Raw genomic sequence first — 256,745 nt, 5'->3', positions numbered from 1 at the left:
CCCATCACCTGGGAAAAAACCGAGAGTAGTAATTCACATGTGTCGTGTTGTGTTACCACTAGAAGCTCTGTCATAAATTAACATTTTTGTCTAGTTTTTAGCCACAGTTTTACACTACACTTTTAGATCCTGGTTGTTTTATCTATACCTTTTAACAAGGTAAAAAAATGTCATCGGACGTTTGGATCTTAAGTTATAGTAGTTGTAAGTTGGCTATCGGCATGACATAGCTTACTAGACCTGCTGCCAGCTTAACAGGACTTATTTTTCAACCCGGTATCACGCCAAAGCGTGTAATACACCCGCTGGTCCAGCGTGTCAGGTGTCACGGTTTGCCTCGCTCAGGTGTGAAAAGTACACGCGTGTGTGAAGGGTGTAGTGCCAGCAGGGGGGCGATGATTAAGAGGTGAAGCAGGTTAGGGTTAGGGTTAGGGTTAGGGTTAGAGGGGGGGGGGGGTTAAGGTTAGGGTAGGGATGGGTTAGGGTTAGGGTTCTTGTTAGGGTTGGGTTAGGGTTAGGGTTCTTGTTAGGGTGGGTTATGGTTACGGTTAGGTTTAGGGTTGGGTTAGGATTAGGTTAGGGTTAGGTTTAGGGTTGGGTTAGGGTTATGGTTACGGTTAGGTTTAGGGTTGGGTTAAGGTTATGGTTGGGTTAGGGTTAGGGTTAGGTGAGGGATTTTGAAAATGCTGTATGCTTCTTTTCCTCCGTGGGGAGTTGCTGGCATTGATTTAAATCATCGCCCCCTGCTGGCACTGCACCTTCATACGCGCATGTACTTTTCACGTCTGAGCGAGGCAAACCGTGACACTGACACGCCGGACCAGCGTGTATATTACACGCTTTGGCGTGATACCGGGCTGTATTTTAGCCTCGTGGTTAGGCTAGCCGGTTGCTTTTACTTTGGATTTTAAGTTTTTAGCACATTTCGGACTTCTATGCCAATTTCCTTGCTCATTGCCTGACAACAAACATGGCTATGTGTGTGGATTTGCCGTCCTACCTTCGCACAATTGAAGACTGATGTTACCCGACGCAGGCCTCATGTATCAAGCGTTACTATGAGCAAATTTGTGCATACACACTCATGGAATTTTTTAGCCCCCAAAATTGTCTGACAGCAGCAGCAAAGCATGATGGTTATTTTTAATTCCCCTTGCAACGAGCAATCACCCAGGCCTGCAATGACATCAGTGTTAGCCAATCGGTGTCTAAATTCAGGGTTACCCAGGTTCTACACTGGTCTCTGAGACAAACTTCAGGGCTAAAAACCCCATGGGTGTGTACGCACAAATTTGCCCATACTAATGATTGATACATGAGGTGGGTGACAAGTTAATCCTGGACCTATCATCCGTGGCCACAGCACAGTCAAAACACCTCTCCTTCCTGGGCAATCAGAGGGGTGCCAGCCTGTCGTGCCCCCCAGACCATACAGCATCGTTGGCCCAGGACAATGATACCGTTATTCTGTGGTCTGGGGGTGAAGCAATCCACTCTACAAGCCTTTCTACCATGGGGAAGGACGTGTGGCTCAGCCAGGTTAAGACCAGTAAACCCTGCCGGGGTAAACGCCGCCTCCAGCCGCTCTCACACGAGGCTTTCCAGCTTGGAAATAAATTTCAAGTTCTGGAAAATCTGACCTCCCAAACTCCCCTGATACAGCTGATCCAGCTAGCTGTCCTCCTCCTATTGGCTGTTCCTCCCGACCTGTCAGCAAATGGATTTGACATTCTGGACAACAAAGACTTCCCTCCGCTGACTAGTCCGTCGCATCCAGGAGCGGAGGGCTCATCATCGGCTACTGTTCACCACCCCGGATCCCGAAAGGAAACCTCATCCGTTCGACGTAGGTTGTTGAAGGAGGAAGTGTCCAGACACTCTGCCAGCTCTGAACTGGCTGCCGGTGGTATCCCCCCTGGTGCTGTGTTCTCTGCACTGGCTGGGAGCCCTATCCACCGGTGTATGGTGGTCGGGTGCGCTCTTCTACTGCACCCGTTCCACAACCACTTCTGTTCTGATTGTGGGTGTTCCTATCATCAGGGATGTCAAGTCCAACAGAGCTGCAACACACTGCTTTCCAGGTGCAAAGGTAAGTGGCATTCTGGTAGAACTTCCTAGTTTGCTATCTCCATATACCTCCATTAAGAAAGTTGTCATTCACGTGGCACTAATGACATTCCACAGCAGCAGTCGGAGCGTTTAAACTTTCCAACTCTCGCCTCCACACTCACACCCCTTCCCTCTTCTCCTGCTGCCTCTGAGCATGCCGCCCCCTCTCCTCCTTCGCCTAACAGTAGCATAGTTTCCACTGGCAACGTGCTGGCCAACAGCTGGAGGTCGTTGGTAACCCGGGCCTCGACCGATCCGGTATGGGAAATCTGATTGATGATCCACATATTTGATTTGGCAAAGATTTTACGCCGGATGCCCTTCCTGACGCAACCCTCCCCATTTATCCGGGTTTGGGACCGACACTAAGAATGCACTGGCTTGTGCATCCTCAGTGGCTGGGTTATGTATTCTTAATGTAGATTTAGATCTATAGTAAGAAGCGAAATAAATCGATAAGAAGAACATAGATTTGGATCTTTACTCTTTTTAGGGACCAGTGAAATGGAGGCTTGGGTAAGTGTTGGCGGTAGGGTACCTTGTTGGGGAGAATCCTCAACATTTCTAAGATCAAATGTGCTAACGGATTGGAAAACTTTTTATAAAATTCCACAGGGTAGCCGCCCGGTCCCGGGGACTTCCCACTCTGCATTAATTTGATCGCATCAGTCCATTTCGCGAAGATTTAGCGGTGGCTCCAAGGTTTTTTGTGGTGTTCCTGAGTTAACTTTCCACAATAGCCTATGGCTAAGTTCTTGGTGTGTGAGCGTGTGTGTGTGTTTTGTATATTTTGATATTTGTATATTCTGCTCCGATTCCTTTATAACTGCATTCATCATCATCATTGGCGGTCACTTGGGGTCGAGTATGACCGTCCTCCCTCTGGATCCCTCTGGGTCCTCTGGTGGGCATAGAGGCCTATCCTGGAGCTGCACAATGGGAGGACGCCTGCGTGTGACAGCTTTTTACGTGGAGCGGCTGTTGCGCCTGCAGCCACCACCCGGTCCTTGGCAGGGGGTGGCCAGAGTCCAATGGCATGGAGAACCAAGACGAATGGGGACCACCTTCATCTGCCTTCACTGCCGTTGTGACCTGGAGACATCTTCCGTAGTTCCGCCGTTGAGGTCTTTGTGGGATCGCGCTTCGTCTGGAACCCCCCCCTTGACCTGTCTGCCTTGGGTGACCCTACCAGAAGCCAAGTTCTGGATGGCAAGCTCTTAGGATCATTGGTACTTGCAAGCTTGTCCACTAAAACAAGGTGGCGATCTAAGAGACGACTATAACTGCACTAACACCTGTTGATATGCATATTTATTTTCTACAATTGCACTTTTATGATTTTGTTTCAACTGTATTGTCACTTTATACAAAGCACATTGTGTTGCCTGTGTATGAAAGTTTGATTGACTTGACTAGATTTTATGCATGCTCAATAATCCAGGTAAGGAAATCACAGAAAGTTGAATCAGTTCATCTGGACGTGTTTATTGGGAGACGCGTTTCATCTCTCATCTAAGTGGCCTCTTCAGTCTCAGCTGACTGCAGGTATCCCCCCCCCCCTTATAAACAATACAGTGGCATAACGACCAACAACAACAATCGGTTTCATATGCAAAATATCGTGACCATTAACTAGAGTTACAATGGCCATGCGTACTATTCACAGAGGATGGGGGAATAGTTGCAATCACAGCATTGTAAGATGGCGACAGATGTACTCTTAGCCCCCCCCCCCCCGTTCAGGGAAGGTCTTTCCCTCTTCACATACATGGCCTCTTTGACTCCCCGTTCAAACCAGTGTTCCTCCCTATCAAGGATGTGCACATCCTCATCCTTGAAAGGGTGGCCACAGACCTGTAGATGGGTGTAGACTGCGGAGTCCTGGCCTGACGTGTTAGCTCTCCTGTGTTGTGCCAGCGTCTGTTTGCTTTCCACACTATATTGCTTTGTTTGTGCTGGGGGGCCCGATCCTTGAGGTGGACCAACTTCTGGGGTTTGAAAGCATTTGAGACACGGTGTTTGGAAAATACGCATCTCAACTGTTCCGACACTCCCCCAACATATGGAATCACCACTGCTTTCCGCTTAGGCAGTTGTTGGTCCTTCGATCTTCGATCAGCCGGTGCACTGTTGGGGTGTCGTCCTGGCTTTGACAAACGCCCAGTTAGGATAACCGCACTTAACCACACTCAGAGCCCTAGAAAGAGCGAGTTGCGTCATTGAGGGGTCAGAACGCGAGACGGTCGCGTGGTTCATGTAGCCCCCGAATAGTTCCAATCGAAGCTTGGCGGGTCATTTAAATGAACTGCTTAGCCGCGATTTCTGGTGATTACTAACCAATATTTTCAGATTTTTACATTTATAGATAGATATAGATATATTCCAACGTGACACATATTCTATGCGCGCTGTTTGGAACTATCCGGGGCTCCCACGATCCGCCATTGCTGTTGGCCCATTGGCGTCTACGGAGTTGACGTAACTCTCTCTTTCTAGGGCTCTGGCCACACTTATATATGAAACTGATCGTTGGTTTCGGTCGTTATATCATTGTGTTGTTTATAAGGGCGGGAGTACCTGCGGTCAGTTGAAACTGAAGAAGTGAGTGACAGTGTTGCAGTACTCGAGTCCAGGACTCGGACTCAAGTCTGACTCGAGTCCTGATTTTCAGGACTTGTTAACCGATAAAGGCTGTTTTTTGTTTGTGTTAGTTTTTTTTGGTAATAGGCCCTAATAATTTGGCATAAGACATCGATAGCTGTATCAATACCGTAACGTTATTCAATTACGTGCAAGGGCAGGCAGGTGTGTTCCACCTACACGCGGACTCACGTGCACGCCCTCGTGCAAATCCTGCTGGAACTCGACTGAGACTCAACCTTGATGACTCGGACTCAGGTAATGGGGACTTGACTCGGACTCGACTCGGCCTTGGATTCTGACTCGAACAGTGGGGACTCGAGACTCGACTCGGACTGGAGGTTTAGTGACTCGACTACAACACTGGTGAGTGATGGAACGGTTCCCTCTCAGTAAACACAGAGTCCAGGTGAACGGACTCTCTGCGAGCTCGAGAGTAGGCTTCGTAATTAGGTCAACTACATACTGACTGCACTGACGGAAAGTCCCGTCATGCATTTGGGAAATCTAAATGAAACAGTCGTGTTTGACCCCCCCCCCACCACACACACACACACACACACACATCACCGACGACATAAAATTTTATGTGGGCATTCTCAGCACAAATACACGTTAACAATCCAAATGACACCGCCCCACGTGCACCCAATCACTGATAACGTGTGTGAGAATCCGCATGGCGCGAGCTAGTTTACGGGCAGTCTAAATGCGCATCCCTGCATATGAATATGCATGGGAACGCCCCGAGTTGGCTTGCACACGTCCAGCGCTGATCTCTGGCACAACGAGTTACCCAAACGAGGCCGACAAAGCAGCCCAGATGGTGCAGCGAGAGCGCGGCGGTAGGTGTAAACCCTAAAACACACGTCTGTCACGTCAGAACGATCACTCGCGTCTGACAGCTGGGGAGGTGACGGAGAAGCGTCTTTCCACATCACCAGTGTGAATGCGGGCCAGTCACACTGTCGCTTTGCAGTTCTTTCTTTATTTTTCTTCCGCCCATTTTGTGACACTTTGTAGCCCCCTTCACACTTTTAGCCACTGAAACCATTCAGGTGTCAAAATGTTCATCTCTTTAAGCCCATTGAGGCTCACGTCAGGGCGGCACTTGGCCTGTTAGAATGGTCAGTCCTATTGTGACGTCACATATCAATTTGAAACTCAACTGCCAGCCTAATTACTGTCAACTCTCGACACCTGGTAGATTTGATCAGCTTCTGCCACTTCTTAACTGCTCTTCCTCCCTCTTCAACCTTCCTACCTTCCTTCCTACAACCTTCCTTCCTTCCTTGCTTCCTACCGTCTTTCCTACCTCCCTACAACCTTACTACCTTCCTTCCTACAACCTTCTTAGCTTCCTTCCTTCCTACCTTCCTTCCTACAACCTTCTTAGCTTCCTTCCTTCCTACCTTCCTTCCCACAACCTTCCTGCCCTCCTACCTTCCTACAATCTTCCTACCTTCCTTCCTCCCTACCTACCTTCTTTCCTTCCTACCTTGCTTCCTACAACCTTCTTACCTTCCTACTTTGGTCCCTACCTTCCTTCCTACCTTCCTTCCTACAACCTTACCTTCCTTCCTATCTTCCTTCCTACAACCTTCCTTCCTTGCTTCCTACCGTCTTTCCTACCTTCCTACAACCTTACTACCTTCCTTCCTACAACCTTCCTACCTTCCTTCCTACCTACCTTCTTTCCTTCCTACCTTGCTTCCTACAACCTTCCTTCCTTCCTGCCCTCCTACCTTCCTACAATCTTCCTACCTTCCTTCCTTCCTACCTACCTTCTTTCCTTCCTACCTTGCTTCCTACAACCTTCTTACCGTCCTACCTTGGTCCTTACCTTCCTTCCTACCTTCCTTCCTACAACCTTACCTTCCTTCCTATCTTCCTTCCTACAACCTTACTACCTTCCTTCCTACAACCTCCCTGCTATCCTACCTTCCTACAACCTTCTTACCCTCCTTCCTATCCGTCATCTTCGTCACTACTCTTCCTCTTCATCACTACCCTTCCTCTTCGTCACTGCTCTTCGTCTTCATCACTACCCTTCCTCTTCATCACTTTTCATCTTCATCACTACCCCTCCTCTCATTCTACCCCTCCTCCTCTCATTCTACCCCTCCTTTAATTCTACCCCTCCTCTCATTCTACCCCTCCTCCTCTCATTCTATCTCTCCTCTCATTCTACCTCTCCTCTCATAACAAATAAAGACCATTTCTTCTGATGTACTGTAGCTCTTTCTTCTTTTAGAAGAACAATGTTCAGGTCAGGTTTTGCAGTTCAATGACCTATAGGCCTACTTGGGGGGGGGGGCTCTTTTACCAGCAGGGGGGGTCACATATTTCAGACTATTCAAACCTTTTCCATACATAAACCATCGCTGCAAATGCTTGCAAGTTGTGTTACAGCCTTGTTGCGTGTGTTTGTAACGGGACTGGGAGCACCTTGAAATCTTTGCACCACTTCCACTTTTTCATACTTTAAACTACAGAAACCATTCAACAATCAAAACTATTTATGTATTTAGCACATTATGGCAAATTTTTCGGTTTTTTATACCTTTAAAACTTGTAAAATATTCAGTCATTTCACATTTCAGTTTCCAGGTATTCCAGGTAGGCTAGTGACTTTCTGACTTTTCCTTATTTATCCATTTTCAGCGATGCTCTCGCGGTTTCTTTCAGCAGCTCAGACCTCGCACGCTTTTTCTGCGGAAAAGCACTTTTCTAGTTAGTGGTTAAAGTTGCTTTGCCGGATGAAGCAAGTCACATGCTGGAAAGCTACGTCAGGACGGGGTGGGCAAAGAGAGGCAGCAGCTAGACTGCGCTGTTTAAACAATACATCAGTGGTGTTAACACGATGCAGCTCATAAAGTGTAGCACCATTCAGTACAAAGATGATTAATTTCTGTTCCTATAGCCACCCCCCCCCCCGGCAGTGGCAGGGATGTTGTATTGAACGCTATCAAGCGAATAAAATGTTGCACAGTATGTTACATAGGAAGAGTGGTAACTGAGTTTAGCTGTCCTCGGATCAGTGTCTGGGGAGACAAAGAGGGAGAGAGGAATCAAAGGCATGAGTCAGCATCTGAATGGAAGCCAAGCATCACACGTGGGACTGTATAGCTCCCTGTGACCGGGAGGAGAGAAACCGCCTCGCATCCAACCAGGAGGTCCAGACTTGGTCTTACACGTGACTGGTTGAAGAGGAGATGAACAACGATATAGACGGATGTGTGGAAATGAGGAGGGTCCGTGTTACCTCCGGCTTGGTCGGGCGTCTCTACAGACACAATTGGCCGTGTCTGCAGGCGCACTAGCGCCTCCTCTGGTTGGTCGAGGCCCCTGTTCGGGGGGGAGGGGGAACTGGGGGGAATAGCGTGATCCTCCCACGCGCTACGTCGGCTGGCGACTCCACATGCATCGGAGGAGGCATGTGGTAGTCTGCAGCCCCCCCCCCCCCGGATCGGCAGAGGGGGCGGAGCAGCGACCGGGACGACCCGGAAGAGTGGGGTAATTGGCCGGATACATCCATCCATCCATCCATCCATCCATTATCCAAGCCGCGTATCCCAGTTGGGGTCACGGGATGCTGGAGCCTATCCCAGCAGTCACTGGGCGGCAGGCGGGGAGACACCCTGGACAGGCCGCCAGTCCATCACAGGGTTGGCCGGATACAATTGGGGAGAAAAAGGGAAGAAAAAAAAAAGCCAAAAGGAAAAAAAAACTGGGACGAGATGAAGAAAAATAAAACGAATTAACGAAAGAATGAAGATGTATGGCGAGAGAATCGTCGATGATTTATGGACCTTGTTATTTTCTCTTCGGATGTTGTCGCCTTAACCATCATATACTTCACCCAGCGAAACTTAGTTTACCAACTATTCTGTGTTTGGAATAAGCTCACCTTTTGGGCCGACATAAATATGTATGGAATAAAACGTTATTACATTTGCATCAAGTAGAATAGCTGTTTTGAGAGGAAATGCCTGCCTCCATGCTTCCCCAACATTCACATGACATTTTAGCTTAGCTGGCATCACGTTGACTGGAAGTGTTGGGGGGTACCTACCTTTTTATGAAGTGTAACATCAATGAAGCGTTACATCAATCAATTACAATGTATCAATGAAGCGTTACATCAATCAGTTACAATGTTTCAATGAAGTTTTACATCAATCAGTTACAAGGTATCAATGAAGCGTTACATCAATCAGTTACAATGTTTCAATGAAGTGTTACATCAATCAATTACAATGTATCAATGAAGCGTTACATCAATCAGTTACAATGTTTCAATGAAGTTTTACATCAATCAGTTACAATGTATCAATGAATCGTTACATCAATCGGTTACAATGTTTCAATGAAGCGTTACATCAATCGGTTACAATGTTTCAATGAAGCGTTACATCAATCAGTTACAATGTTTCAATGAAGTGTTACATCAATCAGTTACAATGTTTCAATGAAGTGTTACATCAATCAGTTACAATGTATCAATGAAGTGTTACATCAATCAGGTACAATGTTTCAATGAAGTGTTACATCAATCAGTTACAATGTATCAATGAAGCGTTACATCAATCAGTTACAATGAAGTATTACATCAGTCAGTTACAATGTTTCAATGAAGTGTTACATCAATCAGTTACAATGTATCAATGAAGCGTTACATCAATCAGTTACAATGAAGTGTTACATCAATCAGTTACAATGTTTCAATGAAGTGTTACATCAATCAGTTACAATGTATCAATGAAGCGTTACATCAATCAGTTACAATGAAGTATTACATCAGTCAGTTACAATGTATCAATGAAGTGTTACATCAATCAGGTACAATGTTTCAATGAAGTGTTACATCAATCAGTTACAATGTATCAATGAAGTGTTACATCAATCAGTTACAATGTATCAATGAAGCGTTACATCAATCAGTTACAATGAAGCGTTAAATCAATCAGTTACAATGAAGTGTTACATCAATCAGTTACAATGTATCAATGACGTGTTACATCAATCAGTTACAATGTATCAATGAAGTGTTACATCAATCAGTTACAATGTTTCAATGAAGTGTTACATCAATCAGTTACAATGTTTCAATGAAGTGTTACATCAATCAGTTACAATGTTCCACAATGAGTTTGTTAACTGAGGCACAGAGAGATGCTGCACGGGGCCATGAGAGGACAGTCTTTGATCTCGCTAACGAGCTGGAGGAGGTGTGTGTGTGTGTGTGTGTGTGTGGGGGGGGGGTTGAACTCGTGTTGAAGCTCTGCTGCGGTAGCATATGACCTCAAGGCTAGGAGACAACTCAGCATTGGGTGAAGGCCAACCGACCCCCCCCCCCCCACCGCCAGCGTCTCCCCAAGCCCCTCACCAATTACTCCACCGGGGCCCTCACCAAAGACAATTTAAGCCCCCTGCTCACCCACAATTCCCTCGCTTTCCTCTCCCCCAGCACAGGTAGTGTGCAGACAGATTCATTAAAAAAAAAAAACCCTGTCTGGTTTTCTCTCACACGACTGTGTGCGCTTGTGTGTCATTTTGTGTATTGCATGTACTTGCCGTCCCTGCGCTTATGTCTCACCACTCTGCTCTCCTGAGCTTCCTCCCCCATCCAGTCCACTACAGCCTGCACACACACACCCACACTGTCGCCAAAGTTATTTCTGGTCCAGACGCCTCGCTGAGACCTTTCTGAGGACTTCCTCTGTTGTTGTAGTCCACAGTGATTCATTTCAATGATCCTTCACCATGTACTATGTAACCAAAGGATTTACTGCCAAGGATTTCTCAGGGGGGTCATTTTTAATTTATAGAGATCTCAGGCATCCAGGTAGCGTGGGGGTCGCGTGGCGGTCGCGTGGCGGTCTATTCCGTTGCCTATACCAACACGGGGATCGATTGTACGCTTTGCAGCCGATTTTCCTTTGTACTCAGCATCCGGGGCCTCTCGTGTCAGTACCCAACAATAGTCGGCCAGCGTCGATGGATCCCAGTTGCTCCGATACCTCTTTTCCGTGGTCGCAGTGTCCTGGTGAAACCTTTCACCATGCTCGTCACCGACTGCACCAAGCTCGGCAGGGCAGAAGAAGTCCAAGCGTGACGCAGGAAACGAAAGCAGTTTGTTGCTCTGTCGTTGCCAAGAAAACTCTCAACACTATCCTCAAATGCCTTCCGTGCTGTTTTCTCTGGGCCCCACGAGCACATCTTCCAACTTCCTGTCATTGATTTGTGGACCAACAAAAAATGCCTTCTTTAATCTTGGCATCAGCTATTCCCAGAAACATTTGTCTCAAACAGTGAAATCCATCACCTTCTTTGTTCATTGCTTTCACAGAGTTTTTCATCAATCCCAGTTTTATATGAAGAGGAGGCAGAAATATCTTTGTTGGGTCGACAAGTGGTTTATGCGCCACACTTTTCTGCCCTGTAAAGAAATGCTTATGGAGCGGCCAGTTCTTTTTAACGTCATCAGCTGTGCTCCATAACCTATGGAGCACAGCTGATGCCTCAACAAGTCTCTTCCACCGTCCCCTATCCATTGCAGCTCTCTTTGCGACTCTTTAGCACGGCTATCCCATTCACAAAGGAAACAACAGTACTTTGTATATCCGAGCTGCATTCCTATTAGCAGTACCAATACTTCTACATCACCACACATGTTCCAGTGGTAATTGTTGTACTGTATGTGTTTCAGCAACACTTCCATGTTATCGTAGGTTTCTTTCATCTGTACTGCATAGCCAGTGGGTACTGAAGGGTGGACATTGCCAGTGTGTAGCAGGACAGCTTTCAGGCCTAACTTTGACGAATCTATCAAAAGACGTCATTGTTGTGGGTCATGCACACAACCCAAAGCCATGAACAATCCGTCAATGTCAGCGCAGAAACAGAGGTTGTCAACCTGCGTAAAGAAGTTTGTCCAATGTTCTCGATGGTTCCAAAAGGTAAAACATTTTGTACCTGGTGACAGCAAACCCCATCCTTGTGATCTTGAACCAAGTAGTTCTGCTTTGGCTTTTGACAAATCTAAGTCCCTGACCAGGTCATTCAATTCTGGTTATGTTATCAGATGAGGATATCCAGGCATAAAGGGTTCAACATCTGGATCAGTGTCGTTTTCCACATCTGGTTCATGAGTTGTGGCATCTCCATCTGCCTCATCTAGGCTCCATGTCTCTGGTGGTTTCGGTACTGGCAAACTGTCATCATGTGGCACTGGTCTCATGGCTGAAGGCGGATTGGGGTATTCAGTGGATTTCTTATTTTTAGTAGGGAAGCCAGATACATTGGTCAGACAGGAGTAACAGCCCGCCATGTGATCCTTCTGTTCTCGCCATATCATCGGGCCTGCAAATGGCATTGACTTCCGAGTACCTCTGAGCCAAGCTCTAAGAAGCATCTAACCAAGCATCTAACCTGATTAAGCATGCCCAGGCATGCCTCAGACAACATCTGCACCTACACTGTGTGCATGCCCAGGCATGCCTCAGACAACATCTGCATAGCACCTACACTGTGTGCATGCCCAGGCATGCCTCAGACATCTGCATAGCACCTACACTGTGTGCATGCCCAGGCATGCCTCAGACAACATCTGTATAGCACCTACACTGTGTGCATGCCCAGGCATGCCTCAGACAACATCTGCATAGCACCTACACTGTGTACATGCCCAGGCATGCCTCAGACAACATCTGCATAGCACCTACACTGTGTGCATGCCCAGGCATGACTCAGACAACATCTGCATAGCATCTACACTGTGTGCATGCCCAGGCATGACTCAGACAACATCTGCATAGCATCTACACTGTGTACATGCCCAGGCATGCCTCAGACAACATCTGCATAGCACCTACACTGGGTGCATGCCCAGGCATGCTTGGACTGACCAAAACACCTTGCTTTGTGGGCAACATACTGGTAGACTTAAAATATGATGGGAGACAACAAACATAGGTTATATCTACAAAACAGTAAGTGATAGGAAAATGTTAAGGTGATTTCCATGATCAGCAGCCCAACATCCATAAAATACACCCAAAAGTGTTCAGGAAGCAATATCTTCGTTGTCCAGTGTTATCAGGAGCTATATCGGGATGACGAAGATAACTCTACGTTTTACTTATCTCTAAATATTTCTTAATTCTTTTTTCATTCTGTGACAGAGTGGATATTTGGGTTGTATGTAGCATTGAGATCAGTTTATTCTTGGTTTCATGACATTAGGATGGGTTTTTCTTTTTTCTCAAATTGTTCACGGTAGTTGAGTTTGTATTGTGCATCTTGCATTGAATGTGAACTGTACAGTACAGTGGGAACTGAGTGTGAAATGTATAGTAGCTGAATTAACTTAAGAGTAGGTGAGAAGGAGTAGGGCAATCAATAAGTGTATACTTCCTCCTACTCCTTTTCCAACATGTAACAAATAATCTGATGCATACGGAGATCTGTTTGCTGGGTTTGATCTGTGGATCTGTTGATCACTTCAGATTATTGGCAATTGTTTATCTGTATGTTATATCCTGCTTATTGACTTGTTCGAAACAAATCATCATTCATTTAAGTTTGAAGTGAAGGAAGCTAGAAGCAGGGCACCGTAGTACTAGCTATACAATAGGAAATCAATACTTATGGTCTCTAAGAAAGACAGGGCCCAATAGTACTAGCTGATGCAAATAGCACTATAAGGGGATTCATAGTGGTTATGAGAAGCCACTAGGGGTAGGCCTGAAAGAGGAAAGGTTTCTGGCCTTTCTTGAAGGAAGTGAGTCAGTAGCTCTGATGGAGACCGTTCATTCCACCATTTTGAGGTTTCTCTCTCTCTGAGAGAAAAGTCTGGACCCACAGCTTGTCACTACGACAGAGGGGGCAGACAGTAACCTATCAGAGGTAGGATTGTACACGTTCACATGGTCTTAACAAATGGTTTCAGTTTCACTGTGAAACATAACTGTCTGTAGACCAGTAACTTCATTTCACTTCGATGCATTACGTGATCCTGGGAGATGTGGACATAATCCAATAAACCAGCTCGAGACTTTTCCTCTTTATTTTGCTTGACAGAACTCTAAAATCTTAAAACGACTCGTCTCTTTAAACCACACAGTACCCCGTTGAAACGTAGGCGGCGGTTAGTGTGAATACTCCATTGGATTGACTGGCACAAGAGTCAGGCAGGAAGATGGTGGCTCCAGTCGAATCGCAGGCCAATCAATAAAAAATAAAATTGGGATAGCTGCTGTGACAAGTCAACCCATAGGCTTTCTTGGGGATTCTTGAACCCAACCTGCTCATTCATAAGAAAAAAACCCCCCAAAAAACCAAGCAATTGCATACAACGCTACACGATGGCACGCCCTCTCCAGTTCACATTAAACAGTATTAACTTCAGTCAAGCACGAGGATCTCCCTTTCTCCCCCTTCTTCTACGGCAAAGTGGTTCTGCTGCTCTACACATCAGAGCCAACAGCATCGCTGGTTTTCCGCCATCTAATCATTTGTTCTTTCAATAAAGGCACATAAACATAAACAGCAGGTGAATGAAACTGACTTTGTGACAAAATTGAAAAACAGCAGTACCCGGGACCTTGAGGGCTGGAGTTAAGAATCACTGTAGCGTAGCGGTCTGTTCCGTTGCCTACCCACACGGGGATCTCGGAATCCAATCCTCGTGTTACATCCGGCTTGGTCGGGCGTCCATACACACACAACTGGACGTGGGGGGGGGGGGTGAGAAGCCGGATGTGGGTATGTGTCCTGCAGTAGCTCCTACTCTGGTCGGTCGGTCGGTTGGTTGGTTGGTTGGGGGGGGGGACTGGGGGGAATAGCGTGATCCTCCCACGCGCTACGTTCCCCTGGCGAATCTCCTCACTGTCAGGTGAAAAGAAGTGGCTGGCGACTCCACATGAATCGGAGGAGACATGTGGTAGCCTGCAGCCCTGCACAGAGAGGGTGGAGCAGCGACCGCGACGGCTCGTAAGAGTGGGTAATTGGCCAAGTACAACTGGGAAGAAAAATGGGGGGGGGGGGAATCACTGTTGGACAGGATTCTGTACATTACCAAAGTATCTGGGTTTGTCGGTCAGACTGGCTCTGTTTGATTCCCATTCGGTTGCAAACCATAACGAGGCCCAGGTAAGGCATCACCAGGAAGGCGTCATCAACAGAGACCTAACATTTCACGACCTCGGCAGAGCAAAGATCCCGTAGAGCCAGGGACCACGTGAAACACAGTTTGAAGGTTAACCCACGTTGTGGCGTCTCAAATGAACCGGCAAAAACTGGCAGCATCCAAGGGAATTGAAGAAACCTTCTGTCCTTCCTCTTGGAAGTCATTCGTCTGAAAGAATTAAGAGCCATCTTTTTCCGATGGCAGCTGAAGGAACATGGAAGGCTGCACTCTGTATAGATGTGGCCAGGTGTAGCGATTGTGACGGTGTGTCTGCTGCATTGCCAAGTGTTACGGCTCCATGTCTCCCCTGTGCTGTTTGCCCCTTGTCCTCCCCTGTCCTCTCTGGCTCTGCTCAGGTGTGCCACCTCTGATTGCTCCATGAGTTGCAACTGGTCCTCTGCCAGCCTCACTCAGCAGAGAGGTTTTTGGTGTTGGGACCGAGGCTCCAGCATCCCCTCCACCCCGAGAGCAGGAGAAGCGGTTTGGATAATGGACGGACTGCTGGTCTTGCTGCTGCCTCTCAGCCTGGAACTTTGTGTTGCCGTTATGTTTTGACTTTGTGTCCTTTTGTAGTCTTGATTTACTGTCTTGGTTGTTCGTCTGTCTTTGTGTTAATAGATCCAATGGATTTTGTTGTTTTAAAGGTGGTTTTTTTGCCAGTGGTTGATTTGGATCAGTAGTGGAGTGTTGTTTGCCCCATAGGGCCTCCTAAGGGTGGGGCATGACGCCAAGCAGGTTATAAAACCCAACTCTCATTAAAGCTGGGGTAGGTACTTCTTTTATGGCGTCGTTGGGCAAAGGAATCCACAGTAACGTTTCAGCATACTTGTAATTCAAGTGGTCTGACAAAAAAGAAAGACATTTCTGCGCCTCCTCTTGGCTCTGTATTCAGGCTTTAGAAAATCCGAGAGGGTCCTCGCCGTGGAACGCGAAATTCGGCGGGGTCGGGTTACAGGCGGGGTCGGAGCCTTGACTGGAAGTCGAGGTTCATTGAAGTAATGAAGTCTGCATTCACTTAAATGCAGACTTCATTGCCAGCATTGACGGAATACCCCCATGGAGGCCTGGGTCAACGTCTGGCTAAATTGAGCTTGACAGTTGTCCTGCAACGAAGAAGGCTAGTTCAGCGATATAAGGTACCTTGGTTACTGAGCAGGGAATCCCATAAGCCACAGTAACGGAAGGGAACTCTCACTTACATTAGCAAGACTTATCAAAATAGGCCTGGATTTTTCCTTTATCTGCTTTGATGGGATACCCGTACGCTTTGTGTTATGCGGGGCGGCAGGGTGGCCCAGTGCTTAGCACTGCTGCCTTGCAGCAACAAGGTCCTGGGTTCGAACCCCAGGCCTTCTCAGGTCCTTTCTGTGTGGAGTTTGCATGTTCTCCCCGCGTCTGTATGGGTTTTCTCCGGGTGCTCCGGTCCCCCCCCCCCCCACCATAAAAGACATGCATGTTAGGGTTAATACTCCTGCCTGTGCCCCTGAGCAAGGCAACGGAAAGAAGAACTGGAGTTGGTCCCCGGGTACTGCAGCTGCCCACTGCTCCTATACAAAAGGATGGGATAATGCAGAAAACGTTTTATTGTAAGAACCCGGTGTCTAATAAAGTGGCGTTTATGCGGAGCACATATTTTTGTCGCCAAATTGGTGTTGGAGCTGTGTGAGCAGAGAGCACAGCTTATTGGTTAATGAACAAATGAACTAAACATTTTCTTCCTGCCTATCTGTTTGACAGTTTGATAGATCCCTGAGATAGAATTAACGTGGAGTTGAACGGAGTTGGTTTAATGTAAAAGCAAAAGGCCTTGGTGTAGTACACTACTTCTGCCATGTTGCTGTAGTGAAGCTTCATTTAACGTGTAGTAACCGGGAGCATGGCTCGCTTCACTTTCCAAGTAGCTGGCCCAGCACCATCAATATGTATCACAAAGCTGTCCATTTTCACCCCTTGTCTTTTCTGGACTCGAGAAAAACATCTACGAAAGAAACGGTCCATAAAACCAGTCTTAAAGATGTACATTTGTGAGACAGGGGAGGACAGGAGTATTTAAAGTTTCTGATTTGGTGGTGTTTCAGATCTCCACGGTTCTCCCCGGTTAAGGTTTTTAAACCTTTAACACCTCTAACTCAGTTTGTCTGCTGACCCTGCTCTGCTTTGGAAGACTGCCTCAGCAGACCTCGGTGCTTCCTCCTGCCTATTTATTTGCCCCTCAGTCATTTGATATATAAAATATTTAGTGAATAAAAAGCTTGAAGGAACCTTATTTGCACCCAGGCTGCGGGGCTACGTGAAGTTTGTCCTCTGTCTCGTCTTTAACAAGTAGCTTCGATCCCAAATATTACCCTTTTCTTTCAAGAAAAGGGAAAGAAATTTCCATACCCTTGAGACTCTGTGTCATATACCCCCACCCTCTTCACCGCGGTCAAGATTATACTCAACAACATCCTCTGCCTGAGACACTTAATTTCAATTCTGGGCCTGTATCATGCAATATTAATGGTATTATGAAAGGGAGGACTTTTCGTGACAGAGAAGGTATCCTCTTTGAATTGGCCTCTGTGTGCGTGTTTGTGTGAGGATCTTTTTGGTGTTTTTGTTGAGGGGTTGGTATTTTAGGAGGAACCTGGCCTAGCTAATACACAGTACCAGACACCATTTTGCAAAAGCTGCAGCATTCTCTGCTGCGACATGATTTTATGGGGGAATTTAACCTAAAATCGACGTTAACAAGCGTCCACAAGAGTTCACATCGGTTTATATTGTATATAAATAGCTGCTGTTAATGTATGATGCCTTGTTTCACTAAAACAGAAAACAGATGATAGCCTTTATAGACTTGAAAACATTTCAAATCTCACCCTAAAACACAGGGTTGACGTCATGTCATACCGCAATAGTTCCTACAGAAATGGGACTATTGTAACGTGTCCAGTAGTCCCACACTGGACAGGTGATGGTTCAGAGGAGGAAGCATGCGAATACACAAAAATGTACGGTCTCCATACATTTTTTGTGTATTAGCACAAAAATGTGTGTCCACACTTTGGACACACATTTTTGTGGGTCCAGACTCTGTCCTCTCTGACCGTACACACAGCGAGGTGTACAGAAGTGACACGTCTTGAACCCTCAAACACTTCATTGTACTTGATAATACATAATCATTTAGGTACAAATATTATCTGACATTGCATTTTATATCTTGGTCAGTCTTTAATAGTGATTATATCATCATCATCATCATCATCATCATCATCATCTCCCTTTTTTGATTTTGATTAATCCTGCAAGTACTAGTTGTAGCTGGCAGGAGCAATAATAACAATATTGGTAATTTAATTTGTTGTATTTCAAGTAGTATTGATAGACTTAATTAATTCTACTGCAGTCATGAACATGTCATCCCAACCACTGAGGATGCACCAGCCAGTGTATTCTTAGTGCCGATCCCAAGCCCGCATAAATGGGGAGGGTTGTGTCAGGAAGGGCATCTGGCGTAAAACTTTTTCCAAATCAAACATGTGGATCATAAATCAGATTTCCATACCGGATCAGTCGGGGCCCGGGTTACCAACAATCGCAACCGGTACTGTTGGCCAGCAGGGTGCCGGTGGAAACTATGCTACTGTTGGATGAAGGAGAAGGAGAGGGGGAAGGCATGTCCAGAGGCAGCGGGAGAAGAGGAAGGGTAGGAATGTGGAGGTGAGAGTCGGAAATTTGAATGTTGGCACTATGACTGGTAAAGGGAGAGAGCTGGCTGATATGATGGAGAGAGGGAAGGTAGATATACTGTGTGTACAGGAGACCAGGTGGAAGGGGAGTAAGGCCAGGAGTATCGGAGGTGGGTTCAAACTCTTCTACCATGGTGTGAATGGGAGGAGTAATGGGGTAGGGGTAATTCTGAAGGAAGAGCAGGTCAAGAGTGTGCTTGGGGTGAAGAGAGTGTTGGACAGAGTGATGAGTATGAAGCTGGAAATCGAAGGTGTATTGCTGAATGTTATCAGCACATATGCCCCCTCCCCCCAAGTTGGGTGTGAGATGGAAGAGAAAGAAGAGTTCTGGAGCGAGTTGGATGACGTGGTGGAGAGGGTACCCAAGGAGGAGAGAGTGGTGGTTGGAGCAGACCTCAATCGGTATGTTGGTGACAGGAACAGAGGTGATGAGGAGGTGATGGGCAGGTATGGTGTCAAGGAGAGGAATGTGGAAGGACAGATGGTGGTGGATTTTGTGAAAGGGATGGAAATGGCTGTGGTGAATACATATTTCAAGGAGAGGGAGAAACACAGGGTGATGTATAAGAGTGGAGGAAAGTGCACACAGGTGGACTATATCTTAGGCAGGAGGCGCAATCTGAAAGGGATTGGAGACTGCAAGGTGGTGACGGGAGAACATAGCTAGGCAGCATTTTGGAGACCAAGAAGAGGAAGAGAGTGAAGGGAGAGCCAAGGATCAAATGGTGGAAGCTGAAGAAGGAAGACTGCTGTGGGGAGGTCAGGCAGGAGTTAAGACAGGCACTGAGTGGTAGTGAAAAATTGCCGGATGGCTGGGCAACCACTGCAGAAATAGTGAGGGAGACAGCTAGGAAGGTACTTGGTGTGTCCTCTGGACAGAGTAATGAAGACAAGGAGACTTGATGGTGGAATAAGGAAGTGCAGCAAAGTATAAAGAGAAAGAGGTTGGCAAAGAAGAAGTGGGCTAGTCAGAGCGATGAAGAAAGTAGACAGGAGTACGAGGAGATGTGGCGTAAAGCGAAGAGAGAGGTGGTGAAGGCATAGGTTGATTTGTATGGGAGGTTAGACGCAAAGGAAGGAGAATAGTACTTGTATCAATTGGCTAAACAGAGGGACTGAGCTGGGAAGGATGTGCAGCAGGTTAGGGTGATCAAGGATAGAGATGGAAATGTGTTGTCAAGCGAGGAGAGTGTGTTGAGAAGGTGGATGGAGTATGTTGAGGGGCTGATGAATGAAGAAAATGAGAGAGAGAGAGAAAGAGAGAAGGTTGGATGATGTGGGGATAGTGAATCAGGAAGTTCAGTGGATTAGCAAGGAGGAAGTGAGGGCAGCTTTGAAGAGGATGAAGAATGGAAAGGCAGTTGGTCCGGATGACATACCTGTGGAGGCATGGAGGTGTTTAGGTGAGATGGCAGTGGAGTTTTTAACTAGACTGTTTAACACAATCTTGGAAAGTGAGAGGATGCCTGAGGAGTGGAGAAGCATCATACTGGTACCGATTTTCAAGAACAAGGGCGATGTGCAGAACTGTAGCAGCTACAGAGGTATAAAGTTGATCAGCCACAGCATGAAGATTTGGGAAAGAGTAATAGAAGCTAGGTTAAGAGGAGAGGTGACGATTAGCGAGCAGCAGTATGGTTTCATGCCACGAAAGAGCACCACAGATGGGATGTTTGCTTTGAGAATGTTGACTGAGAAGTATAGAGAAGGCCAGGAATTATACGGTGTGTCTGTGGATTTAGAGAAGTATATGGGGAGGAGGTGTGGTCTTGTATGAGGAAGTCGGGAATTGCAGAGAAGAAAAGGAGTGGTGCAGGATATGTATGAGGGCGGTGTGACAGTGGTGAGGTGTGCAGTTGTAATGACAGATGGGTTCAAGGTGGAGGTGGGATTACATCAGGGATCGGCTCTGAGCCCTTTCTTGTTTGCAATGGTGATGGACAGGTTGACGAACGATATCAGGCAGGATGTAGATATACCATGGACTACGATGTTTGTGGATGACATTGTGAGCTGTAGTGAGAGTAGGCTGCAGGTGGAGGAGAGCCTGGAGAGGTGGAGGTATGCACTGGAGAGAAGAGGAATGAAAGCCAGTAGGAGCAAGATGGAATACCTATGCATGAATGAGAGGGAGGACAGTGGAATGGTGAGGATGCCAGGAGTGGAGGTGATGGAAGGCGTATGAGTTTAAATACTTGGGGTCGACTGTCCAAAGTAACGGGGAGTGCAGTAGAGAGGTGAAGAAGAGAGTGCAGGCAGGGTGGAGTGGGTGGAGAAGAGTGTCAGGAGTGATTTACGACAGAAGGGTACCAGCAAGAGTTAAAGGGAAGGTTTACAAGATGGTTGTGACACCAGCTATGTTGTATGGTTTGGACACAGTGGCACTGATGAAAAGACAGGAGGTGGAGGTGGAGGTGGCAGAGTTGAAGATGCTAAGATTTACATTGGGAGTGATGAAGAAGGACAGGATTAGGAACGAGTATACTAGAGGGACCGCTCAGGTTGGACGGTTTGGAGACCAAGCAAGAGAGGCAAGATTGAGATGGCTTGGACATGTGTGGAGGAGGGATGCTGGGTATACTGGGAGAAGGATGCTGAATATGGAGCTGCCAGGGAAGAGGAGAAGAGGAAGGCCAAAGAGGAGGTTTATGGATATGGTGAGGGAGGACATGCAGGATGGCTGGTGTGACAGAGGAAGATGCAGAGGACAGGAAGAGATGGAAACGGATGATCCGCTGTGGCGACCCCTCACGGGAGCAGCCGAAAGTAGTATAGCAGTAGTCATGAACACGTCACTCTTGATAAGTGTCAGTATGATGCCCTAAAATTTAGTAGTCTATCGCGCTGTGTTGTAAATAAAGTGACTCATTGTGCATCATGACTTATGTTAATGCAACCTTTTATGAATTCTTCTTCAAAAACCAATGGCTAGCAAATTAAGGGTGATCTATTGGTCAATTATCTAATCTAATTAAATTTAGTACTTTAATTAGCTGTGATTTTATGAGGTATAAAGTGTACAAATTAAATTGACAAGCAATTGCAAAATTAGGCCACAAAAGCACCTTCCGCCAAACCAAAAAACGCAGCCTGCCAGCAGACGGAAAAACAGGACAACCACCAAGCGGAGAAAAACAATCCGAAACGTGGCAAGGAGGAGAGGGGGGGGGCATCGGAGATCTGGGGGGAGTAACAAAGGGTCAGTTCTCTGCAAAAAGCCATGGAGAGACAACACAGTGCCAACAAGAGACGGGAGGAGCGACAGAGGAGAAAGCGGAGATAGATGACCAAGATGGAGTGCAAGTTGAGGAACACCTCTGAGAGAACATTGGCACAGCTGTCAGAGGGAGAGAGAGAGAGAGAGAGGGGGGGGGGGGAGGAGGCTCGTGAGAGGAGGATCGTCGCCGTCTGTCAGGCGCTCCAGACTCTGAAGAGGGCCAAAGCCAAGGCGTCTGCCAAAACTGCCAGACTCCAGGCTCGCTCCAACTCCCAGTTTCTCCGCGCGCTGGAGAGAGAGAAGGGAGACAGAGGAGGAGAGAGGAGGGACGACAAATGGAGGACAAGCAGAGCAGATGGAGAAGAATGGCTCATGAAGAGGCTGTCAGCCGCTTTAAAACTTTCTGCGTCCGTCTGGAAATCACTCCCTGTATTCCTTTGTTGCAGCATCGCGGTTAGCTAAAATGCTAGTCATGTCACATTAATGGCCAACTGAAAACTGACATACTGGACTGGACCGCATGCGGCTTTAAATGACGTTAACATACCAAGTTGTTAACAGCATGAGTTTTTACACTGCAATTTTCTAATGCATCTGAATTGTACCTTTTCAATAACATTGAACCTTCCGTTGTACACTGTTGTATTAGCATAAACACACACATTGTTGTGCTTCTATCTTTGTGAGGACCCCTCATTGACTCCATTCATTCCCTAGCCCTTAACCCTTACCCTTACCTTAAAGGGACAGTTCACCACTAAATCAGAAAGACACGTGTTTCCTCTTCCCTGCAGTACTGGGTCGTTTTGGGGCGAGCTGCTGAGTTTTGGAGCTGTTGGCCCCCGAGTTGTCGGTCTTCTCTCCAGTACAACGGAACCGGATGGCACTCGGCTTGTGTTGCTCAAAGTACCAAAACAAACATTTTTTTTGTTGAAAAACTCAAAGACAGCGTCTCTTTCTGGAAACCACGACGCGTTTTCGGTGGGTGTCGGCCTCCGCCAAGGTTGTCCCTTGTCTCCCACTCCGTTTGTGATATTCACGGACAGGATCTCGAGGCGCAGCCGAAGGGAGGAGTGTGTCCGTTTTGGGAACCTCAGAAGTGCATCTCTGCTCTTCGCAGACGAAGTGGTTTTGTTGGCTTCACCAGAGCGCGGCCTCCAGCGCGCACTGGGGTGACGTTAATGTGTCACGGCGTCGTGTCGGGCGTGTGGGTGTGTAATAATAATAACAATAATAATAATAATAAAGTAAACTTATATAGCGCTTTTCTAACACTCAGTCGCTTTACCATAAACGGGGTGAAACAAGACCACAGATAAACACAACACAAACATCCAGGGGTGGATGAGCGGACGGGGAGGGCACGAGAAGGCCATGGAGAAAAGGTGTGTCTTGAGACGGGACTGGAAGAGCGGGAGGGATTCGGAGTCTCTAATGATTTGGGGAGTGAGATCCAGAGCCCGGGAGCTGCCCTGGGGAAGGCTCGGTCACTAGAGCCGCGGAGGTTGGACCAGCGGGGTGGAGAGAAGGGAGGCTGAGGCGGATATGAGGGACCGAGAGGGTTGGTAGGGGGAAGAGGAGGTCGGTGAGGTGTGGGGGAGCCAGCTTGTGAAGGGCTTTATAAGTAAGAACCAGTGTGTGTGTGTGTGTGTGGGGGGGGGGGGGGTCGGTGGTGGGATACAAAGTAGCAACAACAGAGAGAATAACGTGATATCAATATTTCATCGTTTTCAATACCGTGGTTACCATCATCACCGGTCTATCGCAGGTGAGAAGAAAAATATGTATTGTTTTGATTTTGGGGGTGAACCGTCCCTTTCACCGAATCATACTTCGAACTCTAACCCCCAAACCCAAGTCTGAACCCCTAAAATAAACCCTTAAAGAAGCGAGGAACCGGCCGAAATGTGCCCGCTTTGCAACAACGTCCTGACTCGGACGGTCACCGGCCCTGACAAAGGCTGACGCACAAGAACGCACAAACGTGGACAGCGTGCCGAACCCGTTTCTATCTAGTCGGTCTCTCACGCCGTCCGCAACCACCTGACGCGAGTCCCCTTATCTGGCCGATCTGTGGCCTCCACGGGCCGATCTGCTGACCCCTCCCGCTGATCGATACTGCCCCGCACGACCGCGTCTATTCCTGGACGCCGCCCCCCTGCGGAGTCAGCCGCCTTCCTTTCCGCTCGGCTCCCGGGGACCAGCCTGGCACAGCGGTGCCCACTGCCAAATCCGACTCATTCAAAGAGACGCACACACGCACGCACACACACGCATAGGCCGCGCAACACACAGTGCGCACCGTGCTCGCGCCCGAGCGTCTCGTTTTGGGGGCATGGGTGGATGCCTGCTGCACCGCCCTCTGCACGGTATATATAGAGCACGAAATAATGACAATCCGCAGCAGTTTAGGAACATTTCATGATTTATTTAAAGCCCTCCGATGTTAAAAAAAAAGCCGAGTGACCCAAAAATATCACAAGAGCGGTTTACATAAAAAGAGCCAGCCTGACCCACATCCGGCAAGATACGCAGCTGGGATCTAAAAACGAGTTGATCTCAAAGCGTCGCTGTAACCCGGCCCTAAAAACCAATTAGTGCACACGCGCAAGTCGCGGCGCCTCCGTCCAGACGGTTTCTCCCGGATACGGGTCCCCCTCCGGCGCTTGTGTACGCTTGCGTCTGAGTGCGATAGAAAAAGAGAAGTTAGACGGCGTGGAAGTGAGGAGAGACACGGTCCGGGGTTTTAGAGGCTTTTAAGTGGCTCCTGAACAGAGCCCCGCCCCCCCCCCATCTTCATCGCTCCTGCGGCGGCGGCTCCGCTCGAGTGATCCGGCTGAAATACAAGAACAGGGGGAGGGAGGGATAGAAGGAAACACGTTTGAAATAATCTCTCAAAGAAATAGCAGGGGGGGGGGGTGCCTAACAGCCCACTCGGGGGTAGAAAACCCGGTGCAGAGTCACATGTGGTGGAAAGAGTTGCTCCAACTTAAACAAGTCTTTACACGCTTCATTAAGTTTGATATGCTGCTGATAGGCCCACCGCATTCAGCCGTAGCCTGCAGGCCAGCTCACTGTCCTCACCTGGCCTGGACAACTACACACTGTCCTCACCTGACCTGGACAACTACACACTGTCCTCACCTGACCTGGACAACTACACACTGTCCTCACCTGACCTGGACAACTACACACTGTCCTCACCTGACCTGGACAACTACACACTGTCCTCACCTGACCTGGACAACTACACACTGTCCTCACCTGACCTGGACAACTACACACGGTCCTCACCTGGCCGGGACACCTACACACTGTCCTCACCTGACCAGGACACCTACACACTGTCCTCACCTGACCTGGACAACTACACACTGTCCTCACCTGGCCGGGACACCTACACACTGTCCTCACCTGACCGGGACACCTACACACTGTCATCACCTGGCCGGGACAACTACACACTGTCCTCACCTGACCTGGACAACTACACACGGTCCTCACCTGGCCGGGACACCTACACACTGTCCTCACCTGACCAGGACACCTACACACTGTCCTCACCTGACCTGGACAACTACACACTGTCCTCACCTGACCAGGGAACCTACACACTGTCCTCACCTGACCTGGACACCTACACACTGTCCTCACCTGACCTGGACACCTACACACTGTCCTCACCTGACCAGGGAACCTACACACTGTCCTCACCTGGCCGGGACACCTACACACTGTCCTCACCTGACCAGGACACCTACACACTGTCCTCACCTGACCTGGACAACTACACACTGTCCTCACCTGACCAGGACAACTACACACTGTCCTCACCTGACCAGGACAACTACACACTGTCCTCACCTGGCCGGGACACCTACACACTGTCCTCACCTGACCTGGACAACTACACGCTGTCCTCACCTGGCCGGGACACCTACACGCTGTCCTCACCTGGCCAGGGACACCTACACACTGTCCTCACCTGACCGGGACAACTACACGCTGTCCTCACCTGGCCGGGACACCTACACACTGTCCTCACCTGACCAGGGAACCTACACACTGTCCTCACCTGACCGGGACAACTACACACTGTCCTCACCTGACCGGGACAACTACACACTGTCCTCACCTGACCTGGACAACTACACACTGTCCTCACCTGGCCAGGAAACCTACACACTGTCCTCACCTGGCCGGGACACCTACACACTGTCCTCACCTGACCGGGACAACTACACACTGTCCTCACCTGACCGGGACAACTACACACTGTCCTCACCTGACCTGGACAACTACACACTGTCCTCACCTGACCGGGACACCTACACACTGTCCTCACCTGACCGGGACAACTACACACTGTCCTCACCTGACCTGGACAACTACACACTGTCCTCACCTGACCAGGACAACTACACACTGTCCTCACCTGACCAGGACAACTACACACTGTCCTCACCTGACCTGGACAACTACACACTGTCCTCACCTGGCCGGGACACCTACACACTGTCCTGACCTGACCTGGACAACTACACACTGTCCTCACCTGGCCGGGACACCTACACACTGTCCTCACCTGACCGGGACACCTACACACTGTCCTCACCTGACCAGGACACCTACACACTGTCCTCACCTGACCAGGACACCTACACACTGTCCTCACCTGACCGGGACACCTACACACTGTCCTCACCTGACCAGGAAACCTACACACTGTCCTCACCTGACCAGGAAACCTACACACTGTCCTCACCTGACCAGGAAACCTACACACTGTCCTCACCTGGCCAGGGAACCTACACACTGTCCTCACCTGACCAGGGAACCTACACACTGTCCTCACCTGACCAGGAAACCTACACACTGTCCTCACCTGACCAGGGAACCTACACACTGTCCTCACCTGACCAGAAAACCTACACACTGTCCTCACCTGACCAGGAACCTACACACTGTCCTCACCTGACCAGGAAACCTACACACTGTCCTCACCTGACCAGGAAAACTACACACACTGTCTCTTCTGATCTGCCACCTGGACATAATCCAGCTGGTGTGTGTGTGTGAGAGAGAGAGAGAGAGAGAGAGAGTTGCTTATTATAATGATTGTTGTGTTGTTGTTTTACATGCTTTGGCAATATGTACACAAACGTATGTCATGCCAATAAAGCACATATTGAATTGAATTGAGAGAGAGAGAGAGAAAGAGACAGAGAGATAGATAGAGAGAAAGATAGATATAGATAGAGAGCGAGAGATGGTTTTTGCTTAAACACTGTAAAATAAGGACAGCAGAAGACTAGTAGCTGAAGGAAAGGTTAAATTCAGGGGTTTTCTTCGTCCCCCCCTGGACAGCCCCCGGTTTACCCTCTGGATTTCTACTGGGAGTAGTGGACTAAGTGGGACCTTCCATTGACAGGGTTTAGCTGTTTGCTAAGGCTGGCCTGGAAGAGGGGAGTCACAGTAAAGTGGCGGAGGGCCAGTCTGGGGAGGGAAACACTGCTACCCATCACACCCACAACCGCTTGATCCTTCTCATCCATTCCCCTTTCTTTCTCTTTCAGATTACTTTTCCTGTCGCTTGGCAAAAACCTGAACACATGCAACTCTTGAATATAAAGTCTTGATTTTTCTTTTTAACCCTTGTTCTCCCCCAATTCTATCCGGCCAATTACCCCGCTCTTCCTGAGCCGTCCCGGTCGCTGCTCCACCCCCTCTGCTGATCCGGGGAGGGCTGCAGACTACCACATGCCTCCTCCCATACATGTGGAGTCGCCAGCCGCTTCGTTTCACCTGACAGTGAGGGGTTTCACCAGGGGGGGACGTAGCGCGTGGGAGGATCACACTGTCCCCCCTAGTTCCCCCTCCCCGACCGACCAGAGGAGGCGCCACATGCGGCTTCCCATCCGCAGAGACGGCCAATTGTGTCTGTAGGGATGCCCGGTCAAGCCGGAGGTAACACGGGGACTCGAACTGGCGGTCCCCGTGTTGGTAGGCAACGGGATAGACCGCCACGCCACCTGGATGCCCCTAAAGTCTCGATGCTTTTTCTGTCGCTTGAGTGAGTTAGCCACTTAGTGGGGTCCAGCCACCTCTTGATTAGATTAAATGGTGATTTTCGATGCTGCCAAACCAGGTTTGTAGATGAAGGTAAAATTCTGTGGCTTTGGACCAATAAACAGACAGTAAACAGGCAGTAAACAGGCAGTTCGTAGTGGTGAAAGTATACAGGCAGCTTAAAGCAAATATCCAGCAACGGCAATAAGAAAGAAAGCCACCTTGTCAGTGTACAGGTTACCACAAAACGTGCTCTCTGGATTTAACCCATCCCACTGTAGAGGAGCAGTGGGCAGCTGCAGCGCCCGGGGACCAACTCCAGTTATTTGTCCCACTGCCTTGCTCAGGGGCACAGGCAGGCGTATTAACCCGAACATGCATGTCTTTCTGACGGTGGGAGGAAACCGGAGCACCCGGAGGAAACCCACGCAGGCACCGGGAGAACTTGCAAACTCCACACGGAAAGGACCTGGGACGGCCTGGGGTTCAAACCCAGGACCTTCTTGCTGTAAGGCAACAGCGCTAACCGCTGGGCCACCATGCCGCCCCACAAAGGGTGTTGCACTTGGGGAGTAGATGTTATCTGAAGTGGTCTGGCACTGTGTCTTTAAAGGAACCAGTTTAGATGACACTTTGTTAGACGTTGGGGGGGCTTCAGGAAGGGAGCTAGGCACTTAGACGAGTGATCCCCGCTATCGGCCGCACTGGTTGGAAACTTGCATTTTTTAAATTGTAGGCAAGCAGGAATCCCCCTTAAGGTGAGAATACCCTGCCACTGGCTGAACGACGCTACTGTTTATGTCAGTATAAACCCTCCACACAGGCACCACAGCACCGATCCCTGGATGCAGACTGCTCTGATCTACTGCAGGGCAGCACGACTCAGGAGGTAAAGCGGGTCATCTAATAGTTGGAAGGTCACTGGTTTGAGCCCAGGCTCCTCTAGAGAGCATGTTGAAGTGTCCTCCAACAAGACACTGAACCCCCTAACTGCTCCTGGTGAGCAGGTTGGCACCTTGCATGGCAGTCTCCACCGTCAGCGTATGAGTGAATGGGTGAATGTGAGGCATCCACTGTAAGGCGCTAGAAAAGTGTCATATAAATGCAGTCCATTTAGCATCTATCCGCCCTCTTTCCTTCTTTGGGGAAAATGGTCAGAGCAGTGCTAAAACCAGCACTGTGCATATTTAATGTGGGCTGGCCGGCCTTTCCTGTTCCTGCCATGGTGAAGCAGGTGATGCAAGTCAGTTGACTCGGTGCTTTGCTTCTGCACCGCTGTGTGTTGAGCTTTAGGCGAGGGCTGGTCAGAGGTACGGTGCCTCCTGTAACACTGTGTGTGAGAGACTAAACTGAATGCCAAGGGGTAATATCATGCAGCACCAAAGACACTGACAGCCATCATACTGCTGCAGCTACCTCTGTTCTGTGCTGTGAAAGCAAAAATTGCGTTAGCCTCTCACATCATGATTATTTTTCTCTCCCAGACTGCAGAGTCCTCAGTTTGACTCCCTAGTTTAATTTGCTTTGGGGCCTTCAGCAATACAACACAAAGCTATTTGCTCTGAATAGCCATGCCGGACATTGTATGGGCTTTTGGGTAGTAATCGGCATGGACAAGAAAACTGGTGGAGACTGACTGACTGGCAGAGGAGAGAGAGACAGAGAGAGAGAGAGAGAGAGAGAGAGCGTGAGAGCAAGACAGAGTGAGAGAGAGAGAGCAAGAAAGAGAACGAGAGAGAGAGAGGGAGAGAGAGAGAGCAAGAGAGAGAACGAGAGAGAGAGCAAGTGAGAGTGAAAGAGCAAGCAAGAGAGCGAGAGAGAAAGAGAGCAAGAAAGAACGAGAGAGAGAGAGAGAGAGAGAGAGAGAGAGCAAGAGAGAGAACGAGAGAGAGAGCAAGTGAGAGCAAGATAGAGTGAGAGAGAGAGAGCGAGCAAGAGAGAATGAGATAGCAAGAGAGAGTGAGAGAGAGAGAGCAAGGCAGAGAATGAGAGAGAGCGAGAGAGTGAGAGCAAGATAGAGTGAGAGACAGCAAGAGAGAGAGCGAGAACAAGATAGAGAGACAACGAGAGAGCGAGTGAGACAGCAAGATCGAGTGAGACAGAGCAAGAGAGAATGAGAGAGAGCGATCGAGAGCAAGATAGAGTGAGAGAGAGAACGAGAGAGAGAGCAAGTGAGAGAGAGAGCGAGCAAGAGAGAACGAGATAGCGAGAGTGAGAGAGAGCAAGGCAGAGAATGAGAGAGAGCAAGATAGAGTGAGAGAGACAGCAAGAGAGAGAGAGAACAAGAGCAAGAGAGAGAGCGAGAACAAGATAGAGAGAACAAGAGAGAGCGAGAGAGAGAGTGAGACAGCAAGATCGAGTGAGACAGAGCAAGAGAGAGAGAAAGAGAGAGAGTGAGAGAGCAAGAGAGAGAGAGATAGCGAGAGAGAGGAAAGAGAGGGAGACGGGGTGATGAAAATTAGCACCGAGGCAAAATCTATCACATCTACATTATTGTCCCTATTGAAAAAGTAAATAATCCCCACACTCATAACGAGGACCATAATAGGCTGAGAGCTGGATGGGGGGTGATGCAGAGATCGGTTGTTCCACGAAGAGGTGGCCGTAGTGGCCGTCAAGGTGCTGGGCAGGCAATAAAAAGACAACATCATAACGCCGTAATGGCAGGAGCGCCGGCCATCACAGCGGCCGACACGGGGTCAGCACTAGAGGAAGGAGGTGGAGGCCCCCGCCCGGTCCAGAGGCAGCTCTCGGATCAGCAGATGTGTTATTAAGATACTGCAGGACAGATTAGCCATTAGAGCTGGGCACATTACATCGCAGCCGGTGATTGGGGAAAGGTATTATTAGTACTGCCGGTGGGAATTATCGATCTGTTGGTGCGTATGTGAGTGTGCGCCTCACGGGTCATTGATTTTACCCACTGACGATGAGTCAGACGGCTATATTTTCTATCGCAGAACCATCGCACATCCTCTCTGCTCTGTCGGTGCATATCTGTAACACACTCTGCATTACATCTGGGTTTTCCTGCACAACACCACAACGCCAGGTTACCGTCTGCAGAATTCTACATAGTCGGTTTGTCAATGCATTTCTGGAATCAGAAACATACATTTGTTATTTCATTTCATGCACTTGTGTACTTGAAATGGAATGGAATATCGTTTCCCCCAGCCCACAGCAGTGCAACACAAAGACAAAACACACATATCCAAAAACTACAAGAACACATATAGCCAAACTACAACAAAACTACAAGGAATACAAAACTACAACAACACATATATCCAACATATATAAAAAAATGCATGGTCCAAGAGAGCGAACGCCAGCCAGGATGACTGTCGGAACTGCCGGTCTGCATGGGCTAGCAGTTAGCTTAGCCTGCCCCACTTCCGCGTCCTGTCAGACCACCCTCGGTGATTCCTCTTTGGGTGCAGCTCCGGACAGGGCCGTGGTCCCTGGGCCCACCAGACGCAGCGGACAAGGCTCCCTCAGCTGATCCAACGCCAGGTCTCCCAGCCAGACACCTTCGACACACCTCCCCACACTCCACACTAAAAACTCAGTCCATGCCAGGCGAGGCCTCCGCCAGACCACCCTCGGTGTTATTGGAAATGTTGGTCTGCATGGGCTAGCAGTTAGCTTAGCCCGCCCCCCTTCCGCCTCCTGTCAGATCACCCTGTGTTTCCTCTTTGGGTGCAGCTCCGGACAGAGCCGTGGGCCCTGGGCCCACCGAACACACCAGACCAGGCTCCCCCAGCTGATCCAATGCCAGTTCTCCCAGTCAGACACCTTCGACACGCCTCCCCGCACTCCACACGATGACACCAAAAACACAGTCAATGCTAGGCGAGGCCACCACCAGACCGCCCTCGGTGTTATTGGAACTGCCAATCTGCATGGGCTAGCAGTTAGCTTAGCCTGTCCCGCTTCCGCATCCTGTCAGACCGCCCTCGGTGTTATTGGAACTGCAGGTCTGCATGGGCTAGCAGTTAGCTTAGCCTGCCCCGCTTCCGCATCCTGTCAGACCGCTCTCGGTGTTATTGGAACTGCCGGTCTGCATGGGCTAGCAGTTAGCTTAGCCTGTCCCGCTTCCGCATCCTGTCAGACCGCCCTCGGTGTTACCTCTTCCGATCAGGCTCTGGTCAGAGCTGTAGTCCCTGGGTCCACAGCACACAGCAGACCAGGCTCCCCCAGCCATCAAACAAAGACAAACTTAGACACAGATGTGGACAAAGACACTGCATGGACGGTAGTGGGTGAGGCCGCCACAAACGTAATTTCACGCTGCGATCATCCCAAACCAGTACTGGGTGAGGTGGCTGCAAACCTGAGTTTGCGCCGCCCTCTTCCTACACCAGAAGCGGGAATTTATAACATTTAATATAACATTTATAATGTTTCTCTAATCAAACCGTGTTGTCAAGCCCAGAATATAATAGAATAGAGAAATTGGGCAGTAAAACTGACTTTAACAAATGTATCACTGAAGTTAGAAAACAGCATGTTAAGGTGTGTGTGTGTGTATCAAAGACAAGAGTCAAACTGTTGTCTGTCCTGCTTCAGCAGCTACATGACCAGACAGCTTCACCTTGTCAAGATTTCCTCTGTGCAAGAAGACTGCTGTGTTTCTGTTGCCGGCGAAATTAGTTTGCTGGAGCTTAGCTGGAGGCAAAGGAAAAATTCAGGTATTTTTTTTTTACAACCCGAGTCTTATTTTTGTAGCTTTTTCCCATCATGCATATGTGACCAGCGCTGGAGCCTGGACACAGAATCATAATGGCGTCTTACAGGACAACAGAATATAATCCTTAAATCTGTCCTTTCAACAGCTAATAACCCCAGCGTCTCAGTCAGACGGTATACACGATTTGTCATTATCCATGGCTTGTCAGTTGTGCTGGCACTAAAAGGGGGGGGGACTATGCAAAGGAGACCCATGTTGTAAAAAAATACAGAATTACCCTTTAATATACTTGTGTTGCTGTGTAGCGTCATGGGTTGATTGCAGTACCATCACTGCAAGAATATACGCTTCAGATAAAAACAAGACGAGACAAAATAGAAAATTAGAAGTTGCCTCTCATGAAGAAGCAGTTTGGTAAAACGTTGACACCGACATCATCATTCGATGACTTCCTCAACACCTCCTTTCACTGTCGGTTGTCACAGTGATATGAGGAAGTCCACCTGCCCTCACCTCACAATGTGAGGACAGAACACAAAGGGATGGACCAAGAAAACAGGGATAGCCAGGTTCATCATCTTCAGCTCAGTATCTCTCTGACTGAAATCCACTGTTATCATCATCCGTGGTCACTCAGGATCGAGGTTGACCGTCCTCCCTCTGGGCTCCTCTGGGTCTAGAGGCCGATCCTGGAGCCGCATAATGGGAGGATGCCTGTCATGACAGCTTTTTATGTGGAGAGGCTGATGCACCTGCAGCCACCACAAGGTCCTTGACCGGGGGGTGGCCAGAGTCCAATGGCATGGAGAACCAAGACGATTGGGGACCGCCCTCTGTTGCAGCCTTCATCCACCTTTACTGCCGTTGTGACATCTTCCACCAGTTCTGCCGTTGAGGTCTTTGTTGGATCGCGCTTCATCTGGAACCTCCCCCCTCGACCTATCCGCCTTGGGTGACCCTACCAGGAGCCAAGCTCCAGACGCAATAGCTCTTGGGATCATTGGTACTCACAAGCTTCCCCACAACGGCAAGGTGGCGATCCAGGAGCAGGGGCTGTTATGGAGTTACCCCCAAACGTACAGCTGGGTGTTGGGTATCAGAAGGAGTATCTCATCTTGTTTTTGCTTGCAGGCATCACAGCATGTGCTGAAGATGCATCAGCTGTCGGCTAAATACCTGCTGCTCCCAAGATCTTAATGTTGGAAAAGAAATATACAAGCTGTGTTGTTTCCATATAAGAAGTACACATATAGATGAGCGCGACACAATTCAATGTATAACATGAAATGTTGAAGCTTTGATGCTATTTAACTTGATAACTGGAATCTGTACAACTGAATTCTAAAAGGATATGTTGATATTTTGAGTAACTGGGCGTGACGTAGAATGATGCTACTACAGTAGGATTACATGGCAGTACAGTACCAGTACTGATGGGGGCTGATTCATACACTCACTGGCCACTTTATTAGGTACACCTTGCTAGTACCGGGTTGGACCCCCTTTTGCCTTCAGAACTGCCTTAATCCTTCGTGGCATAGATTCAACAAGGTACTGGAAACATTCCTCAGAGAGTTTGGTCTATATTGACATGATAGCATCACGCAGTTGCTGCAGATTTGTCGGCTGCACATCCATGATGCGAATCTCCCGGTCCACCACATCCCAAAGGTGCTCTATTGGATTGAGATCTGGTGACTATGGAGGCCATTTGAGTACAGTGAACTCATTGTCATGTTCAAGAAACCAGTCTGAGATGATTCGAGCTTTATGACATGGCGCGTTATCCTGCTGGAAGTAGCCATCAGAAGATGGGACCACTGTGGTCATAAAGGGATGGACATGGTCAGCGACAATACTCAGGTAGGCTGTGGCGTTGACACGATGCTAAATTGGTACTAAGGGGCCCAAAGTGTGCCAAGAAAATACCCCCCACACCATTACACCACCACCACCAGCCTGAACCGTTGATACAAGGCAGGATGGATCCATGCTTTCATGTTGTTGACGCCAAATTCTGACCCTACCATCCGAATGTCGCAGCAGAAATCGAGACTCATTAGACCAGGCAACGTTTTTCCAATCTTCTATTGTCCAATTTTGGTGAGCCTGTGCGAATTGTAGCCTCCGTTTCCTGTTCTTAGCTGACAGGAGTGGCACCCGGTGTGGTCTTCTGCTGCTGTAGCCCATCTGCCTCAAGGTTCGACGTGTTGTGCGTTCAGAGATGCTCTTCTGCATACCTCGGTTGTAATGAGTGGTTATTTGAGTTACTGTTGCCTTTCTGTCAGCTCGAACCAGTCTGGCCATTCTCCTCTGACCTCTGGCATCAACAAGGCATTTTCGCCCACAGAACTGCCGCTCACTGGATATTTTCTCTTTTTCGGACCATTCTCTGTAAACCCTAGAGATGGTTGTGTGTGAAAATCCCAGTAGATCAGCAGTTTCTGAAATACTCAGACCAGCCCGTCTGACACCAACAACCATGCCACGTTCAAAGTCACTTAAATCACCTTTCTTCCCCATTCTGATGCTCGGTTTGAACTGCAGCAGATCGTCTTGACCATGTCTACATGCCTAAATGCATTGAGTTGCTGCCATGTGATTGGCTGATCAGAAATTTGCGTTAACGAGCAGTTGGACAGGTGTGCCTAATAAAGTGGCCGGTGAGTGTATATACACATGTTTTATTCAAGCTCTACTGTAATCCCTCTCTCTCTCTCTCTCTCTCTCTCTCTCACACACACACACACACCATGATAAGTAGAGTTACTACTTGGAGGCATTTATGTAAGTTTAATGAGCCTTAATGAGGGATTTAAGATGAAAGAATTCTGGGCTTAACAGCGGCTGGTAGGTCACATTCAGATGCAAAGTCAATACGAGTACATAGTCCTGCAGTGTTACCATTCATATATGTACAAGGCTAGAATGTACTGGATTACTTCTGCCCTTACGTCATACCCGCTAGAAGAAACGAAGACTTCCCTCTTCAAGCACCTACTGGACGTTAGAAAAATCAAATAAAACTGCATTTATTTATTCATAAAGCACAATTAAAAACATCCCTCGCTGACCAAAGTGGTGAATCAGAAAGTGTATAAGAGTAAAACATAGGAAGAAGAAAGAAAGAAAGCCACTTCATTTTGTCATTGCACAGATGATGATGAATGTGTCCTCCGCATCTAACCCATCCTATTGTACCCGAGCAGTGGGCGGCTGCAGCGCCCGGGGACCAAGTCCAGGAGTATTAACCCTAACATGCATGTCCTTTGGATGGTGGGAGGAAACCCACGCAGACGTGGGGAGAACATGCAAACTCCACACAGAAAGGACCTGGGGTTCGAACCCAGGACCTTCTTGCTGTGAGGCAACGGTGCTAACCACTGGGCCACCATGCCAACCATGAAGTAAAAAGAATATGTAAGGCGTCCGGGTGGCGTGGCGGTGGCGGCCTACCAACATGGGGATCGGCGGTTTGAATCCCCGTGTTACTTGCGGCTTGGTCAGGAGTCCCCTACAGACAATTGGCTGTGTCTGCAGGTGGGAAGCTGGATGTGGGTGTGTGTCCTGGTCACCGCACTAGCGCCTCCTCTGGTCGGTGGGGGCGCCTGTTCAGGGGGAGGGGGAATAGCGTGATTCTCCCACCCGATACGTCCCCCTGGTGAAACTCCTCACTGTTAGGTGAAAAGAAGCGGCTGGCGACCCCACATGTATCGGAGGAGGCATGTGGTAGTCTGCAGCCCTCCCCGGATCAGCAGAGGTGGTGGAGCAGGGACCAGGAGGAAGGTTATAAGGGACCAGGAGGAAGGTTATAAGGGACCAGGAGCTAAGGAAAAGAAAAGGGCTTGGCCACGTAATCTAAACATGCCGATGCTCAGGGCAGAGCTGATGTGAAGGTCTGGCTGTAGCGGTAAAGCACAGTCAGCCATTAGCTTAAACCCAGACCAAGGACCTGACAGAGGTCTTTGGTCCGGCGACCTAAGAACCCCAGAGGGCGGATGAGGGATTAGGAGGCCTGTAATGTATACAAGGACCACTTGATTTAAATCCTTCAAACACAAACAAGCACAGCCTTACAATGAAGCTAGTGTGGCGATGTCGTTCAGAGATGTGATCGCCACCTGGTGGTCAGAAGCCTTACAGCAGCATATAACTGTTGTGACTTCGTTGGACTGGATTTATTTGGAAGTTAAAATAAGAGTCCAAAGTGATAGCTTAAAATTGTTCACTTTGTCTGACCGACAGCTAAAATAAAAAAATCCTCAGGTATTAATTTCATAACGATATGAATCAGAGGAAGGTAAGTAAATCTTAGCATTTATGCAACTGCAGCCAGAAAACGTTTGGTGTATTTTACTTGATGAATGACTCAAACCATTAATCGACTGCCAAAATTGTAATCAATTACTTTTCTGTTGATCGACTATTTGTTCAATGTTGTTTCTGCAGTAGACGCAAAGCAAGGAGCCAATGCACAGAACAGAACACCAACTAGTGGACAACTGTGGAACGACACTCGCCATTAAAATAAACCAAATACAGCCCTGATTAAGAGAAAGAGGTCAGTGTGCAGGTTAGTGAGAGGCTCCGTTTGTGAAGGCGGTGGTCATGTTGCGTGTCATACCGGCAGTTGTGTGGTGGCAAAGAAATAAAAGCCTGACCTCTCCTGTTCCCTGCAGACATGGAATAACAAGACCAGAGCGAAGCTCGCCAGGACCGAGGCGAGTCTGGCTGTTCAAGGCCACAGTTCCGAGCTGCTTTGTTTCTTTCTTTCTATCTGTCTGTCTGTCTGTCCGTTCGTCCGTCTGTCTGTCTGTCTGTCTGTCTGTCTGTCTATCTGTGTGTGTGTGTCCGTCCATTTGTTCGTCTGTGTGTCTATCTGTCTGTCCGTCCATCCCGTCTGTCTATCTGTCCATCTGTCCGCCTGTCTGTCTGTCCATCTGTCCGTCTGTGTGTCTATATGTCTGTCCGTCCGTCCATCTGTGTCTATCTTTCTGTCGGTCCATCTGTCTGTCTGTCCATTCGTCCATCCGTCCGTCTGTCTGTCTGTCCTTCTGTCTGTCTGTGTGTCTATCTGTCCATCCATCTGTCCGTCTGTCCATCCAGCCCTATGTGTCTGTCCACCTGTCCATCTGTCTGTCTTTGTGTCTATATGTCTGTCCGTCCATCCATCTGTGTCAATCTTTCTGTCGGTCCATCTGTCTGTCCATTCGTCCATCCGTCTGTCTGTCTGTCTGTCTTTCTGTGTGTGCATCTGTCTGTGCATCCATCTGTCCGCCTGTCTATCCACCTGTCTGTGCGTCCGTCCATCTGCCTGTCCACCTGTCTGTCCAGCCGTCTGTCTGCCTGTCCGCCCATCCATCCGTCCGTCTGCCTTTCTGTCTGTCTGCCTGTCATTACACAGAAGCAGTCTTTGCTCATGTTAAGCAGCAAAGTGTTAGCTAATTCTCAGTCAGCCAAAGTCTTTGATTAATAAAAGGCAACTAGTACAACAGATACAAGACACTACATGTCTGCAAGCCCCTGGGCTGAAGTGTTCAGACTATAACACACACACACACACACACACACACACACACACACACACACACACACACTATGAATATGAAATACTACAGTTAATTCTGTGTAAACCATCTCATCTGACAGGTGAGACCATTAGCTGGGACAGTCGGGGGGGGGGGGTTATGGTGACGGATGGAGGGTGTAAGGGTAGAGGGGGCTTCCATTGTGTCCCCTGCATCTGCCCGTTTTTTTTATCGTATGAACAAAAAGCCCCCCGAGACTGTAAAGATGATACAATAAACTTAACTAGGTCAGATCACAGTGGATTATTATCTGCCCCCTCTCCCCCCCACCCCCCCCCCCGTCATGACTGTGGCACACGATCAATCTCAGGATGCTGCCGACATCCACAGCGGCAAGATGGCTCAAGTGGTGAGAGCTGTATCGATTCAGCCCGTCCTTTACGGACTAGAAAATTCAGAGTCTATATCTCCTGAGCTACAATAACAGGGCTGGTTTATAAAGTACATCAAGGCTGGCTGTTGAATACAGATCTTATGGGTCCAGACGGGTCTGTTTCTGCATGTAAGACCCAGGGGTTTTTTTAAATACCGAGGAGTATTTAAGTATTTAGGAGTATTTACCTGCCACCAGTTCGCGTGTTATTGATCACCGTCAGGTTAGACCACGCAAGCCGTCTGATTCGGCCTAATGTGCCAGCTGAGCCGCCCGCCAACGCCTGAGAGTCATCCGCTCACCGTGCAACAACAGTACACGGGCCTCGAAATATCCATGACAAGAGTTAATCTGAGAGAAGTTTGACCTAGAAACAATAACTGGAAAGGGTACCTGCACACTTAAAACATACGTCGCTCAGCATCATAAAAAACAGGGATACTTTGGTGTATACATGTATATATATATATATGGAAGGGTTTCTAGATATCCAGCAGCATTGAATGGATGGGTGGGTACAGCAGTTTAGACCAAAATAAGTCTTTCCAGGGCTCCAAAATGAAAATGGCTTGCTCAGTAGCTAATGGCAAAAAGGAAGCACACTGCCGTGTAAAAACAAAAAAGAAAAGAAAGAAATGTCAGACCACTTACATCCTTCACCTGCTCTAAAAGCGTTGGTTTACTGGCTGATGCGTTTCAGCAACGGCCCTCATCCCAACATACAGCGGTGTAATGTACACGACAAGGTCCTACGTATTGCCACAGCTCTTATAGATGGAGGGACTGGTACTTGGTTAATTAATCAGGTAACATTTGCTTGTCAATCATTTGTACATATATATACCTCTTCATTAATAAATAAATAAATAAATAAATAAATTACTGCTTCCAGTGTGGGAAGATGGCGGCGCGAACTTATGCTTGCGGCGGCCTCACCCAGTACCGTCCATGCAGTGTCTTTGTCCACGTCCCACTTTGTTTTGTCTCCGTTTGATGGCTGGGAGAGCTGGCGCTGGATCAGCTGGGAGAGCTTGGTCTACTGCATCCTGTGGGCCCAGGGACCACGGCCCTGACCGGAAGAGGTAACACCAAGGGCGGTCTGACAGGACGTGGAAGTGGGGCAGGCTAAGCTAACTGCTAGCCCATGCAGACTGGCGGTTCCGATAACGCCGAGGGCGGTCTGGCGGCGGCCTCGCCTAGCCTTGACCGTGTTTTAGCGCCGTTGTGTGGGGTGGGGGGAGTTTCGTCGAAGGTGTCTGGCTGGGAGAGCTGGCGCTGGATCAGCTGGGGGAGCCTGGTCTGCTGCATCCATAGCAGATCTGAAATCACGTGATCCGTACTGCGTTTCATAGCACAACTTTCACATAGTTAACTAACTTTGAACCAGCCCAAATACCCGAAACTCTGAATGTCCAAGTCAGTCAGTGAAGGAACGGATGAATCAATACAGTTCTCAGCAGCTGCAGCATCTTCCTGCTCCGGACGTTGGCAGCACCCTGAGATTGATTGTGTGCCGCAGTCATGAAGGCAGGAAGGGAAGATCATAATCCAGGGTGATCTGACCTCAGCCTGACTGTCCTGACTAATGGTGCAATTATCCAGATGTGCCTGATGAGGTGTTTCTGAACTTGGTCATTATACAGCAGCAATTGAAGTATTTCAGTACCACTCGGTTATCGGCAGGTTAGGGTTACAGTCTGAAAACGTATGACGATGTTTTTTTCATCTGTTGCAGTAGTTACCTTTTAATTAACCCTTTCATTGACGCCTTGGCTTATTAAATATTAGCTAACAGTGGCTGACTAAACATCAGAAGGCGTAGTTTCTTGTTTTTGGTGGTGGTGGACCCCCCCCCCTTTTCTCCCCAATTGTACTTGGCCAAATGCCCGATTTTCCGTCTCTGCCGATCCGGGGAGGGCTGCAGACTACCACATGCCTCCTCCGATACATGTGGCGTCGCCAGCCGCTTCTTTTCACCTGACAGTGAGGAGTTTCGCCAGGGGGATGTAGCACATGGGAGAATCATGCTATTCCCCCCAGTTCCTTCCCCCCCCCCCCCCCCCCCCCCGACTGACCAGAGGAGGCGCTAGTGTAGCGACCAGGACACATGCCCACATCCGGCTTCCGACCCGCAGACACGGCCAATTGTGTCTGTAGGGACGCCCGACTAACCTGGAGGTAAGACGGGGATTTGAACCAGCGACCCCTGTGTTGGTAGGCAACGGAATAGACCGTCACACCACCCGGACGCCCAGAAGGCACAGTTTCTGACGCTCTAAACCAGGAATACATTTTCAGTATGTGGCAGCACGTGTCATGAATCCACAAGCGCTATATAAAGTAGTATAGAAATGAGCCTCCTGGCACATCTTAAAATATTGTGACGCTCCACACTTCTCTCTGGGGGGGAAAGATGGAGTGTATGTGTGTGCATGTGCGCAAGACAGACAAGACAGACAGACAGGAGAGACAGACAAACTCGCTTTGAACTGTAGCCTTAGACAGCCACGCTTGCCTTCGTCTCGGCCAGCCTCGCTCTGGCCTTGCTGACCTCTGTGTCTGCAGGGAACAGACAAGGTCAGCTCAGCTTTTATTCCCTTTTCACAGCCCGAGCGTCTGCATCGCATGAACATGAAGGAGAAGGACAGCGCGAGGGTGGGGTTTGAAAGGGAGGTTGTGTTTGAGGGAGGGAGAGAGAGAGAAGGTCCTCAGCTGAATATTTTCATGCCGGCTGGCACCAATCTATAACCACACCGCTCTGCCTTGAGGCCAAAACAAATGTGACGACTGAGTTTCCATTAAGGCGAGGCTGAGACTTTGATTGCCAGAATGCCAAGAACTAAGAAGAGTCTGGCCCTAAGTCACTAGCCAGACTCTTCTCTTCTGTAGTTCCCTGGTGGTGGAACGAGTTACCAAACTCCATTCGATCAGCTGAATCCCTCTACATCTTTAAGAAGACCCAGCTCTTTCTCAAACACCTCCACACCTGATGGCATTTAAAAAAAATCACTTCTATGCACCCCATGCATCGCCTGTTGACACCTATGTCCTATCGGACTTAAACCTATTTTTTGACCCCCCGCCAATTGTAGCCATGCCGGTCACTGCTGCTCCACTCCCTCTGCTGATCCGGGAAGGGCTGCATGACTACCACATGCCTCCTCCGATACATGTGAAGTCACCAGCCGCTTCTTTTCACCTGACAGTGAGGAGTTTCGCCAGAGAGGATCACGCTATTCCACCCAGTTCCCCCTCCCCCACTCCTGAACAGGTGCCCCGACCGGCCAGAGGGGGCACTAGTGCAGCGACCAGGACACATACCCACATCCGGCTTCCCACCCGCAGCCAATTGTGTCTGTAGGGATGCTCGACTAAGCCGGAGGTAACATGGGGATTCGAACCAGCGATCCCCGTGTTGGTAGGCAATTTAATAGACTGCTATGCGACCCGGATGCCCCTTGCACTTGTTTTTTTGGCACTTACTTGCATTGTCGTCTCCTGACTAGATGCTTGCTCGTGTTGTATTAACTCAGATGTACGTCGCTTTGGATAAAAGCGTCTGCTGAGTGAAACTGTAAAATTGTAACTTGTGAGCTAAGAGTTCGTTTTTCTGTCTGGTTACTTTGTTTGCAAGCTAGCATCACCGTAGCTAACTGTCTAACATATAGTAAGTAGCCTTCTGGTGAATTAGCGAACACTGAATTCTGAGACGACAGTTTTTCGATGAAGCACGCCTAAATTCAGGAGCCCAGCAAAACATCTAGAGGATGATTTGTAAAAAAAAAATGAAATAAAAAAATGCTCTATCCTCCTATCCAATTACATCACACTTACAGCACTGACAGGTGAAGCGAATATCATTGATTATCTCACTACAATGGCACCTGTCTCTGGGTGGGATATATTAGGCAGCAAGTGAACCGTCAACTCTTGAAGTTGATGTGTTGGAAGGCGGAAGAATGAGCAAGCATAAGGATCTGAACGACTTTGACAAGGGCCAAATTGTGATGGCTAGACAACTGGGTCAGAGCATCTCCAAAATGGCAGGTCTTGTGGAGTGTTCCCCAGTATGCAGTGGTCAGTACCTACCAAAAGTGGTCCAAGGAAGGCCAACCAGTGAACCAGTGACAGGGTCATGGTGGCCCCAAGGCTTGTTGATGCATAGGGGGAGCGAAGGCTAGCCCATCGTTTCTGATCTCACAGAAGAGCTACTGTAGCTCAAATTGCTGAAAAAGTTAACGCTGGCCATGATAGACAGGTGTCAGAACACAGTGCATCGCAGCTTGCTGTGTATGAGGCTGCATAGCCACAATCGGTCGGAGAGCACATGATCATCCCTGTCCGCCACTGAAAGCACCTACAATGGACATGTGAGCGTCAGAACTGGACCACGGAGCAATGGAAGAAGGTGGCCTGGTCTGATGAATCGCGTTTTCTTTTACATCATGTGGACGGCTGGGTGTATGTGCACCATTTACCTGGGGAAGAGATGCCACCAGGATGCACTATGGGAAGAAGGCAAGCCGATGGAGGCAGTGTGACGCTCTGGGCAATGTTCTGCTGGGAAACCTTGAGTCCTGGCATTCACGTGGACGTCAATTTGACACGTACCACCTACCTAAACATCATTACAGACCAAGTACACCCCTTCATGGCAACGGTATTCCCTGATGGCGGTGGCCTTTCAGCAGGATAACACGCCCTGCCACACTGGAGAAATTGTTCAGGAATGGCTTGGCCTCCAAGGTTCCCCAGATCTCAATCCCATTGAGCATCTGTGGGATATGCTGGAAAAACAACTCTGACCCATGGAGGCCCCAACTCGCAACGTACAGGACATAAAAGTATTGGTGCCAGATAACCGAGAAGGCAGCAAGTACGAATTAGACGGTGGCCTTTAATCACAGGAAGATGGAGTTAAAAAAACGGCTGACGTAATGGCTTTAAAGCTTACTCGTTGTGACGTCAGAGCATTTCCACAAGCAATCCAGAGGATTTTACTGAGCGGTTAAAACGTCCGAATGGCGGCTTTCATGAAACCGTCAACGATGACAGAATTCTGCCGACTTCCAGGAACAGATGTTTTAGTTGGACGAGCTCTTTGTTTTCAACCGTTCACACGGATCATGTGTTTATATCATAATCCATCTTCCCAACTCTTGGTTTACCATGCGTTTTCTTTTCTTTTTAATCCACAGGACCGCCTGAATGTCTTTTGGTTGTCACACCATTCTCGGTAAACCCTAGACAGTGTCGTGAGTCTGTGCCCAGAAGCACAGCCATTTCTAAAGCACTCGAACCTGCCAATCCTGGCACCGGGAAAAAAAGGTCAATGTGCCTTAGATCCCTCCTTTTTGCCCATTCTGATGTTCTATCAAAACGTATGTAAATCCCTTGATGCCGGTGCCAAGCCATGGCCCTGTGACTCGGTGCCTTTGGGAACAAGCCGTTGGCCGATACTGGGGAAAGAGAGCGGCCCATACCTAGACATCGCCGAGTTTCTATGTGCACCAGTGGAAACCCTTCAGGCAGGTCTTCACATGCCAGGGAAGAGGAGAGTAGCTCATATTGATCGCTGCTGAGATGTCAGAAACGTCACAAGACTCCCACACTCGGCACACAAGTACAGTGCCGATCAATTAACCACATAAGAGTAACGTCCGCACAAAGGCACATGATCTGATAATGCCACATCTAATCACACCTAGCTGACTCTCTAGCATGATGAATGATAACAATCAAGTTGTGCAACCTGAAAATGTATTTCAAGTCTAATTTCCATACCTCGTCCTCAAAAACATGGTGACAGCCTTGTTCTGCTATCCTGTTTATAACTAGGCAACTCTTTCTCTCTCTTGGCAGAAACTAAATCAAAAATACATGGAGGAGAAATGATGTGCGCTAAACAAACAAAGTGATGACACTGCTCAGACCCAACAAACATGGTGTTCCTGAATAAGCTTCCCAAAGGAGGGGGGGGGGGAGAGTGTAACGATCACAGATGTGTAGACTCGCTAGCCCTTGGCTAACGGGTCGGACCCTTTCGTTGACTGGTTAGCACAGTCGCCTTTGGTGTGGGCGACCTGGGTTCGCGTCCCAGCTGCGGCGATTCCAGGCTGCCCCCTGAATTCGCTACGGTGGCGTCAGAAGTGGGATGGGGAGACCGCCAGGCCATCGGAAGCGCATGTGCCCAGAGGCGTGAGGGAGCTGATCTGCTGAAGCATGGGGTTGCCCTTCCAGAAGGAGGGGGATAGTGTAATGATCACGAATGACTAGACTCACTAGCCCGTTGGCTAATGGGTCGGACCCTTTAGTTGACTGGTTAGCACAGTCGCCTGTGATGCGGGCAATCTGGGGTCGCTTCCTGACTGCGGTGGTGGTTCCTGGTTGCCCCCTGAATTCAGTGAGGGAGTGAGCGTGAGGGAGTCGATATGCAGATTGCAGAGTTGCATGGAGACATCAGCACGGATATTATGTTGATATGGGCTAAAAATGTGCATATGATCATGATGATGATGCATCGCCTGCCAAACACCCACACCAGAGATACACATAACAGTAAGAACAAACAGGAAAAACATGCATAGGTACTGGCACACTTGTAAAAACATGTGCACCCAAAATACCCAGATAACAGCACATTTTGGGATGATAAAAAAGGCATGTGAGCCTCTTAGCACTGGTGGTAAGACTGGGCATGTCAATTGTGCATTATGTCACCACACACACACGCATACATACTGAGGTGTAAACATATGCAATATTTCCCTATTTTTCCAGTGGGGCAGGTTGGAGAGGAGTATATCTTCAGAGACCTGGTCTTTCATGGGTAATAATCTCCTATGCACTTCACTGCCAGGGAGATGAATCATGGTGGATAGGGTCATGGTGCATGGTGTGTGATGAAGAGGGCCCCTGATACAGCACAGGAAGGCTGGCCTTTATGGTTTGTGTGTGCGTGTGTGTGTGTGTGTGTGTGTGTGTGTGTGTGTGTGTAACCCTGGATGTGAGGGTTTTCAGAGGCATCAGCAGAGGCTCTCAAGGTTCATGTTCAGGTATTTTGGGAGGCCCTCGGGCCAAGTGCCGTTTTCATGGCTGCTGGTAGAGGGTCAGGCACAGTGCCACGATGGAGAACAAACCCACCTGAACAAAGTTTGCTGATTTGCCAGTTTGTAATATGCAAATAAGAGTATATCCAAATTTTCAAGATGATGCAGCCACTTATTATCCAGATAGTGTTCATCGTCCATCATAAAAAAAAAAAAATTATTGCCAGTCAAAATAAAATGCCCCCATTAAGAAAATAATAAATCACAAATAATGGATGGATGGATGGACTATGAAAATCAAAACCTTTGGGTGTTTAGCTTGAGGTTAGATCTAAACCTCCTGTTCAAAATGGCACAGATTAACAGGTTGTATTATTGGGGGAAAAAAAAAATCAGCATTATTCACAGTATGAAGCGTTAGGAAGATGCAAGCAATAAAGGGGAATTCCGCCTTTTTACAACTGTGGTCCTATTTTGTAGTTTTTGCTATTGTGCATATGGGTTATGATATATTTTACTCACCGGCTTCATTGTGGAGAGACAGCCGGACTCAGCCTTACATCTTATGGGGCAACCAACCTGCCCTTTCTATTTTCACTATTGTTGAAGTGTCTTTATGCATGCTCAGTAATCCAGGTAAGAAAGTCCAAGTTGAATCAGTTCATTTGGACACTAAGTTTAGTGGGAGAAACGCTTCATCACTCATCTAAGTGACCTCTTCAGTCTCAAGTGACTGCAGGTATCCCCGCCACTAACACGTCAGGCCAGGCCTCCACAGTCTACACCCATCTACAGGTCAGTGGCCACTCCTTCCAAGATGAGGATGTGCACATCCTTAATAGGGAGGAATGCTGGTTTGAACAGGGAGTCAAAGAGGCCCATCCTAGGAGCAGTGGGCAGCTGCCATGCAGCACCCGGGGACCAACTCCACTTCTTCTTTCCATTGCCTCGGTCAGGGGCACAGACAAGAGTATTAACCCCAACATCCATGTCTTTTTGGTGGCGGGGGAAACCGGAGCACCCGGAGAGAGCCCACCGCAGACACGGGGAGAACATGCAAACTCCACACAGAGGACGACCTGGGATGACCCCGGGGTTCAAACCCAGGACCTTCTTGCTGTGAGGCGACTGTGCTAGCCACCGTGCACGATGAATGATGAAACGTTTCTCTCAGTAAGCGTCATGTCCAGATGAACTGATTCACCTTTCTGTGATATTGTTTAAGTGGTTACTCACATGTGCTTGCATGCGGTTATCGACAGTTTGCACTCGCCTCTTCTCAGATCTAGACACCACACGAGGAGGATCCGAGACAAACCTGAACCAATCAACTGTCGGGTTTAATGAGGGGCGACGAACCAGAAAGCGTAGGCTCACTGGAAATGTTCGTAGACACGTTCCATAAGCCACGTGTTCTGGTGTGAAGGCTGGATGTTCAAGGTTCTACTTAGGGGCAGCGTGCTTATGGATGAATGATAACACAGAATATTTCGCTTTACAGTACGATAGCGGTTATCAATTCTGATTATCAGTGCCGGTGATTCATGGGAATATATTTTGTTATTATTTTATATATTTTGTATCAACATTTTGGAGCCAGTGCAGACATCCGCAATGTTTTGATATTGCCCATATAGCAATATATGAGCATTAACAACAAGAACTTAGTTTTGTATAGCACCTTTCAAGGAACCCAAGGACGCTTTACACGAGACAAGGGGAAAAACCAGATTAAAACAGCGATCAAAAGGCTACAGACCACAGGCCTTAGTAAAAAGGTAGGTTTTTTTAAAATTGTCCAAAGAAGCAGAGTTGTGGATCTCTGCTGGAATAGAGCTCCAAAGGGTGAGGGCTGCCACACTAAGGCTCTATCCCCAAAACCTGCAGGCTGGTGTGGGGGATGGAAAGCAGGCCCGTGTCTGCGGACCGCATATTCTGGGACGGAATATAGGAGGAGAGGAGGTCTGATGGGTACTGGGGGGTATGCGCATGGAGGGATTTATAGGTGAGGAGGAGGATTTTATAAGAAATGCGGGATTCGACCGGGAGCCAGTGAAGGTGGACAAGGGTGGGAGTGATGTGTTGCCAGGGCTTGGTGCGGGTGAGGACCCTGGCAGCTGAATTCTGCACATAGCAAAGCCCTAGACGGGCTTCAGTAGGTACCCCAGACAATAATCCAGACGGGAGGTGATGAAAGCATGGACGAGGGTCTCTGCCACGGAGTCTTGAGAGTAATGGCCGGCGTCCGGGGATGTTTTTCAGGTGAAAGAAAGCAGATTTGGTGACAGATTTGAGGGCAGAGTCCAGAATGACATCAAGGTTGCCGACTTCTGGGGATGGGCAGATGGAGCAGCCATCCACGCCGAGGAGAAGGTCTCCAACCTTCCGGAGCAGCGCCTTGGAAGCCACAACCATGAGCCCAGTCTTACTGCTACCTCGGCTTACGTAGATTTGATGATGTAAAGCTCTTTTTCAATTCGTACAATGGATTACATCAATTATGTCGATACTTGTCGTGTGCCGATAGTAGACCGAGGTCACAACTCCTTCGGAACCCAATTTCTGTCTGGGTTGGTCCCATAGCCTTTACCCCCCCCCCCCCCAGGGCGTCTCCAAGGCAGTAGTTGGACATGTCCTGGTAATTGAGTCAAGGTTACCCATAACTGGGGTAACCTTGACTCAATTACCAGGACATGTCCACGTTCAAGTGGGCAGTAGTAATTGGTCTACAGCGGGGGGGGGGGGTTACTCCTCCGCAGGTTAGCCTTCGGGTAGATAGCCTATCCCACGAGGCAGCAGGGGGCCGGTTACTTTCTAGGGCGCTGGCGACTTGCCCACAGCCAGAGCCCCATTAGCGATGACAGTCTGAAGCACGAGAAGGTGGGGTTGACTTGCCTGGGAGAAGCTTTGTGTTGCACTAGACGTGTGTTTTTGACACACGCCACCAGACCAGCGCATCCTCCGACCACGGTCATAGGATGATCAATTACAAATTATACATGATAGCAATTTGAGCCCCACTGGTCATTAAAATGAAGGCAGACATCTTCTCAGATCTAAACATGTGAGCTTTAAATAAGCCGCAGAAGTACAAATACTTGTGTATGTGTGTGGCTACGTTTACCGTTTGATTATGCCTGCTGTCTTACGTGCACTATTCTTACCTTTGTGCTCATGCAGCCGCGTGCGTGCCGGCGTGTCTACGCATCCGGGGCCTCGAATGAACCTTTAAAATGTGGGCGCGTTGGCATTCAGCCCCTTTCATTTCGAAACCTCAGCCACGTCTCCAGAGTTCACCGCCTCTCTTTATCCGAGCTTTTACTGAACCAATCTCACTTTGAAGGAAGAAAAAAACATTTTTCTTTCACAGGCATATCTAAAAAGTGAAGGAAAGAGATGGAAATTAATCTCCTGCATATGATGAGGGGAGGGCTTCATGTTTCTGTCCTTTTCATCATCTGCTCAGACAGAACAGATGGGTAGGCGCTGAATAAAACAGTCATGACAAGAGCTGCAGACATGGTGCACACCAGTATAGCACAGACACATGCATTGAGCCAGGGGATGGTATTTGTCTAAGTGGATGCAAGACTAAGTGGGTTACATCGGAAGGAAATGAGCTCCCAAATATTAGTACTGCAGGGTCTTTGGATATGTATCTGGATATGTATACATGTGATGTGTGTGCGTTTGTATACACGTCTAGTGCCTGTGCGAAGCGACTTGGGGCTATTTTTGGCATTTTGTGATGTTAGCGGTGCCCCGACATATGAGAGATGAGAGAGATACTTTATTAGTCCCCGTGGGGAGATTCTTTCTCTGCTTTTAACTCGCCCTAGCTGTGTAGCTAGGAGCAGTGGGCAGCCGCCGTGCAGCACCCGGGGACCAGCTCCAGGTCGTCTTGCCAGGGCACAGACAGGAGTATTAACCCTGACATGCATGTTGTTTTGATGGCGGGGGAAGCACCTGGAGAAAACCCAAATGCAGAGCCGGGGAGAACATGCAAAATCCACACAGAGGATGATCTGGGATGACCCCCAAAGTTGGACAACCCCGGGGTTCAAACCCAGGACATTCTTGCTGTGAGGCAACAGCGCTGACCACTGCACCACCACCATATGAGGGCATGGCTGTCTGACACAGGCGACTCGGCTGTATGTCACCGCTATGTCAGTAGCTGCTATTCAGGATGATCCCAGAAGCAGCAAAACTACTAACTAACCTCTGGAGAAAGAGATTGGCATCATAGTACGCCATCCTGCTCTTGCACATCTGTGCATGTTTATGTATGGCCCAGTGGTTAGCACTGTCGTCTCACAGCGAGAAGGTCGTCGGTTTGAACCCCGGGGTTGTCAAACCTTGGGGGTCATCCCAGGTCGTCCTTTGTGTGGAGTTTGCATGTTCTCCTCGTGTCTGTGGTGGGTTTTCCCTGGGTGCTCCAGTTTCCCCCACCATCAAAAAGACTTGTATGTTAGGGTTAGTACTCCTGTCTGTGCCCCTGAGCAAGGCATGGCAAGACGAACTGGAGTTGGTCCCCGGGTGCTGCACGGCGGCTGCCCACTACTCCTAGCTACACAGCTAGGATGGGTTAAATGCAGAGAACAATTTCTCACAGGGATTAATAAAGTTTATATATATAATTTTTTTTTTTTTAAATCCACGAGTTGGCAGACACAAACTCAGACAGGACCTTTCCCAAAATGCTCCCTACCCACCACAATTTCCCCTGAGAGTGTCACTCCAAATCAACTCACACTCTCAGCTGTGGAGGGCACTTCCAGTTCAGGGTAAGCGCATAGACTAGTTACTATGTGATTCCCTCACCACTACGTCCACCGGAAGCAGGAAGTAAACGTTACCATGGCTCTGGGTGAACGCCTCGCTCTGCTGCATTAGTGCTCTTCTTCTGTTCGAGTGTCTATGAAAGGCAGCACTTCAATTCAACTTTATTCAATACACATAGCCAGAGCATATGTGTAATGAAACGAGGCTTGGACCTCACCAGAAAAAAAAGGAGGGGGGGGGCCATTGGAACATAGCAATGTAAAGAAGATGGCATAAAATAAGAATAAGGTACTAAATAAGAATAAGGCATAACACGAGGACTGAACATGATTGTATAAATTATGATGAAATGGGGTTGTATATATATTTAAGGTGGAGGAATGTGCAATGACCTGCTCAGAGAAGCAATGCAAACAACAATCTCTGAGGTAGAAAACGGCAGTAGTGCAAAAGAGTCAAAAAGTGCGATGAGCCTGTGGCTCGGTTCAGCAGCCTGGGGGAAGAAACTGTTTTTGAGCCTTGTGGTTCGATCTCAGAGGCTCCTGTAGCGCCTCCCCGAGGGTACAGGAAAGAACAGTCTGTGGTTGGGGTGGATAGGGTCTCTGCCGATGCACAGACAGTTTTTGTTGTAGATGTCCTGTATGGCCGGGAACTGGGTGCTGGTGATGTGCTGGGCAGTTTTGACCACCCGCTGCAGGGCTTTCCGGCCAGCTATTGTACAGTTGCCATAGCACACTGAGATGCAGTTTGTGAGGATATTCTCAGTATTGCTGTGGTAAACGTTCATGAGGATCTTGGGTGACAGGTGGGCCCTCCTCAGCCTCCTAAAGAAGTAGAGGTGTCGTTGAGCCTTTCTGACCAGGGAGCAATTGTCCAGGTGAGATCCCCAGAGGTGTGGACTCCCAGGAATTTGAAACTGGAGACATGCTGCACCTTGGCCTCATTGATGTAGACAGAGGAGAGTCTGCAGCTTTTGGTCTTCTTGAAGTCCATGATCAGCAATATGCAGTGAAAGAAAACACCTGCATACATATAAATTCACCCCCTTCAGTGATGAGCACTGAAGGGGTTGAATTGCCAGATGGCAGAATAACACACATACAGGTCAGTTACAAGTACCTGGATATTCCAAAGGCAAATGGAAACCATGAGAAGGCAGCGAGGAGGCCAGCTACAGCTAAATACCTCGAGAGAGTGAGACTGGTCCCGAGGAGCCAGCTCAATGAGAAGAATGCGATCTAAGCCATCAACACATATGCCCTACCAGTCATCAGATACCCAGCTGGAATAATAAGCTGGCCAAAGGAGGAGATAAAGACGACAGATATCAGGATACGGAAACTCTTCACTAACTGACTGACTGCATGATAAACGAAAGGTTGGGGGCTGAGGGTTAGTGCGTGTCAGGGCCACTATCCAGTATGAAACAAGGAACATCCATGAGTACATCAGAACGAGGGCCCCCCCAGGACGAATGAGTGAGTACCTCAGGCAGCAGAAGACAGAGGAGGAAGAAGAAGAGGAGGTATCATGGAAGCTCAAGCCCCTCCATGGCATGTACCATAGACAGATAGAAGATGTTGCTGATAGAGAAATCCTACCAGTGGCTAGAAAAGCCTGGACTGAAGGACAGCACAGAGGCTCTGATCATAGCAGCACAAGAACAGGCACTTAAGGATCAGATTGACTGAGGCAGGGGTCTACCACACCAGACAATACTCAAAGATGCAGGCTGTGCAAAGATGCCCCTGAGACAGTCCAGCACCTAGTAGCAGAGTGTAAAATGCTAGCTGGGAAAGCGTACACTGAAAGGCATAACCAAGTAGCTGGGATAGTGTACAGGAATATTTGTACTGAATACAGACTGGAAATCCCCAAGTCCAAACGGGAGACACCGCCAAAGACCAAGTTCCAGACTGACAAGCAGGTGCTGGCTAACCAACCAGACATTGCGGTGGCCGACAAGGAACAGAAGACAGCAGTAGTGATCGTTGTAGCAATCCCGAGTGACAGCAACATCAGGAAGAAAGAGCACGAGAAGCTAGAGAAATACCAAGGGCTGAGGGAAGAACTAGATGGGATGTGGAAGGTGAAATCCACAGTAGTCCCACTGGTAATAGATGGGATGTGAAGACGGTGGCTGTGAAAAAAACCCGACTCTATCCCAACTCAGAGCTGCCAGACCAGTCTATGTGGGGGATGTGTTTGATGACCAAGACAACAGGAAAGGATGAGGCGTTGAGGACACGCAGGTAGATTGTCGACATGATTACTGGACACTCCAAGGTATAACAGTGGCAAGTAGGCAGCCGTCTAGAGTGCTGGCCAAGGGAACCATGGGAATTCCCAGTTGGTGCAAACACTCCTATGTGCCATAATAAAACTCTGGACCTCTGTTATGGCTCCATAAATAGAGCATATAAATCCGAGGCGGGACCTGTCCTTGGATCCTCCAATCACAATTCTGTGCATCTTATACCCATTTACAAGACTGTGTTGAGGAGGGAGAATGTGTACAAGACAGGTGAAGGTCTGGAATGATGACCCCTCTCTTGCCCTGCAGGGGTGCTTCGACTGCACGAATTGGTTGGTGTTTACAGAATCCTTGGACAATATAGACGAGTTAATGGACGTTGTGTGTAGCTACATCTCTTTCTGTAGAGACAATGCGATCCCACTAAAGCTGTCAAGATTTTCCCTAATGATAAACCATGGGCCTCATCAGCCCTAAGGGTCTGACTCCTACAAGGAAAAATGCCTTTTTATTTAGATTATTATTTTAGGCATTTCTGCTTTATTTGACATCAACAGTAGAGAGAGACAGGAAAGGTAGTGGAAAATGAGGGGATGTCATGTAGCAAAGGACCCGGGCTGGATTTGAACCCAGACAGCTACAGTAAGGACTCAGCCTTGATAGGTGGTACACATTCTACCAGGTGAGCTGCTGAGGTGCCCCAGGAATAATACTTTTAATGAGGGTATTGTTACCAAAGTCAAGGAAACAAAGATCAGGTCAGAAATCAAAAAGGCAATACTCAGGTCCAGAGATAAAACTGAAGCTGAGCTGGGCAGTAACAATTTAAGGGTAGCCTGGAACGGTATGAAATCCATGACCGGGTCTAATGGCAAAGGCAATAGGAACATTGCCCTGGCTGGTTTTAATCCAGATAAACAGTCGGCTGATTAGTGAAACACATGTTATTACTCAAGATTTGATAATGACTTCACTGGTACACTTGATTGCATTAAAGGACAACACTAGAGTTCTTCCAGCTTTGGCTGTTGACATCAGAAATGTGGAAAAAAAACTTTCGACTTACCAAGTCTAGTAAGAGTCCTGGGCCTCATGATATCTGTGGCCAGGTTCTTAAAACCTGTGCTGAACAGTTGTGCAGCAACTTTCGTTTTATTTTTGCACTCTCTTCAGCAACAGAGGGTCCCTAAGTTGTGGAAACATTCCAAAATTGTACCAGTTTCTAAGACTAAAACCCCTGCGATGTTAAATGTCTTCAGGCCAGTAGCGTTGACATCTTTAATAATGAAGACAATAGAGAAGCTAATTAAAAACAAGGTTTTATCACAGGTGGAGAAATCCCCTGTTCCCCTGCAATTTGCATACTGGACTGGTAAGAGGTGTGGAGGATGCTACCATCACACTATTACATTTTCTGTATCGCCACCTTGAGGATAAAAAAAAGTTCATGCCAGACTGTTTAAAGATTTCTCCTCGGCTTTTAATACTATCCAGCCACATCTGTGAGCAGGAAAGCTAATTAATATTTTTAACCTGGATTTTAATTTAGTTGGCTGGATACTGGACTTCTTGACTGATAGGCCCCAGTGTGTGAGGGTAAATGGTTCTTTCCAATCAGCTGCACTCTTCCACTGGTTCTCCTCAAGGCTGCTGTCTCTCCCCACTACTCTACATCCCGTACACCAATGACTGATAATGTGTCTGTTAGCATGGTTGTTGCAACAAATTTGCGGATGATTCTAGGATTTTGAGTCTTCTTGAAGGGGAGGAGCATCATCATAGGCCTGTGGTCGATGATTTTGTATCTTGGTCAGCTTTAGAAAAAAATCTTCCTAGTCGTGTACTAACCAGCATCAAAGGTGACATTGAGCTAGTGGACAGCTACATATAAATATCTAATACCTGATAAGCAAAAAAAAAAAAATCCCAATGTCCCAATGCAGTGACATTGTGCTGTAGGAGATGCCATCCTTCGCATGAGACATTAAACAGCGGTCCTGACTCACTGTGGTCATTAAAGATCCCATGGCACTTATCACAAAGAGTAGGGGGGGGGGGGTCTCCCGGTGTCCTGGCAAAATTCCCAACCCAGCTCTCGGCTCTCACCATCAGGCCACCTAATCATCCCAAGCTAGCAAGACCCTCCTGAGGGCACAGAGTCAGCTGTTGAACCAACAGCTGAGACAAACCATTGTCGCCATCGATGCTTTGAAAGCCAAACAGCAGCAGATCCAACAGAGGCTCAGGTTGCATCTAGATGAGACAACTTTCTAACATGGGATTGAGTTCACGGAGAAAGCCCATCTAGCGCAACATGGAAAGTTGAAAACCAGGCAACAAAAGAAGTTCGGCCTACTTGCTGCACGCCAGAGCCACCGGCAGACAGAGATGGACGCCAGACACACGCCAATGATGTGGACAAGTGGGTCAAGAATCTGTCCGACAGACAACTCACCCAGGCAGAGAAAGATATGCTTGCTAAGGGGCTGAATTTTGCTGTCACGCCAAAGCAAATCCCGCCAATGGAACCGATCATAGCCACAGAATCGGCTTTAACAACAACATCATGGACCCGGAAGTGGAGCAAACTGTGGACAAAAGTTTCAGCCTGCTTTAGCTCCACCGTTCAACATCAACAGAGATGAGAGGAATGCACTCTTGACTCTCAGTAAGGCCATAACATCCTCATCCTCCCAGTGGACAAAGGCAGATGCACGGTTTTATCAAACCAGACAGACTCTCATGAGAAAGTTATGATGTTGCTTAGCAACATAAATACTAACGAGCCCCTGAAATGAGATCTGGGCAGTGGTTACAAGAAAAAGAGGATAGATTGTCTGAAGCTGGTCGAACAGGACAATGCTAGTGACAGAATTTTGTACCATGGCTTATACTCAGAGGGAGCTATACCTAGTCTAGTGTAGATGGCTCAGGGGGTAGAGCGGGTTGTCTAGTAATCGGAAGGTCACTGGTTCGATCCCCGGCTCCTGCAAAGAGCGTGTCGAAGTGTCCTTGAGCAAGACACTGCTCCCGATGAGCAGGTTGGCAACTTGCATGGCAGCCTCCACCATCCGTGTGTGAATATGTATGGGTGAATGTGAGGCATACACTGTAAAATACTTTGAGTGGTCAGTAAACTACAAAAGTGCGATATAAATGCAGTCCATTTACCATTTTACCTAAGATACATAAACAGGATGTGCCATTATGGCCTATTGTTTGTATGATGAACTCAGTGACATATAACATCTCTACGTTTCTGATGTCTATTCATAACCTGTTGGTAGGTAGTAATGAAGATCACATTCAGAAGACTATGGATTTTGTGGATAAGGTGAGGGACATCATTATGGAGGGGGATGAAACAACGATCTCTTATGATGTTACGTCTCCACATGCATTCCTGTTGATGAAGCAGAGGATGTAGTCCGTATGAAATTACGAGACGATCCCACCCTTAGCAATAGGACCACCCTTAACACTGACCATGTGTGTCTGCTGCTGAAGCTGTGTCTTCAGTCCACATACTTCACATACAGGGGTGATTCTGTATGTGGCGGAACAGTTGAGATGTCCATCCATCAATTATCCAAACCACTTATCCTGCTTTCAGGGTCGCGGGGATGCTGGAGCCGATCCCGGATGTGTTTTTTTCCAATCACCGCGTCTCAGTTGCTTTCAAACCTCAAAACACGCTGTGCCAGAAATTGGTCCACCCAAAGGATTGGGTCCCCCGGCACAAACAGAGCAATAAAGTGTACGCTGTTAAGTGCCGGGAGGACTGCTACGACTTGTACATCGGGGAAAGCAGAGAGACATGAAGAGGATGGCACAACACAGAGGAGCTAACGTGTCAGGCCAGGACTCCGCAGTCTACACCCATCTACAGGCCAGTGGCCACGCCTTCAAGGATGAGGATGTGTATATCCTCGATAGGGAGGAACGCTGGTTTGAACGGGGAGTCAAAGAGGCCATCTTTGTTAAGAGGGAACGACCGTCCCTGAACCGGGAAGGCTAAAGGTACATCTGTCGCCATCTTACAATGCTGTGATTGCAACTATTCAGTTCCATATGCATATGAAAGTGACTGCCGTAATTACACATTGGGATGTGATCCCAGAATTTTTTGCCCCCAATTGTATTTGGCCAATTACCCCACTCTCCCGAGGCATCCCAGTCGCTGCTCCACCCCCTCTGCCGATCCGGGGAGAGCTGCAGACTACCACATGCCTCCTCCAATACATGTGGAGTCGCCAGCCGCTTCTTTTCACCTGACAGTGAGGAGTTTCACCAGGGGGACGTAGCGGGTGGGAGGATCACGCTATTCCCCCCAGTTCCCCCTCCCCATGAACAGGCACCCCGACTGCCCAGAGGAGGCGCTAGTGCAGCAACCAGGACACCTACCCACCCACATCTGGCTTCCCACCCACAGACATGGCCAATTGTGTCTGTAGGGACACCTGACCAAGCTGGAGGTAAAACGGGGATTTGAACCAGCGATTCCTGTGTTGCTAGGCAACGGAATAGACCACCACGCTACCCGGACGCCCATAATCCCAGAAAGTTTTATTAGTTCATCTGGACACAAAGTTTAGTGGGAGGAACATTTCATCACTCGTCTAGGGGACATTGTCAGCGCAGGCTATCCCCAACTTTTTAAACGGCACAGTTGCATAATATCCACCAAGTCACGTAGGTGAGTGATGAAACATTCCTCCCACTAAATTTTGTGTCCAGATGGAGTGATTCAACTTTCTGAGATCACATCCTGATGTATAATGACAGGGATCGGTTTGCGAAACTGGCAATCAGCATATGAATGCATGCATATGCATATGAGACTGGTGATCGCATATGAAACCGGTGACCTTGACCTATCGCCCATTTCGGCTGATGACTACTACCTGATAAAGAAGCTGATTCACCCTCCTCTGCCTGTTCCCTCTTTCTCTCTCTCCCCTCACCCACTCTTCAATTTCTAGGAGCTCTTTTAGGACTGCAAAATGGTCAGAATGTGATAGCTTGATTGTTGGTTCCTTGAATCACTGCTGAATTGATTTGTAACGTTTGGTCTCTGCAGGACGAGGTACAGCTATACGAGAGAGGTCTTCTCCTGCATCACCACCTTGCCATGGCGGAGAAGCTTGCGTGTACCAATGATCCCAAGAGCATCGCCATCCGGAGCTTGGCTCCTGGTAGGGTCACCCATGGTGGATAGGTAAGGAGGAGGCCCCAGACGAAGCGCAATCCAACAAAGACCTCAGCGGCGGAGCTGGCAGAAGATGTCTCCAGGTCACAATGGCAGTGAAGGCGTATGGAGGCTGCAACAGAGGGTGGTCCCCAATCATCTTGGTTCTCCACGCCATTGGACTCTGGTCACCCTCTGCCAAGGACCGTGTGGAGGCTGCAAGCGCATCAGCCATTCCCACGTAAAAAACTGTCACTCCCAAGCGTCCTCCCATTATGTGGCTCCAGGATCGGCCTCTACGCCCACCTGAGGACCCAGAAGGAGGACGGTCATGTTGTATGTGGGGCCATGTTGTATGCGGGGCCTATGTTGTATGTGGGGCCACGTTGTATGCAGGGCCACGTTGTATGCGGGGCCATGTTGTATGTGGGGCCATGTTGTATTTCGGTTGCCTTTCCCCGTTGTACATCTGGTGTTGTGTCGCGAGTCAGTGGGCAGGACTGCTTTACTGTTGGCTTTCCGTGATTTAGACAGAACTGCTTTGTGTGGTTTCCACATGAGAACGACAACATCGAGGAGAGCGAAGCTGTAACTGCAAGAGCAGGACGCCTCCCGAACGGTACAAGAGGACGGAGACGACCTCGTTATTACACTGCGGACAGGCTTCCGGTTGAGAAAATCCAGCAATGAAAAGATAAATATACTCCGCAAACTGTGTTGCAAGGTTGCTGCCGTGGGTGGAAATGCGAGCAACCTCTTTTACCAGCTTAAGATGGAGGCAGTAAACCATTTCCTGATTGAATTTCTCGAAAAGAAAAAAAAAATCCCTGTATTGTGATGGGCAATTGTGGTAACAGATTTGGGCAATATCGCCCAGTGCCACTATGCTTGCCGTTCTCTTGAGCGTACTTAGTGTGCTTGAGAGTGAAAGAATGATTTTCCCCTCCCCTTTTCTCCCAATTTGTAACCGGCCAATTACCCCACTCTTCCGAGGTCGCTGCTCCACCCCCTCTGCCGATCCGGGGGGAGGGCTGCAGACTACCACATGCCTCCTCCGATACATGTGGAGTCGCCAGCCGCTTCTTTTCACCTGACAGTGAGGAGTTTCGCCAGGGGGACGTAGCGCGCGGGAGGATCACGCTATCCCCCCTCCAGCCCGAACAGGCGCCCCGACCGACCAGAGGGGGCGCTAGTGCAGCCACCAGGACACCCCCCCCCCCACATCCGGCTTCCCACCCGCAGACACGGCCAATCGTGTCTGTAGGGACGCCCAACCAAGCCGGCGGTAGCACGGGGATTCGAACCGGCGATCCTCGTGTTGCTAGGCAACGGAATAGACCGCCGTGCTACCCTGTGAGAATCCGAGCCCCGTTGCGTCACCTCTGAAGCCTCTTCCCCAAATCAGCAGCTTACCGCGTGCCAGTAACGCGGCACGACGACTGCCTCGGCGAGCCACCAGCTGATACCGCCTCTCTCGCCGCGTAGGCCGCTTCGCCGCCCGGCCTGGCGGACGGTGAAGACAGAGGTCAGAGGGAAATCCTGCGCAAACTAAAAGGAGACAGAGGAGCGAGAGAAGAACATCTTGCGCAGGGGAGGAGCTGTGTGTGGGTGTGTGAAGGGAGAGGGGACAGGAGAAAGCAGGGAGGATGAGAGAGGCATGCCGGTGGAAGATGGCGGGCGGGGGGGGGTGAAGAGAGGGGGACGCAAAACCCGGGAGAAAGAGACGGAGAGGGTAAGAGAGAGAGAACGATCGAGTCAGAGGAGGACTTTTGCAGTAGTCGGACATCAAATCAGTGGGGTTTTATGAAGCAACACGACCTTTGACACCGGGGGCGTGAGGGGGGGGGGAGGGTCTCAGAGATGCTGTTCCACCATTGCGGGGGAAATAGATGAAACGGCAGAGGGTGGCTTCGCTGTGCATGTGGCAAATAACTAAAGAGACTTTTCTACTGAAGAGATTTACAGCAACAGTCGCAGCAGCTTGAGGACAGCAGCTTGTCTGTGTGCAACTGTACCCATCGCTCTTCTTCTGAAAACCTGGCGTCCCCTCAGGCTGCCGTCGTCATATGGTAACCTGACAGTGAGGAGTTTCGCCAGTGGGGACGTAGCGCGTGGGAGGATCCCGCTATTCCCCCCGGTTCCCCCTCCCCCCAGGACAGGCGCCCCGACCGACCAGAGGAGGCGCTAGTGCAGTGACGTCACTGCACTAGCAGTCCGGCTTCCCGCCCGCAGACACGGCCAATTGTGTCTGTAGGGACGCCCGACCAAGCCGGAGGTAACACGGGGATTCGAACCAGCGATCCCCGTGCTGGTAGGCACCGGAATAGACCGCCACGCCACCCGGAAGCGACGCCACCGAATAGCGCTGTTGGCTACTAGGGTAAGGGAGGCCAAACAATTCCCAAAAGCCTGGCCAAGATAGACACCCCCCCCCCCGTCCAGTTGCCCTGCGCTCTCCACTCAGATGGGTGGTGTCTTGTCTGGCTTCTGAACTGTTGGGCCTCCCGTACCAGGGAACACCAGCAGCTCCGTTCGGAGCAGAGGGATCGGAACAAGGCGGATATCAGAGAGCGGGATGGCGTCAGTGTGCCGTAGGAGGGCTGCGAGTAGCTTACGCCGAGTGAGATCGGAGACCTCATCAGGCCTGCGACGGACGGGGGGGGGGGGGTCTTCTCTTTTGTTACGCCGGTGTTTACAGGATTTGCTCTTGCGGGCGTATCGGTAAGGGGCATCCTCCGTGCGAACGGCCTAATGCCGATTTCTTACCCTGAAGAAATGTGCACCTTCCTAAACTGTTAGGGTCTCCGCTCACTACAAGCAACCAGAGTGAATTCACTGGATCCAGTTCAGGGGGCAGAGGACTGTACAGCTCAGGTGGAGCATGCAGTGACACAGAGAGCTTTACAAGAGCTACCTACCTATCTATCTATCTAGATAGCCTTGTGACCATGTCTTATCTGCACCTCTGCACAGACAAATCTCATTAGCGCAGCATTCCAGTTTCAACTCAATCATCATCATAGATTCACTACCATCGCTCCGGCTGCGACTGCCCGACAAATCACAGTTTTACATCGCCCACCGTACATAAATAAATAAATAAATAAATAACCACATTACAGCAGTGTAAATGAGCTGTAGAGGGGCCGGTGCGTGGAAGCAGATTTAGTATCTTGGAGAGCTCATAGGCTATACAACCCACCACCACTCACTTTGATATACCACCGGACACGCTTCACAGCTTATGGCTGGGGCTTCAGAGAGACTGCCTTACGGTGGGGCTACAGCGGAGCAGCCCTGGGGCTGGAGTTTAGTTATGGTGAGCAATAGTGTGTGTGTGTGTGTGTGTGTGTGTGTGAAGGGTGGGTGTATTTCCAAAGTCACGAGTAAACACGGTGACACAGCACACATGCTCATGTGTTGATGCAAACACGAAGTTGTGCAGAAGGAAGAGATGTGCCTACACGCCTCTTTCCACACAAACGCGCACATCCTCCCTCACACAACTTCTTACACGCCGACTCACACACAGACGCACACAGGCGCGTGTGCGCAGGCTGTAGGAGTGTGGGGATCGGTGCAGCGTGACTGAGCACTGGAGAGAAAAGTGAGTGAACAAAGCAGAGTCACGTGACCGCGAGGCAGAGGTGTAGCAACACTGGAGCTGCTGACGGAGTGTCAAGGCTCGGATGAGAGGCTGGCACGTTAAGACTCAGCCTGCGCAGCGAGCTGTTGGTTTCTCAGAGGTGATGATGAGCGTTCACCAGCATACATACACACACACATGCATACACACATGCATACATTACATACACTCACAGGCCACTTTATTAGGCACACCTGTCCAACTGCTCGTTAACGCAAATTTCTAATCAGCCAATCACATGGCAGCAACTCAATGCATTTAGGCATGTAGACATGGTCAAGACGATCTGCTGCAGTTCAAACCGAGCATCAGAATGGGGAAGAAAGGTAATTTAAGTGACTTTGAACGTGGCATGGTTGTTGGTGCCAGACGGGCTGGTCTGAGTATTTCAGAAACTGCTGATCTACAGGGATTTTCACGCACAACCATCTCTAGGGTTTACAGAGAATGGTCCGAAAAAGAGAAAATATCCAGTGAGCGGCAGTTCTGTGGGCGAAAATGCCTTGTTGATGCCAGAGGTCAGAGGAGAATGGCCAGACTGGTTCGAGCTGACAGAAAGGCAACAGTAACTCAAATAACCACTCATTACAACCGAGGTATGCAGAAGAGCATCTCTTAATGCACAACACATCGAACCTTGAGGCAGATGGGCTACAGCAGCAGAAGACCACACCGGGTGCCACTCCTGTCAGCTAAGAACAGGAAACTGAGGCTACAATTCGCACAGGCTCACCAAAATTGGACAGTAGAAGATTGGAAAAACGTTGCCTGGTCTGATGAGTCTCGATTTCTGCTGCGACATTCGGGTGGTAGGGTCAGAATTTGGCGTCAACAACATGAAAGCATGGATCCATCCTGCCTTGTATCAACGGTTCAGGCTGGTGGTGGTGGTGTAATGGTGTGGGGGATATTTTCTTGGCACACTTTGGGCCCCTTAGTACCAATTGAGCATCTTGTCAACGCCACAGCCTACCTGAGTATTGTTGCTGACCATGTCCATCCCTTTATGACCACAGTGTTCCCATCTTCTGATGGCTACTTCCAGCAGGATAACGCGCCATGTCATAAAGCTCAAATCATCTCAGACTGGTTTCTTGAACATGACAATGAGTTCACTGTACTCAAATGGCCTCCACAGTCACCAGATCTCAATCCAATAGAGCACCTTTGGGATGTGGTGGACCGGGAGATTCGCATCATGGATGTGCAGCCGACAAATCTGCAGCAACTGCGTGATGCTATCATGTCAATATGGACCAAACTCTCTGAGGAATGTTTCCAGTACCTTGTTGAATCTATGCCACGAAGCATTAAGGCAGTTCTGAAGGCAAAAGGGGGTCCAACCTGGTACTAGCAAGGTGTACCTAATAAAGTGGGCAGTGAGTGTACATACATACACGCACACACACGCATAGGTGTGTGAGAGGGAGAGAGGAAAAGTGACGGAGGGAGCAAAAGACGGCAGGTGATGGGACAGACAGGCCTACACAGACAATGAAAGAAGGATGTTAATGGAATGGAGGAGGGTATGTCAAAGAGAAAGAGTGATATTGAGTGAGAGAGAGAGAGAGTGTGTGTGTGAGAGAGATTATATTATACTGCACCTGTATAAGTTCTGATTCCCTGTATCTGTCTATGGAGAGGTACATGTTCGGTATATTATGTTCTGACTTTTCTGTTGTGTTTGTAAGGACTGCTCTGGTACTACCAGTGCCTATTTGTCATGCCAATAAAGTACTTTTGAATTTGAATTTTGAGAGCGAGAGAAAGCAAGAGTGAGAGTGAGCGAGCGAGAGAGTGAGCGTGACAGAGTGAGTGAGTGAGAGAGCAAGCATGAGAGAGAGTGAGACAGAGTGAGAGAGAGTGGGAGAGAAGGTAAGAGTGAGAGAGAGCGAGGGATAGAGTAAGCATGAGGGAGAGAGAGAGAGGGAGAGAGAGAGAGAGAGAGAGCATAAAGTGCCCCGGGCAGCTGTCTGTAACGCCGTCTCAAACATCATAGATATTCATCAGTGTCATACAACTCTCATAAACTACTCATGCACGCAAACACACACTTACATACTGAGAGAGAGAGAGAGAGAGAGAGCGAGCAAGAGAGAGAGAGCGCGCAAGAGAGAGAGAGAGAGCGAGCGAGCAAGAGAGAGAGAGAGAGCGAACGAGCAAGAGAGAGAGAGAGCAAGAGAGAGAGAGGCGCAAGAGAGAGCGCGCAAGAGAGAGCGAGCGAGAGAGCAAGAGAGAGGGAGAGCGAGCGAGAGAGCAAGAGAGCGCGAGACAGAGAGAGAGAGAGAGCGAGAGAGAGAGAGCGAGAGAGAGAGAGCGAGAGCGATCAACAGACACACAGAAGAGCCCAAACAAAAATATCATTTCTATTTTCCTGTTCTTCCCCTACACCTCGAGAGGGCTCCGAGACTTAACTTTGTTTACAGGTTTACAAGCTAAACCAAATATTTATATAAAATATAAAAGTTTTGCAAATGCCCGGCCGAACGTGGGACACATTCCGTGCGGCTATTTCAAGACGTGCATGTAAGGGAATAGCAAAACGCTACTGCGCATCAAACACCACACCGCCGCTCTGCAGCAAGCCGCAGTGTGAGCGTGTGTGTGCGCGCGCGCGCGCGCGTGTGCTGCTCGCGCTGGAAACGCGTGCATAAAAAAAAGCTTCCGTTTTACCGTACCACATTACCGCAGTGCACATTTGCCAACTCTTGTGGTTGGGAAAAGCAAAGCTCTGCAGCCTCATGTTCACTAAGTGAGATAAAACATCTTTTGGCACCGAGGGCAGGCTAAGCTAACTGCTAGCCCGCGCAGACCGGCGGTTCTGACAGCCATCCCGACTGGCCTTCGTCGTCCTGGACGGTGATTTCTTGCAGTTTGTGGATGGGTTTTTGTCTTTGTGTTGCACTGCTGGGGGGACACGAGGTTTCATTTCATTTTATGTGCACAAGTGCATGAATTGAAATGACAAATAAAGCGTTTCTGATTCTGATATGCCATTTATCCGAGAGCCTTCGAGTCGGTGGGAAAGGCCAGTAAGGCTGCTGCATCCAGCTCCTGCTGCTCCTTGCCATCAGTGCTGACTGAAGCTCCCTGCACATCAGCACGCTGGCAGCGGCGATGGGGTAAAGCAAGCAGCGGTGGACTTGACCACTAGAGAGCCGCTCGGTGAAAACAAAAGCGCTGGCTGTGCACACTGAGCCCCTCGTCCCCCGGCAGGGAAATCTAATAACTGATCCTCATCGCCTCTCCTCTGCCTCGGCCAAGGCTGACACGTCCTTATTACAATGGATCGGCCTTCATTGATTTGTCTTTAGTAGCTAGAGAGGGGAAAAGGGAGTCCCTGTTGATTATTCTAGTGTACAGCGGGGATACGTCGGGAGTTTGAGCTCTCCCCACATGGGGGGCATGGCAAAATGCCTGGAGAGAGAGACACAGAGAGAGAGAGAGAGAGAGAGAGAGGGCATTGCAGCAAGATTTATATTTCCTGCTACAACCTGAGAGACAGTGGGTGACGGCACCTGTTGCTATTTGATATCATAATCATTGCTGTGTTGTTGTTTTACATACTTTGGCAATATGTACACAAACGTATGTCATGCCAATAAAGCACATATTGAATTGAACTGAATTGAGAGAGAGGGAAGTGAGAGAGAGAGGGAAGTGAGGGATGGAGAGAGAGGGATGAAGAGAGAAGTGAGGAATGGAGAGAGAGATGGAAGAAGAGAGGAAAGTGAGGGATGGAGAGAGAGTGCGAGAGAGAGGGAAGAAGAGAGGAAAGTGAGGGATGGAGAGGTGAGGAATGGAGAGACAGAGGGAAGAAGAGAGGAAAGTTAGGGATGGAGAGAGGTGAGGGATGGAGAGAGCGAGAGAGGGGGAGGAGATAAAGGGATGGAGAGAGAGGTGAGGGATGGAGAGGGGAGAGGAGAGAAAGGGATGGAGAGAGCGAGAGAGAGGGAAGAAGAGAGGAAAGTGAGGGATGGAGAGAGCGAGAGAGAGAGGGATGAGAGGGGGAGGAGATAAAGGGATGGAGAGAGAGAGGGATGGAGAGAGCGAGAGAGAGAGGGATGAGAGGGGGAGGAGATAAAGGGATGGAGAGAGAGAGAGAGGGATGGAGAGAGCGAGAGAGAGAGGGAAGTGAGGGATAGAGAGAGAGTAAAGAAAGACGTGAGTGAGGGAATATGTATGTTAGAGTGCATGTTGTGTGTGTCCGTTTCCAGCAGACCGTGTGCCAGTGTGGTTCTGCTGGTAACACACAACGCCGTTTGCTCAGCATTGTGTTGGTTCAGCTGTCTCAGCTGAACTAAGTGTCAGGTGACGTCAGCCTGTCACGGATCAATCACATACATCCCAGTGCCACAACGGAACAAGAGGCCGCTGCTGTTGGTGGACACGGGGAAACAGCCGAGGGTGGATTTTCTGGAGAACAGCAATCTGATGTGGAGACCAGCACTGACAGGCTACGTCAAAACCAGGAGCCCAGGAGAGAGCTGAGAGTTGTTGTCGTTTTCCTGATAAAGTGCAAGACTGAGTTGAGGCAGAAAATGCAGCAGCCTTCACCTTTCAATGGAGAATTTACTCTCTGCACATCACCTCCACCCCACCAAGCCAGGGTGCACACTTCTATGACATCACACATACAAGTGGTGTTTTCACAGCCCCCCCCCCCTCCCAGGGCTCACCCTCTTCGTCCCAGTCTCCCTAATTGGCTCTTATTTTGGCCACGCCCCCTGCCCTAGTTTCTCTCTCGCGTATGTGCGCTGCAGGATTGGAGGCAGGTGTGCGGCAGCCAGAGCAGAGGTCCACCACCTGCATACTGCAATCAGCCCTGCTCCTCACATACCCAGCCTTGCCAAGAAGGAACAGCAGAGCATGTTGTGAGATATCGTCAGAAATATGAGGCAGGAAGAGGGCGTCCGACTCCAAATCTCAGGAAAATAAAAATACGATTTGATTTAGTCGATATTCAGCTGAGTGGTATGGGATATTCAGTTTCTTAGAGTAACTCATCTAATTAAGAAGATTGACGTGTAACCCGCTTGCTAACTGTCAGTCGCTTGTGTGGTATGTGACGCAATAGACCCTTTTAGAGCCTACGCAATGATGACGTCAGGGCGCCAGCTGGAGGCAAAACAAAGCCAGGAGCGGTAACGTGAAGTGAATCGCGTACACCATCTAGCTCAGTGGTTCTCCATCTTTTTGGGGTCCTGGACCCCCTGCGTATTTTTGATCTACCCTGAGGACCCCTCCACCTGGTCTTGGGGGAGGGGGGGTTGCAATTTGATAGAAACTGCTTTTTAAATTGCATTATAGCATTTATTCACTCTTTGGGACAAAAATAAGAGCTTTCAGTTGTAACTTAGATATAGTTAACAAAACAGAATTCTTATGCAGTAACTTTCAGATATATAACAGAATTTTTATGCAGTAACTTTTAACAATGTCTGTCTCCATGGAGTCCCGCTCGTCTTCCCGGTTTGGTCGAGGTCCCCCTCCCTTGTGGGCTCTTGCCCTGGACCCAGTGTTCCCTGTCTGCTCCTTGTCTTGTCTGGCATTAAAAGACTTGTTCTACTGAAACCCTGCCTTGAGTCTGTATGTGCCATTATATTGGGTTCAGCCTTGCAGCCCCGGCTAACAGCGAGGGGGTAACAATGAAAATAGGGGGAAGAGGAGCGTCACATTTTCTTAAACCTGAAATCACAACTCAGCCCATTAGGGTGTTACAATATCATGTTCTCCACCAGATGGAATTAGAATCATTACCAATGTACAACGCCCCCAATCAGTAGACCCTCAATTCAGATATGGAAAAACAAAAAGGTAGAGATTCCTCTCCCAGGACATGTAGGCCGAGTACAGAGCGACGGAGAGAAAAGGTCAAAGGATGAGTGGGGCGGCGAGGAAGAGGCGAGTACACTTTTATCGATTAACTGATCAATGTGGGTTTCTTAACTCTTGAGACCACTTCAGAAATTTCCTCCGCTATCATCTCCTGAACACAACAGACGCCACATCCTCCAACCCACAACCACCCTCAGATGACCTCCTGCAAATGACGACCTCTTTCTTTCACAACACATTTGTGGGAAGGAAGCGACTGGATTTCTTTTTGTTGTTGTTGTTGACCTCAAACCAGCACGTCTTTGCCTAATTGGATTTGGAAGCATTTTGTTGATGCATATGACTAAATCTATAAATAAGGTTGAAATGATCATCTGTAATGATCTGGTAAGCAGTCCAGGGTATTATAATGCCTCCAAGAATAGTTGGTTCCAGCAACCCCCCCCCCCAACACTGAGATTTAAGCAGCTATAGAGAATGAATGAGTGAATTAATATTAATGGTCAGGGTAGAAAACTGCCAGAAAATTTGAAGAATAAATCAGGTTTCAGCACCCGCTTGGTCATTGATGGAGAGGGATAATTTTCTAATCAGGGATCAGGAACAATTTATTGTAATTTCTTTCATGTACTTGTGTACACAAAAGAAACGAAATTCTATTTTCCCCAGCCCACAGCAGTGGACTGGGGGAAAAGACAAAAACACATCCCAAATTTCCCAAAAATGACACCACCAAAACATACAAAAACGGAACAAAAAAAAAACCACAAAAGGTTCACAACACAGTCCAATCAGTGCAACACAGCCTAAAAATTCCACTGTCCAGAGAACGAACGCCAGCCAGGATGACTGTCGGAACTTCTGGTCTGCATGGGCTAGCAGTTAGCTTAGCTTGTCCCGCTTCCGCGTCCTGTCAGACCGCCCTCGGTGTTTCCTCCTCGGGCGCAGCTCCGGCAGGGTCGTGGTCCCTGGGCCCACAGGACGCAGCAGACCAAGCTCCCCCAGCCGATCCAGTGCCAGCTCTCCTGGCCCGACACCCCCCCCCCCCGCACTCCACACGATGACACTAAAACAGTCAACGCTAGGCGAGGCCGCCGCCAGACCGCCCTCGGTGTTATCGGAACTTCCGGTCTGCATGGGCTAGCAGTTAGCTTAGCCTGCCCCGCTTCTGCATCCTGTCAGACCGCCTTTGGTGTTACCTCTTCGGGCACAGCTCCAGTCAGGGCTGTGGCCCCAGGGCCCACAGGACGCAGCAGACCAAGCTCTCCCAGCTTGGTCCAGGTGTGGACAAAGACACTGCTTGGACGGTACTGGGCTGAGGCCGCTGCAAACGTGAATTCGCGCCGCCATCTTCCCACACCGGAAGCGGAATGCTTCGGGCCCTTCTCTCTCTGAAGACTTTGATTCGCCGATTCATCTTTTTAAACCGCTTCTACCATTTAAGGGCATTGATAAATACATGCAAATATTTTCTTGCACGATTAGAATAAACCTGACCACACTTAACCTCTCCCGTGCGTCCTCAGGGATGCTTTCTGCTGATGCCCACCACATCCAGCAGGGTTATTTTTAACCATACTACACCACCCGTCTGCCAAACAAAGTTTCTTCAACTTCTACAGCCATCCCCAAACACACGCCCCCAACCTCTGCTAGCCACTTCCCCTTTTCCCCCCCTTCTATCTTTCCATCCACAGAGGCTTGGCGATTGTTCTCATCATCACTGAGGAGCATGCAGAAGTGTGTGTGTGTGCGCGTGTGTGTTTGACGATGAGGAGGCCGGGTATTGAAAAATGAGGCAGGTGGTGGCACTTTATCAACACTTGAGCGACGCTCGGCGGCGTCATGGCAGAGGCGGCCGATGCAAAGCGCACGGAGGGTTTTTCTGCGCGAGGCCTGGTGGACGTGATGAAGAGGCTGCGGTTCTCCTCCGCTGCACCCGACGGGCGACAGATTGATGAAGAGCGAGAGAGAGAGATGGGAAGGTCAGGTGATGAAGATGGGTGGATGAAGAATTTCTCTCTACAGCAACACCATATTGTTGTTTAACTGTTAGTTGAGTGTTACCGCATCAGGAACTTGTTGAAAAATAGAGAGATGCGCGCGCTTCATCTATCCAATCACTAGACGTGCTAATCACTAGGCTCAAATCTGTGTTTACAAGGTCTCGGTATCATCATGGATTTCACAGGCTACTGACTCAGATTTGATCTTTAAAGGGTAAATCACAATTCATCTTTAAATATGTGCGTCGTTTACGCTGGCGTGTGCGTCATTGTTTGTCAGCATGCTATGACGTCATCTTCACGTCTGCCATAGAAGGCTGTGATGCATTTATCAAATCTAAATATTCTAACCCCCGTATTACCTCCGGCTTGGCCGGGCGTCCCTAATTGGCCGTGTCTGGGATGGGAAGCTGGATGTGGGTGTGTGTCCTGGTCACTGCGCTAGCGCCTCCTCTGGTCAGTCGGGGCGCCTGCTTGTGGGGCGGGGGGAAATGGCGTGATCCTCCCACGCGCTACATCCCTCTGGTGAAACTCCTCACCGTCAGGTGAAAAGCAGCAGCTGGCGACTCCACATGTATCGGAGGAGGCATGTGGCAGTCTGCAGCCCTCCACGGATCGGCAGAGGGGGTGGAGCAGGGGCCGGGATGGCTCGGAAGAGTGGGGTGATTGGCCGGATACAGTTGGGGGGGAGGGGAAGAATGTGAAAATGCTGGGTGTTGTTGTAATGCAGGGGTCCCCAATAGGCGGCTCGCGGGCCACGTCCGGCCCGTGACGGGTTGATTTATGGTCGGCGAGAATTTTTGGAGAAATGCCAGAAGAATTTTTTTTTTTATTTCCCTATCCAAAAAAAAAGAATAATAATAATTTCTTAGTAAAAGTAAGACTAGTAATTTATCGAAAAATAGATGAAAAATCTCTGTTTAAATTATAATACCTGCAACGTATCGACACCAAAACAAACTAACGAACAACATGCTGCTGGAGGTTGAGTGGCCCGTGGTTTTAAAAGTGGCCCGATATGAAAAGTAATTGGGGACCCCCGTTGTAATGGCTCCGTTGTCCTTACTAAGGTTGTTTTCATGCTACCAGATATCCTTCAGTGCTCGACTTATTGGCGTTGGTATGATGCATGGGCACCATGACTCGCAATGAAGACATGTTTGATGCCAACAGAAGCATGAGTGTATGGTACATTTTTATAACGGACCATATATCATTGCATTATGACACTATCAAGTGTCTTAATGAACCAATGCCCCGCCTCCATAACATGACTGAAGGATCTGTAGACCATTTCAAGTTGGCTTAACGAGGTTAGTCCGAAATTGTGCTTTCATTTGAATCAAGTCAGTGGAGGTTTGTGGGAGTAGGCATGAAAATGCAACCGCAAGGAATGCCGGCGTTTTACTCTTGCCACATTTAATTAGTATTTGACTTTTCTCAACCACTGAGCATGGGTGATCAAGAAGTTCAAATGTAATAGTTGTACTGAATTTACATCTTGTTAATGGCTTTAATGTTACAGTTAAACGAGAAAATAGTTTACTTCATTGCATATTTAAAAAGATCTTAACACTGTCAACCTGAATGCAGGACATTCATTAATTAGTAAATGTTTATGACAAACATAAAAATTCAAAAGCGTTTGGGATTATTGCAACTGAATAAGCTTTTCACAAGTTTGAGTTTAAAGCTAGGGTGCATACTGTAGCGAATTCGGGGGACGACGCAACCATAGGAACTGCCGCGGCCGGGAAGCGAACCCGCATCGCCCGCACCGCAGGAGACATCGCTAACCGCTCGACTAAAGGGTCAGACCCGCGAGCCAGCGTGTCTTCTTATCCACGCACGTTACAATACTTTTACATGTAAATAAACGTCCGGTACATTCGAGCTCTGCCAGACGGCATCAAAAAATGCTGATTGAGCCTATCACCGCCAGGTAAATCTTTCCGTATTTCGCAGAGTTTTGGATCGGTAGAGGCTAGTTCCCATCGATGCAGAGAACGGAAATGGAGTAGAGAACGGTCAACTGAGCATGCGCGAAATGCCTCTACCATGCCTCCACACGCCCCGCGTAGCATCCAGGCGCTAGGATTCTAGGAAGACCCGCCCCTACTCTGCGTCTGATTAGCTAACTTTAACCCTAACCCCGCCCTAACCTACCCAAACAGAGGCAACGAGTACTTGTGCATGCTCAGTTGACCGTTCTCTGCATCGATGGGAACTAGCCTCTACCGTTTTGGATCTGGTGTCTGGGGCGACTTTCCTGCGCTGGAGCACCGACAGTGATGCGTTTTATGTCGACCAGCAAACTCTGTCTGATTGGTTTGGACAGAAAATCCGCACTGCAGGTTTAAATAATGTGGAAAATGAAAAGAGCAATATTAAGATTGCATTTTCCTTTGAATATAGCAAGTTATAAACCTCCGCATGCTTTGGCCGTTGCTTGACAAATTGTAGACAAGGCCTCCGGCCACCTGTCATCTCGCTGCCCCCCCCCCCACACACAGTTATGTTTTGCAATACTAAAAAATTATGAGGAATGGTGAATTAAAATGACACCGACAGTTTCAAGAGAGTACAGCAAGCACATGTTATATCGTTAACAACCGATGTGCTGCCCATAAAATCAGAAGAATCTCTGTATACCCGGTTATTAGAGAAATTGCATTATTTCAACCAGGGAACCACGTCATAACATTGCCTTAGAGAAGTGAAGAAGGTAAGGGGAGCGATGGTGAGCCTCTGATCTTGTGATTCTCTTCTAAGACAGCAGCTGGCACTGCCCAACTCAACCCTACCGTCCTTACTGGTCATCAATGTTGGAGACTTGTAAGCACCATCTCCCCTGCAACTCTCTCTCTCCCTCTCACACACAAAAGTACTGTTGCTACACAGTCCCAGTGTGCGTGCAGTGAGAAGACAGGTGCTGGGTACCATGCCAGCCCCCATTCTCAGAGTGGGAACAGATGCTTGCCTCTGCCCCAGGCATCCTATGTTAGTCTCTCCCTACCGGCAGGAAAGATGGGAGCACACCAGTGAATGAGAGAGAGAGAGAACGAAAGAGAGTGAGAGAGGGGGGGGCAGGTTTTGGAGATGGGTGGATGAAGTATTTCTTTCTAGAACACCACCATATTGTTGGAAGCTACTAGATTAGGAACTTGTTGAAAAATAGACAGATGCTAGTACTGTAGCTGTTAAATCACAAGACATGCAAATCACTAGACCCGGTCTCAAATCTGCGTTTTCAAGGTGTCGGTATCATTTTGGATTTCACAGGCTACCGACTCAGACATGACTTGGTCTCTGACACTTTGGACTCGTGATAGTTTTTCAAGAGCTGTTGAAATAAGACTTTACTTTTTTTTCTATATATATTTTTGAAATAAACAGACTTCCTCTGACGAAATCAATCAAGTGCAAACTAATCTAATTTGTTGCTTTTTTCCATTAGTCTTGATTCGAGTCATAGATAAATTGGAAGACTGGAATCTGAAACATTCCTTCCTTGGCAGAGAGCTAAAAGCTGAAATGAGTACAGCGTAGTAAAATGTTGCCTTACACTACACTGGTAGACTACTAAAGTTACAGTCACGGTGTTTAATAGGAACTTGTACTGTTCTGGTGTCAGTCTTTATTTTTGATCCCACTGGTCTTGAGTTAGAAAGCATTAGAATTGAGTTAGAGTCCATTGGGTCAGTGGTTGTGTCAGAGAGGGTATCCGATGTAAAATTTTGCCAAATCAGTATGCGGATTGACCAGACCACACCGGATCGGTCAAGGCCCGGGTTAACAACCGCCATTGGTGCTGTGCCGTCACGTGGTACCGATGGAAAATATCAAATCCACTGCGGTGACCCCTGAGAAACAGGGAAGAAGGACACCACCATAAAGACTTGGTCTCATGTTGGGTGGTTTTGACTAGAAGGTCACTCCCAACTCTCTAGACTATCTAAGGATCAGCAGACCAGAGGCAGAGAATGGGTGCATGCAGAGAGAGGAGGAAGGTCGAAGGCTAGGGAACCAAATAAGAGGAACTAGTCCTAAATTCCACATGATTAAAAAAAAAAAAAAACAACACCACACACACACACACACACACTGCATGATAGATGCAAGTAAGGACTTGGTGAATTTGCGTTCAGTAGACTTTGGCTAATGTCAGAGTCTAGATGTCCCTGATCAAATGAGAGGGACGGTTGTAAAACAAAGGAAACAAATCAGAGATTCAAGAGTAATCAAAACCTACCAGAGAGGTTCAAGGGACATTATATTGTAGCGAATTCGGGGGACAAGGCAACCACAGGAACTGCCACGGCCGGGACGCGAACCCGCATCGCCCGCACCGCTCGACTAAAGGGTCGAACCCGCGAGCCAGCGGCCAGCGTGTCTTCTTATCCATGCACGTTCCACTATCCCCCTCCTTCGGGAAGCGCGTCCCCGCGCTTAAGCACATCAGCTCCTTCAAGCCTCAGGGCGCCTACGCTTCCGATGGCCTTACGGTCGCTCCATCCCACTTCTGACACCAACGTAGCGAATTCGGGGGACAACGCAACCACAGGAACTGCCGCGGCCGGGAAGCGAACCCGTATCGCCCGCACCGCAGGAGACATCGCTAACCGCTCGACTAAAGGGTCTTCTTATGCATGCACGTTACAGTATGTATGCGCGAATCTTTTCTGTCCCAAAAACGTAACTTGAAGTCATATGAAACCACCACTTGTTGGTAGCAGTAAATATGTCAACCTTACAAATGTTATGTTTACTCTGGGCACTTGCTTATATCCATTTTATCAGCCACAATTCTAAAACCGCTCATGCGTTACTGCCGTTTGTTGGTGTGAATTGGGTTGGTTGTCAGCAGCAGCTTTCTTAGGAGTCGAGTGTCCCTTTATCCCGGAGGTGGCAATCTCAGCGTGGCGCTCAACCGCTATTATATTAGGAAACCTTCAGAGATAAGATAGAGGAGAGGAAATATAAGACGCTGAGAAGACAGAGACTACAAATAAGGGTTGTTATTTGGGTTGCTCTGTGCTAAATCCAATGTGGTGGGGAGTGAAATCAGTGGGTGAGCCGGTGATTTTATCTCATCTTCAATAAAGGCAGAGAGGGGGATATGTGTGTGTGTGTGTGGGGGGGGGGGGGGCTACCACATGGACTAAACAAGGTAAGTCAGTGCATAGAACTGGAAAGAATGAGGGGAAACAAGTATGAGCCTGAGAAAGAGGAACAAATGAGGGTAAAAAGGAGGAGTGTGAGTGGAGATGATGAAACAAAAACAGTGAAAGGAAAGCAGGTGCGAGGAGACCGGGAGAACGAGAGAGGGAAGGGTTGAAAGACGTTGGGAGAAAGGCCTGGGATGGATTTTTTTTGTGTGCGTGTGCGCAAGAGATCAATCGTCTCATCATGTCCGCGGCTTCAAATTCAACATCAAAGGGCAGGTGTTCATTTTTTAACCTTAACACGTATCTAGCCAACAGCATGTATGCACACACACACACACGCGCTCACACTTACTGTTATATGAGCGCATGCATTGATGCACACATGCCAGAGAGGGCAAAAAGTGGGACGGAAACCGAAAGAAAGAGGGAGGGAAGGACTGGCCATTAAGTATGGCTATGAACAAAAATAACAACACCAAAATGTGCACTTCAAATAAATGTTAAAGAATAATAGGCAAGAGATGTAATTCAGTTTTCTTCTTCCGGGCTGCACAGAGATAATCTCTCTGCACAGAGACAACCTCTTCTGTACAACTATGACAATCGCATCACAAAAACGAAATTCAAGACAATCTCTTCTGCACAGAGATGATCTCTATAGTCCTCCAGTTTGTTTGTGATCTGTTCCGTTGTTCTACTGAAGCCAGCCATCTCGAGCTCTGCTCTTATTTCCTCATATACCTTGTTCTTCCTCACAGTTTCTCTTGCACTTATGTGGATACCCAGAGTGCCAACAAAGCGTCGGTCTCAGACCGCTGGCTCGATTTTTCAGTTGCCTTCACTCACGTCTTCTCAAAAAGGCGACGAATTTCTTATTTTTTCTGCAAAACTAAACATCAATAGACATGCGCCAAGGATTAAGGGGTGGCGAATTTCTTGCAGTAGCCCCTCCCATAGCTACTGACATCACGTTCAAACTTCTGGTCCAGTAATTTTGTGGAGCTGTGCCGGTGCCAGTTTTTTGGCACCAGCACCAGTCTTTTTTCGATGGAAATGCGTGGAACCAGTTCTAGATTAGGCACCAGCACGGTGGAAAAGGGCTGTAACTGATGGTTAGCATGATTGTCTCAGAGCAAGAGTGTCCTAGGTTGAATCCCAGCCCTTCTGTGTGGAAGGCGATTAGATGCAAGATCAGGAGTGAGGTCACCATGCATCGGAGGGTGTACTCCAATTATCGGGGCATCACATTGCTCAGCCTCCCCGGGAAAGTCTACTCTAAGGTGCTGGAAAGGAGGCTCCAATCAATTGTTGAACCTTGGATCCGGGAGGAACAATGCGGATTCCATCCTGTCTGTGGAACAACAGACCAACTCTTTACCCTTGTGGAAGTGGTAAGGGAAGCACGGGAGTTTGACCAGCCAGTCTACGCGTGTTTTGTGGACTTCGAGAAGGCTTATGGGTACCAGGGCAGTTGCTACAAGCCATCCGGTCCTTGTATAACCAAAGTGAGAGCTGTATCCACATTCTCGGCACAAAGTCAAACACATTTTTAGGGGGTGTCAGACTCCACCAAGGTTGTCCCTCGTCTCTGATGTTCACGAACAGGATCTCAAGGCGCAGCCAAGGTGAGGAGTGTGTCCGTTTTGGAAACCTCAGAATTGCATCTCTGCTCTTTGCAGATGATATGGATTTGTTGCCTTCACCAGAACACGACCTCCAGTATGCACTGGAGCGGTTTGTAGCCGAGTGTGAAATGGCAGGGACGAGAGTCAGCACCTCCTAGTCTGAGGCCATGGTTCTCTATCGGAAAATGGTGGATTGCTCCCTCCAGGCTGGGATGAGTTATTGCCTCAAGTGAAGGAGTTCAAGTATCTCGGGGTCTTGTTCACAAGTAAGGGTAGGAGGGAGCGGGAGACTGACAGGTGGATTGGTGCAGCATCAGCAGTAATGCAGACATTGTACCAGACTGTTGTGAAGAGGGAGCTGAGCCGGAAGGCAAAGCTCTCAATTTACCAATCAATCTTCGTTCCAACCCTGCCCTATGGTCATGAGCTTTGGGTAGTGACCGAAAGGGTGAGATCGTAGATACAAGTGGCTGAAATGAGTTTCCTCCATAGGGTGTGTGGGCTCAGCCTTAGAAATAGGGCGAGGAGCTCGGACATCCGGAGGGAGCTCAGAGTAGAGCCACTGCTCCTTCAGGTTGAAAGGAGCCAGTTGAGATAGTTTGGGCACCTTCCTTTGGAGATTTTCCAGACACGTCCAATTGGGAAGAGACCCTGGGGTAGACCCACAACTTGCCGGAGGGGCTACATGTCCAATCTGGCCTGGGAACATCTTGGCATCCCCCAGGAGGAGCTGAAGGGTGTTGCTGGGGAGAGGGATATCTGGAGTGCCCTACTTAGCTTGCTGCCGCCGCGACCCGACCCCGGAGAAGCAGCCGATGAAATGAGATCAGGAGTGAGAACAGTTTTACTGAGGAAACGGTGGTTTAAAAGTTAGGGAGCAAAGTAAATGACTGAATGATGCTTTACCTCCCTCACCGTTGAAATGCTCAACAAGGCACTTAACCCCCCAATGGCTCCAGAGGAGCTAGTCAGTGGCCAACAGCAGGAGACTGGCTTTACTGGGTGCGATTGTGTGTAAATGTGAAGCAGGGTGCTGCTAAAAAAAAAAAAAAAAAAAGGCATGTAAAGATTTAGTATAGCACCTTTCACAGAGCAAGGTCACAAAATTCTTCACAAGAGAATTGCTAAAAATAAGACTATAAAACAGTAGCAAGAAAAGAAAGAAAGAGCATCCATGCTTAACAAAGAATAAACACATTATTGAAAACTCTGGCCCCGTTTACACCTGGCATTAACATGTGTCTTTGGTGATCAGTACAGGTACACATGCAGGTGTGAATGCACCCAAGTTCCTCTAGGGTGTAACTGGCCTATTGTTGCATTCCTTTCGGTATTATTGCAACAACATCGACGAGTCTCACTTAAATAAATGTTCATTATGTTACTATCTTTTGCCAAACAAGATGACACAATGAGAATTTAGCCTATCGGCCACTGATGAAACCCTTTTCAGTTGCTGTAATACAGAGAAATACAAATGTGTTTGTGGCAACATTTCACCCAAAAATCCCAAGTGTCACACAGGAAGTGATGTGTTTATGTCATCCAGCACCCACCCGTCTGAAAGAACTGCTGTCCATGCTCAACCAAAACATCAAAGAGGCGAGAGTTCCCTACTTTGCAGGCCTAATTAGGGACAATAAACACAATCCATGGTTCCTGTTTAAAGCCATTGACTGGCTTCTAAACCTTGTCCATCCTGCTGTATCTGCCCCCTCCCCAAAATGTTTTTTGTCTCGCTTTTTTTCCCCCCAAAATCAGGTTTATTTTCAAAACAAACCCACAACTACAATCCCAACCCCCACCCACCCTCCCTCTCCACAGACCCATACAACATCCCCCACCACACTCCCACCCGGTATGCCACCCAAAATAACATGAATTAAATTAAGCCATAACAAAAACTTAAAAATAAAAAGTAAACAAGTAACAAGCATAAATTAAATGAACAAAAGGGAAAATTAACTTTAAATTAAAAAAAAAACAAGCAAAAGGGACGAGGAGAATAAAAGGGTTGAGGAATAGATTGCAAGCCCATCAACCACAGCCACAAACCAAGCATTTAACTCCTCCACAAAGTCTAAAAAGGGCTTCCATGTTGAGTGGAATTTGAATATAGATCCTCTCATGGCACATCTAATCTTTTCTAATTTCAGTGACTGCATAACCTCTGCAATCCAACATGCGGAAGTAGGAGGGGAAGCCTCCTTCCATTTGAACAGTATCAATTTCCTAACTAAGAGTGGTATAGGCCACTACACCACTCTGGTGCACATTCAAATGTGCACCAGCTAGAACAACCGCAAAGATGGCTCTCAGAGGAGAAGGTTCAAGTGGGAAACATAAAACAGTGGCCAAGGCCTCAAAGATGGAACGCCAGAACTGAGTTAGTTTCAGGCAGAACCAGAACATATGTAAGAGATTGGCAGTGGTTTGTTTGCACCTGTCGGGTCTAAATCTGGGTTAATTTTAACCAATTTCTCTTTGCACCAGTGAAGGTGGTGCACTACTTTGAACTGGATTACGCCATGTCTTGTGCATATAGAGGAGTGTATCCTCTTAATTACTAGATCCCAAGTTTCCTCTGGAATGGACATTTCCGTATCACCCTCATCGATTTTTTTTTAGGGGTTCAAGTGGTATTTGGCCAAAAGTATAATAAAATTTACTGATATACCCTTTTTCAGTACGATGAATTTCAAGAAAGTGGCCAAAATGGGTCTTTGGGGGCAGAACTGGGGAAAGGATTAAATTTAGCTTGAGTAAAATCACGAATCTGCAAATATTTGAAAAAGTGACTTGGAGGTAAATTAAACTTCTCACACAGCTGATCAAAAGACGTGAACGCGTCATCAATAAATAATGAACGTTCCATTGACTCTCCAAAGAACAAAGGCTCCATCAGGAATAGAAGGGGCAAAATAATGATTTTTTTTTTTAAATAGGGGTACCAATAGGGAGATGTTTAAATTTGAAAGCCTGTCTAGATCGTTTCCAAATCTTAATAGACTCACATATGAATGGGTTATCAGTAAATATGGATATAGGGTGAGCCCAGGGAAGTGCTGAGCAAAGATTACACGAGAGACAGATGACATCTCAAAGGCTAAGCAACAGGGAATTTCAGTGCCTGTGAACTTAGACTGCAAGATGAACAGTGTCCTTACATTACAGGACCAGTAAGTGTTGAAAAATTGGTAAGGCCATTCCACCAGCTTCACGGGGTTTCTGAAGGGCCACTTTGTGCATCTGTAGCATTTTTCCATTCCAAATACATTGTGAAATAACTATCTAGTGAAGACAAGAATGTCTCTTTAATATAAACTGGTATAGATTGAAGTGCAACAGTTTGAGTAAGACATTAATACGACCTGCAAGAGATAGAGACCAGACAGCATTCCAGATCGTTTAGTACGACCTAGCAGAGTTAGAAAATTACATTTAAAAAGATTATATCTCCGTGTTACTATGTCAGGTGAAATCTTGAATGGAAGAGAGTTCATTGGGATTAGTTCACCCCCCCCTTTTTTTTTTCTCCACAATTGTATCCAGCCAATTACCCCACTCTTCCAAGCCGTCCCCTCTGCTGAGATCTGGAAAGGGCTGCAAACTACCACATGCCTCCTCCAATACATGTGGAGTCACCAGCCGCTTCTTTTCACCCGACAGTGAGGAGTTTCACCAGGAGGACGTAACTCATGGGAGGATCACGCTATTCCCCCAGTTCCCCCTCCCCCCTGAACAAGCCTGACCGATCAGAGGAGGCGCTAGTGCAGTGACCAGGACACATGCCCACACCCGGCTTCCCACCCAAAGACATAGCAAATTGTGTCTGTAGGGACGCCCGACTAAGACAGAGGTAACACGAGGAGTCGAACTGCCGATCCCCGTGTTGGTAGGCAACAGAATAAACCGTCACACCACCTGGACGCCCACATTAGTTCACTTTTATGCAAAGTTCGTTTATTATCTGGAAGCAATTCCAAAATCCTTCAATAATGTCAAGATCTTAGGGATGCAGACTAAAGGGTCAGACACAAAAACCAACAGGTCATTAGCAAAAAGTGATAATTATGTTCCTGGTCTCTACTACAGAGAGGGGGGCCAACATCTGGCTGGGTGGTGTTCAGATAATAACCTGGTCCTGAACACCAGTAAAACAAAAGGAGATCACTGTGGACTTTAGGAGATCCAGGAACAACCCCCCCCCCACATAAACGACAAAGAGGTGTATATTATGGATAATATCAAATGCCTGGGAATCCACATGGTCACGCAACACCCCCACCTGGTGACGAAAGCACAAGAGAGGTGCTAGGGTTTGTGGAAGACCCCAAGCGCACGACACCAGGCAGATATATAGTGCGGTATGCTATGTCAAAAAAAAAACAGCTCCCATAGGAAATTTGGAGGAGATGCAGTTGAGAAGTTGTAGAACAGATCCAAATATCTGTGGCCTGCTGGTAAATGGTATTACTGATGTTATTCACACTCAAATTGTAAGTTTTGTTTAGGCAAACCTAAAAAAAAAAAAAAATTGAATTTCTGCTGTAGTTTATCTGCAGTCCTTCTGTGCGGGTGGATGGTACAACTAAACTTCCACTTGAAGTACATTTTTCCAGGTGTTACCTATACATAGACACCAGAATTGAGCATCTGGGCCCTGTACTTGCGGAGCCATTACTGAATTATTTTGGGCATGTAATTTCGGGCGAAAATTTAAAAAAAAAATTGCCTGGGGCTGAATTGGTTTTTAATGTCCAATTTTTATAATATTATAGTTTGTAGGTTTTAAGATATTCTGAGTTGATTTATAACACTATTAAAACAGCTAGAAGAGTATTTGTCTGACTTTTGGTTCCTCACCTGGGACACCCCGGACTGATCCTCGTGCCTATCCCATTCATCATTACTCTCCTCTCCTGCTCTTTTCTTGGCCAATATAACTTTTACAATTATTTTTCATGGGCATCCAGTGACAATACTTTACTGAAGGTGTTGACCATTCTGAAAGACTTTCCTGTTCTGACTCTGAAAAAATAAAGGGTTGAAATGTGGCCATTGTAGCATAAGCCTTGTTAATTTGGTTCATTTCAAACAGGTGAGATCATAATTAAAGCACAGCTGTGTTTGTAGCTGACTGAAAACAAAAAAGAATACTCAAGATAAAATAAAAATAGGCCAATACAAAAAACAACAACAAAACAAACACCACAATAGATTTGAAGAGTCAACATTTTGAGAATCACATTAATGGAATTACTGAAAGCAACTACCTGGTAAGTGATACTTTTTTTTAATCATTCAGGTGAAATTTAAAACAAGCCTGAAAGATTTATAAGCCAATGTCTACACATATTTACATTGTCTTCCCATTATTAGGTCTAATCTTTCAGTCTGACATGCCCTGATCCAACAATTTTGGACTACTAACAGTAAGCTAAGGTGGGCTAAATTTAAACCATGCCCGCTAGATTTAAAAGCCAACATTTGCACACATTTATATTTACATTGTTTTCCCATCATTAGGTTTCATCTGTCTGGCATGCACAGATCCGACAACAACAAACTAGAAAGCTAAGCTAAACAGTAAGCTAAGGTGGGCTGAGAATGATCTGGTAAAGGGGTCATTTTTCTGATGAAATTTAAACCAAGCCTTCTAATTCAAATATATATTTACATTGTTTTCCCATCATTAGGTTTCATCTGTCTGGCATCCAACAAACTGGACAACTTGTGAGCTAAGGTGGGATGAGATCTGGTCAATATGGCAGAGGAATACAATATTTGCGTGATCTGCAAAGAAGGTGCCACCCCTGGCAAGCGACTAATTAAAAATCCAGCCATGATTGATGACCTACTGCAGGGACAGAGTTTCTTTAGGTCAAAGTGATTTTGAGGAACTTTCTGACTACTTATCTGGCCTAAATGAAGGAACTGAAATTGGTTCATTATCATAGCGAGTGTCGAAAATCTGTTATAAACAAGAATAAAATTGACCGTCTCAGGGCTAACCAATCCCGACCTCAGTCACCTGTCTGTTCTAGAAGAGGACCTGGGCGCCCTTCAATTACTACAGGATCTGTTAGACCTAAACGGTCGAAATCTGTCCCAAAAGAGCAAGTGTGTTTATTCTCACCTTGTGACTTTTGTTCCAAGGGTGATTCAGAGCCACTGCACCGTGTTCTTTCTGATGCAATGGGTTAAACGCTTCTTGAAATAAAGCAGCAGACCAAAGATGACTAAGTAAGAATCTGTAGCAGACCTAGTGGATGCTGGCGACGCTTCAGCTCTTGAAAAGTACTATCACAGGGATTGCTTGCGGAATGCAAAACGTACCACAACAATAAAGAAATATGACAATGAATCACTCATTCGCTCTTTATGTGACGAACAGTTAATTCTCGCCATTCAAAATACCGTCACAGATTATGTTACTCTTGACATGGCTCAGGTCAATGATGCTTACTTGTTGATCCTGAAAAGATATCACATGGATGTCGTTGAGACTACAAACTATCGCAAGCATCTGAAAAAGATCATTGGTGAGCGACTTCCAGATGTCCAGTTTGTAAGCTCACTGCAACGAAATGAGCCAGACAAGCTTGTTAAATCAACTGTAGTTAGAAAAGCTATTGATTGCAGTATTTCCACTATGAATGATGGTCAGGTTATTGGCAACCTGAAGAAAGTTGCTAACCTACTGCGGGCAGAGATCATGCAAAAGCGCAGCTGGTCATTTGATAACTAAGAATTCCTCTTTACTCCAATTCTTCCTAAGTCACCTCCTCTTTGGCAGTCATGTTGTCAAAGTGTTTGGAATGTGGGATGAAGAAGTAGACAAAACTGTTGCATGCCAGTTTTTAGTCCAGAACATTCGCACTGATCGTCAGGTGAAAAATCAGCCAAAGAAAGACGATGCCTTTCGGCAAAGTGTCCAAACACCCATCTCAATCGGACTGCCCCTTGCTATCCACTCTAGAGTGCGTGACAAAATCCTTGTCCAGAACCTCTCAGATGTCTACATTGGAAGTGACTACTTGAAGATCCTGGACTTAGAAAAAAATGTGGAGCAGTCTGTTCTCCAACGAATGAAGGATACCGGCGGATTTTGTCTCCCTGAATTTGTGAAGAAGGGTGTGAACATCTGGTTTGCTATTGATCTTTTGGAAGACACAGCCACTGGGCAAGAAACCTTCCATGGCATAGTGGTTGTAATCAACCAGCAGAATGAAGATGGAGACCTGATGAACCAACCACTTGTTATAAACAGAAAAACCTCTCACGGCATCACCTCTGGCATTTGATATAAACTTGCTGCAGGAGTCAATGATCAAAACCACTCCACTGAGATAGGAAACCGAAACAATCTCATTTCCCAAGACTTCACTCACACCTGGGCATTCACAAACTACCTTGCAACTGATAACAGGGGGGCAACCTCAACTGAACCGCAGCCGGCAAGCAAACAGACCCAGAACAGTGACGCCATGCTGAATCTAATAACGACAGAAATCAAGATGACTTGTGTCGATAAAAGGCGTAAAATCAGTGAAATTGAAGGAAGACGTGATGCCAGCTTGGGCTGCAACTAAATCTCTGTTATCTCAGTCCTCTAACAGTTGCACCTCAACAAACACAGGGGTGATTGCTCCACTGTTTAAGACCTCGCCAACAGATTATGCTACCCTCTATACCGCTTTGAAGTTAACCCAGGGTATCTCTGCCACTGTCATTGGCCCTCACAGAAAAACACTGATAACCCTAGATCTTGACCTTTACTTCCGTGCATTGAAGATTCAGCAGTCAGTTGGAAACACCAACTGGATCCTAAGAGCTGGAACTGTTCACATTGCATTTGCTGTGTTGCATGGTCTAGGTAAGACAGTTGATGGAAGTGGCCTTGACATACACTACCGTTCAAAAGTTTGGGATCACCCAAACAATTTTGTGTTTTCCATGAAAAGTCACACTTATTCACCACCATATGTTGTGAAATGAATAGAAAATAGAGTCAAGACATTGACAAGGTTAGAAATAATGATTTGTATTTGAAATACGATTTTTTTTACATCAAACTTTGCTTTCGTCAAAGAATCCTCCATTTGCAGCAATTACAGCATTGCAGACCTTTGGCATTCTAGCTGTTAATTTGTTGAGGTAATCTGGAGAAATTGCACCCCACGCTTCCAGAAGCAGCTCCCACAAGTTGGATTGGTTGGATGGGCACTTCTTTGAGCAGATTGAGTTTCTGGAGCATCACATTTGTGGGGTCAATTAAACGCTCAAAATGGCCAGAAAAAGAGAACTTTCATCTGAAACTCGACAGTCTATTCTTGTTCTTAGAAATGAAGGCTATTCCATGCGAGAAATTGCTAAGAAATTGAAGATTTCCTACACCGGTGTGTACTACTCCCTTCAGAGGACAGCACAAACAGGCTCTAACCAGAGTAGAAAAAGAAGTGGGAGGCCGCGTTGCACAACTGAGCAAGAAGATAAGTACATTAGTCTCTAGTTTGAGAAACAGACGCCTCACAGGTCCCCAACTGGCATCTTCATTAAATAGTACCTGTTAGAGCCTGTTTGTGCTGTCCTCTGAAGGGAGTAGTACACACCGGTGTAGGAAATCTTCAATTTCTTAGCAATTTCTCGCATGGAATAGCCTTCATTTCTAAGAACAAGAATAGACTGTCGAGTTTCAGATGAAAGTTCTCTTTTTCTGGCCATTTTGAGCGTTTAATTGACCCCACAAATGTGATGCTCCAGAAACTCAATCTGCTCAAAGAAGTGCCCATCCAACCAATCCAACTTGTGGGAGCTGCTTCTGGAAGCGTGGGGTGCAATTTCTCCAGATTACCTCAACAAATTAACAGCTAGAATGCCAAAGGTCTGCAATGCTGTAATTGCTGCAAATGGAGGATTCTTTGACGAAAGCAAAGTTTGATGTAAAAAAAAATCTTATTTCAAATAAAAATCATTATTTCTAACCTTGTCAATGTCTTGACTATTTTCTATTCATTTCACAACATATGGTGGTGAATAAGTGTGACTTTTCATGGAAAACACGAAATTGTTTGGGTGATCCCAAACTTTTGAACGGTAGTGTATGTGCTATTGAAAGTGGTGCATACACATCAGCAGCTCTTTGTGGCATCTTTGGTGGCAAAGCTTACAAACGAGGCCTTGAGTACCACATCACTACGAGCCTTGCAATTTTGTTGTTGCGATTTGATGCCATCTTGTCAAAACTTCCAAATTGTCCAATTCAGATGCAATGCATTGCTCTCAAGGACAAACTCCATGAACGTAACCCACTGATGGTAGAGATCTTTGAAGAAATCCAATCCTGATACACAGAAAATGTCAAGCCACTCGAAGATGAAAGACACATTGGTGAGTTCACTCAATTCTTAAACCAGTATCTTCACCAGGTAGAGTCTTCTTAAATCTCAGCTCAGGTGACTGGGAGGGATACTTGTCTTCATTAGAGAATCTCAGCAAGTATTTCTTTGCTCATGATCTCAACTATGCCCGCTTGATGCCAGTCAATCTTGCTCAAATGAATGCTCTTGAAAAAGATGACCCAGAAACATGGGATGCACTGAAGTCTGGTGCATTTGTGGTGGCAAAGTCAGACACCCTTCACTCATCTCTTCACTGATCAAGCCCTCGAGCAGGAAATCAAGAAGCTAAAAAGGGACATGGTGGGATGGTAGGACTCAGTAGAGATGAAGCAGCTCTGGACCGGCTGATCATTGCCACACCTCATCTTGCCGATGAATCAGTACCTCAAGAGCTTCCAGATCTACTTCAAGGACAAAGCATTATCATCTCTCAGGAGAGATTGCCTTGAGGTCAAGAACAAATGCACTGAAGCTACGCGACTTGATTGAGTTGCACTGTGGAGGCATTCCATTCAAAGAAAAAAAACACCATTAAAGAGTCTTGTTTCATCAGCGCTTGACAGATGCGGCAAAGCAGGATATTCTCCAGTTTGCGGAAAAGGGTCAGAAGTGCTTTGAGGAGTTTGTTTCTGAACGTTTGAAGAAACTCAAGTTGAAGACCTTTTCAAACTGGACGGAGAAAACAAAAAGGTACGTGTTGGAGACAAGGTCCTCAAGTTGCGTGAGGAACGTGAACTGCTTGGAAGATTTCTCATCATCCAAGGCAGTCGACCAAGTCTAGTTCCCGAACTTGAGACAGTGAAATGTCAATGGTTCCCCGCTCCTGTGTGCTGTGGATGGAACCTTGTACATCCCTAGTCTCATGCATGCAATTGAAGATGCCAAGGCAGAGCTCCTTGAAGCTGTCCCAAAGCAAGAAGATCCTCCAGGTGTCCCTAACAAAGTTCTAATAGTTGAGCTTCAGAGCATGAAAAAGACACCAACCATGCGGAAGCTGTCAAACCTTCAGGACGCATTTAACAAACGCATCAAAACAATGATGGCTGGCTATCATGAGGGTCGAGTTGTCTTTGATCGATATATGGATGAGTCATTAAAGAAGATAACTCGACAGAAGAGAGCAACTACTTCTGTAGAATACGAAATCCATCCAGAGATGAAGCTCACTATGTCGATCAAGGATCTCCTCTCTGCATCGTCGGCCAAGAAGAAGCTGACACGTGAGTTGGGCCAGGGACTGCTAGAGTATTTCTCAAAGGACAGTTCTTTCCTACTGGTTGTCATCTATGACACCTTCAAGGGACGTGATTTTGTGGAGGCACACACGAAGAGGCTGCTACCCTAATACCTCATGAAGTCCTTGTCTCTGCTGCCTCACGAGACATACGTGTTTGGTCACCCGACACTGATGTCCTCTTACTGCTACTTGATTTAGGATCATGTGAATGCATTGCAACTCCAACTTCTGACATTTTCAACAGGCAAAGGTGCAAAGAAACGGGAAATAAATGTTACAAGCGTGTTCAAGTTATTGGATGTCAGAGATTACTTGGCCTGCACAATTTTTCTGGTGCTGACTGGGGAGGAAAATTTGTTGGAATCTCCAAAAAGAAGTGGATCAACGCATACCTGAAGCTTGATGATCCTGCCATTGACTGCTTCAAGGACCTTGGCAAGGGTTCCATTCCCCCTGAGCTTATCAATGGTGAGCTCCCATCACTGGTGAAGGCATTAGAGAATTTTGTGTGCTGCGTTTACAGCTCAAAAGGTCCAACAACCCTGCCATCACTCAGATGGGAACTATTCTGATCAAAGAACCTGGAGGGTGAGATGCTACCTCCAACTCGTGCTGCACTGCTACCCCATATCCTACGTTCCAATTATGTCACAATGCGAGATAAGTCATACAAGACGAATTGCCCTGAGCTTCCACCAATCGAACAGAATGGATGGAGTTCAGAGAGTGGCGGATATGTTCCAGTCAGGGGTCTTGCCCTCCCTGCACCACTTGAGCTAATCAAATGTGGCTGCAAAGTAGGTTGCAAGGGACTGTGCAGCTGCTCAAAGAATCACCTGCCTTGCACTCCTCTCTGCAAATGTTATGGTGGAGACTGTGCAAACACAACGAGTACATTCCAGAAGATGACAATGCTGATGAATAGATCATCAAGTATTTATATTCCTTTATCATCACCTTTATTTGTTTTGTTGTAGATGTTTTTGGGGAATTTAGCAGCTTTTTCTTACTCTCCATTTACCTACTGGCGCAACATAGTATCCAATTGGGAAAAAAAGTTACTCTAAGTGCAACTTCTTACTGCCGCTTGTCATGTATATGCTGCTATAAACAACATACAGTATGCTTAACTGAAAGATAAACCTGTCTTACTGGATTACTCGACTACTGTGTGGTTATTTATAGAAACGTGTTTAATAAATGTCTTCCATTTTTGCACATTAAATATGACAGTTATGTTCCCTTTCACACAAAAAGAGGCAAATTTGTTGTTTTTACCTTAATTTAGTACAATGGGACATCGCCGTAGGATGGACACCATCTTGGATTGACAATAAATAAGTAAATGATGGAAATTTCACTGATTCAGTTGAATTCCTTGAGCCCAAAAACTTAAGATTAGACACCAAAATCAGCTTTCTAGCTTGAATAGAAACTGAGATATAGCCATTTTAAGCTCCTGGCAGCCCTATTGGATGCCATCTTGAAAATGATGCATTTCCAGGAGGTAGAGTTTTAGTATGTTCTTAAGCATCCCTAGAGGTAACAGAATAAACTATGCTATTTTCTTGGGATTAAGTTTTTTTTTCTTCACATATTGAACCATCTATTTTGGATAGGGGGCGCGGGTCTGAAAATTTGGCACCCATCATTTTCTGACAGTTTGGTCCCTATAGAAGCCAAAACAGCAAAAAAAAAAAAAAAAAAAAAAAGTCAATTTTGGCACAAAAATCCTACGGGAGTACATACTATACTGCACTAATAGAGTTAGCCGAAACTGGCGTAATTTATTAATAGCTCATACAAAAGGTCAACACAGGAGGACAAGGAGCAATTTAGGAAACAGGAAGTCCAAAATGAACCGAAATGTCCCTTTAAGGTCCAACGGGAAAACATGCACGGCAACGAAAAGAGTCCAGTAATCCACTTTGCAGGTAATCCACAACAAACAGAGAAAGTACAAGAAAACTCACTGGTAATCCAAATTGGGAAGGCGGCAGGATGATTTCACATGGAAAAACTCCACAGAGAAAATAGTAAATCCAAGGGCTGCGATAAACTCGGATAATGCACAGGGAGGGAAGAGTAACCACTTCAACGAGGAGGTTACGGCACGAACTTGCAATGAGCTCTGGGAGACCAGCAAACTTAAGCCCAGCTCTGACGAGCTGATTGGCTGCAGGTGCGGGATGAGCCGACAAGCTTCAGGTGTGAGCGGGAGCGCGCCTGGCTCGTTCCCGTTGACAAGCGCTCTCAGAGGTCCCGGGCGTACCAGCGAGATCACGTTGGGAAGGGAGCACGGCTGGGCGAGCCGTAACAAGAGGCTTTTCTTCCTCAGGGAACTTAAACACGCCGGTCTCCCCTCTCAGCTGCTGGTCAACTTTTTACAGAAGTACAATCAAAAGCATCCTCTGTCAATGTGTCACAGTGTGGTATGCAAGCTGCATAGCAGAGAATAGGAAGGCCTTGGCCCGGGTGGTAAAGACAGCACAGAGGATTATGGGAGCTGTGCTCCCAGACCTGGATGCTCTGTATGCTGGCCACCTGCAGAGGAAAGCCAGCAACATCAGCAAAGACACAACACACCCAGGTCACTGTCTGTTTGTTCCCTTACCATCGGGGAAAAGATGGCACATTATTAAAACCCGGACTAACAGGCTGAGGAACAGCTTCTTCCCCAGAGCTGTAGCCTCCATTGCCCCCCCACACACACACACCTGCCTATAGCTGCTGAGAACCAACTGGTACTAAAGCCGCTGCAATATGGACACCTATGTGCAATAACCCCATGCACTATTTTGAACTTTAAAAGCCACTGCTATCTTTTATTATCTCATCATCATTTGTGCTACCTCACTTATTTTCCTACCTCACTTATTCATACTAAATGTTGTTTGTCCTTGTTTTTAATCTTCTTTTTTTAATCATTTACCTTGTCTAGTGCTGCTGGTCTGAAAGTCACCAAATGGAATTTCGCTGTATGCACACAATGACAGTAAAGTATCTTATCTTATCTTATGAATATCACGGATGTTGTGGTCACTACGCAAGGCTATGGCCAGAAGTTCTATTGCTATCGCAAAGAGCAGGGGCCTTAAAGGGCACCCCTGTCTAGTTCCTCTGCATAACTGGAAAGACGAAGAGATCTATATCATTTGTACATATTGAGGCCTTCGGGGACGAGTACAATTATTTGACCCAGGATATAAAATTATCACTGAAATCAAATATTGGCAAAGTTAAAAAAAAGAAAAAAGTTGTCCCTCTCCACCCGGTCGAAAGCCCGATACGCCTGCTCACATATCAAGATCGGGACAAAATCTTACGTATTGCCACATGGCGGTCCAGAGAGAATAAGGGTCACATCATGTGCAACAATAAGCCTGAGTTGTTTTTTTTCCCCAACCTGAGTGCCAGCTTAATGAAACTTAGGAAGGAGTATGACCAAGTTAAGAGGGACCTTTGATCTAAGGATAGTCTCTTTTACCTGACTCCATCTCGCAACACTGTGGCTCATGCTCCCCAATGGGAAGAGAAGATTATTCAGAACACTAAAGAAAGTGGCGGCATTCCTGCGTGACTCTCCAGGAAAAAACATAACGGACGAAACCAGGCGGATGAAACCGGGCAGGCAATTGTTGTTTTTACGAGCTGCCATGTCTTTATGCTTAAAACTGTCATCACGCTTGTTATATTAAAGAAGTTCTAGATAATGTAAGTGATGACAGCACTCTTAATTTACATTTGATAGATTGGTTTCAGCTAAAGCCGACTAATTTGCGTAGTAACAATGTTTGAAATGGGTGTTTTCAGTATTTATAATAATTGTCTGTTTCACTTAAAATTGGATAATATTATACCAATCACTGGCAACAAAAACTTTAAATACAATACATTACATACTTATAGAATTGAAAAACTAACTTTAGAACTAAAAAGAGATAATGAATTAGGAGAGAAGGCACACAAAATCTTGTCTTCTTTCCACTAGCTGTTGCCCACCTGAACCTGACTACCCACTGAATGTCTGTAGATATTTTTAAATATTTTGTACTATTGCTCTTATCTTATACTGTGTTTGCTGTGTTTGTCTGTGTCTGTCTTGCACTGTTTGGTGAAGCCACAGCCCTCATTTCATTTTTAACATGTGCCTGCACATTGTTTTTAATGACAATACATTGAATAGAATTGAATTGTCCTGGCAACTGAAAACAGAGGAAAGCTCAAGGACAATTAATGCAATTCAAACTGAAACGGGTTCAGTCTCATATAATCCAATAGAAATTAATGACACATTTAAACATTTTTATACAATTTTATATACATCAGAATCTCACGAAGATCTGACTAAAATTCATGAATTTCTGTCCACCATTGAATTTCCCAAACTTGACCAAGAAGACAAAACGAATCATGATCTTTCCTTCATACAGAAAGGAATTGAAAAGGCCCTGGGCTCATTAAAATCTAATAAATCCCCAGAGGAAGATGGTTTCCCCCCTGAATTTTACAGAGAATTTAAGGATCTACTCATCCCCCTCATCACAGATGTAATTTACTTAGCATCTAAAACTCAAACTCTCCCCAAATCATTCTCTACTGCCATAATCACCACGATTCACAAAGAAGAAAAAAAAAGAGACCCATTAAAGTGCTCTTCATTTCGGCCTATTTCATTAATAAATTCAGATTATAAATTGATCTCTAAGGCCCTAGCTAAAAGGCTTGGCCCATATTTGCCACAATTAATAAATCCAGACCAGAGGGGCTTTATTTTGAAATGCTCACCAGCTAACAATTTATACAGGCCCTTTAATATTATCCACCTAACAAAATCTAAAACTGAACCTAGTATAGCTATAGCTCTAGATGCTGTAAAGGCCTTCAATAGGCTGGAGTGGTTATATTTATTTAAAGTCTTGGCCAAGTTTAGGTTTTTCCAGTTGTCTATTCGGTAAAAAGCCTTTATCATGAACCCTGGTCCAAAATTACCACTAACAGACAGATCTCGACAGTGTTTCACTTGAGTAGATCGAGTCAACAGGGTTGCCCTTTGTCTCCAGGACTCTTTGTCTTGGCTACTGAGCCCCTAGCCGAAGCAATTAGACAGGATCCTGATATAAAGGGTTTCAAAGTAGAGCAACAAATTATAAAATAAAATTTCTGTCAGATGACATAATTTTGTACATAACAGACCCTGGTAACTCCCTCACCAGTAGCCTGTTGCAGGACATGACACACCACCTCCATCTCTAAGAAGTTGATGGGGCAACGCTCTCCATCTACCCATCTGACTCCCACCAACATCATCAGTCAAGTCCTGCTCCAACCTGTCAGGGATGCATCTGTGAACACTTATGTGTAACACCATGTCTTAACTGGACACAAGTATCCAACTATCGTGTCACATTAGACGCTCTCTATGCACACTGAAACCGTTGTGTAAACAAACCACTTACCTATCAGCTGTGTGCTCAAGATCAGAATAGAGAACTTCCTGTCCATGACAGCACCTTTCACCGTGAGCGACAGAAAGTAAATAGGAACAGGGCGTCAAACAAAAATTAGGCTTGAAACGGCGTGCTGCATTGCACTACACAGTGCTACGTCACTCGTGTTCAGTTAGGACATTCCAATAGAAAATAAAGCAATCAAACTGATTTTGTCACTGATGCTTGCTCATGTCACATTCAGGTAGGACACAGTGTAAGAGAGCATCCTTCCCAGCGGTACTCCCCGGCACAGCGTCTGAGAGTCAGACCAATGATCCAGCCCCCTGCAAGAGGCAGGGTGATTTGGTGGTGCTTGTGTTTCTTAAATTCCAAGCCCAGCCAAAACCACCTCTGCAAGTATCTCATGTGCAGCAATCCTAGAGAGACCACTGAGTGAGCTGCGGCCATCAGCCCTAAGAGACACATTACAGTCAGCACTGTGACTGAGACCATTGCACCATCAAAATCACGTCCAGCACAGCTGCTCTTCTGGGTTTGGAGATCCGACCTCTCAGTGTGGCAGAGATCAGCTCCAGCCCCGGATACACCACCCGCTGGCTTGGGCGGGGGAAGTTTTTCTACAATTTGACTTGTGAACCCCAATTTAGTTAGGCGCAGTGGTAACTGGATAGTGTGGAGCCTGTCCCGTTCTGGGGAGCAGGCTATGACAATGAGGTCAGCAAGTAAAAGGAGACACTCATGCCCTGGTGCCACAAATGTTTGAGTGCCACATCCACACATTTGGAGAAATGTGCGAGGGGCCAGGGAGTAGCTGAACAGGAGCCTGGTGTATTCCTGGTGTAAATGGAGGAATTTTCTGCATCTGGGAGCAATTTTGACATGAAAGTAAGCATCCTTCAAGGTCAGTGGTCGCGAACCAAATCGCCAGGCTGAACCAGTTCCAGTAGCCACTTCAGAGTAAGCAAGCATAACTGCATGTGAACAATACACTCATTCACAGGACGGAGATCCAAAATGGGCCCAATTCATTTTGGTGCCAGAAAATAGCCAGAATAGAGCCCTCTCTCCCCGTCCTCCAGTAAGACAATAGTGATAGCTTGCTTCACCATTAAGCTCTGATTTTGCTGACCAGTGTCTTTCTCCTCCTGAGAAAAAAAGATTATCTCCTTGATATCAGCGAACGGGGGTGGAGAGTGACAGAATTGAAGTGCATAACCACGGCGCAGCACGCGGTCTAGTCACTCCATTAGCATGCAAGAATGCCGCCACTCTCCATGTGATAAACCTTGCTCTATCTTATTACTCCTGTGGGTTTTTTTTTAATTTTCTGTTACTTCCATCACCCATACTAGAACAGGTTGAGTCAAGAAGTGTTTTATCAATAAGAAAGCTAATACTAGGGGCACTGGAATGGGGGAGGGGGGGCAGGGGGTTATTGGCCCCCCCCCGCTTTTACCCTCTTTCCACATTTTTTTAACGTCAGGAATCCCTGTATCCCCGCTAATGCCCCTATATTGCAACACTTCCAGTAAAAAGGCGTTTCAGTCATTCCCGTCCACTCTAAGAAATTAGGTCACATAACGCATGCAGACATAAATCAGGAAGACTATTCACATTTTAATCCAATCAAAGGGTACATTGCAACACAAATCAAATGCAATGTAGCCTACATAGCAACCAATAAAATGTGTGTTTGCGTTGTTTGTCTGTTTGAGCCGTTAACTTAGCTAACGTCAGCTCTGCTAGCTAACAATATTGCAAACACATGCTTCTGCAAAAATGTCAAAAAAACCAGTGAATAAGAAAGTAAAATACAGCCAAACAAAACTAAACTTTAACAGTAATGTCACACCCCCGCCGTCCACAACTTGCGGACAGTGTTACAGTCTTGTAAACTCGTAGTTTAGGCTAATTGAACAAGAAATGTTTGTATCTAATCCCACATGTGCTAGCTGATTTGTGTTTGAGTTATACTGCTACCCCGTGGGCAGGCAGCAAAAAGAGCGGTATTTCAAAACTGAATGCAATGTACCAGTTAAGCGCTCAAGCTCAACACAGAACGCTACACTGAGATTGCCTAACTGCAACAAAGTAAAAAGATGGGGCGGACGCGTGTCTTCAATAACGTGCTTTATTGTATTAAAACCACAAATACAGGCATACGGAGCTGCGCTCCGGTGCGCTCTTATAGCACTGTAGAGTACACCCCTGCACACGCATATATATCGTTGTTGCCCCCCCCCCACTTCTGAAATGATTCCAGCGCGCCTGACTAATACCATCTTCATCCAGGCCATTTCTACATTACCAGCCCTCACTTCAGCTTCTGTTAATGAGCTCTAAGATCATTTTAATTGAAAAATTGAAAGCACCACTGATGCCATTGCACCAGTCAAAGTTAAAAATGTATCTGGTAAGCAAAAAACCCCTTGGAGAAATGCTCCCTCTATAAACAATTAAAAAAGGTAGTGCAGAAAAGTGGAACGTAGATGGTGGAAGAAAAAAAAATTCAGATGCACCTTGACATTTATAAGGAAAGAATTTATAAATACATAAAACCTAGAATTGAGAAAGGCAAGACAATACTTTCGTCGCTAATGTCAGTAAAACAAAAATATTAACAATGCACACATTTTGTTTTCAACTGTTGATAAGCTGACAAATCCCCGACAACAATACCACCTGAATTTCTTTCTACTGATAGATGTAATGAATTTGCCACCTTTTACAGAGATAAAATTGAGAACATTAGACAGGTGATCAGCACTGCTATGGCAGGCAACATGGGGCCTCCTATACGTTTGTATAACAACACCTTGGGATCCATGTCATAATTTGATGCCATTAGCTTCAGATCGCTTGAGGAAACTGCTTTCTCTCAACCCTCCACCTGCTGTCTTGATCCTATTCCACCAAGTATTCTTAACAATGTTTTTAGCTGCCTGGCAACAGACTGGAAATAGTTAATCCTCTCCTCTCCGGCAATTTTCCAAAGGCCTTAAGAACTGCTGTCATTAAGCCTCTTTTAATAGAGTGTAACGTGGATGCATCTGTAATTAGCAACTACAGACCAACTTCAAATTTGTCTTTATTAAAAGGTTGTTCTTCAACAAGTCAGCAGCTTTCTACCATCGAATGGGTCACTGGACAATTTCCAATTGGGATTTTGGACACACCACAGCACTGAAATTGCACTTATCAAGGTTTTAAAGAGGTAGTAACCAATTAAATGTGTTTTTTGAACTGTTCACTGAATGATATGACTGTAAGGTGATGAAACACATCAATGCTGTTGTTAATATTGACATTTCTTATCAAATTTGTAAATAAAATTTGGCATTTCATGGGTTGAAAATGGCCAAACACGCCATCTTGCAAAGCCAACGCTGAAGCACAGTCGACCGGTTGAGACTTATCTAAGTAATGAAAGCAGCAACAGTTGCGTATATGGGGAACTGGTTGTGTGAAATAACTTTATCACCAGATGTAAGGATTCTACATGAGTCTTGAGCAACATGCAAAAGACATGTCTGGCTGATCTACTATGTAGCCTAGGCTTGGCTCCGAACCTCACAAGGTCAATTTTTTTTGTTGTCATAATATTATGTGTCATTATTCACTTGTGTTAAATAATGACAGAAGCAAAAGAGGAACTACTTTCCAGCTATGTTTCATCGGTTTGACGGTTCTTTTCTGTGAGATGAAGGAAAAAAGACCGTCGCTACATCAGGAATCAGGAACACTCTGTCGTTTCATTTCATGTATGGAAGTACATATACAAATATCGTTTCCTCCAGCCCACAGTAGTGCAACAGAAAGACAAAAACATGTCCAAAAACTACAAGAACTTCAAGAAAACACATACTAACTAACAAATATATCTATACTAACACATATATCCAAACTAAACCAAACACATATATCCAAACTAAACCAAACACATATATCCAAACTAAACCAATTAAAACAAAAAAAATCACTGTCCAAGAGAGTTAATGCCGGGATGACTGTCGGAACTTCCGGTCTGCATTGGCTAGCAGTTAGCCTAGCCTGCCCCGCTTCCACGTCCCTTCAGACCGCCCTCGGTGCTTCCTCCTCAGGCGTAGCTCCAGGGGCCGTGGTCCTTGGGCCCACTGGATGCAGCAGACCAAGCTCCGCCAGCCAATCCAGCGCCAGCTCTTCCAGCCAGACACCTTCGACACACTTCCCCGTACTCCACACAATGACACCAAAAACACCACATTCAACACCAGGCGAGGCCGCCGCCAGACCACCCTCGGTGTTATCGGAACTGCCGGTCTGCATGCGCTAGCAGTTAACTTAGTCTGCCCCACTTCCGCGTCCTGTCAGACCGCCCTAGGTGTTAGCTCCTCGGTTGCAGCTCCAGGCAGGGCTGTGGTTCCTGGGCCCACAAGACACAGCAGACCAGGCTCTCCCAGCTGATCCAGCGCCAGCTCTCCCAGCCATCAAACGAAGACAACACTTAAAGAGATACCTGCATCAAAATCCGACATTTCCTGTTGTTAATCGATGTAAGGAGTGTGGATGTGATCGATGAGACAAACGGTAGCCCTAAAAATCACATTTACGGCCAGACGAGAGATATCGGCGGCCGAGTAACTGATTTCCGTTTGGCAAAAATGTGGTAACTTGCCACGTCGTGAATTACCATTAGCATAGAGGGCGTGGCCGTAGCGGGACGCTATAAAAGCGGAGGCACACCCTTTTCTCCCCCCCCCCCACTTCCTTGCTAGTTCAAGTTGGAGTTGGTTTTGCTGGGACTTTATCAATCTTGCTAGTCGTATTGCTATCCATCTATCTATCTATCTATCTATCTATCTATCTATCTATCTATCTATCTATCTATCTATCTATCTATCTATCTATCTGTCTGTCACCAGTGAATTTCTCGTTATTCTACGGCAAGCGGTTTAGTCCCAGTGTTTAGCCCACCCAGCCACATCCACACGACCACCCTGAATTTCAGTAGCCAATAGCTATGAAATCATAAGACCACACCTACCTTTTGGTAGTAATTCAAACCACCCGTGCTAAAAATGTGCTCAGAAACAGCATGAAAGAATCTCTTTAAATGCAGATGTGGACAAAGACACTGCATGGACGGTACTGGGTGAGGCCGCCACAAACGTGGATTCGTACCACCATCTTCCCACATCGGACGATGAAATGTAATAATACATTTACATTTATTAACACATATAATACATATCTATTAACTTACGTACAAGGGAAATCAAGTGGCAAGATAGACATAACCATGGTCAATACAGTAGGGGGTGTATAGAAACTATTGGTATAGTGGCTCCTCACTTAAACTGCTTGAAGCTATCTACCCTTTTTTCTTCGAGAGTTCTTTATCTGTCTCTCCCTCTGTCTTACTCACTCATGGATTTTTTCCAAATTCTACCACTCTCCTCTGCGCCCCCACTTTGCACTCCCTTCCCCCTCCTCCCTGCTCTCCTTCAAACTCTTCATCTTTTCTATCTCTATCTTCGTCTAATCCTATCTCTGCCCCTCCATACAGGGGCCAAGACCACAGCCAGCTGTTAACTTGTTCAATCTCCATGTGGTTCAGTAGGCAGACAGCAGAATATGGAAAATAAGTGCTCCTGAATCTAGCTGGATAGGCGAACCTCTACACCTTCCACTTGACTCCTGACAACAATAAGCATTCCCATTCTCATTCTATCAAGTGACCTGTGTTCAAATGCACAACATTTGGAGGAGGCTTTTATGGTCCAACTCAAATTTTGTTAAAAAGTGATGACATAGTTGAAGAAAAGAAGAAGAAAGTCTGCAACCATGAGCAAGGCCCAGCTGGGCCCCAACACACTGGTGTATTTTTACTTAATTTTACTATGAATTAGCCAAGAACAAAAAAGGCTTTTCAATAATCGATGGTGGAGAGTGCCTTAGACGTTTTTCTTCAATATAGGGGCAGCCTACAGCTTGAAGGAGCACCTCCATGGAATATGTTGGAAGCCTATGCAGCTTTTCTCCCTAGATCTACATTTCATGTCAAAGCTGGCTGGCCGCTTTTATAGGGTAATGGTAGCAAAAATGGCTTCATACTTAGCCACACAAAAATGTAACTTAATAATTCATTTCCAAGGAATTTCTAAGCTAATTCATGAAACATAATGCCAGGAAGCATTATGTTCCAGTGTAAGATGTTATTATGTTTTGTAAGAAAAAACGTTTGCATGAAAACACTTTGCTGTTGCGACGCAGGCTAATTTCATTAAGAAGAAGAAAGAAAACCACTTTATTTTGTCATTGTGTTGTTACAGCGAATTTTATTCTTACAACGAATGTGTTCTCTGTATTTAACCCATCCTATTGTACAGGAACATTCGGCAGCTGCAGCACCCAGGGACCAACTCCAGTTCTTCTTTCCACTGCCTGGCTCAGGGGCACAGACAGGAGTATTAACCCTCACATGCATGTCTTTTTGATGGTGGGAGGAAATCCACGCAGACACGGGGAGAACATGCAAATTCTACACAGAAACGACCTGGGACGGTTCGGGGTTCGAACCCAGAACCTTCTTGCGGTGAGGCAACAGTGCTAACCACTGGGCCACCGTGCCGCCCCAAGCATATAAACTCATTAAGCAAGACCCCAACAGTGCCTAATGCATTTTACATGGCATTACATCTCACTTTACATAGCAGCTCACCCAAAAACTACTGCTTTCACTAAACTCCAGAGCTGCTTTTTTCCACAAGTGGCTAGAGCCCAGAATATGAAGCTCCTTTGAAATCTGAATCATTTAATCAACAAGTACAATATAATGAACAGGAATCTGTCTTAGAGCAATACTGGCCCTGAGGCGGAAGCTACAGTCTGCACAGCGGTAACAAAATACGTAGTCCCCCTGTTGAGTAACACTGGGGGTAAAGTTGGGTTAGGGCCTTGGAGTGACCTGCCATAACCTTGCCTACTCTGCACAAAGCCTCGCTCGCTGTCTCGGTCTCTTTGTAGAGAGGCTGATCAAAGAAGGGAGCGAGCACAGAGGATTCCACACGTCAAACACGTTCTGGAGGGGATGCATATGTGCGCTTTGTAACGTTTCTCAGCGGGGTTTGTGTACGGGGGGAGGAGAAAATCTCTCTGTGAGAGCACAGGAGTCTCTGGTGGTTCGTGCAGGGTGTTTCCCTGTAGATCAGCGCCTGAAACTTCTCTGCATTGCTGTGAGCGTGACAATGCGTTATGTCTGTGTGTGTGTTGCGGGGGAGAGGGGGAGATGACGCTTACAAGTTTACAACATTGATGACCAGTAAGGACGGTAGGGTCGAGTTGGGCAGTGCCAGCTGCTGTCTTAGAAGAGGATCACAAGATTAGAGGCTCACCATCTCTCCCCTTACCTTCTTCACTTCTCTAAGGCAACGTTATGATGTGGTCCCCTGGCTGAAATAATGCAATTTCTCTAATAACAGAGATTCTTCTGATTGATGGACAGTACATTGGTTATTAACAATATTTTGCAGAAGAGTGGTGAAGAAGAGAGTGCAGGCAGGGTGGAGTGGGTGGAGAAGAGTGTCAGGAGTGATTTGTGACAGAAGGGTACCAGCAAGAGTTAAAGGGAAGGTTTACAAGATGGTTGTGAGACCAGCTATGTTATATGGTTTGGAGACAGTGACACTGATGAAAAGACAGGAGGTGGAGGTGGCAGAGATGAAGATGCTGAGATTTTCATTGGGAGTGATGAAGAAGGACAGGATTAGGAATGAGTATATTAGAGGGACAGCTCAGGATGGACAGTTTGGAGACAAAGCAAGAGAGGCAAGATTGAGATGGCCTGGACATGTGTGGAGGAGAGATGCTGGGTATATTGGGAGAAGGATGCTGAATATGGAGCTGCCATGGATGAGGAAAAGAGGAAGGCCAAAGAGGAGGTTTATGGATGTGGTGAGGGAGGACATGCAGGTGGCTGGTGTGACAGAGGAAGATGCAGACAACAGGAAGAGATGGAAATAGATGATCCGCTGTGGCGACCCCTAACGGGAGCAACCAAAAGTAGTAGTAGTAGTAGTAGACATTGGTTATTAACGATATAACATGTTCTTCCAGTGCTTGCTGTACTCTCTTCAAACTGTCAATCACCTGTTGTTCTGGTAAGAGGAGGACAGCTAGTCCACTCACCTGTTGTTCTGGTTGTAAAAACTCCCTGAATGGAGGCTGGAATAACCGGGACAACGGGTGAATGTAATCAACTACCTGGTAGAACAGAAAACGAGCAGTAGTGGTGGTTCCTGAGGACCTGATTGAGAACCACTATGGCTTATCCCTCTTTTCATTCACTCTGGCTCGCTCGACCAACACTTCTCTCTGTTGCTGCCAGATCGGACTCAGATTGGGCAGCAACATGGTCAAACGTTATCAAAAGCGTTTTGAATGTGGCGGTTATAAAGGAACAACTTCATCAAGGTTGCGGTCAAAGCACACATGGGAGAAGTCTGCCTTCAGGGCTTTGCTTCAGAAAGCTTCAATCCATCAGCAGCGTTCGGTTATGGTTAGGATAATGTTAAGGCTAGGTTGAGGGTCAGCTATTGGCTAAGTTAAGGTTTACGTATGCGTTGGGTTAAGGTTGGGGTTATGTTGAAGATGAGGCTAGGTTAAGATTATGTAAGGTTAGCTTAAGTTGAGGCAAGTTCAATTCGTTTGGCATAAAGCCCTGAAAGCCCTGTGGGCAAACTTCTCCCGCGTGCAGTCAAAACAGGAAGTGTTGCATATTCTTGTCGCTGCCCGATCTGAGTCGTGCATGCATGCGTGAGCATAAATGGCGTTCCCAGCTTTATTATTATCATGAAAATACCTTCTCTTTTTGGAATGTGCAAGTTTTTTTGGGGGGGGGTGGATTTCCCCCCTTTTTCTCCCCAATTGCATCCGGCCAATTACCCCACTCTTCTAAGCCATCCTGGTCACTGCTCCACCCCCTCTGCCGATCCGGGGAGGGCTGCAGACTACCACATGCCTCCTCTGATACATGTGGAGTCGCCAGCCGCTTCTTTTCACCTGACAGTGAGGAGTTTCTCCAGGGGGACATAGCGCATTGGAGGATCACGCTATTCCCCCAGTCCCCCCCCCCAAACAGGCGCCCTTGACCGACCAGAGTAGGCGCTAGTGCAGCGACCAGGACACATACCCACATCCGGCTTCCCACCCGCAGACACAGCCAATTGTGTCTATAGGGACGTCCGACCAAGCCGGAGGTAACACGGGGATTCGAACCGGCGATCCCAGTGCTGGTATGCAACAGAAAGCCACGCTACCCGGACACCCCTGAAACGTGCAAGTTCATATTAGACTTGGCCGCATTCATGCGAGGGTCCGCCTAGGAGGCTGCACATCCACAGACTGAGAAAATGTTTATTATGCAGATTTGTTAGCTTGAACACAGCATATTAAAACAGTTTGTTTTCTATATTTCCCAGTCAATTGACTTGGATGCTGTGCAAAAGTCTTATAATGGTGGGAAAAATACTGTTTGGGTTTTTTTTTTTGTCCATGTGTGAGTGTGTTTCTTTCCACTACTAATCTCACACATACTACGGGACCTGTCAGCCTAATAATGTTTGTGCACAGTTATGATTGTATGATCAAGGACCTCTCGTGGTTGCAGGTATTCAGAACCTTTGAAAAACCTGTTTCATAGTGCAGTTGAGTGCTGGTTTGTCGCCAAGTCTGAGCACCGGCGAAGAGGAGCTACACCTGGCAGGGATCTGCTCTCTACTGAGTACACTCGTCTAGTTTATTATGATCTCGATGCTTCATCCTTGTGGCTTAGAAGGCTAGTGCCTGGGTTCCACTCCAAGCCATTACCTCTAACCTCACCCAGGCCTTTCTCCATCCCCTCTCTGTCTCTCCTGACAGTATATTAAGCAGAAATAGCTGAGAAAAACAATCTTTTTTCCAAAGATGAAGTCAAAACTACTCTTTCTAATAGATTTCTATAGAGATGGGGTGGTGGACCAGCACAGTGTAGATGAAATCAATCACGCCTCTCTCCAAAGGCAAGACAACTATGGCGATTCCCAAGGATTTGAGAGGAACCCTCTTAATGAACAAATGGACTTACATTTGAACCTACTTTAAACCCTTTAAACCGCTCCTCTCTTACTGTCGGCTGAGGTAAGAGACACACAGGGTCATGTGTTTGTGTCGTTTGTTTTCATATTTGGGTCAAAAAGTGAAAGACAGCCACACAATCAAGTCCTGGTCTAATAAATGGACTCCCGACATCTTGGCTGTCAAGCCTTCATCACGCTGTTTGTGTTTAAATGTGTGTAAAGTGTGTCAGAGTGCAACTAACAATTTTCCTTCATTATCCATCCATCCATTATCCAAACCACTTATCCTGCTCCCAGGGTCGCGGGGATGCTGGAGCCCATCCCAGCAGTCATTGGGCAGCAGGCGGGGAGACACCCTGGACAAGCCGCCAGGCCATCACAGGGCTGAATAAATATAACTAATAATTAATGAAGTATATCAAAATCAAAAAATGGGTTTTTCATCCTCTTGTATTTGGTAGAGCATAATGATATTTTTCAATTTTAATTCTAATTGTTTGATCCCTTGGTCATACAATGTCAAAAATAATAGATAAATTCCTATCAAAAGTTCCCAAAGCCAAGACCTTAAAGCTTGTCTGAAAGCTGTTTATTTAGTCTGACCAGGAACCAAAAACAACCCTAAAATATCCAGCTTATAATGATATGAAGCAGAAAAGGCAAAAAAAAAAAAGAAAATCTTAAGGGGTGTCTGGGTAGCGTGGCGGTCTATTCAGTTGCCTACCAACACAGGGACCAGCGGTTCGAATCCCCGTGCTACCTCCGGCTTGGTCGGGCATCTCTACAGACACAATCGGCCGTGTCTGTTGATGAGAAGCCGGCTGTGGGTATGTGTCCTGGTCGCTGTACTAGCGCCTCCTCTCGTCGTTCGGGGTGCCTGTTTGGGGGGGAGGGTGAACTGGAGGGAATATTGTGCTCCTCCCACACGTTACGTCCCCCTGGCGAAACTCCTCACTGTCAGGTGAAAACAAGCGGTTGGTGACTCCACATATTGGAGGAGGCATGTGGCAGTCTGCAGCCCTCCCTGGATCAGCAGAGGGGCTGGAGCAGAGATTGGGATGGCTCGAAAGAGTGGGATAGTAGATAAAGGGGGAACCCCCCCCCCAAAAAAATCTTCATATTGCAAAAGCAATATGTAGCAGGCAAATGTTTGGTATTTTAATTTTATAAATGACTAAAACAATTAATTGACTACTAAATATATCTACTATTTCTACTACTACTACTACTTTCAGCTGCCACTGTAAGGGGTCGCCACAGCGGATCATCAGTTTCCATTTCTTCTGCATCTTCCTCTGTCACACCAACCACCTGCATGTCCTCCCTCACGACATCCATAAACCTCCTCTTTGGCCTTCCTCTTTTCCGCTTCCCTGGCAGCTCCATATTCAGCATCCTTCTCCCAATATACTCAGCATCTCTCCTCCACACAGGTCTAAACCATCTCAACTTGCCTGTCTTGCTTTGTCTCCAAACCGTCCAACCTGAGCAGTCACTCTAATATATGTACTTGTTCCTAATCCTGTCCTTCTTCATCACGCCCAATGAAAATATTAGCATCTTCAACTCTGCCATCTCCACCTCCAGCTCCACCTCCTGCCTTTACATTAGTGCCACTGTCTCCAAACCATACAACATAGCTGGTCTCACAACCATCTTGTAAACCTTCCCTTTAGCTCTTGCTGGTACCCTTCTGTCGCAAATCACTCCTGACACTCTTCTCCACCCACTCCACCCTGCCTGCACTCTCTTCTTCACCTCTCTTCTGCACTCCTTGTTACTTTGGACAGTTGATCCCAAGTATTTAAACTCATACGCCTTCCATCACCTCTACTCCTTGCATCCTCGCCATTCCACTGTCCCTCCTCTATATTCACGCATAGGTACTTCGTCTTGCTCCTACTGACTTTCATTCCTCTTCTCTCCAGTGCATACCTCCACCTCTCCAGGCTCTCCTCAACCTGCACCCTACTCTCGCTACAGATCACAATGTTATCCACAAACATCATCACCCACGGAGACTCCTGTCTGATCTTGTCCGTCAACCTGTCCATCACCATTGCAAACAAGAGAGGCTACCAAATTTATCATCAGTGAAATTTCTGTCAAGCGATTAATCAATTGTTTTTTTCAGCATTAAAAATGTGTATTCACCCACACATGAGAAAGAAGAGGAACTGATTTTATCAGCCAAGTTGAGTAATTAGGGAGGCTGGTTGTTCCCGAACTTCTAAAACTGCACAACATGTGACAAACAAAACAATGAACGGAGCTATATAAATAGTTTTAAGTAGACAAGAAATAACTCCAACCCTAAAGTAGAATCACCCACCTCCTTCTTGTCTCATGTCTCTGCAGCAGGGAAGTGGATGCGGAGGTACTCTCTGGAGCGAATGTCTGCCTGAAAGGGGGGGGGGCACCATGCAGAGATAAGAGAGAAATGGAGACAGAAAAAGAGGGGCAGAAAAAGGATGAGAGTGAGATCACAAACTTTTTTCTAGTCAGTGAGTTGCAATCACAAGTGAACAAGAATATCGTCACAGACTTAACAGTATCTCAGGGTCTTGTTCACGAGTGAGGGTAGGATGGAGCGGGAGATTGACAGGCGGATTGGTGCAGCATCAGCAATAATGCGGACGCTGTACCGGACCGTTGTGGTGAAGAGGGAGCTGAGCCGGGAGGCAGAGCTCTCAATTTACCAGTCAATCTTCGTTCCAACCCTCACCTATGGTCATGAGCTCTGGGTAGTGACCGAAAGGATGAGATTGTGGATACAAGCGTCTGAAATGAGTTTCCTCTGTAGGGTGTCTGGGCTCAGCCTTAGAAATAGGGTGAGGAGCTCGGACATCTGGAGGGAGCTCGGAGTAGAGCTGTTGCTCCTTCGCGTCGAAAAGAGCCAGTTGAGGTGGTTCGGGCATCTGATTGGGATGCCTTCTGGGCGCCTTCCTTTGGAGGTTTACCGGGCACGTCCAACTGGGAGGAGACCCCGGGGTAGAACCAGAACTCGCTGGAGGGACTACGTGTCCAATCTGGCCTGGGAACGCCTTGGGATCCCCCAGGAGGAGCTGGAGGGCGTTGCTGGGGAGAGGGACGTCTGGAGTGCCCTACTTAGCTTGCTGCCACCACGACCCGACCCCGGAGAAGCGGCTGATGATGAATGAATGAGCTTAACACTGACTTCCAAGATACGAAAGTAAACTTTGAGACCATGTTGGTGTGAAATGGAACCATCACAGCCCTTCTCTGTGCTTTGTGCTGCACGACCAGCTATGAACCATCCCTACCGTATCCCCATTATTTATTTGGAATCAGGAACATTTGTTATTTCATTTCATGTACCTGTGCACATGAAATGAAATGACATATCGTTTCCCCCAGCCCACAGCAGTGCAACACAAAGACAAAAACACATATCCAAACTACAAGAACACATATATCCAAACCACAAAAAAACTACAAAAAAACATTTAACCAACATATCTAAAGAAATTCACTGTCCATGAGAACGAACACCAGGATGACTGTCAGAACTGCCAGTCTGCATGGGCTAGCAGTTAGCTTAGCCTGCCCCGCTTCTGCGTCCTGTCAGACCGCCCGAGGAGCTCCAGGCAAGGCCGCGGTCCCTGGGCCCACCGGACGCAGCAGACCAGGCTCCCCCAGCCGATCCAACGCCAGCTCTCCCAGCCAGACACCCTCGACAAACCACTCCACACGACAACACTTAAAACACAGTCAACGCTAGGCGAGGCCGCCACCAGACCGCCCTCGGCGTTATCGGAACTGCTGGTATGCATGGGCTAGCAGTTAGCTTAGCCTTCCCTGCTTCCGCGTCCTGTCCGACCACCCTCAGTGCTACCTCTCTGGGCGCAGCTCCAGGCAGGGCCGTGGTCCCTGGGCCCACAGGATCCAGCGCCGATCCAGCGCCAGCTCTCCCAGCCATCAATCAAAGACAAAACAAACGTATACACAGATGTGGACAAAGACAGTGCACGGACAGTACTGGGTGAGGCCGCCGCAAATGTACGTTCGTGCTGCGATCTTCCCACATCGGTGCTGGGCGAGACCGCTGCAAACGTAAATTTGCGCAGTCATTTTCCCACGCCGGAGGCGGAAAATTTGGTTAAAAATCCTCCACATGATCTGCCCTGTGGCTCCAAAATCAAGTAATTAATTAGTCAAAACAGCACAAACGGCGAACAATGCCGTGAAAACGAAGGCTTCACTAAAACAGCAAGCTGCACGAACAAGGGCCGCCCACGCTACATGACAATGGCGACCGCCCATCTGCGAGATCGCCGTTTGTCTCGTTGGGGCCTGTGTATTGTTTGTAAGGACATCCGCGTGTGTGGGCGTTCACAAACACCTCTTCGCAGGTCTCTCGGTGTTTATATTACGCCTCAAGGATGGGACAGAGATGATGCATATTTTATGCAGTAATGAACGTGTGGCAGGGGTGAACTGCACGCATGGTTCTATTTAATGGCGGTGGTGTGAATGTGAACTCCAGAAGGGCTTCCTTCCTCACTGATCAATGGACAACAATCACCCTAAATCATCTCTCCCGGGGCAGTGGTCTACAACCCTGCTACCGTCCTGCTGCGGCTCACTCCAACCCTAATTTAACACATCTGATTCAATTAATCGAGGCCTTAGTAATTAGGTAATTAGTAGAATCAGATGTGTTAAATGGGGGTTGAGGTGAAAACTGGCAGGATGGAAGCGCTCCGGGAGCAGGGTTCTTGATGGCTATACGAACACACACATACACACTAGACTCCGATAGACCTGGACTTAAAGATGCTGATGTGAACACCGGTTCTGTTTTGTCGTTGTGCCTGGATATGTGTCGTGCGATATTTTCAAACTGTCACGCGGATATTACCCTAAAAGTTTGACTAACATCCTGTATAGGCAGACCGCATGTGAAAACGAGTCTCACACTTTTGAATCTCAAACACTTTTGTATTGTAGATTTTCTCTCGACACCGCGCCTGAGGGGATCCGCATCAGTGTGAACCAGAGGATGCTAATGAGCCGGCCCGCTGCACCGCCACCCTGTAGCCCCACAGATCCACTGGTGGCAGGTAAAAATACCTTCCCATGGTGGAGAAGCACAGCCAGACAAACGCTAGCTTACACCGGGAGTAAACAGCGCCTGGGTTACTCCCAAAACCAGAAAAGCGGGTCTGACAACACTCATTTACATATCGTCCCCAAACATCCCTTGCCTCATACATAGGCAAACATATGCACACACACACACACACACACACACACACACACACACAAACCCTTACCTCAACCATGAGTATAAAATGCCCAACCTTAACCATTATTCTACCCTTATTCTTACCTTGCAGACAACATGGAAAGGCGTTCAGAGCATATTTTGCTTTTGTAATGTGACGTATTTCCAAGTAAAACAGGATATTAGAGCGCGGCAAAACATAGGGAGGGATGTGATATGATTGGATCGTGCAAAACATTTACGATATTATTGGTTGGAATGTGGCAGCACGGTGGCACAGTGGTTAGCGCGGTTGCTTCACAGCAAGAAGGTTCTGGGTTCGAGCCCCGGGGTAGTCCAACCTTGGGGGTCGTCCTCTGTGTGGAGTTTGCATGTTCTCCCCGTGTCTGCGTGGGTTTCTGCCGGGGGCTCCGGTTTCCTCCCATGGTCCAAAGACATGTAGGTCAGGTGAATGGGCCGTACTAAATTGTCCCTTGGCGTGACTCTGTGTGTATGTGTGTGTTTGAGAGCCCTGTGATGGACTGGCGACCTGTACAGGGTTTCCCCCCCGCCTACCGCCCAATGACTGCTGGGATAGGCTCCAGCTTCCCGGGACCCCGATTGGGATAAGCAGCTTGGATAATGGATGGATAGATGGATGGCTGGATTGCTGCTCCTCACCTGCCTGCTTGGTCTCTAACACAATCACAAAAACCTGGCTGTTTTAAAGGACGTTAAGGTGTTTAGATTTTTATGCAAAATGAGGAAAAAAATAGGTGTGGTAGTAGGGTGTGGTTTAGCCTGGACCGGGTGGGGCTCACGCCAGAGGGGCATCGTCGCCGGTTCAGAACGCTAGCCCTGAAGGACGCCAGCCGTCCCTTAATTCTCGCACCACTTGACACAGCGAACTGGAGCAATTCATCACCTGTCGTCCCCCCGTGACCACCGACTGGGTCCAGTGCCACCACCCTGAGGGTCTGACTAAAGCTTTTGCCCTAGCGGAGGACCACCTCGCTCTTCCAACCCGAGACCGACGCAGCAAGGACTGCAGGCCGGTGCGGGTAGCTTGCCCAATCCCGGCACTGCGGAAGAGACCAGCCCAAGACACACCTGCACCCGCCCATCTCCACAAATACACCCACAAACACCTCCACGCAGTAGCATATAACCCCTACACCTTGTCCCAGCTCTAACCCTTCCTTCTTCCCTAATCCACACAGCCCAGCTTCAATGTCTGCCCTCCCAGACCCACAGGGGGCACCTCCAATGTCAGCCCAGGAGTGCTGGTGTTGCAGGAAGCTGGGGCACTGGCAGGGGGAATGCCCTGTGATAAAGGCGGGGCAGTTGGTCCAGTTCTTGGCCCGTCAGCTCCCCTCACCTGGTCAAGATGGGAGATACAGCATCCTGGTACGTATGCAAGGGGATATACCTATATCAGGCTTTTGTGGATACAGGCTGCAGGCAGACGCTGATCCATCAAAGTCTGGTTTGACCCGGGGCATTGGTGGAGGTGTCGTCGGTGGAGATTTGATGTGTGCATGGGGCTATTCATGAGCATCCGGTGCTGGCCACATAACATATCACGAGAATAAGTGTAAAGTCTAGGCCGCAGTTATTTCATGCTTGTCGCGGCCCACTTTATGAGGCTTGGCTCGGCCGGGGTTTGACAAGATGGTTAGGGAGACAGCAGGGCTGCGAGAGCGGCTGCCAGGGTGGTGTGAGTGGTGCTCGCTACTACGTGGTGATTCGAGCTCATTCAAATCAGGTGAGGAGGATTCGACAATGGCTCCAGTGGTCTGCCCAACGGAGGACTTGACCACTGAGCAGACTCAGGATGACACGCGCTTTGCCTTCGACCATGTAATGACCATCAAAGGTCAACAGGTGCACCCAAACACCATGTTCACTCCTCCATATTTTGTACTTATTGGAGACCAGTTATATCGAGTGAGTCGCGATACTCAAACCGGGGTAGAAAACACAACCGTTGGTGCCGAAAAGCCATCGGGAACTGATTTTCCAGGCGGCTCATCACAACCGCATGGTAGGTCACCTCAGATATAAGAAAGCACTCGACCAAATAATGACTTGATTTTACAGGCCGGGGGATTCACGATGACGTGCGCTGGTGGTGTGTGTCTTGCTGTGACTGTCAATTGGTAAACCTACCTGGCCGGCCACCCCAAAAGTGCCATTGCGCCCATTACCATTAAGGTCCACGAGTCCCGTGGTCCAGTATCCCCGAGTGCGCGGGGATACTGCTTTGTGTTGGTCATAGTGGATTACGCAACACGCTATCCTGAAGCCATGCCATTGGGCATCGGCTAAAGGTATGGCACCGGCACCGTTTCCTATAATCTCTGTGTCAGAATCCTAAAAGAGATACTGATGGACTAGGGTACGTCGTTTATGTCACTCACTACACGAATTATTGGGCATAAATTAATCACCAAGTGGCAAGGAGCCTTTGTGATCACAGGGCGGCTGGGGGATGTCGACCATGGGGTTGTGTGTAATGACAGGGGAGGCACAACACAGATTTATCATCTCAATCTCCTAAAAGCATGGAGAGAGATGGTCCCCATTTCTCTGGCCACAGTGGTATCAGAGATATGGGTTGGGGCCAGAGGTACAAAAGTCAAACAATCCAACCTCCACCTAGGGTGAGAACCATCTCTCGCCCCGCCAGAGGTTGCCTCGTTGCAATAGCGGTGTGCTGGTGTGTTCTCCCCCCTGCTAGGACGCACAAACCTCATACAACACCACATAGCAACATCGCCAGGCGTGACAGGGTGCTCACATCCATACCAACTGCCTGGACACAAAATGTAAACTGTTGAAATCAAGGCCATGCTGGAAATGGGGGTAACAGAGTAGTCCAGTAGTGACTCGTGTAGCCTCATTGTCCCTGTGTGCAAGACCGATGGGTCTATATGGTTCTGCGTGGACTACCTCAAGGTGAATGATGTGTCAAAGTTTGATGTCTATCCAATGCCACGGGTTGCCGAACTCCTGGAACGGCTCGGCTCTGCTCGCTTTTTGGCGACTCTGGTTTTAACCAAGGGCTATTGGTAGATTCCCCTGTGGCCAGAGTCTAGGGTAAAAACGGTTTTCTCTAACCCAGATGGTATGTATCAGTTCATGACACTTCCCTTCAGGCTGTTTGGAGTTACAGCCATGTTTCAGCACCTTATGGACCGGGTGCTGCGGCCACGCGCTGCGTATGCTGCCACCTTCTTAGATGACGTTATCATCCACAGTAGCAGCTGGGACAGTGCTCGACCCCTTGAGGCGAGCGGGGATCACAGCCAATCTTAACAAGTGCGCAGTCGGGCGGCGGCGGGTACGATATCTGGGTTACTACTTTGGGAGTGGGCCAGTGTGTCCCGAGATAGATAAGACAGTAGCGATTGTGGCCAGCCCAAGGCCTGAGATGAAAAAGCAGGTGAGGGGGGTCCGCGGTGGTGTAGCGGTCTAAGCATCGGCTTTGTGTCAATGCAGTTGCCCACTGGGGGCCGGAGTTCGCGCCTCAGTCTTGTGAGATCCGACTATGGCCGGATTCGATGAAGCAGCAACAATTGGCGATGCTGTCTCAGGAGGGGGGCGGAGTCGGCTTTTGTTCGTCATATGAACACGCCTCTGTGTGTGTGGGGAAAAAGCAGTGGTTCGGCCTGGATTCGTCTTGTTGCGGAAGTGGCGAGGCGTCTCCTTTGAGACCGCCGGCCGGAGAGATGCCGTTGGCGAACGCATGCAGTACGAGGGTGGGTGTTTGAACTAGAATAGGGAGTGATTGGCCACTAAATTGGGAGAAATCAGGAATAAATTATTAGAAAAAGCAGGTGAGGGCATTCCTGGGACTGGCCAAGTACTACAGGCAGTTCATCTCCGCTTTTGTGGAGCTGACTGGTTCCCCGACCGACCTCAGCCGAAAGGCTGCCTCAGATCTGGTCCATTGGATCTCTCTCAGAGATGCAGAGGGAGGGATAGATGGATGGGTAGATGGATGAAAGATGTTTGGTTAGATGAAAGATGGTGAGAGAGGCAGAAGGTAAAGTAAAATGAAGAAGAACAAAGTCAGGGTGGAAAAGGAATTCCAGAAAAAGCAGGAATTTAAAGAGAAGATCTTAAAGTGGAGGGACACAGGCACAGAGATTGCTCGCAATGTTTCTCTTCCTCTCTCACACATATGCATACACACTCAGGAACACATGCACAACTACACAAGCACCCACATGTAGACGCATGCAATACAGGTATACACACAACACACACACACACACACTTTTCGAGGCCTGTGGTCCGAGTGGAGTGTGGTATTTGTAACACAAAGAGAAACCTACTTTCATCAGTCACGCATACACAAACCCCCTACATTCCTCAATTGCGTGCTCTCTCCATTTTACCAACATCCACCCAACCATCCATTAGCTGAACCGCTTATCCTGTAGCATTCCTCAATCTCGTTCCTCCACATCTCTCTCACACATTTGCACACTCGCATGCTCAACCAACAGAAGCAAAATGGTCTTCGCCAGTCTTCTAATCTCTGCATGGTAGCTTTGCACCGCCTATCCCTCAGATTCAAATTTGCATTTTTTTATGGTACAGGAAGTGGAATGACAGCCGATGCAAGCTCAAAGATTTGACAGAATTTGTCTCTTGGTGAGACACAGGTCAAGCTAAGTTGAATGTGTGAATTGAACCTTCCTGTACTTATGCCAGTTAGCATACCAAAGTAATGTATTGTCACCGTTTAATAGTGGGATGGTACGGACGTAGGACAGATACAGTGCCTTGCAAAAGTATTCAACCCCCTTGACAGTCATCACTAATTTCTGGATTATAAAAGACACTCACACATTTTTTTTCCTGAACAATGTTACTTTTGTGAACCCATAAGCTCTAACAGCATGTTCCCAAAGCCAAAATAAGTTGTTTCGCTGACATTTTTTAAAATAAATTGAAAACTAAAATATAGTGCTTGCATAAGTATTCAACCCCCACATATCAAGACGTTGCAGCGTACCCTTTTGCTGCAATTCTCTTGGAGAACTGTGAAAACTTTGCACATTCTTCTGCAGTAATTTTTGCCCATTCTTCTTGGCAGAATTTGCACAGGTCTTGCAGGTTGGTCTGAGCCACAGATTTTCAATGGGGTTGAGGTCCGGACTTTGACTTGGCCACTCCAAAACGTTCACCTTTTTGTTGCTGAGCCATGCAGTTGTTGCTTTAGGTGCTTAGGATCGTTGTCCTGCTGGAAGGTGAACCTTCTCCCAAGCTTCAGTTTTATGCCACACTGCAACAGGTTTTCTTCCAATACTTCCCTGTATCTAGCTCCAGCCATTCTTCCCTCAGTTTGAACAAGGTTCCCAGTGCCTGCAGATGAAGAGCAACCCCATAGCATTATGCTGCTGCCATGCTTCACTGTAGGGAGTTTTTATTTTAGGTTTTTACCACACATAACGCTTTTGAGTTTTGGCCAAAAAGATCAACTTTCGTCTCATCTGACCACAAAACCTTCACCCACATCCTAACTGGGTCTCTCTCATACTTGGTAGCAAACTCCAAACGTGCTTTTATATGTATAGTTTTGCGCAATAGCTTCTTTCTTGCCACCCTCCCATACAGGCCAGATTTATGGAGAGCCTGTGATATGGTTGACTCATGCACATTTACTCAGGTTTCAGCCACTGACCTCTAGAGCTGCTTCAAAGTGATTGCAGGATCATCTGTGGCTTTCCTCACCAGCCCACGTCTTGCTTGGACACTTAGCTTTGAGGGACGGCCTGTCCTACAAAGCGTCTGGGTGGTGTGATGCAGCTTCCACCGTCTGACAATGGGTCCAACAGTGCTCTGTGGGACATCCAAACACTTGGATATCGTTTGGTACCTCTTTCCCACCTTCTGCATTTTCATCACGTTGTCTCTTACTTCAGTATTCTGCTCCCTTGTCTTCATTTTCTGATGGAGCTCACGCCCGGCTAATGAACTTTACTCAGAGTGCTTTTTATACCCATAAACGAGACCGTTACTTTAATATCTTACAGGTGCACACTAATTATATCCAATTGTGTTTACCTGAGTGTGTTGTAGGACAAAATTGTCATTTGTGTAAACTTGGAGCTTTCAGAGCACAAGGGGTTGAATACTTATACAAGCACTGTATTTTAGTTTCTAATTTATTAATGAAAAGTCAGTGAAGCATCACTTATTTTGGCTTTGGGAACACGCTGTTAGAGCTTATGGGTTCACTAAAATAATGTTGTTCAGGAACAGATGTGTGAGTATCTTTTATAATCCAGGAATTAGTGATGATGCTCAAGGCGGTTGAATACTTTTGCAAGGCACTGTATCTACCAAGCCAAATAGCTAATGTCTTGACAGACTGACAAAAAAGTACAGTGGAGGGGGGTCCGAGTGGTGTAGCGTCTCTTCCGTTGCCTACCGACACGGGGATCGCCGGTTCGAATCCCTGTGTTACCTCCGGCTTGGTCGGGCGTCCCTCCAGGCCGTGTCTGCGGATGGGAAGCCGGATGTCGATATGCGTCCTGGTCGCTGAACTGGCGCCTCCGCTGGTTGGTCGGGGCGCCTGTTTGGAGGGAGAGGGGACTGGGGGGAACAGCGTGATCCTCCCGCGTGCTACGTCCCCCTGGTGAAACTCCTCACTGTCAGGTGAAAAGAAGCGGCTGGCGACTCCACATGTATCGGAGGAGGCATGTGGTAGTCTGCATCCCTCCCCGGATCGACAGAGGGGGTGGAGCAGAAGACTGGGCTAACTGGCCAGGTGCAATTGGGGAGAAAAAGGGGGAACCCCCCCCCCCAAAAAAAATACAGTGGAAAAGTCAGGATGTGCTTCAATGCTGACATTGCACAACATGGTTTGCAGCTGAATGAATGAACTTGTTTCTGAAGAAGGAAAAAGGTCTGCGAAATCTCACAGATCCGGCTAGCCTCCGAGTCCAACACACAAACGAACAAACAAACCCCTGTGATTTACCTGATCAAAACAGAAAAAAACCCCACCAGACATACAAAGCCCGGGAGTGTGCTCAATATTTATCCTTGTGAGCCGAGAGTCTCTTATTCCTCGCCCACCGATTTCTCATACTGAAAGAAAACACGGGTAGGAGAGACAGCCGGCCATGTTCAGGTTGCCATCGTAGCCGGAACTCTGCCATGATGAGTCTCGTTCGTTTAGTGCAATGCACTCAGACGGAGGCAGGAGGGGGGAGAACTGCTGCAAGAGGCTATTATGTCTCAGGCAGTTCCTAAAAGCCCCATTACCAGCTGATGTCTTTCCATCAGCGCTCTGTGTGTGTGTGTGTGTGCGCGTGTGCATGTGGGTGTTTGTGCATGTGTGTGCATGTTTATGTGAGTGTGTGTGTGCATGTGTGTATGCGTTCGTGCATGTGTATGTGTGCGTGTGTGCATATTTGTGTGTGTGCATGTGCGCGTGTGTGTGCATATGCGTGCATGTTTGTGCGCATGTGTGCGTGTGTGCATGTGGTGCATGTGTGTGTGTGCATGTGGTGCATGTGTGTGTGTGCATGTGCGCGTGTGTGCATGTGTCTGTGTGTGTGTGCATGCATATGTATGTGTGTGCATATGCGTGTGTGTATATATATATATGTGTGTGTGTGAGTGTGCATGTGTATGTGTGCATGCGAGTGTGTGTGCATGTGTATGTAAGAGTGCGTGTGTATGTGTGTGTGTGTGTGTGTGCGCGTGTGCATGTGGGTGTTTGTGCATGTGTGTGCATGTTTAGTGTGTGCATGTGTATGCGTTCGTGCATGTGTATGTGTGCGTGTGTGCATATTTGTGTGTGTGCATGTGCACACGTGTGTGTGTGCATGCGTGTGTGTGTGCATATGCGTGCATGTTTGTGCGCATGTGGTGCATGTGTGTGTGTGTGCATATGCACGTGTGTGCATGTGTATGTGTGTATGTGTGTGTGTGTGCATGCATATGCATATATATATATGTGTGTGTGTGAGTGTGCATGTGTATGTGTGCATGCGAGTGTGTGTGCATGTGTATGTAAGAGTGTGTGTGTATGTGTGAGTGTGTGTGTGTGCGTGTGTGTAAGGAGTGGGGTTGAGGAAGTACGGGTTTTAGCCAGGACGTAACAGCAGACGGTACACAACACGGGCAGAACAGCTCGGGTCAGACTGCTATGCTTTGATACGCAGGCCGAGGCAGGAGTTGTGTGTCAGTGCAGCCCGTGATGTCAGGGGACAGACGAGGATTTGAACTCCCTCACTGTGCATATGCCTGCTCAGGTGCTACCGTTTTGTGTGGCTGAATTGTGCACACTTGTTCATATTTTCATAGGCTAACTTCCACCTGCAAAATTGCCGTAGACGTTCCTCTGCAGCCGGTCCCGGCTAACTCGGCAGCACATTAGGTTGAGATGGTCAAAAGCCTCCGCTTCAAATCACTTCACTCCTTTTATTGTCGCTTTGTGCGACATTTATCTTGCAGCAGCAAAGTTAGTCCATCCATCCATTATCCGAACCGCTTATCCTACTCGGGGTCGTGGGGATGCTGGAGTTCCAGCAGTCACTGGGCAGCAGGTGGGGGGGGACACCTTGGACAGGCCACCGGTCCATCACAGAGCCCACATGCACACATTCACACCCGGGGACAATTTAGTATGGCCGACTCAGCTGCACCAAGCACTTGCTGCACTGCACCTGCAGCAAGTTAGCACTGCACAAAAATACCACTGTACATCCACATTTGACTGCACATTTACTGTACATCCACAGTAATAACTTCTTTTTTTTTTACTATTTATTTCTGATTTTTTCCCTTTTTAGCGGGCAATCGGTCCCCATTTTAGCTCAAACACCCACCCTCGTACTGCACGCGTTCACCAACTGCATCTCTCCGGCCGGCGGTCTCGAAGGAGTCGCCTCCCCACTTCCGTGACAAGGCGACTCCAGGCCGAACCACTGCTTTTTCCCCACACACACACAGACGCGTTCATGTGACGAACACAAGCCGACTCCGCCCCCCTCCCGAAGACAGCGTTGCCAAATATTGCTGCTTCATTGAGTCCGGCCGTAGTCGGACCCGGTGTCGTCAGATCCGTGGGAAACTGCATTGACACAGAGCCAATACTTAGACCGCTACACCACCGCGGACCCTGCACAGTAATAACTCAACATAGATGCAGGAGACTGGTGGCAACAACTGATGGCACGTGCAAAACAATGAGCACCTTGTAGCCTTGAGCAACTATTAGCATGAAACTGAATGGAGTACGGTGCAGACTGAGCCAGGTAATTGCACGAGATGTAAAAGTTTTACATCTGTGGCTCTTTAATCCTGGCCATATAAACCTCCAGCAACTGAAATTGCTCATTTAGAGTACGGTTTAGACTGTTCACCATTCACCTGACCTTTCAGAGCACCCGCTGTTCAAAAGTAGCGGTAAGATGGCGCTGTTCACCAAACACCTTGCTAGCCAGTTGCACATTTTGCAACCTTTCGTTTGTTCTGTGCAGGTAAAATTCAGAACTGATCACATCCTCCCTGGTGAACTTGATGTGGTTGTCCACAGAGTTAATGTGGTCGGTGAAATGTGGTGCATCCTGAGATTTAATTTTAACCCAGGTGTCGTCCACAAATCTGAACCAATGGCTAGTCCCTAGATAGGACATCAGAGCCCTCTTTTCCACTTCCCCCATATACAAGTTGGCCTCTATAGGTGAGACTGGGGGGCCCATAGCACACCCATGCCTCTGCCTATAGTACTGCCCCCTGTATGTGAAGTATGTGGCTGAGCTGATGAGGTTGCCAATGAAACATCTCACTGTGAAATCTTGTTTAGTGAGCTAGGACCCCTCCCTGACCCCTGATTTACACTTCTGCTGTAATTATTAATATTATTAATTGTTGCTGCTGTTTTTGTTATTATTATTATTATTATATTATTATTGTTGTTGTTTTTGGTATTATTATTATTATTATTGTTGTTGCTGTTTTTGTTATTATTAATTGTTGCTGTTTTTGTTATTATTAATATTATATTATTATTGTGTTGTTTTTATTATTATCAATTGTTGTTTAGTATTATTGTTTTTATTATTATTTTTAACTTGTTTTTGTTATTATTATTGTGGTTGTTTCTGTTATTATTATTAGTGTATTATTGTTGTTATTATTATTATTATTATTATATGGAATAATATGGGCTGCATTAACACATAATTATTAAATCACATAACAGGAAGAACAAACAGGGGAACAATTTCCACAAGAACAGACCGTATGGATACTACACAGAAGACCAGTTCAAAAGAAATGTAAAAATGGACGGAGCAATATTAATAATTCACTTCAATAGCAGGAGCCTAACTTTTCAAAGATCAACGAGTGCTTAAGAAAAGTGGACAAGAAGTTCACAGTAACTGCGATATCTGAGACTTGGCTTCCGTCTGTTCTTCGCCGCAACCTGCAACAACTCTCTAATACAGTGGAAGAGCAACTGAGCAGGATGAAGAGTTGGTTTGATGTAAATAAACTAACAGAATTTAAGCAAAACAAAATGTATAATCTTTGGGAATCAATCTAGCAAGTCAGACAAGAAACTCATGGTAAATGACGTAGACATCGAAAAAGTATCTGAAATTAAATTTCTCGGAGTATCAACAGGCAGCAAATCAAGTTGGAAGCTGCAGGTAACTTATAATAAAGCTAAAATATCCAAATCAACTGCAATACTGAACAAAGACAAAGATCTACTAAAGCAAGACTTCCTTATATGAATTGTACTGTTCCTTCATTCTCCCATACATTACCTACTGTGTGGAAGTGTGGGGGAACACGTACAAAAAAATACACGGATCCAATCTTCAACCTCCAAAAAGAGCTATGCCAATTGTAAATTAAACCACCTACAGAGAACCAACCCTTCCATTTTTTATCAAAATAAAAGCACTAAAATTTAAAGATGTGGTTGATTGTAAAACTTGAAATTATGTACAGAGTAATAAATCAACAATTACCCCACAGTATCCAGGGGTTGTTCCAACTGAGACAACGTAAACACAGTTCGAGAGGAACCTGTATATTAAAAACCTCCAGTAAGGACAGATGCAAAACCTCACTGTGCTACAACCACGGGAGCTGGTTTGTGGAATAACTACAGGGATGAGCTGAAAACATGTGGTACTCTATCTGAACTAAGAATGCCCTTCAGAAACAAAATACTGAACAGTTATGAGATGGACCAGTGACCAGGTTTGTTTTTATTATTATCATTATTTCAAGGGGGGTGATTTGTTTGAGTCAACTAAGATAGATATAGTGGATACTGATGGCTGTAAATTGAAATTTAATTTCTTATTATCATTGCATGAGTAGCACAAGGGGGTAGGACTACAAAAGTTCTCAACTTCTTCTTACCCCTTTTTAAACATGATCAGTATTATTTGAGTTGCTTATTTGTCGCTTATATGTTATGAGTATATCAGAGGGACCGCTCAGGTTGGACGGTTTGGAGACAAAGCAAGAGAGGCAAGATTGAGATGGCCTGGACATGTGTGGAGGAGAGATGCTGGGTACATTAGGAGAAGGATGCTGAATATGGAGCTGCTAGGGAAGAGGAGAAGAGGAAGATCAAAGAGGAGGTTTATGGATGTGGTGAGGGAGGACATGTAGGTGGCTGGTGTGACAGAGGAAGATGCAGAGGACAGGAAGAGATGGAAACGGATGATCCGCTGTGGCGCCCCCTAATGGGAGCAGCCGAAAGTAGTAGTAGTAGTAGTAGGAGTAGTTGGAATAGTAGTAGTAGTACTAGTAGTTGAAGGAGGAGTAGTACTAGTACTACTAGTAGTAGGAGTAGTAGTAATAGGAGTAGTGGTAGTAGTAGTAGTAGGGGGAGTAGTAGTAGTAGTAGGAACAGTAGTAGTAATACTAGTAGTAGTAGTAGTAGTTGGAGTAGTAGTAGTACTACTAGTAGTAGTACTAGTAGTAGGAGTCGTAGTAGTAATAGTACTAGTAATAATAGTAGTAGGAGTAGTAGTAGTAGCATTAGTAGTAGTAGGAGTAGTAGTAGTAATAGTACAAATAGTAATAGATTTGTCGCTTATATGTTGCCGATGATTTTGTGTTTTTGTTTGTTTTATTGCTTGTGTTTTCTTTAACATGTTCAATAAAAATTGATTGATTGATTGATTGATTGATTGATTGATTGATTGATTGATTGATTGATTGATTGACTGACTTGATAAAACAGGAATTTGGAATAATGGCTCAAGGCGATTTTTGGAAACGAAGTACAGACCTAATCAATAAGCAGTTCATGTAAATATCTCTACCGTAGTTTGTAGAGTATCAGCATTGGCTGCTTGGTGAGTTAGCATGCAGGTTAGGACACATAGGAACACCGCCAATAAAAAATGTGTTTCACTGTAGAATATATGCAACCCCCCCCCCCCCCGAGATAGCAGCAGAAAGATCATCCATGATTACTGTTGACACAGGCAAACAGTAAATGGTTTTAACTTTAAGGATGATGTAACTGGCTTATCGGGTCCTTAAACCCAGCAGCTCAGCCAGGCGCTTCATTTTGGATCGGTTTCATCTGAGAAAATGTGCTCTCTCTCTATTACGCTCGAAGCAAGTAACGTTATTTCCTACTATTTCCCCAAGCTGCTCCGTATCTTGTGTTACTGTCAAAAGAAAGATAGTAACATCAGGAGTCATCATCATCAGGTCGAGTGTCCTCGGATGGCTCTGACCCTCTCATGCCACCCGTCTCTATCCTGCATAGCAGCTGGAAGATCCTCAGATGGACGTCCTATGTTGTCAACAAGTTGTCTTTCCACGTCTGGGCGACCAAAGCAGAGTGTCGCCTGCAAGTTCGTCCTTGCTCCTCCAGCAAACCGAACCCTCCGTCCTCGGGTAGTGTTTGGGACGGCGGGTATATCGCCATAGAGACGCTTCTTTGTAGGGCGCTTCTTCCAGGGTACATTTAGTGCTGGCGGCACGGTGACGCAGTGGTTAGCGCGGGTCGCCTCACAGCAAGAAGGTCCTGGGTTCGAGCCCCGGGTAGTCCAACCTTGGTGGGTCGTCCCGGGTCGTCCTCTGTGTGGAGTTTGCATGTTCTCCCCGTGTCTGCGTGGGTTTCCTCTGGGGGCTCCGGTTTCCTCCCACAGTCCAAAGACCTGTAGGTCAGGTGAATCGACCGTACTAAATTGTCCCTAGGTATGAATGTTTGTGTGTGTGTGTGTGTGTCTCGGCCCTGTGATGGCCTGGCGGCCTGTCCAGGGTGTCTCCCCGCCTGCCGCCCAATGACTGATGGGATAGGCTCCAGCATCCCCGCCACCCTGAGAGCAGGGTAAGCGGTTCAGCTAATGGATTGATGGATGGACATTTAGTGCAGCATTCTGGTGAAAGCCCCGTGAAGTCCAGATTCAAGCCCTTTAGCAAGGGTCCAAGGAGGTGATCCATAAATGAGAACGGACTCAACTGTCGCGGACTTCCAGATGACGCGAAGTCCCTCGGTGTGGTCAAGCCTTTCCGATTCGAAGCCGCACATCTCTTCCGGTGGGTTCGATGTTGCTCCCCGAGACCGATCTGATGTGCTGACCATCTGACGAGGAGAGGATCCCTTCTTGGTCGTAGCTGATGGATTCAGTTTTCCTAGCGTTGATGCGGAGGCCTACTGGTTTGGCTGCATTTTCAAGACTAGCCTACGTGAGGAGCACAGCGGCAGAAAGCCAACAGGGGTTTTTCTCTGTATGAGAAAACCTGCGATCTACTGAGTACGTCTCACCCACTCAGACTAATGAACCAACCCCGACCCTTAATTTCTCACAGAAATACTTTTTACATTTCCCCGATGATCAGATTATAGTTGGATGGATGTGTTGCACACACACATTCATACCTAGGGGCAATTAAGTACGGCCGATTCGCCTGACCTACATGTCTTTGGGCTGTGGGGGGAAACCGGAGCCCCCGGAGGAAACCCACGCAGACACGGGGAGAACATGCAAACTCCACACAGAGGACGACCCGGGACGACCCCCAAGGTTGGACTGCCCCGGGGCTCGAACCCGGGGCCTTCTTGCTGTGAGGCGACCGCGCTAACCACCGCGCCATCATGATCATAAACTCATTCTGAGGTCTACACAGGAAAACTGGCGCAAAACTCTCATGACGAGGTGGCGAAATGAGACCTGGTCCTGCGACAGCACCGAGGCCGGCGTCTTAGCTGACGGAGCGGCGCTGGGGTCTGAACAGTAGGGTGTCTTGGCGATGGCACGCATGTGGAGGAATGATGGAGTGAAGGTGGTGTCTGGATGCCTACTGGAAATATGCTCTCTGTTGCTCTCTCGAGTCAGCTGTGAGCTATCAAAGGAGCGAGACGGTGTGAGGAAGCACGCCTCACGGGGAGGCGAGAGCTTGTATGGAGCGTGTGAGATGTGTATGTGAGGAGACAGAGAGGGCGAGAGAAAGAGGGGGGCGAGAGAGTCAGAGAGAGAGAGAGAGAGAGGGGAAGAGAGAGACAGAGACAGAGAGAGAGAGAGACAGTGACAGACAGGAGGAGACAGAGAGAGAGAGATTGTTATTCTCCTTTATGTGAAAATGCTTTGCAATACAAACGTATATGTCATGCTAATTTGAAATTGAGAGAGAGAGAGAGAGAGAGAGAGAGACAGACAGAGAGAGACAGAGGAGGGAAGAGAGAGAGAGAGAGAGAGAGAGAGAGAGAGAGAGAGAGAGAGAGAGAGAGAGAGAGACAGAGAGAGAGAGAGAGAGAGAGGGGAGAGAGAGACAGAGAGAGACAGAGAGAGACAGAGGAGGGAAGAGAGAGAGAGGGGAAGAGAGCGAGAGGGGGAAAGGAGAGAGACAGAGAGAGAGAGAGAGAGAGAGAGAGAGAGAGAGAGAGAGAGAGAGAGAGAGAGAGAGAGAGAGAGAGAGAGAGAGAGAGAGAGAGAGAGAGAGAGACAGAGACAGAGACAGAGACAGAGAGAGAGACAGAGAGACAGAGAGACAGAGAGACAGAGAGAGACAGAGAGGGGAGAGAGAGGGGAGAGAGAGACAGAGAGAGGGGGCGAGAGAGAGACAGAGAGAGGGGGACAGAGAGAGAGACAGAGAGAGGGGGCGAGAGAGAGACAGAGAGAGGGGGAGAGAGAGACAGAGAGAGGGGTAGAGGGAGACAGAGAGAAGGGGAGAGAGAGACAGAGAGAGGGGTAGAGGGAGACAGAGAGAAGGGGAGAGAGAGACAGAGAGAGGGGGAGAGAGAGAGACAGAGAGAAGGGGAGAGAGAGACAGAGAGAGGGGTAGAGGGAGACAGAGAGAAGGGGAGAGAGAGACAGAGAGAGGGGTAGAGGGAGACAGAGAGAAGGGGAGAGAGAGACAGAGAGAGGGGGAGAGAGAGACAGAGAGAGGGCGAGAGAGAGACAGAGAGAAGGGGAGAGAAAGACAGAGAGAGGGGAGAGAGACAGAGAGAATGGGAGAGAGAGACAGAGAGAGGGGGAGAGAGACAGAGAGAAGGGGAGAGAGAGACAGAGAAGGGGAGAGAGAGACAGAGAGAGAGGGGAGAGAGAGAGGGGAGAGAGAGACAGAGAGAAGGGGAGAGAGAGACAGAGAGAAGGGGAGAGAGAGACAGAGAGAAGGGGAGAGAGAGACAGAGAGAGAGGAGAGAGAGAGAGACAGAGAGAGGAGAGAGAGAGAGACAGAGAGAGGGGGGCGAGAGAGACAGAGAGAGGGGGCGAGAGAGAGACAGAGAGAAGGGGAGAGAGAGACAGAGAGAAGGGGAGAGAGAGACAGAGAGAAGGGGAGAGAGAGACAGAGAGAGAGGGGAGAGAGAGAGAGACAGAGAGAGAGGGGAGAGAGAGACAGAGAGAGGGGCGAGAGAGACAGAGAGAGGGGGGCGAGAGAGAGACAGAGAGAAGGGGAGAGAGAGACAGAGAGAAGGGGAGAGAGAGACAGAGAGAAGGGGAGAGAGAGACAGAGAGAGAGGGGGAGAGAGAGAGAAACAGAGAGGGGGGGTGAGAGATAAAGGGCATGTTTGAACTCTTCCACATGAGATTACATCCGATTCTGCGCCAATGCATTAACACCAACAGCCCTCGACTGCAGAAACAAACCATGATGTCATCTTTTCCTTTCATCTCTCTCTCTCTCTCTCTCTCTCTCTCTCTCTCTCTCTCTCTCTCTCTCTCTCTCTCTCTCGCTCACACTCTACTGTGCTAAGAAAACTCCTTTTTTCTGCCGTGACAAGCAGAGCTGGGTCTTGATGAGAGCGGGGGGGGGGGGGAGATAAAAGGAGAGAGGTTGGAGAGGAGTGTGAAGAGGAGGCTTAAACATCATCAAAGCTGCCGGAGAACTGACACCGCGCTGCCTTCCTGCAGGGACGCATCTGGCACCCACCCTCCGAACGGGGACGCACACATGCAAGCTTTTAGCTCCGGCATGAGCCCTCTGACCACCGGGGGCGCTGTGCCACGCAAACAAAAGCACCACACACACACACACACACGCACACACACACACACACGTTTTTCACATCCTTTTAAAAAGACTCATGAATGAGTCCAGCCTTATCTCGTGCAGCGCACAGTGTGTAGACCCGGTGTGCAGGGTTGTGTGTGCCGTGTTGTGCGTGCAGCTTTGTCCTCTGATGTGCCTCGTGTCTTCACTAACAACTGCCACGTTTGTTTTGTAAGCCACTACTTCAGTGCTCCGCAAGGTGCCAATATCACAGCCGCCTGCAATTTGTTACTCCGCTGGACGCATAAACGCTTACTGTGGCCTTTTCTGGCAGCCCCCCGAGCCCCCAGCCCCCCCAGCCCCCAGCCCCGAGCCCCCCGAGCCCCAAGCCCGTCGCCTTGCCGTGTCCCAGGGGCGAGCCCACAATTACACACACACACACAGCAACATGATGCTCCACCGCCACGGAGCTGCAGACCCCCCACCACCGGCAGGCGTTCTGTAACGCTGTGTGCGCGCGTGTGTTTGTGTGCATGTGTTTGTGTTTGTGTGTGTGTGTGTGTGCAAATGTGCGTGTGTGTATGTGTGTGCATGTGTGTATGTGCACGTGTGTATGTGTATGTGCATCATGTGTATGTGTGTGTGTCTGCATGTATGCGTGCGCGTGTGTGCATTTATGTGTGCGTTTGTGTGTATATGTGTGTGTGCGTGCGTGCATGCGTGTGTGTATGTGTGTGTGCATGCATGTGTGAGTGTGTGTGAGTGTGTGCGTGTTTGTGCGTGCGTGTGTGTATTTGTCTGTACATGTATGTGTGACTGTGTGTGTGTAGTGTGCGTGTGTGTATGTGTTTGTGTGTTGTATTTGTGTGTGTGTGTCTGTGTGTATGTGTGACTGTGTGTGTGTGTGTGTGAGTGAGTGTGTGTGTGTTTGTGCGTGCGTGTGTGTATTTGTTTGTGACTGTGTGTGTATGTGTGTCTGTGCGTGTATGTGTGACTGTGTGTGTATAAATGTGTGTGTGCGTGCACGTGTGAGTGTGTGTGTGTGAGTGTGTGCATGTGCTTTGTGTGTGCATGTGTATTTATGTGTGTGTGCATGTGTGTGTGTATATATGTGTGTATTTGTGTGTGTGTATGTGTGACTGTGTGTGTGTGTAGTGTGCGTGTGTGTATGTGTGTGAGTATGTGTATGTGTGACTGTGTGTGTGTGTGTGTGTGTAGTGTGCGTGTGTGTATGTGTGTGAGTATGTGTATGTGTGACTGTGTGTGTGTGTATGTGTGTATGTGTGTGTATATGTGTGACTGTGTGTGTGTGAGTGTGTGTGTAGTGTGCGTGTGTGTATGTGTGTATGTGTGACTGTGTGTGTGTGTGAGTGAGTGTGTGTGTGTTTGTGCATGCGTGTGTGTGTATTTGTGTTTGTGACTGTGTGTGTATGTGTGTCTGTGCGTGTATGTGTGACTGTGTGTGTATAAATGTGTGTGTGCGTGCACGTGTGAGTGTGTGCATGTGCTTTGTGTGTGCATGTGTATTTATGTGTGTGTGCATGTGTGTGTGTATATTTGTGTGTATTTGTGTGCGTGTATGTGTGACTGTGTGTGTGTGTGTAGTGTGCGTGTGAGTATGTGTATGTGTGACTGTGTGTGTGTGTGTAGTGTGCGTGTGTGTATGTGTGTCTGTGCGTGTATGTGTGACTGTGTGTATGTGTGTAGTGTGCGTGTGTGTATGTGTGTCTGTGCGTGTATGTGTGACTGTGTGTGTGTGTGTATGTGTAGTGTGCGTGTGTATGTATGTGTATGTGTGTGTGTGAGTGTGTGTGTAGTGTGCGTGTGTGTATGTGTGACTGTGTGTGTGTGTGTGTGTGTAGTGTGCGTGTGTGTATGTGTGTCTGTGCGTGTATGTGTGACTGTGTGTGTGTGTGTGTAGTGTGCGTGTGTATGTATGTGTATGTGTGTGTGTGAGTGTGTGTGTAGTGTGCGTGTGTGTGAGTGTGTGTGAGTGTATGTGTGTATTTGTGTGCGTGTATGTGTGACTGTGTGTGTGTGTGTAGTGTGCGTGTGTGTATGTGTGTGAGTATGTGTATGTGTGACTGTGCGTGTATGTGTGACTGTGTGTGTGTGTGTGTGTGTGTGTGTAGTGTGCGTGTGTGTATGTGTGTGTATGTGTGACTGTGTGTGTGTGACTGTGTGTGTGCGTGTATGTGTGACTGTGTGTGTGTGACTGTGTGTGTGCGTGTGTGTATGTGTGTATGTGTGACTGTGTGTGTGTGTATTTGTGACTGTGTGTGTGTGTGTGAGTGTGTGTAGTGTGTGTGTAGTGTGTATGTGTGACTGTGTGTGTGTGTGTGAGTGTGTGTAGTGTGTGTGTGTGTGTATGTGCGACTGTGTGTGTGTGTGTATGTGTGTATGTGTGACTGTGTGTGTGTGTGTATGTGTGACTGTGTGTGTGTGTGTGTGTAGTGTGTGTGTAGTGTGTGTGTGTGTATGTGTGACTGTGTGTGTGTGTATGTGTGTATGTGTGACTGTGTGTGTGTGTGTGTGTGTGTGTGTGTGTGTGTGTGCGTGTGTGTGTGTGTGTGTAGTGTGTGTGTAGTGTGTCTGTGTGTGTGTGTGTGTGGGGGGGGGGGGCTGAGCTGTAATAGGCATCTATGCAGCAGGTCCACCTTGACTAGTAGCGTCTGGAGAAAACAGAAGGGACAGAAAATCTCTTTTGAACAAGACGTCCTTTACTGCAGGCAGACAGCAGACACGGGGTTTCTTCTTCCCTGCCAGCCTCAGATTTATTAGACATAATCGCACATACAGGACTGGTTCCACCGGACCTCCGGGCCATGGAGCTGAGCTCGGCCTTTAATGGGCCATAAAGAACTTCAGTTCCATTAAGGAAAAAAGAGAAAGCAGTGTGACTGTGGACGCGGTTCTGCACGGCAGCGATGAAGAGGACAGCACCTGCACGTGTGTGCGGTGAAGACAGCGCGGCATGAAGAGAGACACAAAGGACACAAAGGACACAAAGGACACAAAGGACACAAAGGACACAAAGGACACAAAGGACACAAAGGACAGCCACGAGGCAGAGACAGGGCAGGGATGCTGAGGACGCCATGAGGCAGAGACAGGGCAGGGATGCTGAAGACGCCACGAGGCAGAGACAGGGCAGGGATGCTGAGGACGCCACGAGGCAGAGACAGGGCAGGGATGCTGAGGACGCCATGAGGCAGAGACAGGGCAGGGATGCTGAAGACGCCATGAGGCAGAGACAGGGCAGGGATGCTGAAGACGCCATGAGGCAGAGACAGGTTAGGGATGCTGAAGACGCCATGAGGCAGAGACAGGGCAGGGATGCTGAGGACGCCACGAGGCAGAGACAGGGCAGGGATGCTGAAGACGCCATGAGGCAGAGACAGGGCAGGGATGCTGAAGACACCACGAGGCAGAGACAGGGCAGGGATGCTGAAGACGCCATGAGGCAGAGACAGGGCAGGGATGCTGAAGACGCCATGAGGCAGAGACAGGGCAGGGATGCTGAGGACGCCACGAGGCAGAGACAGGGCAGGGATGCTGAAGACGCCATGAGGCAGAGACAGGGCAGGGATGCTGAAGACACCACGAGGCAGAGACAGGGCAGGGATGCTGAAGACGCCACGAGGCAGAGACAGGGCAGGGATGCTGAAGACGCCATGAGGCAGAGACAGGTTAGGGATGCTGAAGACGCCATGAGGCAGAGACAGGGCAGGGATGCTGAGGACGCCACGAGGCAGAGACAGGGCAGGGATGCTGAAGACGCCATGAGGCAGAGACAGGGCAGGGATGCTGAAGACGCCATGAGGCAGAGACAGGGCAGGGATGCTGAAGACGCCATGAGGCAGAGACAGGGCAGGGATGCTGAAGACGCCACGAGGCAGAGACAGGGCAGGGATGCTGAGGACACCATGAGGCAGAGACAGGGCAGGGATGCTGAAGACGCCACGAGGCAGAGACAGGGCAGGGATGCTGAGGACACAGCAGAGCAAACTGAGATGCAGACAGACAGGAGAGAGAGAAAGACACAAAAGGAGGAGAGAATGGAGGGATGGAGGAACGGTGGTAGTGGTGCCTTCACTTCCCTGTGAAGTCCAGATTCCATCACTGGTACCACTGGTACACACACACACACACTCCCACTAGCAACAGCACCAGCACCTCCAGCTAATGCATCAGCCAAGCACCACACACACACACACACACACACACACACACACACACACACACACATATACACACACACACACACACACACACACACACGGGAAGAAGAGTTAGCTGCTGCTGCTGCAGCTCCCCTAGCATCACTGATGGTGAAATATGTGTGTGTGTGTGTGTGTGTGTGTGTGTGTGTGTGTGTGTGTGTGTGTGTTTGCAGATTTGAACAGCGGCAGGGTGTAGCAGTATTTATGGTTGTCTGTATAAAGGGTGTGTATGGGTGCAAATACAAATGTGAATGTCCTTTTTATTTGTGTGTGTGTGTGTGTGTGTGTGTGTGTGTGTGTGTGTGTGTGGTGTGTTTGCAGATTCGTACAGCAGCAGGGGAGTAGCAATATTCATGGTCGTTTGTGTAAAAGGTGTGTACGGGTGCAACTACTTCTGTGATTGTCTGTTTTGTGTGTGTTTGTACGTGCATGTGTGTGTGTCTGTGTGTGTTGGCAATGCTCATACTTGCACGTGTTTTGGGGTCAGAAACCTTTATGTGTGCGTCTGTTAAAACGTACGTATCTGTATGCACAAAAGCGTTCGCCTATGTGTGTTCGTGTATGTACCAGAATGTGTGTGTGTGAATTTATTTTAGTTGCACTGCAGCCGAGGCAGACTTGTGAATGATGGGAGAACAGCGCAACCTAGTGGCGTACAGAAGTGGAGCCGATTGTGGTGAACAGCGGGGGGGGGGGGGGGGGGGTTTCTCTCCAATAACAGAGCATTTTGTTGTCGAGTCAAGTGCTGTTTTATTCATGCAGCTCCAAATCACAGATGCGGACTCACAGGGCTTTACATTCCACACACACACACACACACACACACACACACACACAACTCTGTCTCCTCTGTAGTGACAGACAGGGGTCGTCTGTGGCCGTTGGAGAGCTGCAGGGTTCAGGTCAGTGGGGAGGCCTTTGAATCTGGATTCATTTCACAGATTCAATGTGAGAGCCTGATGCTGCAGTGGCAGCACACCGTGTAAAAAGGGGGGCGGGGCATCGGGTAGTGTTGCGGTCTATTCCGTTACCTAGCAACGCGGGGATCGCCCGGTTCGAATCCCCGTGTTACCACCGGCTTGGTCGGACGTCCCTACAGACACAATGGGCCGTGTCTGCGGGTGGGAAGCGGATGTGGGTATATGTCCTGGCCGCTGCACTAGCGCCCCCTCTGGTTGGTCGAGGTGGAGGTGGAGGGGGAATTGGGGGGAATAGTGTGATCCTCCCACATGTTATGTCCCCCTGGTGAAACTCCTCACTGTCAGGTGAAAAGAAGCGGCTGGTGACTCCACGTGTATCGGAGGAGGCATGTGGTAGTCTGCAGCCCTCCCTGGGCCCACCGGACACAGCAGACCAGGCTCCCCCAGCCGATCCAACGCCAGCTCTCCTGGCCAGACACCTTCGACACACCTCCCCACACTCCACACGACGACACCAAAACACACTTAACGCCAGGCAAGGCCACCGCCACAACGCCCTCGGTGCTATCAGAACTGCCGGTCTGCATGGGCTAGCAGTTAGCTTAGCCTGCCCTGCTTCTGCATCTTGTCAAACCGCCCTTGATGTTACCTCTGCGGATGCAGCTCTGGCAGGGCCATGGTCCCGGGGGCCCACCGGCAGCAGCAGACCAGGCTCCCCCAGCCGATCCAGCGCCAGCTCACCTGGCCAGACACCTTCGACACACCTCCCCACACTCACACGACGACACCAAAACACACTCAACGCCAGGCAAGGCCACCGCCACACCGCCCTCGGTGCTATCAGAACTGCCGGTCTGCATGGGCTAGCAGTTAGCTTAGCCTGCCCTGCTTCCTGTCAGACCGCCCTTGGCGTTACCTCTTTGGGCACAGCTCTGCAGGGCGGTGGTCCCGGGGCCCACCAGCAGCAGCAGACCAGGCTCCCCCAGCCGATCCAGCGCCAGCTCCCCCAGCCATCAAATGAAGACAAAACAAACTTAGACGCACACGTGGACAAAGACACTGCATGGACGGTACCGGGTGAGGCCGCCGCCAACGTGGCTTCGCGCCGCCATCTTCCCACACCGGAAGCGGACTGTGACTTTTGAACATTGTAGTGCCTTTTTAGGGCAGAGCTGAAAGCGAGGTACAGGCAAATAAGAGCAGTGGCCGTAGGAGCCAGCTCCCTACACCCCTATGTGTCCTGCTTTCCCCCGATTTGAAACACGGATTGTTCCGGAGAGACCCCCCGCCGAATGAAGCGCACATAAAGAGGTCTCCTCTGCTCACATATCAGGAAAACCGACTAGGAGGCTGACAGGAGCGACGCTTGAAAGGGGGTTTGCATCAAGAGAACAACAGAGACACAAGAGCTCCCAGACATCTGGGGGACCGAGGGAGTGGTTTTTTTGTTCTGTTTTGTGTTGGCTTCTTTTTCTTTGCTTAACAACCCCAGTCGATTCAGTTCAGGTAATTGTTTCTGCCGAAAAAACAACTGACGGGGGGCACATGGTGACTCACGCGGCGGATTACGAGGAGAAAGAAAGAGATTCCTGCGCTCGCTCTCTGTCCGAGCTGATCTGTTCTTCGTCGTGTGATCATCACCCTCCTCTTCGGTGTTTCTGGACACGACTGAAAGGCGCCGCTGGCTGAGCAGGCTGCGACTGGGGGGTGTCTTACGTGTTTACTTCTTGGATTCTGTGACTGGCCTACCTGTCTGACGGGCTCGGGGACTCGGTAGCGGCAGCAGGAGTACGTGAGGCTCACGGCTGTGTCCAGGCTGATCTTATGGCCTACAGACACATACACCGGCTTGGTGCTGGTATCTGAGCTACGCAAGGCCTACAGACAGAGAGAGCGAGAGAGAGAGAGAGAGAGAGAGAGAGAGAGAGAGAGAGAGAGTTAGACAAACAGGTAGACAGACAGACAGCATTGGGGCATAAGAACAGACAAATGAAGGGACCAGAACATAGGAAGACTGTTAGTAGACCACTATGTTTAACCCACCCTACTGTGTAGCAGCAGTGGGCGGCTGCAGTGCCCGGGGACCAACTCCAGTTCTTCTTTCCATTGCCTTGCTCAGGGGCAGAGGCAGGAGTATTGACCCTAACATGCATGTCTTTTTGATGGTGGGAGGAAACCGGAGAAACCTGGAGGAAACCCACGCAGACAGGGGGAGAGACATGCAACCTCCACACAGAAAGGTCCCGGGACGGCCTGGGGTTCGAACCCAGGACCTTCTTTGCTGTAAGACGCCGGTGCCAACCACTGGGCCACCGTGCTGCTGGGGTGAAAAATCAAATCTGAATTTAGCATCAAATCCGAGTATTGAATCCAAATCCATTCAGAACCCGTTATCGAACCTTATCGGTAAATTGTTAAAAAAAAATCAAATTATTACTTTTAGTTATCTGATGTTTGAGCCCATTTTTACTGATCTACAAGCAACTATGAAAAACAGCACACAACAAAAATGTGGTTTATGTCATGCATGAATGTGGAGTCGGGCTTATTGGTGAGTTAACAGAAAGATCTCATGAGGAAATTCATTTTTTTGATTTTCAAAATTAATTTTGTAAACTGGGGCGGCACGGGTGGCGCCAGTGGTTAGGCACGATCGCCTCACAGCAGGGAGGTCCTGGGTTCGAGCCCCAGGGTAGTCCGACCTTGGGGGTCGTCTTGGGTAGTCCTCGTGTTCTCCCCGTGTCTGTGTGGGTCTCCTCCGGGGTACCCCAGTTTCCTCCCACAGTCCAACGACATGTAGGTCAGGTGAATCGGCCGTACTAAATTGCCCCTAGGTGTGAATGTGTGTGTCAGCCCTGTGATGGTCTGGCGACCTGTCCAGGATGACTCCCCGCCTGCCGCCCAATGACTGCTGGGATGGGCTCCAGCATCCCCGCGACCCTGAGAGCAGGATAAGCGGTTTGGATAATGGATGAAGGGATGGACTGATGAATGAAATGAAGCCTGCAGCCTGTGTGGCCAGAGACATACCAGCATGACATCATCACCTGCTGGATCCACAGCGAAGACGTGATGTCATTGGTATAACACTGTATGTGGATTTGTTATGCAACAGCAGCTGATGGAGCTGGGGAACAACAATCTGGATTCGCGGTAAGAAAAAAAAAAGATGATAGATTTGTTTAAGTTGGAGCTTACCGAATACCGATATTTTATCAACTCAGAACCGAACCGCTATTGAAACCCAACCCCATCTCTGTACTCTACTGATGGACTCCTTATGTACTGCAGTGCACAGTGGCTTTTTGACAGAAAGGCCATCCAAGCATCGTTCAGTATGAACTTTTACAGGTGCGGCCCTTCCAAGGTCAGCACCTATTTTTTTACAGTTTTTTTTTCTTCACCAGCCTTTATCTCCCCAACTGTATCCGTCTAATTACCCCACTTTTCCATAACATAATGAAACAGGTATTGTAAGCAGTAAACAGATATAATAGGACACATTTTTTATTAAAACTATTATCATGGTCTTTTGTGATTGTCTGTCTTCGTACCTTCCCTAAAACCCGTCCCGAGGTGGCTGTGAGGGGGAAAGCTGTCTCCTCCCTTTCTGCAGAGCGGCTACCTGATGAGGAGAACAAACCGTCAGATATTCCAGTAATGCCAAATGACCCCTACTGCACCAAAGCAGATTGAAAATCCACCCGCTGAAGACTCACAGGTGTTTAGTCTCATCTGCCACACTCCTGCTGACTCCAGAATAGATACTCTGTAACTTAGATACTATGTACTGTCACACATACAGATATTTATGTATATACACTGTGTATCTATGCATGACATACATTATATGTATGTTCACCTGTGTGTGTATATCCATATACACACACACACATATATATATATATAGAGAGAGAGAGAGAGAGAGAGAGAGAGAGAGAGAGGAGAGAGAGAGAGAGAGAGAGAGAGAGAGAGAGAGAGAGAGAGAGAGAGAGAGAGAGGCCTTGACAGCATCAGAAGCGAGATGCTTAAAAATAGCACACCTGAGCTGCAAAGGGCAGTACTCAAATTGTTCAACATTGTTCTAAGTTCGGGATTTTTTTCCTGACATCTGGAGCAAAGGGCTTATAACTCCTATTCATAAAAATGGAGACAAATTGGATCCTAATAATTTCAGAGGCATTTGTGGTGAGCAGTAGTCTGGGGAAGGTGTTTAATAGCATTTTGAACAATCGAATTCTAACCCTCCTTAACGAACACAATGTCCTGAGCAAAGGTCAAATTGGCCTCCTCCAAATCACCGGACTACGGACCATATTTACCCAAGAACTGAACCCCAAAAAGAGTCCCCTGAAGCAGCTGGCTCTGAGACTCACTAACCCTTTAACAAATACTACGACCAACCAACCTCAGGACAGCACTGCAATCCAAACCAACATGAGGATAAATCAGCTATAAAACAAACCAACATGAGGAATAAATCAGCTATAAAACAAACAACACGAGGATAAATCAGCTATAAAACAAACAACATGAGGATAAATCAGCTATAAAACAAACCAACATGAGGATAAATCAGCTATAAAACAAACATGAGGATAAATCAGCTATAAAACAAACCAACATGAGGATAAATCAGCTATAAAACAAACATGAGGATAAATCAGCTATAAAACAAACCAACATGAGGATAAATCAGCTATAAAACAAACCAACATGAGGATAAATCAGCTATAAAACAAACCAACATGAGGATAAATCAGCTATAAAACAAACAACATGAGGATAAATCAGCTATAAAACAAACCAACATGAGGATAAATCAGACTATAAAACAAACCAACATGAGGATAAATCAGCTATAAAACAAACCAACATGAGGATAAATCAGCTATAAAACAAACATGAGGACAAATCAGCTATAAAACAAACATGAGGATAAATCAGCTATAAAACAAACCAACATGAGGATAAATCAGCTATAAAACAAACCAACATGAGGACAAATCAGCTATAAAACAAAGCAAGAACAATTATCTGAAACATTGGAACGCTGAAATCAAAACTCAAAACAAACCAGAAGTCTATCGGGCCCTAAAAACAAACTATGATTTGGAAGAAGACCTCTTAACTGTCAGAGACAGGAAGCAGCGACAGACCCTCACCAGATACAGGCTCAGTGACCACAGTCTAGCCATTGAAAAGGGGAGACACAAAAAGACGTGGCTGCCAAAAGAGCAACGAACATGTGGTCAGTGCATGACAGATGAGGCGGAGACAGAGGTGCACTTCCTCCTTAAATGTGACAAATTTGGAAAACAGCGCCGGCTTTTGTCCAGGAACTGGAACATGTGACTCCAGAGTACCAGGAAATGGACAACGCAGGTAAGCTGCGGGGGGTCCTGGGAGGGGGGCCAGCGGCGAACATTGCAGCAAGATTTATATTATCTTGCCACAACCTGAGAGACAGTGGGTGACGGCACCTATTGCTACTGTTGTTGTTTGATATAATAATCATTGTTGTTGTTGCTGTTATTATTATAATCATTGTTGTATTGAGTTGTTGTTGTTTTACATGCTTGGCAATATGTACACAAACGTATGTCATGCCAATAAAGCACATATTGAACTGAACTGAATTGAATTGAGAGAGAAGAGAGAGAGAGAGAGAGAGAGAGAGAGAGAGAGAGAGGGAGAGAGAGAGAGAGAAAGAGAGAGAGAGAGACACACACACCACACACACACAACACACATATATATATATATATATAAAATTTACTTCACTCACTGGATTATTTTGCTCCTTATTTGGCTTTCCCTATCGTTGAGTGTTTCTTTTAACAAAGTATATATACTGCTCAAAAAAATAAAGGGAACACCTAAAAACACAATATAGACCTCGATGAATGAAATATTTCAGCTGAAAATCTTTATTTATTAGACAGAGGAATGTGTTTAGAGCAAAATAACCTAAGAATGATCAATGGAAATCAAAATCATTAGCCCATTAAGGTCTGGATTCAGAATCATACTCAAATCAAAGTGGAAAATGAGAACATAGGCTGATCCAACTTCTGTGGAAATTCCTCAAGACGATTCAAAATGAGGCTCAGTAGTGTGTGTGGCCTCCACGTGCCTGTATGCACTCCCTACAACGTCTGGGCATGCTCCTGATGAGACGACGGATGGTCTCCTGAGGGATCTCCTCCCAGACCTGGATCAGGGCATCGGTCAACTCCTGGACAGTCTGTGGTGCGACATGGCGTTGGCGGATGGTACGAGACATGATGTCCCAGAGGTGCTCGATTGGATTCAGGTCTGGGGAACGTGCAGGCCAGTCCATAGCATCAATGCCCTCGACATACAGGAACTGCTGACACACTCTGGCCACATGAGGACGAGCATTGTCATGCATGAGCAGGAACCCAGGGCCCACTGCACCAGCATATGGTCTGACAATGGGTCTGAGGATCTCATCCCGGTACCTAATGGCAGTCATGGTACCTCTGGCTAGCACGTAGAGGTCTGTGCGGCCCTCCAAGGATATGCCTCCCAGACCATCACTGACCCACCGCCAAACCGGTCATGCTGGAGGATGTTGCAGGCAGCAGAACGTTCTCCACAGCGTCTCCAGACTCTCTCACGTCTGTCACATGTGTTCAGTGTGAACCTGCTCTCATCTGTGAAGAGCACAGGGCGCCAATGGCGAATCTGCCAACCAAGATGTTCTCTGGGAAAGGTCAATCGGGCTGCACGGTGTTGGGCTGTGAGCACAGGCCCCAATTGTGGACGTCGGGCCCTCATACCATCCTCATGCATTCTGTTTCTCACTGTTGGAGCAGAAACCTGCACATTAGTGGCCTGTTGAAGGTCGTTTTTGTAGGGCCCCGGCAGTGTTCCTCCTGTTCCTCCTTGCACAAAGGACCAGATAGCGGTCCTGCTGCGGGGTTGTTGTCCTCCTGCGGCCCCCTCCACGTCTCCTGGTGTACTGGCCTGTCTCCTGGTACCTCCTCCATGCTCTGGACACTGTGCTGGGAGACACATCAAATCTTCTTGCCACAGCACGCATTGATGTGCCCATCCTGGATGAGCTGCACTACCTGAGCAACTTCTGTAGGTTGCAGATACCGCCTCATGCCACCTCTAGAGGTGAGGGCACTAGCAAAATGAAAAACTAACCAAAGATCGGCCAGAAAAGATGAGGACAGGCAAATGGTCTGTGGCCACCACCTGCAAATCCATTCCTTTTATAGGGGTTGTCTTGCAAATTGTCTAATTTCCAACCTGGTGGAAATTAGACATACCAACAGGTGAAATTGATTCACAAATCAGTGTTGCTTCCTAACTGGACAGGTTGATATCTCAAAAGTGTGATTGACTTGGCGCTACATTGCATTGCTTATGTGTTCCCTTTATTTTTTTGAGCAGTGTATATATATATATAGGTGCTCTCTCTCTCACACACACACACACACACACAATTCTTGGAAATGACCTATCATTTTCCTTTTTTCCAGAAGGAAGTGAAAATTTCTCCTCTTCAGTCAACGCCACAGTACAATGTCGGTTGCACCAAAAACTGGGCTCGTGTTCAGAGGGGCACTTTGGTTTACGGACCGGGCACCCCAACAAGATGGATGGGGTAACTGGTCTTCTATGACTGACTGCAGCAGGGGAGACAGGAGGTGCCATAGAGGGTCTTGGGGCCCAACATGGCATGGGATCCAGGCCACAGTGTGTGTGTGTGTGTGTGTGTGGGGGGGGGGGGGTTGGCCCAGTGTGTAACAAGTATAGGACCAGAGCTAGAACAGGAGGCAGAGCCAGCCATCAATAACAAGGTAATTTAACTTTGTCTCAGGGCTAGACAATGAGCAAAGACAAGCGAGCGAGAGAAACCGACAAAGAAAGGGACAAAGAGAGCGTGAGAGAGAGACACAGAGACAGAGACAGAGAGAGAGAGAGAGAGAGAGAGAGAGAGAGAGAGAGAGAGAGAGAGAGAGAGAGAGAGAGAGAGAGAGAGAGAGAGAGAGAGAGAAGGGAAAGAAAACAGGCGAGATCAGAGGGAACGAGTAAAGGAAGTACAGAGAAAAAGAGAGAACAAAATCTGAGCACTTTAAAGAGCACGAGAAATGAGGACGCAATTTACAACGAGTGTCTCAAGAACAGGGCAGAGAAGGTTCACCTCCATCTTGTTAAAGACAGCAAAACAGCCATAGCTCTCATTACGGTGTGAAGGAGAGCAAGAAGTGGTTTTTTTTAACGTAACACTGACTTGATAAAGTTCAGTGTTTTCCCCTCCAAGCAGGAAGTGCATGGTCTGCCAGCTGAGGAGCAGGTAGGGATGAAGTATTTCTTTCCAGGATGGTTAAACGGGCACAGACATCACACAGATTATCAGCTTCTGGCCTTTTGGTTCGGGGGTGAGCTCACCAACTGCTCTGTGTCCCCCTTTTGTTGCTGAAAGCTGGAAGGTTTTGTTTTTCCAGTTATCAGCGGGAAGCATAACGAAAGAGGAAGAAGAAGAAGAAAGCCACTGTATTTTGTCATCTTCCAGGTTACAACGAAACGTGTTCTCTGCATTTAACCCACCCTACTGTGTAGCAGCGGTAGGGATCAACACCAGTTCTTCTTTCCATTGCCTTGCTCAGGGACACGGGCAGGAGTATGAACCCTGACATGCATGACTTTTTGATGGTGGGAGGAAACCGGAGCACCCGGAGGAAACCCGTGCAGACAGGGGGAGAACCAGCAAACTCCACACAGAAAGGACCTGGGCTGGCCTGGGATTCGAACCCAGAAACTTCTTGCTGTGAGGCAACAGCGCCAACCACTGGGCCACCGTGCCGCCAACAACTTCAGACTTATCCCGTTGATCACATCACCACGTCCCCCTCATCGCTGCTGCTTGGCCCCTGTTTGTTAGTTTTACAAATGACGATGTATTCATTGATAACTTTTAAGGCTCTACATGACCTGTTTCCAAGAAGCCTGAGGTCCTCTGCTACGATGAAGACTTGGGGTTCATAGCAGAAGGTGTGTGGTCTTCCTTTGTCAGAGCTCTCAAACTGTAGACAGCCCTATCAGAGGAACTCAGAGCTGCAGTTAAGTCAGCAGGGCTGTCCCTAAAGAATGGTATAGGGGCGCAGCGCCAGTATGACAACGCACCAGCGTCACCTTGTGTCCCCCCCCCCCACCACCATTCTTGCCGCAAATGTGACTACGTAGAAAGTGGAAAGACACGAACATCCAAATAATCTCGGATGCTGACCTGAGTAAATATCATGTAAAGGAATAAAATTTGCAACACTGATTAATGCTCCCACGGTGTACATTTATTAACATCACACAGTGAAAGTGACGCATCGAGCGAGGCTCATCAGACAGCAACCGAATACGGAAAAACTGAATGTTTTTGTTGATGGTATTGACACTGCTGATTGGATAAGATGCAAACCCTTGTGTTTGCTTTTTTTTTAATTGAAATTATGTTTTTAAGTTGCAGAAAATCACAGCAAATGGCTTTCTTTATTGCAATTTTTTTTTGCCTCCCGGACGGGGGGCACAGCCGCCTTCCGGACCACCCCCTACTCGCGACTCAGTGCCATCTTGTTTGAAAATCCTGGGGACACCCCTGGTCAGTGTTGTCTTTTAAAGCGACAGTAGACAACTTTTCTGCTTCAACGTATTATTATGAAGTAAATGTTGATTGCACAGTGTAATGGCTAGAGAATAATGACACCATCAGCGTTTATATTGATTCCCTATAAGCCTCGCTTTCACTATGCAATTCTGCCTGCCACCAGGTACGATCTCGCAGGAAGAAAGCTCAATTTATGGCACAAAGGAATGCATCAACCATTGCGCAACCAAAAAAGGAAAATGATAGCGCTTTTGTTTAGTAGCTATCGGTAGCTATCCCCAGTAGTGGAAATGGCGAACGGTGGAACAAAGTCTCAGTGGAAACTCTACCCGGCAAGATAAAAGCAACTTCGTTGATGGAGGGGGCAAAGAAGGTGAAGAACGAGAGATATAAACAGAGGTAAAACAAGAATGAACCTCTGACAGGCATTCACTCGATGGAGTGAGTTGTATCGAACACTGTTTCCCCATTGAGATCTGTTTCCCCCTAGCCACATGAAAGTGATCGCATGGAAACAGGTTAGCTATCGGTAAGAATTAGTTTTAGGTAAGCGAGGTAAGTTTGAGGTTAGGTTGAGGTTAGGTAAAGGTTAATCAAGTGTGCTGGTGTTGTATTGAACTCTGGTTGGGGGGAAACAAATCTCGACTAGGGAAAGGAGTTCAATGTAACACTGGGGATAAGAGAGGATTCGCAACCGACATCCAGTTGGCATTCTTTCTACTGGATCAGTAAGTAACAAAACCTGCCTACTTATTAATACTACTACTACTACTACTACTACTACTTTTGGCTGCTCCCGTTAGGGGTTGCCAGAGCGGATCATCCGTTTCCATCTCTTCCTGTCGTCTGCCTCTTCCTTTGTCACGCTAGCCACCTGCATGTCCTCGCTAACCACACCCATAAACCTCCTCTTTGGCCTTCCTCTTTTCCTCTTCCCTGGCAGCTCCATATTCAGCATCCTTTTCCCAATATACCCAGCAACTCTCCTCCACACATGTCAAAACCATCTCAAACCTACCTCTCTTGCTTTGTCTCCACACCGTCCAACCTGAGTTGTCCCTCTAATATACTATATCCTAACCCTGTCCTTCTTCGTCACTCCCAATGAAAATCTTAAAATCTTCAACTCTGCCACCTCCAGCTCCACTTCCTGTCTTTTTGTCAGTACCACCGTCTCCAAACCATACAACACACCTGGTCTCACTACCATCTTGCAAATATTCCCTTTAAATGTTGCTGGTACCCTTCTGTCGCAAATCACTCCTGACACTCTTCTCCACCCACTCCACCCTGCCTGCACTCTCTTCTTCATCTCTCTTCCACACTCCCTGTTACTTTGAACAGTTTACCCCAAATATTTAAACTCATACGCCTTCATTGCCTCTACTCTTTGCATCCTCACCATTCCGCAGTTCACACATATCTATTCCGTCTTGCTTCTATTGACATTCATTCCTCTTCTCTCCAGTGCATACCTCCACCTCTCCAGGCTCTCCTCAAGCTGCACCCTACTCTCACTACAGATCACAATGTCATCTGCGAACATCATAGTCCACGGAGACTCCTCCTGATCTCATCCGTCAACCTGTCCATCACCATTGCAAACAAGAAAGGGCTCAGGGCCAATCCTTGATGTAATCCCACCTCCACCTTGAACCTGTGTGTCTTTCCAACCGCACACCTCACCACTGTCACACTGCCCTCATACATAACCTGCACCACTCCTGCATATTTTCTCTGCCACTCCCGACTTCCTCATTCAATACCACACCTCCTCTCTCGGCACCCTGTCATATGCGTTCTCTAAATCCATAGAGACACAATCTAACTCCTTCTGACCTTCTCTATACTTCTCCATCTACATTCTCAAAGCAAACATTGCATCCGTAGTGCTTTTTTGTGGCATGAAACCATACTGCTGCTCGCTAATCGTCACCTCTTCTCTTAAACTAGCTTCCACTATTCTTTCCCATATCTCCATGCTGTGGCTGATCAATTTTATACCTCTGTAGTTGCTACAGCTCTGCACATCACCCTTTTTCTGGAAAATTGGTACCAGTATGCTTCTTCTCCACTCCTCAGGCATCCTCTCACTTTCCAACATTATGTTAAACAATCTATTTAAAAACGCCCCTGCCATCTCTCCTAAACATCTCCATGCCTCCACACATATACAGTCTGGCCCAATTGTCTTTCCACTCTTCAACCTCTTCATAGCTGCCCTCACCTCCTCCTTGCTAATCCACCGCACTTCCTGATTCACTCTCCCGACATCATCCTACCTTCTCTCTCTCTCTCTCTCTCTCTCTCTCACATTTTCTGCATTCATCCGCCCCCTCCAAGTACTGTTTACACCTTTTCAACACACTCTCCTGGATTGTCAGCACATTTCCATCTCTATCCTTGATCCCCCTAACATGCTGCACATCCTTTCCAGTTCGCTGTCTTTGTCTAGTCAATCAGTACAAGTCCTTTTCTCCTTCCTTAGTGTCTAACCTCTCATATAACTCACCATACGCCTTTTCCTTTGCCTTTGCCACCTCTCTTTTCATTTTACGCTGCATCTCCATGTACTCCTGTCTACTTTCTTCATCTCTCTGACTATACCACTTGTTCTTTTCCAGCCTCTTTCTCTGTATACTATGCTGTACTTCCTCATTCCACCACCAATTCTCCTTCCTTCCTCTGTCCATATGACACAGCAAGTAACTTCCTAGCTTTCTCCCTTACCACTTCTGCAGTAGTTGCCCAGCCATCCGGTAACTCTTCATTACCATCCAGTGCCTGTCTTAACTCCTCCCTGAACCTTACACAACAGTCTTCCTTCCTCACCTTCCACCATTTTATCCTTAGCTCTGCCTTCACTATCTTCCTCTTCTTGGTCTCCCAAGTTGTAGACTCACAAGTCAGTCTCTAAACGTTTCCCCCATTAGGAAGTCTTTAGGGCAGGGCCGTCACATTGGGGTGGGGAGGATGGGGAGAAAGCATAGTTTCCGGTAAGGCGTGGCCTTAACAAAATGTAAGGGGTGTAGCAGCAGGCGTAGGCTTGTTAGCAGCCATTCTCGCCGCCGTTCTAGCAGCTATCTCGCATGTAGAAATCCCCAGACGATTGCTAGGCGGAGATCTCCGATTGCCTGGTATCGCGAGACTACCACAGTCTTTGTACAGACCACCATCCAATGCTGCCTAGCTACATTCTCCCCTGTCACCACCTTGCAGTCTCCAATCCCTTTCAGATTGCGCCTCCTACATAAGATTTGTACACCTGTGTGTATTTCCCTCCACTCTTATACATCACCCTGTGTTCCTCCCTCTTCTTTAAATACGTATTCACCACAGCAATTTCCATCATTTTCGCAAAATCCACCACCAGCTGTCCTTCCACATTCTTCTCCTTGACACCATACCTGCCCATCACCTCTTCATCACCTCTCTTCCCTTCACCAACATGCCCATTGAAGTCCGCTCCAATCACCAGCGTCTCCTCCTTGGGTACTCTCCACCACTTCATCCAACTCACTCCAGAATCCTTCTTTCTCTTCCATCTCACACCCAACTTGTGGGCATATGCACTGATAACATTCATCATCACACCCTCAATTTCCAGCTTCATACTCATCACTCTGTCCAACACTGTTGTCACCTCCCAACACACTTGACATACTTTTCCTTCAGAATTACCCCTAGCCCAATTCTCCTCCCATTCGCACCATGGTAGAAGAGTTTGAACCCACCTCTGATGCTCCTGGCCTTACTCCCCTTCCACCTGGTCTCTTGCACACACACTATATCTACCTTCCTTCCCTCCATCATATCAGCCAGCTCTCTCCCTTTACCAGTCATAGTGCCAACATTCAAAGTTCCTACTCTCACCTCCGAACTCCTACCCTTCCTCCTCTCCCACTGCCTCTGGACATGCCTTCACCCTCTCCTTCTCCTTTGCCCAACATTAGCATAGTTTCCACGTTGGTCATTGGTAACCCGGGCCTCGCCCGATCCGGCATGGAAATCTGATTTATGAGCTGCATATTTGATTTGGCAAAGGTTTTATGCCAATGACCTCCCCGATGCAAGCCTCCCTATTCATAAGGGCTTGGGACCGGGACTAAGAATGCACGGGCTTGTGCATCCTCGGTGGCTGGGTTCTACTTATTAATACTGCAGGATGTTGTACTCTGCCTTTATCATAGCACTGACATTGGGGCTTCTTTTCAATGTGCCCTTCAATATGTTTTTATTTTCTGCTCATTTTGAGTTCCTCACATGTCTCTCTTTGGTTGCAATGACAGCATTTTATTGTTCAGTTTTTAGATTTTCATTGTATTTCCTTCTTCTTTATTCATAAAGCACTTTGTGACAGTCATTTTGAAAGATTTTTTGCTATTGTGACAATTATGCTTTCTCCCGGCTCCGACACTCAAATATGGATGGACGGACTCTTCCAATCATTTATCTGCATTCTCTCTTTTTCTCTCTCTCTTTCTTGCATTCAGTCAGAGAAACATGCCGTACATTTTGTAGGTCTGTTACTTACTGTTATTCATAATCAAAACAGCCTTCGATAAGTGAGCCAATAGGGCTGCAGTATCATTCTAAGCAACCCTGCTGCACCTGCACATGTGTGTATAGACAAACCCACACACGTGAACAACACAGTACGTTCACATCAATTCACACAGTCAGATCCACCAGTCTCTGGTCTGTCTCAGCGGTCTTTGAAGCAAGACACATTCTGTGCCTACTCTCGCATAGTAAGAGACAGCCAGATAGGTCATACTAACGTCAATTTGGCATTTTCAAAAGTCAACTCATTTCATCATCATCATCATCACCATAGCAACACCTTTTTACAGCCACCCTCAAAAGAATTTCAACAGTGAGGAACATGACCCCATCACCTTTAAAGAGGCTCGTTATATTCCTTATTTCCGGAGGCCATTTTCTCCTCTAAAGGTTTGTCAGAGAGAGAGAGTCCTGTCAGCTATTCCCCCCTCCCAAAACGCTACAGGAATTCTATCTGCCCCCAGTGTTGTATCAGGTGTCATTCATAACCCATGTGGCTGTGTGTTTGTGTACGAAGGTAACCGGGACATATCTGGTTTTGAAACGGTTAATCTTGTAAATTTGGGGTTTGGAAGCCTTACGTGGAATGAAGCGACGCTAAAAGTCAAGAGCTTAAAAGAGATTCTGGTAATCTCTAAAGCTAAAACTACCTGTACTAGATGCAAGGAATCAAAATTGGGATATTCTTCAAGTATTTATGCTTCAGCTATGTCAAACAGAGTCAATTGGATTTGCTCTTTCTCCAAGGAACATAGCAATTTACTGCTCTGTATGGTACAGTGAGGCTCGTCCAGACGCAAAGCTAGTGGGGGAGATGGGTATTGTGCCACAATGTGCCACAGTGCCTGCGTTAATATCCTATGCTAACAAAGACGCACAACGAGGAGTGCTAGCATAGGGTTTACTCTCAGCTGAATGAATTTGTAGTAGCTCAAGTGATTAAATATAACATGTTGTCCTTATTAGCTACTACTACTACTACTACTCCTCCTCCTACTACTACTACTATTACTACTTTCGACTGCTCCTGTTAGGGGTCGCCAGTGGATCATCCGTTTCCATCTCTTCCTGTCCTCTGCATCTTCCTCTGTCACACCAGCCACCTGCATGTCCTCCCTCACCACATCCATAAACCTCCTCTTTGGCCTTCCTATTTTCCTCTTCCCTGGCAGCTCCATATTCAGCATCCTTCTCCCAAGATACCCAGCATCTCTCCTCCAAACATGTCCAAACCATCTCAATCTTGCCTCTCTTGCTTTGTCTCCAAACCATTATTATTGTTATTATTATTATTATGGCCCAAATCAAACTCCAAGATCAATATCAGACTCCAAAACCAGCCCCTTTGTAGGATTAGAAACCATTCCAACCATCCATACTTAACAAAATGCTCCTCCCATCCTGCTCGTTTTCGGTTGGAAAATCTCCTTTTTGTACTTCTGGCTCTTGATATCACATTGATATTTTCGAAACAGAAGAGCATTGGGTCTGTTGTCTGGGAACGGTAGCTTAGGGACCACTCATAGTACTTATTAAAACTTGTTTTATTCTCGGTGAGCTGTGCATGTCAGTTTATTCTGCTTTTGTACTCACTGCACTTACATTTCATCCAAGTCTTTCCTTTGATAAGCACATAAAGAAATCCCCAGGACTACCTTTTTACACTTACGTAACATAGCTAAGATTCGGTCTTTCCTGTCCGTGGCTGATACAGAGACTCTAATACATGCATTTGCTTCATCCAGACTTGATTACTGTAATATTCTGTTTTCAGGTCTGCCACATTCTAGCACTAAAAGTCTTCATATGGTTCAGAATGCTGCAGCTAGAATGCAGCTTCATCCTTCTCTCACTCCTGTATGCATAATGTTTTTTTTTTCCTTGTCTCTTCTCCCGTGTATGCGAATGGTGTGATGCGAGTCTCCCTTGTGTGCATGTGTGGTCTGTCCTCCTCCCGGGTCTCCATGGTGATGGTGGTCACGTGGCTCGGGTCCTGGGCTGTTCTGGTGGCGTCTGGACACTGCTTAGCATCCTCCTCATCATATTCTTCATATATCTTATAATTCCATTATAATTCTGTTTTCCTCTTTCAGTGTTGTACAGTGTAAATTGTGTAAACACAACATCCATTGCACGTCTGTCCATCTTGGGACAGGGGGTCGTTTCTTATCCGATGCAAGGGTCTAAGGACAGGATGTTGTGTTGCTGTAAAGCCCCCTAAGGCAAAGCTGCTACTTGTGATAATGGGCTATACAAACACAACTGACTTGACTGTAAATCCTCCCTGGTCACAAGCGTCAACTGAATGTCAAAAACACGGAATGTGACTTTTGGCGTTACCAGTGTATATGTGTGGCAATTACGTCATTCTTGTCTGTTTCAGGTAGGTTAGTTAATCTGTTAAGTACAACAACTTGGAAAGTGTGTCACACCCGCAAATTAGATATACTATGACGGTAAAGCCGGCACCCCTGTGAGCGTCGGAGACAATTGCCTTCTTCCTGTGTGCGTCGAGACACAAAAAACAAACAAATCCTAATCAGTGAAATGAGCCCCCTCACCCACTCCTCACAGGAGCTCACGCACCAGCTACCAGAACCTCGGGTTGACGCCGAATCCCGGCAAATAGAGCGATGGCTGGGATTAAACAGCTAAATCTCCCATTTCAGACACCAGGCAGACACCTGTTCATTAGGCGGAATTAACATTAACTTGTTTTTGTTTTCCCCAGCCAACAGGTGATTATGGATCCAGGCTGAATCCGAGCGCACATTTGCATATTAATGAAATCCACATTTTTTCAATTTCCCCACAGGTACACTTTGACTAATAGCTATTTGTTCCATCTTGATTTGTATTCAAAAAGTCACATTACCATGAGCTCCACACAGAAGGCTTTGCCTTGTGATAAAAGTCACACTGTCATAACAGCGTGCATATGCACACACTCGCACTCGGCTCGACACCCTGTCACAGACAGACACGTTCACACACACCCATGCACACGCCAACAGATGCACACAACGCGTTGAGAATTCTGCCCTTTGCTTTGTTGCTTTCTGACATTTTCTTTCTTTTGCTCGAACTGTGTCTAGGTTTGTGTTTTCCTTTGATGTGCTGGCAGAGCTTGGTCTGCCGTGCCCGGTGGGCCCGGGGACCACGGCCCTGCCTGGAGCCGCAGCCGAGGAGGAAACACCGAGGGTGGTCTGACAGGACGTGGAGGCGGGGCAGGCTAAGCTAACTGCTAGCCCACGCAGCCTGGCGGTGCGACAGTCATCCTGGCATTCACCGTCTTGGACAGTTTATTCATTTTATTTTTTTGACATGTTCGATAAAGGTGGCACGGGTGGCGCAGTGGTTAGCGCAGCCGCCTCACAGTAAGAAGGTCCTGGGTTCGAGCCCCGAGGTAGTCCAACCTTAAGGGTCGTCCCGGGTCGTCCTCTGTGTGGAGTTTGCATGTTCTCCCCGTGTTTGTGTGGGTTTCCTGCGGGGGCTGCGGTTTCCTCCCACAGTCCAAAGACATGTAGGTCAGCTGAATTGGCCATAATAAATTGTCCCTAGCTATGAATGTGTGTGTGTGTGTGTGTGGGCCCTGTGTGATGGTCTGGCGGCCTGTCCAGGGTGTCTCCCCGCCTGCCGCCCAATGACTGCTGGGATAGGCTCCAGCATCCCCGCCACCCTGAGAGCAGGATAAGCGGTTCGGATAATGGATGGATGGATGTTGGCTATATGTGTTGTTGTAGTTTGGATATGTGTGTTCTTTTAGCTTGGATGTGTTTTGTCTTTGTGTTGCACTGCTGTGGGCTGGGGGGAAACGACATTTGGTTTCATTTCATGTGCGCGGGTCCGTGGAACGAGATGACAAATAAACGTTCCTGCACAACGACTAACGCGGGAAAATACACCACCCACAATATCTATCCACACACACCTGCAAGCCGTGGCTGCCAGTTGTGTACCAAATGTCACTTCAGAAAAATAAAATGTGAATTTCAAAAAAAGAACAAGGAAAGGGTGACGCAACGTGTCTCTGCGTCTTTTGTCGAGTCGCGTTTGTTTGTTCCCAAAGCCAAGGGCAAAATGAAAGGTGACACCGTCGCAACAAAAAGAGGCAAACACGCAACTTTGAAGAAAAGTCTGGGGTCGAAGTCTGGAGACAGCGGTGAGTTCAATGCTGCGTTCCTGACACGTCAGGGCCACTACAGAAAACACGCCCCGACTTGTGGAAGGGAAAATAAGAAACTGAACCGTCGTCTAACTTGGAATTCCTGGTCGCATATTTAGGAATTCTTTCAGAGCTCCGCTTTAATCGTACGTGAGCACTGGTGACGTCACAGCTCGACAAGTGGAACAAAAACATGGCAGCATTTGTAGTTTATTGTAAGAAGGTTACAGTGTCGTGTAATCACGTGACGTGTGTTGGTCGCATTTATGTGTCACATTCATTGTAGCGATGTGTAGAAAAAAAGTTGGGGGGGGGGTTTCCCCCTTTTTCTCCCCAATTATATCTTGCCAATTACCCCACTCTTCTGAGGCGTCCTGGTCGCTGCCCCACCCCCTCTGCCGATCCGGGGAGGGCTGCAGACTACCACGTGCCTCCTCCGATACATGTGGAGTCACCAGCCGCTTCTTTTCACCTGACAGGGAGGAGTTTCACCAGGGGGACGTAGCGCGTCGCAGGATCACGCTATTGTTCCCCCTCCCCCCTCAACAGGAGCCCCAACCAGCCAGAGGAGGCGCTAGTGCAGCGACCAGGACACACACCCACATCCGGCTCCCCACCCGCAGACACGGCCAATTGTGTCTCTAGGGACGCCCGACCAAGCCGGAGGTAACATGGGGGTTCGAACCAGCGATCCCCATGTTGGAAGGCAACGGAATAGACACGCCACCAGCACACCCCGCAGTGTAAAGTTACGATACCTATCAGCCACTTTTTTTTTTTGCTAGCCAGCTTAGCTAGATAAAAGTGAAAGTGTCCATGTTTTTTTTGCTTGTCTTTCCCACCCAAGCAAGCAGCGTGTACACCTGTGATGCCGGAGTTTGGACATTTCCAACTTGAATTGTCTGAATTCTGAGTTGTCTTGCAGCTGAAGTTTGAAAGTTAGTGATTCTCACCTGTGATTGGTGCTCTTCGCTCTTGCTGACACCTTGCACCTGCAGCAGGTTTTTGGCCACGCCCACACAAGGAAGTCCCGACAACACGCCGAGATGGCATGCCAAGCCAAACTCTGCAAACAACAACAACAACAATTTTAAGTCCAAGCCTGTCAACACCGTCTCAGTCAATTCCTTAAATAAGATCAATGCCAAAAGGGGATCGAGTCGCAATCAAGCCCACAAGGTCAGAATAAAAACCAAAATCCCATCGAAACTGTATATTTAGTAAATGGAGAAAATATGAACAAGTGGTTGTTGTTTTTAGCAAACTCAAGTACTGATTTTGTTTACAAGAAAATAAAACACAAGCCAGGACAGAAGCAGTTGGAAAAAATGAATTGTGTAGAAATAAAATGAACATGAAACAGCCTGATTTACCTCTGTAGTGGAAGAGACCATTCCCATCTACAAAGACCACCTGTTGGTTGGACAGAGAATTGCAACAGCATAAATGACTCAACCCAGAAACTAATCAAGTGAACAAGGTGTAGAGACACACGGTCCATTTGGGCGTTGGCAGTTCAAAGGTAACTGACAATATAACTTCTGTCAGCCTCATTTTGTGCATGTTATAAAACGGGACGTTATCAATTGTAACCATTTCCCAGTGAAATATGTAAGAATGGACATATTTTAACTGACTAAAGTCCATTACAAATTCCAAAACATGTTTCAAAAATGACATTAAGTGTCATTTCCATAGCTTTGTTAGGAGTGCTATGTCATGCCATCGGAGTCGAAGGATAGGGGATGACCTACATTGTCATTTATTCTATTTACCCGTTCAGATCAATTGCACAAAAAAAATACGGTAAGCTCTACCTAAAACGACCATGGGCAGTCAAAATGACCGCCGGTTTTTAAACTCTATATTCTGTCAAGATAAATACCCAACTGAGATATTAATGCGTTGCATATGTTAGTACGTCTGTTAGGAAACGACTTGACACCAAAATGAACATTTTAACAACGTCGCCATTTTTAAACGATTTAAACTTTAGGGAGACATGGTCGAACTTTAATAGTGTAACCGGTTATTTTTTTTGCCGGTGCGGGATTCGATACTATGTGTACTGCGCCACAAGGCGACATCACTAACCGCTCGGCTAAAAAGTAACTGGTTACATTGGTGGCAGCGGTGGGATCCGGAAGTGTGCAGATCCTCAGAAGTCTCTTCGGAGCGCGGGAATGACAAAGCGCGAGGGCGCGCTTCCGGGGAGGGTGACGACTGTAAACTACTAATAACACACGTTAGCCCCTAGCTAACGGGTCCCGTACCGGGCAAGAAAACAACCGGTTACAGTAACAAGGCCTATAAAACGTGACATGTAAAAAATGAACTGAAAATAACCATTTAAACAGCCCCAAACAACGTTTAAAACGGCTCATTTTGACCGTTTTGGATTTTCAAAGTTTAATAACGTTGTGAAGAAGAAGAAAAAAGGTACAGACCTGCCGCTCCCCGAATGCTCCTAAAACTGCATATATTTAGCATTAAAATTAGTTTTAGATCAATGGCACAATAAGTTATGAGCTACCTAATGTTATATCAGGTTCACGTAGCACAAAGGAGACGCGTCAGGCATGATGTCCGGAACTAGAAAGATGCTTTATTTCCCGCCCAGTCTCGGTTATATATCCCACAGCTCCCCCTACTGGTGCCCATAAGTACCTAACACAACATCCCCCTTTCTGAGATGAAAACGTTCAGTTTTTACTATTACAACTGACAAGAAATCAACATATCAATATCTGTTAGACTGAATCTCAGACAATAACATCGAATAAAATCACTTCTCTTTTCATCCAAGAGAATGTTTCCTTTTCTTTTCCTTACAAGAATATAATGTAATTTATCTTTTTACAGAAGATACAGAACACTTCTTTATTCCTTTTCTTTTTTTCTTTTTGAACAAAATAATTCAACAGAAATTTATTTCTTTTTTTTTTCTAAGAGGGGGGGGGCTAGACTGCCCCAGCCCTCAACTGAGTGAGGGGATTATTCTGCCCCTTTAACCACTCAGTGTGTCCCACAGCACCTGTTTAACTAAGTTACAAAGTCCGTCAGGTGGAGTGGAGGACAACGTTGCCTCACAGAGTACCTTCGGGCAGACCCAGTCTGTGGCTGGGGTGAGGTCTCACTGGAGACAGGTGTGGGGTCTGGGGGGGGGGGCACCATCTGCAGCTGTAATCTGCAGCTCATCAGGTAGGTCGGCGGGCAGCTCAGGTGCTGCAGTGGCACTACTAGTGTTCTGCTGGCGTTGTGTTGTGCCAGGTGGTTTAATACATGGACCTGGTCTACAGTAAACTGGTCAAATGGTTGGACTATATGGAACAGATGAAACGAACTGCCTAGCAGGACAGAGACATCCTGACACGTGTCCCTGGGTTGTCCATCATAACATGTGTCCCTGGGTTGTCCTTCATCATGACATGTGTCCCTAGGTTGTCCATCAAGACACGTGTCCCTGGGTTGTCCTTCATCATGACACGTGTCCCTGGGTTGTCCTTCATCATGACACGTGTCCCTGGATTGTCCATCATGACACATGTCCCTGGGTTGTCCTTCATCATGACACGTGTCCCTGGGTTGTCCATCATGACACGTGTCCCTGGGTTGTCCATCATGACACGTGTCCCTGGGTTGTCCATCAGTCGGAATGTCAGACATACCGTTAGGATCAGAGCTGAGGTCGAACTCAACATGTGCATGTCAGGGTATTCAGAGAAGTTTGCTTCCACTTCTGCCCGAACCTGAAAAAGGCCTGACCCAACCACAACTCACCAGCTGTCTTCTCCAGCTCACTAAACTGCCCTGTACTGTACAGACTTGCTGGGATCACAGTCACATCAGCTCCTGTGTCGATCTTGAATTCTGTCTCTATGTCAGCTAATTTAAGCTTCATCAGCCACGAAGCTTCAGAATCCTCTGCATTAACAGAGCCTAAGAATGCAACGTCCTCTTCGCTGTCACTGTCGGCCATGTTCACTTCTCCTACAGTGTTTGATCGGCAGACTGTTGCATAATGTCCCCTTTTCTTGCAGAAGTTACAGACACCGCTGTATCTAGTGTCACCTCCGGGTCCATTTGCAGCTGCTCAGATAGCTTTTTATCTCGTAGCCCCACTACTAGCCTATCACCAATCATCTCACTGTGTACTTCACCATAACCACAATGCTCTGCTAGGCAATGAAGTGCTGTAATAAAACCATCAGCTGTCTCACCTACTTCTTGGTGTCTCTGATTAAACTCAGCCCGTTCAAATATCCCATTCACCCGTACTACAAAGTGGGCATCAAACGTGGCCTTCGCCGCGCCGTACGCGTTTGCTTCATCTGGCGTGGGACGGAGTGAAGTTAGCACATCCTCTGCCTCTACTCCCATAGTGTATATAAGGGTGTTGATCTGGTTCTCTTTGGACTGTAACTCCAAGCCTGAAGCTATACGGAACCTCTCAAATCTCTGAATCCATTTCCTCTGGCTTTGCTGAAATTGAATTGCGTCGGTAGAGAACGGTCCACCTTCTCCCCCCGTGTGGATGCTAGCCCGGTGCTGTAACCACTGCCCTAACGCAGTGGTTCTCAACCTTTTTGGGGTACTGGACCCCCTGCGTATTTTTGATCTACCCTGAGGACCCCTCCACCTGATCTTGGGGGAGGGGGGGTTGCAATTTGATAGAAACAGTAGAAACTGCATTTTAAATTGCATTATAGCATTTATTCACTCTTTGGGGCAAAAATAAGAGCTTTCAGTTGTAACTTAGATATAGTTAACAAAACAGAATTCTTATGCAGTAACTTTCAGATATATGCAACAAAACAGAATATGTATTCAGTAACTTTCAGATATATGTAACAACAGAATTTTGATGCAGTAACTTTTAACAATGCAAATGGGAGCGAGATCTCTTATTAAAATACAATAAATTACACTTGTGAAACAGATGTAATTAGAGAAAAAAGTCCTGTTACCCTTTATAGTTTAGGTAGATAAAGGTCTCAGTCACATTTGAGTAAAATAATCCTATTTCTATAAATGTCATAGGATCTTTTTTTAAAAATATTTTATTTTCACGGACCCCTTGCAATTACACCACGGACCACTAGGGGTCCGCGGACCTCCGGTTGAGAAACACTGCCCTAACGCTAGTTAGCTTTGTAGCTCGCTAGCTATCGTGCACACACCCCCGAGACTCCGGTTATTAACCCAATTGCTAGGTCCTTTTTTTCCTTTTAGCGCAAATGCCGAGATTGCTCCACCCCAGTTCTAACAGTGACCACTTGACACCATGTTTTATCAGGTTCACGGAGCATAAAGGAGACGCGCCGGGCACGACGTCCGGAACTAGAAAGACGCTTTATTTTCCGCCCAGTCTCGGTTATATATCCCACAGCGCCCCCCACGGGTGCCCATAACTACCTAACACAACACCTAAAACGATCAGGAGCGATCAAAATAACCGCGCGTAATTTGCGCGTCATCGTACGCGTCACGTCACCTGTGTTGTTGCGTCATTTCCTTCGCGACATTCAGTTCTTTTTTCTGTGTTTCTCTTTTTTTCCATTTCACGTTTTATAGGCCTTGTTACGTCTGTCAGATTGGCATGGTACCAATTCCCACAGAGTAGATCGTTTTTTGTTGTTACTGGACATTCCCCCCTCAATCCCAAGCCAACTATGTACAGATTGCAGCAAACAACATTTACAAAGGTTATCTGAAAATGACGTCGGCCTTGCAGTGTGTCCACTACCTTGTGGGGTTATAAAACAACGAGACAGGAGACGTGAGAGTGGACGTAGTCGAGGTAGTTTACTAGCCCCAACTTAGCACGTCACACATTCGACAACGACGCTGAACTGTGAACCGGAAGCGGAAGTGCATTATCTGACCCCCTCGCCTCTTCCCTTAAAGGTACACCGTCCTTTTAGGTGCGAATGTCTCTCGTTATATAGATGTGGGTCACCACAACCTTTTCATTTGCTCTTGTTTGTCTTATTCGCATCGTTTAACGGTGGAAATCGAGTTTGAATTCGAATTTCAAGTTGAATTTCACACAGCACCTCTGTGCGTTGGATGTAAAACACAGCAGGCTCTCTTCCGCCTCCGTTTGGTAAGTTTAGGTTGGCGGGGGGGGGGGTCCTCAGATTGACATCCTAATGCTGCTAACCCCATCAGCCCACCTATCTCCTGCAGCCAAAGGTGTTTCTGCAGACGTGTTTCTGTGACGAGTCATTAGTCACCAGGAAATCATTAGAAAGATAAAGCAAGCAGAGCCTGGATCCATCCAGAGCTAAATGTGTGTGTGTGTGTGTGTGTGTATGTGTGTGTGTGTGTGAGGGCGGCCCGCAGACTTGGGTGTCAGCGGGAGAGTGAATCGTGTGTGTGTGAGGATTGTGATAAAACCAGGTAACACACACGTGAGGTGGAGAGGATGGATGAGAGCAACCTTATGGCGACACACAGTAGGATGTTGGAAATAGTGGAACTGGGTCAAATAGTATCGTAGCAAATTACTCACAGAGTAACTCGCTTTTACGTTTCACTTTTGTTTGAGACTGCGTGGGGAGCCAGCGCGTGGGGTTGATTCATCAGCATGACTCAAACAGCGTAAGGTTATTTGTATGATGCATGGAATTATGCTGCTTTCTAAAATACTTCCCAGTGATTTCTCCAAACCATTGGCAAACTCAAGCTATCGCGTCCTCTGAGAATTTTTAAACAAATGCAAAATATGTACATGTAATTCAAATCTGGTATGGAAATACAAGATTGGCAGAGGGCCATCTAAAGCAGCTTTTCTGAGGCCAACTCTGCTGCAGTGAACGAGAAGAGACTTTTGCGTTTTTCCTGGTGCTCAAATGACCAACTTCCATGGCCATCACTGTGTGTCCATGCACTCTGAGGAAACCTAATGGAGAGGACAGCATGTAGGGTGACAATTCAAAAAGTGATGGCTGGGCGTCCAGTTAGCGTAGCGGTCTATTACGTTCCATACCAACACGGGGAATCGCCGGTTCGAACCCCCGTGTTACCTCAGGCTTGGTCGGGCGTCCCTGCGGACACATTTGGCCGTGTCTTGCGGGTGGGAAGCTGGATGTTGGTATGTGTCCTGGTCGCTGCACTAGCGCCTCCTCTGGTCAGTCGGGATGCCTGTTCTGTGGGGAAGGAGAACTGGGGGGAATAGTGTGATCCTCCAACGTGATACGTCCCCCTGGCGAAGCTCCTCACTGTCAGGTGAAAAGAAGCGGCTGGCGACTCCACATGTATCGGAGGAGGCATGTGGTAGTCTGCAGCCCTCCCCGGATCAGCAGAGGGGGTGGAGCAGCGACCGGGACGGCTCGGAAGATTGGGGTAATTGGCTGGATTCAATTGGGGAGAAAAAGAGAGGAGAAATCCGCCCCCCCCCCCAAAAAAAGCGATTACTGACTACTGACAAAGCAGTACAATTTTTTGATTCAAAATCCTGTTTGATGTCGATTTCAATATACCATTCAACAGGTTACTCAAAGATGGATGGTCTTCAATGACGCATCTTGCCAGCATTGCGTGCAACTAATCAGCAATAATCACTACTGCTAGCTCCAGTCAAGGGCCTCGGGCACTCCCGTTTGGTAGCACCTCATGGTGTGGTGCTACTAAATGAGACTTCACAAACTAATCTGACAACTGTTCTGCTGGTAATGGAAGCACTCTGGGAACCTGTGGGGGTGGTTTGCTGGTATGGGACAGTGCAGCCAGCGCATGGGGTGGTGGTGGAAAGTGTACAGTAAAGAAAGCAACTCTACTTTGGCTAATCCTGATAGTTCTTCTCTAACTATTGACAGTTCTGTACTTTCTCCATCGCCTCAGGTTAAGAGCCTGGGTGTCCACCTTGGACAGCACATTATCGTTTGAAGCTCACATCAACAATGTTACTCGGTCTGCATATCTACACGATATCGTCTTTGCCTGTCACTTACACCTAACAGCACCGCCATACTCATTCACACCCTGTTTACATCCCGTATTGACTACTGTAATTCTATCCTCTTTGTTCTTCCCCTCAAGTGTCTTCATAAACTTCAATTGTTCCAGAAATCAGCTGCCCGTATCATTACCAGAACACCATCTATAGATCATATCACTCCTGTTCTTCAGCAACTCCACTGGCTCCCTGTTAAATACCGTATTGACTTCAAGATCCTGCTTCTCACCTTTAAGGCCCTTAATAACCTAGCTCCTTCATATCTTTGTGAACTCCATCATATCCACACGCCCTCCCACACTCTCAGATCCTCTTCTGCTCTCCAACTCACTACACCATTGGCCCGCTTGACTACCATGGGGTCTAGAGCCTTCAGTCATTCTGCCCCCGCCTATGGAACTCTCTCCCACAAGACATTCACAACACTGACTCTCTTTCAGACTTCAAACCGCATCTTAAAACGTACCTTATCAAACTGGCATATTCAGTGTGAGCCAAGCTTCACTGAGTTTTGTGCAGATGATTTTATACTTACCTGTTGTATTAACTTTATATTGTCTACCCTGCTTTGTTTTGATTTTATGCTGTCAGATACAGTGCCGCTTGTTTTGTTTTTTAACTGTGTTCTGTAAGGTGTCCTTGAGTGCTCTGAAAGGTGCCCAGAATAAAATGTAATAACATGGCTATCAAGCAGAATTGAGATTGTTTACCAACACAATGTTTTGTGATGTGTACTAAATAACCATGAATACCGACACAATACTGGTCAAAGGTTCACACCCCTGCAGATGAGGTGAACTATCCAGCTATTAGAAGTATGGAGGAGAAGCTGGAACAGAAGAGAGCGCTAGTCATTATAAATAAGGTACTTTGTACATATGTGTACCCAAACACTGACCTGAGGCATCAGCTCAGGTTTGCTACTTTCCAGACGCTGCAAGGCCTCCAGGAGGTAGGGGGTCTCTCTGAAGGCCAGGAAGCCAGCTATGTAGGGTGCGGTCAGGGTCACCATCTGACTGTCCTCGTACAGCACCTGGCATGTGGGTAGGAGGTAGGCGGTCAGAAACGATCTGGCAAGTCAATCCTGGATCTAACATTCTATTTGTTTGTCAGCAGGGAAGCCTGGTGTTTAGAAAGCCATATTTTGATCAAAATATCACAGGTTTTGCGCTGTTATCAACATGGTGCCCTCCATCAGTGTTGTCCAGCACATCACTGGACCCGCTACTCTCAGCTAAATGCTCATGTGTACTGCAAAGTTTCAGCTGCAGTGGGTTCCACATACATTACATGGCCAAAAATATATGGACACACAAATATCACACACACACGTGCTGCTTGTTGAACACCTAATTCCAAAACCACAATATGATATGGAGTTGATCACCCCTTTACTGCTACATCCCACTATGTTTTGAAACATGGCTGCAAGGATTCACTCCCATTCAGCAACAAGAGTATTAGTGAGGTCGGGCACTGATGTTGGGGAGAAGGCCTGGCTCAGTCGGCGTTCCAATTCATCCCAATGGTGTTGGGTGGGGTTGAGGTCAGGGCTCTGTGTAGGCCAGTCAAGTTCTTCCACACCAAACTCAACAAAACTTGTCTTTATGGACCTCACTTTGTGCACGAGGGCACTGTCATAATGAAACAGGAAATGAACCCCCGAACTGTTGCCACAAAGTTGGAAGCCCACAATTCTCTAGAATGTCATTGTATGCTGTAGCATTAAGATTTCCCTTCATTGGAACCAAGAGGCCTTGCCAAAACCATGACAAACAGCCCCAAGACCATTATTCCTCCTCCACTAAAGATTACAGCTGGCACTATGTATTTAGGCAGGGAGCATACCCCTGGAATCCGCCAAACCCAGATCGGTGGGTCAGACTACCAGATAGTGAACCATGATTCATCACTACACAGAACACATTTCCACTGCTCCAGAGTCCTCTGGCGGTGTACTTTACTTCACTCGAGACGATGCTTTGCATTACCCATGGTGATTTTAGGCTAGTGTGCAAGTGCTGTGAAAGAGAATTAATATGAAGCATTAAGAGTTATAACTTATTCATTCATTGTGTATCATTGTGTAACTGTCTCTCTATACCATGTTGGTCAAATATCCTGAACAAAGGGCAAAGACCTTTCTCCAGAAAGGAAATGGGTAAATAATGCTCGAGAATGGGGTCTGGGAGGCCTTTCTTACTCCATATACAGACGTGTTTTACCGTGTCTTGGAATCCTATGTAACTGACCAGATGTTTAAACCAACCTATGGTACAATGTATAGGGAAAATGTATGGTTTAAGTTGACCAATGGGGAGACATTTCTTTGTTTAAGGAACGAGGTGAGGCTCTCTCTGTCCGGGGAGTGTGTGCAGGACATTGACCCCTGAAGTCTGCGGGTGTACCCTCCTATTGTATACAACACAACTCGTCTTTTATCATCAACCATCAGCGCTTCGTGTAATTATTTCTGAGCCTTGAGTGTTTACAAGCAATTTCCATGACCCCGCTTGGCCGTGGAAACCCATTTTATGAAGCTCCCGGTGAACAGTTCGTGTAATGATGTTGTTTCCAGAGGAAGTTTGTAACTGTAGTGAGTGTCGCCACTAAGGACAGACGAGTTTGACGTGTTACGCTTCATCACTTGGCGGTCTCATTCTGTGAGCTTGTTGTTGCTCTGCTTCACCGCTTAGCTGTTGTTGCTCCCAGATGTTTCCACTTAAGTATAAAAGACTTTTTGACAGGGGCAGATCTAGCAGGGCAGAAATTTGACCAACCAACTTGTTGGAAAGGTAGCATCCCATCATAGTGCGAAGTTTAAAGTCACTATTACTTTTCTTTTTTGGACCCCCCCCCCCCTCCCAATTGTATCCGGCCGATTACCCCACTCTTCTGAGCCGTGCCGGTCTCTGCTCCACCCCCTCCGCCGATCCGGGGAGGGCTGCAGACTACCCCACATGCTTCCTCCGATACATGTGGAGACGCCAGCCGCTTCTTTTCACCTGACAGTGAGGAGTTTCGCCAGGGGGACGTAGCGCGTGAGAGGATCACAAAATCCCCCCCAGTTCCCCCTCACCCCCAAACTGCACCCTGACTGACCAGAGGAGGCGCTAGTGTAGCGACCAGGCCACCCACATCTGGCTTCCCACCCGCAGACACGGCCAATTGTGTCAGTAGGGACGCCCGACCAAGCTGGAGGTAACACGGGGATTCGAACTGGCGATCCCCATGTTGGTAGGCAACGGAATAGACTGCCACGCTACCTGGACGCCCTATAAATCCATTTCATGATGACCTTTTTGACATGTGTTTGAGACCAAAGATGTATGTTAGGGTTGATACTCCTGTCTATGCCCCGGACCGAGGCAACAGGAAGAAATAACTGGAGTTTGTCCCCGGGTGCTGCACGGTGGCTGCTCCTAGCTACACAGCTAGGATGGGTTAAATGCAGAGAATGAATTTCGTTGTATGTATGTACAATGACAAAGCGTATTCCATTCTATTACTATACTTTGCTTCAGTCATCTGATCTTTGGTTGATCAGAACTGACTCAGTCTTTGACTTCCCATATCCGGTTATGCCTAATTTTGTGCATGCTTTGTTGCCTCCCTTTGGAAGTCAGTTAACTGCATCCCACAAGAACTGGAAGAATTTAATGACAGTTGTGGAAAACATGGAGTCGTCATTACGTCCTGCGTAACTCTGGCCTGGAAGCGGCCCATGAACCAAAAGTTGCATTTCTCAATTCTCTCACGAATAGTAATGTCAACAAAACCTCAGAATGAGCTTCCTGGTCATTGGAGGGTCAAAGCCGTTGTATCCAGTGGTAGTATTAACAGTGTTGTGCCTTATCTGGATTATATGGGGAAAAAAAATACTCTGAATTTTCTCTAAATCAAGCTAACAACCTCTCCTGTTTAAACGTGTTACTTATATTTTGCATAATAAAGGACATTTAAATGAACATTCAAATGTGCTGCACAGCTGTTTGAAATGGAGGGAAAGATTGTTGGGTGAGGAAAAAAACTAAATATGAACAAGAGGTGCGGAAAGAATGTTATGATTCATTTCATATATGCAGTTCAGTCATATTGGCCATTCCACCACTATTACCTGTGTGTCAGATGGGCGGAGGTTGCAGTATCAAGTAAATTGAAAGGAACAAGAGAACATAATCACATTATTGGAGAGCCTTTTCAGAGGAACATTTCATTTGCCGTGTTTTATGCTACCACAGAATTGGTTCATGTATCAAACGAAGAATGCAGACAAATGTCATTAATCACTTCGGGTTATGTTGCAGTATGTGCCAGTAGCCATAATATGGTACAGAGTATTGAGAAGGAAAGAGAAATGCTATTGCCAGGATGACAGAGGAAAATTGGGCCTCTCGAGGACACTTGAACAGAAGCAATTTAATAAAACTTGACAGATCTTTCCTTCCTTGGCTAATTACAAGTAGCTTTTTTTCCTTGAGTACTTTGCTTCAACTGCTTGACCTGATGAAGAGCACTTAGCAGTTGGATGAAACTAGTCAAGTCAAGTTAATTGTATTTGTGTAGCCCAATATCACAAATTACAATTTTGCTTCAGGGGGCTTCACAGCAATTCAACATCCTGTCCTTAAACCCTCGCACTGGATAAGGAACAACTCCCTAAAAAACAATTTAACAGGAAGAAAAAATAGGAAGAAACCTCAGGGAGAGCAACAGAGGATGGGGTCTCTCACCCAAGATGGACGGACATGCAATGGATGTTGTGTGTACAGAATAAAACACAATTTACAGAATAAAAGATTAAAAGAGGATAACAGAGTTATGATGGAATTGTAAGATATATGAAGAATAGGATGAGGAGGATGCCAAGCAGTGTCCAGATGTCACTGGAACAGCCTCGGACCTGAGCCACGCGACCACCATCACCATGTAGAGGACAAACTACACATACACACAGGGGAGACTCACATCACACCATTCACATACACGGAAGAGGCAAAAAAAAAAAGAAAAAAGTCAGGCATCGAGTGACAGAAAGATATAACATCGAAACACAATAATACAATTATGTGGCTTCACAAGATATATGAAAAATGTGATGAGGAGGATGCTAAGCAGTGTACAGGTAGCGACCACCATCACCATGGAGACAGACTACATGTGTCCACAGGAGAGACTCGCATCACACCATTCACATAAACCCGGAGAGGAGATAGGAGAAGACATTCAGAGAGAGAGAAAAGACATGTGAGAGAAGAGAACAGTTTGAAATAGTCAATAGTCTCTACGCTATAATCTCGTCAGCAGAACAGCGCTTGGTAAATTCACTGAGATGGAAACCAACCCATTATGCAGTGCAGGCTGTGAAGTAATCAATTTAAAGGCAACTAATTGTAGGTTAAGGCAAAAACGAATTTTATGGTTGGATTTAAAGGATTCAACAGACTGATTGTCTGGTGGCAGCAGGCAGGTTATTCCACAAGAATGGGGCCCGATAGGAAGAGGCTCTGCCACCAGCTGACTTCTTTTTAACTTTGGGTACACACAGGAGCCCTGTAATTTGAAAGCGGAGAGCTCGAGATGGAATATACAGTTGGAGGAGATCCAAAGGAGTTGAATCAAGTGCAACTGGACTTGGTATATATCCGTGAAGATGTTTCGCCTCTCATCCAAGAGGCTTCGTCAGTTCGTGCCTTTCTGACTAGACCAAGCTAGTCTGACTGGCTGGTGATGAAACTCAGAATTTATCCTCTAGGAGTCGTTGTCAGAGCTATTGATATGCGTGGCTCTTTGTGATCCGATGTTTACCAACGCCCGTCGCTAACAGAGCCATAGATATGAGTGGCTCTTTTGTGTACCAATGTATGGCCGCGCCCTTCGTTATCAGAGCTATTGATTTGCATTTGTTTAGCAGCGACGGTCGTTGGGGGTGTTAGTTTCGACCTCATTATTCAGTGGTCATGAGAGTCGTTGGAGCCATTAGTGACCGACTGTTGTTCTTGGAGGCTAGGCTTCTCGAGTCTCCTGGGTAGAGATGAAAGGACGGCATTGTAAGTGGGAGATAGGTGGTGTTGCAGACCTCCTCCTCTGTTGAGGGATGGTTTTTCCAGTTTCGCATAGATGGCTTCCTTCACCCCTCTTTCAAACCATCCATCTTCTCTGTCCAAAATGTGTACGTTGCTGGCCTCGAAGGAGTGTGTCTTCTCCTTTAGGTGTAGAACGACTGACAACGACTCCTAGAGGATACATTCTGAGTCTCATCACCAGCCAGTCAGACTAGCTTGGTCTAGTCAGAAAGGCACGAACTGAGGAAGCCTCTTGGATGAGAGGCGAAACGTCTTCACGGATATATACCAAGTCCAGTTGCACTTGATTCAACTCCTTTGGATAACCATGACCTGGATGAATGAGAACATTCACAGACAGTTTAAGGAGATCAGACATGTAAGATGGGGCAAGCCCATTTAGGATTTTTTAAGTCAGCAGAAGCACCTTGAAGTCTAACATGGATATGAAGCCAATGAAGGGAGGCAAGAATTGTTATAATATAGCCAAATTTTCGAGTTTTAGTTAGGATTCTAGCTAAAGCATTCTGAACCATCTGAAGACTTTTAGTACTACTAGCATGTGGCAGACTTGAAAACAGAACATTACAGTAATCTAGTCTGGATGAAATAAATGCATGTATGCATGTATTAGATTCTCTGCATCAGAGATAGACAGGCAAGACCGAAGTTTAGCTGTTATAAAAGTGAAAAAAGGCAGTCTTGGTAATTTCTTTAATGTGCTGTAAGATCTTTGGCTGCCACAATTTGTGAAATCACAGAGTTGTCGATTGTAATTACTTTTTTAAATTGGTGTCTGTGTCAGGCAGGACCAACGACCAGCATCTCAGTTTTATCCGAATTTAAAAGCAGGAAATTTAGTGACATCACATTTTTCACAGCAGCCAAGAAGGCCTCTAAATTAGTCATGACTAATTTAATTTGATGATGACTGGTGATCATTAGTCATCATCAGCCCTTATAGGCACATACAGCTGTGTATCATCTACATAGTAATATAAATTTATTCCATAACTGTGTATAATTTGGCTAAGAGGTGAAATATAAAGAGAGAAAAGTGGAGGACCAAGAACCAAGCCCTAAGATACACCATATTTAACGTGAGAGAATGTCGATGTTATATTATTATAGCAGACACACTGTGTTCTTCCAGATAAGTAGGACTTAAGCCAAGAGAGAGCTAAGCCAGAGACACCAAAATCACAATTTATTCTGTCTAATTAGTATACAGTGATCAATGATGTCAAAGGCTGTATTGAGGTCCAGCAGTAGAAGCACAGAGGTGGAACCAGAGTCCATAGTGAGAAAAAAAGATCACTGTGGTCAGATCAGTTTCAGTGGAGTGACAGGCCCTGAAAGCCGACTGAAAATGTTCATATAGATAGTTTTCTTCTATATGGGTCGAACGTTGTTGATATATAACTCTCTCTAGTACTTTAGAAAAGAATGGAAAATTAGAGACTGGTCGACAGTTATTAGGAGAACCTGGATCAAGGTGTAGTTCTTAAGTAGAGGCTTGACCACAGCTGTCTTAAAACTGCTGGGAACAGTGCCAGGAGTAAGTGATAAATTAACAATGTCCGGCATTGTAGGTCCCAGGAAAGGTCAAAGGTCTTTAAAAAGTTTCGCTTGTAAATGTTCAAGTGGGCAGGTAGTTGATTTAGCAGCTGACACAAGTTTAATCAAAGTATCAAGAAAGATAGTCTCAAAAGCTGTAATAACAAAGACTATCAGTGACTCGTTTTATAGATATGAATTTGGTAAGACAGGATCTGCAGAAGTAGCTGGAGTTGAAGAACTAAATTTGTTTATGATTATTGCAGAAAAAAATGAATGAATGACTGAAAGCGACTTTATTTAACACTGTATTCTTACAACGAATTGTATTCTTACAATGAATTTGTTCTCTGCATTTAACCCATCCTATTTTATAGGAGCAGTGGGCAGCTGCAGCGCCCGGGGGCCAACTCCAGTTCTTCTTTTCATTGCTTTGGTCAGGCACAGACAGGAGTATCAACCCTAACAACAACAACAACAAGAAAAAGTCTAGAAACTCATGGTCCATGGATGGTGAGCAGCTAATAGATGGCTGCTTTTTAGTAAATTTAGCTACAATGTCAAAGTAAAATCTGGAATTATGTTTATTAATATCCATTAAGCGAGAGAGATATGTTGCTTTTGCAGCAGCTAAAGCACGCTTGTATTTCAATAAACACTCATGCCAAGATGGGTAAAAAAAAAACTTCCAATTTTGATTTTCGCCATGTATGTTCCAGTCTCCTGCAGGCCTGCTTAAAAGCATGTGTCTTGTCATTAAACCAGGGTATAGGTCTCTTTAGTCACCTAGCTCTGGTAGTGAGAGGTGCAATTGAATCGAGGAGACTAGAGACTAGAAAGGGCCACATTTAAGTCACTAGTGAGATTTTCAACAGTGTCAGTCTCTACAGTGATAGGACTCAACACTTCAGTCAGCTGCTGGCCCAATGCAGCTACAGTGGATGGACCAATGTGGTGAGTGGCAATTACACAAGTGCTGACATTAACAGTACAGGCCAATAACGCTTCAAATTTAATGAGAAAATGATCTGACACAGCAGATGTGGTGAGATCAGAAACAGCTATTGCTTTAGAGAAAACCAATGAGTTGACTCTTGAACAAACTGAGCGAACCCAAGAGTATCAGCAAGTGCCAGAAAGGCTTTACTTAGAGGATCACCAGCCAGGCTTTGGTAGACAGTGATCTGATATTTATGAAATCAAATTTAAGCATCTTGTTGAAATGATCAGTAGTATGCAGAACTTTAGAGCTACCAATAGATGAAATATTAATTGGAATTAGACGCCTTGTATTATTACTTAATAATTTTGAGGACCTATGCTTTGAACGATGTGTGGTCACAGTTTTGATAACATTAGTTGTTTGGTTCTGTAGATTATTAGGTGCTTCATGGCTTACGGCCATACCACCCTGATAAAACCCAATCTCGTCCGATCTCGGAAGCTACGCAGGATTGGGCCTGGTTAGTACTTGGATGGGAGACCGCCTGGGAATACCAGGTGCTTTCCGTCCTTCAGATGAAATCTTAAACTGAGGTCCTGACTCACTGTGGTCAATAAAGATCCCATGGCACTTATCACAAAGAGTAGGGGGTTCCCCAGTGTCATAGTAAAATTCTCAACCTGGCTCTCTCCATCTGGCCACCTAATAATCCCCCCATGTAATTGGCTCAATGATTCCTCCCTCTTCACCTCAAGCTGATGTGTGGTGACTGTCTGGGACAAAATGGCTGCCATGCATCACCTAGGTGGGTGCTACACATTGGCGGTGGTTGAAGTGAGTTGCCTCCTTCAATGTGAAGCGCTTTAGCTGTCTAGAAAAGCACTATATGAATGTAATGATTATTATTACTATTATTATTATTACTATTCATTGCACATTTAACCACTGCCAGTGGTAGGAATCACTATTAGATTATTGTGATTCATGCATTTAGGAGAGGAGAGCTTGGGAGCAATACAGCAGGAAAGGAAGACGGTCTCAATGTTATAAACCAAGCTGTCAGTCTCGACAACAACATTTTGTAAACGTTTTGCTCCCTCACTAGTTACTAGTCAATGCATTACATAACAAGAGCCTGTACCAGGAATTATGCTGCATGCTCAGACAGGTAGGGTCTAATTTCCCTAATTTCAAGAATGTTAGTGTGTCTGACATTCTTGTGTCAGAAGTCGGGTTGTTGTGAAGCGTCTAGTGTGTTGGTGTAGTGTTCTGTGCCTGTCACATCTCACACTCAACCTTCACTGCTGGCTAGCAGAAATGCGAGGAGAGCCGCGCACATAAGTTTCTCCCTGCCAGTACATAGCCTCTCCAACAGCAAGCCCTGTGTAGTGCCTCCTCGTGGTGACACAATAACAGGGTACACTTTGGACCCTGGCTGAACTACAAGGGACTCGGAGGAGGTCTGGCCCCTAGACGTGCAGTACGCAGGCCCACCGGTGTGTGGATATTCCCTGATTCCCACGAACCAGCCCCCAGCTATGGGTTAAATATTGCCACTGCCTAGTGGATACCTCGGGAGAGGAATAGGCTATGGGAGTAAACCCCTACAGAAAATCAACATCTAGAGTGCTGTTGTTTTTCGTTTTTCTTGCCCTTTTGTATCTGTTTAAGTCAGAGAGTACTGTTGGCATCGTGTGTGGCTGCCGCTTCTCCCTCTCATAGCCCCCCCTTCCCATCCACCCCTGTATGTTTGTGCTATGTTTATCTGTTGTCTTGTTTCACCCCGTTTATTGTAAAGCGACATTGAGTGTTAGAAAAGCACTATATAATATTGATTTATTATTATATTATTATTATTAATAATTTTCCTGATGTTGTACAGGGCAAATCAGCACAACCGAGCAATCGAGGCCACGTGAACTTTAAAGGTTAATTGGTCATCAATCATGACTTCCAGGTTTCGGGCAGACTTTGTGGGCATGAGTTGGGTTGATCCGAGGTGGAAATTGATTTGTTGTTGTAAGGATGGACTGGCTGGGATGACAAGGAGCTCAATCTTAGATAGAATGCCACCTTCAGCTCAGCCTTTCATTCATGCAGAAATATCAGCAAGGCATGAAGATATCCGTGCCAAGACTGTGAGGTCATCTGGCTGGAATGATAGGAAGAGGGTATTGTCAGCATAGCAATGGTATGAGAAACCATGGGAGCGGATGATTACACCAAGTAAGGAGGTGTATATTGAGAAGAAAAGGGGACCGAGCACTGACCCTTGAGGTACCCCTGTGGATAAGCCATGCAGTTTGGACACTTCTCCCCTCAAAGATACTCTAAAAGATCTCCCTGAGAGGTAGGACTTGAACAAGTGGAGGGCAGATCCTGAGATACCAAGCTCAGTGAGTGTGGAGAGGAGGATTTGGTTAACCATGTCAAAGGCACCTGACAGATCTAGCAGCAATAAAGCTGAGGACTGACCAGTAGCTGTAGCCAAACTCAGTGATTCTATTACTGACAGGAGTGCAGTCTCAGTAGAGTGACCACGCTTAAAGCCAGACTGATTCGGATCATACAGATTGTTCTCAGAAAGGAATTCAGAGACTTGTTAAAGACAATGCACTCAAGTATTTTTGAAAGAAAGGGTAGGGGTTAAACCGGTCTGTAGTTTTCAACCTGGGCTGGGTTGAGTATAGGTTTTGTGAGCAGCAGGGTGACCCGAGCTTGCTTAAATGCAGTGGGGAACACACCCATTGTAAGTGAGGAGTTGATGATGCGTGTGATTGCGAGGTTAAGTGCAGGGGAAATGGTCTGTAGGAGGTTGGATGGTATCGGGTCTCGTGGACAAGTAGTGAATTAAGAGTCCAGCAGAAGCTTGGAGACTTCCTCCCCGGTCAGGAGGGAGAATGAGGTTAGTGAGGCACTGTTAGCTGGCAGCGGAACATGGAGTTGGTCAGGAGAACTGGTTACTGATGGCAGAAGCCATCAGTAACCTGAGGCGAACATGTCAGGAGTGAGCAGAGTGGAGGTTGGGGGAGGAGGCAGATTGAAGATTGAGTTAAAAGCAAAGAACATTTTTCGAACATCAGTGGTGCTACAGATCTTGTTCTGATAGCAAATGATAGTAAGTGTTGATAGCAGCTGTTTTTAAGCTGGAGGAGAATGACGTTAGAAGATGCTGATAGTCACTGAGGTCAGTGGACTCTGGTTTTACGCCATTTTCTCTCTGCTGCTCTGCGCCCCACCCTTTGCTCCCTAATGACCCCAGTGAGCCATGGACTAGGGGGGCATTACGAGCAGGTTTGGATGCTAGAGGGCAGTGATTGTTAAGAGAGGAATAAAATGTGCCTGTAGCCTCATTGACAGGGAGTGAAGAGAATTCACTATGAGGGGACATGGAAGCCAAGATCTCATGGAGAGCTGGGTCTGTGTAAGGGACTGCAATTTTTGGTGGAAGGAGACCCTTTGTGTAGGAATTTGAGGATGTCCCAGTAAGGAGGCCGTAAATTGAATAAAGAAGTGGTCTGACAGATGTAGGGGGTGACAGATTTGCTATGCAGCAGTTCCTAGTCAAGATCAGATCAAGAGTATTGCCCGCTTTGTGCGTGGGAGGAGTGGGGTCCTGTATGAGATTAAAGGAGTACAGAATAGACAGGAAGTCAGTCACTTGGGTTTTTTCAGTAAGGATATTCACGTTTCCCATGACAATCAGTGGTGTGTCATCATCAGGAATGGCTGAGAGTAACATGTTTAGTTCGACTCCAGTGTTCCCCAGTTGACACCCTGGTGGCCAGTATATGACAACCACAAATAGCTTAAAGGGAGCAGTAACCATTATTGTATGGTATTCAAAGAAGGAGTTGTTGCTTAGCGGAGAAAGCTTAGTGAATTTCCAGTCTTTCAAAATGAGGACACCTGTATTGCCCCCACACCCAACAGAACGGGGTGTGTGGGAGAAAGCAGTCATCAGAGAGTGCAGCGTTGTGGCAGTTTTCTGTGCATATCCAGGTTTCAGTCAGGGCTAGTACATGCATGTCTGACAGATTATCAAAGTGCTTGGATAAATTCTGTTTATCCAAGTGGTGTCCCTGAATAGAACATCAGAGCCCTCTTTTCCACTTCCTCCATATATAAGCTGGCCACTATAGGTGAAACTGGGGAACCCATTGAGCACCTAGGCCTCTACCTATGGTACTGCCCACTGTATATGAAATACATGAACTGAAGACACAGCTTCAGCAGCAGACACACTTGGCCAGTGTTACAGGTGGTCCTATTGCTCAGGGTGGGGTCGTCCTGTAAATTCATACGGACTACCTCCACTGCTTCATCAACAGGAACACACCTGAAGAGAGACATAACATCATAACATAACATCTTTGTCAGTGAATTCCTGGCCTGCTTGTACAGGTCCCTATCCCCACTGCTGTAGGCATCCTGCTTGGCCTGCCGAAGTTGTCTTAGTTTGGCTGTGAACCATGGCTTGTTATTGTTGTATGTGCTGAAGGTCTTGGTAGGCACACACTTCTTCACAAAAGCTGATGTAAGATGTCACAGTCTCAGTTAGTTCATCCAGGTTGCCAGTTGCAGCTACAAATACACTCCAGTTGGTGCAGTCAAAACAATCTTGCAGTTCCTGCTTTGTTTTGCTGATCCATTTATTCGCTGTTCTAACCACAGGCGTTGCAGATTTTAGTTTCTGCCTGCAGGTTGGAATAAGATGAACCAAGCAGTAATCAGAGTGCCCCAAAGCTGCCCGGGGGACAGAGCAATATGCATCTTTAACAATTTTCATCCAAACTTTTAGCTGGAATGTCCTAGGCTTGTTTTGGCTTACTCCAACTACCCCAGAGCAATTGTGAACACAACTGAGAAACAACACAAACCTCCAGGTCAGGGTAGTTGAGTACAACAAGCTGGGCGCAGGCATTGGCATGATCGTCTTTGATAAAGGACAGGTCCACTCCACCAACCCTCTCTAGGCCAGAGAAGTCGGGTCTCCTCTGCCAAGCTTCTGTGTCTTCCTCCACAACATGCTCTCTCAGACTGGCCTGCTCACTACACAGGGAGAAAAGATGGAAACAGGATTTTTCAATCAGTCAAAAGTTTACTTTATATATGAATATCGGCATGTGCGTATACACACAGACAAACACATATACACACACATACATCTCACACACACACACAAACATCATGATTAACATCCCAAGTTGTATCAATCAATCAATCAATCAATCTTTATTTATAGTCACTTCATACTGTAACGTGCATGGATAAGTAGACACGTTGGTCCTTGACTAACGGGTCGGACCCTTTAGTCGACTGGTTAACGTTGTCAATTGCGGAGCGGGAGACACGGGTTCACGTCCCGGCTGTGGCGACGGTCTTCCGGACTGCCCCCCGAATTCGCAACATTGGTGTCAGAAGTGGGATGGTGGGACCGTAAGGCCATCGGAAGCGCGTGCGCCCAGAGACGTGAGGGAGCTGATATGCTGAAGCGCGGGGACGGTGGTGGGCCTCAAACCCACCCAATCACCTTCTGTATCTTATTTCCTCTGAGACAGGAACCCAGTTCTTGCACCACTTAGAAAACTGGATTCTGCAGCTAAAACTGCAGAATCTAACACAGTAAAAGTAAAATTGCCACCTTACAACTCTAATTTGCAAGTTGAAATGACTGACAGGTGGCGCTGGATAATCAGTAGCTTCTGATCATTTGGGACCTAACAAACTGGGTTTTGTTTTTTTTTGGATCCAGGACTGTTTAACAGGCCACAATGACCCCTCAGTCTCATACTCAGATGGACCGTTATGGTGCCTGAGCCAGACACAGATCTGCCGGGGAGAGATGGCAGGGGAAGAACGACATGATAGGGAATCATGCTGTTGTCAGTGGCTTCTTCATAAGTCAGTCTAGCAGGGCTGCTGGTCCCACTCCACAGCTGAAAGCGGAGAGCTACAGCAGCAGGGAAAATCTCCCACTGCTTATGTGGTACATGACAAGACAGATAAAATGTAGACCTGGGGTTGAAGCTGTGGTCATCAGCTGAGGTGAGTTCCAATGAAGTACAGGACTGGATAGATAGATAGATATTTCATTTCACCTTATATATGCAAGTACATGAAGTGAAATGACAAATAAAGTGTTCCTAATTCCTGATTCCTGAGATAGATTGACTGACTGACTGACTGACTGACTGATTGATTGATTGATTGATTGATTTGATTTGATTGATTGATTGATCCTGGGGGCAAATTACAAAATGCTGCACCGCAGCAACACAATAACAGCAAGAACATAAAACATATTACAAAATATGGCAATAGAAACAAGACACTGTTGCACGTATAAAAATCCTTAAAACATACTTTTAAACAATGGTGGTCTAGTTGACAAACACTTTGTTGCATGGTGGTAGAATGAATTAAAAAGGAAGTAATAATGTGCAAAGGAGCCATCAACTATTATGTAACTGTTTCATACAGCTACATATGTACGATTGTATAGTGGAGTCAGTTTACTGACAGACTGAACACAGTGTTTTAGATCCATTAAGTTATGAAGACCTAGATACACAGTCAAATGTCTATGGGAGTCAAATGTGGGGGTTTCCAGTAATATAAGTTATTTTAATAATGACAAGAATAGCTGCAAAAGAGAAATAGTGGTTAAATGTTGTATGTGTGCGTGTGTGAGGCCATGTTCAGTTGCACTTTGTCTTTAAGCATAATCTGTGAAGACCTGACGTCTAAAGGTGTGTTTATGTGGTTTGGTCTATCAACATGTAGCCCTCTGACCTTTCCCACTGCTTGACCAGCTCTTCATCCGCGGACAGAGACATTGGGGCGGTCTGTCAATGTGAGTCGAGCCGCACAAAAACAGTCTTGTCAACCGGTCAGTTATACTTCCGTGTTTAGTCGTGACGTCACTCGACGGGAGGAGCCCGAGTGTTGACGCGCTGGGGCGGTTTTCCGCTCAGCGGTGTCGTTTGCGTTGGTCTCTTCTGCCATCTAGTGGATTTATAAAGAACGACAGGGGCTTAAATTGTCACGCACCAGGTGATTGCTTAAAGTAGTTAGGCGGCACTAAAGGTTGGATTAACACCCTCACCCAAGGGTAGATTAACAAATTGACAAGAAGCAACCCTTTGTAGCCCCGCCCCCTCCCCCCCTTGGGTTAATGGTGCTATGTGATCTATCTTAATCAAAGAACAGAGCAAGAAATCTATTATCGATTTTCATATTCTATCCATATTAGAGATTTGTATACACTTGGTTTAAGAAAATCTCTCATGTCAAGAAGAAGATGTAGGCCTTTGGCTACAGTTTTAAAAGGTGACTGAGTTTTTTTTTTTTGTTTTTTTTTAGAAGCTCCCCCTCCACTCACAAGGACACTAGTCCCCACCACCACCACCCACCAAATTAAATATTACCCTAACCTAAAATTGAACCTACTATGTGGAGCACTGCGACGACATGACAAGAAACATGACATGTCTCACCATCAGGTCAACATTGTGACTTTGTTTGAGAGATGGAGACAACTTAAAGCCTGAAGAGGAACTGGTTTTTTCTTTTGCAAGTGAGAAATGTTTACGAAAACAATGGAAAAAGTGGGCTGGATCGCCACTGTGTGCATCAGTTGCAGATTATAAATTTAACCTTATGGTAATCAGCAAGGTACGTCAGTCATGCAGCCAACCCCACGGCCAGGGGCAAAGCTGTCAATCACACCTTCAAGCTTGCTGTGAGTTGTGGGCATAGAGAGAATTGCTGTTTTGTTGAAGTTGGACTCAGCTGTAGTAATTATGTGTAATGCCATATTGTGGTCTTAAGTACCTGTTTATCCTGTTTGTTGTTGTTGCTGTGTTGTTCTTGTTGTTGTTTTAGTATGATGGGCATGGGGTTGAGTAAGGAGAAGCTGGTCTGCCTGGCTCGGCAGATCAACTCCAGACACAGGGAAGTGGTGATGGAGCAGCGCCAACAGCTCAACAGAGAACATGGCCAGTGGTTTGATGATCTGTTGGCCAGCTGGACCGCCAACAGGTGGAGATGGAAGGCAGCAGCTCTCATGGAGAGCCTCCGTATGGAGAACGAGGGGCTCCGGGACAAGATAGTGGAGATGGAGCACAACGTGGAGGCCCTGAGGAAACAGCGAGAGGAAGACAGAAAGCTGAGAGTGAGGAGTGTCATCAGATTGGAGGAGATGACGAATGATATCAGGGATGTTCTGGATGTGGCTGAAGAACAGCTCAAAGGGTATTGGATGGAGGAGGAGAGGAAGACAGACCTGAGGGAGAATTTGATGAGAAGGAGACAAGAGGTGAAAGAGAATGCACTAGACAGGAGAGACTCTGGTCGATGATATATGGTCTGTCATTGAGAGCTCGACAGCTGTTGACGATTCAACAGAGGGGGGCGAAAAAGCTAAGAGAAGATGCAACCGAGAATGTCACCAGAGTCAGCGTAAAGGGACCTCCGGAGTATGACATTTAGTCAGAACCCAGGCTGGACATTGCAGTGACCCCGGATATTGACGGCAAAACACACAAATCGTACTCTTGCTCCAACCCTCCCAACATCACTGCACCGCTGAAACACAGTGTCTCGTCTGAATGACCCAAGCAAGGTTGAAAGAGGAGAGCAGCTTTAAACTAGAACCACTGGGACTTCACTCCTACCTAAAACGACCATGGGCGGTCAAAATGACCGCCGGTTTTTAAACTCTATATTCTGTCAAGATAAATACCCAATTGAGATATTAATGCATTGCATATGTTAGTATGCCTGCTAGGAAACGACTGACACCAAAATTAACATTTTAACAACTTAATACTATTTTTCAAACAATTTAAAATGGCCGCCGTCCAACGCCTGTAAGTACTGCAGCGCCTCGGTGGTAGTCACGGCGCGTCCGTAACGGCGTCTGTAACCAGACATGTTGGACATAATCAAAAATCAAGTTTAGACTATTTCTCTGCGCCGGAGGACGCTGGTGTGTTTCTAGGACAGCGCCATGAACGTCGCGAAGGAAATGACGCGGCAACACACGTCATAAACAGTGACATGACGCGCACGATGACGCGCAAATTACGCGCGGTCATTTTAACCGCTCATGGTCATTTTAGGTATATCTTATAACTTTTTTGTGCAATTGATCTAATACTCATTTTAACGCAAATATATGCAAATTAAGCAGCATTCAGGGAGTGGCGGGTCTGTATCCCCCCCCCGCAAATTTAGTAAACTTTAATAATCCCAAACGGTCAAAACGACCGACTTGGTCGTTCTACTTATGACCTGTCAAAGCCAAACGGAGGCAAAAGGAAAACTGACGGGCGCAAAAACTCTCAACGCCACCCTCGCATGGCGGAGAGCCTCGGTTCGTTATCCGCGAGGAAAGAAGAAAAGGGGTGTCGCGAGACGGAGGTTGGAATGACGGCTGTAGATCAGTGTTTCTCAACCGGGGGTCCGCGGACCCCTAGTGGTCCGTGGTGTAATTGCAAGGGGTTCGTGAAAATAAAATATCTTTAAAAAAAAGATCCTATGACATTTATAGAAATAGGATTATTTTACTCAAATGTGACTGAGACCTTTATCTACCTAAACTATAAAGGGTAACAGGACTTTTTTCTCTAATTACATCTGTTTCACAAGTGTAATTTATTGTATTTTAATAAGAGATCTCGCTCCCGTTTGCATTGTTAAAAGTTACTGCATAAAAATTCTGTTTTGTTACATATATCTGAAAGTTACTGAATACATATTCTGTTTTGTTACATATATCTGAAAGTTACTGAATACATATTCTGTTTTGTTACATATATCTGAAAGTTACTGCACAAGAATTCTGTTTTGTTAACTATATCTAAGTTACAACTGAAAGCTCTTATTTTTGCCCCAAAGAGTGAATAAATGCTATAATGCAATTTAAAATGCAGTTTCTACTGTTTCTATCAAATTGCAACCCCCCTCCCCCAAGATCAGGTGGAGGGGTCCTCAGGGTAGATCAAAAACACGCAGGGGGTCCAGGACCCCAAAAAGGTTGAGAACCACTGCTGTAGATAACCTCCCCAGTGAAAGAGGGAAGAAACTGAACAAAGCTGGTGGTGAAGGGCTCCTGTCGCCAGTGGCACCCCCAGAAATGTTTCATAGGGGGGGCCAAATGGGGCCACTGAAAGTCTTGGGGTGGCACACCAAAACCAAAAGCCATGACTGAATTTCGGGAATTCTATGATGCTGTTGTTAGTATACTGTATAGGCTAGTTGAAAACTGTCAATATGAGAATTAAGAAAAATATACATTATTGATTGAAATGAACAGCACCTAATGTAAGATATCAAATAGAAGCATATTCTGCATAATCAGAAGCATATTCTGCATATGCGACTCGTGGCAGGGGGGGCCAGGGATAGTATCAGGGTGGCCGTGGCCACCCCTGGCCACCCCTTGTGGGCGCCACTGCCTGTCGCCTCTGAGAGGCCCGCCATCAATGTCCCGGAAGGACCACAACCTGGACGACATAAACCTGGATGACTTGGAGGCATTTTTTTGGAATGAAATTTGAAACTACAATCCTGAATCAAAGATTTGCCAGCTCTGCTTCCCCACTGCCAAATTAAATGAAATAAAACATAGTTGAACCTGAGTTCCAACCCTCACATATGGTCATGAGCTTTGGGTAGTGACTGAAAGGGTGAGATGGAGGACACAAGCGGCTGAAATGAGTTTCCTCCGTAGGGTGTCTGGGCTCAGCCTTAGAGATAGGGTGAGGAGCTCGGACATCCGGAGGGAGCTCGGGGTAGAGCCGCTGCTCCTTCACGTCGAAAGGAGCCAGTTGAGGTGGTTCGGGCATCTGATTAGGATGCCTCCTGGGCGCCTTCCTTTGGAGGTTTTCTGGGCACGTCCAACTGGGAGGAGACCCCGGAGTAGACCCAGAACTCGCTGGAGGGACTACATGTCCACTCATTGGGATCCCCCAGGAGGAGCTGGAGGGCATTGCTGGGGAGAGGGATGTCTGGAGTGCCCTACTTAGCTTGCTGCCACCGAGACCCTACCCCAGAAAAGCAGCTGATGATGAGATGAGATGAGATGAACTGGGTTGGACAGTAATTCAAAAGAGCCACCAACAAAGCTTTCCTGATTAGACATCTATTGCTCTCCCAGCAATAGCATGTAATACGGACATTTGTTTGATTGGGGATGTCCAAGAGTTCAGTTCATGTCCAAGAGAAACTGTAACTGTCTGGCTGGACTGCACCAAGTGAGACAGGGAAATATCTAGCAAACAGTCTAGACCTAATCTCCCCTCACATGACAAGATCAGTGGCCAACAACACATGCAAACAAATGAGATATTACAGGACTGTGACATTGTCAACTGCCTTTTACACCTTGTGTCACTGCTAGATAATCCTTGAATTGTTGACCAGGTTGAGCAATTAACCTGCAGAACGCCCCTTGCAGCGGGGATATCACTACCTTCGGAGTAGTCACTGAGAATTGTGCACAATAAAAAAATAAAAACACCCCCAAATTTTACCATGGGACTCTGGTCAGTAGAGATACTAGCTGGGTAAACATCATTATTCAAGTCACTGATGAAGCACAGGGAACATCCACTCGTGTGTCTTGTTGATTAAAAAAAAAAAGCCGAACTTGACGAGGTAAAAGTAGCTAGGGACAGATTAAATATGCAGATTATTCAAATAATTAGAGACCGTAGAACCGCATAGCGTGATCCTCCCACGCGCTACGTCCCCCCTGGTGAAACTCCTCACTGCCAGGTGAAAAGCAGCGGCTGGCGACTCCACATTCAACGGATGAGGCATGTGGTAGTCTGCAGCCCTCCCCGGATCGGCCGAAGGGGTGGAGCAGCGACCGGGACGGCTCGGAAGAGCGGGGTAGTTGGCCAAGTACAACTGGGGAGGAAAAAAAGGGGGGAAACCCTTCCCCCCCAAAAAACAACAAAAAACAAAACAATAAAGATAATGAGAAATGTTGTGCCGGTGAACCTGGCCATCATCTTACACTTTTACCATTGATTATGGTAGAGGCCTTCATTTCTAACGTACAACCTCTCAAGCTAAGTCCATGCATAGTCCACCACGAGGTATAGGCATCAGTAGAACCACATCATGCTGACACAGTATATATCCTGAAACTTAGCACCATTAATTTCAGCTCCTCTGGTTAAATGGTGCAAGCCAACCTGGTGAATTGGGCCTTAAAGTCAATTAGTGTGGTGCAGGTGCAAGTTGGGTATAAATGCCCCAGCCTGTGAATCACATTTGACACAATAGTAGCAATAGTACGATTAGCTTAAACTGTTAAATGCATCGGCACACACGCCACGATGACTGCTGATCTCATAACGAAGCACAACCTCGCCGCCGTCACAAGCTGGAGAGCACCTTCTTCAATTAAGACAACACGAGCCCATAGATGTTAATTCGTAAGTCAAGTTTAATGATTTCAAAAAATGTAAAGGCGTTATTTTCTATCAATCCAAACAGACATTTTTTTCTTTTTTTACGTAATTGTCATCTGAAGGGAAGAGGATGAAGATATGCAACGATACCAGAAGGGAGAAGCAGGAAGACGAATGCAAAATGGTTTTAGCCCTCATTTGTCGATGAGACCTGGATGAGCGTGTTCCCACTGAACGAGTTAAAAGTCAGGGGGGAAGGTGACGGTAGACTGCCGGTTCTCTCATCTCATAGTGACACTGAATTCAGATGAACCTGATAAAGATGCCGCATCTGCTCAGCGTACACTGTTAGTCCATGGCTTCAAATCCTCAACCCCGTGAGGCGGATTTACAAAGCTCACATCCACTCCGCGTGAAGGAGGACAAACGTAATGAAAAACGTCCGAGAGAGAGAGGGGGACAAAACCAGAGTGAGCGAGGGAGATGGACCGAGACGAAGAGGAGAGGTGGTTCGTGTGTGGAACTGACGCCGACTGCTGGTCGATCAGATGAACCCCGGGCAGAAACAATGTGCCGGGGAAGTCCTATGTGAGATGACGGGAGACTGCTGGACCTGCAGACATGCTTCAGGAAGTGAGAGGGGAGGAACCCAGCTGCAGTGGGGGTTCAGGGGACCGGTACACACATTTACAGGCATATATTAATTCCATGTTTAATAAACACTCATTCTTTCACACAAACCACCCTTAAGCGGCCCTCATCCTGAAGAGGTCCTCTTTTCAGTAAAACAATCTGTTATTGCAATTAACCTTATGAATAATCAATTGAGTGACAGTTCATTAACAATGTTTAAAAAGAGTTTGACACAGCAGGTAAAAACAGACATGGGGGCCAGTGACTTTGATTCCATGTGAGAGCGATCCACCGTGTCCGTTTCCTTATTGCCATGTGCAGAAACGTGCTCGAGGCTACTTTTTTGTGCTAGCCAAGTGAGGAAGTGCCCAACGAGCTGCCCCAAGCTTCACCGTTTGTCACAACAAAATGCTGGGGCCTGGGAACATCGCCATGTGTCTCTGGGTGCACGTGCTTCCAATGGCCTCACAGTCTCACCATCCCACTTTTGACACCAATGTAGCGAAATCACGGGGGAGCCGGGAAGCGAACCCGGGTCTCTTGCGCCACGGGCGACTGCGCTAACCAGTCAACTAAAGAATGGTTCAACCCCATATCACTTTTGTGCCTGTTATATGACACACTGCTCAACTCCACTGCTCCTCACATTTACAAACCACCAAAAGGCATTTATTCTGAGTTCCCTTAGCTAGCTGCAAGTCAACAGCTAAGGTTGTCCAAGATGTTCTTCGCCTCTCTGACAAAAGTTAGTCTGTAAAATACAGGACATTGCTAAACAACCTCATGACAACAAGTCAGCTGTGAATGAGGGTGGACTACTATCTACCCTTCAGAAGGGCTGGTCAGTGTGGCAACTAGCACATGGTTTTTGTACGATAAAGCGTATGCTCGTGGGTACACTGCATTGCATTAAGAAATATCGACGCCATTCACTCCAAAGCTGACGATCTACCAGTAGTGACCCTCAGAAAAAAAGCAGGTACATCTCTGTTGATTACAAAAGGCTAAAATGGTTCTTGACACATGGCTCTGATGGCTAGAAGTTTTTCACAACTCCAAGTAATACACTGTAAACCTCACCGCCATGTGAACACGCAGTAACACAGCACACCGCACTATCCCAGTGAGTACTCAACTCCAAACAAAATAAAACCCCATTCAATATTAAACATGTTTCTAATAGAGCAGTGACAAATGATAAGCTTCATCACAGTCCCGTTCATTCATCTGCGCTGAATCTACATCACCGAGAGAGAGAAAAATCTAACAGTGGCAGTTTCGACGCATCAACTGGTGACCTTCCAAATTCAAGCGTTTCATTGGTTAGCGAGAGCCAGCCAATCAGTAGCACATTCACAAATCAATCAAGGCATTTCCTTGACAGCCCGACTTATTTACAGGCGCTCCCCAACGCTGCAGACAAACAGACAGAAAGCAAACTGGTTGTGGTCGTTAATATTACGATACAAGTTAATTGATGAGTCGATTAAAAATCTGTCAGGGTAAATACAGAGAAGTGTTTTCTCCTCTTACAAATTGATTGTGATTTTGATTAAAAAAACAGAACATATCTTTTTAAACTTTACCTCTGTCTGCCTATCTGTGTCTTGCAAGAGCAGTGTCATCTGCATACGAGTTTCTTCAAACCACATACATGATAAATAGAAATATTTCAAACAGTATAAATTCAAACTGTTATTGCTTCTAGGAGGTGACCTCGCTAAGAGTTAGACTTGGTCAAGATAGCATTTGCAAATGTTTCTCATTCGTTATAACCCTAATGAGCCAAATAGGTGGGAATTGCCACAGAACTACACAGAAGTTGGCAGAAGGTTTAGACAATAACAAATACGAAAAAGTATCTGAACATATCTTTTGCATCTTTTCTATTGTAAAAATTTATTTATTTATTATATTTTATTTTATTTATTCATTTTTTTAAGATGCATCTTTTTCTGTGACTGGCAACCTTCCCATCACCGTCCAAATTCAACTGTCATGTCCAGTAAACACCACCCATTTGGCTCTTCTTACCAGCTAAAACAAACAGTAGTTACTTGGAAATGATAACCGGCCCAAGTCTAGTAAGAGTTTACCCCAACCACCTACATTTGACCTACTATAAACAAGTCACCAGACTGAATAAACAAATCTGGCAATATGGCAAACACTGTAGATTTTTGCGTGTCATTGTGTTTGTTGTTGTTTCTATGTAGTCCATGTACAACAAGTAATGTGCGAGTGACCTTTGTATGTGCATGTCCTAATGTATATGCATATATGTAACAGCGCCTCCAGAGCTGCCAAAATGAGAATATTGCTCTGTCAAGATTCCAGGTCTCTAACATTACTAATCCATCGCCAAACCTGTAAGGCTTCTACCTCACTAAAGAATACAAAACACAAGGTTGTGATAATGTTCTGATTCATCCTGCAGCCCAGTCGACATACTAGGCAAGAAAAATACATGACCTTTGTGCAAAAAAACAGCCCTTTAAATTGTACAAGCAGTCTTTATATTTCCTTTACAACCTCTGTTTGTGCAAGCGTCTCAGTTCCGAAACAAAACCGACTGTTTAGTAGTACAGAGTCCTAAGAGGAAGGGGGCAAAGGGGAGTTGGCTTGGGTTGACTTTGGGGGGAAATCCAGGATTGTGGGTCGTGGCGTCCACAGCGCCACCAGCTTCTACCTGGAGATCATGGAGCTGGACTGTGATTGGCTGGACGAGGTTGTAGCAGCACTGAGCTGAGAGAACCCGCTGTGGCTGGACTCCAGGCTTGTCATCGAGCCCCTGAAGGAGAGAGAGGGAGCAGGATGAGGGCGGGAGAGAGAAACAGAGGAGAACAAATTAGTGAGAGCAATGTTTTCATGTCTTCTACAGTTCTGAATATTTCAAATTTGTCCAGAACTCAATCTACTACAGTCTTCCAGTTGGCAACTGCAATGCATTTTGGGTACACAGCTTCTGCGCTGACCAGTTAAGTCAAGTTGATTTTAATTGTATAGTCCAGGGGTTTTCAAAGTGTAAGACAGTGAGCCTCCCTCCAGAGAACATCAAGTCACCGGGGACCTCCGCCATTTTAATAATAAGCATAACAATAATAATAATAATTTTCCAAATTTAAAAAGGAAGAAAAGTGACCATATATCCATCACCTTTTAACAAAACAGAATGGTGAAAATATAAATGTACACAACCTATTGATGCGCAATCCCGACAACATGCGTAGGGCTTAACCTGACCCGTTGAGTTAAAAACACGCTCTGGGGGAAAATACACATTGTTCACTCTTTACACCTCTTTACATACCACACATTGTGGCCTTGTAGCATCGGCAGACCCGGCCCAAGAAAATTCCAACTTTAAATATACATTGTCATACTCTGCACTTTCTTCTGGGTTCAGACATTTTCTTCTACTTCCCTGCTTTTATTTTTTTCTGTGCCTCCCCTGAAACTCTTTGGCGCCCCCAAGGGGAGGCAGGCCTCACACTTTGAAAACCACTGGCATAGCCCAATATCACTAATTACAAATTTGCCTCACGGGGCTTTACAGCAATACAACATCCTGTCCTTAGACCCACCCTGTCCTTAGACCCATCCTGTTCTTAGAACAGTTCGGCGCTCATGATGCAGACTTAGATGCAGAACCATGCAGCCAGGTCAAACCGAGAGGTCTAAGTTGCACTCTTAAGCATACAAGGCTCAGGCTCTGCTACAGGCTGCAATGACCAACAGAATTTCTGGAAGGAACTTTGGTGCCAAAATACATTTGGCACCAGCAGTTAAAATGAGGCTGGCTGAGAGAAGTTACAAAATTAACAAACAAACTGCTTTACGCTCTGGTGAACATATGGCCATTACAATGAAGGTGCAAACTTCTGCAAGCATAAAGGGAGACTTTACTTCACCTATCAAAAAATGTTCTTAGACCATAGGGCACAAATGTTTGGAATGAAAATATTAAAATAAACACGTTTTTGTTAGATGTTTCAAGTTTTTTTGTGTTTTAGAATGTTGTTTTCTAATGATGCCCTTGAGCCCGTCCTATACCATTGGCAAAACATTTTGTTAGGTATGACTAGACTAGAGTTAGGTAGTACTCTCCATCTTTATTTTAAAAAAGGAAGTAATGAAAGAGGCAGTGCGCTGAAAGCAAAGTGAACCGGTGGTGCAAAAGGATGGATGTCGATATTAAATGCAGATGCCAGGAAGTTGTTTTGGGTGAGGGCGTATGTGTGTACGCTAGCTGTACTTGAGTGTGTTCAGCTCAAACCAACTTAGTATCTTAATATTGTTAGTAATGCAAGCAGATGACCTGGGCCAGCAAAGTGCGTGACTACACACTACTGTCACAGTGCAAAGATCCTTTCTCAAATGCAAGTGAAGCACACCAAGAACGGTTAAAGTGGATTTTAGCTGGATTTAGCAAAAGCCATTAAGCAGAGAGGGGCGCAAGCAGACATCTCGGTGCTCTTTTGGCAGCATGTCTGCTTAGAACCGGTTCTTTCAAATTAGCAAGCAAAAGCGGCAATGGTGCTAAGCTAGTGCTAACAAAATAAAAGTGCACACACTGGACCACTTACAAACTCTGCACATCACAGCAAGCCGTTCTTCACAGGAAGAGACAGAGAGGAGGAGAAGGGGTCGGAGAGCGATAAACAGGAGCGCATTGAAAGGAAAAAGGCGGGAGCTGATTAAAAGGAGCCTCAGGAAGAGGGAAGCATGTCCTCATTTCACAACTGGGGGCCATCAACATCCCATGATGCTCTTGGGGCCATTTTCAAAACTCATTTGGCAATATTACAGACTTATGTCATTCAAAGATCAAACGTCATACGTGGCACTATGTGGTAGGTTGTAGAGACATAGGGGGAAAAACTGAAAAACAGAGGTGACACATGAGTCACACATTTTTATGAAAATAAATATTATTTAACAATACAGTGGTAAAAAAGCAATATATCAGTACAAAAATACTATCAAATATGGCTTGGACACAATGATACAAAACATCTATAAAACCATGAACCCATATGCACAGCTAAACTGTCTTACTCTGACACACACACACACACACACACACACACACACACACGGTTACCAACCTGAAGTCCTCAGAGCCCAACACCTCAGTGTAGTACATGACTTTACATTTATGCGAGGAGACCTGCAGGGTGGCCAAGACATCGTCGACGCGGGGCAAGTTGGTGGCAGAGCAGGCAGGCATGTTGTGGAACTTCCACTGGAGGATGTAGAAACCCGGCCACCGTGTGATATGGGAGCCCTGGGGAGAGGAGAGTGATCTGTTAGCTGTTTGCTATGAAGTATGTAGCATGGTTGACCGTTGACGTCGGCGATGGTGAGAACACATGACCACTGCCTGTAGAGAAGCAGGTTCAAGACACGCCCTTATGGTCTATAATAATCCAGAGAATCCATCTCCTACTACTATCAAACACCATCTTTTTTACCCTTTACGAAGATACTAGCAGAGGTGCCTGGCGTTGCTCAGGGAAAATGTTCTCACCAAAACAACCAACACAATCTGATCTTGACGATATAATCGATGATGAAAGATAGGATAATTTATGATATGATACATGTGATAAACAAATCTTATTAACGAAAATTATCAAATGTCATAATTTTCAATCCATTCATCAAGATTCTCTGCCAATGTGTGTATTAATCGCTCAGTGCTCAAGTGCATCAGGGTAAACCACATTGCGTGTCTTACTATTTGGCGCTAGGATAGAAAGCCTTTCTGCACTACCAGTTCTGGAGGCAGCTACATACAACTGGCCGTGTGAGAAACATGGAGCAGAAAGATTTACTCTAATAGTTTTAAAAGTCTGTCCTTGGGCTTTGTTGATGGTCATTGCAAAACATGGCTTGCAGGGAAACTGAAGTCTGTGAAACCGGAAGGGCAGCTCGGTGGCGGCTGCCACAAAATAAAACTCAATTTCACAAATAAATAAAAATGTTTACTTGGTTTATGAAATATTTTCCGAGCTGTGCAGTCCTTGGAAAGTGCTGATTCTAAAGATACCTTTCTTTTTGTTCTACAATGAGTATTACTGGAGTTTTAAGCGAACATACAAACATACACTCTTGCTTAATATATATAGATGTTGACTGAAAAGTACATTTTTATTCATCTTATATTTCAAGCAGAGGTCTGGATAAATAGTGGAATTAGAGATGCAGAACTCGTTCATATTTATAACCCCCAATCTCCTTGTTCGTGTTGGTCAACAACACCACCACCACCAACAACAAAAATGGAAATAAATATCCACAAGCTCATATGAGGGACTATAAAAACAAGCTATATTTCCATCAACACGATCTCCTGTAAAACCATTCTTATTGCGAAGAGATGTTAAACTGAAATGTCAATTTTTTTTTCTTTTTTGGATCCCCCCCCCTTTTCTCCCCCAGTTGTACCCGGCCAATTACCCCACTCTTCCGTGCCGTCCTGGTCGCTGCTCCACCCCCTCTGCCAATCCAGGGAGGGCTGCAGACTACCACGTCTCCTCCGATACATGTGGAATCGCCAGCCACTTCTTTTCACCCGACAGTGAGGAGTTTCACCAGGGGGACATAGTGTGTGGGAGGATCAAGCTATTCCCCCCCCCCAGTTCCCCCTCCCCCCTGAACAGGTGCCCCCACCGACGAGAGGAGGCGCTAGTGCAGTGACCAGGACACATACCCACATCCGGCTTCCCAACTGCAGACACGGCCAATTGTGTCTGTAGGGATGCCCGACCAAGCTGGAGGTAACACGGGGATTCGAACCGGTGATCCCTGTGTTGGTAGGCAATGGAATAGACGGCTACGCCACCCAGACACCCATGCGATGTCAAATTTTGTTAAAAGAAAACCCAAAATATCACAACAAAGATGTTACACTCAGTTGAAGTGAAAAAATTTAATCAAGATACGGTGCAATGAAGGGTAATGGGAACAGAATTTTTTAGCAGTTGAGCTAGCTGCTGTTGCTGAGGAACCACTATGGCGTTCTTTTGATAATGTAGACATACTGCAGCACTCTGGCACAGGGAAGCGATTTCTTTGCTCAACAGTTGATGGAAACACACTTTACTTTCTTGTTGCCCTTTCAAAAATATGTTTCAAATCTGTGCAACAGTTGGATACAAACACAGCTAGTGACTCTGCATAGTGGATCCTGACCTGCACACTCTCTCCCTCCTTGCAGGTAAGTGGGGACTCCACCATGCTGTAGTCTTGGCCGAGGGTCCAAGACTTCTCGATGAGCTGGACATTGTTGCCCCCCGGTGAGGTCATGCCATGGGCCCCGAGGGGCTCCTTGCGAGGGGGTTGGGGGGCCCTCTTGGAGTGGTAGATGTTGAAAACTACATCGCCTTTGCACACGTCAAAGTCCCAGGTGATCACAGAGGAGGCATCAATGATCTCAATCAGCAGCTGGTAGAAAGAGAGAGAGAGACCGAGAGAGAGAGAGAGAGAGAGAGAGAGAGAGAGAGAGAGAGAGAGAGAGAGAAATGAGGATATGCATTTGAAATGTCATAGGATCATAAAACTGGGATGAAAAAAAAAACATTCTCTAGAGGAAAAAGAGCCATATTGTCATGTAGTATGAATTACATAACACTGTAAGCATAATGTCACTGTCATGCCTATGGTATTTCCCTGGATTTCTCCTTCAACTGCAGTAGATTTATTCATTTACAAGATAAACCACTGGGTGGCACTATACTCAAAGCAAATTAAGTTAACACTATGGAAGAGCAGTGGACATGACTAAAGCGTAGACAGTACTGTCACAGGGGGCCAGAATTCGAGGTAAAACACATGTACAGTTTGTTGTACAATGCACAACGTTACCCACTTAGTATGAAGAAGACGGAACAGAATGTTGAAAACTGACTTTGTCACTTAAAAAATGTTTTGTACCTGGCCCCAGTGACATTGTCCTGCTCTGCATGGTCAATGTACTATATCGCCTCCACCACCCCCTCTTTTCCCTCTCCCAGCAGAGGTGGCAAGACTTTGGCCTCACCTCATGCGGCGCTCCCTTGAAGATGCTGGCACTCTGGTAGATGGTCTCTGTCCATAGGCGGACGTCCTCATTCTCCAGCTCCTCAGGTGTCCGGTACATAGACTTGGGGACTAAGCCGCCCTCTGGGACCTCACACTGGAGAGAAAGAGAGAGAGAGAGAGAATTAAAACATGAGAAAACACACGAACACAAAAAACGAGGGCAGTAGAACACACAAAAACACAAAAAATGAGGGCAGCTGAAGAGACCCAGTGGGCATTAGTATTGTACATCAACAGGCTGTTTCCTAAATATCTCCAAGATCTGCCTCCTTTAGTTGCTGTGGCCATGTCCATTAAACTTTCTAGATGACCCCCACAATTATAACTTCAGTCACCATGGGATACAAACTAAGGAGAGCGTGAATCTGTTCTACAGTTTTCCCTAACAACACGAGGTGCTAGTGCAGAGACCAGGACACATACCCACATCCGGCTTCCCACCGGCAGACATGGCCAATTGTGTCTGTAGGGATGCCTGACCAAGCTGGAGGTAACACGGGGATTCGAACTGGTGATCCTGCATTGGTAGGCAACGGAATAGACCACCACACTACCCGGATGCCCCCTAACAACACCTTTTTACCATTTTGGCATTATTTATCTGCTCAGGCTGATCTTTTCTGCCCTTAGTGGGGTGATACTGCTGGATTTCAGATCATATCAATGTTTAGTAGAGTTGGATGTCAAGGGAAGCAGAGGCTATTGCTGAGCGTTGATTGGTGGATCATTGTGTCAGTAATTATTTTGTGAAAGGTCAATTAACTTTTCACCTTTGAAAGCTCCCGTCTCAAAGAATCTAGAACAGACTGAATCATACCCTGACAAACTCATGGCATGAATCTTGTTTCTTTTTACAGACATGGACATGTACACTCACCATACAGTCTCCGCCCAGGAAGTCAGGGATGATCTCTTTGTCAATGTAGTCTAGCAGTCCCCCAGGGCCCTGGTAGTCGTTCCCTGCGTAGATGAGAAACTTCTTCCGTGTGTTTTCATCAATGAATGGACTGACCTACAGAAAGGGGAGTAGAATGGCGAGGGCTTACAAGCAAAAACACACTGCAGCAAACAAGCTTTTATTTCTGATTTTTTATATCCTTTTTTTTTTTCTAGGTATACCAGTGTGGGGTTTTTTTTTGTATGTTGACAAATGGATTGTATGCTGTAAATGAGTGTGACATTATTGCAGTGAAAGTGTATTTCCTCCGCCGTTCTCACCAGAGTCCAGAGGACCGGGAAGACTCTGGGAGCCCTCAGGATTAGCAATCGCCCCAAGGTCTCTGGGTAGTTGGCCTCCACCACCTCGATAATCCGCAGAAGGGCTTTGACCCCCGGCCGCCACAGGTGTCTCATGTTTAGACCCTCCAGATCCACCAAGCAAGTCCAACAGCTACCAGGTAGATGGCATGGGATAGAGCGGAGTGTGTATGGGAGGAATAGGAAATGGATCAACACATGGTGCCATGTTATTAACACACACGTGCGCACACACGCACATAGAAATGCTTCAAAATTCTCTCATTTAAGCTGACCTCACAAACATTTTTGAACATTTTGTATGTGCTATATATATGTTAGTAGAGACAGAGGCTGGGCTCGTCAGCATGACCTTAATCATGCTATGGATAAAAATCGCTCTACTACTACTACTACTTTTGGCTGCTCCCGTTAGGGGGCGCCACAACGGATCATCCGTTTCCATCTCTTCCTGTCCCCTGCGTCTTCCTCTGTCACACCAGCCACCTGCATGTCTTCCCTCACCACATCCATAAACCTCCTCTTTGGCCTTCTCTTTTCCTCATCCCTGGCAGCTCCATATTCAGCATCCTTCTCCCAATATACCCAGCATCTCTCCTCCACACATGTCCAAACCATCTCAATCTTGTCTCTCTTGCTTTGTCTCCAACTGTCCAACCTGAGCTGTCCCTCTAACATACTCGTTCCTAATCCTGTCCTTCTTCGTCACTCCCAGTGAAAATCTTACTATCTTCAACTCTGCCACCTCCAGCTCCAAACCATATAACATAGCTGGTCTCAGAACCATCTTGTAAACCTTCCCTTTAACTCTTGCTGGTACCCTTCTGACACAAATCACTCCTGACACTCTTCTCCACCCACTCCACCCTGCCTGCACTCTCTTCTTCACCTCTCTTCCGCACTCCCCGTTACTTTGGACAGTCAACCCCAAGTATTTAAACTCATCCACCTTCATCACCTCAACTCCTTGCATCCTCACCCTTCCACTGTCCTCCCTCTTGTTCACACATATATGTATTCCATCTTGCTCCTACTGACTTTCATTCCTCCTCTCTCCAGTGCATACCTCCACCTCTCCAGGCTCTCCTCAACCTCCACCCTACTCTCGCTACAGATCACAATGTCATCCACAAACATCATAGTCCACGGAGACTCCTGCCCCCTAAAAAAAAATCTAAAAATCCTAAAAATCGCCACTCAGAAAAACATGAAACGGCAGCTGGCTGAGTAAAAGCTGATGGTGTTTGAGCTTCTGAAGCAAACAACAATATTTCCATGCTTTCCCAGATTGTTCAATTCCAACACTTAACGCCAGGGAATAATTATGCTTTTTATCATTACCAGCATTCATGGATGGCTCGTGTCTCAGCCGCCTCTCTACTCTCTTCCGACAGGGCTTCGGGGGCGGAGGGGGGGGGGGGGTACATACCATTCCCATTAAACCCAACCCTCCAATTTACCATCTGACTCACAGGAGGATGCTGTCGAACACTTTCTATTCTGGTATGAAATAACACTCTTTGGGATTCACTCACCGAGTGCGTGTTAAGCCACACAACCCTGCCAGCTGTGTTGGTGCCCACACTACAAGCAGCTGAACCGCATCCAAATAGCTTTGACATTTTTCTGCCGTCACAAAGCCATGAATGATGCGCTGATGATACCAGTGTGTCATCGAAGCCCTTCTGGGATGCAGTCAACTGCCTGAAAATGCTACCCTCTTTCAGTCTGCTAGCATAAAAATGTAATCAGCTTTTTTTCAGCGTTCTTACTAAATGTGTACAAATTAATCACGGCCAGATGAACAAAAGCTGCAGCAAATGTGATGCTCACTTCAACATTTTAAACAAACGGTTGCGCCCGGACGGGAACATGTTGTCCGTAGATCAGCGTGCAATTTCGAGGCATTTTCATTTCCCTCCCCCTTTTCCAGTTGTCAGACTAGTCGTTTTGCTTCCCCCTCTTAGACTTCCTGTCTTTGTGCATTTCCTCCCATGCCACAGCTGGAGACGAAGTCAACACAGCTCACATCCCCGTCTCTATTATCCAGATCCGACAGGAGAGGACATACCACACCGCTTTTAAAAAAATCACTTGACTGGCCCCCAGTCTGTTTTAGAGTAGGTTCAAAAACATTTTCATGATGAATTTTAAGGCTCGTAGAGGGTTAGCTCCAGAAAATATAGCTGACCTCCTACGAGCCTGAATGCAACCCAAGATCCTCTTGTAGGTCATTCCTGGCTGCACCTCGGTCAAACCTTACAACCAAAGGTGACCGGGCCTTTCCTCGGTTGTGGAATGGCCTGCGGGTGGAGATCAGGGAAGCTAACACATTGTCTTCTTTTAGGTCTCTTTTAAAAACTCACTATTTTAGACTTGCTTTTTATTTATTTTACTCTCTGTTTTATTATCTTTTGTTGAATTTCACCTTAATATTTTATTAACACTAGAACGACCAAGGCCGCCATTTTGACGGTTTTGGATTTTCAAAGTTTAATAACTTTGTGGGAAAAAAAAAGACACAGACCTGCCGCTCCCCTAATGCTCCTAAAATTGCATATATTTGCATTAAAATTAGTTTTAGATCAATTGCACAAAAAAAGTTAAGATAAAATCTACCTAAAATGACCATGAGCCGTTGAAAAGACGGCTCGTAATTTGCCAAAGGAGTTGAATCAAGTGCAACTGGACTTGGTATATATCCGTGAAGACGTTTCGCCGATTCAACTCCTTTGGATAACCATGACCTGGATGAATGAGAACATTCACAGACTCGTAATTTGCGCGTCATGTCACTATTTATGACGTGTGTTGGTCGCATCACTTCCTTCACGAAGTTCATGGCTCTGTCCTAGAAACACACCAGCGTTCTCCAGTGCAGAGTAATAGTCTAAACTTGATTTTTGAAGATGTCCAACATGTCTGGGTACAGACGCCGTTACAGACGCACCATGACTACTACCGAGGTGTTGCAGTATTTACAGGCGTTGGACAGCGGCCATTTTAAATTGTTTGAAAAAAAGTATTAAAGTTGTTAAAATGGTAATTTTGGTGTCAGTCGTTTCCTAACAGACATACCAACGTATGAAATGCATTAATATCTCAGTTGGGCATTTATCTTGATAGAATATAGAGTTTAAATGGTCGTTTTAGGTAGGAGTGAAATCCCAGTCGTTCTAGTGTTAACGATTTGCTTATTGTAATTTTAATTGTGCTTTGTAACTTGTTTTGGAAAGGTCTACATAAATAAAGGCATTACTATTATTATTATTATTATTATTATTGTTATTATTATTAAGCAACCAGGGCTGGAGCATGTTTGCCACTTGTTCTGAGGGGAGCTAGTTTGGTTAGACTGGACATGGTGTTTACCTGATAGGTCGTCCAAACACCTTAGTATTTTCCTCACAGCGTCTGAGACCCTCCTCATTGATTGACAGCACCTGAGAAGGAAAGCAGTGTACATGAGCACACACACACACACACACACACACACACACACACACACACACACACACACACACACACACACACACAGTACTATTTTTAGAAATTTGGCTGACGCTTCTCTCCAGAGTGATTTGCAGTTAATCTGGTGATTGAATAGACTCAGCTCCCAGGACCTCAAATGTTACAACACATAGCTATGTGCACACTACTGTGTGACCACACGTGAAGGCATGCAACTGGTCTCAGTGCATTCTTAGGCCTGTAAATGAACAGAGCCACACTGATATGGACACGGCCAAATACACAAAAGATGCACCTGCAGACATAAAGATCAGAATGTGACCTACATGTCTGAGCAGAGACTCTTCTCCGAGAGCTCGGACGAGCCCTTTGGTGTCCATCTGGCCCAGTCTCAGGATGTACAGGGGGCGCCCATCTGAAAGAACGTGGAGATATACACACCATCAGTAAAGACGATCTATCTTCTGTAAGAATCAACAACCGCTGCAAACTAAATAGGCAGTACGCCTTGTCTGCCTCTCCTTCTTCTACATCGTTTGGAAGTTCCTACATGTGATTCTCCTTAAATGCTGACCTCTACCATTCAGGAATGGGAATAACACATAAAAGCACATTTACGGACATTTGCCATTTTCAAAAGTATGCAATAGATATTAATCACTGCGATCTCTGCATAGTGACTGCAAGTGCAAATAAAGACTATTTATTTTATTACTTTATTAATCCCTGTGGGGAAATTCTTCTCTGCATTTAACCCATCCCAGTTGTGTAGCTAGGAGCAGTGGGCAGCCGCCCTGCAACGCCCGGGTACCAACTCCAGTTTGTCTTGTCATGCCTCGGTCAGGGGCACAGACAGGAGTATTAACCCTAACATGCATGTCTTTTTGATGGTGAGAGGAAACCAGAGCACCCGGAGAAAACCCAGCGCAGACACGGGGAGAACATGCAAACTCCACACAGAAAGGACCTGGGATCTTGTTCGAACCCCAGGGTTGGAACCTAGGAGCTTCTTGCTGTGAGGTGACAGCGCTAACCACTGTGCCACCCTTGTCCCTTTTGAGGGATGCAGTGTCAAACAAAAACACAAACAACCCTCTGTTTTTTAAATATTCACATCCGGGAAGTGTGTGTGTGTGTGTGTGTGTGTGTGTGTGTGTGTGTGTGTGTGTGTGTGTGTGTGTGTGTGAAGGGGGGGGGCATGACTCTTTTACTTTCTATAAATTATTACCACTCAGCAATAACACCCCTAATAGGAAGAGAATTATGAAATGTGTAGTTTGGATAATTTATATATATATATATATATATATATATATACACACACACACACATATATATATATATATATACACACACATATATATACATGTATATATCCAGTAGTGAAGCATGTGTAATGAGAGACAGGAGGGAGATATTAGTTGCACATAATTCTGGTTATGTAATGGACTGAGTGAGACAGGATATGTGGCCCTATGCTCATCATCACAGGTTCATCTCTCGGCTCTAAACGAGGACCACTTGAGGTCATCCGAAACAGCGGTAAAACGCTGGTGTGGTAAAAGTGAGTGTGTGAAAGTGTGTGGGGGTGTGTTTGAATAAGGGACAGACTGAGAGAACAAGGGGGGTGTGAGAGAGAGAGGATACACGTGTGCTATTGAGGTATCCAAGTAAGGCCGACAAATTGACTTTGTGTGTAATTGAGATGCAGATCTGATTGTTGGTTAAGAATGAAGTTAGTTTTTGTGTGTGTGTTTGTGTGTACGTGTGTGTGTGACTTGATGTTGTGGGTAATTGGAAAAACACGACAGATAGAGGCCCCCCCCACAATGGACACATCTAAAAGCAGGTTAAAAACCTTAATTTTTGAAACAGCCCACCGCTAAATTCATAGTGTGTGTGTGTGTGTGTGTGTGTGTGTGTGTGTGTGTGTTATATATTTTGCCATTTTTATATATTCTGCTCTGTTGTTACTTTTAGTTAATCGGTGTTTATGGCACTTTTATTTATTTTATTAACTCAGTTTTAAACTTGTTTGTACTTTTCTATAATTTGCCCGTACTTGTATTTATTTATTTTTTGTGAGGGGGGAGATTTTATTGATTTCATTGTTTTATTGTGTGAAGCACTTTGTGTTACATTTGTTTGAATGAAAAGTGCTATACAAACAAAATCTGATTGATTGATTGATTGATATCAGTTATCAGCAGTATGAATATATAAGACAAAGAGACACAGCGAGAGAGAAAAAGAAAGAGACAGAGGGATAGAGAACGTGCGACAAAAAGTGAGTATGGATTTTATTCCCCTCTTTTTTCTCCCCAATTGTATCCGCTCAATTACCCCACACTTATCCATCCCAGTCGCTGCTCCACCCCCTCTGCCGATCCGGGGAGGGCTGCTGACTACCACATGCCTCCTCTGATACATGTGGAGTCACCAGCCGCTTCTTTTCACCCGACAGTGAGGAGTTTCACCAGGGGGACGTAGCGCGTGGGAGGCTTCCCGTGCTAAAGCACTGTACGACTTCATAGTTGCCCTCTGTAGCTTGGTTTTGGGCGCCACATCAGGTTGTAAGCACGCTGCTTTGCTTCCCGTGCTGGACCACTGTACTCTGGATTGATTCAGCTTTATCGGCCTCATCTTTGACATTTTTCTCGGGCCTCGTTTCAAAATGACGTTTTACACTTGAAGTTAAACACACAACATCTTCGCAGCAGAGCGTGAACACAGCTCGGTGCTTTTGTGAAATAAATCCGAATTCGTTTGGCCAAGATGGCTGAAAGAAGCGAATATTAGACTACCTAATTTTTTTTTTTTGCTTCTGCCACTGCAAGTTGTTCTTGACATAAAGCAAAAAAGAAAGCTAGCTAGCAAGCTATGCTACGTTGTCACTACCACTGTAATGCTGCGCTCGTGGGCAGATCAGAGGGAGGGGGAGGAGCATGATAGACCACGTCAATAGTGTGCATTCTCTTGCTGTCAAAAACAATGGTCTATTTTGAGACAATTAATTATTTCAGTATCATTTTAAATATTTTATAAAAAAGCATATTAAAAAAATATTTTTCTCGAATTGCTCCGTGTGCCCATGTTAATGGCCCTGCGTGCCACCGTGGGCACGGGTGCCATAGGTTGCCAACCCCTGCCGTAGATATTTGTTCCTTAGCCCCTAACCCTAACCTTAATCATCAGAGCTACATACCAAACCTTGACCCAGAACCTAACCTCAACCTAATCCTAATCTAAACTGGATACTAAACCCAAGCCCTATCCCTAGAATAGACCGCCGAAGAAGTGAGAAGCTGCCAAAATGTCCCCACTTTTGTGGTTAAAAACTCAAACTAGTCTTCACAAATACAGCTGAACAAGGACACACACATAAACAACCCTTCCCTCCCCTCTTGTCCAAAGCTGCATCAGTGCCCTACCTCTGTCATGGTGGTGCCAGCCCCCAGTGTAATAGTCGTGGAGGACCTGCGGTGAGCTCCAGGTTTCCAGCAGGTAGTCCACTTGGTGCTGTTTCCTCCAGGTTAGAGACTGGCACAGGATCTCCCTGGCCTTGTCCATGTTGAAGTCCCTGGCCCTCAGGAATCTCAGGATGTGCTCATCCTTGGGGATCTACGGGTTAAAGGGAGACTGGTTATGTTTAGCGTTCAGCTCATTTCCATAAAGGAGAATAAAACCTACGCTGAGGAAGACAAAGCCAGCAGAATTCAAGGAGGGTGTGTGATGTTAAAGTAACATAGCAAGTGGCCACAATGCCAACGCTATCCATTAGCTGATTCAACTTTACAGATTAACAGCAGTGGCACTCTGCAGTGTCGGAAAAAGGTAGGGCATGAAGCCTTGTCAGCATGTGACTGGCAGATTTACAGCCCAAATGGTCTGCCATAATCGGCTTTTCCTCTCTGACAAGCTTCTCATGGCTGTTGACACTGGCTGACAGGCCCACTTTCTCAGTGCACAGAAAATAAATGGACATAAACGCAACATGGATCATTTGTTTGATTAACTTTGTGTATATCTTTGTGTGTATTCCCAATAATGGGCCTTGAGGTTCAACAACAACAAGGCTCATTGTTGTTATTCATTTAGAAATAATGAGTATAATGAGTAATGAGAAATAGAAATAATGAGTAACCAGCCAAGGCTCAGACTATGAAAGAAAATAAGGGTGGTGATTGAGTCAACGCTAGCGTCAGTATGCACACACGAGCCAGAGGAAGCAACCAAAGAGAGGAAGTCACTGGCCAAACACCACCAACACCAACAGTTCCAAGAAAAACCGAGAACTGAGTTTTTCTTTGCAGTTGATGACACAGACCTACAATGTTTTACCACGCCAGAAGACGTAATCTGGAACATCATTTCTATAGTGTTCACATTAAGTGACAAATTCCCACCTGCCAGTAAACTCAGAAAGACTAAGATTGACCAACTTACTGCTTTAATGAAAGGGCAACACAAAGCCATGGATAGATCAACCTCTTCTGCTCAGAAACTGACATGGGTGATCTATGATAGTGTGGACTCCCTAACATACACTAATATTGACACACACACTTATAAACTACCCATCCATCCATTCATTATCCAAAACACTTATCCTGCTCTCAGGGTCGCGGGGATGCTGAAGCCTATCCCAGCAGTCATTGGGCGGCAGGTATGGAGACACCCTGGACAGGCTGCCAGGCCATTACAGGGCCGACACACACACATTCAGACCTGGGGACAATTTAGTATTGCTGATTCACCTGACCTACATGTCTCTGGACTGTGGGAGGAAACCCACGCAGACACGGGGAGAACATGCAAACTCCACACAGAGGACGACCCGGGACGACCCCCAAGATTGGACAACCCCGGGGTTCCAACCCAGGACCTTCTTGCTGTGAGGCAACCGCGCTAACCATTGTGTCACCATGCCGCATACATTTACATCACCATATTTACATCAATATTTACATCACTCTGCAAAACTGAGGTGAATACATTGGCTTTTTTTTTAGAGTCCCTTAAATCGTTGTTGGTAATGAGCCGAGAAACAAACGAACTTATAAACTACCCCTCAAACAATTACCATTTGATCACCAAGTTTTACTGAAATATCACCATTGGTAACATTACATTTCTCGAGTCTAGAACAAAGACGTTGAACTTGGGGTATTCACACGGGAGTTCAACCACAACAAAACCGTATAGTAGCGACATGCATGCTGTGCATACGTGCTTGCCTCCAATGTCCTGTTTTGTTGTTCCATTTATTTCTTCCGTTTGTTCTTCTTTTTTGTGTGAGTGATGTATGCAAGTGCAAGTGCTAGAAGTTGCTGTGAACTGCAGTCCATGTCCTCGTGTGCATAGGCACACTTGGCCAATAGAACGGATTCTGACTGGAAGCATCTTGTGACGGTTGAGCAAATCAAAACACCAACAGGCTCTAAAAGGACTGTGCAACTCTTAGCTGGTCACTGAAAATATCCATCCGAGCTTCAAGCAACTAATGTGTAATGTCAGCGGCTAAAAACACGGCTTACAAATATGCAATCTTGCCTAAAAATTACACCAAAATTACGCAATTTCAGCAGGTAAAAACACGATTTTAAAACATAACTTTAAAATTTGCTGGGACTTAATACTTCCAGAACACGCATTCAATTTTATCATTTTCCAGGTGTTTTTCCCCATTTCCAGGCTTTCTAGGATGCATGAGAACCCTGAGAGGGGACAGTAGAGCTGGCCTTCTTGATGGACACCACATGTCACTTGAACGCACTAAACCTTCAGCTCCAAGGGAAAGACAAACCTCCTGGAAGCAGGGTTTCAATTGGGAAGGGTGGGAATGATATCATTCCAAGTATGTTTAATTTTACAAAAAAAGCCTTATTTTATGGAATTATTTTAAGTTTCCATAATCATTTGCGTCGAAAGGAGCCAGTTGAGGTGGTTCGGGCATCTGATTAGGATGCCTCATGGGCGCCTTCCTTTGGAGGTTTACCGGGCATGGCCAACTGGGAGGAGACCCTGGGATAGACCCAGAACTTGCTGGAGGGACTACATGTCCAATCTGGCCTGGGAATGCCTTGGGATCCCCAAGGAGGAGCTGAAGGGTGTTGCTTGGGGAGAGGGACGCCTGGAGTGCCCTACTTAGCTTGCTGCCACCGCGACCCAGCCCTGGAGAAGCGGCTGATGATGAATGAAGTTTCCATAATGATCCCCCCCATTCCACCTCTGGAGCTGACATACTCAGCATTCCAAATCAAACCCATTGTGGAAGTGCTGGAGGATCTATACGAGGAGTTTGGATCAAAATTCAATTATGTGCAGGACTACAAGGAGTTTTTTTTAACTTCATGCGAACCCTTTCCAAAAGCCAGTGTTATCTCTGACTGCAGTCATTGCAGGCCTCTCCTCTGACCACACAGTAGTGGAATGTCAGTTTGTCCAATGTAATGCAAATGACATCCTCAAATCTGAGCTCAGAGTTTTGCACTTCTGCAATATGAATGCTGTCAGGAAGAACCCAAATGTAAAGCAGTGTGTGTGTGTGTGTGTGTCCTTTTTGTAAGAGCATACACTTGTGAATCAACATTTTCCACAATGAACATTGAGATGAGAAACCACAGGAACAGACTGCCTAATGCAACATCTGGACAACCAGGATTGCACTGTCAAATTACAAGTACTAAGCACTGCCCTTGAGACGCCTAAATACGCTCTTAAAATGGGGAGAAACTGACTTGTTTTCGGTTATATGCTGTATTTGGAGTTTCTTCTTCTTCTTTCGGCTTGTTTCCTGTTTCCCAGGGGTCGCCACAGCAGATTTGACAGTTTCCATCGGTACCCTGTGAGGGCACAGCACCAATGGCGGGCTTGTCAATCCGCGTAGAGATTTGGCAACATTTTACGTCGGATGCCCTCCCTTACACAATCACTAACCCTACGGACGGCGGCACAGGTAAAGCGCCGGATGCCATTCCCAGTATTCATGGACTTGCCCCCATGCCTGTCGCCATAGGACACCGGGCAAGCGGTCTTCTATATGCCACATTTCCTGTGCCCACTGCGAGCAGGGATTCGGTGATGGGCTCTTCCCTCTTTGCGACTGGGAGAATCCTGGTCAGTTTCTTTTCCTCCACTTAGTAATATGCTTAAATTCAGCATCCTGTCTTGTCTGATCTGAGGTCGCAGTCAAATGGTGGTTTCCAGTTGCGGTGTTGTCCCCCCCCCCCCCCCCCCAAAAAAAAAGCTCATGTCTGGCTTTTAGCTGGAGGACCAGCACCTTCCGCTCAAATCGGCACGCCAGAGAAAGGGACCCGCCCCATACATTTACTGTTCATTAAAAGCATTATGGCAGTGTGGTTTTCTGTTGGCGACTGAATTTCGCTTAATGTGGCTGCCTAGCGACTACCACTGAAGGTAGAAAGGAAGGAAAGAAGTTAATAAATTTGGGTATGTGTGTATTCATGTGTATGTATGTATGCATGTTTATACGCGAGTGCAATGTGTGTGTGGGTTACCTTGCCCTTGTGTGTCTCCTGCAGCCACTTGCGTAGTCTGATCAGACAGCTTTCCTGCAGGGGGGTCAGGTCACCCAGGTAGCGTTTGATGTAGTCGGCGTCCAGCTTGTCTGCACCCAACAAAAACAACACACCTTAAATGATCACATACGATTAAACAATCCAAGGCAAAGCTGATGAACTGTTATGTCTCTGCAATATCACAGCGTAGTAAGGGTGTTACGGGTCACTAAATTCACGGTTCTGTCTGTACTTCAGTCTTTGGATCCCGGATTGTTTTATTTCCCCCTGTTCATTAAATATATATATATGGCGCCGCCATCACAAAAATTTGAGAGGAAGTTGAGTCAATTCAATTATTTATTTATTTATTTTGGGGGGGGGGTTCTACCCAATTGCACTTGGCCCACTCTTCCAAGCCATCTCGGTCTCTGCTCCACCCCTTCTGCCGATCCGGGGAGGGCTGCAGACTACCACGTGCCTCCTCCGATACATGTGGAGTCGCCAGCCGCTTCTTTTCACCTGACAGTGACGAGTTTCACCAGGAGGACATAGTAGCGCGTTGGAGGATCACACTATTCCCCCCAGTTCCCCCTACCCCCTGAACAGGTGTCCCAACCGACCAGAGGAGGCGCTAGTGCAGCGACCAGGACATTTACACACATCCAGCTTCCCACCCGCAGACAAGGCCAATTGTGTCTGTAGGGATGCCCGACCAAGCCGGAGGTAACACGGGGATTCGAACCGGCAATCCCCGTGTTGGTAGACAACAGAATAGACCACTATGCTACCTAGACGCCCAGCAATTCAATTTTGATATAAATAAGTAAAAGATAAATATCTGTGATTATTTTTGCCATTCGTTGTTGATTAGGTGCATAATATGATTACGCAAATGAGCTAACAAGGTAACAAAGTCAATTTTCATTTCACATCTGTCAATAAACAAGTGTACAAACTTTTTTTTTCTCTCTTTAAAAACATTGCCATATCATTACGTTGTCTCCATTTGTTTCTTTCTCATTTATTTCTGGTAAACATTGATGAAATCCTTCATCTGTCGATGGCTCAAACTGCAGATGTGGACATGGCATTGCCTACAGTGAATGCAACTGATTACAATGACATGTGGTTTACATTGGAGTTCCCTCTGCCACGATGTACATGAGCCAAGTGAGCTGGCTGACGGTCAGACACCATAGCAAGAAGGGAAGTATTACGATATACCGCAACACGGGCTTAGAGAAAACAATCTGACATGCTTGGTACTTGTTTGAGGATTGCTACTGTTAAGACGGGCCAGTGATGAGATGTTTTGAACACCAATCAATTCAATTTCTGTCAGGCACCCTTTGAACCACTCTATTTAAATCTGTATAATACATTTCATCACAAAAATGATGCACTAGCAGTTCCAGAAAGTTGAATCAGTTCATAGAGGATAGGGGAATAGTTGCAATCACAACATTGTAAGATGGCGACAGATGTACTCCCCCACCCCCACCCCCGGTTCAGGGATGGCCTCTTTGACTCCCCGTTCTACTCTACAACTATTCCCCAGTCCTCTGTGAACAGTACACATGGCCATTGTAACTCTAATTAATGGTCACGGCAATTTGCATATGAAATCGATCGCTGGTTTCGGTTGTTATGCAACTGTACTGTTTATAAGGGCGGGGATGCATGTAGTCAGCTGAGACTGATGTAATCAACTTGAATGAGTGATGAAACCTTTCTACCATTACACGCTGTGTCCAGATGAACTGATTCAACTTCCTGAGATGTCCTTACTTGGATTTTTTTTTTCCCCTTTTCCTCCCCAATTGTACTTGACCAATCACCCTGCTCTCTGAGCTGTCCTGGTCGCTGCTTCACCCCCTCTGCTGATCCAGGGAGGGCTGCAGACTACCACATGCCTCCTCCAACACATGTGGAGTCACCAGCCGCTTCTTTTCACCTGACAGTGAGGAGTTTTGCCAGGGGGACGTAGCACATGGGAGGATCACGCTATTCCCCCTAGTCCCCCCCACCCCACCCCAAATGGTGCCCCGACTGACCAGAGGAGGCGGTGGTGCAGCGATCAAGACACATAGCCACATCCAGCTTCCCACCCACAGACACGGCCAATTGTGTCTGTATGGACGCCCGTCCAAGCCGGAGGTAACACGGGGATTCGAACAGGCGATCCCCGTGTTGGCAGGCAACAGAACAGACCACTATGCTACCTGGATGCCCCCTTACTTGGATTACTGAGCATGCATCAAGATGCACTAGCAGGTTTTTTTTTTTTTTTTGCCACGTTTATATTTGGCGTTATTGTGAATTTACTGCATGCTATAGAGTGTCAGCAAACAAATATCACTCTTTCTGGACAGCGGTGTGTAACTAGAGACAGCTCCTGCATCGTTTCAGAGGCTTGCCTAGGAGGTTTTAGAGGTTGGCATATTTCCCATAGACAGTTTAAAGTAAAAGCTGAAATCGCCATTGGCTACAGCCAAGTTGAAATTGCACATGTACATCTGAAGTTTATTCACAAAGACGCTAATTTCAAGACTGCGGTTCACTGAAGGTGCATTGTGTTCCATGAACTGAGGCCTGTACCCAACGGTTACACGGGTGGAACATGTGAACGGCTACACCCCTACCTGAGTAAACTTTGATTTCAGGGGCAGAAACTTCTGAAGCAAGACACACAGTCACCAACTGATAAACAGAATGGAAGAAATACTGAGGGCCCTGTTCGGGGTGAATGGACCCACCGTCAGGTGTACCGGCCTGGTTTTCCGTCAGGCTGTCCGGTGGAACTGTACTGCCATCCTTGCTGGCATCCTGAGCGGCACCGTTTTTAGCATCAGCAGGCGTGGGGATGGTGACAGCAGGAGTGGCCAGGAGCTTGGGGAGGGCAGGTGGGCTAGTGGAGAGGCTGGTAGGTCTAGGGCGAGGCAGAGGCAGAGAGGAGGGTGTCCAGCGGGGTACATGGGTGATCCCCTCATCTTCTAACTCCTTTAGGTAAAACTCAATGATCTCCTTGCCCTGAGTAGGAAGCCGGAGGAGAGAAGCAAAGCAGGTGGTGATCAAGGATCATTTGGTTTAAGATATGGGAGAAAGGTGCAGGACACAAGGATGTAGAAGAGAAGAACAGCCAACTGCTTGCTCAACCCAATGAGTTTCGAAACTCATATGGTAGGTAGCACCTCCTTAGGTGGTATTTATAGAAGAATTTCTATAGGCCTGTTCATGCAACAGCAACACAGAGTAGCTTGACATACACAACAGAAACTTCTTAAGTGAACACTGGGCCGATCCCCGCTCTGCATAGATACAAATGGTATGTCCTCAAAACAACTAAGCTTCATCATGTTCCATGAGGGGGATGGGGTGCACTAAGGATCTTCACAAAATCTTTATAAATGGGCATTTGAATGTGTGTACATGAGATAATCGGAGACAGGATGTGTGTGTGCAAGCTCGTGAATATCTGATGAATGTTGGTACCTAGGTGTTTGATGGTTGATTAGGAGTGAGATATACACATACACACCTTTTTGATACTGCTAGCATACTGCTTCATAGCAATCTTCTCCACCGTGCTCTCAAAGCCAAAGAAAGACTTGATATCCAAGCTTGCTGTCTGCTCAAAACATGTCCAGTCTTCATTCTCTGGGTGGACCTGTAACCCCACCCCAACACATACACAGAGAAACATGTAACTATGGTTACCACACACTAAGCTTTACTGAATGGTAATGAACTCGGAGCCGGTTTCACACAGCCTGCTGTGAGTGGGAGCGTGTATTTCAGATTTACCCAGCACTTGATACAAAGCACAGATTGAGGGGTTTGTGAGCTGAATTTCAGTGCAGTAGAGTGTTATCAGCAAATGCAAATTTGTGGTCTCACACACACAGTTATACATCCACGTCATTGTCGGTGAGCATTGAGCATTACTTAGCTTTGATTATGCTCTAGTGCTCCTTCCAGTTCTGCTTAAAAAGTGGAGCAGTAACGTGCAGTGAGGTCCATGGCTGGGTAGGCAGTGAACTATATTTATTTGTGCCAGAGAGAGGCACAAGCAGACTCTGCCTAAGCAGCCTGCATTCACGAATGCTAGCTTTGAGAGCAAGCCATCCGGAATAGGGCATGCCTTTTATTGATAAAACAACAATCTTAAGAAATTAAAGTTAAAATAATTAAATAAATAAATAAAACTTTTTTCCCCTTTTTTTAAACTATCATATTTCATTTTTCTTTTCTTATTAGCCTGGGTAAGGCACTACCTACCCTGCCTCCCCTGACTGCACATCACTGAAGTGAAGCATATTTTTATTCCGCTTACCTGTCAACGAATTCTACCAGGAGTACATGAGAAGTGTAAGTGAACTGAACAGCACTATGTGCTAACACACTAGTCGCTCCTTTAGCCCTGGCGACCAAAATATTTCAGCTTTAATAGAGTCCATTAGCTCAGACTAATTGTGCTGTCTATCCCAGTTACTGAGTAGTGGTGCTGAGTGCTAAGGCACATAAGAAGAGTCCCAGCACAGCCTTGTCACTAAAATTAGCACTGTTCTTGGTTGCAGGGTATTACAACGTGCTTGACCTCATTAGTTCACTGAGCATTTATTCACTGAGGTGCAGATCTGCAATGCAGTGCAACACAAAGTACGTGTGTGTGCATGCATGTACGTGAGTGCACGCACATGAGTAGTCATGTAAAGGTCAATGGATGAAGCATGGAACCAATACTGTCAACATACAGTTGGAGGTCTGGTTATCGCCCAGCCATAATAAAAATGCAACGTATTAAGCCACGTTTCCACCCAAAGTACCCAAAACTTTTAGTCCCAGGGTCTACTTTTCAAGAAACTAAAAGGTTCCCTCAGCACATTGTCGTCTGCATTTCCACCAGAGTTTAAAGACCCATGAAGATTAGGCAAATTAGTCCGCTGACGTATGAAAAAGCAACGGCTGTTTTACAGCAGCATGTCTCGGTTTTCTCTGTCTAGTAATTCTGTTTCTTCCACTAATCAAAAATATTTGAATGACTGTAAAAATAAAACAAGACTGATATTGGGTGGAATTTCCACAGAGCTCTTAAAGCTGTTTTATAGAGTATTATTAAGAAGTATTTTCGATGGAGTATAGTTTGGTTTTCCTTTTGACAACAGGCACAAGACAAATCACATGAAAATAATATGTTTAATGTGAGTAGAGCAGACTCTACTGGACTGTATTTATCACAAAAATGCACGTCGGTATTTATTATGGATGGTGCACCAGCCGACGCTGATCTGGCATGTTCCAATTGTGCGACAGGAATGAAGTAATTAACGGCAGAGGAAATGACCTGAATTGCCGATGAGCTCACTACATATAGTCCTGTACATAGAACTCTCTAGATGGTGAGTAGTGCGTAGTGAACGAGTGAATGATTTCAGACACAGTGCTGGTTTGCGGCTGCAGATTTTTAAAAATGGCGGTTGAAATAAAATGCTGCGAGAAGTGTTCAGCACTGAAACCCCCAGCTCCAAAGTTCCTGTACTTTTAGAAAGTACTACTGCCAGAGCAGGTAGTTCTTGGGGCATAAAATAATGTCCCCGGAACTTAATTTAGACCCTGGTCCCTTGGGTGGAAACACACTGTTCCTCAAAAGGTTCTTAGTTCCTGGGGAAAGTTCCTGCAGTGGAAACACGGTTACAGTGCCCTGCAAAAGTATTCAAACCCCTTGAGAGTCATCACTAATTTCTGGATTATAAAAGATACTCACACATCTGTTCCTGAACAACAACATTATTTTAGTGAACCCATAAGCTCTAACAGCATGTTCCCAAAGCCAAAATATGTGATGTTTCGCTGACTTTTTATTAATAAATCAAAAACTAAGATATAGTGCTTGTATAAGTATTCAACCCCTTGTGCTCTGAACGCTCCAAGTTTACACAAATGACAAATTATTCCTAAAACAAACTCAGGTAAACACAATGGATTCATAAATAGTGTACACCATTAAAATATTAAAGTAACGGTCTCGTTTATGGGTATAAAAAGCACTCTGTGTTAAGTTCATTAGCTGGGAGTGAACTCCATCAGAAAATGAAGACAAAGGAGCAGAATACTGAAATAACAGACAAAGTGATGAAAATGCAGAAGGCGGGAAAGAGGTACTAAACAATATCCAAGTGTTTGGATGCCCCACGGAACACTGTTGGACCCATTGTCAGACGGTGGAAGCTGCATCACACCACCCAGACGCTTTGTAGGACAGGCCGTCCCTCAAAGCTGTGTCCGAGCAAGACGTGGGCTGGTGAGGAAAGCCACAGATGATCCTGCAATCACTTTGAAGGAGCTCTAGAGGTCAGTGGCTGAAACTGGAGTAAATGTGCACGAGTCAACCATATCACAGGCTCTCCATAAATCTGGCCTGTATGGGAGGGTGGCAAGAAAGAAGCTATTGCGCAAAACTATACATATAAAAGCACACTTGGAGTTTGCTACCAAGCATGAGAGACACCCAGTTAGGATGTGGGTAAAGGTTTTGTGGTCAGATGAGACAAAAGTTGAGCTTTCTGGCCAAAACTCAAAGCGTTATGTGTAGTAAAAACCTAACAATGCTCATGCCCTAAAAAACACCCTCCCTACAGTGAAGCATGGCAGCGGCAGCATAATGCTATGGGGTTGCTCTTCATCTGCAAGCACTGGGAACCTTGTTCAAACTGAGGGAAGAATGGTTGGAGCTAAATACAGGGAAATATTGGAAGAAAACCTATTGCAGTGTGCCATAAAACTGAAGCTTGGGAGAAGGTTCACCTTCCAGCAGGACAATGATCCTAAGCACCTAAAGCAACAACTGCATGGCTCAGCAACAAAAAGGTGAATGAATGTTTTGAAGTGGCCAAGTCAAAGTCCGGACCTCAATCCCATTGAAAATCTGTGGCTCAGACTGAATATCGCAGTCCAGAGGCGCCATCCCACCAACTTGCAAGACCTGTGCAAATTCTGCCAAGAAGAATTGGCAAAAAATTACTCCAGAAGAATGTGCAAAGCTTGTACATATTTACCCAAAGAGAATCATGGCTGTTATTGCTGCGTACTCTACAAAGTATTGATATGTGGGGATTGAATACTTATGCAAGCACTATATTTTAGTTTTTAATTTATTTTGAAAATGTCAGCGAACGTAACTTATTTTGGCTTTGGGAACAGGCTGTTAGAGCTTATGGGTTCACAAAAATAACATTGTTCTGGAACAGATGTGTGAGTATCTTTTATAACCCAGAAGTTAGTGATGACTGTCAAGGGGGTTGAATACTTTTGCAAGGCACTGTATAAAGTAAGGAGCTTTGGATAAATGGATCTCTGAAAATGTGTGCTACTCACCGAATAGCAGCAGGTTTCATGGATAATGACTCTGTTGGAGAAGGTCTCGTTGTGAGACTCAATGTGAAGCGTCCTCTCCTTCCGATTCAGTGTATTCCTTTGAATGAAGTAGACATAGTCCACCCCTGCAATCTGCACCATAGACACAAAATTGAAAGCAGTTGTAAAGAAAATGAACTGACTTCAAGGAATCCAATTTTGAAAACACGTTTGCCATCTAAACCTTTGCTGCACGCACCCTTTTGAGAAGACGTGGGGCATCAACATCAAGGGCACAGCGGCGCTCGACCTTATGGGTGGATCCATCTTCACTGGAGTCCTCATTGACCACGTCACTGGCCACAAACATGGGGATGAGGTGGCAGGTGGGGAACCGCCGCTCGTAGGCCTGAGAGAGAAAGGAGAGATGGTATAGTCAGCAAACTGAATCCTAAAGTCGGGTCTTGAAACCTCTTACTGAATGAGCTCAATGTTAGTCAAACCCTGCAACTGGGAGAGAACGTGAAGAATGACAACAATAAAATGTCATTGTTTTTCTTTAAATCATATTATAATTTTTAATATTCCTCTACTGCAATCTATAAACTTTATTTGTATAGCACCTTTCATACAAAACATGCAGCTCAAGTGCTTTACATTTAAAAAGGAATAAAAACAGGAAAAACAAATTAAATTAAGACGAAAGCTGGTAAAGTGCTTAGCATTGCAGAGAAAGTGAGCCGTTTGAAAGATCAACTAATAAAAAAGACATTTAAAGGTGTAAAAGGTAATTTAAAAACAGCATGTGGGACTCCATGTGAAGCATGCACATCGTAAGAAGTTGTGCTAGGAAAAGAGTAGGTTAAAGAGAGATTTTTATGTGTCGTTTGAAAAATTTCAACAGCTTGCCTCTAATATCTTTGGGTAGGGGTTCCACAGTTTGGGGGCATAGTTAAAAAAAAAAGTTGCATCTCCAATTTTCTTTTTGGTGGGGTTTTGAGTTATTAGAAAACCAGCAGTACAGGATCTAAGCCGGGCTTGTGAAGGACCATAAAACAACAGGGAATCTGCGATGTAGGCCGGACCTGAGCCGTTGAGAGCTTCTTATAAAAGTAGGACTTTAAAATCAATTCTAGACACAGGGAGCTAGTGTGGTGTATAGCTAAGACTGGAGTGATGTTGTTCTCACTTCTTTGTTTTTTTTAGCAGTCTAAGCAGCAGAATTCTAGACAAGTTGCAGCCTCTAAATGGACTTCCTAGGAAGACCAGTACGAAGTGCATTGCAACAGCCTAATCTACTTGAAATGAAAGCATGAATCAATTTTTCTTCAAATATTGGGGCCAACTAATAGAATTTCTGCCTTATCCTCATTTAGTTTAAGAAAGTTATTATTTATCTATTTATTTATTGCCAACAGGCAGGCAGTGAGGGCGCTTATGAAGTAAATATGTTCACCATTAGCCCCACGGCTGAAAAGGTGATTCTTGTTAATACTTGCATGATCCGTTTAATTTGTTAAGACAAGTCAGTGCAGTTACATAAGGATCATTTGTGGGTTGATGAGCCGTGCCCCTTTCTAATTTCAATATTCGGGGGAGGAAAAAGATTTTTTGTGTTAATTCCAAATCGCTCCATTCAACATGAACAACTTCTGTGTTTCGCAGCACACCTGGTATTGCGTTACATGGGACTGTAAATAATAAGATGTGGAAAAACCATGACATTAAGTTTCTCAACTCTACACAATTTCAGATTTCTTTGGAGTTTTTTCATGCTATATATACACTACCGTTCAAAAGTTTGGGATCACCCAAACAATTTTGTGTTTTCCATGAAAAGTCACACTTATTCACCACCATATGTTGTGAAATGAATAGAAAATAGAGTCAAGACATTGACAAGGTTAGAAATAATGATTTGTATTTGAAATAAGATTTTTTTTACATCAAACTTTGCTTTCGTCAAAGAATCCTCCATTTGCAGCAATTACAGCATTGCAGACCTTTGGCATTCTAGCTGTTAATTTGTTGAGGTAATCTGGAGAAATTGCACCCCACGCTTCCAGAAGCAGCTCCCACAAGTTGGATTGGTTGGATGGGCACTTCTTTGAGCAGATTGAGTTTCTGGAGCATCACATTTGTGGGGTCAATTAAACGCTCAAAATGGCCAGAAAAAGAGAACTTTCATCTGAAACTCGACAGTCTATTCTTGTTCTTAGAAATGAAGGCTATTCCATGTGAGAAATTGCTAAGAAATTGAAGATTTCCTACACCGGTGTGTACTACTCCCTTCAGAGGACAGCACAAACAGGCTCTAACCAGAGTAGAAAAAGAAGTGGGAGGCCGCGTTGCACAACTGAGCAAGAAGATAAGTACATTAGAGTCTCTAGTTTGAGAAACAGACGCCTCACAGGTCCCCAACTGGCATCTTCATTAAATAGTACCTGTTAGAGCCTGTTTGTGCTGTCCTCTGAAGGGAGTAGTACACACCGGTGTAGGAAATCTTCAATTTCTTAGCAATTTCTCGCATGGAATAGCCTTCATTTCTAAGAACAAGAATAGACTGTCGAGTTTCAGATGAAAGTTCTCTTTTTCTGGCCATTTTGAGCGTTTAATTGACCCCACAAATGTGATGCTCCAGAAACTCAATCTGCTCAAAGAAGTGCCCATCCAACCAATCCAACTTGTGGGAGCTGCTTCTGGAAGCGTGGGGTGCAATTTCTCCAGATTACCTCAACAAATTAACAGCTAGAATGCCAAAGGTCTGCAATGCTGTAATTGCTGCAAATGGAGGATTCTTTAACGAAAGCAAAGTTTGATGTAAAAAAAATCTTATTTCAAATAAAAATCATTATTTCTAACCTTGTCAATGTCTTGACTCTATTTTCTATTCATTTCACAACATATGGTGGTGAATAAGTGTGACTTTTCATGGAAAACACGAAATTGTTTGGGTGATCCCAAACTTTTGAACGGTAGTGTGTATATATATATATATATATATATATATATATATATATATATATATATATATATATATATATATATATATATATATATATAAACAAGTTCCCTGGCTCAATTTCTATGCTGTTGAATTCCTTCATGGAAAAAGCTGCAATGCACAGCAATTGTGCGTACGCCTAGGGGTAGCAGAATGTCTCTGGTTAGGTATTTTCATAAATAGCATAATAAGCTTTTTTGTGCAGAGGTCGGGCAGCTGTTATGCAACTGGGCCTTGGTTAGTACACATTGTGACTGCTGTGGCACCTAGGGCTCTTGTTCATCACCACAATACCCCATGCCAGATCACATTGAACAGGTTGACTGACAGTTGCAGCTGAAAGGCAGGTGACAACAAGCTCAAACATCAGACCAGACAATTATGCTAACATGAAATGGCAGCAAGTTGCTCTGCAAGGTTAGTGTCAATGTTAGGTTTCTGATAAATTGGGCTGCAGTGGAGGTCAAGGGGAGCCACAGCATGATGACACTGGTTCAAGAGTCTCAGCTTATTTCTCCCTGACCCTTAAAACACAAGGAACTTCCTCTTATTTCGCTGGTGACTGAAAAAAAAATCCAGTCTGAGGCTTTAGTTCCCACAATACAGATGAATGAATTAAAAAAAAAAGACAGACAGAAATGAAATAAGGAAAAGAGAAAAGTAGATAGGCTGGGATATTCATAGAGATGGACAGAAAAGGAGTGTGCAGAGAGGGGGGGGGGTGGGGTTCATGGTGGGTCTGGGGCTACCATGCAAGACCAATGGACAGAATACCATAAGTCAGTCAAAAAGCAGAGACCGAGATGTGTTTGTATGCATCACAACTAAATAGATATATGACAGAGAGACAGAGACAGAGAGAGACAGAGAGAGAGAGTGTGAAAGAACAAGTGTTGTTCTCAAGGTTTTGGGGGTTGGCTGAGTTGGTGTCAGCTGAGTCCTGGGTGATAAAGGAACTGTGTTCTCTGGAGCGTCAGAGTGCGGGCCCCGTTAAGAGCTACTAAAACCCACGAGGGACTGCAAAATCCCTGCGACGTAAACGGGGTTTTGATTTTGAGATCCTAGGCGTGTGGTTGACTGACAATGACAGCTTAAACAATGAGCAGAAAATTTGATTTTTGTGTGATAAAATGCTTTAATGACAATCAAAACCAGACTAAAGGAAGTTTTCAAAAACGACAATTCCTTTAGTTGATCAGATCGTCAGACCAGGGGAAAGAGAGGATTCATACTGGTATGTGAGGAGCAGCGGCAAGAGGCTTTTTGCCAGCAGTAAGCAGTCAGCAGGGTACAGCAGTTCCTGGTGTAGAGCTGCATGGACCATTGGGCCGCTCACCGCCTGCTGTCGACTGACTGAGTGAATGCTGAGCACTGTTTTTCACTGCGCAGGCTTTCTACTGCAGTCAGCACTACCGCACTGGCTGTGAACACTTCCACTCATCAAAAACAACCTTATGTCAACAACAAACGGACAATTTAACCAAAAAACACCTCAGCAATTTTCACTACGCTTTTTTTTTTTAAACCTACGGAAAACAGTAGTTAGGCCTGCATATAAAAAAACAAAAAAAACACTTCACTTGCTGCAGACATCACAATGCAACCAGAATAAGTAAAACTTCCGACCCGGAGCGTTGCACTACCTTGGATTTTTCAAAACCATCAAACAATGCTAGGTTGTAGCTTGTTGGCGTGCACTGAAAATAGCCCGGCTGTTAAGAGGAGATGAAAAACAGGAAGTCTGTAGGTCAGAATACCAAGCTACTCCTCACAGAGTAATGGAAGCACATGCCGTTTTGCTGCTGGTTCAGTAAAAGTTAATGAAGTCATGTTAAAACCACGCAATATGATTCTAATAGACCGCATTACTACGAACATATTTCCCGCAAAATTTGACTACTATGGCTCATTTGTGTACGAAAAAGGAACCCATAGTTTTCGAATCGATTACATTCTTTGCTGCATTTTCTGCTAATACCAAGTTCCTCCCTGTTTTGCTGTTTGGGGTCTGCACAGGGATCACAATTAGACACACAAGCTTACAAACAAGTCCTCAGTTTTACTGGCGAGACAGTCTCCTGATACTACGTGAAAAATTAGCTCAAATATTATCCGTGTAGGCTGCTTCAACGGATAAGAAGTTCCAAAACTGAAAATGCATTAACACCAACAAACTCGGCTAAAATTCCACTGCCATGTTTATTTCAACTTTGTGAGTCACTCAAGCAAATTTAAAATGGTTTCCCACTGAGCACCTTCAGTGTGGTGGGTTTTTTTTGTAACAGTCGAGTTTTCACTCAATCTGGGATGGCTCATTCCCAATGAGTTCTGACCTATATCTATCTTATTTGAAGCAGCATGGGACAAAACACCTTGCATTGTGAGTCATGTTATAGGAGTCACGCTATGAGTATCCTCCCAAGGTCGCTCACAATTCAAACAGCTGAGGGCAAACACTACATGAATGTCAGCCAGTCAACACGTATATCATATATTGAAGTCATCTGGCAAATACCCAAGAGCGTCGCCTGACTTTTACAGTCACTTCAAGGAAAAATAAATAGCAAGCAGTTAGTATGGCAAAAGTACGTCACGCTTTGAGAACTTTGAGAGCTCGCCTCTTCGTTTACTTCTCTTCCACAGGATCTTTGATGGAAAAATAAAATCTCACCTAATTCCGGTGTTATCTAAAGTCAAACAAGTGTTTTATTAAGCATTAGCTGAGCAGTTCATTAAAAAAATATTCAAAGGGCTGGCGTCTGGGTAGCGTAGTGGTCTACTCCATTGCCTACCAACATGAGGATCGGCGGTTCGATCCCTGTGTTACTGCCGGCTTGGTCAGGGGTCTCTACAGACACAATTGGCCGTGTCTGTGGGTGGGAAGCTGGATGTGAGTATGTGTCCTGGTCGCTGCACTAGCGCATCCTCTGGTTGGTCGGGGCACCTGTTTGGCGGGGGGGGGGGAAACTGGGGGGAATAGTGTGATCCTCCCATGCGCTACGTCCCCCTGGTGAAACTCCTCACTGTCAGGTGAAAAGAAGCGGCTGGCGACTCCCACGTGTATCGGAGGAGGCACTTGGTAGTCTGCAGCCCTCCCCCGGATCGGCAGAGGGGGTGGAGCAGAGATCAGGACGACTCGGAAAAGTGGGGTAATTGGCTGGATACAAATGGGAGAAAAAAAGGGGGGGGATTTTACACACACACTATATATTTATATATATATATATATATATATATGTATATATATATATACATACATACATACACATCCATTATCCAAACCGCCCATCCTGCTCTCAGGGGTCGTGGGGATTCTGGGGCCTATCCCAGCAGTCATTGGGCGGCAGGCGGGGAGACAACCTGGGCAGGCCTCCAGACCATCACAGGGCATATATATATATATATATATATATATATATATATTCAAAGAACCAACCTTAATTTGAGACGCTTACTATAGCATTGGACTTAAGTTTCTACTGCTTCAAATACTGGGTCAATTTTTTTGTTTTTGCAGACTTTATTTTCCTTGAGGAGTTAATGGGCCTGGATGACAGAGAGGGGAAGAAAACATCACGCGAGCCAACAGTTATCCTCTGATAATGACCAGGCCACAAACACAAATCAATCCAAACACACATGGTTTCAAAACTCCACTAAAGCAAATATGTATTCTCCTCTGCCTCAACCTTTCCTGGAGCATCAAGAAGTAAAAACAAACTCCAAGGAGATCTGATATCCTTGCTTCTAAGGTTAATTGCAACAAGTGTGTATTCCAGAGAGCATTTGGTCATTTTCCGGTCTCTATGGCGACAGGATACATTCCACGACACTTCAACAGGCCAAGCTATGAGTAATAGTTCCTGGAATCCCACTGGAGAAGTTATGTGCTTTCCATATGAGCATGGGAAAAAACATACAATACAAGGTTACTTAATCCCTTCCTACACTTGGAAAACAAGTCCTCTTTGAATGACATCCAGTAAAAAAAAAAAAAAAAAAAAAAAAAGTTGTGGACATGGAATAATAGCACCGATTTTTGCCCAGGAAGGGAGACCCAAATGAACAAATTAGGCATTTAAGGGAGGTGTGGAAACCACATGACAATCATGAATAATAATCCAGTTGAGGGCTGACTGTGTGGTGTGACTATACCCATTAACATTACCCATCTTATTGTTCAAAGTGAACAGCTGATTTCAATTTGGTTTCCCTTTTTCAGGCTGAAGACATCTGAATTAGTAATGTCGGGCGGTGCAAGGTTTGGCTGGAAAAGCACCACTGCTTTAGACCACCACCTGTTCAAGGAGTAAATGCTGAATGTGAGATCAGTGCTCACAACCTATTTAGATGGGCATTCAGGACTCTGTCTTGTCGGTCTACAAGCAAATGAGCAAAGACCACTTCCAAGTTGGCCAGTAGCACTGTCTCTTCTCCACAGCCCGTGTAGCCAATTGTGTAACAACAGAGCCGGCAGGCGCCCAGAGGTCAGCCCCAGCTATTTTTACTCAGCTAGCCCTTCTAGCAGCTTGGAAAGCAGGAACATTTTGGCGGGAGCACTTTTAGTGATGATACTTGATAAGGATGGCTTCGTGGCTGAGCAGTGTTAAAAATACAACAGCAAATACAGTGGAGTGGGCTTGGTACAAAATGGTCACTGGCTGATTCTGTGACAAAAAGCCGTTTGACTAGTTCCTGCATCCTTATGAAAGAAATGTTTTGTTTGACAGGTTCACCTTCTCGGCTGGTGTTTTAATATTTGAACAGTGGGAAAACAATCACCTTTCCTCCCCCTTTCTCATCTCACATTTAACAGCAAACACATGAGCAATTGTGAGTGGTGTCTACGTTAGCCGTAGCCTTCATTTACGAGCTAATGCTGTTGGCTTTGTATAGAACAAAATTGTTTTTAATACAATTGCACATTTTGTTGACAAAAATACCAATGAAATTTAACATTTGGTTTTTATTTTGTGAAACAAAGTATTTTTTTAGTCGAGACAAGAGCAGAGTATGTTTTTCTTTATGCTCCAATTACTATTTTTAACGAACTTTGGTCCAACTAACTTTCAAGTCCTCTCAGTGTTTTTATGTATAGGTGAAGCCCATAGAGTGCTAGTGATTTATTACGCTGTTTAAACTATAGATAGTAGCTAAGAAATCCAGCCACTGAGGATGCAAAAGCCATTCTCAAGCCGTCAATCCCAAGCCCAGAAATCCAGCCACTGTGGATGCAAAAGCCATTCTCAAGCCGTCAGTCTCAAACCCAGATAAATGAAAGGGTTGCATCAGGGAAGGAATCTGGCATAAAACCTTTGCCAAATCAGATAAATCAGATTTCCATACCGGATCAGTCAAGGCCGGGTTACCAATGACCGTCACCAGTACTGTTGGGCAGCAGGGTGCCGGTGGAAACTATGCTACAGTTGGGCGATAGAGAAGGAGAGGGGGAAGGCATGTCCAGAGGCAGCAGGAAAGGAGGAAGGTAAGGAGTGTGGAGGTGAGAGTTGTAACTTTGAATGTTGGCACTATGGCTGGTAAAGGGAGAGAACTGGCTGATAGGATGGGGAGAAGGAAGGTGGATATAATGTGTGTGCAAGAGACCAGGTGGAAGGGAAGTAAGGCCAGAAGCATCGGAAGTGGGTTCAAACTCCTCTACCATGGTGCGGAGGGGAGGAGAAATGGAGTAGGGATACTTTTGAAGGAAGAATATGTCAAGAATGTATTGGAGGGGAAGAGAGTGGTGGACAGAGTGATGAGTATGAAGCTGGAAATCAAAGGTGTGATGATGAATGTTATCAGCGCATCTGCCCCACAAGTTGGATATGAGATGGAAGAGAAAGAAGAATTCTGGAGTGAACTGGATGAAGTGGTGGAGAGTGAACCCAAGGAGGAGAGAGTGGTGATTGGAGTGGCCTTCAAAAGGCATGTTGGTGAAGGGAACAGAGGTGATGAGGAGGGAGTGGGTAGGTATGGTGTCAAGGAGAGGAACGTGGGAGGACAGATGGTGGTAGATTTTGCCAAAAGGATGGAAATGGCTGTGGTGAATACGTATTTCAAGAAGAGGGAGGAACACAGGGTGACGTATAAGAGTGGAGGAAGGTGCACAGGTGGACTATATCTTATGCAAGAGGCACGATCTGAAAGAGATTGGAGACTGCAAGGTGGTGACAGGGGAGAACATAGCTATGCAGCATCGGATGGTGGAAGTTGATGAAGGAAGATTATTGTAGGGAGGTCAGGGAGGAGTTAAGACAGGCACATGGTAGTAGTGAAGCATTGCTTGATGGCTGGATAACTACTGCAGATATAGTGAGGGAGACAGCTAGGGAAGTACTTTGTGTGTCATCTAGACAGAGGACGGAAGACAAGGAGACTTGGTGGTAGAATGAGGAAGTACAGCAAAGTATACAGAGGAAGAGGCTTGCAAAGAAGAAGTGGGATAGTCAGAGAGATGAAGAAAGTAGAAAGGAGTACAAGGAGATGCAGTATTAAAAAAAACCACAAAGAGAGAGGTGGCGAAGGAAAAGGAAAAGGCACAAGGCGAGTTGTATGAGGTTGGACACTAAGGAAGGAGAAAAGGACTTGTAACGATTGGCTAGACAGATGGACCAGGCTGGGAAGGATGTGCAGCAGGCTGGGGTGATGAAGGATAGAGATGGAAATGTGCAGACAAGCAAGGAGAGTGTGTTGAGAAGGTGGAAGGTATACTTTGAGGGGCTGATGAATGAAGAAAATGACAGAGAAGGTTGGATGATGTGGGGATAGTGAATCAGGAAGTGTGGTAGATTAGTAAGATTAGCAAGGATGAAGTGAGGGCAGCTATAAAGAGGATGAAGAGTGGAAAGCCACTGGTCCAGATGACATACCTGTGGAGGCATGGAGATGTTTAGGAGAGATGGCAGTGGAGTTTTTAACTAGATTGTTTAAAATAATCTTGGAAAGTGCGAGGATGCCTGAGGAATGGAGTATACTGGTGCCAGTTTTCAAGAAAGGGTGATGTGTAGAGCTGTAGTAACTACAGAGGTATAAAGTTGATCAGCCACAGCACGAAGATATGGGAGAGAGTAGTGGAAACTAGGTGAGAATGTTGACGGAAAAGTATAGAGAAGGCCAAAAGGAGTTACACTGCATCTTCTTGGATTTAGAGAAAGCATATGATAGGGTGCCGAGAGAGGTGTGGTATTGTATGAGGAAGTCAGGAGTGGCAAAGAATTATGTAAGAGTGGTGCAGGATATGTATGAGGGCAGTGTGAGAGTGGTGAGGTGTGTGGCAGGAATGACGGATGAGTTCAAGGTGGAGATGGGATTACATCAAGGATCAGCTCTGAGCCCTTTCTTGTTTGCAATGATGACAGACAGGTTGACGGATGAGATCGGGCAGGAGTCTCCATAGACTATGATGTTCGCGCATGACATTTTGATCTGTAGTGACAGTAGGGTGCAAGTTGAGTAGAGAGCTTTGAGATGTGAAAGTATGCACTGGAGAGATGAGGAATGATAGTCAGAAGGAGCAAGACGGAATACATATGTGTGAAAGACAGGGGGGACAGCGGAATGGTGAGGATGCAAGGAGTACAGGCGGCGAAGGGGTTATATACTTGGGCTCAAATGTTCAAAGTAACGGGGAGTGCAGAAGAGAGGTGAAGAAGAGAGTGCAGACAGGGTGGGGTGGGTGGAGAAGAGCGTCAGGAGTTATTGCAACAGAACGGTACCAGCAAGAGTGAAAGGGACGGTCTACAAAATGGTAGTGAGACCAGCTATGTTGTGCGGTTTGGAGACATTGGCACTGATGTAAAGACAGGAAGTGGAGCTGGAGGTGGCAGAGTTGAAGATGCTAAGATTTCCGTTGAGAGTGATGAACAGTGACAGGATTAGGAATGAGTACATTAGAGGGACAGCTCAGGTTGGACGGCTTGGAGACAAAGCAGGAGAAGCGAGATTGAGGGGGTCTGGACAAGTACGGAGGAGAGATGCTGGGTATATTGGGAGAAGGGTGCTGAAGATGAAGCCGCACGGCAAGAGGAAAAGAGGAGGTTTTGGATGTGGTGAGAGAGGACATGCAGATGGTTGGCGTGACAGAGGAAGATGCAGAGGAAAGGAAGAGATGGAAACGGATCTGCTGTGGCGAACCATAGCAAAAAGTAGTAGCCAAAAGTAGTAGTAGATAGTAGCTAAGAAATCACTAGGACTTCCCTCATATGCATGCCTACACTGTCTGTTAGGGATGTCATTACAGGGTGTGGGGGGTGATTTGCCTAGGTCATGTACTTGAGATGGTGGTCAAGAAAGCCACTGGGCATCAACTGGCATGATTATGACAATCGCTGACTGGATAGTCTCAGGCATGTGTAATGCTGTTCCAGACGGCAGAGAGGATGTTCCTCCATTAATGTTAAGTTCCAAACTTTTGAGATTTTTTTTTTCCACTGAAGAGTCTCCAGCTACCGACTTATTGAGAAAACATATTTCTGACTCTACAGGCAAAAACAGGCTCCACCACATGAGAATTTATGTCATATTCACTCCGGAGAAAAGGAACTAAGCACATCCATGCCACGTTTTAAAATTATGATCCTCACACACAAAACCTTGCCAACATCTGCTTATACAACATGATCAAATCAAGGCTGTTCTCAAAAAAGGTCAGGCTGGTTTCAAAAATAACACAACAGAGGATGAGAGGATTCAAGAGAATAGCATACAGGATTGAAAAAAAAAAAGGTTTTTATTTCAGAGGCAGAATGAAATGAACTCCAAACTAGGTCACTGGCAAGGACTAGGAGAGAGGGAGAGTAAAGTTACTGAACAGGCAGCTGGAGACTGCTGGGTTTCTTCTGATCAAACTAAAATGCGGAGGGTTAGGGATATCTTTATAGTACTGTCAAAAAAAAAAAAACAGGTCTAACATAGACATGGTCAAACGTTCAATTGAGTTTAACAACAATACCATACAACAGTGTTTCTTAAGGTTCTTGGCTTACCATCCCTATGTACAAAGTGATTTCTACTGGGGATCCTCTAACACAGACCTGCATGGACGAAATGGTGACAAAGACAAACCAAAACCAAATAAGGATTTTTATTTCCCATTTACATGTTGTTGTATGGTTCTCTAACGGCTAGAAATAAAACTTAAATCATAAAAAAGCATGCATTAGAAAGATTAGAGACATGTCTGTTGCCAGTTCATAATAAATCATGTTTTTACCATCCCATTAATCATTTATGATGCACTGAAATCATCCCATGACCCCCAGGTATAGAGACTCTGCTGTACAGCCCAAAGATATTTTCTTGCGTCCTCTGACCTACCTTGAGAGGCCGAAAAGGACTTCGACAACAAACACTGAGCCATGACATTAATGGTGACCATGGGGAGTGAAAAAAGGTTCCTACAGTCTATTACACTTTGACAAACGATCAAAACAGTTTTACCTTTCACATATGTATATGTAATGCTACAACCGTGAAGGAAAACATATTTTTTTCTCCTCAATTTGTTTAATTTCCTCTTGTCTGATCTATTAATGATCATTTAAGTGATCCTTCTATGCCACATGACTATTGTCTGCATAGTACAACTCTGATCCTTTCACTCCTTAGGTACATTATGTAGGACGTCCGAGTAGAGTAGCGGTCAAATTTCGTTGCCTACAATAACTGGGGATCGCCAGTTCAAATCCCTGTCACCTTCAGCTTTGTCAGACACAATTGGTTGTGTCTGCGGGTGGGAAGCCGGACGTAGGTGTGTGTATCCTAGTCGCTGCACTAGCGCCTCCTCTGGTCGGTCAGAGGCGCCTGTTCGGGGGGAAGGGGGAACTGGGGGGAATAGCGTGATCCTCCGATGCGCTACATACCCCTGGTGAAACTCCACACTGTCAGGTGAAAAGAAGCAGCTGGCGACTCCACATGTATCGGAGGAGGTATGTGGTAGTCTGCAGCCCTCCCCGGATCAGCAGAGGGGGTGGAGCAGTGACCGGGGCGGCTCAGAGAGTGGGGTAATTGGCCAAAATGCAATTGGGGAGAAAAAAAAGGGGGGGGGGATACATCATATAAGGGCTGAAGGATAGATGGGCTAAAGCTATGTACCATAATCTTTAACTCATGCATAAATTTGAGGAGCTGCAAGTAGGTTGCATATAAGCCTCACAGTTTCCCTTCTCGGATAGTATCACAAAAATAGAAATTCGACACAAAAACAAGGTTTAAAAACAAAGAGACCCTCATCATGGCGGCAGCTAATCAATTTCATCCATTTTAGAATCGAATATGTGCCTGGCTATACTTTCCCCTACCTTTGCTTGAGTTAAATGTTTATTAGCCGAGCGGTTGAATAGGGAACAGTTAACAGGGGTTGAAGTAGGTGGAAACGCTCTGTAGGGAAATGATTCTCTATTGTATCAAGCACCGACATCTTCCCGATTACTGTAACTGGGCCTATTAGTCAAATTTATTCAACAGGTATAAACTTCAGAAATAAGGTCATTATAATAGTCTTAAAAGTACATTTTAATTGTGAGGAGCTTCTTAGGACACTCGGCGGGGGGGGGGGGGAAGAAAAACTAAAGACAATGTAAAAACCAAGATGATTAACAAAGTAGTACAACACATGTCAACAAAGTGTGCAACTAATAAAAACTGAGACTGAGTCCAAAACAGGATTAGAGGAAACTAGATCTACACAAAACATGGGTCTTAAAGGATTTTAGAAAGAGGGGCGTATATTTGGGTTACTGGTGTACAAATGTAGGGCAGCGCTCATTAGGGAGAGGTTGTTTGATGCAAAAAGGTCTTTTTATTGTCCATCATTAGTGAACATAAAAAAAACAGCAAACTTTTGGCTTTTGGCAAAGTGAGAACTGATGCAAATTCCAAGAACAACAAATTGCTTCTAGATTCAACTTGCAAAAAATGTTGACCCCGACCATGTCTTCAGGTGAAACTGCCTGCCCAATCTCAGAACCAGTTTCCAAGATGCTGCAAGTTTCCACAGTGTTTTCTCCCAGTGGCTCCTCAGCTAAATGCTGGTGTGGGCTGGGCATAACCCAGTTTGTGGGTTAGGCCCTCTTCATCCTCCTGTGTGCTCTGACAGCATCTATGTCCACATGTCAGCTGGAACTGGGTTGGGAGAAAGAACAAGTCCCTGACAGTACACAATAAAGCCTTTGGTTTCTGTGCATGCCATGCCACCCACTTCTCTTCTTCCTATGGTTACTAATACAGAGTGCGATTGTAATGACAGATTTGCTGGGCACGGACATCTTGGGAAGCGTCGATGGTCTACTGCAGAAGAATGCAGATTATACATAAAGTTCCTGTGTAGGCCAATACTCCTTAGATGGGTATGTCATATCCTGTAGTGTATGGCTGATTTATGCATGCGCCAGTGGCTGTATGCACATTAGGAAGCAGACAGCGATAGGAAAACCGTCTGCCTGCTATCAACCACTCTTCAAAAGTAAACAGGAAATGCTGTGACCCATCACGGTCTCTCCTTAACTGTATTTGAAGGCTTTTCTACTGCAGCCATTACAAAATAAGAATATGAAATATGGATCAAAAGGGACCAAAATGTTCCTAAATATTATTGAGTGCATTTTGAGAAAAATTGCTGGACGCTTGCAATTTGTCTAAATTCTCTTAATTTGACAATAATGACTCCTGGCCACGGTCTTATCGCGCTTGATAGGTTCAGCTTGTTAAAACAAAATGGTTAGCTTGCTTATTGCTTCCTGGTACTGAGCAAACAGTCTACATGCCATTAGCATATGCCAGTGGGTAGATTTTTTTTTTTTCCCCTAAGCCAAGCAAGTACATACTGTTTTAGCCTGGATGGACTCCACTGACCACGGCAGCAAAATACACAGGAAATAGAACCCCACACCCTTGCAGTATTACAGCCATGCTCTGCCCACAATTGAAGAACAATATTTCTTTTTATGGGAAATGTCAAATAAACAATGAGTTCCAGGAAACCGTGACGCAGAGCTGACATCTTCCTTACAGCACAAGAACGAAAGGTGCTGGCAAAGCATGTACGTTGCCTTTTCACTGCTGTAGCCACCACATCATTCAATTACCTCCTTGAACTGAGCTGACCCTCTATTGACTGGTTTTAGTGAGCCTAAATGCTACAGTAACTTCATAGCGCACCTAATCTCTTACGGGAAAGGATGCACCAAGCAAGGCGCAGTGAACCATAAAACAGCAAAGACGAGTGAGGGCTCTGGTGATTTATGATCATGTCAGCAAGGACTTACTGGGATGCAGGGTATGAGTAAGTGTGTGGGGATGCGCATGTGTAAAGATGAACACAAGGTTGAAATAAAGAGAAATGGTGTTACACTTTAACAGCATTCTGTGTCATGTGCTGTATAAGACATCTGTGACCTCACCCTCAGAATCTGTGCAAAAGTAAGAAAATGAGTCAAGCATACAAAAACGCTAGCACCGAGTAGCTAGCATACACATTCCAATTAACACCACACTCAGCCCCCTACGTAGATGTGACTCACTGCTTGCAGCCGTGCTGTAACCTTCAATTGGGTGCAAAATACGCTAATGGTTATTGTATAAGAGCCTGAGTACACATATGTGTGTGTGTCACTACTGAGGCAGTGGAGCAATGCAAAGTGGGGAGGGGCATTGCTGTGGCAGCACCTTGACCTTGTAGCAGAGAGAAGACCGCGTGTTGTAATCAGTGAATGAATGAAAGCTGCAGAATTCTTTCTCAGGCTCCTGAAGTCACGTGGTTTTAAAGCAGTCTTTAATCAATGCTGCACCAAGCAGCATGCAGGAAGATAAGCTTTCCTCCCAAGGCAGGCAGGCCATAACTCTTAAATAGCTTCTGGCAAATAGTATCCAGTGGAATAAGTGAATTAGATGCTGCAGTCCCTGACAGATTCATTCAGAAATGTGGGGTGAAATTCTCTGACTCCAAAGAGGTGCAAGGCCAGGGAAAAGAAATGAGATGACGCCAGCATAAAGTAGCAATATGACCGTCATTGGGGATGAAGATTTATTGGAATTTCCAGTAGTTACAAAACCTCAGTCCATAAAGCCTCCTTACAACTATTTTCATTGTGAATGAAATATAAAAAGAGCAACATTTGGATTGGCAGTATGCCGGTTAATTAAACTTTACAAAGACAGACTGCAAAAGCATGGCAATCAATTGAAAAAGAATACAAAAATGGAAGACTTGTGTTGGGATGTCATACCTTTACCTAATTCTTCCTTCCAGGTCTATATGTAGGTGAACTTTCTAAATTATAAAAGGGGACGATAAGCACCTTTGGAACGTGAGGCTGGGGGCGGGACTGTATATATTATTGACAATCCAGGGGCTTATGGGCAGATTAAAGCAATAGGGTAAAGCCAGGAAAGCTTCAGGGGCCAGAGAATTGGGCTGCAGCAGCCTTGACCCGACCTGGATGTGGCTCAGAACATGGTGAAACAGAACGCCTATCTGGAAATGCTGTTTTGTAATGTGTGAGGGCACAGCGAAAAGGGGGGCAGTAGGATAAGCCAAGTTTAGAAAATCTAAATGGGCACAGTACATTGTTCTGACTGTTGTCCCGACCCAAAACAGCTGCTGAGCGTGACCCATATAATAACAATAATAATAATAATGATAACAAAAACAGGAGGTGCAGAGAGCCCGAACCAGTTCATCAGGTTAAAGGAAACAGGATTAACAGACTACTCAGGATGTATGCTCCACAGTTCCCGAACAAATATTATTACCTTTGTTGAAACCCCTTCCTGCCAAACCAAAACGGTTTCAGGAACAAAAACAGAATGAGAATCACACCGTAAAGGGAATTTGATCTGACAATACTGGAGCTCTGGAATACGACATGAGAGCTGTAAATTTCACAGTGCAAACTGACACGCGATAGAGGAGAACACCTTGGCACCACGAGCAAAGTCAGGCACACTGTCCTGAATTGTGAACTTACATGAGGCGAGTGGGCATGATGTGTTATATTAAACAGTGAAAAATGTCCATTACCAAAGAGCCCTGCAAACTCTCACTCTATACATGTGATGAAGGTCTATATTTAATTAGGCTGGCCAAAACCATATTCACACACTGAATACCAGCTGCACTGCTGATAGCATGTCACGGGCCGAATGCTACAGCTATAGGGTGAGGACAAAATGAGGGGAACTAACAGGTGAAGCAAAGAAAATTGTGAAGAAGAGAAAAGAGAACAAAATGAACAGAGAAGAGTGAAGCATCAAGAAGTGGAGGACCACAGCTGTAGTGCACAGGCAGCAATTGCACCATTAGGAAACAGCAGTGCAGACAAACCAAGTTGTTCCCATCAGTATCTGCAGGTTATGGTTATGTCAACATAGATAGGCGCACGCCCCGACCCGCCATCTACAGTGCTTCCTGAGGAAAATTAATACCATGGCTGAAATAACAGCTGATGCATTATGGTATGTAGATAGTATACGCTTATGTTTCTGTTTGTTGTGCTTAAAAGGTAGCTGGTTTTTGTCACTGAAATGGGGCCTCGTGTCTTGTTTGAAGAAGCTTTTAGGTCAGCTTTTTACTAGCCGAATAGGCGCTGGACCATCTATTTGGCTGCACTGTGCAGACAGGTGTAAAGGCTCTGTCTTAGAAAATGTTGGTCATAGTTCAGCTAACACCACTTTTAGAAATGGTGGTCCACACAGTCTGAATCTTCCGCTTCCGGTGTGGGAATATGGTGGTGTGAATTCACGTTTGCAGCGGCCTCACCCAGTACCGGTGTGGGAAAATGGCGGTGCGAACTTACGTTTGTGGCGGCCTCACCCAGTACTGTCCATGCAGTGCCTTTGTCCATGTCTGCATCTAAGATTGTGTCTTCGTTTGATGGCTGGGAGAGCTGGCGCTGGATCGGCTGGGACAGCTTGGTCTGCTTCATCCCGTGGGCCCAGGGATCATGGCCCTGCCTGGAGCTGCACCCGAAAAGGACACACCGAGGGTGGTCTGACAGGACGCGGAAGCGAGGTAGGCTAAGCTAACTGCTCACCCATGCAGAGTGGCAGTTCCGATAACACCGAGGCAGTCTGGCGGCGACCTCGCCCAGCATTGAATGTGTTTTTGGTGTCATTGTGTGGAGTGTGGGGAGGTGTGTCGAAGACCTCTGGCTGGGAGAGCTGGCATTGGATCGGCTGGGGGATTCTGGTCTACTGCATCCAGTGGGCCCAGGGACCACAGCCCTGCCTGGAGCTGTACCCGAAAAGGAAACACCGAGGGTGGTCTGACAGGACGCTGAACCGGGGGGCAGGCTAAGCTAACTGTTAGCCCATGCAGACCAGCAGTTCCGACAGTCATCCTGGCATTCACTCTCTTGGACAGTGATTTTTTTTTTTTTTTTTTGGATATGTTGTATATATGTGCTTTTGTATTTTTTGTTGTTGTATTTTTGTTGTATTTTTTTTTGTAGTTTGGATGTGTTCTTGTAGTTTGGATATGTGTTTTTGTCTCTGTGTTGCACTGCTGTGGGCTGGGGAAAACGATATTTCATTTCATTTCATGTGCACAGGTATATGGAATGAAATGACAAGTGTTCTTGATTCTTGACTAGGAAACACAGACATTTTAAAAATCTAGCCCATACACCATCATGTGAAAGCTAAATCTATTAAATACTTATTATAATCTTGGCCACTCTGTTAGTACTTTCTTTAATTCTTTTGACTATTGTCAGTCTGCTTTGCCGCCCTTTCTTTCTTTTATAGCTAGAATAAGAATTGACTTTTTTGAACTTGGTAAAGAGGATTTGACTCAAAGAAAACCCGCCTTGTTGTTGATAATACCCAAAGGTGAGGCACATGTGAAACTGGCACAGCACATCCTGTTCCCTCTCTTGCAAGCATTATAACAGTAACAGGGGGGCCAACAGAGTTTTCCTTATGGATTAGCAGCACACCCATGTGTTTCTATGGAGAGGGCTAAACTAGGCTAGGCTTTGAGATGTTTAATCCTCTCTGTCTCTCTGGTGCTTGTCTTAATCTGGACCCAGGAAGATTTAGTGGTGGTGGTGTGTGTGTTTGTGTGTGTGCATGGGGGGGTGTCTTTTAATCTGAAACCAAATGGCAGGTAGCCTACATGCAGCAGTTCTTTCCTAATCCTTGGTCAGAGTGTTTATCCTTCTCCTGGCTGTTGAGGTCATTCTACATCAGCGTAATATGCTTTGCGACCACATTTCCCTTTGAATGTGAAACCATGGATGATCACCATGCTGTCTCTTTTTTGACTTTCCACTGTCCCTCCCCGAGGAAATGTGGATGAGGGGCTCTGAGAGCAGACTGCTACGATAACAGCTGCAGCAGCATCCACTACACTTCCTGTTATTGAGACAGGCTGGCAGACTCCAGCAGCGGCGGCTACCCAGGGTTGATATTAGAGAGCACATTGTTTCTCTGGTCTCTTCAACAATAACTTCCTCAAAATACATACAAGGTCATCTTATTGGAAAAATGAGCAGGGCTATTGAGGTCCTCAGTCATGTATGTGTACATGTTATCTCATTATTCATACAAGTTTAGTCAACTGAAGAGTGGTAGTGTTGTCAGTTAAAGTTACTGTGTCTTCAGAGTAACTGACAACGCTGATGGTACTGCAGGTGTGTGCATTTCACTGTGCTGCCCTCACCCTCTGAAAGTGACTTGCAATCCTAACCATTTTACAGTTTCATAAGTAATTTTCAGATTACAGTAGCACCATTTACTGGGTTTGCCTTAGATCCTCATAATGGTCTGGGTAAAGGCTAGTCTTTCTATTTGTGTTTAAAGGTTCATTTAGCCTAGATTTTGGGGTGGAGGAGTACATTTCAATCTCGAGAACAAATTAACAAAATGACACGCAATTAGGTTGCTACGATTAAAATGACAGGTTATATAACCTACAGGTTGGACCTACAACTGCCAAGCCGTAACGCGCAGCCAAATCTGCAATGAGTTATTGGATCCTCTTCAACACTAGAAACACAAGCCTTGTTAAAAGGGAGATTGAAGTCGTTACTTAAGAACAAAAACAACCGCAGGGCATCAGAGATCAAAGCTTGAAGCATCCATCAGCATGCTCCTCCTATCCACCCAAGGCAGGAGTGCTCGAAGCCTGAGGTGGGTTCACGGTATTTCAGCAAGTAGTAGTAGTAGTAGCGCTAGGCTAACACCTGTCAGTGAGTTGCAGGGCTCCTGGAGGTCTAGCTAAGAGTTACTGCATTTCATTTCATTTAAAGGGAAGGAGGAATGCGTTTAAAAAGGCAGTAACGGGGGAATTTAGCACCTTGGTTACTTCCCCTAAGAAGAGCAAGTGGGGATTTTCAAAGAAGGGACAGTTTCCAAACAGCAGGGTGAAATAGAAAGGGAACACCAAATTCCTCAAAACAAAATGTCAAACATAATCCTCCCCTCTCAGATGAAAAGGCAAAGCCCCATTTCCAAAGCTGCTCAAAGGGAGCTAACAATAAGAGTGAGAAAACTGAATAAAGCGTGAGAAAACTGAATAACCCAGAATACCAAAGTGTCTACATTACTTGCAAGTAGACTTCACCATGCCTAGAATTACCTACTTGATGTATACTGCATTACATACAAGCAAAAATAGCCCCAACAATATGACTGCAACAAGACAGCTGATTGCAAACAGAGGCTGTGACAGTTCCCTATAGATGTTATGGGGCGCAGGAACACCAGCGAGTCACGCCATCAACTGAAGGACATTAGCGGAAGTAAAAGAGTGAGATGTCTGTGAATGTGAATGTTCTCATTCATCCAGGTCATGGTTATCCAAAGGATAGCCATCTCTTAGCTCATCTATAGCTCTGACAACGACTCCAAGAGGACAAATTCTGAGTCTCATCAGCAGCCAGTCTAGTCAGAAAGGCACGAACTGAGGAAGCCTATTGGATGAGAGGCGAAACGTCTTCACGGATATATACCAAGTCCAGTTGCACTTGATTCAACTCCTTTGGATAAGAGTGAGAGATTTCACTCAAATTTCATAAAAGCCAGCAAATGTTGTGATGCACCACTACAACTGTTTTGCAGTAATTGCAGAGACAATATCTCCCCTTCAGCGAGTCCCCAAGGGAAAGGATTGCATGAATGCAAGAACACAATGAAACGTCCAATTCAGCCACTCATTAACATACTGGCCTCAACAGATTGTGGCTTCACAATCATCTGATGAAACCCAAGTTTTTATTTCAACCACAGAAACCCGGGTGAGGTGGGTCATCTCCACCTTACAACCTTGATGGGGCATCCGTACTATCATAAATATCACCTCCGTGTGTATCCCAAGGGTATAGAGCCAGCCCTCTATTTATAGCCATTGGTTTGTTTGCACAGTACTCAACTCCTCCTGTGCTAAGGATACCTAGCCTTCCCAAGTCTTTGTTACCTCAGTGGATTCTTATTCAGCACTGTTTCCTCCTCATCACCTATTCACTGAAATGTTGAAAGAATTTCACTGGCTTTCATAGTGCTGAATAATTATGGCTTAATCAATTAATCTGCATTGAGTGAAGTTTTCTTTGAGTTGGTAGACATGAGTCAAAAAATATCCAAAAGCCAATAAAAAGGACAAAACCCCCGACTGACTCCCATGGTTACAAGAGTTGGCATAACAATCAATAAAAATGATCTATATTTAAAATGTGCCTTAGAACAGTGGGGTTGCTTAGCTGAAACTACAGTTTGTAAATTTAGCATCATGCCATACGTACTTCATTTGATGTTCAACAACCATCCAGAGGTGAGGTAGAAAGTTGGTTCCTCGGTCAGTGTGGTGTATTCTTTTAATATCGCGCCGCATCTGTGCTACAACACAATTCAGACAGAGTTGCTGCAGCTACTGCAATGACAAAATATTCCTCATTTCCAAGCTGCTTTACCTACAGGATTGTTTGACTGACACGAAGTCTGACGAAATGCTTCATTAGTGATGTTCCATACTTATGTTGTAGCGTAACTGTTAGGATAATAATAGATGCTGGTGACCCATGTTACTATAGCTCAGCAAAGTATATAAACTCTAGCTTGGGAACCAGACGAATTCGTAAATGCTTATTAGTCTGGCAGCTCTCGGTTCATTTTCGATTTCCAAGGGGTGTTATCAACAGGCGCAGACCAAAATGCCTCTGGACGCAATTGGATAGACTGCCAACCAGTCAGAACAACGAAACATGTGATGTAGCATTTAAGCTTTTACCAAATCCTGCCGGAAGTAGGGCAAACATCTTTCTTATCAACAAAAGCTTTAAGCGCAGTTGTTTGTTATTCTTTTAGAGAAAATATACCATCTAATTTGTTTAACACTGTCGCAATAGCAGATTTAACAGACCATTCCACATCAGTGGCAGCCAACAGCGCTCCTCTGTACGTCAGCGTTATTTCCCCCCACCTCCACCCGCATTTCAAGAAGACCAGCCCCTACTGTGCCTCTGATTGACTAACCCTATCCCTAACCCCACCCTAACCCTAACCAACGGAGGCAACAAGTATGAGCCAATCAAAGAGTTCCCAGAATGTGAGTGGGGGAAAAAAATAAGGCTGTACATCATTGTATCAAACCCGCCCCATATTAGATAAACAGGTGTGATTGGCTCAACCCAGGCCAAGTCAGCTGGAAATCTGTTTGAATGGGAGGGTGGCCAGGCGTATATGCCAGAGCAAATGTAAAAAATGAGCTCACAGATCTGTCTGATTCCCAGGCTATATAAACTCCCCATCCTCCCCAGGTTTCTCAACCCTACTGTTGCAATGACGGCACTGCAGCCAGAGACACCAGAGCGGGGCTGAATGAATGTTTTTCCACAAGCTGGCTGCTACAGCATTTAGCCAAACAGTCATCACTGGCAATTGTCTCCTCCACTGTCCACCAGCACTGAAGCCGGGATTGACAGGTGATTTTAGCGAGGCATGGGAGAGGCAGACTAGCGTAAATCAACTGAGATTAGAGATTATGGGAGACAGATGAAAGGGCAGAGAGACCGCAGTATGGACTGGGAAGCGTTTGGAGAGAGAAAGTGCAAGACAAGAAAAGATAACTTTAAGAAAGGAAAGAAGGCATGCAAAACCATTGTCTCCACACCCAATATGGGTACCTGTATCCTAAACAGTGAAGTGAAAGCATACAGTGAGACCAGCGCTCACTAAAAACCAGGCCAATCTCTGAATTTTTAACACAGCAAATGTACTACCAGCACCGGCTAAGCAGTGGAACCTCTGTTTGACATAACAGCCTTGTCATAGTATATGCGGAGGCTGAGCGCATAAACATAGGGCATAGTGCACCCACAGCTCGCTGAGCAATGCGCAGGTCTACTGACCAGAGAGAGGATTAAACTAGATACACGCTAGATGGAGTGGAAATCATTTGCGTATCCTAGATAGAATTGCAGAGTGTGTGTACGAGAGTGTGTGCATGTGCACGTGTGTGTGGTGGTGGTGCGGGGGTTGTGGTTACATAGGCTGTTCAGTCAAAACTTACCGTATTTCCCGGACTAGAAATCACTGTTTTTTTACTTGTCCGGCTGGTCCTGCGACTTATATTCCACCGCGACTTACACAACGTAATTTTGTCGGACGAATACACTGCATTTCAACTAAGGCCTCTAGATGGCACCGTTAAATCTTTTGACTCAATTGAAAATATTGTACCGCCACGCCACAAATGCAACTTATACACTGAAGCAACTTGTGGTCTTGGAAATACGGTATAGTGACCAGTTTATTACTAGGACTCGGTAGTGATCACATTAACACTATAAGCAACTAGGGGTGGGGGTGGGGTAGCGGAAATCGATTCAGGTGTTGACCAGATGACAGACTTGACCACTGCTGCATCCTTTTCTGGTAAACTCAGAAAGGTTTGATTCATCTTTTGTTTGTTCTTGACAATCAGAAGCTAATCACACATTCTCATCGATCCGTGTTCCAGCCATCACTAAAGTAGATTTGTTTACAGGCCTTCAAATCAGCTGTCTTTAACGACCTTTCAGCAACGGTTATGTTCACCATTTTGACTTGAGCACATGTAAGGTGTGTGAGTCTCAATAACACCTTGTGAAACTGACCTCGGAAGAGCCCACTTAGCACTATTACATAACCTCTTTTTTTTTTAAACACAAGTAAAATTCACATGCAGTGGATGTCTAGTTGGCTGCACAAGAGCAGGGATACTTACGGCCATCACCAGCTCAAACGGATGCTTGTACACCCTCACGGGTGACTGGTACTTCTGCACCATGGCGGAGATTAAGACGGCACCAACAACCTGAGCAGAAAAAAAAATGAATAAAAAGAGCAATGGAAAAAAGATCACTAGAAAAGAGTTTGTATAATTTTAATCCCAGGATTTGATACGAGTGAAAAAAGGTTGTGTTCCACAGCTGCATTAGATTTGGTTCTGGCCTTGTCACAACAAACAAACTCTGTGCACAGAAACACAAAAACAAGCTGTCTGACCAAAATAACAGCTTCAGTGCTATGGCTAGTACCTCTGCAGAAGTGGATATGACATGTAATTAGGAAAAGGTGTGTTTGGGCTGTCTGGTTGGATGCTTCTGGGCACTGCTACAGTGTGTGTTTGCAGTTGTGTCTGCAGTAGTGTTTGCATGCATCTGCGCATGTGTGTGTTGGCCAGAAGCCATGGGCACTAGGGAGCTGTCTGTGGTGATAGACTGCTGGAAGGAACTCTTCTTTGCTGGGGCCGAGGCTCCATATCTGTTTCAGTGCACAACGGATGCAGCACTTCCTGCTCATTTGTCAACAACTTTCAAAGACTACACTACCGCTACAATGGAATGTTGCTGCTTAAAAAAAAGAGGGATACAGCTAAGCCTTGCTAGCTACAAACTCAAAAGGAATGATATTGGGACAAACCTACATAAGAAAACAGACCTTGGTAACAGTTAAAGCAGAACATACAGACACCAGAGTAGAAATGTCACTGAAGCCAGAGCATGAAGAATTGACAAATGACAAGGTTTAGCCATTGTACTGTACAACGTGTTCTTCACATGCTGGAACTTTCTGGCAGAGGCCAGAAAGGACCTCTGTATGAATGACTACACAGGGACAACAGCGGGAATGTTCTACTGGTTGACAAGGTAACAGGTTACGTTTATGCCCCCCAAAGATATCTGTAATGCTTGAGAACTAAGCCAAAAGATAACAACACAATTGTTTGGTGAGATATGTCTCGACCATTTCAGATTACGGTCCAAGACAAAACATAAGACGTGGTGTTGTGTTTTGGCTGGAACATCATGTACTGTGTTTTCGCCCAGCGTGCTGCCACATGTCTTTATGCAACTCCTGCTGGTTCAAGTTTGCCGCAGCTGAGCTGTCAGGGCCACTGCTCTAATAAGGAGGGGTGTAAGCTGTTACAACAGTACTCACTGAGGGATCGGGACTGGCAGACTAATAATAACCAGATAAGAGGGGGGTCAGGGGAAAAAAGACAAACAGCAATACTCTCTACACTAACAAAAAAAACTAGTTGTTGCATTGCACTATTACCGTCATGTTCCGGGAGTCTGTGTGCAACTTCGGTAGTGGATCAAATCGGGATAGGTGGGAGATCAGTTAAGATAATTGAAAGGAGACAGAATATGGGCTCACACATGGACAAACGCACCCCCATAGCATACATCTGCACTTGGTTGGCATGAAATGATAGGGTTAATTGCCCCTGCACATGTGCCGCTAGGTAGACGGCCAGTCGGACGAGGTCCGGTTATTCCCGGCACTTCGTTAGCCGGCTGCATAGCAGCTAGCACCGAGTTTCCCCAAACGACAGCTCTTAAAGACAAGCCATAAAGTAGCCCCACAAGCTAACGTTAATGTTGGGAGTTCAAACAGAGAGGCAGCACATACATACCGGTACGATATCAGCTAGAGACGGGGGGGGGGGGGGGAGACGATTCTTCCTCTCCTTATCTTCTGAAAGAGCAAACCGAGGGAACTCTTGCCATTCCTACCTAAGCCTTGGCTTTCACCCCGCACTCGGCAGCCGGGCGGTGGACGAACTAGCTTTGTTGTGCTAGCGTTAGCTTGCCATTGAAGAACGAGCGAGCGGACCAGGCGCTCCTCACCAGCGGTAACGGCTCCGCGTACAGCCGAGCCCCTGCGGTGGCTCTCCAAATACACCGTTTACTCCGGACTATTTCTCGAGGGAGCTAAGCGACGGCCGTTAAAGTAGAAGAGTATCTCCCGGAGCTGCCGTCCCTCTCTCTCTCTCTCTGTCAGTCATCTCATAGTGGCGCCTGAGCTCCTCCCACTCACGGACTCTCCGCCGGGTTTTCTTTCGCCGGCGTTCATAAAAAAAAAATTCCACTTGCCTGCCTCCTCTCGGCACGCGCGCACGCGCACGCACACAGGCATGGTTCAGTACTTGTCGATGGGCCAAACCAAAAAGGTCATTATGAAACAACAACAACAAAAAAAAGGTGGTCGCCAAACAACAACAGAGAAGTGTTTTGATTTTTGTCCGTGGTGGCACCGTGAACTGATCCGCGGTTTTGGATTACGCAACCAGCTCGACGGTTATTAAGACTGATTGGTTGTATTAGACGTCCCAACCAGCCGGTTGAAGGACTACAGATGTGCCCACAGCTGCCCACGTGGTCTCTCTCTCTCTCTCTCTCTCTGTCTCTCTGTCTCTCTCTCTGTCTCTATGGCTGGACGGTCAGTTATGATTCACTGTACGTATGACTCATAAAAACCTACACGTGAACTGGCCGGCCGGTGCTTAGTGATGATTCATTCTCAAAACGTAGAACTTTTTTTTTTTTTACAGAGCTTTATCAATGCAGGTTTTACGCAGGCTGAATTATCAGGCTCGAGAAAGTGAACGATTCAGTCCCCCGTCACACAATGAGGACAATGGGACACTTCCACGGTGGTCCTTACTTACCTAACGTTGGTGTACCCTTGGACAAAGCCGAATCCCCAGTGGGTCGGAGCTGTGTGTGTGTGTGTGTGTGTGTGTGTGTGTGTGGGCCCATTTCCAATTTACAACTTCAAATTTTCTTCAACCTATGAATAAAACTGCCATTTGTAAAATTGTGGGAAAAAAAATGTCTTTTTGAAAAGAAAGCCACTTTTTTTGTCATTGTACAGTTACAATGAATGTGTCCTCTGCATTTAACCCATCCTATTGTATAGCAGCAGTGGGCAGCTGCAGCGCCCAGGGACCAACTCCAGCGCTTCTTTCCACTGCCTTGCTCATGGGCAGAGGCAGGAGTATTAACCCTAATGTGCATGTCTTTCTGATGGTGGGGGGGGGGGACTGCAGCACCCGGCCGAAACCGACTCAGACACGGCAAGAACATGCAAACTCCACACAGAAACGACCTGGGATGGCCTGGGGTTCGAACCCGGGACCTTCTTGCTGTGAGGCAACATTGGTAACCACTGGACCACCGTGCCGTGCTACTCATTCCCTCCTTTGTGAGTTAACCTGAATACCAACAGCAGATCACAGGTTTCACTCTCAGTACATTAGGCCGATGTGGTACAGAGACCCTCCATGTAAATGGAGACCATTTGGTCTATCTAGCCAACAGACTTTTGGATGTTGCTTTTGTGAACATCTGACGGGACATTTCACTTGACTTGTAAAATGAGCTTTGTAAGTAATCCGGAGATACTGTGCTGACTTTTCTATATGTGTAATTCTTGACTCATCTTTTAGATAAAATTCGAAAAATGGTTCAATATTAAAAAAAAAACACATTAGTGACTTTCTAAATTACATAACATTTTCAACTAACTACTTTCTGATTTCCTAGGCGAGGAGACATCTTGGACAGGCCGAGACACACACACAATTTAGTATGGCCGATTCACCTGACCTACAGGTCTTAGGGAGGAAACTGTAGCACCCGGAGGAAACCCACGCAGACAACATGCAAACTCCACTCAGAGAACGACCCCCAAGGTTGTGCTACCTCGGGGCTCGAACCCAGAGCCTCTTTGCTGTGAGGCGACCGCGCTAACCACCGCGCCACGATGCCACCCTTCTTGCTGATTATATTCGATTTAATTGTTGGTGATAAAAATAGTAGAAAACAAGTCAGCCACAGCAAGGTGCTCTCTCACACAAACCTCGTGTCTAGTTCACGTAACGACACGTCCGTGTGTGTGACACATCACACACTGATTAAATTATGCTGTAGATTTGGGTGTGTGTCAGGATATGAGAATATTAAGGAGCACTACCAAAATATTGAATAAGGCACATGTTCTTCGACACAAATATTAAGAAGGGCTAATCCTTAAGGCAGTATCAAATGATTTGGAGATATACTTTACTTTATGCATTGTAACCGGTTATTTCCTTGCCCGGTGCGGGATTCGATACGAAGTATACTGCACCACAGGGCGACGTCACTAACCGCTCGGCTAAAGGGTCAGAGTCGTTAGCTACGGACTAACGTGTCTTATTAGTAGTTTACAGTCGTCACCCTCCCCGGAAGCGCGCCCTTGCGATTTGTTTTTCCCGCGCTCCGAAGAGACTTCTGAGGATCTGCACACTTCCGGATCCCACCGCTGCCACCAATGTAACCGGTTATTTTCTTGCCCGGTGCGGGATTCGATACGGGCTGTACTGCACCACAAGGCGACGTCACTAACCGCTCGGCTAAAGGGTCAAATCCATTAATTAGGGGCTAACGTGTCTTATTAGTAGTTTACAGTATTTTTTATTTGGATTCAATTCAACGGCAATTGATGGGACGGTTGAACTGAAATAAAAATACAGAAATGTCGGAAATTAACTGGAATCTCTGGTCATAAAATGACATTTTGACGGAAAACAAAACAAAACAGGGAAAACCTCCAAAGCACAGTGTTTGTCTGTAAACTTGCTCAGGTTACATGAGTTGTTATAAGGGCTCCGCCGCCCATGTGTACACCTCAAACAAGGCTTTTATCTCGCGCGCCGTCGTCCTTGTCTGGCCCGCTCAGTCGCGTGGACCTGCCTGGAGCCTTGCGGTCGTTTAACCCGTCACATCCGGGTTATGTAAGAGGTTTAGCGCCGATGGCGGGGGACGATAACGTTAAGCACACCCGGTTTCAGAGGGCCTGCCAGCAGAGACTGTACACCACACCCCCCCCCCTATCTACAGTGACAACAAAGACAGGCTCCGCCCACGCCCAAACACCGGCTACTTTCTGTACAGACACGCCCCTAGCCACAGTATCAACAGACAGGCTCCGCCCACGCCCAAACACCGGCTACTTTCTGTACAGACACGCCCCTATCTACTGTAACAAGAGGAGGCTCCGCCCACATCTAAGCACCGGTTACTTTCTTACAGACACGCCCCTATCTACTGTAACAAGAGACAGGCTCCGCCCACGTCTAAGCGCCAGTTACTTCCTGTCTAGGGAACTTGTCCATGGCGGACGCTCGTGCACTGACTCGTGCTCGTGCACTGACCCCCTCCACATTTAATGCTGTTGACTGCACACAGCACGTCTTAGTGTCTGTCTATTAGCCGTCATAGCTGTAACAAAGGTCACTGTGTCCACGGTTGTTAAGCACGGGCAACGGGGAGCGAAGACAGAGAATAACACCCCATCTTTTTTGTTTTTAAACATGATTTATTTATAAGATTTTCAACATAAAATAGCATAACATAAAACATACATACATATTTTTTAAAAGAAAGCAACAACAAAAAATGTCAAGGCAAAACAAGACAATTTGGTGACAGTAACATACTGTGTGCTTTTTATGCAGGGAAAACAGGACTCAGCCAGGAAGTACAAGATGTTGGTACAGTGCGGGGGGGGGGGGTATCTAGTCAATGGGGACAGAATCCAGTTGGAGGGACCTGACGTGCCCCAGGAAGGATTGCCGGATTCTACACAATTGTCCATTAGAGCCACGAAGGGAGTGTTTTAATTTTCTCCAACTTCACAAAAGATTGGACATCCTTTATCCAGTGGGTATGAGAGGGGGGGGTGAGGGCTCTTCCAGTGCATCCGAATAACAGGCCTCGCTAATAATGTCAGAAAAGCTACAAGTTCCGCAAAACGGGACGCCAATGAGTGGCCGGTGGGTAGGACACCAAACAGGGCAACTAAGGGCGAGGGATGGCTATAGGTAGACGTGATAGCTGAAAGGGACTCAACAACCGACTTCCAAAACAAGGACAGTGCGGTACAAGCCCAGGACATGTGGATGAGATTAGCTGGTCCCGAGTGACATTTATCACAGTTTGGATCAGTTCCAGGGTAGATGCGGGCTAGTTTTCTTTTAGACAGGTGCGCTCCATGAGCCACCTTACACTGTGAAACCCCATGACGGGCACAAATAGACAATGTGTGGACGCGCCATCTTTGGTAGTGGTCCCCAGTTCTTCTGGCGTGTGGTTAATAATTTCTCTTTGTGTATTTTATTCAACATCTTCGACTTACACTAACCCGGCAAGACAGTACAGGTCATCCCTTCACTCTCCCCGGAGGTCACCGCCTTCCCCTCTGTGATGCTCATCACTGTCCCTCCTAAACAATGGTGGGTAGGAACTAATATTCACTCGCAGGCAAGGAGACATGAAATAACAATTTAAATATTACACATGTAAGTGTATAAATGAAATAATAGCTAAAACGTGTACAGCAACTAAGATTACACGTGTTATGGAGAATCTGGTTAACGCAGCAATACAAGAGGTCAAAAGTGCTCAAGCAAAGAGCCAACAATGAGACACACATATTTGCCGCCTTCCTGATTTCCTCTATTTTTGCACATTTGTCACACTGAATGGTTTCAGCTCGTCGTACAAGATGTAATATAAGACAAGGAGAAGCCGAGTAAACACAAAATACAGCTTTTGAATCCTGTCTCATTTACTGAAGGAAAAAGGTTATACAACACCCATATCAACCCATGTGAAAAAGTAATCGCCCCATCTGAACATCATAACTGGTTGTGCCACCTTTAGCGCCAACAACGGCAACCAAACACCTCCTCTAACTGGATATCAGGCTCTCACATCGCTGTGGAGGAGTTTTGGCCCGGGTCCTGGTTAGATGCCAAGCTGCATTCCATTGTCTTCATACCACGCAGTGACAAAGTTGAATCTGATGTTCTTATTGTAAAGATTGCTTCACGCCAGATCTAAGTTCCACTTTCGACTCGTCTGTCCACAGAACATTATCCCAAGAGGCATCTGCTTTTTTTTGTTGTTGAAAATGTGAGACGAGCACTAATGTTTCTCTTAGTGGGCAGTTTGTGCCTTGCAGCTCTCTCATGGATTCAACGTTTGCCCGGTCTCTTTCCTTATCAAATTATGAACGACGAGCTTAGCTGAGGCTAGAGAGGTCTGCAGCTCTTAAGATGTCGTGCTGGGTTTTTTTGGTGACTTCCTGGACGACTCTTCGCTGCACACTTGGGAGGAATTTTGGTAGGCCGGCCGCTCCCGGGAAGATTCACGACTGTTCCGAGTTTTCTCCATTTGGAGACAATGGCTCCCTGTGGGGGTGGCACAGTGGTTAGTGCGGTCGCCTCACAGCAAGAAGGTTCTGGGTTCGACCCCAGGGTGCTCCGGGTTCCTCCCACAGCCCAAAGACATGTAGGTCAGGTGAATCGGCCATACTAAATGGCCACTTGGTATGAATGTGTGTGTGTGTGTGTGTGTGTGTGTGTGTGTGTGTGTGTGTGTGTAGGCCCTGTGTGATGGCTTGGCAGCCTGTCCAGGGTGTCTCCCCGCCTGCCGCCCAATGACTACTGGGGCATCCCTGCCACCCTGAGAGCAGGATAAGTGGTTCAGATAATGGATGGATGGCTCACTATGGTCCACTGGAGTCCCAGAGTCTTAGAAATGGCTTCGTAACACATTCCAGACTGATACATCTCAAAAACCTTTTTTTTCTCATCTCTTCTGGAATCTATCGTGATGGTGGCATAGTCCATTGCATGTTGAAACCTTGTCGCGTACTTCACATTGATGGTAAAGTTCTATATAAGACATGTGTAGACTCAACAGGGCTAGCAGTAATCAGTCCTGGGTGTGTCTGCTCCAATGGAATCCAGTGATCAATTAAAACTGGTTAATTGGTTGACTGAGTAACTAAGGGGGCAATTACTTTTTCACACAGGCTGTTAGTGTCGATAACCTTTTTCCTTAAATTAAAAAAAACATCATTTAGAACAGAATTTTGTGTTTACTTGGGTTCTCTTCATCTCGTATTATGTTTTGGATGATAATCCAAAACAATTAAGTGTGACAAATATGCAAAAGTAGAGGAAATCAAGAAGAGGGGAAACTACTTTTTCACGGCGCTGTATTTGGGTGATAGATCAATCAATCAATCAATCAATCAATCAATCAATCAATCAATCAATCAATCAATCAATCAATCAAGTTGCATTTTATATAGTGCTTTTCTTGCTGCAGCAGCCACTCAAAGCACTTTACAATTAATTCTCACACACACACACACACACACACACACACACACACACACACACCATACACTCATGGCATGTCAACTATGCAAGGTAACAACGGCTCAAGTATTCAAGGTATAATTCAGTTTTTCTTTTTTCCTCTATTTGAATCCCCTAGTTCAGCTTCTATCAGCCGATTTTTTTTCCTGATCCTCATGATGTCATCAGACACTTATTTACATACTGCCAATAAGGTCAAATCCTCAAAATATGAAATCCCGCCCACCCTTGCTTATACTCATCAATCAAAATTCAGCTCATGAATATTAATGAAGACTAGACCACTCTCTCACATTTATAGATAACACAATATTAGTCATTTGCAAATAAAAAAAAATGCCCCTGAATGTTTTATTACACCATGTTCAAGGTTATTAGACATGAAAAATTAAATCAGACTATTGATTTGTGTCCAACTGACGTGGTGGACACTAAAAACGGCGATTGTCACCAAAAGGTCACATGTGAAACTAAACTGCTGACTTCTATCTGCCCATGGTTGCAGGCTGCATCTGCCAGCATGTTTGACAGCAATCTTTGTCAATCTTTGTCTATATGCTGCAAACAGAAGTGACCATACATTTGACCATGAACCAGTTCCAGACATTAGAGAGATTTTGCCTTCTTTTTTGCTTTTATTAAGCATGTGGAACGATCGCAGACCCAATTTCATAAAACAAATGTTTAGGATTCAAATAATTCTATATAACAACGTTTAAATCTTAAAGGACAGGGACTATTTTGTGTCTATATGTAATTACAAATCTGAGCATACAAAAATGACCTGTGGAGTCCCCCAAGGTTCCATTCTTGGGCCGCTTCTGTTTAACATCTATATGCTCCCTCTAGTTCAGATTATGGGAAACAACAAAATATGTTACCATAATTATGCAGACGACACACAGATTTACATAACCATACCACCAGGGGACTATAATCCCATTCAAGCACTGAGTAAGTGCATTGGACAAATCAACGATTGGATATCTCGGAATCTTCTTCAATTAAACAAAGGTAAAACTGAAGTAATTGCCTTTGGAGCCAAGGAAGAACCTCTAAAAGTCAGCACTCAGCTACAATTGGTAATGTTAAAAACCAAGAACCAACCCAGAAATCTTGGTGCAGTCATGGACTCAGATCTCAATTTAGATAGCCACATTAAGATAATTACAAAGTCTGCCTATTATCACCTGAAGAATATATCAAGAGTTAAAGGATTTATGTCTTAGCAAGATTTGGAAAAATTTGTCCATGCGTTTATGTTCAGTCGACTCGACTACAGTAATAGTGTCTTTGCAGGTCTTTCTAAAAAATCGATCAAACAGATGCAGCTGATTCAGAATGCTGCTGCTCGAGTACTTACTAAGACCAAAAGAGTGGATCACATCACTCCAGTCCTGAGGTATACAGTACATACATTGGCTCCCTGTCCGTCAAAGAAATTATTTTAAAACCCTGCTGTTGGTTTATAAAGCACTGAATGGCTTAGGGCCAAAATACATTTCTGACCTACTATTACACTATGAACTATCCAGACCTCTCAGATCATCTGGTACAGGTCTGCTTTCTGTCCCCAGAGTCAAAACTAAACACAGAGAGGCAGCTTTCAGTTTTTATGCACCACATATCTGGAACAAATTCCCTGAAAACTGCAGGTCGACTACAACTCTGTCCTTTTGAATATAGGCTGAAGACTTTCCTCTTTGCCACTGCCTTTTATTAAATAAAGCTTGAAGCTTTTGATTTTCATCTTACACTGCACTGTAACTTTTACTCTCTTTCTATTGGTTTTTAAATTTTTAATTTATTGCCTTATGTTTCTTCTCTTGATGCCTTTTGTGTTTTGTGTGGCGCACTGTGAATTAATTGCCTTGCTGTGGACATGTGCTATATGGATAACTATGCCTTGCCTTGTTTTGCCTTGGTCAGGGGTACAGACAGGAGTGTTGGCCCTAACATGCGTGCCGTTTGATGTCTTTTTATATGCAACAAATAGCTGGAAGAAAAGTCCAGAAGATTTGAGACTTGCTCCAACACCGGCTACTTTTAAACCCATATTAAAAACGTTTATGTTCACCATCGCTTTCTTCTACAGCGCAAACCTTGCACTTTGACTTTTGCAAAGCTGTAAACCTTGCATTACATTTTGATTTTTTTCTTTTATTCTTGACTTTAAATGTCTTTTTATGAATTACTTTTAAAATAATTTTACTGTATGTTTTTTCCATTTTTTTTTTATGTGAAGCACATTGAGTCTGTCTTGTGTATAAAATGTGCGATATAAATGAAGTTGCCTTGCCTTGCCTTAAATCCTTCTTCATAGATCAATCACTTTCTCACAACAAAAATAATTTGCAAGGACGTGACTTGAATATCTAGTTCGAAATTCCAGCATAGGGCCTCTTCAAGGACATTTCAGATTTCTGTCTAAATGGATAAAATAACTTCTTTTAAGGCCATTGAGAGACGTCGGTATGAGTGACGAATGAATGAATGGATGTCGGCTGACCTCTAGCGGCGAGAATGTACCATTACAACAGAACAGCCGTCACAAGATTAAGAAGCAAATTAATAAATTATATTAAATGACGACGAGGCAACAGCATAAATATTAATTTCATCAAGCTCGTATTCCTCTGTCTTCAATTCTTGCTACTCGAGTTCTTACTACGGATACACTTTCTTAGAAAACAGAGAAGAAACCTCTCTTCATGTATGTATATAAACCGTACTGTACAAAGCTATCAGGGAGGTTGAGGGATGTAAAGCCATCCGTCTGGCTGGTGAAGCGTTTGCTGTGAAAAACAACACATTACATTTGAGTGAATACAAGTGAACATGAGCAACAACAGAACAAAACAACATCTCCATGTGATTTCCAAGAGGGTCTTGATAACACAAGGCGATGGTTCTCTCAGAGCACCCCAGCTGTACTGCACTGACACCACTACACACGGCACACTGCACACTACACACTTTACACACTACACACTTTACACACTACAAACTACATACTATGCATTACACACTACACACTATGCACTACGCACTACAATCTACACACTACGCTGCACACTACATACTACACACTATGCACTATGCATTACACACTACACACTACATACTATACATTACACACTACACACTACATACTATGCATTACACACTACACACTATGCACTACGCACTACACACTACGCTGCACACTACATACTACACACTATGCACTATGCATTACACACTACACACTACATACTATGCATTACACACTACACACTACATACTATGCATTACAAACTGTGCACTACGCACTACACACGACACTATGCAGGACACACTACACACTACATACTATGCATTACACACTAAAAATTACACACTATGCATTACATACTACACACTACACACTATACACTATGTATTACACACTACACACTACGATTACACACTATGCATTACACACTACATACTATGCATTACACACTACAAACTACACACTATACATTACACACTACACACTATGCATTATACACTACACACTATTTTAGGGGGTTGTTGCTTATCCGATGTGAGGGGCTAAGGCCAGGATGTTTGTTGTGTTGCTGTAAAGGCCACTGAGGCAAATTTGTGATTTGTGATATTGGGCTACACAAATAACACTGACGACTTGCCTGCTGAACCAAATCTTTCAGATGTGGAGTTCAAGCTGTCACAAAGACATCTGAAGAAAGTGGACTTGACTTGACTGGCTTGTCCTTCCGGTGTGGGAGGATGGCGGCGGCCTCACCCAGTACCGTCTGTGCAGGGTCTTTGTCCACGTCTGCGTTTTAAGTTCTGTCTTCGTTAGAGCCTGGGAGAGATGGCGCTGGATCGGCTGGGAGAGCTTGGTCTGTTGCATCCTGTAGGCCCAGGGACCACGGCTCTACCTGGAGCTGTGACCGAGGAGGTAACACCGAGGGCGGTCTGACAGGACGCGGAAGCGGGGCAGGCTATGCTAACTGCTAGCCCATGCAGACCGGCAGTTCTGATGACACCGAGAGCGGTCTGGCGGTGTTGTCGTGTGGAGTGTGGGGAGGTGTGCTGGGGAGCCTGGTCTGATGTGTCTGGTGGGCCCAAAAACAAAGCTAACTGCTGTGGTGATAGGAGTCAATACTAACATACTTACCAATTCCCACCAGCTGAGGGCAGTAGCCACAAACGTACTTACCTGTAAGCTATACCAGTATTGTCTTTAGTAGTCTGTATGATTCTGGCAGAAGAAGACGCCACACGATACTTGATGCACATAGCTGAGTTGTCACAGTACCTTAATAAATAGTTGTAATTGTTGAACCCAAGTTTCTCCATTTATAATAAGAAACATTACAACTGCTAAACTATGCAGACCGGCAGTTTCGACAGTCAGGTGAGGTTAGGTAGGTCTTTATTTCAAACATAGTAAACAAGCAAACGTTACATGTTTGAAAAGGAGCAGCAGGAAGTGTCTACTTATAATATCCTGCCCCCTCTCTGACGCTCCGTCTATACCAGGGCTAGTCAATTACTTTCTTATGAGGGCCAACTTATTCAAATGTAAATGGTCAGGGGGCCCAACTTTTTTCAGAGTAATTATTGGGTCTTGGCACTTACATGTGAACATGAAAAACAACACTAAATACCCTTAATACTGGGTATCAAAAGTGTTTATTGACACTGTGTTTATGTAACATACAAAATAGGCCAGCCATTTCATCCATTTGTCCATTTATATAGGCCACGTTTATTTTATCTAATGAATCACCATCACCAGTACTGATGATCAAAAGGCCCCAATTAAAGATGCATTCAAAACAACTTACATTACATTGGCAGATGGGGGGGGGGGGGGAAAACATTGAATGACTTGTTAAAATATTATGATCATCTCTCACCTTCTCACCAAAAGGCATTATAATTTTTAATGTTCTAATAGAAATTGATCAAAGGGCCGGAAAAAAAGTAATCCTCGGGCCGAATTTGGCCAGTTGACTAGGCCTGGTCTATACAATCTCGTTATGAATAAACTTGTTTTTGTGTACTCGTATACCTTGTCAATGAGTAAAAAAAAAAAAAAAATAAACAAACAATAAGACTAGTAATGACGGAAATTACGGTTTACATCCCCGGGCTTGCTGGTGCAGGGTTGTTCCTGCTGCAGTTTTGGTTTTGGAGTTGAGGAATAAACATCAAACTTGCCTTGGTCTGCTGTGTTTTTTTCCTCATCCTGCCACAACAGCAATAAAATACTGAGAAAAAGAGGGAAAAAAACCCCCAAATATTAAAAACAATAATGAGGAAGAACGTTAATAGCATCCACCAAGGTATCCTTGTCATGAGAGAAGCAAGGCCTCCTCCTCCTCCTCCTCCTGGCTTGGACAGTGATTTTTTCCTTCTTCTTTTTTTAGTTTGGATATATGTGTTAGTTTGGATATGTGTGTTCTTGAAGTCGTTCTTGGATATGTGTTTTTGTCTTTGTGCTGCATTGCTATGGGCGGGGGGAAACGACATTTACAAGGTGTTCCTGGTTCCTGAAAATTGAAGACAGAAGATGCAAAGGATGAATAAAATGTAAAGGCCACTTCCTTTAGGAAAAGAGGAAAATCCAATGAAAATGCACGATATCAGCCATGACTAGAATTCTTGCATTGTTGCCCGAAAAAACCCATTCTTGTGGCAAAGGAAAGGGCAACAATAAATGCCACAGGTATGTGAAAGGCCACAGCACAGTCTGATGGAACTATGACTCCAAACCGCAAAGTTTTTGGTTCTGTGTCCCTGAAACAGATTAAGCCTAGTCCTGGACTAAACTGATTTTCGTATGGAGAATTTCCATCCAAAATTCACTTTAATCCAGGACTAGCTTAATCTGTCCCAGGGGAACTGGCCCTTTACATTCATAAAGATGCCAGTAAGTCATAGTGATGAAGAGTGTTGATGAAGTCTGCAGCCTTCTGTGATGCTCGATGGCAGCTCTGTCATGACCACGGTCGGACAACCGAACTGGGAATCTGGTCGGAATCGACTGAAATGTGGAAAATGAGAAATGTAAACCGGATTAACCAGGTTAACACTGGGCAGTGACTGTCAAACAGCACGATGATGGCTCCAAACACTCTGCCAAGGCCATTACTGGGCCCACGCCCACGCCTACACACACACCTAGGGACAATTTAGTTCGGCCGATTCACCTGACCTACATGTCTTTGGGAGGAAACCGCAGCACCCAGAGAGGCACCCAGAGGAAACCCACGCAGACACGGGGAGAACATGCAAACGCCCACAGAGGATGACCTGGGACGACCCCTAAGGTCGGACAACCCCGGGGTTCGGAGGTGTGGAGGTGTTTGTGATAGAACTACTATACACCGTATAAACTATCTTTTAAGAGTAAGAAGTGTAGGGCTTTTAAAGCAGTGTTTGGAATTTAACATGCAAATACTCACTGCACCCGAAGAGGTAACGCCAAGGGCGGTCTGACAGGATGCGGAAGCGGGGCAGGCTAAGCTAACTGCCAGCCCATGCAGACCGGCAGGTCCGATAACACCAAGAGGGGGCTGGGGGGGGGGAGTCTGGCGGCGGCCTTGCCTAGCGTTGACTGTGTTTTTGGTGTCGTAGTGTGGAGTGCGGGGAGGTGTGTCGAAGGTGTCTGGTTGGGAGTTGGATCGGATGGGGGAGCCTGGTCTGCCGCATCCGGTGGGCCCAGGGATCACGGCCCTGCCTGGAGCTGCGCCCGAGGAGGAAACACCGAGGGCGGTCTGACAGGACGCGGAAGTGGGGCAGGCTAAGCTAACTGCTAGCCCATGCAGACCAGCAGTTCCGACAGTCATCCTGGAGTTCGCCCTCTTGGACAGTGAATTTTTTAAAGATGTTGGATATATGTGTCTTTGTAGTTTTTTTGTTGCTGTTGTTGTAGTTTTGAATATGTGTTCTTGTAGTTTGGATATGTTTTAATTTTTACTTACATTTCGTTTCATGTACCTAATTGCATGAAATGAAATGACAAATAAATGTCCCTGATCCCTGATCACTGCGCTGCACGCCATTGCATTGCACTGGTTTTTGCTGCGGTATACTGGGGGGATCAGCAAGCTGCTGAGCGAGGTCGTTTCTGTCATGAGAATAAGCTGCTAAAGTCTGGAGGCAAGAGGAGGGCCGAGTGAAACTGTCTTTTTAAAGTTCCTCCCATCTTTTAGAGAAGGGTGATGCGGCGCCTATGTACCTTCAGAGTGCACTGATCCAGTCCACCTGTGTGCAGTGTTTCTGTCTCCAGCAGCCCCAGACGTAGTCTGAGGAGTTTCCAGTGAGCTGTTAGTGAAAGCCTGGAGCTGTTCTACACCAGCTACCATGCTCCACCTGCCCTGCACCTAAACATGTAGTCCTGTGCTTATGTGCATAGTTTCGGCGTCCTATATTTTTGTGCATAACCTCCGTCTTAGCTAATGCGTTGATTGCCCTGTCCCATTCTTGCATATGGACAGCTCAAAATGGCAATTCGCTGAGTTACGATTGCTCCCCGTGTCCTCAGTTCATGAATATCGACCCACATCTCGTAAACGTGGTCATGTGACGTGCACAGATACTATGTTAATGTCTGCGTGCACGCAGACGTTAACGGCACACATCTGAACACGTTCTGCCTTCAAATCTTACAGAGTGACTAGCTAGAAAAATGTGCTATTCGTATCGTTAGCCATATGCAGAGCCCAGTTCACACAGCCAGACCCGGCGAGGCTGAAGCATCCTGCAGGTGTGTTGCAGCAGTCAGTGAGCAACACGAGTGCCGGAAGCGGTTTCAGGCAGCCAGACAAATCTAGCCCTGCAGGAAGTTTAGCATTTCTTAGACAGGAAACTGAACCCAACAGACAACAGTCCACACACCCACAGATAACATGGTGTGATGACTTAAATCCTGCGTTGCTTGCCTGTGTAGACCACACATTTTTCTATTGGATTTATAGAGGGGGGGGGGGCAGCACAGTGGTTTAGTGATTAGCTCGGTCTCCTCACGACAAGAACGCCCCGGCTTCTAGTCCAGTCCATCTGTGTGGACTGGACATGTCCGCTCCATTGTGTTTCCTCCTACAGTCAAAGGACATGCGTGGACTCGAGCAGATAGATATGAGTGACTGCATGTGTGTCGGGAATCAGGAACGTGTACATGAAATGAAATGAAATATTTCCCCCCAGCCCACAGCAGCGCAACACAAAGACAAAAACACATATCCAGACAACAAGAACACACACACACACAAAATCACTGTCCAAGAGAGCGGACCTAGCAAAAAGACTTTGTTCACATGTCAGCTTATTGTCCATGATGAGAAAAGGGGGCACCCTGATGTGATGCTCTGCAGCTGTATGGGGGTACCCAGGATGGGGGACGCACTGCCTTTCATGTGAAGCGATAAGGCGCGTCGCTCTGAACCGAGATAAACTCGGGGAACCCACACACGTCAGCCTCGAATCCTGCGCACAATATTTAAGTCTGTTCTGTCCAATAAATCAACTGTAAAACACAAATGTTGATATCCATACATTTGACGACGGCTTTATTTTAAATCCATCCGTCCATCATCCAAACTGCTTATCCTGCTCTCGGGGTCGTGGGGATGCTGGAGCCGATCCCAGAGCAGTCACTGGGCGGCAGGCCGGGAGACACCCTGGACAGGACGCCAGGCCATCACAGGGCCAACACACACACACACACATACACATTCATGCCTAGGGACACTTTTTAGAGTGGCCGAGTCACCTGACCTACATGTCTTTGGACTGTGGGAGGAAACCGGAGCCCTCAGAGGACTTGTGGCAGACTTGCAGGAGAACATGCAAACTCCGCACAGAGGACGACCCGGGACTCAAACCCAGGACCTTCTTGTTGTAAGGCGACCGCGCAAACCACTTCACACTACTTACAACATCTTATAGATTAAATGATTAACAGACAATGGCAATAATCATTACTTGCAGCCCTTGTGTCACACTGACCACATTTTGCAAACTGTCATCTTCATTATTTGCATGTGACCTGCCATCTTCTTGGCTTCTCTCCTGACGGCAGTTTGTTTCCATGTAATTGACAGACATAATCCTGTCTGTTGTGTTGCGGGGGGCATGTTCTTGGCGTGGTTTGGGTCCACTTGTCCCCTTAAAAGGGAAGGGTCAGTGTAGATCAATACAAAGTTATTCTGAGTGATCACCTTTATCCTATGATGAAACATCTCTATCCTGATGGGAGTGGTCTCTTCCAGGATGACAAGGCACAAGGGGGGGGTCACCGAATGGTTTGATGAGGATGAACATGATGTAACTCACGCTCTATGGCCTTCACAGTCACCAGATCTCAACCCAGTTGAACACCTATGGGAGGTTTTGGCCCAACGTGTTAGCGCTCTCCACCACCACCACCACCACCAAAACACCAAATGAGGGAACATCTGTTGGAAGAATGGTGCTCCATCCCTCCAGGAGAGTTGTAGAGTCTATGACAAGGAGCACTGAAGCTGTTCTGGAGGCTCGTGGTGGACCAACACCTCACTAAGACACTTTATGTTGGGTTTTCCTTTTCTTGGGTTTTCCTACCAGAGTGTTTCTTTTAACAAAGTTTTATATATATATATATATATATATATACACTACCGTTCAAAAGTTTGGGATCACCCAAACAATTTTGTGTTTTCCATGAAAAGTCACACTTATTCACCACCATATGTTGTGAAATGAATAGAAAATAGAGTCAAGACATTGACAAGGTTAGAAATAATGATTTGTATTTGAAATAAGATTTTTTTTACATCAAACTTTGCTTTCGTCAAAGAATCCTCCATTTGCAGCAATTACAGCATTGCAGACCTTTGGCATTCTAGCTGTTAATTTGTTGAGGTAATCTGGAGAAATTGCACCCCACGCTTCCAGAAGCAGCTCCCACAAGTTGGATTGGTTGGATGGGCACTTCTTTGAGCAGATTGAGTTTCTGGAGCATCACATTTGTGGGGTCAATTAAACGCTCAAAATGGCCAGAAAAAGAGAACTTTCATCTGAAACTCGACAGTCTATTCTTGTTCTTAGAAATGAAGGCTATTCCATGCAAGAAATTGCTAAGAAATTGAAGATTTCCTACACCGGTGTGTACTACTCCCTTCAGAGGACAGCACAAACAGGCTCTAACAGGTACTATTTAATGAAGATGCCAGTTGGGGACCTGTGAGGCGTCTGTTTCTCAAACTAGAGACTCTAATGTACTTATCTTCTTGCTCAGTTGTGCAACGCGGCCTCCCACTTCTTTTTCTACTCTGGTTAGAGCCTGTTTGTGCTGTCCTCTGAAGGGAGTAGTACACACCGGTGTAGGAAATCTTCAATTTCTTAGCAATTTCTTGCATGGAATAGCCTTCATTTCTAAGAACAAGAATAGACTGTCGAGTTTCAGATGAAAGTTCTCTTTTTCTGGCCATTTTGAGCGTTTAATTGACCCCACAAATGTGATGCTCCAGAAACTCAATCTGCTCAAAGAAGTGCCCATCCAACCAATCCAACTTGTGGGAGCTGCTTCTGGAAGCGTGGGGTGCAATTTCTCCAGATTACCTCAACAAATTAACAGCTAGAATGCCAAAGGTCTGCAATGCTGTAATTGCTGCAAATGGAGGATTCTTTGACGAAAGCAAAGTTTGATGTAAAAAAAATCTTATTTCAAATACAAATCATTATTTCTAACCTTGTCAATGTCTTGACTCTATTTTCTATTCATTTCACAACATATGGTGGTGAATAAGTGTGACTTTTCATGGAAAACACAAAATTGTTTGGGTGATCCCAAACTTTTGAACGGTAGTGTATATATATATATATATATATATATATATATATTCCGCTCCTCATTTGTTGAGCACTGTTATCAACACCATTGGCGGTTTCCAGAAAAAACCCCAAAATACTATATATATATATAATATATATATATATATATGTGTATATATATGTGTGTATATATATGTATGTGTGTATATATATATGTATGTGTGTATATATATGTGTATATATATGTATATATATATGTATATATGTATATATATGTATATATGTATATATGTATATGTGTATATGTATATGTATATATATGGATGCTATTAGAGGTGTGCCTTGATGAAAATGGAGTGAGAAACAAAAGTGCGGAGTGAAAGCAGAGGCGGAGAAAGAGTAAATAAAACTCATTCTGAAAACGGGAAATTTTAAGTGTCGGCTTATGAGGAAGTAGGCGACCGTTGAGAAACAAAACAGACAGAGCTGGGTGCAGCAGCAGCAAAGGCGAACACATGCTGAACAGCCAAGTCTTGTGTTTTTTTCAAGATGCCATTTGCATCACCGGAAGCAGGCAACAGCAGAGCTCGAGCGAGTGGAGGTGCACACTGCTAACTGTCCTTTACACGCTGGCCAAGCACTAGGACGGATTCGGTCATCAGTTGTCATGAAAATCAGGTAAGGTGTTCCTTCAAAATACGATGTGCCCAGAAGAATTTGGGCCCTTTTTAAAAAAAACTATGCCTTTTTGAGAAGCGGAGCAAAATCTTTTGTCTCAACACCACAAAAAAAAAAAAAAAAAAAAAATGGGCACTGCTGAAAAGGACATAGAACCGGCTCCTCAACATCTACCAAAGGAGACTGAGCAGACCAAGAAGGAAAATGAGCCTCTAGCCCAGCCCTCTCTCAACCCACCTTCTGAGGGCCCTGACCCCATCAACACATACAAATGGAAAACTGGATCTAAAGGGGCCCACGATGAGGCGAAAGAAGAAGGAAAGGGGGCGGTGAGTTCAACGACAACACCGACAGATAAGGCTCAGAAGAACCACACCGCCAAATGGGGTATGATGAACTGGCGCAAGGCCTTGAGCGAAGACCCCGAAAGCAAGCACTCATCCATGGGGAAAGCTGGAGAATCCATCAAGCCAGAGAAGGCCACGGGACCCCGGAAGAAGCCCTTCAGAAGAGCCGTATCCGAGCCTCCTGGCTCTATGTCCCTGACCCTGTCCTCCTCCTCCTCCAATGCGGCCAATTCATCCACAGCTGCAGCCAGTGCGGACACCTCAGGGCTCTCTACTACAGAGCCCGCAATGAAGGGCAGCGGAGGAGCACTTTTCAAAAAGTATCTCAGGAGCGTGTCACAGAAGCTCAAGAGGCCAAGGCTGCCGAGCCGCAGCGAAGGTCTAACGTCAGGTAAGATGCCAAGAGGCACTAAGTTCCAGCTTTTAGATGGCTCCTCTACTGGAATCCATCCTGTATAGTACGATGTTTTGTTTTGTTACCCACATTCCAAATTTCTAGTTTAAAATAGTTGCTTTTGCTCGTGCAGGATGGAAGGCAGGTTGCTGCAGAACTGGCAGAATGCTCGATTCGGCAACACTTTGTTTTAGGGGGTGATTTCCTAGTCATAAGGTGGCAATCATCATGTAATTTCTTAGAAATAAGGTTGAAATCACCTTGTAATTTCTGAGTAACAAGGTGGTAGTTTTTACAGGTAATTTTACAGCTAACCCTAACCCAAATTACAAGGTAATTTCGACCTTATTTCTAAGAAATTACGTGATAATTACCACCTTGTTAGCCTGAAATAAAGTGTAATCCTCGATTCTTAGTAATTGATAGGTTAAACTTGGCTAACGTTCTTATGTCTAGAAAAGCGTTTCCCAACCCAGTCCTCAAGGAACCCATATCCTGCAGAGTTTCATTGTAACCCTGCATAGGTAGCCCTGCTTGTACTTACTCAACCAATCATCTCACAGCACTTAATCATGCAAGGTGTGCAACATCTAAAATAATTCATTGCGGATTGGTTGAATAACTACGCACAGGTACCCATTCAGGGTTGCAAAGAAAATCTGCAGGATAGGGGTTCCTTGAAGACTGGGTTGGGAAACACTGGTCTAGAATACATCCTGTGTAATTTTAGTGCCATTTTAGTGAATTTGCTGACATCTACAGGTTAAAAACCATGTGAAGGTTAAAAACGTGGCAGGCTGGTCTTGGTACTCTGTGATGTTAGCATAGCAGGATAAATACAGCTGCAGATAATAACATTAATAATGGGACTGTTGGATGGAGGTGTACCAAAGAACCAGCACTGACAGACAGACAGACAGACAGACAGACAGACAGACAGACAGACAGACAGACAGACAGACAGACAGACAGACAGACAGACAGAGACAGCACTAACAACTGTCAATAGTACTGTCAATGCTGCTTCCAGCCTGCCATGACTTTCACCTTTATATGGTTTTTAACCTGTAGATGTCAGCATATTCATTAAAATGGCCGAGGGTTTAGTTACTCTTCAATGCACGGACACAGTGTTAATATAACCCTGTTGTCTTCAGCCAGTAAAACAGTGGCCTTGTGTGGCTCATGCCACTCTGTATTTACATTTGACATATCAGGATACTGTAATCCTCACCAGTTAGGATTTTGGCAAGGATTTCCTCAGCAATGCATGACAGCTACAGTATCACAATGCTATTAAATAACACTCATCGAGTAAAGTGTCAAAATCTGTTTTGTTTTGTTTTTTTAAGGTGAGTGGGTGGTCCACTGCCACCTATCCTCGTCTCTGGAGTCCCACATGCATTTTCCCCAGCCCAGGATTAATCCAGACCAGGATTTAATCCAGACTAGGATTTAATCCAGACCAGGATTTAACCCAGACTAGGATTTAATCCAGACTAGGATTTAATCCAGACCAGGATTTAACCCAGACTAGGATTTAACCCAGACTAGGATTTAATCCAGACCAGGATTTAACCCAGACTAGGATTTAATCCAGACCAGGATTTAACCCAGACTAGGATTTAATCCAGACTAGGATTTAATCCAGACCAGGGTTTAACCCAGACTAGGATTTAACCCAGACCAGGGTTTAACCCAGACTAGGATTTAATCCAGACCAGGATTTAACCCAGACTAGGATTTAATCCAGACCAGGATTTAACCCAGACTAGGATTTAATCCAGACCAGGGTTTAATCCAGACCAGGATTTAATCCCAGGAAACATGGGTGGGATGCATGTGCAACTCCACAGGCAGCAGCAGACATACCTCCGAGTACCCATTCAACGTGTTAGCATAAAAATGTAATACTGGGCACACCCTATATTAAAAGAAAACCCAAATGGAGAGGAAAAGGAAAACGTGAAATCAGCAGTTCTAGCATAAACACTCACAATGTGTGAGAAGAAGAAAAAAAAAAGCATTCTGACGTAAAATGTTGAAAGAAGGGCACGCCGAAAAATGACTGAAGAGAACGACAGGATATGTGTAATTCATCCTGTTGTGTGATGAGGGGGAAACAGGAAGATAGCATCAAAAGCGACTGCCTCGGTGGTTTAAGAAGTGGGAGTGGCCAAAAATTCATGTGAGATAAGTACAACCAGGCCATAATTACCCAAAATGAAGAATTCACGAGGGCCCGCTTTTTGCACATAATGAACTTCCTGTAGGACCCGCAGCTTACGCCAAGGGGTATGGGATAAACCGTGGAAGTCGAGGAATGTGCGCTGCCGTGACGCGAGATAGAGAGCTTACGAGTCGTATGCGTTTGTGTGTTTGTGCGTCTGTGGGTGTGTTTGCATGAATCAGATGGGACCAAGAATGATCCTGCATCAGGAGCGCCCGCCGAGCTATCGAGGCTGCAGTGGGCCTCGCCCCAAGAAGTCCCCATATGGGACATCATCAACTGTGTCCTCGAAAACGGACAGATCCTCATCTCCCAAGAAGAAGAGGTACGAGTACGAGCACAAACAACTTCAGCTTACCCCATGATCAACATCCTAATACATAAGCCTAGCCGTCAAATAACGGTAACATCTGTTAGACATGGAGTAGCCATTTGATTCCTTGTCTCCGAATTCACCAAAAAGCGTGAAGGGTGAAATCAGTCCACACGGACATGTGGATGGTTACCGGCTTGTAGGCCCTCATGCTATGTTTCAGGGTAAAATCTAAAATTTCACTGTCTGTGTCTTTCTCAGCCTGTGATGTGGACCCGAGTCAGCAGCTGCTCCTCCCACCTCAGCATGCAGAGCCTTGCAGATATCAACACGGGTCAATATACCCCCCCCCCCACCCCACACACACACACACACATACACCAATCGAGTCAAATCACCAGATTCGTCGAAGCTAAATCATGTCCGGACAATAAACTCAAATCAACTGGCACGAGGGCGACCATGAGCCGCCGACACTATGAGCGAGCCCTCGTAGGTAGGCTCAGAGGAAACGGCGGTGTTTATGGTTAATGCGTGCCAGTTGCTGTCAAATTACTTCCTCTAAATGTCTGTAAAGTGATAACATCGTGCCTGGGTGTTCCAAAAGACCAGTCAAGGCTGGTTCAGAGAGAGAGGGGGGGGAGAGAGAGAGGGGGGGGGAGGAGAGAGGTGTATTGGTCGGAACAGACGGTCGGGTTGTTTGTCACAATACATCGCCGGTTTGGACGTATTTTACTCCTTCCTCGGTTAGTTTCTTGTGTGTCAAGGCCGACATCTGTTCTGGGACGCGAGGGCGATGGTCCAGGATCTGCTTATGGGATCTGAGTAACGGGTTTTCCACACACCTCTGGACTAAATGATGGGATTTAAACGCTGGATTGTATGTGGGGGTGCTTTAGGTAAGCAAAGGATCATGTATAATTTGATCAGTAAAAAAAAATAAATATATATATATATATATATATGTTATTTAATTAATTCATTAATTAAATGGACTGCTATTGGTGTGTCCTCATCTTTGTGAAGAGCGCTTCTTTTTACTGCGGTGACTTTGCTGTTGACATGACAAGCACTCCTGACTAAGACGTGACTATTATAATTTTCATTATATATCGTCACCTTCTTAAAATAATGGCCCGAGTCATATTTTAAAAGTTTTTCAAAAAACAGAATTGAAACAAATATAGAGTATATGATGTCTCTTAATCATTTCACACAAAAAAGGTTATGACAATACACGACTGTTGACATACCTTCTTGTGTGAAACGGTTAAGAAATATCAAATATTCTATATTTGTTTCAGTGTATTCTGTTTTTTGAAAAAGTTGAAATTGTGACTCGGGCCATTATTTTAAGAAGGTGACGATATATCATATATTATGCTATTACAATATATATTATATAGTATATGTATATTATAGACGTGATTATGAAGATTTGGATGAGAAAATGTAAAAAAAAATCAATCAAAGTAACATTAAACGTGTCCCCTGAGGGCAAAACAGGCATGAAACAGGGTTAAAATGGGATTTTTGTTTTCTTTTTTACCTCAACTACGGCGTGCAATTGCAGAGATGTTAAGTGTTTCTGGTAAGCAAAGCAGAGGAGTTAGAGAAGCTTATTTGGACGGCCACGGCAGCACATAAAGCCACATCCTGTATGAATATTTATCTCGTTTGTTCCAGCCGGCGAGGCGTTCTAACGCTGATCAACACGGACGATGGGCCCACTGATTAATTAAAGCGGTTTGAAATGAACCCGTGCACCCGAGCGGATCGTTAGTGTGAACCCAAATACTAGCAAGGCTGGTTTGGGGGGGGGGGGCATTTCCCCCTTGGAGTCTACCTCAATGAGCAGAACCCCTGGCAGGTTCAATTTTCACAGCTCTCACATAGACAGGAAAAGGTATATATATGCAAGATGAGAAGGATTAATCGGCATAACGTACACACCGTTACATGGAAAAAATATGTGACTCTATCCCCCTCTCAGCTGTCTTCATAAGACACACACACACACACATATATATATATATACACACACACACACATGCATATATATATATATATACACACACACACGCACATATATACACATATCTATCTATATAAACCTTCTAAGGTGTATGTACTGCTCACCATGCAGCTCAATAACTAGTATCTGCACCATATCAACAAATTGCCCTGTGTGTTTTTGTTTTTACCCCTCTCAGAATGCAGCCCGGACCACGCGGCCCAGGCCGGTGGCCCACGACTGAAGAGCCAAGATGGCGGCGTGAGGGTGAGTATTGCACACAGCAGAGATAAGAGGCCGGATTGATTCGTACGGGCTCTGATACGGGTTCCCTTCGCTAACCCTAGGCGATGATCCGACGACGTCTGGAGTGTAAGGCAGGGAAGAGGAGCAGCACCACCAAAATAGACACCATCGGACTGGGGAAAGGAAACAGGTACGGCGGCCTGACGCGAACAACAACATCTCCAGATTTGTCTTTCCGAGTATTAACACCAGCCTTCTTTCATACAAATGACGTTTATCTTTCTCCCTCTCTTTTCTAAGGAGTCGTGTTATTCCATCGCCGAGTCTTCTTCAGTTCAGTGTGTGATTGTACTGATCTTCCTCTCAGTCCACTTTTCAGGCACTATGGGTCCCGGGAGTCTGTGTCGATTCCAGTCAGCGCTGCAGGTAGTCTGGATCTGAGCGCAGACACCAACACTGTCATCAGACCGGTCCACAGCTCTATTCTGGGAGAGAAGTACTGCTTTGAGGTAGATAAATAACCTTTGACCCCTCCTCTCCTACTCCTATCTGCATCGTCTTCCATCGTGTCTGACGCCGTCCGTGTTTGTTTTCCGTCCCGCTCGCCATCTTCCTGTCCTCCTTGCTCGTGTGTTTACCTTTGCTCTTTTTGGGGTATCGTCCAGCATTTTACCACGGTTTTTGGGGTATCGTCCAGCATTTTGCCACGGTTTTTGGGGTATCGTCCAGCATTTTGCCACGGTTTTTGGGGTATCGTCCAGCATTTTACCAGTTTTTGGGGTATCGTCCAGCATTTTACCACGGTTTTTGGGGTATCGTCCAGCATTTTGCCACGGTTTTTGGGGTATCGTCCAGCATTTTACCAGTTTTTGGGGTATCGTCCAGCATTTTGCCACGGTTTTTGGGGTATCGTCCAGCATTTTACCAGTTTTTGGGGTATCATCCAGCATTTTACCAGTTTTTGGGTTATCGTCCAGCATTTTACCACGGTTTTTGGGGTATCGTCCAGCATTTTACCATGGTTTTTGGGGTATCATCCAGCATTTTACCACAGTTTTTGGGGTATCGTCCAGAATTTTACCACGGTTTTTGGGGTATCGTCCAGCATTTTGCCACGGTTTTTGGGGTATCTTCCAGCATTTTACTACATTTTTTGGGGTATCGTCCAGCATTTTGTCACGGTTTTTGGGGTATCATCCAGCATTTTGCCACAGTTTTTGGGGTATTGTCCAGCATTTTGCCACGGTTTTTGGGGTATCGTCCAGCATTTTACCAGTTTTTGGGGTATCGTCCAGCATTTTGCCACGGTTTTTGGGGTATTGTCCAGCATTTTGTCACGGTTTTTGGGGTATCGTCCAGCATTTTGCCACGGTTTTTGGGGTATCGTCCAGCATTTTGCCACGGTTTTTAGGGTATTGTCCATTATTTTACCACGGTTTTTGGGGTATCGTCCAGCATTTTGCCATGGTTTTTGGGGTATCGGCTAGCATTTTATCACGGTTTTTGGGGTATCATCCAGCATTTTACCATGGTTTTTGGGGTATCGTCCAGCATTTTACCACGGTTTTTGGGGTATCGTCCAGCATTTTACCAGTTTTGGGGGTATCGTCCAGCATTTTGCCACAGATTTTGGGGTATTGTCCAGCATTTTGCCACGGTTTTTGGGGTATTGTCCAGCATTTTGTCACGGTTTTTGGGGTATCGTCCAGCATTTTACCACGGTTTTTGGGGTATCGTCCAGCATTTTGCCACGGTTTTTAGGGTATTGCCCAGCATTTTACCACGGTTTTTGGGGTATCGTCCAGCATTTTGCCATGGTTTTTGGGGTATCGTCCAGCATTTTACCACGGTTTTTGGGGTATTATCCAGTATTTTACCATGGTTTTTGGGGTATCGTCCAGCATTTTACCACGGTTTTTGGGGTATCGTCCAGCATTTTACCACGGTTTTCAAAAAGGTGCCATCAAGTTTTACTTATTTACCTTCAACATTTAACTGTTAAACTCGCCGTCTCCGCACCGGAAGCGGACCCGGGAAACAGTGATCTTTATTTTATTTTTATTATTTTCTTCAGTTTAGATACATGTGTTAGTTTGGATATATGTGCTCTTGTAGTTTTTGGATGTGTTTTTGTCTTTGTGTTGCACTGCTGTGGGCCGGGGGGGGGGGGGGATGATGTCTCGTTTCATTTCGTGTGCGCAAGTGCATGAAATGAAACGACAAAGTGTTTCTGATTTCTGAGTCTGATAAATTCAGTCGGAAACACGGTAAGGGGTCTGTTGCAGCTAATCACTTTGGTTTGAATTGAACTTTACCAGGTGATAAACTCTCACAATATTCACTGCTTTGGCTGTACATCCAATGCCGAGCGAGACCGCTGGATCGAGGACCTGAGGCGGGC

General features: G+C 46.2%; 3 protein-coding genes and 1 pseudogene across 3 annotated transcripts in view; 2 read left to right on the top strand and 2 right to left on the bottom strand.

Moving 5' to 3' along the window:
* Window positions 1–24,309: 24,309 nt before the first annotated feature.
* LOC130113276 (endonuclease V-like) lies at window positions 24,310–170,962 on the bottom strand. The gene is given in 10 exon segments (XM_056280844.1): window positions 24,310–24,728; window positions 104,695–104,763; window positions 130,934–131,062; window positions 132,739–132,786; window positions 132,789–132,809; window positions 148,506–148,618; window positions 148,926–148,965; window positions 156,411–156,545; window positions 168,958–169,129; window positions 170,873–170,962. Coding segments are annotated over 9 exon segments (759 nt in total). The 5' UTR covers window positions 170,917–170,962; the 3' UTR covers window positions 24,310–24,728; window positions 104,695–104,706.
* LOC130113513 (5S ribosomal RNA) lies at window positions 164,528–164,646 on the top strand (annotated as a pseudogene).
* Window positions 170,963–176,522: 5,560 nt separating the features above from the next.
* Window positions 176,523–231,248, bottom strand: si:dkey-237i9.1 (SEC14-like protein 1). The gene is made up of 16 exons (XM_056280007.1): window positions 230,729–231,248; window positions 229,031–229,120; window positions 205,087–205,236; window positions 204,849–204,980; window positions 201,013–201,141; window positions 200,231–200,504; window positions 197,472–197,581; window positions 193,383–193,572; window positions 190,278–190,366; window positions 189,853–189,923; window positions 186,442–186,613; window positions 186,101–186,235; window positions 185,183–185,317; window positions 184,336–184,587; window positions 182,247–182,425; window positions 176,523–179,929 (listed from the first exon to the last, which is right to left on the bottom strand). The coding sequence occupies exons 2-16, from the start codon at window positions 229,091–229,093 to the stop codon at window positions 179,824–179,826; spliced, it is 2,187 nt and encodes a 728-aa protein (XP_056135982.1). The 5' UTR covers window positions 229,094–229,120; window positions 230,729–231,248; the 3' UTR covers window positions 176,523–179,823.
* A 17,709-nt stretch (window positions 231,249–248,957) lies between these two features.
* rasal3 (RAS protein activator like 3) overlaps window positions 248,958–256,745 on the top strand; it is a 15,607-nt gene continuing 7,819 nt past the window's right edge. The window contains 7 exon segments of the mRNA XM_056280564.1: window positions 248,958–249,538; window positions 251,954–252,096; window positions 252,346–252,418; window positions 254,298–254,365; window positions 254,446–254,534; window positions 254,712–254,853; window positions 256,663–256,745. The exon segment at window positions 256,663–256,745 is cut by the window's right edge and continues 16 nt beyond it. Coding sequence (XP_056136539.1) covers window positions 249,190–249,538; window positions 251,954–252,096; window positions 252,346–252,418; window positions 254,298–254,365; window positions 254,446–254,534; window positions 254,712–254,853; window positions 256,663–256,745 — 947 coding nt within the window. The 5' untranslated portion in view covers window positions 248,958–249,189.

This window comes from Lampris incognitus, chromosome 5, assembly GCF_029633865.1.
Source record: "Lampris incognitus isolate fLamInc1 chromosome 5, fLamInc1.hap2, whole genome shotgun sequence".
NCBI lineage: Eukaryota > Metazoa > Chordata > Actinopteri > Lampriformes > Lampridae > Lampris > Lampris incognitus.
This window is presented reverse-complemented; position numbering and strand designations above follow the sequence as displayed.

Coding starts and splice junctions, on each gene's coding strand:
- si:dkey-237i9.1 (XM_056280007.1), bottom strand. CDS start 229,093: ATGGTGCAGAAGTACCAGTCACCCGTGAGGGTGTACAAGCATCCGTTT. Junction 193,573..197,471: donor AGGAGACACACAAGGGCAAG/GTAACCCACACA, acceptor TTTAACCCGTAG/ATCCCCAAGGATGAGCACAT. Junction 184,588..185,182: donor TCAAGGGAGCGCCGCATGAG/GTGAGGCCAAAG, acceptor TCTTTCTACCAG/CTGCTGATTGAGATCATTGA.